Source organism: Chlorocebus sabaeus, chromosome 10 (assembly GCF_047675955.1).
Source record: "Chlorocebus sabaeus isolate Y175 chromosome 10, mChlSab1.0.hap1, whole genome shotgun sequence".
Lineage (NCBI taxonomy): Eukaryota > Metazoa > Chordata > Mammalia > Primates > Cercopithecidae > Chlorocebus > Chlorocebus sabaeus.
Genome location: NC_132913.1, coordinates 61,251,437 through 61,536,386, shown reverse-complemented (window position 1 = coordinate 61,536,386; position 284,950 = coordinate 61,251,437). Strand labels below are relative to the sequence as shown.

General features: G+C 39.0%; 1 protein-coding gene and 2 pseudogenes across 2 annotated transcripts; 1 reads left to right on the top strand and 2 right to left on the bottom strand.

The window, feature by feature from the left end:
* Positions 1-43,495: 43,495 nt before the first annotated feature.
* OLA1 (Obg like ATPase 1) lies at positions 43,496-218,708 on the top strand. Of its 2 annotated transcripts, XM_007965394.3 has the most exons (11): positions 43,496-43,665; positions 45,279-45,379; positions 61,676-61,819; positions 67,311-67,438; positions 146,489-146,664; positions 163,860-163,940; positions 164,256-164,353; positions 211,756-211,896; positions 212,573-212,669; positions 214,737-214,859; positions 218,189-218,708. In XM_007965394.3, exons 2-11 carry the CDS (start codon positions 45,279-45,281, stop codon positions 218,288-218,290), a joined length of 1,191 nt encoding a protein of 396 aa, XP_007963585.1. In that variant the 5' UTR covers positions 43,496-43,665; the 3' UTR covers positions 218,291-218,708. The 2 variants fall into 2 exon arrangements, with proteins under 2 accessions (XP_007963585.1, XP_007963584.2); XM_007965393.3 differs by lacking the exon at positions 45,279-45,379 and having other exon boundaries at positions 43,513-43,665.
* LOC119625041 (Y-box-binding protein 1-like) lies at positions 118,102-128,927 on the bottom strand (annotated as a pseudogene).
* Positions 218,709-250,297: 31,589 nt separating the features above from the next.
* Positions 250,298-257,259, bottom strand: LOC103217343 (small ribosomal subunit protein uS2 pseudogene; annotated as a pseudogene).
* Between the last annotated feature and the right edge of the window lie 27,691 nt (positions 257,260-284,950).

The window sequence follows — 284,950 nt, the reverse complement described above, 5'->3', positions numbered from 1 at the left end:
GGAGACATGTTAGGTTAATTACAGTCTTAATTTGATGGAGTACAATGGAGATCTTTTTTTAATGAACATGGAGAAGCTGGAAATATTATACTCTACAACCTGTTATCAACCTACCAAATAGGTGAAAAAAAGTCGTAGGTGGAAAATTAAGATTAATATCAATTACATTTCTTTGTGAAGCATGTTTTTATCTTAGCAATTTGGACTCTGGCACTTCATCTGGAATATGTATATTGTATACTTGATAACTACTGTGAGTGGATGGCTCCTGTGCTAATTTGTAAGATTATTGTATTAATGAGCTCTTGCTAGTTTATGTGGCAATAAGAAACACCCCCAAATCTCAATGGTTTATGACAACAAAGGTTTATTTCTCCCTCTTGGTACATGTCAGCTGCAGCTTGGCTCAATGGGTATTCATTTCAGAATCTAGGTTGACAGAGTAACACCCATTAAAGACATTTGTTACCGTGACAGAGGAAAAAGAGTACAACGGCTAAGCCACGCAATGTCTCTTTTACTCCTGTTTCGATGGTACACATGGCTTATGCTTCACATTTCATTGGCTGAAGGAAATTGCATGGGTAAACCTAACGTTAAGAGAGTGGGGAAGTCTGCACCTGTAGGAAGGTACTGCAAGCCACATAGAAATATGTAGGATATAAAATTCTCTTACGGCAAGTGTGGGGAATAATCGAGAACAAAAATGCAATCTTCCACAGTTATTGAAAGAGATATATTGAATGAAGAAATAATTCAATAGACTGTTCTGATCCCAGCATTCAAATAAGACCAACCTGGTGGTCTATGTAATATCCTTTCAGTTTTTATCACCGCGCTTTCAATTTCAGAATCATGCATCTTATAGTGAAATACAAACCCTTGCTACTCAAGGTTTTTTAGGTGGAAAGATAGGGGAGAAAAGCCTCCTTAACAGGACCAATCACTAGTTCTGCCAAAGAAATGCCCATTCTCTATAACAGCAAAGCTCAAAGCATTTCTTCCCACATATGGCTCACATGTTCTTTTTAAAATGTATAGCAGCCACCACCCTTCACAGTCCTTGTTACTATTTGTAACTTTGTCCCTTAATATTTATCCTCCACTCAAAATCTTTTCTCAGGAAGCACTGCCACTGATGTTTTTCCAGTGTTCTACTGAGATGCCACCTTGAAGCAGAATGCCAGTGTATATCCTTATAGCAATTCTTCTGGGTGTAATCATCCTGCGCCACCACTTTAGCTTATCAGACAGGAGCTAGCTGTTACCCTGATGCCACACACATCTCATGTCTTGGGCAGAGAACTGTTTTTTGTTTGGTTGGTTGTCTTTTTTTTTTTTTTTTTTGAGACAGAGTTTTGCTCTCTTGCCCACGTTGCAGAGTTGTGGTGTGTTCTCAGCTCACTGCAGCCTCTGCATCCCAGGTTTGAGTGATTCTCTTGCCTCACCCTCCCCAGTAGCTGGGACTACAGGTGTGCACCCCCACACCTGGCTAATTTTTTTTTTTTTGTATTTTTAGTGGAAACAGGGTTTCACCATGTTGGGCCAAGCTGGTCTTGAACTCCTGACCTCAAGTGGTCCACCCACCTTGGCCTCCTAAAGTGCTGGGATTACAGGCTTGAGCACTGTGGCCAGTTGTTTGTCTTTTTTTTTTTTTTTTTTCAGATGGAGTCTTGCTCTGTTGTCCAGGCTGGAGTGCAATGGTGCAATCTCAGCTCACTGCAACCTCTGCCTCCCATGTTCAAGTGATTCTCCTGCCTCACCCTCCTGAGGAGCTGGGATTACAGGTGCACACCACGACGCCCAGATAATTTTTGTGTTTTTAGTTAGAGATGGGGTTTCACCATGTTGGCCAGGCTGGTCTTGAACTCCTGACCTCAAGTGATCTACCTGCCTTGGCCTCCCAAACTGCTGGGATTACAGGCATGAGCCACCACACTCGGCCTGTTTGGTTTTCTTTTGAGACAGGGTCTTGCTCTGTTGCTCAGGCTGGAGGGCAGTGGGGCCATCATGGCTTACTACAGCTGCAACCTCCCAGGCTCAGGCAATCCTCCCACCTCAACCTCCTGAGTGGCTGGGACTACAGGTGCACACCATCACACCTGGCTAATTTTCAAATTTTTTGGAGAGACGGAGTCTTCCTGTGTTTCCCAGGCTCTTCCCAAACTCCTAGGCCCAAGCAATCCTCCCACCACAGCCTCCCAAAGATTACAGGTGTGAGCCACTGTGCCCAGCTGGAACTGTTTTTGATGAGCTCAGCTACCACACAGATTTTTTGTTTGTTTGTTTTTTGAGACTGAGTCTCACTCTGTTGCCCAGGCTGGTATGCAGTGGCACTACCTTGGCTCACTGCAACCTCTGCCTCCCAGGTTCAAGTGATTCTCCCGCCTGAGCCTCCCAAGTAACTGGGATTGCAGGTGGCCACCACCACTCTTGGCTAATTTTTGTATTTTTAGTAGAAACGGAGTTTCACCATGTTAGCCAGGCTGGTCTCGAACTCCTGACCTCAAGTGATCCGCCCACCTCAGCCTCCCAAAGTGCTGGCATTACAGGCGTGAGCCATTGCACCTGGCCACCACACAGATTGTTTAAGTTTTCATTTGTGCTTCAAGAATTTTGGTATGATATCAGATTTTATATGTTTTTGAAAGAGATTGAGCCCCACCATAGTTTTAAATACCTTAATTTTCATCTGTTGCTTGATGGCACCCTGTTTTTCAGTTTCCGTTATGATATGATGAACTTTCTGATACTGTTGCTTAATTTTGTTTTTTAGTGCATATGGGAGAATCACTTCCCAAACTCTCATGTTATCTTTAGAGAGAAAAGTGTCAATCATTATTATTGGGTGAGATGAGTCATCAAAGAGATTCTGGGTAATAGGTAGACCTGGTACAGTAGGTAAAGGTGAGATTGTTCTTTGGGCTTAAGAACTTGCCTCTGATCTCTCCCAGGCACATGAGTGAAGAGTTTGAGGTTTCCGAGAGATAAAAATGAGGAACTGAGTGGATGAACCAACAGAGAGGCATAAACTTTGAACTTGAAGGGTCATAAATTCCTCTGCTTGCCCTGGTGGGATGCTGACATAAGATGGAACACTCACTATGGAAACTTGGATGAATGACATTGCTGAGGAAGCAAATGTTCCTTAAAAGACTTCACAATACACCAGCAAAGGGCTTCAGAAACCCCAAAAGGGAAGGAGAAAGAGGGTCAAATGACAAAGGTACAGCTCATCTTCCTCAGCGTGAAAGGACTGACTAGCCAGTCAATACAGGATTGCTCTAAGGAATTTTTAAAAATCACTTTATGGAGGTATGATTGAGACACAAAAACTGTACATACTAAATGTATATAATAATTAATTTGGAAATATGTATACGCTCATGAAACCATCATTACAATCCAGGCCATAAACATATCTATCACCTCCAAAAGTTTTCTTCCTCTCCCTTTATTTATTTATTATTATTTTTTGTGCTAAGAACAGTTAACATAAGACCTACCCTCCTAGCAAATATCTAAGTATACATTACAGTACTGTTAACTATAGGCACTGTGCTGTATAGTAGATCTCCAGAATTTATTCATGTTGTGTAACTGAAAATTTGTACCCTTTGACCAACAACTTCACATTTCCCCTTCTACCAGTTTCTGTGAACCACCATGCTGCTCTCTGCTCCGATGAGTGTTCCTATCCAAGATTCCTCATATAAGTGGGATCAGGCAGTTATTTGTTTTTCCATGTCTGGCTTATATCACTTAGCATAATATGCCCCAGGTTCATCCATATTATTGCAAATGGCAGGGTTTCTTTATTTTTTAAGGCTGAATAATGTCCTATTTTATGCATATACCATACTTTCTTTATCCATTTATCCACTGATGGATATTTAGGTTACTTCCATATATGTTTTTTGGATATATGGCAATATGTACATATTTGCAGACTTTTTTGACATACTGATTTCAGTTCCTTTAGAAATATATACTCAGAAGTGGGATTGTTGGATCATATGGTAGTTCTCTTTTTAATTTTTTTAGGAATTTCCATACTGTCTTCCATAGTGGTTATACCAATTTACATTCCCACTAACAATGTATGGGGGTCTTCTTTTCTCTCTATTTCACCAACACTTTTGTTTTTTTGTTTTGTTTTGTTTTATAATGATCATTCTAATATGTGTGAGTAATATCTCATTGTGGTTTTGATTTGCATTTCCCTGATGGTTAGTTAAGTTAAGCACTTTTTCATATACCTGTTGGCCATTTGTATGTCTTCTTTGGAGAAATAGCTATTCAGATCTTTTGCCCATTTTAAAGATGAATTGTTTTTAGTTTTTGTTTTTGCTGTTAAGTTGTAGGTGTTCCTTATATATTTTAAATATTAACCCCTTATCAGATATATGGTTTGCAAACACTTTTTTTCTTTTTGTAGGTTGCCTTGTCATTTTGTTGATTGTTTCCTTTGTTGTGAAAAAGCTTTTTAGTTTGATGTAATTCCACTTGTATGTTTTGGCTTTTATTGCCTGTGCTTGCAGTGTCATATCCAAGAAAACATTGCCAAGAACAATGTCCAAAAGCTTTTCCCCTATGCTTTCTTCTAGAAGTGTTATTGTTTCAGATGCCCACTCTCACCATAGTGGGAGAGTACTGGAATAGTACTATTAATAGAAGAGTTACAGTTAAGGTTACCAGTACTAGAAGTCCTAGTCACAGCAATTATGCAAGAAAAAGAAAAAGAAATAAAAGGCATCCAAATTGGAAATGAAGAAGTAAAACAATTTCTGTTTGCAGATGACATGATCTTATATATAGTAGGCACTAAAGACCTAAAGACAACAAAAAAACTGTTAAAACTAATAAATGAATTTGGGAAATTTACAAGATGCAAAATCAACATGCAAAAATCAGTTGCATTTCTATACACTAACAATGAACTATTCACAAAGGAAATTAAGAGAACAATTCCATTTACAATAGCATCAAAAGAATAAAATACTTGGAAATAAACTTAGCTAAGGAGATGAAAACTTTGTACACCAAAAACTATAAAACATTGATGAAAGAAATTAAAGAAGACACAAATAAATGAAAAGATATCTTGTGTTTAGAGACTGGAAGAATTAATGTTATTAAAATGTCAATGCTAGTCAAAGCAATCTATAAATTAGTTGAAATCCCTGTCAAAATCCCAATGGCAGCCGGGCATGGTGACTCACAACTGTAATCCCAGCACTTTGGCAGGCCAAGGCAGGTGGATCACCTGAGGTCAGGAGTTTGAGACCAGCGTGGCCAACAGGGTGAAACCCCATCTCTACTAAAAATACAAAACTTAGCCAGGTGTGCTGGCACATGACTGTAATCCCAGCGACTCCAGAGGCTGAGGCATGAGAATCGCTTGAACCTGGGAGGTGAAGGTTGCAGTGAGTCAAGATCATCCCACTTCACTCCAACTGGGCAACAGAGTGAAACTCCATCTCAGAAGAAAAAAAAAAAAATCCCAGTGGCTTTTATTTTTACAGAAATAGGAAAAAAGAATCCCAAAATTCATATGGAACCACAAAAGACTGAATAACCAAGCAATCTTGGGTGAGAAAAACAAAGCCAGAGGCCTCACATTTTCTGATTTCAAGATATATTACAAAGCTACAGTAATCAAAACAGTATAGTACTGGCTTAAAGCCAGACATAGACTAATGGAAAGAATAGTCAAGAGGCCGGGCGCAGTGGCTCAAGCCTGTAATCCCAGCACTTTGGGAGGCTGAGGTGGGTGGATCACAAGGTCAGGAGATTGAGACCATCCTGGCTAACACAGTGAAACCCCATCTCCACTAAAAATACAAAAAAATTAGGTGAACGTGGTGGTGGGCATCTGTTTTCTCAGCTGCTCAGGAGGCTGAAGGAGGAGAATGGCATGAACCCAGGAGGCGGAGCTTGCAGTGAGCCGAGATCGCACCACTGCACTCCAGCCTGGGTAACAAAGCGAGATTCCATCTCAAAAAAAGTCAAGAAATAAATTCATACATATAAAATCACACATAAAATCAACTTTATATGTATGAACTTATTTCTGTTCAACTTTATATGTACAATGTTTGACAACAGTGCCAAGGATACACGATGAGGAAAGGATAGTCTCTTCAATACGTGGTATTGAGAAAACTGGATGTCCATGTGCAAAATTATGAAATTGGATCCTTATCAAATGCCATACACAAAAATCAACTCAAACAAGAAATTTTGAAACCAGAGAAGGAATTTTCTCCCTTCCTTTTCTAGGGGTTGGTAAAAGGCAGCACTCAAGAGACAAGGTGGCTGGTGAAACTGGCTAGGGCCTTGGACCTATACCTTGTGATAAGAACCAGCAGGTAATTTCTGGAAGAGACAGAAATTTCTGTCAGTTCTAGTATTGGTACCTGGCCAGATCTTGCACTGGCTAGCTGCCTGAGCAGTTTCACCAAGTATCTAACTAAGACTGGGCAGGAGCAAAGCGTGGAAGAAGGGCTGTGTTAGTCAAAGCCAACCTGGGTTGAAAGCTAGTCTTTTCGATAAGGAATTTGTGTTTTATAAACTTTTTTTTTTTTTTTTGAGACAGAATCTCACTTTGTGGCCCAGGCTGAAGTGCAGTGGTGGGATCTCGGCTCACTGCAACCTCCGCCTTCTAGGCTCAAATGATTCTTGTGTCTCAGCCTCCCAAGTAGCTGGTATTACAGGCACGTACCAGCTTTGTGTGTGTGTGTGTGTGTGTGTGTGTGTGTGTGTGTGTGTTTAGTAGAGATGGGGTTTTTCCATGTTGGCCAGGCTGGCCTCGAACTCCTGGCCTCAAGTTGTCAGGCTACCTCAGCTTCCCAAAGTTCTGGGATTACAGGTATGAGCCACCGTTCCTGGCCTCCAAACTCTTAAAAAGGCAAGGGAAATCTCCTGCCCTTCTCCAGGGAGAAGGAGTTGATACTTAGCCAGACTCTGAGAAACTTACTTGATCACAATATTTTGTGGGCAGGTGTCACTGTGATTAAAGACATGAAAGTTTTTATTTTCCTTGCTTTTGTACCATGATAGGACCTTCTGCTCCAAATAGACATTTTGCTTTTTTGGGGTACTTTCTCTTCACTCGGGATAAATGAGCTCAAGTCTGCCTCCTTGGGGAAGGCTGGGTCATCTTTCTCTCTGTCCTTTTTCATTAGATACTTTAGTTTCTGGGTTAAGTATTCTTGCTTGGTCCAGGTAAAATTACTTGCATGTTTAAGAAGTTTAAAAAGTCTTTCTTAGGTGGATGCAGTGGCTCATGCCTGTAATCCTAGCACTTTGGGAAGCCGAAGCAGGTGGACCACCTGAGCTCAGGAATTCGAGACCAGCCTGGGAAACGTGGCAAAACTCCATCTCAACCAAAAATACAAAAAATTAGCCAGGTGTGGTGACGTGCACCTGTGGTCCCAAATACTCGAGAAGCTGAGGTGGGAGGATTGCTTGAGTCTGGGAGATGGAGGTTGCGGTGAGGCAAGATCATGTCACTGCACTCTAGCCTGGGCGGCAGAATGAGACCCCATTAAAAAAAATTATTGTGGCCTGGAAATTTCTATGAGCTAGATACACCAACCTGAACCTGTTCCTAATCTGACTTCATTCTATTGGTTGGGGAGAATTAATTCACTCTTGCATAGGCAACATCAAAGAATAAAACGCAATATTTTCAGAGCTACCAAATGTTTCCAGTGGTGGCCAGATTCCAGGTCTACAGATGGTAGGTTTCATATGTTGTAAGTGTTTGCTCAGGCTCATGATAGGATAAACAACACGTTGGGTAGTGGATCTATAATAAACATACTAGATAATCCATGCTCTACAGGTGTTTTACATATAGAATTCTTTTATGTGTAAAACTGGGGAGAAAACAGCTGTTCCACAGTCCTTCCTATCCCAGCAGACTTTTTCTTTTAAAGGATAATGAATATATATTGCTCCCTGCACGTTCTCTTTCTGCTGTCACAAAGATAATATCCAGGAGGCATTTGATTCTAGAAGATCCATTTGAAGATTGGTGAATACTACAAATTAATTTGGATGAATTTCTGGAAGTTGCACCCAACTATCCTGTCTCCTTTGAAGTGCCACACAGGACTGCAATGTGTCTGCTGCTGGCCTTCTGCAGCCTATTTTGCAGTAGATGAAAGGATCAGCATCATGTAAATCACTTTACTGTTCAGACCCTCCCCATATAAGGAGCAAATCTGCATCGGTGGGAAGGTGATCCTTAAGTCATAATGGTGAAAAAAAGGGTGGTAACGTGAAGAGTGCTGTATGAGACCCATTTTCAGGCCTTCAGACTTAGCGGTGGACTATATAGTAATGGAGGCTACCACAATGAGAGCTGTTAGGATCATTGGAGGCATCTGCATCAGGAATCTGTCACCTCGTGCCAAGAGCCAGAAGCCCAGATGGTAGCCCTAGAATTCAGCTGCTCACCAGAAATTGTTCTGCTAATTTGATGGCCTTGTCTGTTGGGAGCAGGAAGAAAGGAATTGTAGCACTGAATTGAGAGCATTCCTGGGAACTTCAAAGGAGGACTATGAACTGAGAGTATTCACCACTTTCTGATTCTTTATGTCTGATTTATCACATAATTTAAGAATTCTCAAAAAAAGTTATTAATATGCTTACTTCAAGTAAGCATTCAAGGTACAAGTTTTTGTGTGAAGATGTGTTTTAATTAGTTTAGGTATCTACCTAAAAGTGAAATTGCTGGCTTATATGGTAGTTCTATGTTTAACTGTTTGAAATTGCCAGTGTTTTTCAAAGTAGTCGTATTATTTTACATTGCCACCATCAATGTATGAAAGATCCAATTTCTTCACATCCTTGTCAGCACTTGTTATTGTCCATCCTTTTTATTATAGCCATCCTTGTAGTTGTGAAGTGGTGTCTAATTGTGGTTTTGATTTGAAGTTCCCTAACGATTAAAGTTAAACATCATTTATGTGCTTTTTGCCCTTTTGTATATTTTTTTTGGAGAAAAGTTTATTGATTCCTTTGTCCATTTAAAAATTGGGCTGTCAGTCAGGTGTGGTGGCTCATGCCTGTAATCCCAGCACTTTGGGAAGCCAAGGTGGGCAGATCACCTGAGGTTGGGAGTTCGAGACCAGCCTGACCAACATGGAGATAGCCCGTCTCTACTGAAAATACAAAATTAGCTGGGCTTGGTGGCACATGCCTGTAATTCTAGCTACTCGGGGAGGCTGAGGCAGGAGAATTGCTTGAACTTGGGAGGCAGAGGTTGCAGTGAGCCGAGATCACGCCATTGCACTCCAGCCTGGGCATTAAGAGCGAAATTCCATCTCAAGAAAATAAAAAAGAAAAAAAATTGGGCTGTCTTTTGATTACCGAGCCGTGAGAGTTCTTTATATATTCTAGATACTAGACCTTTATCATATATATGGTTTGTAAACACTTTCTTCTATTTTTTTTGTTTGTCTTTTCACTTTCTTGATGATGTCCTTTGAAATATAATTGTTTTTAATTTTGTTGAGGTCTAATTTATCTACTTCTTCTTGTTGCTGGTACTTTATGTGTCATAGCTAAGGAGTCATTGCCTAACCCAAGATCATGAAGATTTACTTTATGTTTTCTTCTAAGACTTTTATCGTGTCAGCTCTTACAGTTAGGTCTTTGATTCATTTTGAATTAATTTTTTTTATGTCTTGTAAGACAAGGATCCAACTTGTTATTTTGCATTTGAACATCTATTTGTTTTCTAGGCATTTTTCCTGCTGCCTTTTTTTTTTTTTTTGAGACAGAGTCTCGCACTGTCACCGAGGCTGGAGTGCAGTGGTGTGATCTCGGCTCACTGCAAGCTCCGCCTCCCGGGTTCACGCGATTCTCCTGCCTCAGCCTCCTGAGTGGCTGGGACTGCAGGCGTCTGCCACCACACCCGGCTAATTTTTTGTATTTTTGCTTCCATTTAAAATATGGAAAGTATTGATAAAAGAACTAATATAATTGTAATGAAATACAGTATTAACAATAAAACTGAAGATTCAGAATTTTCTGGTTTCTAGGTTCAAGTCCAAGTTACACTGGTTTTCATCTAAGGGAAACCACTAAATCTTTTTCACTTAATTTGTAATCACTTGAGCATCATAGATTTGTATAACTCTCTGAATGACCTGCTGGCTATAGGTTTTTACAGTTTAAACGGGGCATTTTCAAAGAGCAAACTGCTTGAGCTGAGTCTGAATTATTCACTTGGTAATTGGTTTTCTGAACATGAAGCAAGCATATTTAACCAATGGTGAAAAGCGTATTTTGCATGTCTTATTTTAGTATTACTTTCTCTTCTCATTTTTATAGCAATGATTGGACAGCCAATACTTGAGCTTTACCCTCTTATTTCATTGCATTTATTGACTTGGATTTAGTCAATAGTAGTTGTTAGATCTAAATCCTGTTCTTCTATCACTTATAATATTCCCTTGCCTCTTTGTAACTGAAGGTAGGAAGTTATTTTATTCAGAAGTGGTCAATGAAATTAATTGACCCAACAGACAAAATATCTCAAATTAGGAAAGTCTGACTTCGTCTACCTCATTTTTTGAAATTAGTGCAATTGCCAGTTTAGTACTCTTGGTCAAGGAAATATTGGCTACCTTTGAAAATGTTATAGAAAGAAAAGCAGAGATAGTGTTGTACCTATTTTCCTCAAAGACTTTCAGACCTAAGGCTAATCTTCAATCTGGCTGCCATGGAACTGGCATTCTAACAAGCAGATGCTGTAAGCAAGAATGTGAATTATTAATGCACCATAGCGCTGTCACCAACAGACCACAAAATCTATCTTTAAAATTCTTTTACATACATAGTAGATTCTAATGTGGCACTGTGTGCTCTCAAAGCTGCAGATACGTTTTAGAAAACACTGATGAAGCCATTACTGCTCTGTCCATTTGTTCATGTATATATCACTATTCAAGAAATTTAAGAACCATAATGATGGAAAATCACACAGAAAGAAAAGAAAAGGAACATGGACTCTGTCAGAAACAAGGGCTACATTTTTATTCAAGAGGTCCCTAATGATGGAAAATCACCGTGAAAGGCAGAGACGAAACCGGGATTCCATAAAGGACCTGACACACATCAGTAGTACAAGTAGGAGAACAGTCATAGCAGACGCATAAAAATAAAGAAAAACAAAATTAACAAGAGACAAGCTGTACTGGGGCTGACGCACAAAACAGCAACAAATCACAGCAAATTCTGAAGATTAATTTAAAAGAATCTTCTGAAATAAGCAAGGAGACAGACCACATCAATATTAATGAAGCTGAAATGGAACTCCAAAAGAGTCACCGCATAAAATGGCACATGAAATGTTTTGTTTTTAAATGGATTGTAGATTGGATCACAGGACCATCAGGAAAATGAAGGGACATTCACGAGAACATCATAACGGGGCCAGCTGTGTGATAAGCAATTACAACATCAGTGCTAAAATCTCCCATGTAAAAGAAAAACATCAGTGTTGAAATAAAAGAAAATGTCAACAGTCTGCAGATGAGGTAGAAGAAAGTGAATAATAGATTTTATTGAGACTCAAGAGCCTGCACTGTCAATATCGAATGTCTTTGATAAAACAGACAATAGGCATTCGAAGAAAGATCAGAATTTGACTCCATCTTGTACAGCACTCAATTTCCCTTCAGATTGTCAGCTAAGGCAGCCCTGGAATCAGCCCAATGCTTTCACTACTTAACTACTTGCTGCTTATAAACCAGATGCTTTAGGAAGCTGTATAACTTTGATGGGCTCCTAGAGTTCTGCCGATCTCTCTCTCATGTATCCCTATAAATCAAATTTTAAAATAAATAGTTTAAATATACAAATAGTTCTGGCTACTTAAGGGATGCTACAGTCCAAAGTTTTATAAAGTGAAAGTGTTTTCATTAAAACATGAATGCTCATATGCCCATTGGCTGTGGGGCTATGGAGTGCTGGTCTTTGGTTGGACAGGTCCAGGAGCCATGCAGCAATGTCTTCTGGTAATTCCACTCGGCATTTCCATTGCTATGTATACCACAGAGGGAGCAAATAACACCCACTTCAAGCTTTTTCTCTCTTCCTATAGCTCTACAACATTTACAATTGCAGGTTGTTGAGCTATTTTAACCACTAGCTGAACCACAGCCTGCTTGGAGGGGAAGGAAGAGCATAGTGAGGATTACTCCCCATTCACAAGTAGAAAAGCAAGTCATGTCTGGCACAAAACAGCCCCTGTAAGGCCAGTTTCTTCACTATCTTCCCCAGAAAAGATAGGTGGGAAGTTATGGGCATTTGTGAGGAACTTAAACGAGGAAGTCCTTTTTTTTTTTTTTTTTTGAGACAGTTTTGCTCTTTGTTGCCCAGGCTGGAGTGCAGTGGCAAGATCTCAGCTCACTGCAACCTTCACCTCCAGGGTTCAAGTGATTCTCCTGTCTCAGCCTCCTGAGTAGCTGGGATTACAGGTGCCAATCACCACGCCTGGCAAATTTTTGTATTTTTAGTGGATACAGGGCTTCACCATGTTGGCCAGGCTGGTCTCGAACTATTGACCTCAGGTCATCCGCCCACCTCGGCCTCCCAAAGTGCTGGGATTACAGGCATGAACCACCATGCCTGGCCACTAGAAGTCCTTTTACAAAGCTTTGCTCTCTGCACTACCATAAGGAAATAATATTAGCTCTGTGGTGATATTAAAATATCTTCACAGATTCTTTGGAATTCTTCCCTTTAGGAGGTGGCATTTAATTCCCCTCTCCTTGATAGCTTGCTGGACTTAATGACAAATAGCATATGATGAAAATGATGGGTCCTGCTGTTAGAGACTGGGTCATAAAAGTCACTGTGTCTTCATCCTTGCTCTCCCTTGAAGCACTGACTCTGGGGAAAGCAGTTGCCATGTCGTGAGGACACTCAAGCAGTCCTATGGAGAGGCCCTCCTGGGTGAGGAACTGAAAACTCCCACAGGAGTAAGTGAGGCCTTCTGTCAAGAACCATATGAATGAGCCATCCTCTAGCTCCAGGCAAGCTTCAGATGACTTTAGCTCTTGCCAACATCTTGGCAAAGGTTTTGGATAGTGGTGGGGAGAAGAAAACAGAATGATTTTGTCGTCTAAACATAAACCTCTCATTAACAGTGTAGAATATGATGCTATTTTTCTCTACTGGACTCTCCCTACAGAACTTTCCTGTTCTCCTGCGTTACCACCCTATTCCTCATTCTCAGAGAAAGGAGGCACCATTAATCTGGGTCTATCAATGTTTTGGCAAGACACTTACAGCCTACACTGTATCTATAACCCACGTTCCTTCAACTTCACTCCCCTCCCACGTAATGCCAACCCCTCCATCGGTACCCTGGATTCCATTCTCCTCTGTTTTCTCAGAGAGCTTGTTACTGCTTTTTCCTTTTCTTAACTTTAATCCCTCTCTACTGGCTCCTTTCCATCAAAATTTAAGCATCTTCAAGTGTCTCTCATTTTAAAGGTTCTTTGAAATACCAAGTAGTGAGTACAACTAAACTGTGTGAAATTATAAAACCCAGGCAAAGCTTTGATAAAAGAACTTGACTCCTCCAACTGCAGAAAGCATCTTCCCAGAGAGCCTTTGCACTTCATGTGCTAATGATACATTCCTTCAAAACAAATATTTGTTAAGCACCTTCCAGGATTGGGATGGAAAGCTGGAAATGTTTTTATTCAACAGAAAAATAGAAAATAGAAGTTGGCTCCAAAATTCCCACTGAAATATACATATATTGTTCATGAGTTTCTTAGTTAGAAAAAGAAAGAAGGCCGGGTGCAGTGGTGGCACACACCTATAATCCTAGTACTTTGGGAGGCCAAGATGCAAGGATCATTTGAGTCCAGGAAGTCGAGACCAGCCTAAGCAACATAAGGAGACCTTTTTCTTCTTAGTCAGGCGTGGTGGTGTGCCTGTAGTCCCAGCTACTTAAAAGGATAAGTCAAGAGGGTAACTTGAGCTCACGAGTTGTCAGCTGCTGTGAGCTATGATAATGCCACTGTACCCCAGCCTGGGTGACAGAGCAAGACTCTGTCTCAAAAAAAAAAAAAAAAAAAAAAGAGAGAGAGACAGAGACAGCAAAGAGAATTAAGTTTCTTTATAGTTTGGAAGGTATAACTATAAATAAGGTCTGAATGCTTAGCCATTTGGATGAAGCCATTCCACTAAAACTATTTATTCTACTTCTTAGCCCTAACAAACAAAACCAGGCTGGGTATGGTGGCTCACGTCTGTAATCCCAGCACTTTGGGAGGCTGAGGCGGGCGGATTACTTGAGCTCAGGAGTTTAAAACCAGTCTGGGCAACATGGTGAAACCCTATCTTCACATACGCACACACACACAAAATACACACACACACATACACACAATTAGCCAGGCATGGTGGTATGTGCCTGTAGCCCCAGCTACTCAGAAGGCTCAGAAGGAAGGAGGATCGCTTGAGCCTAGGAGGCAGAAGTTGCAGAGAGCCACGATTGCACCACTGCACTCCAACCTGGGCGGCAGAGCCAGACCCCATCTTGAAAAAAATATATAAAAGAACCAGAAGTATGGAAACTTTTACAGATTCCTGACATTAAAACACATAACACATCCACACCCACAACATACAGCCATATTCTTTTTTTTTTCTTTCTGTTTTTCTTGTGTGTGTGTGTGTGATGGAGTCCTGCTCTGTCATCTAGGCTGGAGTACAGTGGCAAAATCTCAGCTCATTGCAACCCCTGCCTCCCAGGTTCAAGTGATTCTCCCGCCTCAGCCTCCTGAGTAGCTGGGATTACAGGCATGCACCACGATGCCCGGCTAATTTTTGTATTTTTAGTAGAGATGGGTTTTCACCATGTTGGCCAGGCTGGTCTCGAACTCTCGACCTCAAGTGATCCACCTGCCTCGGCCTCCCAAAGTACCGAGATTACAGGCGTGAGCCACCGTGCCCGGCCACAGCCATACTCTTATATACTCAAATATTCTATAGTTAAAGATGACTTAATACAATTTAAAGATCTGACTTTTTAAGAAAAAGAAGCATTTATAATAGCATCAAAACTATGTTTTTGTCTAAAGACCCACAAAACAAGTACACTAAAAATGACATAACACTGTTGAAAGGAATTAAAGAAGACCTAAATAAAGAAAAGTTATACTTTGTTCATGGAGTTGGAAATGCAACATTGCTAAGATGTCAGTTCTCCCCAACTGATCTATAGATTCAATGCAATAAAAAAAACTCTGCAGGCTGTTTTGTAGAAATTGACAAACTGATACTAAAATTTGCATGAAAATGCAAAAGATCTAGAATAGCCAAAACAATCAAAAAGAACAAAGTTGAAAGACTTATGCTATCTGATTTCAAGGCTTTATAAAGCTTCAGTAATCAAGACAATTATTTGAGTGTATTTTGAGATATACGTTCAGGTATATTGGCACAAATATAGACAAATGAAATAGAAAAGAGTTAAGATATATAGGCCCACACTATATGGACAACAGATTTTTTGACAAAAGTATAAAGGTAATTCAAGATTATCTTTCCAACAAGTGGTGCTGGAACTCTTATATATCCATATGCAAAACAATGAATGTGTGTATACTTATCGAGTTGCACATTTTAAATATAGGTCATCGTATGTCATTTATACCTCAACAAAAAGATCTGCTGGGCGTGGTGGCTCATGCCTGTAATCCCAGCACTTTGGGAGGACAAGGCGGGTGGATCACCTGAGGTCAGGAGTTTGAGACCAGCCTGGACAACATGGCGAAACCCCGTCTCTACTGAAATTACAAAAAATTAGCTGGGCGTGGTTGTGCACGCCTGTAGTCCCAGCTACTCTGGAGGATGAAGCAGGAGAATTGCTTGAACCTGGGAGGTGGAGGTTACAGTGAGCCAAGATGGCACCACTGCACTCCAGCCAGGGTGACAGAGTGAGACTTGATCTCAAAATAAATAAATAAATAAATAAATATCCAATTTCTGAAGATCAAACATGTAATTGCCAGATGACATTGTCAGAAGTCTTTCAAACCATAATTGGAATGTCATCAGGGTTAGGATTTCCTGTGGATGGATAAACACGAGAGGTGAGAATTTGGTCAAGATCACCCTCCCCCTTGGTAAATTCCCATTAGGCCAAATTCAGATATTATCATTAGATTATCTTTTTTTGAACATGAAACATTTTCTTATTGGATACAATTAGAATTGGTGATCTGAGGAGGTCAGGAGATCGAGACCATCCCAGCTAACATGGTGAAACCTCGTCTCTACTAAAACTACAAAAAATTAGCCAGGCATGGTGGCAGGCGCCTGTAGTCCCAGTTACTTGGGAGGCTGAGGCAGGAGAATGGTGTGAACCCAGGAGGCGGAGCTTGCAGTGAGCCAAGATCACACCACTGCACTCCAGCCTGGGTGACAGAGTGAGACTCTGTCTCAAAATAAATAAATAAATAAATAAATAAATAAAGAAAGAAAGAAAGAAAGAAAGAATTGGTTATCAGAACCAATTGCCAATATGCTAATAGATTTTAACTTCGAAATAAGAAAAGTAATTCTCCAAAATAAACTGATTTTAGAATGATACAATTCTGCCAGGTATTCTTTTCCTACTGTCCTTGATAATCTGAGTTTGCATTATAATATTAGACTAGAAATCCTATTTTATTCTTTCATTCATTTATTAGAGATAAGGTCTTGCTCTGTCCCCCAGGTTGCACTGGAGTGTTGCAATCATAGCTCACTGCAGCCTCAAACTCCTGGCTGAAGTGATCCTCCTGCCTCAGCCTCTTGAGTAGCTAGGACTATGGATGGGTGCACGCCACCATGCTTGGCCCCTATTAAATTTAATGTCCAACCATGCAAAGGAAATTAAATGATTCCCAGAATCACCCAGAGTAAAATTCTGAGGGCACCAATTTAGCTTTAATCCATCAGCATAATAGCAATTAGAATAACAATTAGGCTTGGTTTAGTGGCTAAGAAGTTTGTCATTCAAAAGACCTGGGTTAAATGTCCATCAAGGGATAAATAGATAAAAAAAATATGGCATATACATTCAATGACATATTATTCAGCCTTAAAAAAGAATGTAATTCTGATGCTACAATACAGATGAACCTTGAAAACATTATGCCAAGTGAAATAAACCAGACACAAAAGGACATGTATTATGTGATTGTACTTACATGAGATACACAGAATAGTCAAATTCATAGAGACAGAAAGCAGACAGAAAGCGGGATAGTTGTTACCAGGGGGTAGGGAAAAGGGAAAATGAGGAGTTATTGCTTAATATGTATAGAGTTTCAATTTGGGATCGTGGAAAAGTTGTGGAGATGGACAGTGGTGATGGTTGCACAATGTGAACATGTGTAATGCCACTAATTTGTACACTTACAAATGGCTAAAACGGTAAATTTTATGTTATGCACATGTTACCACAATTTTTGAAAAAGGACTAGTTGAGAACCATTTCTGCCATTTACAAGTTATGAGATCTTGGGTTATATGGGAGCCACAGGCTCCTCATCTGCAAGTAGGAATAATACCTACCTATGGAGCTTTTGTGAGAATTAACTAAAATAAATTACGTAAAGTATTTATACTGCTTTTTGCACAAAGTAAAAGTGAAGAAATGGTAGCTATTATTATAAAACATATTTATTTACCTCTGTATCTCTAAGGTCAACAATTTGTTGATGAATAAATGAATATGTGAAGAAACAAATGAATTATAGGGCACTGTTTCCAGTGTGTCTGACATGTTAGAACAATAACAATAAAAATGACTACTAATGTTGATTTTTTTGAGATAGGATCTTGCTCTGTCATCCAGGCTGGAGTGCAGTGGAGCAATCACAGCTCACTCTAACCTCGAACTCCTGCCTCAGCTTCTGGTGTCTGGCTAATTCTTGTATTTTTTGTAGAGACAAGGTCTCACTATGTTACCAGGGCTGGACTCAAGCTCCTGGGCTCAAGCGATCTACTCTCCTCCGCCTTCCAAAGCACTGGGATTACAGGTGTGAGCCACCACACCTGGCCTAATATTTGTATAACAAGTGAGTTTATAGAGCGCTTTCAATACATCACTTTGTTTGAAGGTCACAATAACAAAATGAGTTATTGCCTATGAGACCGTGCAATACACAACAGGGCAGCCATTGGGACAGTTAGGAGGATGGAAGAGTGGAAGCCAATACATTTAAACTTTTTTTTTTGAGATGGAGTCTCACTCTGTCACCCAAGCAGGAGTGCAGTGGCGCAGTCTCGGCTCACTGCAACCTCCGCCTCCCGGGTTCAAGCCATTCTCTTGCCTCAGCCTCCTGAGTAGCTGGGATTACAGGCAAGTGCCAACACACCTGGCACACCAACGGGGTTTCACCTTATTGGCCAGGCTGGTCTCGAACTCCTGACCTCAGGTGATCTGCCCGCCTCGCTTCCCAAAGTGCTGGGATTACAAGAGTGAGCCACCGCGCCCTGCCTAAATTTAAACTTTAAATCCAGATTCTGAGTCCAGAGTGTTTCCCACAGATATAACATAAAGTTAACAACAGGATGGAAAAATGTACAGAACATATGATCACATAAAGGGTTGGTAGGGAGTACTGCAGTTTGGTTACTTTGCCCCAGATCTCCTTCTTTCTTCACACCTAAAAATTTAAACTTGATTTTTATTTGTTTATTTTGTTGAGACGGAGTTTCACTCTGCCACCCAGGCTGGAGTGCAGTGGCACGATCTCGGCTCATAAGTGAGAGGAAAAGAGGACAAGAAAGAGAGAAATCTGACAATGATTACCACAAAGGAAGAAGAAGCATGGCCCCTAATCTCATTTCCACTGCTGTAAAAAAGCCCTGGAGAACAAAGGGCAGCTGTCCCATTACATCGACCATGACTTTTCTCATTGCTTAAGTTACTCTCCTCCTCCACATGAATAAGACACTGTAATTTATATAGGATGGAAGATAGATAATGCAAAGTCAGAAACAGACAAGGTAGCAGAGTTAGTACAAAGTCCAGATTGGATTTAGACTGATTTTTTTGCTAGAAACTGAGTAGGACAGTGAGCCGAGATCGTGCCACTGCACTCCAGCCTGGGTGGCAGAGTGAAACTCCGTCTCAACAAAATAAACAAATAAAAATCAAGTTTAAATTTTTAGGTGTGAAGAAAGAAGGAGATCTGGGGCAAAGTAACCAAACTGCAGTACTCCCTACCAACCCTTTATGTGATCATATGTTCTGTACATTTTTCCATCCTGTTGGTAACTTTATGTTACCAACATAAAGTTTCTGCTGGAAACTGAAGAGGACAGTGACTCAAGCAATAAGTGAGGAAGGCACAGGCCAAGAAATGGGACTGTCTTCCTTTACTGCTCCCGAGTATTTTCTGGCAATGAAAATGACGCTCTATAGTCTCCCATGTATTATTTTCCGTGGCAACTCTTCCTCCATAATTCCCTGAGCTGTCTTTTGTTTGTTTGTTTTTAAAGACTAGATTTTTTGGAGGTATTACGTTCTATCTGCAAAATGGAATTTCTGCCTTTAAATTCTACAGTTGAAGTGTGTACCAAATTCTTCATTTCCTTTAAAATGTAAGAATCGAGTCACAAGAAAGCTGGATAGCCATACAATCATCCTGTAAAGTGCTTGAAGCAAAGCTTTAGTGAGATGATTTCAACCTCAAACTGTATAGCAAGCACACGGTTCTCCCAATGCCTTCATCATGATAGAGATGATCTTCCTGTAGTCTCTTTTGTTGTATGTCTGCCTAGGATGCTCTTTCCGGCTCTAATGAGTGAGGCTACAGACACATGTCACCGCTCCTTTCTCTTTACTCCTCAGACCTCAGATAGCATGCAGCCAGATTCTGTCTCCATCGTTACTGCAGAAAGTGCTATCTTTAAAGGAAGATGCCTTTTGCAATCTTTTAAGAACTCCAGCTGGTCCAACAAAGGTTGTAACTCTTTATTTTGGGGTGTCTTTATAAAAGCAACACTCTATAGCTACCTGTTTTCTTATGTAAAATTCCCCACAAGTCCTTAATCACTAGGCTCAACAATGCACTCAGGAGGTGCAAAGGCTACAAGTAAGATCTGAAAAGCTCAGTTTAAGAATTATAAACATGTTATTGATTATACATGGTAAATAATACATGGTAAATAACATACATGTTATTAATTATACCTTAACCTTCAGTTACGGTCAACTGAAACTTCTTTAATGAACATTTGTATGACATATTTTCAGATCACATCAAGTTGTGGGTCTAATGAAAGATACAGAGAAAATTTCATATGGATGTGAATGACATTTTGATAGTTTCTAAGGCTACTGATGTCTCTATCAGAAAAAGAAATATATGCTCCTAGATAGTCAGTGTCCAGAGAAAAAGTCTGATCATAGCAGTAACACACATACTGCCTTTAACTGCTTCTGGGTTAAAAAGCAACTGAGGCATACAGAACACTGATGACAGATGATGGTGATAATGTAATGGTACCTATTGGTCATGCAGGACCCCCGGAAAAATGCAGCTCCAGATCGGAGGGCCATGTGTTAGCTGGCCCTTCACAAAGTTTGAAGGAAGGAGTAGGTGGCCTATATAATAGGTATTTAAAAGAAGATTCTGGAGGAGTGCACAGGGAATATATTTGTTTGCTAGAGGTGCAATAACAAAGTGCCACAGACTGGGTGGCTTAAACAACAGAAATTTATTTCCTTGTAGTTCTGGAAGTTAGGAGTCTAAGATCAAAGTGACAGCAGAGTTGGTTTCTTCTGAGGCCTGTGTCCTGGCTTGTAGATGGCCAGCTTCTCCTTCTGTCTTCACATGGTCATCCTTTTTTTGTCTGTGTCCTAATCTCCTCTTCTTATAAGGACGCCAGTCATATTGACTTGAACAACCTGTATGACCTCATTTTACCTTAATAATGTCTTTACCCTATCTCCAAATACAGCCATATTACAAGGTATGGGGGTTGGGAGGCTAGGATTTCAACATATGAATTTTGAACACAATTCAACCTAATTCAGCCCATAACAGAGCATTGTAGGCAGGGGCATGAAGACGTGAAAGCACATGATGATGACTGAGTGTTTGCTATGGCGGAAACGTAATGTGCTCCTGGAAGAGGGAAGAGAGATGGGGCTAGACAGGTGGATGGGACTCATAGGATTAAGGGTCTTACCTGCCAAGCTAAGGAGTTTGGACTTTATCCTGAAGACTATGAGGAGCCATAGAAAAATTGAAATTATGGAAATAACGCAACCAAATTTTGAATGCTCTGTCTGCATTGTAGGGACTGGATTGTAGAAAGGAAAAGTGTTTAAAGGCTGAGAAACTAAGACGTTAAAGGTGAATCTGGAGAGGCAGGGTAAGCTAGAAGGAGATGGTTTTTATGATGGCATGCAGACACTGTAGGGGAGGAAATGGTATGGAAGTACCTGAGACTATAAATGAGGAAGTTGACAGAATAACGTCCTGAAGGAAAGCAAAGCGGCACAAAAGGCACAGAGAAAGAGAACAATGAAGAAAGGAGAAAAAAAAGTGAGGATGAGGAAAGAGTCAAATACGTTTGTAAATGGTTGAGAATCTTAAAATCCCAGGCTGATGGCCTCTATTTTGTTGCTTTTTCTTCTACCGCGGGTATGGTAATCTGGGATTGAAGAGAATAGCAAATGTTTGGGGTAGTCACTGTGAATAGAAAGAGAGAATAACCGTTTCTGAGCCACACTGAAACCCTAGCAGAGGTAAGATTCTCTTAAGGGTGCGAAGAGGCCAGAGGACAGCAGTCCTAGACCCAAGAAATTGAACTGGGTTGATTTCTGTTTGCACAGCTGACAGGATCAAGGGGCCAAAATCCTGGACTGAGGGAATTGAGGGGGCTGGGGAGAGGGTGGCTGATGATTTGGGATCCAGGCATGAGGGGAAGGAAAGGAAGCAGGAGGGGGCTAGAAGTCTGAATATCTAAGATGCTAGGGGTAGAGATGAGGCTGAAGTGCAGGTTTCATGACAGGATAGACATGGAATGAAGAAGATGCCTAGGCAGTGGTGGTGAAAAAGTGAGGTGTCTGCTGAAAGATTTCAGAGGAAGAGCAGTTTCAGGCAGTGACAAGGTCTTAAAGTCAGTATTAAATGAGAGGAGCTGTGTGGAGAGATTACATAAGAGAAATTTATATTAGACCTAAAGGAAACATTTCATAAAAGTTCTATCAACATGGCTCTGTTGTTTGGTCCTTTTTAACTTTAGGCTTAAGGAAATATTGAAAACCTCTGTTTCCTAAGGAAGATGAAAGTGAAAAGATGAAGCTCTGAAAAGCAAGTACATCTGGGGACCGTCAATTACATGTAAAAACAAAACACTCTCAGAACAAGAAACAGGACGGGGAGGCAAGCACTCTGCCTGTTGCTATGTTAAATAACTAGCTGGAGAAGAATTCTTTGCCCAAATCTTCATAACAAGGCAATTTTATTTGGTTTATACTTCCCATAAATCTTGAAACAAGAGAACTTTTATTTAAGTTTTGTTATATAAATCCCCGCCCCCCACCTCTGAAAAACAGCTTGAATTCTCTTTTATGTTCTTGTCATCCTCCTGGGGTTATGAGTTCGATTAGTAGAGTGGACCTGTAATTTCTAACTTCACACTCTACACTTCATCTAAGTATTCATTATAGTCCCAATTTCTCCCTCCAGAAATCGGTTTTTCTTTAGACAGCTTCCTTTTCTAAAATATTGTCTACGATCTTAAAGTAAAACCAAAAGAGAAAGAAAAAGGAAACTAAATTAAAAACAGAAACAAATGTTAATCTTATTTAAAATATTCTGTAGGAATCCTTAAAGTAAATAAAACCATAAATTAATGTTTATAGCATTATTCTTATAGGCAAAAAGTGAAAACAACCCAACTGTCTATCAACTGATGGATAAATGAACAAAATGTGGTATATCCATGTAACTGAAAATCACTTGGCAATGAAAAGAAGTACCGATATATGCTAAAACATGGATGCGTCTTGAAAACATGCTCAGTGTGACGGTTAATTTTATAGGTCAACTTGACCAGGACATAGGGTATGCAGATTAAGCATTATTTCTGTATGTGTCTGTGAAGCTGTTGCTGGATGAGATTAGTATTTAAAATGGGAGACTGAGTAAAAAAGACTGCCCTCCCCAGTGTGGGTGAGCATCAGCCAATCCAGTGGGACCCTAAATAGAATAAAAAGGTGGAGGAAGGGGGAATTCCTTCTCGCTGCCTGAATGCTTGAGCTGGGACATGTTTTCTCCTGCCCTCAACTGGATTGATACCATCTCTGGGGCTCCAGATTGCAGAGGGCAGATCATGGGACGTCTCAGTCTCCATAATTGCATAAGCCAATGCCTTACAATAAATATCTTCCATGTATTGATCTCTTTTTTTTTCATTTGACGCCTATGGTATGAATTGTCTGCCTATCAATCAATCAATTATCTATCTATGTATTCATCTATCAAATCTATTTATCTATATCCATCCATCCTATTGGTTCTGTTTTCTGAAGAACCCTGACTAATACACTAGGCGATGGAAACTAAATACAAGAAGCCACACAGTGTAGGGTTCTTTTGGTTTTGTTTTTTGTTTTTGTTTTCGTTTTGAGACAAAGTCTCACTCTGTTGCCCAGGCTAGAGTGCAGTGGTGCGATCTCGGCTTACTACCAGCTCCGCCTCCCAGGTTCAAGCCATTCTCCTGCCTCAGCCTTCAGAGTAGCTGGGATTACAGGCACACATCACTAAACCAGCTAATTTTTGTATTTTTCATAGGGATGGGGTTTCACCATGTTGTCCAGGCTGGTCTTGAACTCCTGGCCTCAAGTGATCTGCCCACTTTGGCCTCCCAAAGTGTTGGGATTACAGGTATGAGCCATGGCGCCCGGCCTGTATGGTTCTACTTATTTAAAATATTCAGTATAGGCAAATCCATAGAGACAGAAAGTAGATGAGTGGTTTCCAGGGGCAAGAGTCAGGGAAATGGGAAACAACTGCTAATGGGTACAGATTTCTTTCAGGGGGTGTTGAAAATGTTCTGGAATTAGATAGTGGTAATGATTATACAACTTTATGAAAATACTAAAAAAACGCTGAGTCATACACCTTTAAAAGGCAAATTTTATGTTATGCAAATTATATCTAATCAAAAATAAAGTGCATAAAGCTACTAGAGATTAAAGTAAGGTCTATTTTACACATAGGTTTCACTATTAAAAATAAAGCATTTGCTGAAATTTAATGCCCCTATGTCTAGTTTATTTTGCCTTTTTATACTCATTCATCACTCCTAAGCTATTGAATTATCTGACTTGAGGTTTTTTAAATGGGGCCAAACTCATCTTTTAATCTAATCATATTTCATTTTTGTTTGAAAAGATTTCTACATACATTAAACAGTAAAGATCAAATCCAAGGACTTGTTTTTCAATTTTTTCCTTTTGAAATAGGGTCTCACTTTGTCACCCAGGCTGCAGTGTAGTGGCATGAACATGGCTCACAGCCTTGACCTCCCGGGCTCAAGCAATCCTCCCACCTCAGTCCCCTAAGTAGCTGGGACTACAGGTGCACACCACTATGCCTGGCGAATTTTTGTATTTTTGTTTTGCTAGAGATAGGGTTTTGCCATGTTGCTCATGCAGGTCTCAAACTCCTGAGTCCAAGCAATCCACCTGCCTTGGCCTCCCAAAGTGCTAGTCTTACAGGCATGAGTCACTGTGCCTGGCAGCAGATAGTATTAATGTTTTTTAAATCACAGGCCTTTGCAGCCAAGGTGCTGCGCCTGAGATAACATACCTGAAGACACTGATCTGCTCCTGGACCTTATTTAGATGACAAGATCCCGGACTTTGAGCTGATGTCTTCATGGTATGAGAGGTGAGTGTATTTTGCACATGTGAATTGTTGTGGCTTGGGAGTGGGCTCTGTAGCTAGTCTTCAAAGATTGCCTCTCATGCCCCAACAAATACTTCTACTTGTATGTATTTCCCACTCTTCACATCAAGAGATGGTGCTCATTTCTCTTTCCTCAAATCTCGCTGACTTTGACCAAAAGAATATAGTCAAAGTGATGTTCCAGGTCTCCTGGACCCAGACTTCAAGAAAATTGGCAGCTTCTACTTCCTATTGCTCCTCAAATGCTCGCTCTTTGAACTCAGCCAGCATGCTGTGAGATAACTGAGCTACATAGAGAGGACATGCAGAAGAGAACTGAGGCGTCCTCACCAATAACCCTTGCTGCCCAGCACGAAATGCCAGTCTAAATGAGTGAGGCCATTTTGGATCTTCGAGCGATCCCAGAGACCAACCTGATACCATGTGAAACAGAAGAACTACTCAAACAACCCACAGAAATGTGAGATAGCCTAAATTATTGTGTCAAGCTACTAAGATTTGGTTGATAGAAGACTATAGGGTAAGGGAAGTAATACCTGCAGGGTTCTCTCATCCTGTGTCAGGTAGCCTGCTTATCAGTGTACACACCACTTTTGTTAATTTTCACAAAGCCTTTGTGAAGAAAATGGTGGTAGAAGCAGGAAAATAAGGCTGAGATAAGTAAATTGATCAAAATGACATAGCTAGTCAGCAGTAATAGCAGAATTCAAATCTGGTTGGCTCCAATGCCTATATTCTTTCTAGTGTACCACGACACTCACCAATACTTTATAATTAACAAGAAAACTTCAAGTTTAGCTGGAGAAAAACATGACTTGCAATTTTACTTTTTTCAAAATGACTTACAGTTTTTAAAGCGCACTAATCAAGAAACTTGTTTATATTATTAGGTATAAGCAAATCCTTATTTTATATACAATGCTAATTCTATATACAGCCAAATTCTGGCTTTCTCCTAGTCTTGATAGACTTTTATTGAATTCCTTTTCTTCTTTTAGCACATATTATTCAAATAACAGAAAGATGTTTGTTGCTTATTTTGATAATAAATTTATATTACATTTCTATGAAAAAGTATTTTGTTTTCGTTACTTATGAGATTCTTTGGTTGGTTTAATGCTGCCAAACAATGTGACAAAAACCTGTTCAATACATTATACTTTCTTTAAAGTTAATATTTATGGCACAGATATAAAATACAACAGAAGACAGGTGCTTTTGATAGGCACAACATTCCTGAGATTTTGACTTTAAAAAAATAATGTGGATTAGAAGACTAACGTTAAAAACATCTTCAAACAGCACCAAACACCTGCTTCAAAGCCCCACATCTAAGGTGGAATCTGTGGCTAAAGAATACTGATATTTCTATACTCTCCCAAGATAGCTTATTTCAACTTATTCACAAATGATTGAGTGGTTATATTTAGCTAACAATTCTATATGAAGGAATCTCTAAGCATTCTCTTTAGCAGGATATTTTCATATAAACATGAGCAATGGTTTTAGGCCAAATTTGTTCCTTTGGCCTAAAGGAAGCTCTAGACTTTCACAGTTTCATAATCTGGCTCTTCTTAGGGCTGTTTTACTAGTTGGCAGGGACTTTAGTCCACTTTAATTGTGTGCATTAACAGAAACACTGGTAGAGACAGCAGTGGTGAGAAGAGGCTGGCAGGTAAGTGCATTTAGGATCTTGCCTTTGTCCACTGCTACCATGCACCCTGTGCTCTGCCCTAGTCACATGCAGCTATTTATTGAGGACTCTGTGAATAAGTCGTGTTCTTGCATTACTCCAAGACTTGCTTCCCATCTCATTTAACCTCTACTCAGTCTATACAACTCAGCACAGACATCTCCCACTCCAGGATGTCTACCAGTTATTTTCAGTCTTAGTGCCATATTGCATTTTACTCACCTCCACTATGGGCCTGACTTATTACATTGATTCCTTCGTTTCTTTTCCCCATTAGACTATGGAACCATTGAGAGAAGGAATTACATTTTAACCTGGCCCTGAGCAGAGTACTTGGCAGGCCATTAGGTTCAATAAATATTTGTTTGTTGTTGTTGTTTTTGTTGTTGTTGTTTTGAGACAGTTTCATTCTGTCATCCAGGCTGGAGTGCAGCTCACTGCAGCCTCCAACTCCTGGGCTCAAGCAATCCTCCCGTCTCAGTCTTCCTGAGTAGCTAGGACTACAGGAATATACCACTGTGCCCAGCTAATTTTTAATTTTTTTTGTAGAGACAGGGTCTTGCTCTGTTGCTCAGACTGGTCGACTGGTCTTCAACTCCTTGCCTCAGGTGATCCTTCCAAAGTGCTGAGATTACAGGCATGAGCCACCATGCCTGGCTAACATGCTTGTTAAAGGAGAAAATGAAAGAGAAGCTCTCTGTCTTACAGGGAAAAAAAAAAAAAAAAAAGAAATCAAACCTTAGAAAGGCATCTTCATGGAGAACCATAAAAATCCCCACCATTTTACATTCTGTTTTGGACAGTTTTATTGAGAGATCATTCACATGACATATAATTCACTTCTGAGGGTTCTTTATGCTGCTATGAGGAACTGCCGGAGGTAGTTAAAATTTATATTCCTTCCAGCCATCATGCGTACCACGAATAGTTGTTTTTTCAAAAAAGCTTTTTTAATATTGGGTTTTCAAACACACTAAAAATATTCCACACCCTTAAAAACCTTGAAAGCCCTTTGTCTAGCACACAGGGGTTCTCAAATTTTAGGTGTATCAGAATCACCTAGAGGGTTTAACAGGTAGATTGCTGGGCCCTACCCTCAGAGTTTCTGATCCAGTAGGTCCTGGGGTAGGTCCAAAAATTACCATTTCCAGCAAGTTTCCAAAGAAGGTCGATGCTGCTGGTTAGGAGATCTCATTTGGGAACTTCTAGTCTAGCAGTGTCAACAGTTGTCATGGGGCACAGTGGCTCATACTTGTAATTCCAGCACTTTGGGAGGCCAAGGTGCACGGATCACTTGAGGTTAGGAGTTCAAGACCAGTCTGGCCAAAATGATGAAACCCAATTTCTACTAAAAATGCAAAAATTAGCTGGGTGTGATGGTGGCCGCCTGTAATAACAGTTGCTCGGGAGGCTGAGGCAGGAAAATCGTTTGAACCTGGGAGGCAGAGGTTGCAGTGAGCCAGACTGTGCCACAGCCATAAAGAGAGACTCCGTCTCAAAACAAACAAACAAAACATTTTTTCCGTTTATCCTTTCCTTCCTTTCCTTATCTTCTATAGTTTCTTTTTGAATGTGCTTTTAGCAAATTTCTCTTCCTTCCTGTCCTTCCTTCTTTCTTTTTTGAGACAGGGTCTTGGTCTGTCACTCAGGCTCGAGTGTAGCATAGTGACCAGATAATAGCTCACTGCAGCCTCAAGCTGCCAGGCTCAAGTGAACCTCCTTTCTCAGTGTCCCCGGTAGCTGAAACTACAGGTGTGAGCCACCATGTTTGGCTGATTTTTAATTTTTTGTTGAGATTGGGTCTCACTATACTGCCCAAGGTGGTCTGGAACTCCTGGGATCAAGCAATCCTTCCACCTCAGCCTCCCTAGCAGCTGGGACTAGAGGGGTGTGCTACCACACCCAGCTAATTTTTTTTTTTTCTTTTGTAGAGACGAGGTTTCACCATGTTGCCCAGGCTGGTCTTGAACTCCTGAGCTCAAGCAATCTTCCTGCCTTGGCCTCCAAAAGTGCTGGGATTACAGCTATCAGCCACCACACCTGGCCTCTAAAAGCAAATTTCTGACATTTCTCTATTGTTTTACCCTGAAATACTTTGATATTTGTCTAAAAAATAGGGACTTTCTTTTTTACGTATGTTCGCACCTAAAAGCTAACAATACCTTCTTATATCATCTAGCTGATAATCATCATGATTTCCTGATTATCTGAAAAATGCTTTTTATGGTTGTTTTGTTGAAATCAGAATTCAAACATGGCCAGCACATTCCATTTTGTTGTCATGATTCTTAAGTCTCTTTGAATCGAGAACAACAGTGACCCCTCCCTTTTTTTCCTTTGTTTTCTTTTTTTTTTTTTTTTTTGAGACAGAGTCTCACTTTGTCGCTGAGGCTGGAGTGCAGTGGCGCAGTCTTGGCTCACTGCAACCTCCGCCTCTGAGATTCAAGCAATTCTCCTGCCTCAGCCACCTTGCCCCCCCACCCCGCCCACCTGAGTAGCTGGGATTATGGGCGTGCACCACCTTTCCTGGCTAATTTTGTATTTTTAGTAGAGACGGGGTTTCTCCATGTTGATCAGGCTGGTCTCAAACTCCTGACCTCAGGCGATCTGCCTACTTCAGCCTCCCAAAGTGCTGGGATTACAGGTGTGAGCCATCACGCCTGACTCCTTTTTTATTTTCTCATGCCATTGACCTGTTGACAAACATCAGGTCAGTTACCATGTAGAATACAGTCCTGTCCTACACTCTGGGTTTGTATCATTGCTTCCGTGTAGTGTCATTTAAACTTGTCCTTCTATCCACTGTATCACCTATAAACTGAAAATTAGAACTAAAGGCTCAATTGGATTCTGTTTTAACTTCTTTAGCAGGAATATCTTGTTGGCGATGCAATGTACTTCCTACAGCATCACATCAGGAGGCATATAATGTCTGGCTATCCTACTTTTAGTGCTGCAAAATTGGCATATTCAAGGGGTAACAGCTTAATTTTTACATTGAACAGTGAACTATCAACCTTTCTCCTAACAGTTTTACCATCCATTGATAAGCACTGCCTAACCCACATAATAGTGGTTTTCTAAGTCTATCATTCCTTTTACATGTATTAACTGGATTTCTCTTTTCATTTTTCTTTTTCTTTTCTCTCTTTTTTTTTTTTTCCAGATGGAGTCTCACTCTGTCACCCAGGCTGGTGTGCAATGGCGCAATCTCGGCTCACTGCAACCTTCACCTCCTGGGTTCAAGCCATTCTCGCCCTTCACCCTCCCGAATAACTGGGATTACAGGCACGCGCCACACGCCCGGCTTATTTTTCTATTTTTAGTAGAGACCATGTGGGCCAGGCTGATCTCGAACTCCGTGCCTCAGGTGATCTACCCACCTTGGCCTGCCAAAGTGCTGGGATTACAGGTGTGAGCCACCACAGCTGGCCCTTCTTTTTTCAATTAGGGCTATTTAGTGATTTAAAAATACAGTTTGTACAGGAGAGGCAGGATAAATTCTTTCTTCTTCTCCTTTAATTTTAAATTTTCAAAGTATACACTTGGTGCCTGTCCTTACTACATTGTGTCCCTAAAATTCATATGTTGAAGTCCTAACCTTCCATTCCTGTTTTTGTAGACAGGTCTTTAAAGAGGTAACTAAGTTAAAATGATGTCATCAGGGTGGGCTGTAATCCAATATAAATGCTATCCTTATAAGAAGAGGAAATTTGGATACAGACGGTACAGAGGGAAGACCATATGAAGACACAAGAAAAGACGGCAATCTACAAGTCAAAGACAGAGGCCTCAGAAGAAACCAACCCGGTCAATGCCTTGATCTAAAACTTCTGGCCTCCGGAATTGTGAGGAAATAAATTTCTATTTCTATTTTGTTTTTGTTTTTTGTGTTTTTTTTTTTAGATGGAGTCTCGCTGTGTCGCCCAGGCTGGATGCAGTGGCACATCTCGGCTCACTGCAAGCTCCGCCTCCCAGGTTCACGACATTCTCCTGCCTCAGCCTCCCAAGTAGCTGGGACTACAGGCACCCACCACCACGCCTGGCTAATTTCTGTTGCTTTAAGCCACCCAGTCAGTAACTCTTTGTTATAGTAGTCAGCTACTTCTAATGATGACCAGTGACTTTTTGTTTAATTAATTAGCTTTCTTTTTCTTTTTCATATCACTGTGAATTCGTGGATTTTATACAATCAGTGTGTTTCAATCGGTCGCAGTTATTTTTTTTTTTTGAATGTTTAAATATTTCCATATTTGGCCAGAGGAAGCCCCAGAGGAAGTTAACTTTTGGGTCATTTTGATATAACCCCGGCAGTCTTTGATAACTCTCTTGCTTTCAGGTACATTTTATGTTCTAGACCTGGAAGCAGCTATCTTAAAAATGGTACAGTAGTCCCTCCTTATCCATGGGGGATACATTCCAAGACTTGCAGTGGATGCCGGAAACCAGAGATAGTACCAAATCCTATGTATACTAAGTTTTTCCTACATGTACCTGTGATGAAGTTTAATTTATAGGCTTGTCCAAGTGCAGTGGTGTTTACAACTAATTTGATCACAACCAGTTATATGTTCCTTTGTTCCTTCTTCACTCCCACTTCTTTACTTGACTAGCCTTCCAAGTAGCTGGGATGTACAGGTGTGTGCCACCTTGCCCGGCTAGTTTTTGTATTTTTAGTAGAAACAGGGTTTCACCACGTTGGCCAGGCTGGTCTTGAATTCCCGACCTCAAGTGATCCGCCCACCTTGGCCTTCCTAAGTGCTGGGATTAAAGGCGCAAGCCACCACACCCGACCTAAATGAAGTTTAAAATTCGCCTTTTTGAGTTTGAGAACAGCCTGGCTAACATGGTGAAATCCCATCTCTACTAAAAATACAAAAATGAGCCGGGTGTGGTGGTGCACGCCTGTAATCCCAGTTACTCAGGAGGCTGAGGCAGGAGAATCACTTGAACTCAGGAGGTGGAGGTTGCAGTGAGCCAAGATCATGCCACTGCACTCCAGCCTGGTGACAGAGTGAGACTTTGTCTCAAAAAAAAAAAAAAAAATTGCCTTTTTGACCTTAGAATACATATTTCTAAGAATACATAGTCAAAGTCTTATGTTCTAAAATAATTGAAAATAGTTCTTTCCTTTGTGGTTATGTCAACTTGATACACAGTTAAATTCATTTGTTTTAGAACCGTTTTTTTGGTTATGTCAACTTGATATACAGTTGAGTTTATTTATTTTAGAACACTTTTTTTGGTACTTTTTCAGGCAATGTTTTTTGTTTTATTTTATAAGCATCATTAGAAAATAGTTGTCTTCAAGCTGCAACTGAGGTTAAAAGACAGAAGAAATGGGACAAGACTGTCTGGGACCTTATCTTCCTACTTATATGCATCATTTAATAGTTCACCATTGATTTCACAGCAATTCATCCAGGATTCCCTGAATAAACTGCTCCCTGACAAAACCTTTTAATCATTGCTTCAATTTAGATAATCCTGGTCACATCAGGAACATTGAAGCCTTAATGTTTCCAGGCTCTTGTTTCTGTTTGAATACCGAAGCCTACTGATACATTGAATATGTCTTCCAACACTGTTAATAGTCATATTTACAGAACTGAAATAGTCATGATTAAAAACAGAAATCCTAGCCAGAAATTCCCTTTGAGGTCAATTCTTTTTTTTTTACATAAAATATTTGAATTCATATTTTGCTTCAGTAAAAAGAACACACACCCACACCCACACACGTTCCTTCTTCTTCTTTTTTTTGAGACGGGGTCTCACTCAGTCACCTAGGCTAAAATGCAGTGGCACAATCACAGGTCATTGCAATGTCGACCTCCCTGGGCTCAGGTGATTCTCCCACCTCAGTCCGCAGGTAGCTGAGACTACAGGCACATATCACCATGCTCAACTAAATTTTTGTATTTTTTATAGAGACAGGGTTTCACCTCGTTGCCCAGGCTGGTCTCAAACTCCTGGGTTCAAGCAATCTGCGTTCCTTGGCCTCCCAAAGTGTTGGGATAACAGGTGTGAGCCACCGTGCCCAGCTGTCTTCTCTTTCAAAAAACAGACTGGCCAGGCGCGGTGACTCACACCTGTAATCCCAGCACTTTGGGAGGCCAAGGCGGGTGGATCACGAGGTCAGGAGCTCAAGACCAGCCTGGCCAAGATGGTGAAACCTCATCTCTACTAAAAATACAAAAATTAGCTGGTTGTGGTGGTGGACACCTGTAATCCCAGCTACTCGGGAGCCTGAGGCAGAGAATTGCTTGAACCTGGGAGGCGGAGGTTGCAGTGAGCTGAGATCGCACCACTGCACTCCAGCCTGGGTGACAGAGCAAGACTGCATCTCGAAAACAAACAAACAAACAAAAAACAAGACTTTATTTTTTTTTATAGTGGTTTTAGGTTCACAGCAGAATTGAGAGGAAAGTATAGAGATTTCCCATATACTCCTGCCCGACTCATGCATAACTTCCCTATTATCAACATCCTCACCAGACTGGTGCATTTGTTACAACTGATGAACCTACACGCTGATACCCAAAGTCCATAGTTTACATTAGGATTCACTCTTGGTGTTGTACGTTCTGTGGATTAGGACAGATGCATAATGACAAATATTCACCATTATAGTATCATATAGAGTAATTTCACTGCCCTAAAAATCCTCTGTACTCTGCTTATTCATTCCTCCCTTCCCCCTAACCCTAGCAACCACTGATCCTTTCACTGACTCCATTGTTTTTGCCTTCCCCAGAATGTCATATTGTTGGAATCATACAATATGTAGATTTGTTTCTTTCACTCAGTAATATGCATTTTAAGTTTCCTCCATGTCTTTTTATGGCTTGATGACTCATTTCTTTTCAGCACTGAATAATATTCCATAGTATAGATGTAACACTATTTATCCATAATTCTTACTGAAGGGCATATTGGTTGCTTCCAGATTTTGGCAACTATGAATAAAGCTGCTATCCACGTGCAGGTTTTTGTGTTAATATAAGTTTTAAACTCCTTTGGGTAAATACCAAGAAGTGCAGTTTGCTAGATTGTATGGCAAAAGTGTGTTTAATTTTGTAAGAAACTGTCAAAACTGTCTTCCAAAGTGACTGTGCCATTTAGCACTTGCATCAGCAATAAGTGAGAGTTCCTGTTGCTCCATATTATTTCCTTCATTTGGTGTTTTCAGTGTTCTGGAGTTTGGCCATTCTAATAGGTGTGTAGTCACTTTTTTTTCATCTATACTGTTAGATTGCATTGTTTACTATACTATGTAACATCATTTGATTACTGTTGGAAAAACATGTTTAAATAGAAAGTACAAGAACTCTGAAGTCACATGGAGCTGGTTTTATGCAACCTAACAGTTGTTTAAACTTAATAAAACAGTGGCTGGGTGCAGTGGCTCATGCCTGTAATTCCAGCACTTTGGGAGGCCAAGGCAGGCAGATAATCAGAGGTCACAAGTTCGAGACCAGCCTGGCCTACATGGCGAAACCCCATCTCTATTAAAAATACAAAAATTAGCTGGGTGTGGTAAGGCATGCCTGTAATCCTAGCTACTCTGGAGGCTGAGGCAGGAGAAGTGCTTGAACCCAGGAGGTGGAGGTTGCAGTGATCTGAGATTGTGCAACTACACTCCGAGAGAGGCGCGACCGAGCAAGACTCCGACCAATAAACAAACAAATAAATAAATAAATAAATGAATAAATAAATAAAACTAATACAGTTTCCTAACTTTTTACAGACTTGGCGTCCTTAGCTGTATTGTAATAATACATACTCATGGAAAGTTATCTTGAGTAGTAAATTAGGTCCCAAATGTAAAGTGCTAGCACAGTATTTCATACAACAGGGGTTTAATCATCATTATCTTTCTCTCAACCTAAAAACCTCTTAAGACAAACATAAACAGAAAAAATGGCTTGATCCTGAGGATGATTGTTAGTACCGTCCTCTCTTGATTTTTAGGTCATTTGTGTAATCCAGGTGTAATTTAAAAGAAGGACCAAACCAAGCCCTTATTTATTACTTCAGTTGGGCAGGAAGCCAATGTATTAAGCAAACTTTTTAGTCTTGCTGATTCATACAGGGCACAGAAATAGTATTAAAAAGTGGCCATTCTAATCAGGGGTTCTTGTACTGGCTGTCAGACAGGGCATCCTAAAGATAGTTTCTAGAGAGAGATCCCTAATTTGCCAAGGTCATTTAAGAAAAGTTACAAATTTCATCCTACTGTTTGGAGATCTTTTACTCCACTTGAAAACATATTTTCTCATTCAGAATGAAATATAGTTCAAGATTCTTAATTTTATGTATGTATGTATGTATGTATGTATTTATTTATGTATGTTTTGAGAACGGAGTCTCCCTCTATTGGCAGGCTGGAGTGTAGTGGCGCGATCTCGGCTCACTGCAAGCTCCGCCTCCCAGATTCACACAATTCTCCTGCCTCAGGCTCCCAAGTAGCTGGGACTACAGGTGTGTGCCACCATGCCCGGCAAATTTTTGTATTTTCAGTAGAGACGGGGTTTCGCCATGTTGGCCAGGATGGTCTCGATCTCTTGACCTCGTGATCTGCCCACCTCGGCCTCCCAAAGTGCTGGGATTACGGGTGTGAGCCACTGCATCCGGCCAGACTCTTAATTCTAATTTAAAATTTTTTCTTGATAGTCATCTTGTGGGAGCACTGTTTTCCTTAGGATTGAAACTCACTTTTCTTTTTCCTTGTTAAGTAATCATTTTGTTTGTTAGTTGTTAAAAGGCAAGGGAAGAGAGTACTCCTCAATATTTTTTTCTACAACAAAAGTTATCCTAAATCACTATAGTAGCAACTTTCGAAGAGTTGCTCTACACAGAGTATGTGTTCCAAGAGATTTTAGTACTCGTTATATTAAGAAGGCTATACACACATTTGGTAATGCTGGGTTAAGGGGTGTTAACAGATCTTTTTTTCTTACAGAACTTCTCAAAACTTTAAATATACTAATATATATTATCAGTCTCCCAAAGGGGTTTTACAGCACTTCCTAAAGTTATCTGATCCTGGATCTCTTATTTCACAGAGCAACACGGAGTGTCATTGTTCCACAGAATACACTGTAGGAAATAATGTCTTATAACTTAAAACTACAGATTAGGGGGGCGGGGGATGGTGGCTCACACCTGTAATCCCAATACTTTGGGAGGCTGATGTGGGAGGCTTGAGGTGGGAGGTTTGAGGCCAGGAGTTCAAATCCAGCCTGGGCAACATGGCAAGACTCTACAAAAAACAAACCAAAAGAAAAAACTACAGCTAAGAGGAACATTGGACCAATGTGCCCCAAAACATATTAACAGTTTTCAGGAGAGTATACATTTTCATTTGCTTTGGCCATTGCAACCATTGTCTGGCTATAAGAAACAGAAACCACTGCAAATGTATTTAAATAGAAAACGGAAGTTCTTGGTAGAACACAGTGCTATCTCACAGAGTCCAGGGTCAGAAAATACACAGGGCTTTAGGAGAACTAGACTCTGGAACTGGAAACTCAGAACTTGTGATGACTTTCTCCTCTCTCAGTTTCCCCAGAACCCTACAGATGGTTGATTAACTACACTTCTTCCTCCCTCCCTGCATATTTTAGTTTTCTCTTTCTTTCTTTTTTTTTTTTTTTTTTTTTTTTTTGAGATGAAGTCTCACTCTGTCTCCCAGGTTGCAGTGCAATGGCATGATCTCGGCTCACTGCAAACTCCACTTCCCGGGTTCACACCATTCTCCTGCCTCAGCCTCCCAAATAGCTGTGACTACAGGCGCCCGCCACCACGCCTGGCTAATTTTTTGTATTTTTAGTAGAGATGGGGTTTCACCGTGTTAGCCAGGGTGGTCTTGATCTACTGACCTCGTGATCCGCCTGCCTCGGCCTCCCAAAGTGCTGGGATTACAGGCGTGAGCCACAGCGCCCGACCAATTTTCTCTTTCTTTAGTGTATCTACCGGTCAACAAATTGTCTGACATAGACCTGATTCTATGTTCCCCTTTAAGCAGCAGATATTATTTGTTGCTGTGTTCTAAGTTCAGCTTCTAGAGAGAAAGAGAATCTCAATTTGCACAGCTTGGATCAGGTTTTCATCCATCCCTAGTTCAATCTACTGTAACTGGAGGGTTCATGTGCTATAGGCAGGAAGGCTTGGTCTCAGTTTGATGAGGAAAATGAACGCTTCTTAGAGTGAAGGGGTTATGGGATGATAGGTACCACCAAAGTCATGACTCCTAAGAATCAACTTAGGACCTGGTGCAGTGGCTCACACCTGTAAACCCAGCAGTTTGGGAGGCCGAGATGGGTGGATCACCTGAGGTCATGAGCTTGAGACTAGTCTGGCCAACATGGTAAAACCCCGTCTCTACTAAAAATACAAAATTAGCTAGGCGTGGTGGCACATGCCTGTAATCCCAGATACTTGGGAGGTTCAGGCAGGAGAATGGCTTGAACCTGGGAGGCAAAGGTGGCAGTGAGTCAAGACTGTGCTATTGGCTCCAGCCTGGGCAACAAGAGCAAAACTCCGTCTCAAAAAAAAAAAAAAAAAGAATCATCTTAGAAGCCCAGCCTGATTATAGTATTTCATATATAGGTGGAGCATCCTAATCTGAAAACCTAAAATGTTTCCAAATCTGAAACTTTAAAAAACTGACATATAGTAATTCTGCGTATTTGGCCAGGTGCGGCGGCTCAGGCCTGTAATCCCAGCACTTTGGGAGGCTGAGGTGGACGGATCACCTGAGGTCAGGATTTTGAGACCAACCTGGCCTGGTTTAGTGAAACCCCGTTTCTACTAAAAATACAAAAATTAGCCGGGCGTGGTGGCACGTACCTGTGATCCCAGCTTACTTGGGAGGCTGAAGCAGGAGAATCGCTTGAACCTCGGAGGTAGAGGTTGCAGTGAGCCAAGATCGTACCATTGTGCTCTAGCCTGGGTGACAGAGCAAGACTCCATCTCAAAAAAAAAAAATAATAATAATAATTCTGCATATTTATGGGGTACACATGTTGATACATGTATACAATGTCTGAGGATCAAATCAGGGTAAGTGGGATGTCCATTACTACAAATATTTATCATTTCTTTGTGTTGTGGACTTTTTTTTTGTTTTTTGAGATAGGATCTCGCTCTGTTGCCCAGGCTGGAGTGCAGTGATGCAATCACAATTCACTGCAGTCTTGAACTCCTGGGCTCAAGTGAGCCTCCTGCCTTAGCCTCCAGAGTAGCTGGTACTACAGGCATGCACCACCATGCCTGGCTAATTAAAAAAATTTTTTTTTGTAGACATGGGTTCTTGCTATGTAGCTCAGGCTGATCTCAAACTCCTGGCCTCATGTGATTCTCCTGACTCAAACTTCTGAGTTGCTGGGATTACAAGTGTGAGCCACCGCCCCCAGCCTGAAACATAAATTTTGTGTTTAGAGTTGGGTTCCTTCCCCAAGACATTTCATTATATATACGCAAATATTGCAAAATGTAAAGACATTTAAAATCTGAAACACTTCTGGTCCCAAGCATTTTGGATAAGGGATACCCAATATGCATTACAATACCAAATTCATTTAGAAAGAATGTCCTTCACAAATCTATTTCTGAATGAATATTGGGTTAGGCATTATTAATATTTATCAATATCTAATTTTCCTCTACTTCTGCTGGAGGCTGAGGAGGGAGGATTGCTTGAACCTAGGGCTTCGAATCTAGACTGAGCAACATACTGAGACCCTGTCTCTACCAAAAAATAAATAAATTAGCTGGGTGTGGTGGTATGCACCTGTAGTCCCAGCTACTTGGGAGGCTGAGGTGGAAGGATCTCTTAAGCCCAGGAGGTCAAGGCTGCAGTGTGCTATGAACAGCCCTTGGTGAATAGCCACTGCACTTCTGTGAACAACCACTCCATTCCAGCCTGGGCAACATAGGGAGACGTTGTATCTTAACAACGAGAACAAAACAATTCCTAAATTTTTATTCATGAATTACAATAGATATTACAAAACAAAACTCCAGCAGTTTCTAGGATACACGACTCTTTTAATCAGCATTCTTTCAAATACTATGAACAATTCTAGAATAGAAGCAATTGATTACTTTTGTTTTACTTCACCGGTAACTTATAGTCCAATTTCAATAACTCAAAAAATAGACTCCGTCAAGCGTAAGAATGACAATGGAAAATCTGGGCTGGGCACGGTAGCTCATGTCTTTAATACCAGCACTTTGGGAGACTTGGGAGGGTGGCTTGTTTGACTCTAGGAGTTCAAGACTAGCCTGGGTGCCATGGCGAAACCTTGCCTCTACAAAAAATACAAAAAAATTGACCTGGCACGGTGGTGCACATCTGTAGTCCCAGCTACCTGGGAGGCTGAGGTAGGAGGATTGCTTGAGTCCAGGAGGTCGAGACTGCAGTGAGCTGTGATCTGGCCACTGCACTCCAGCCTGGGCAACAGAGCAAGACTCTGTCTCAAAAAAAAAAAAAAAAAAAAAAAAAGAGAAAAAAAGAAAGAAAGAAAATGGAAAATCTGTTTCTTTACTGATGCCTAACAAGGTCTGACTATTGCTGGTGATGGAAAAGGAAAGGGGATGATGATTAGGCACTGCCTTGTACATAATATCAGAAGTTGTGAAGGTAAGTGAAAACCAAGATGGTTTATTTTATTTTATTTTATTTTATTTTATTTTATTTATTTTTTTTGAGACGGAGTCTGGCTCTGTCGCCCAGGCTGGAGTGCAGTGGCCGGATCTCAGCTCACTGCAAGCTCCGCCTCCCAGGTTTACGCCATTCTCCTGCCTCAGCCTCCCGAGTAGCTGGGACTACAGGCGCCACCACCTCGCCCGGCTAGTTTTTTGTATTTTTTAGTAGAGACGGGGTTTCACCATGTTAGCCAGGATGGTATTGATCTCCTGACCTCGTGATCCGCCCGTCTCGGCCTCCCAAAGTGCTGGGATTACAGGCTTGAGCCACCGCGCCCGGCCGATGGTTTATTTTAAACTTTCAAACTGTAGTTAATGTATTTAGGTATGCTATGTATTTTACCAGCTTTTTATATAATTATTTATGTAGTCACCTATTTGTTTGCTCCACTAGATTGCCAGCTTCTTCAGGGCAAGGATATGTGTATATATATACATACATACATACGTATATATTTATTTATTTATTTATTTATTTATTTTTTTGAGACGGAGTCTGGCTCTGCCGCCCAGGCTGGAGTGCAGTGGCGCGATCTTGGCTCACTGCAAGCTCTGCCTCCCTGGTTCACACCATTCTCCTGCCTCAGCCTCCCGGGTAGCTGGGACTACAGGTGCCCGCCACCACGCCCAGCTAATTTTTTGTATTTTTAGTAGAGATAGGGGTTCACCGTGTTAGCCAGGATGGTCTCGATCTCCTGACCTTGTGATCCACCCACCTCAGCCTTCCAAAGTGCTGAGATTACAGGCCTGAGCCAGCTGATCATATTTATCTTATTCTTCACTACTCTAAGGCCTACAGCAATGCCTGGGATGGAGTAGGTGTTCAAGAACATAATTTTATATAAATGACAATAACAAAAATGTTCAGAGTAGGATATTCTAAGCATATGGGACTATCCCAGTCCTTTGCCTGAATTCTGGATATGATAGTAAGATTAGTGTAAACCGAGAAAAACATCTGACACAGGTAATAGATAAAAATGGGATTTAAATTAACTACCTATATAGGGTAATTATTTTTGTGCAATTGCCCCCTTTCCCTCCTAAAGTTATTATCAGGACTCAACTTCCCTTTTAGTGTAGTTATTACTCTTATTCTGTTTTCTGTTATGCCCCTCACAGATGTGGACAGGGCTGGCCAACAGGTATAGTCAGGCCTTGCTAGCACATGGTGAACATGTTGCAGCTATTTTCCTCTTTTTCTTCTCATCCTCTCTCTTTGTGTACTCTTTCTGTCTCCTGTTGCTTAGCTTTCTGTACAGGATCAATAAACCTTTGAATTTCCAGCGGAGCTACTCTGTATTTGGGGATAAATTACTGACCCCAAACCATCCTCTAGTTCCTTTGTGACCTTAGGTCAACTCACTTGATCCCTGGTCATTGGCTGAGCCTGGGAAGGAAAGAAAAATCCAGAGAGGCTAATGATAGCAAAGAGTGAGAACATGGGCTCTGTCTACTTTTTTTCATTCCATTGATCTTTCCATAGTAGCAACCTTCTATTGACCTGACCTGATGGTCTATTCTCATTCCCCCTCTGACTGAAATCTTTTGCTCAATTTTCATTCTAGACTACATCTGATTCTTTCCTCTAGGTTTAACTTAATCATTGAGCCCAATGGGTACTAAATAGACTTCCCTTCATGCAAAGGCTCAAAAACATACTTTCCTTTGCTTAAGAACCCTTTTTTTAGGCTTGGCATTAGTGTTAACTATTTTTGTTTGTTTGTTTTTTGGTTTTTTTGAGACAGAGTTTTGTTCTTGTTGCCCAGGCTGGAGTGCAATGGCGCAATCTCAGTTCACCACAACCTCTGCCTCCTAGGTTCAAGCGATTCTCCTGTCTCAGCCTTCCTGAGTAGCTGGGAAGGTGGTATGCGCCACCACGCCCGGCTAATTTTGTATTTTTAGTAGAGACGGGGTTTCTCCATGTTGGTCAGGCTGGTCTCGAACTCCTGACCTCAGGTGATCCACCCACCTTAGCCTCTCAAAGTGCTGGGATTACAGGAATGAGCCACTGTGCCTGGCCAGTGTTAACTATAATATCCTGTTTGTTTCACTGAGTCTTCCTTTAGCATTGTAGAATAGTAGATACCCACTAGGGTCTTTTCTGAGAACTATGTGTTTCGTTGGTAGGTAAGGCAAGGTCACTCATACAGCTGTTTTGACTATGTGACCCTTATCCACCTAGCCATGGCTGATGGGACCTGGGACTTTATGGGAACTGGGCCAATCAGATCTTCTTTCTCGTGAATACAAATTTACCCCCAGTGACACTGAGTTGGAAATGGAGTCGTATTATCAGGCAAGCGTTGGCAGCAGCAGCTGGCCACTCCTGAATTCTGCCTGAGATTTGTGTAACCTGTTTTGGCAAGGCACTTTAAAGGTGGTTAAAAGTGCAGGTAAGAAAGATGTAGTTACAGAGAAACAAGTGATTAAGAACTTGATAGTGTAAATTTAAGGAAGTGGATAGATCTGAGAGATACTGATATTGAAGAAGTAGCTAGATTTGGCCAAAAGACAGTGATACGTTGAAGATGATTCTAGTACTCCATGACTGGGGAACATCTTCAATCAGTATTGGAGTGGCTGGTTGCTGGGCAGAGAGGGCTCTCCGCGATTCTTGAGCTTTTTTTTTTTGAGATAGAGTCTTGCTCTGTTGCTTGGGCTGGAGAACTCTCAGGCTCATTATGCTCTCACCTCTCACCTTAGTGTAGAGAGAGAAAAACATCTAATACAGGTGATCATAGCTCACCGCAGCCTTGAGCTCTCAGGCTCAAGCCGTCCTCTCACCTCAGCCTCCTGAGAAGCTGGGACTACAGGTATGTGCCACCAATCCCAGCTAATTCTTTTTTTGTTTTTATTGGTAGAGATGGTGTCTCACCACGTTGTCCAGGTTGTTCTCCAACTCCTAGGCTCAACTGGTCCTCCTATCTTGGCCTCCCAAAGTGCTGGGATTACGGCCAGATTTTCAGTTAGATTGGGGTTTGAAATATGCTGCTGCCATGTGCTAGCTGTGTGACTTCATCCAAATTAATCAACCTTTCTGATATTGTTCCCTCACTTGTAACATAAGGATAGCAACCAGTTTATATCCTTTAATATTAATAGCAACTAATCCCTTTAAAAGGAGCTTCTAGTGTCACAATTTTTGGACAGGTATTATATTCATTACAACAAATACCTGAATGGCATCTGAAGGCCAGGACCTAAATGAAAGAATTCCTTCTCCAGTGGCGCTCATGGTGTTGACATGGTGTGGGTGAGATGGGATGAAATCCTAATATTAACAACAGAGACTATTCACAAGCCTTTTCTGTGTGTGCTGGGTACTGTTGTTACGAGCTCAACACGCATTGTCTCATTTTATCCTCACAGGAATAACCTCATAAGGTGGTCTCAATAGCCTCATTTTATCCAGAACGAAACTGAAGTACAGCGAAGTTAATTTCTCTAGGGTCACACAGTCAATGAGTGGCGGAATCCAGATTGGAAATCCCCCAATTTCAAAGGCACTTGCTCTCAACCACCAAGAGGAAAAGGGAGGAAATTGGCTCAATTAAACGCATTCTGTGATCCAGTACCTGTGTGCGACGCTTTAACTATAAGGCGAGGAAGAAATCCTTAGACTAAAGTTTCCCTTAGCCCCTTTTCCTTCAAGAACGTTTAGTTAACAGCTTATCTCCGCACGGACTGAGCGAATAAAGTTATAGGAAAAGGGAGATGGACTAGCGGCCACGCGGTCCCCGGGGCTGGTGTGGCTGTTTGCCTGACTTCAGGCGCCCCGGATCCCCCGGAGGGAAATCAGGCCCCAAGGCGCTTCGCAGTCCAGCTGGGGAAGCGCGGGGCTGCAGGCCCGCCAGTGAACGTGAGCAGGTAACCCAGGCCGCGCAGCCGGGCGGAAGCGGAGACCTAGAACCGAGAAGCCCACGTGCTAAAGCGGAAGACTAGAGCTCCCGGGAATGGCCTGGTCAGCGCCTTGCCCCTCTCCACCCCTCGCGTCAGTCGCGAGGCTCCTCCCACCCTGGGTTCCTCCCGCCCTGCTCCCGCCTCCCCGGCCTGTCGGGCCAATGGGCGGGACGCGCGGGCAAAGCGGGGAGGGGCGGGACCCATGGCCTGCGCGCAGGTGCCGCTCGGCGCCCGGCCCGCCCGTTCCGCCGCTGCCGCCGCCGTCGTGCGTGCAGCTCGGCGGATGGGCCGGGCCTGCGTTCTCTCCTCCTTCCTCCCCGCCTCCGGCTGCCGGCAGGACCTTTCTCTAGCTGCTGCTGGGACCCCGTGTCATCGCTCAGGCCGAGCACGGTGAGGCCCTCAGGGAGCCCGGAGGCGCGATCTCTGCCAGGTCTTCGGTGCCCGGGCTTATTGCCCTGAGGGTGGCGCGAGGCCCGGGCCCAGTGGCCAAGATGGGGCCAGGGCAGCGGGTGGCGTGGGGGTGTGTGGATGAATGAGGCGCTGTCGGACTAGGCCGCGAGTCGGGAGATCGGCCTAACCTCACGCGGGAAAACCCTGGGGAAAGCCTTCTCCCGAGGCCGGGACGCCAGGTGGCCTAGTCCGGAGAGGAGGATGGGGGTGGGGCCCACTTTGGGTGGGCTGCCGACCACCCCTCGGTAGGCCAGAGGACCCGACAGGCGCTGTTCATGTGTCTGTTCTTTGGAGGCCTGGGGGTTGGCCAGGAACAGGTGTCAGGACGCTGAGAAGGGAAATTCCTGGCCCTCGGGGTCAGGGATCAGAGGCTGGAATACTACTACAAGGGCATGGCCCCAGCGTGGTCCTAGGAGATACAACTCTCAGCCAGAATACAGGGACAGTTTTAGTTCCCAGCTTCTGAGACGTGAGCTTAGCGGTCCTTGTGATTTCACTTTGCAGTACAAGAGTGGGACTAATTCTGCACACATGATTTGGAGACAGAACTAGTAAGGGACAGAGAAAGTTTCTACTTATAAATAAAAAGTTCCGTCGATTAATTTACGATTAGAAATAGTAACCATAGGGTAGATTATGGAGGTTGCTTATGAGGACTGATGAGCCGTACCTTCAGTGCCAAAGGTGGCAGGGACTTGGTGGAAGGACCCCAGTATCTGGTGGGTGTTCATCTATGTGAAAATGGGGATTGTGGGCGAATGGGAAGGATAAGATTCCAGATTATAGAGGAATGGTTTTGTGTGAAGGGTGACTTGGTTGCTGGTGGTTCCAGAATGGAATTTTCTTTGACTCTCATCTATGTACGTGCCTCCAAATGCTTTCATTCATGTAACCATATATGAGGTTAAGAAATAAAGTGTTTTGTGAGCAATCTGGATGGAAGATTGGTAGCTAAACTCTTAGTTTATCTTTGATTCCTGGTGCCACAAAGATTTTATTTGTTTATTTATTTGAGACAGAGCCTTGCTTTGTCGCTCAGGCAGAGCCCAGGGGCGTGATCTCCGCGCAGTGCAACCTCCGCCTCTCGGGTTCAAGCAGTTCTCTAGCTTCAGCCTCCTGAGTAGCTGGAATTACAGGCACGCGCCATGGCCGGCTAATTTTTTGTGTTTTTTTTTTTTTTAGTAGAGACGAGGTTTCTCCGTGTTGGCCAGGCTGATCTCGACTCCCGGTCTCAAGCAATCTGTCCACCTCGATCTCCCAAAGTGCTGGGATTACAGGCCTGAGCCACCGTGCCTGGCCCAACAAATACTGATTTTAGATCAGTCTTTCTGGGACTTCTCAATAGCGACTTTTTTGACAACAGATAGGTTTACAGAACTTTTTAAAAATTTTTGCTAAAAAAAGGATTTAGCTCTGTGTTAGTTTTGGATCACTATATACAGTATGTTTTGTTCTTAATATTAATTCAGTAATGTATTTTATATGATGAAATGTGTTTTGGGTCCATGTGGATGGTAAAAAGTTTTGTTCATATGTTTACTTTGGTATTTCAGATGCCCCCTAAAAAGGGAGGTGACGGAATTAAACCACCCCCAATCATTGGAAGATTTGGAACCTCACTGAAAATTGGTATTGTTGGATTGCCAAATGTTGGGTAGGTGAACGTTGGGGCTTTTCTGATTTTCATTTTGTAAATATTTTGGGTCCTATTGTAGAAATGGGAACTGTGAGGTAATTAAAATTTAAGTTGAAGAAAAGAGGCCAGGAAGCTGGACTATTAATGTTGCAAAATTAGGCTTTAGTTTAGATGTATTTTATTGATTTCAGTGCTGGTTGGCTATGTGTGGTACCTACCTAGGCTGGCTACCGGAGGCCGTGCAGTAGGATGCTTTAGGAAATCGATTTGAAAGCTCCACTAAAAGCTTGATGGAGAAGGGGGTGACAGTTTTAGATTTCGTAGTGGAACTTGGTAGGTAAAAGGGTTGCTGTTATAAAGTGTCTAAATCTGAAAGTTCTGAGAGCAGAAATTTGAGTTTTTGTAATGTTTTCTTTTCTTTTTCTTTTTCTTTTTTTTGAGACGGAGTCTCAATCTGTCGCCCAGGCTGGAATGCAGTGGCATGATCTTGACTCACTGCAACCTCTGCCTCCCGGGTTCAAGTGATTCTCCTGTCTCAGCTTCCTGAGTAGCTGGGATTATAGGCACGCACCACCACGCCCAGCTAATTTTTGTATTTTTAGTAGAAACAGGGTTTCACCATGTTGGCCAGTCTGGTCTCGAACTCCCGACCTCAGATGATCCGCCTGCCTCAGCCTTCCAGAGTGCTGGGATTACAGGCACGAGCCACTGAGCCTGGCTGTAATGTTTTCAAAATTACAGTGAATTTGGTATTTGCAAATAAGAAAGTGATAGTAAATATATGTGGGGTTTATCATAAATCTATACACATGCAACTTAAGTGTTTAAAGTCTTTTTTTTTTTTTTTTTTTTGAGACGGAGTCTTGCTCTGTTGCCCAGGCTGGAGTGCAGTGGCATGGTCTCGGCTCACTGCAGCCTCTGCCTCCCTGGTTCCAGCAATTATCCTGCCTCGGCCTCCCGGGTAGCTGGGATTACAGGCATGTGCCACCATGCCTGGCTAATTTTTGTAATTTTAGTAGAGACAAGGTTTCACCATGTTGGCCAGGCTGATCTTGAACTCCTGGCCTCAAGTGATCTGCCTGCGTTGGCTTCCCAAAGTGCTGGGATTACAGGCGTGAGCCACCGCGCCCGGCCCAAGTCTTCCTTTTTCATTATTTAATCTTTCACTAACCTTAAAATATAAAACATCTCAAAAGTGATTAGGGTGTACTAATAGGTAACAGATTCAGTGTGGATTTGTGAGATGAAGGGTGGCCTTTTAGATTTGCGGCAAGTAGGACAATCATGTTCTTAGGTATTCCGAGGAGCCCCTGTCATAGGGCTTCCTCAATGAATAGAGCATGGTGTGACCAAGTGAGGCATGCCTTAAATTCATGTCATGTAAAACATGAGCAAGTGTGACTGTCCTGATTTCAGTCTTTCGTGGAGCTTGAAGAAGTTTTCATTTTGAAGGGGTTTCCTGCTGTGATATAGTCTGCTTGCAGAGTAAGACTAAGTAGAGAGTCGAAATGTAAGCAAAACAAATAAAGTACTGTAGGGTGCTATCAATAAACGTGAAAGCAAGGTATGATCATTATGTATGTTGTGAGCTTTATTGCACTAGTAAGGAAGATATAGTTTTTAGATATTGACATAGTTCTCACTCTAGAATTGTTGCAGTTACTACAACTTGATTTTAAATGGGACTGTATTAAAATGGGCCATATTAAGTGTTTTCTGTTCATATAGGCAACCCTCTGTATCTGTGGTTTCACATCCTTGGATTCAACCAATCTCAAATCAAAAATATTTTTTAAAAAATTGGCTGGGCATGGTGGTTCACGCCTATAATCTCAGCACTTTGGGAGGCCGAGGTGGCTGGATCACTTGAAGTCAGGAGCTTGAAACCAGCCTGACCAACATGGTGAAACCCCGTCTCTACTTAAAAAAAAAAAAAAGCCGGGCATGGTGGCAGGAGCCTGTAATTCCAGATACTCGGGAAGCTGGGGCAGGAGAATAGCTTGAGCCCGGCGGGGCAGAGGTTGCAGTGAGCCAAGATCCCGCCACTGCACCCCAGTCTGGGCAACAGAGCGAGACTCTGTCTCAAAAAAAAAATTTTTTTTTAAATAAAAAATGACAATACAACAATAAAAAATATAGTAAACAACTATTTACCTATCAATTACATTGCATTAGGTATTGTACTACACCATTGTATATAAGGGACTTGATCTGCTGGGATCTTAGAACCAATCCCCTGCAGCTATGGAGGGATAACCATATAAGCTTTTTAGTCATAAAGCATAATGAAATTAATGTACGTGGAAATAACCTAAAAATATTTTATTATTCAGAATAAGTGTGCTGTTTACACTTTTAAATAAAATGCTTTCCCCACCCAGTGTCATTGAGGTATACTTCCCAAATAGTAAAATTCACTCATTTTAAAGGTACAGTTTAATGAGTTTTGGCAGTTGTATTTGGTTGTAAACACTACTTTTTGTAGAATGATCTTATTTCACACAACTGTATCAGGTAGGATTCTTTGTAAGCAACACAATTCTGGCTATTTTCAGCAAGAGAAAGAGGTTTATTGGAATGAGTGAATTAGGATCTGAACAGCCAGGCCTCAAGAGGGATAGGAGCCAAGTGGTACTGGCAGAAATGGGTCCATGTGGAGCTCAGCCATGTGAATCCCTGGACTTCTGGGTGTTTCTCATTTCCTGTCTCTCCTGTAATTCCAGTTTCTGAGTAAGGAAATCCGACTGGACCTGTGTGCTTCTGTGTAGGTCTACAAGATAAAGATTGTGGGAGGGAGACAGTTCTCTAAAGGATGGCCTGCTGATCAAAAGTAAGGACATTCAGTACAAAACCATCTAGAGAATCTCTTGGTTTTTAGCTGGGTGAATAGGAAGGCTTGCTTTTTAGTCTGCATAAGGCTGACGACCCAGAAACTTAAGAGGTAATATTTATAGTGAATCAGATATTTATTGAACATTTACTATATGCCAGTCACTATTCTGAATGCTTTATATATATTATCTAATTTAATAAGTGGTTTGACATTCCCCTCCATTACAATTTAAGTTCTGTGAAGATACGTATTGTCTTGTTCTTGCTTATTGGTATATTTCTAGTGCCTAGACTGGTGTTAGGAACATAGTAGATATTTAGTAATTGTTTGTTAATGGGACATGGTGTTAGGAACATAGTAGATATTTAGTAATTATTTGTTAATGGGATACATACTTCCTCTTTGATGGCTGGGTGTAGATTTAGTGATAAAGAGACATATTTTAGTTTTTGTTTTTTGAACAAGATTTCATTCTCTTGTCCAGGCTGTAGTGCAGTGGCATGATCATGGTTCACTGCAGCCTCAACCTCCCCGGCTCAAGCAGTCCTCTCGCCTTAGCCTCCTGAATAGCTGGAACTGCAGGCACAAAAAAACACCGTGCCTGGTTAATTTTCATATTTTTTGTAGATGGGGTTTCACCATGCTGCCTTCAGGCTGGTTTCAAACTCCTGAGCTCAAGCGATCTGCCTGCCTCAGCCTCCAAAAACATGTCTCACATTAAAACATGTCTCCAGCTGGGCGCGGTGGCTCACACCTGTAATCCCAGCACTTTGGGAGGCTGAGGCAGGTGGATCATGAGGTCAGGAGTTCCAGACCAGCCTGACCAACATGGTGAAACCCCATCTCTACTAAAAATACAAAAACTAGCCGGGTGTGGTGGCAAGTGCCTGTAATCCCAGCTACTCAGGAGGCTGAGGCAGGAGAATTGCTTGAACCCGGGAGGCGGAGGTTGCAGTGAGCTGAGATTGCACTACTGCACTCTAGCCTGGGCGACAGAGCAAGACTCGGTCTGAAAAGAAAACAAAAAAACATGTCTCCTTGCCCGGTGTGTTGGCTCACGCCTGCTGGAATTACAGGTGTGAGCCACGGTGCCCGGCTAGGAGACATGTTTTAATGGCCTCTTTTAATGACGTAGAAAGAATGTGGAGATTTGGTTTGTAGTTCTGTACTGCTTTTTCTTACCCGAGTGACCCTTTATAAATGAGCTCCTGTTGGACCAATGTATTATTGTCGTTGTGAGGAGTAGAGAATACTGGGGGGAAGGTACATTTTGATACAGTATTCCAAACTTCTTTATTTCTGTGAGGGATAGCTCTTCTTGTTGCTATGCACTGCATCAGATGGGATTAGATTCAATTAAGAGCATCAGAAAACCCCAGGTAACCAGTTGTTTTTTTTTCATGTAAAAAATGTGCCTTTTACAGTCATAGATTGGTATAGTGGACCTGCTTTATGAAGTCCACAGCAACCCATGGTCCTTTCACTTCACAACTTGGCAATCCCTAGGGTGTGGTGTCATTCTCATGGTCTAGGGCTAGGGTCCCTGAACCTCCTGCTGGGGACTGGTACTGATCCGTGGTGTGTGAGGAATCAGGCCGCATGGCAGGAGGTGGGTGGCAGGCGAGTGAGCATTCCCACCTTAGCTCCACCTCCAGTCAGGTCAGCAGCAGCATTAAATTCTCAGAGGAGCGTGGACCGTGTTGTGAACTGCACATGCAAGGGATCTAGGTTGCACGCTCCTTATGAGAACGAACTAAAGCCTGGTGATCTGAAATGGGGCAGTTTCATCCTGAAACCATCTCTCACACCCTTGGTCCATGGAAAAATTGGCTTCCATCAGCCAATTCATGGTCCAGTCCCTGGTGCCAAAAAGGTGGGCAGCTGCTGGTCTAAGGTGTGAATTCCAGGCAGCTGGTTATCTGAAGGGTCAAGGGGCCAAACTTGACTAGCAGCCTTTTTCCTGTAAACTGCCATACCATACTTCTGCCAACATCCCTTTGTCCAGAATTTAGTCACAAGAATTTAGTTGCGAGGAAGGCAAGGAAATGTAGTCTTTATTTTGACAGCCACATGTTCAGTTAAAAATTCTGTTATTCTTGGCTGGGCACAGTGGCTCACGCCTGTAATACCAGCACTTTGGGAGGCCGAGGCAAGCAGATCACTTGAGGTCAGGAGTTTGAGACCAGGCTGGCCAACATGGTGAAATCCCACGTCTACTAAAAATACAAACATTAGCTGGGTGTGGTGGCACACGCCTGTAATCCCAGCTACTCGGGAGGTTGAGGCAGGAGAATGGCTTGAACCTGGGAGGCAGAGGTTGCAGTAAGCCAAGATTGCACCACTGCACTCCAACCTGGGCCACAGAGCGCGACTCTGTCTTAAAAAAAAAAGATTACGCTGAAACAAGGGGAAATGGATATTATAGACAACTAGTATACTCTGTTCAAACACTCACAAACTGCCCCAGGAGAGTAACTGTCTTGCTTAGCTGATCTTCTGGGAATGCATTTTGGTGTCCCTGCAAACCGCCTTCTCCCATTTTTCTACAGACCAGTCACAGCATCTGTAAAAGCCATTTACTATTGCTGAAGGAAAAGGTTGTAGAAAATGCTAAAAAAAAAAGCAAAAAAATCACAACAGAATTATCACCATTGTTTAGTTACCTATTGTTGTGTAGCAAACCATTCCGAAAGTTGATGGTTTAAAATAGTAACAATTTTTATTGGTCCGGAATGTAGTGAGTGAGATAGGTCTTCTGCCAGTCTCATTGGGATCCCTCATGTGACTGCATTCAGCCTGTGGCTAGTTGAGACCGGAAGATCCAAGATGGCCATTTTAACAGATCTGGGACCTTAGCAGGGTTGGCTGGAAGTCTGGGGCACTTCTCTTATATTTGGCCTTGTTCTCTTTCTAAATGGTCTCTAGACCAAGCTTCCTTATATCCTGGTGTCTGGCTCTTGAGAGAATGGAAGTGTGGCAGTGGCATAGCACACTTACACAGAAATCTTTTGGTCAAGGCAAGTCATGACACCAGCCCAGAGACTTGGGGAGAGGGGAAATAGACTCCACCTCTTGATGGGAGTAGTGACAAAAACTGTGTGGCCATCTTCAACCCACTGCAGTCCACTATTTTTCCTAATACAAAATATGTGATGCCTATGTGTTCCTAGAAGTCTTCCTAGTTGATTCTTAGCTCACTTGTTTTTTAGAAGCTCCATTCTTGATTGCTCAAAGGAACTCACAGGAGGAAAATTATTCTCTAGGCTGCATATACCTGAACTGGTCCAGGTCAGAAACAGAGCAGATGAAAACTCCTGTCCTGATGGGTAGTGAGATCTCTGAATAGCCACTACACTCTAGCCTGAACAATATATGGAAAAAAAATTTCTTTTGAAATAATTTCATGCTTAAAAAATCTCACAGTTGCAAAAATAGTTTTAAAAATTCTGATTTATCTTCTGCTCACATCCCCTAAGTGTTAAAATCTTGATAACTATAGTACGACGTTTCCTTAGTTTCCTTTAACCTGAAACACATTCTCAGTCTCTTTTTGTATTTGATGTCCTTGACACTTTTGAAGAGTACTGGCCAGTTATTGTGTATAGCCCTCATTTGGGGTTTGTCTGATATTTCCTCATGATTAATTTCAAATTATGTACTTTTGAACATAGGAGTGACATATGCTTTTCAATACAGTGTATCAGAAAGCACATGATGTTGATTTATCCATTTTTGGTGATGTTAACTTTGATTGCTCGTTGCTGTCTGACAGATTTCTTCACTGAAAGGGTTATTATTTTTCCCATTGCAATTAATAAGCATCTTGTAGGAGGTCCTTTGAAATTATGTACATACATTGTTTCTAATGCTTTTGCCCCCTAATTTTGGCATCTATTATTGATTCTTACTGAAACAGTTATTATGGTGGTGTTTGCCAAATGGTGATTAAAAAATATCCCTTATGTCTTCTACATTTAGAAGGAACAATTTATAGAAGGAACAATGGAAATTCTATTGTGTAAAACCCTATTGTACAAAAGAGTTTCCCATTTATTCATGTATTTGATTATAATTTATGTATATCAGTATAGATTCTTATTCTTTGGGTTATAATCCATTACTGTTGTTATTTTGGTGATTAGGAGCCTTTATGTTCACTTATATTCCTTTTGACATGTCCTCTTTATTTTTTGAGTGCTTTCTACTTTCTGACACCACAGTACATTTCAGTTATATACAACATATTTTATATTTCAGTACAATATGTTATTTGTACTGTGTCTGCTTCAGCCTTAGGATACATAAATTTTTATTTAGACATATGATTTTATTTCTCTTAAGTATATATTTAGGAGTAGAATTTCTGGGTCATATGTGACTGTATATTTAACTATTGAGGACTGCCAAACTGTTTTCCAAAGTAGCTGCACCATTTTATATGCGCACAAGCATTGTATATGGGTTCCAATATTCCACATCCTTGTCAACACTTGTTGTTATCTTTTTGATTATAGCCAAGTTGTGAAGTTTTTGATTGTGGGTTTTTTTTTTTTGTTTTTTTTTTTTTTTTTTGACACAGAGTCTCACTCTGTTGCCCAGGCTGGAGTTCTGTGGCACAGTCTTGGCTCACTGCAGGCTCCACCTCCCGGGTTCAAGTGATTCTCCTGTCTCAGCCTCCTGAGTAACTGGGATTATAGGCGTGCACCACCACCGGGTAATTTTTGTATTTTTAGTAGAGCCAGGGTTTCACCGTGTTGACCAGACTGGTCTCAAACTCCTGACCTCAGGTGATCCACCTGCCTCAGCCTCCCAAAGTGCTGGGATTACAGGCATGAGCCACTGGGCCTGGCTAATTGGTGTTTTCTTGATGGCTAAGAATATTGACATCTTTTCATGTGCTTATGACTTCTTCATTTTGAAAGATATTTTCACTGGGTAGAATTCTAGGTTTACAGTTATTCTTCTAGCACTTTGAAGATAATCTTCTACTTTATTCCCTTTCTGGGATGCCTATTACAGACAAGTGCTGCATAATGATGTTGGTCAATGACTGACTACATATATGATGGAGGTCCCATAAGATTATAATGGAGGTGAAAATTTTCTACTACCTGGTGATATTGTAGTGCAAGGCATTACTCACATTTGCGGTGATGCTAGTGTAAACAAGCCTGTGCTGCCAGTCATATAAAAGTATAGCATATACAATTATGTACAGTGTATAATACTTGATAATAAACGACTGTGTTACTGGGTTATGTACTTACTATAGTTAATTTTTGTTTGTCTGTTTTTTGAGACAGAGTCTTGCCCTGTTGCCCAGGCTGGAGTGCAGTGGCCTGATCATAGCTTACTGTAGCCTAGAGCTCCTGGGCTCAAGCAATCCTCCTGCCTCAGCCACCTGAGTATAGCTGGGACTACACACACACCCCGTCCCACCTGGGTAATTAAAAAAATATATACCCTGTGGATTTTATGTTAAATGGGGACTTCTTGTGTTGCCTAGGCTGGTCTTGAACTCCTGGCTTCAAGCGATCTTTTTGCCTCAGCCTCTTTGTGCTGGGATTACAGGCATGAGCCTCCATGCCCAGCCTATACTGTAATTTTTATTGTTACTTTAGAGTGTACTCTTTCTACTTACAAAAAACGAAGTAACTGTAAAACAGCCTTAGGCAGTTGCTTCAGGAGGTATTCCAAAAGGAGGCATTATTATCAAAGGAGATGACAGCTCCACGTGTGTTATTGCCCCTAAAAACCTTCCTGTGGGACAAAATGTGTAGGTGGAAGACAGTGATATTGATGATCTGACTCTGTGTAGGCCTGGGTTAATGTATATGTTTATGTCTTGGTTTTTAACAAAAAAGTTTAAAAAAAGCACACATTTGAAAGATATAAAAAAGCATATGGAATAAGGATATAAAGAAAAATATTTTTGTACAGCTATACAGTAATTTGTATTTTAAGCTAAGTGTTATTACAAAAGAGTCAATAAGTTAAAATTAAAGTTTATAAAGTAGAAAGTAATGGTAAGCTAAGGCTAAGTTATTGAAGAAAAATACCAAAAAATAATTTTAGTGTATCCTGAATGTACAGTGTTCATAAAGTCTACAGTAGTGTACAGTAATGTTCTAGGCCCTCACATTCACTCACCATCACTCATTGACTCACCCAGAGCACCTCTCAGGCCTGCAAGCTCCGCTCATGGTAAGCATCCTGTATCACTTTTATACTGTATTTTCACTGTACCTTTTCTACGTTTAGATATACAATACCTGCCATTGTGTTACATTTGTCTCCAGTGTTCAGTACAGTAACATGCTGTACAGGTTTAGCCTAGAAGCAATAGGCTATACCATATAGCCCAGGTGTGTAGTAGGCTGTACCATCTAGGTTTGTGTAAATATACTCTATAATGTTCACACAATGATGAAATTGCCTAAGGACCCATTTCTCATAATGTATCTCCACCATTAAGCGATGCCTGACTGTAAATGCATGTTCTTCCCTAGATAGTATCCTGCAGAAGCTCTGGTTATTTCCTTCTCCAGTCTTTCTCTCTTGTGCTTCATTTGGATACTTTTATTGCTGTCTTCAAGGTCTTTTCTTTGCAGTGTCCAATCTGCAAAATGTTTCCTTAAGAAAAATTTTGAAAGATTTGTAACATTTATTTTAAGGTCCTTTTATTCTACTTCATCTCTCAATACTGAGTATGTTTATATTTACTGACTTTTATCCTGATTTTGGTATATATTTTTCTGCTTTTTTGCATGTCTTATAATTTTTAATGGTTTCCATACAGTGTGGATTTTATGTTAAATGCTAAATATTGTTGTTTTCCTTTAAAGAGTATTGGACCTTGGTATGGCATTTAGTTAATTATGTATCGGATTAATTGTTTTGAGGCTTCTTATGATGGATTAATACGATTTTGTGCTCTGGTGCTACTTAATCCCTAGTACTAAGACATGACCCTTTTGAGGACTCTATCCAAATTCCCTTGTATTACAGGATCTCTCCAGTCTGGCTCATAGGAATGTGAACTGTTCCAATCTCTGTGTGAGCCCTGAGAATTGTTCATCCTAGTCTGTTTGGGTGATCCTTTCCCTGGACTTGTAGCGATTGAATTTACTCATGCGCAAATCATTACTTAGCTGTGTTCTTGAGGGGACCCTCTGCAGCTCTTCAGAGTGCTTTCTCTGTGCAGCTCCCGCCTTTCTAGTATACTCTCCCATAAATTCTAGCTGCCTTGGCCTCCTAACTCTCATCTTAGTCTCTTCAACTTGGTGTGACTGCTGGATTCTGTTGGTTTCCCCTCTTGGAATGGTGACTTCGAAAGCATCAGTAGGCAGTAAGCAGGACCAGTTGCAGAGCTTAGTTTATTTGTTATTTTTCTCTCAGGGAACACAGTCCTGTGATGCATATTGTCCTTTGTGTGAAAACTGTTATTTCATAGATTTCATCTGGTTTTCTAGCTCTTTATAGCAGGAGGGCAGTTCTTGTAGCAGAGGGGAAGCAAAACTCCCCAATACCATTTTAAATGAATTTAAATCTTATTGTCTACTTGTCAACATTCCAGAATGCCTGTTCTTTCATAGAAATTTATGATTTGGGAATTATTTACTTTCTCTTTTTAATATGTTCTGAATGATCTTTTTGAATAACAGATCTGTTTTTCTACTCATTCTTTCCTAGTATTCAGCAGTGATTGTGTGCCTTAGAGGTACTTCATAGATTAATGGGTTTTAAGTTTTAATTTTTTTTTTTCCCCAAGACAAAGTCTCGCTCTGTTGCCCAGGCTGGAGTGCAGTGGTGCGATCTCCACTCCCTGCAACCTCCGCCTCCTGGGTTCAAGCAATTCTCCTGCCTCAGCCTCCCAGGTAGCTGCGATTACAGGCATGCGCCACCATGCCTGGCTAATTTTTGTATTTTTAGTAGAGATGGGCTTTCATCATACTGACCAGGTTGGTCTCAAACTCCTGACCTCAAGTGATCTGCCCACCTCTGCCTCCCAAAGTGCTGGGATTACAGGCTTGAGCTACCATGCCCCGCCTAATTTTAAAATTTTAAATGAGTTTCTTTTTCAGAATTCTAGTCTGTATTGCTGTATCACCACATAATTTCAAATAATTTTTTTTTTTTTTGCTCCTTAAGGTACAGTTGAGGGCTGGGCATGGTGGCTCACACCCATAATCCCAGCACTTTAAGAGGCTGAAGTTGGCGGATTGCTTCAGTTTAGGAGATCAAGATCAGCCTGTGCAACAGGGTGAAACCCTGTCTCTGCAAAAAATACAGATATTAGCCAGGGGTGGTGGTACGCACGTGTAGTCCCAGCTACTTAAGAGGCTGAAGCGGGAGGATCTCTTGATCCTGGGAGGTCGCGGCTGCAGTGAGCCATATTCATGCCACTGCACTCCAACCTGGGCAATAAAGTGAGACCCTACCTCCAAAAAATAAGAAAGTTAAAAAAGAAATTACAGTTGACCCTTGAATTAGGAGCACTGACCCCTGGCCCAGTCAAAGATTTGTGTGTAATTTTTGATTCCCCCAAAACTTAACTAATAACCTACTATTGACTGGGAAGCCTTACCAATAACATAAACAGTTGATTAAGCTATATTTTGCATATTATTCTATACTGTATTCTTACAATAAACTAAGCTAGAGAAAATAATGTTATTAAGAAAATCATAAGGAAGAGAAAATGTAGCTACTATTCACTCAGTGGAAGTGAATCATCATAAAGGTCTTTGTTGTCTTCATGTTGAGTGGGTTGAGGAGGAGAAGGAGGTGGAGGGTTTGGTCTTTCTGTCTCAGGTGGCAGAGGCAGAAGATAGAGAGGAAGTGGAAGGAGAGGAAGGAGGGGCAGGCACACTCAGTGTACATTTTTTTGAAAATAATCTGTGTATAAGTGAACACATGCACTTTGAACATACATTTCAAACCAGTGTTGTTCAAGGGTTAACTGTATTTGCTTTTTTACTATTAACTAAACCTCAGACTTTATTTGGATTTCACCAATATTCCCACTGATGTCCTTTGTCTTTGAATACCATGTTGCGTTTTAGTCTTCATGTCTCCTGTCTCCTCCAATCTTTGATAGTTTTTGAATGTTTTATTTTTCATGACCTTTAAAGATTTATTTTTGAAGAGTACTGGTTAGGTATTTTATATAATATTTATCCATTTGAGTTTGATACTTTTTAAATAAATTATGATAATAAACATATAATATATGGCCATGCGCAGTGGCTCACGCCTGTAATCCTAGCACTTTGGGAGGCTGAGGCAGGAGGATCACTTGAGTTCAGGAGTTTAAGACCAACCTGGCCAACATGGCAAAACCCTGTCTCTTCTAAAAGTACAAAAAATTAGCTGGCCGTGGTGTCATGCACCTGTAGTCCCAGCTACTCTGGAGGCTGAGGCATGAGAATCCCTTGAACCCAGGAGATGGAGGTTGCAGTAAGCCAAGATTGTGGCACTGCAGTCCAGCCGGGTGACAGAGTGAGATTCTGTTGCAAAATAAAAAATGTGATATATTATACAATTTACCATCTTCATCGTTTTTAAATGTGCAGTTCAATTGTGTTAACTATAATTGTTGTATAACAGATCTCTAGAACTTTTTCATCTTGCATATCTGAAACTCTGTACCCATTGAACAACTTCCCATTTTTCTTTCCCCCCAGCCCCTGGAAACTACCATTCTACTTTCTGTTTCCATGATTTTGACTACTCTAGATATCTCATATAAGTAGAATATATGAGTATATGAATATAAGTAGAATCATAAAGTGTTTGTACTTTTGCGACTGGCTTACTTTACTCAGCATAGTGTCCTTAAAGTTTATTCACGTTGTAGCATGTGACAGGATTTCCTTCTTTTTAAGGGCTGAGTAATATTCTATCATATGTAGATAACATTTTCTTTATCCATTCATCTGTTTATGGACATTTGGTTCTACCTCTTGGCTATTATGAAAAATGCATCAATGAATATGGGTTTGCAAATATCTCTTTGAGATCCTGCTTTCAACTCTTCTGGATATATACCCAGAAGTGAGATTGCTGAATCATATGGTAATTCTATTTTTACCTTTTTGAGGAACCTCAAACTGTTTTCCACAGTGTCTGTACCACTTTACATTCCTACCAGCAGTGCACAGAGTTCTAATTTCTCTGTACTCTTGCCAATACTTGTTATTTTTTTTTTGATAGTAGCCATCCTAATAATTGTAAGGTTATATCTCATTGTGGTTTTGATTTGCATTTTTCTAGTGATTAGTGGTTGAGCAAATTTTCATATTTTTTTAGCCATTTGTGTCTCTTCTTTGGAGAAATAATCTGTTGAGAATAGACATTTCTCTAGGTGTGATCATTGCTGCTGAAGTGTTGCTATTTTTAGACCTTCTCTGATGGAGTTAGAAAATATGTAATTATACTCACCCATGTATACATGGATTATTATTTATTTATGTCATCTTATGTATTTGTGTATCTATCAGATAGATGCTTTTAACAGTTTAGTTATATCTAAATTGAAAACATTTTGCAAGTACTTTCTAATTCTTTTCCCATGTTTTGAATGGATATTATATATACATGGTTAATTCAGAATGCTGTGGGAATTTGCACTGGTATCCCTACTTCCCATTACATGCTGCAATTTTGTGTAAAGTTTTACATAAAACATCTATTCTGTCAGGTTTACTTAATAGATTAAAATAGTAATTTCCAAAATAAAGTATTTAGGTCCTAAGTCTAGGGGGCATACACTTAGTCTAGTCACTGTTTGTTTTTTTTTTAATTTTAATACTATCATTGCTGAAATAAGTTATGTAAGCCCATTCTTGCATGGGAGAAATTCCTACAACTTTGAATCTTTCTCCTACTTTTAAGCTTTAATATTAACCTCAAGGGATCTAAGAGTGTGTGTGTGTGTGTTTAAAAAGTTCTCATTTTACAAAAAGCATATGGGCTTTAATACTTCAGGCATAGGCCAAAACTTTCAAATTCTTTGCTTTCGCAAGGCTTTTCTTAATAGATTTGAATAGATCAAAATGTCTTACGTTGCCACTGAAGCCTATAGTAATGATCCTTAGAAATTTCTTTTTCCTTCTTCCTTATTTCTTTTTACTTTTTTATACCTACAAAGCTGTTAGAAGCTACAGATGACTTGGGTTTCATGAAATTTAAAATTCATCTAAAATGAGACAGTCTGTGAAAATGGACATTTGTCTTCTAAGTTTGGTTTGAATGCATGTAAGAATTTTTTCTGCCTAAGGAATTTTCTTTTGCTATGTTTTACCATATAATATGCTTTAGGGGATACATTTTTTTAAACAATCACAAAACATATCTTATTTTCTTATTTTGTCCAGGTAGACAATATAAAATATAAATAGTAATAGCCGTACATTTGAAAAAACTTCCGTAAACAACCTATGGCCTTTTCAGAATTGCAATTGACTGTGGTAATAGCAATGAGGGGTTTTTAAACTACACTATACAAAAATGCAATAGCATTTTGTCCTCATAATGTTAGGCCCAAGTGTCCTATAAATGTTTAAATTAATGTATTTAAATTTTGTCTTACGTACTTTTATTAAAACATTATTCTGTAATATTTCCATTGTAGTTATACAATATTTTCATTACATTTTAGATAAATAAGGATTCCTGGACTGTTCTGGCAACTTAACTATCACTCTTTATTTTAAATTTTTTCGTGGTGAGGGGAAGAAGGTATGGAGAGTGGGCCAGTCTGTGTTACCAATGACTCGAGTAGGCTTTTGTAGTTTTCCCTGGAGGAAAATATCCCCAGCGGGAAAACTGGTGGTGTGCCTGAGGTTCTCCAAGTCTCCTCCACATGTTTTGCTGGTTTCTTTCTCCATCAGCATCAGCTTTCTATGGGTATAAAGTCTGGATCCTTGCATCCTTCTTTTGCCCAGAATGGGCACAGGTCCCCAGGGTAAAAGTGGCTGTGGAGGTCAAGTGTCTACTTCCAAATTTTTTGTTTTCATTTTCAGAATCCCAGACCCTTCAAACAGATGACTTCTATATCCTGCATTTTAGATGGTTTTTCTAGTTCTGGGTGGGATTGTTAGTCTGCTGTTAACTTTTACATCTCATCCAGAAGAAGTTTCCCACTTACTTCCAGCCCCCAGATGACCTGTTGAAGAAATCTGGTTTTTAGGCTTATAAAATTTTCCAGAGTCTGGATTTTATTGATTTTATCTCTGTGGTATCATTTAATATGTTCTTCTGTCCTCTATATTTCCTGTAAACTAGCAGTAACATGTAAAGTGTTGGTCAGATTAAGATGACAGATGATGTATATACTTCTTTTGGGAGGTACTATTTTTTTCTCCTCTTTTTGCAGCACTAACTGTCATTGGAAATTATTACCAACATCCATTAATTTGTTAGGGGTTGCAGAATGATGCTCTTCTAAGTTTTTATTCTTTCCTCATTTACTGGCTGGAATATGTCTATAAAATAATTTTCTTTTCATAACTACTGGTTATTTTGAAAGCACAATTTGTATAGGTAAGACATGGTAACTACTTTAACAGTCTTCAAAGAATTAATTACCTAGCATTCTTAAAAGATGGCCACTGAGAGTGTAAAATTTTGTTTTAGATTTTACTCTATATGATATATGACACCATATTCTCTTATTTTATATGATATTTGGTACCATATTCTCATATTTTATTTTTATTTTAAAAATTTTATTTCTTTTTTCATATTTTTAAGACATGAATGATAAAGTATTATCACATTTTTAAAAAAACATGGCTGATGTTAACATGAGTGGGCTTTCTCTGAGCTCTGCTTACTTGATAGCAGTCAAATGATTGGAAAAGTAGTGACTAGTTTATTTCATATTAATAGATATTTTCTTGATTTAATTCATGCCTTGAATAAAATTCACATTTTGATTTTCATAATTCACAATTCTAGACTTACCAGTAATCCTTATATACTAATGATTAGAAGGCAGTTCTGAGTGCCAACCTTCCATTTCCTATCAGATACCAGACATTTAGCATCTCTTTCCCAATTCAGAGTTTTTGGAAAGTCATTGACTTGACTAGAGACATGCCTTGTACATTTCATGCTAGAGAAGGTTATGTTAGGTATAGATGAAGTGATGCTGGTATGATCAGGTATATATGGAAAAAAATAGATTTTGTAGTATGACATGAAACTCTAACAACAAAGATTCTTTGAGAACATGCTTTTCAAGTTTCAAATAGACTGTGATAGGGACATAACCTAATTATGTCATGAGCTGCCGCTATACTGTTGTAAATTTCATTGACTTCTGTTAGTAAAAAATGTATTGTTCCTTTTTCCCTCTCTTTGTAGATTGGTTTTATATTCCTCATGGATCTTATTTGAGCATTGAAATTAGAGTGAGATAAAGTTTTCTTGGTGTTAACCTAAGAATTGATTGAAATTGCTTTTGTTCATTTTAGGAAATCTACTTTCTTCAATGTATTAACCAATAGTCAGGCTTCAGCAGAAAACTTCCCATTCTGCACTATTGATCCTAATGAGAGCAGAGTACCTGTGCCAGATGAAAGGTTTGACTTTCTTTGCCAATACCACAAACCAGCAAGGTAAGAGATATTTTATGCTATTTATTTGGTGGCTTTGTGTAGACTGGGCAGATATGTATATGATACGTTTAAAGTCATATAGAAGAATTTTTCTTTTAAAATTAATGTAGCATTATTGTTTTGGATGAATATAAAAGTAATGCAGAGGGCTGGGCCTGGTGGCTCACACCTATAATCTCAGCACTTTGGGAGACCCAGGAGGGCAGATCATGAGGTCAGGAGTTTGAGACCAGCCTGGCTAACACACCACTCTCTACTGAAAATACAAAAAATTAGCCAGGCGGGGTCGCGGGCGCCTGTAATCCCAGCTACTCGGAAGGCTGAGGCAGGAGAATTGCTTGAACCCAGGAGGTGGAGGTTGCAGTGAGCCGAGTTACGCCATTGCACTTCAGCCTGGGCAACAGAGCAAGAGTCCGTCTCAAAAAGAAAAAAAGTAATGCAGAGTATGGAGAAGGGTGTAGAAGGGTATACCCAGTTGTTAATATTGCAATTTTTTTTTCTGGGGAGTATGAAATAGAGGGAGTAATTAGTCTGTATTATGTGATCTCATTCATGTAAAACTATATGTGTTTGCTTATATGCATAAAAAAGGTATGAACATAGGCTGATAATTGTCTCTGGGTAGTGGAATTTTTAGGTGATTTTTACTTTATTCTTATATTCCTCTATGTTTGAATTTTTTTACAATAAGCATGTATTATATCTTCAATTAAAAAATAAGTAAAACTTTTATTAGGAAATGATGAGATAGTTTAAGTTCATTGTCGGAAGTTCAGACATTAGGGAAATGTATAATGAGAGGAGTGAAAACCACCTCTACTTCCTCTACCTGGATATAACAGTTGTAAATACTTTGGGGATATATCCTTCCATAATTTCCTGACGGTGTGCACACTTCCTTAAGAAATAGAATACTTGTTTTACTTGGGATATTATTATCTTTCTAGATTAAGCAATACAGACTTAAGTAATAATTTCTAATATAATACTTATATTTATTGCTATATTATATGAATATAGCACAGTTTACCATTTGCTTATTATTGAGAATTTAGTTTGTTTTTGATTTTTTACTATTTTTAATGTCCTGATAAATCCCAAGTTTCTGTCTCCTGTCCTGAACTCTGCAGAACTCCAGATTTCTTCTATCTCTGACTGCCTTCTTGATATTGACACTTGGAGGTCTGAATAGGTGCCTTAGACTTGACATGTCCAAAATGACCTCTTGATTTCACCTTCTTGCACCAAATTCTTCTTCAAGACTGCCATAACTCAATAAATAGCACTGTCATTTCCTCAGTTGCTTAAATCAGTGCCCACCATTTATCTTTGATTCTTCTCTCCCCTCACCCCGTATCCAGTCTATCAGCAATTTTGTGAGTTCTAACTACAAAGTATATACTGAACTCATTCACTTTTCTCACTTTCACTTACTAGTTGCAGCATCCATTGATTTTTTTGATGAATTAATTTTTACTATGAGTATTCTCACATGGTGATTTTGTAATTCTATCATTCCTCCTTCATTTGTTAATATTGTACTGTAAGGAAAAGCTTTCTTCATCTGTTCATTCATGTATTTATTCAGATGAGTGTTATTTTATTGGTTTTAATCTGTCACAAACATTGATTTGATGCTCAAATTATATCTCTCAGATTGGCTCCTCAGGCTGACTTCAGTGTCCTTTCTAAAACCTTTTTATTTTTAAATGATTTTAAATTTATATAAAAGCTGCCAAAGTACACAAGTGCTTATATACCCTTGCGTACCCAGATTCTTTGAACCTTTGAGAGTAAGTTACAGACATGATGCCATATTATACTTCAGTTCTTTAGTTTGTATTTACTAAATACAAAGACATTCTCCCACACAACCATAGTAAACCATCAAAATCAGGGTAGTTTACTACGGGATTAACACTAATCCCATATTACCATCTAATTCATAGACTTTATTTAGATTTTTTCAGTTGTTCCAATTATATACTTTGTTGCATCTAAACCAGGATCATGTGTTTGTTCAGTTGTTTTATCTCATTTTTTCCTTTCTTTTCTTTTTAAAATAGAGATGGGGTCTTGCTATGTTGCCCCAGGGTGGTCTTTAATTGTCGGCCTCAGGCATTCCTCCTGCCTCATCCTCCCAAAATGGTGGGATTACAGGCATGAGGTACTGTGCCTGGCCTTTCTTTTCTTTCTTTCTTTCTTTCTTTCTTTCTTTCTTTCTTTCTTTCTTTCTTTCTTAAGACAGAATCTTGCTGTGTTGCCCAGGCTGGAGTGCAGTGGTGTGATCATACCTCACTGTAGCCTCCAACTCCTGGGCACAATCAAATGATTCTCTCACCTCAGCCTCCTGAGTAGCTGGGACTACAGGCACATGCCACTGTGCCTGGCTAATTTTTAAATTTTTTGTAGAGATGGGGTCTTGCCATGTTGCCTAGGCTGGTTTGAACTCCTGGGCTCAAGTAATCCTCCTGTCTTGGCCTCCCAAAGTTGTGCCCAGACCCACCAGCCTGTTTCTATTGAAGAACATTAATAAATGTTTTTGGTAGTCTGTGTTCATTACAGTATAGTGATTAAAAAGATTTTAAACATCATTTTAGTCTCAAGAGTTCTAAAGTAGTATTTCATTCTAGAAGTATTTTATTCAAGTAGTCGTGAAATCATTGGTGTAATACATCAGAAATCCTTGAATTAAATCTCAAGTTTTAATTTTTTGAGATATTATATTAATAGTTTAAACCTTATCCTAGCCATAAATCACAAACCAGAATTGAGAAGCTCATTTTCAATAGAAAATAGAATCTCAGAGCTGAATATCTTCCTGTCTAGTTTTCTCATAAAAAGAAACTTGAAGCCTAGAAAGATGAAATAATTTGTTCATGGTCACACTCATAGTTATGTCAACCAGAAATAGAACTCAAGGCTTCTCACTTCAAATTTAGTGCCATTCTACCCATATGCATGCTACTTACTGTACTTCTGCATTAGTCCATTTTGTATTGCTGTGAAGGGTTACCTGAGGCTGGGTAATTTATAAAGAAAATGGGTTTACTTGGCTCATGGTTGTGCAGGTCATACAAGCACAGCACCAGCATCTGGCTTCTGGCGAGGCCTCAGAAAGTGTTTTTTTTTTTTTTGAGAAGGAGTTTCACTCTTGTTGCTGAGGCTGGAGTGCAATGGCGTGATCTCAGCTCACTGCAACCTCCGCCTCCTGGGTTCAAGCAATTCTCCTGCCTGAACCTCCCGAGTAGCTGGGATTACAGGCGTGTGCTACCATGCCCTTCTAATTTTGTATTTTTAGTAGAGACACGGTTTCTCCGTGTTGGTCAGGCTGGTCTCAAACTCCCGACCTCAGGTGATCCACCTGCCTTGGCCTTCCAAAGTGCTGAGGTTATAGGTGTGAGCCACTGCACCCAGACAAGGAAGCTTTAACTCATGACCAGAAGATAAAAAGGGTAGTAGGTGTGTCACATGGAGACAGGGGGAGCAAGAGAGAGTGGAGAGAGGTACCAGACCCTTTTAAACAACCTGCCCTCCAGTGAACTAACAGAGCGAGAACTCACTCATTACTATGGGGAGGGCACCAAGCCATTCATGAGGGATCCACCCCTGTGACCCACACAACTCCCACCAGGCCCCACCTCCACCATTGGGCATCACATTTCAACGTAAGTTTTGGAGGTGACACAACATCCAAACTATGTCAACTTCATATTTATCATATGGGTGCTTTTAGTTGTTAGAAATATCATTTAGGATGAATTTAGTTGCCCTTAACAGAGTGACTTACAGAGCTGATTTATTGAGTTAGTAACAGGTAGCACAGTGTTTAGCTCAGTGATATCATCAAAGGCCTGGCTTCTTTCCTGTCTTCAGTTTACTTTATCAACTTGCTCATAAGGTTGTCTTCCCCTTGTGGTCACAGGATAGATCTGTATACTTTCTCATCCATGTTCAGAGTGAAACGGGATTGCTTCTAAAAGTTCTCCCAGAATACTGATGAGCTTCTATTTAACAGCCTCCTACACCCCCTCCAGTAAACCTCTTCTTAAGTCTTTTCATGTCTTTTTTTGTTTTTTAAGAGGTGGCGTCTCACCATGTTGCCCAGGCTGGACTTGAACTCCTGGGCTCAAGCCATCCTCCCTCCTGACTCAGCCTCCCAGATACTTGGGACTACAGACGTATGCCACCATGCTTGGTTTCTTAAGTTCTTTGAGGTGATTAGGGCAAGGTGAAGGTCCTAGAATTTTTTTACTTTGCCTAGGAATGAGATTAAACTGCTTAGTGAAGGCCGGAGCTACATGCCTCACTTCTAGAGTTAGGGATAGAGCAAGCTTCTCCAAAGCTCTGGGCTATGCTGGAGAGGAATGGCTATCGAAATGAAAATCAGTATAGGTACCAAGAGAGTGGGCAGTGGATGCTGGGGAGGCAGTCACTGTGTCCAACGACAAAAAAACCAAATTTATGTGGTTTTAGTGGATTTGGTGGTAACAATAATCAAGTAATTTCAATCTGTAATATTTGTTTATAGAATAATTATTTTGAAAGGACTCATTTTCCATGCCAATAATAGGGAAGTCTTTTGTGGAACTTTTATGTTGTATTTTATCAGGTAGTGAAATTGACATTCTGCAAAATGCATGCTCTTGAAAATTGACAAAGGATACAAAATTACATTATATATACCTTTGTCATATAACATTAAAAGTAGCTTTTATTTATTGATATACTTAAATCTCCATTTTGACATGGCAGACTTGTGTTAAATGTGCCTTTGTTTAGCAAAGCAAGGGTTATTTTGTATATAGCCTAATTTGGTTGCTGTTATCAACAACTAGGTTATTACTATGCTGATAACTGGTTCTCAGCATTATACACATTTTTTTTTTTGTCTATATAACATGTGGGTGATCGAATGCAAACCCAGACAGCCTGTGTTTGAATCCCAGTTTTGTCACTACTGGCTGAATGATCCTCAATACAATAGATTTCGTAACTCCTCTAAGGCATAATTTCCTTATCTGTAAAGTGGGCTTAATAAATAGCACCCATCTTATAGAGTTAATTTGAACTTTGAAGTGAGATAATACGTGTAAAGTACTTAATTTAGTGTCTGGCACAAAGTTAGTTGGCTCATTTTATGATGATTACCTCGGCGTGCTCTAAACATTCTTCACTGCTTTTGAGTGTGTGTGCATGTGCCAATAGAACGTTACAGTAAATTTAATGATAAGTGTTTTAATTTCAGAAACATGATAAATACATTTATACTGTTTTAGTTTTCTCCGTCATTATCCTAGGTAAGAAAGTCCTAATGTATTACAAGGCCATTTCTAATTTTTTTTGAGGGGGTGGATATTCATTTATCAAATCATTATTGTTCCATTGTTCTAGAAAGGAAAGAATTTATGTAAAATGTTTGGGGAATTCATTTGGTTAATAGATAAGTTCTTAGTACTGTTTTATAATAAAGCCATGTTTTGTTTTTCAGCAAAATTCCTGCCTTTCTAAATGTAGTGGATATTGCTGGCCTTGTGAAAGGAGCTCACAATGGGCAGGGCCTGGGGAATGCTTTTTTATCTCATATTAGTGCCTGTGATGGCATCTTTCATCTAACACGTAAGTACAGTTGTTTATTTAATCATTGATTTCATTCAGATCAGTGTTTTCTTTCCATTAGTGCTCAAATAAAATTAGAAAAGGAAAGATGGAAGATTGCTTTGCTTTACCAGATGAATCTTGGGTTCGTCTGTAAATCTGTGACTTTAATGTTACTTAGTATCATCTCTGTATCTGAGGGCTTATTCCATAGCAAGTATATGCTGCATTGAGATTATATTCGAATTGAACTTTATTCCCTGTTCTGAATTAGAGCAATCAAGAAGTGTTTCTATATGGAACTTTGTTCATTGTAAAGGCATTTTGAAATTGTCTTAAATTGTGGAACTTTTATTGCTTTTCTGTGTGTTAAGAAGGCAGAATTGTTAGAGAAGGGGATTCTGATTATTTAACAAGAGAGAAAGGCTTCTGGGTTATCTATTAGAGATGAAAAGATTAAAGAGAAACTATAGATCAGCTAGTCCTTATGGAGACAGGAATATAAAGCAAAGAGAAAAAACAGAACTGTGGCTTAGTTTGGGCTCTGTTGACCGACTATAAAAGTGAGCCAATCACATAGTAGTTTTCTGACAAAATAGAGTTTAGGTTAAGCTTAGGTCAAGGCTGCACTTTGTGTTAATAGTATTATAATGAGCAAATTAATAGAAACAGAAAATACAAGCTAGAGGTGAGAGGGCCAGCTGTGGTCTGGTTAAGTGCCTTTGTTACTGGTTGTCAACTAGATAACTAGAGTAATTGAGAGTGAGCTTTTAGAAAATATAGCAATTTGACTAATTTTTTGGTTGTTTGAATAAAGTAATAATAAAATTGTGCTGGTACTTTTTGTGTGCCTTTTATAAAACACCATTTACCTCTGTGGTTTGCATAAGCTGTCTAGAAAAAAGATTTGTTTGCCTAGTATTAGGTTGGTGCAAAAGTAATTGCAGTTTTGCCAACGTAATGCCCCAAACTGCAGTTACTTTTGTACCAACTTGATAATTCATTTGTATTGTATTTTACAAAACCCCATGACAGACAATTTGAGAAGCATTGATCTAGGTAGTTTAAATTTGTGTAAAGGTATGGTGAGACCTCTGGGAAGTCTAGACAAAGAATGAGGCTGTGATGGGGAAGTGATCCAGTCTTGTAGAAAAGTTTTAACTAAAGCCTGTATATTGGCAGAACCTCTGTTTTCCTGACTGGTTTTCTTCTGGTTTTGGTGACTGATGTGAGGATTTCAAAGAGAAGCTGGAGTGAACTGTGACTCCTGGATTTCTGGAGTAGGTCAGTTGAATGAATTGTGATACTGTTCATTGAGACATTAAACACAGAAAAAGCAGCAAGTATTGAGAGAGATGATGATGAGTTCAGTTTGGGGCAATTTAAAAATTTTTGTAGTTGAGACATCCTGATAGGTATCTGTCAGAAACTAGAATTGATAGAACACACGTGACAGAAGGATCAGGGCAAGAGAACTGAAGATTTGGGTATGAGAGAGTGAGTTGATGGGTGGAAAAGAACTTAAAATACAGAGTGGAAGTGAAAATAGGAGAGGACTGAAAAATGGAAGGCTTATGGATCTGATTCCCTGATAAGGGTTTATAACAGGTAGGTTGAGTGTAAGGGTGTCATGTGGTTAGGGAGGGATATTTGACTTAAAATTATCCAAGCCGGAGCAATTTAGGATGATGGTAAGGTCCTGATGTTGTTGGTAGTAAAAATGTCTCTGGTTTTGTTGTTTCTTACATAATATTCATTTGATATGTTTTTCTAACCCTTGGGGGGAAAATGAATTTGGTGAGGAGCATACATACTATACTGTATTTAAGTCAGGCCAAATATACTATCATTCAGGAAGGAAAGAAAATCCAATTAAACTAGATACTATGCTCTTTTAGAGTGATTGATCTCAGAATGTGAAAGTGTCAAAATATGCATCTTAGAATTGATGAAATACAGTGTATGTATTATTGTATAGTACATAGAACACTGAATGATACATTGATAATCAGAACAAAAAAAATCCTTAGATTTATAGTCAGAAAAAAAGACTTGTAGAGATTAGAAAGATTAGGGATTACTTTGAGGCTATGAAAATTAATAATTCTTTAATTTCAACTGTCAGATATATGTTAGTGTTTAGAGTACTTTTCAGCTTTTTTCTATTAGAACATCCGAAAGTTTGGGAACAGAAAAAATTGTTAATGAGAAGTTTTAGTTTATCACTGAATTTTAATTTATTAATGTCATGTTTATCTCCATTAATTTGATTAATTTTTAAAAATTAACTTTTTCCTCACCTTGTTAACTTCCCTGGGTTATTAGAAATATGTAAAATATATACATTGTTTCAAACACATATACTTGTTTAAAATGCAGATACTCATCTTGATGGATTTGCTTTGGCTTTAAATCTTTAGATCACTCTATCTTATTCATTTGACCCATTTGACTCTTATAAGTGTGGTAGGTGCTGAGGGATGTATTGGTGAGTAAAAACAGACATGACCGTTTTTCTCGTGAGCTTATCCAGTGGAGGATATAGACATTGAATAAAATGGTCACATAAATATTAGATGTCTTTCCAGTTGTGTACAAGGAGAAAGGAATATGTGTGTGAGTATGCAGTGTTACCTTGAGGAGGTGACAGTTACGCTGAGAGATAAAAGCTGAATGGGAGCTAAGCTGGCAAAAGGAGGAAAGGAAAGATTAATTATTCAGAGTAAATGGTTTGTTTCAAGGCCCTATGGTGGAAAGGAGCCTGCTGCTTTAAGAACTGCCATGGTGGATAGAATGAATGATGAGGAGTAGGAGCGATGGAAAAGAGCCCAGGGATATAGTTAGGGATGTCATCAAGTTCACCATATTAAAGATATCCATCTGAAATGGCTTAAATATAAAGAATTTTATTTATTTATTTATTTGAGACAGAGTCTTGCTCTGTCCTCCAGGCTGGAGTGCAGTGGCATCATCTCAGCTCACTGAAACCTCCACCTCCAAAGTTCAAGCAATTCTCCTGCCTCAGCCCATCCGATAGCTGGGATTACAGGGGCACACCACCATGCCAGGCTACTTTTTGTATTTTTAGTAGAGACGGGATTTCACCATGTTGGCCAGTCTGGTCCTGAACTCCTCACCTCAAGTGATATGTCCACCTTGGCCTCCCAAAGTGCTGAGATTACAGGTGTGAGCTGCTGTGCCCCGCCTAAATATAAAGGATTTTAAATGGACAATTGAGGTGGGGATGGAGGCAGATGAAATTGTTCCAGCAGCTTATTATTTTGCAATCACAGTATTCAGTTGAGTTGCACTTTTTTTTTCCATGAGGCATTTTATTTGTAAATATATGTATTACATCCCTAGAAAAAGAATCCCAGGATTTTCGCTCCTATGTGTTTTCGTCTTGCTTCTTCATGGTGCATGATGCCAGCTGAGGTTGTCAGTACAATGAAACCAAACTGGCGGGATGGGCCGGGCGCGGTGGCTCAAGCCTGTAATCCCAGCACTTTGGGAGGCCGAGACGGGCGGATCACGAGGTCAGGAGATCGAGACCATCCTGGCTAACACGGTGAAACCCCGTCTCTACGAAAAATACAAAAAACTAGCCGGGCGAGGTGGCGGGCGCCTGTAGTCCCAGCTACTCCGGAGGCTGAGGCAGGAGAATGGCGTGAACCCGGGAGGCGGAGCTTGCAGTGAGCTGAGATCCGGCCACTGCAGTCCAGCCCGGGCTACAGAGCAAGACTCCGTCTCAAAAAAAAAAAAAAAAAAAACTGGCGGGATGGAAGCAGATTATTCTGCCAATTTTATAGATCTTTGAGTTGCACTCAAATCTGGGGCTGATCACTCCACACTTGTTTAGCCTGCCTGTGAGGTTCACAACAATTTTCCCAGCTCTGTGATCATCAATGATTTCAAATTCGCCAATGTAACCATACTTCATCATCACACTGAGAAACCGGACGATGACTTTGGAGCACTGCCTAATAAGCACCTGGCGTTTGTCTCTCCTTTCTGCATTGTTGATGCTCTTGAGAGCATCAGCCAGGACGTTCTTGCGCACCATTGTGGCGGCGCGGAAAGATGGCAGAAAGGGAACGGGAGGGGAGAGCGCAGGGAGTTCGAGTTGCACTTTTAATGTTTTAACCAATCAAAATGGGCTGAGCACGGTGGCTCATGCCTGTAACACCAGCATTTTGGGAGACTGGGGTGGGCAGATTGCTTGAGTTCGAGACCAGTCTGGACAACATGGTGAGACTCCTGTCTACCAAAAATAGAAAAAATTAGCTGGGTATGGTGGCGCGTGCCTGTGGTCTCAGCTACCCGAGGCTGGATTGGGAGGTCTGCTTGAGCTTGTGAGGCGGAAGTTGCAGTGAGCCAGCGTCGTGCCGCTGCACTCTAACCTGGGTGGCAGAGTGAGACCCATCTCAAAAAAAAAAAAAAAAAAAAAAAAGGAAAAGAAGGGAAGTAAAAATGGAGTAAGTTGCCAATAGTTTGAATTTTCATTTTGTATAAAACTATATTTCCAAGATACTGATAATGATTTCCCTAGATAATGTTTGAGCATAAACAATGTAGAATACTTTTTTTTTTTTTTTTTTTTTTTTTTTTTTTAGGAGTCAGGGTTTTGCTCTGTTATCCGGGCTGGTCTTGAACTCCTGGACTCAAGCAGTCCTCCACCTTGGCCTGCCAAAGTGCTGGGATTACAGTCATGAGCCACCGTGCCCGGCCAGTAATGTATAAAGCTTCTTTCACACATAAAATGTATTTGCTCAGGTGTGGTGGCTCACGCCTGTAATCCTAGCACTTTGGGAGATCTACGCAGATCACTTGAGCTTAGGAGTTCAAGACTGGCCTGGGAAGCATAGGGAGACCACATCGCTGCAAAAAAAAAAAAAAAAAAAATTAGCTGGTCTTGGTGGCCTGTGCCTTGTAGTTCCAGTTACTTGCGAGACTGAGGTGGGAGGATCACTTGAGCTCAAGAGTTGGAGGCTGCAATGACTTGTGATTGCACCACTGCACTCCAGCCTGGATGACAGAGCAAGATCCCCTGTCTATAAAAATAAAAAAGATTAAAAGAATCTATACACATTACTTAGTTTGTTTACCCCCAAATAACATACGCTCCCACCCACTGGGGTTTGCTGCCTAATGTAAAGGTATTTCAGATCGCTACCCCCATTAGTCATTTAGAGTTCTCGCTAAAGTTTTATTTTCAGTACTTTTCTTGTTTGCAAAGTGTACTAATGAGGACATGCCAGATAGTAGAAATAATGAAAGATTATTTTCTTGTTTGAATATGTGCAGATCTGGAGCTACTGTAGTTTTTTAAAGTATATTTTTGAAGTTACTGTATGCTAACTCGTAACTATGGATTCAGCTATATAAACAGGAGTTTATCTTTCACTAAACAAGTGCTGCTGAGGTGAAAGTTAGGTCTTATTTTGACACTTAAAAATATAACAACTGTCAGGATTTGCATGAGGAATTACAAGAGCTCATCTTTTTAATTCTGGTGGGTTTTTTTTTTTTTTTATCAGAAAAGCTTTGTGAGAAATATTTTTTAGTACAAATGAATGTCTGCTTATTAAATTTAATTTGAAAACAGAATCAGAGTCTTCGCTTATTGGAGGGTCACTTATTTTTCTTGCCCTAATTTAAATCCTTGGAATACTTTTCCAAAAGAATATCGGTTCTTCAGTGATAGTAAGGAGCTGAAAAAAAAGATTCAAAGCCAGGTGCAGTGGCACATGCTGGTAATCCTAGCTACTCAGGAGGCTGAGGCCCGAGGATTGTTTGAGCCCAGTAGTTTGAGGCTGTAATATGTTATGATTGTGCCTGTGACTAACCACTTCACTGTAGCCTGGGCAACAGAGCGAGACTTTGTTTCTTTAAAAAAAAAGAGACAATACTGATTCAAGAATGATCTAATAATCTGCTGTCTAGGTGAAACTTTACGTGTAGCTAACTGAAGATTCCCATCTTGTGTGTAAGCCCAGTTTGCCCCAAATGTGGACTAATTTTATATAGCAGGTAGATGCAGCATTAAAAAATTTTCTATACACAATAATATGGATGAATCTCAAAATAATTATGCTGAGTGGAAGAAGGCAGTCCAAAAAAAGAGCGTATACTATGATTCCATTTATATAAGATTCTAGAAAATGCATACTAATTAGAAAGCAGATCATGGTAGCCTGGGGGAGGAGCAGAGAGAGGGATTATAAAGGGCTGTGAGGAAACTCTTGGAGTGGTGGATATGCTCATAAATCTTGGTTGTAGTGATAGTTTCACAGGTGTATGCATATGTCAAGACATGTATACATCTGACTACACTTTTTGTACATTTTATTTTATGTCAGTTTCACCTCATTAAAGCAAAAAAAGTGGGAAAGAAAACTTTTCTTATACTTTTCCTTTTAGGGGAGCTTTGTTTGTACTCTGTTTACTTTGTTTCAGCAGTGTAAGCGTTGGAAATAATGTCATATTTTTAGATAATAATTAGCAGGTTGGTGCAGCTATTTGTATTGATTTAAAAATGAAAATACAGCCGGGTATGGTGGCTCATACTGGTAATCCTAGCACTTTAGGAGGCTGAGGCGAGTGGATTACTTCAGCCCAGTAGTGCGAGAGCAGCCTGGGCAACATAGTAAGATCTCATCTCTAGAAAAAAAAATTAAAAGGAAAAATAAAACCTGATTATTAATGAGCCTTAAAATTTTGTGAAGAACTTTGGGTTTTGGTGCAATTATAGTGAAATTATTTCTCTCTCATACATCAGTCTTGGAAGTACAAAATCTTTTCAGTTACAGAATTTGTTAAACTTGTTTCCAAAATACAGTTGACCCTTGAACATACTGCGGTTAGGGGAGCTGAGCCCCACACAGTTGAAATTTGGATATAACTTTTGTCTCCTCAAAAACGGAACTACAAATAGCCTACTGCTGACTGGAAGCCTCACCAATAATAGAAACAGTCAATTAGCACATATCTTGTATGTTATATATATTATATTCTATATTCTTAAAATAAAGTAAGTTAGAGAAAAGAAAATGTTTTCAAGAAAATCGTGGCCGGGCACGATGGTTCAGGCCTATAATGCCAGCACTTTGGGAGGCTGAGGGAGGAGAATTGCTTGAGTCTAGGAGTTTGAGACCAGCCTGGTCAACATAGGGAGATTCACATCTACAAAAGATAACATTAGCCAGCATTGTGGCATGCACCTGTAGTCTAGCTACTCGAGAGGCTGAGGCAGGAGGATTGCTTGAACCCAAGAGTTTGAGCTATGATTGTGCCACTGCACTCCAGCCTGGGTGACAGAGTGAGACCCTGTCTTTAAAAAAAAAAAAAAAAAAAAAGAGAATATACATTTACAGTACTATACTGTATTTTATTGATACTGTCATCTGTTTACAAGATGAATTGTTTATCTGAAATGGCAGTAACCCCAGGTGCAAACCTCAGTCTATGGTCCATATCAAGCAATTCAACTTTTTCTTGTCTTGTCAGTGACTTTTCTCTTCTCTGCTTCTTGGAAGCATTTCCAGCATCACTAGTAGCACTGGGTATAGGTACCATAATGTTATTTTTTATTTTATTATTATTGTTTTAGAGATAGGGTTTAGCTCAGTTGCTCAGGCTAGAGTGCAGTGGTATAATCATAGCTCATTGAAGCCTGGAACTCCGGGGCTCAAGTTATCCTCCTGCCTCAGCCCCTGTAAGTAGCTAGGACTACAGGTGTGCACCACCATACCCAGCTCATTTATATATATATATATACACGTGTGTGTATATATATATACACGTATATATATATATGTATTTTGTATTTTGTAGCGATATATATATATATATATATATTGTATTTTGTAGCAACAGAGTCTTGCTGTGTTGCCCAGCCTGGTCTCAAACTCCTGGGCTCAGGCAGTCCTCCCGCCTTTGCCTCCCAAAGTGCTGGGATTGCAGGTGTGAGCCACTTGCCCGGCTTATGTTCTTCAACATTTATAGTATTGCGACCATGATGAAAAATATTAATATGCAGGAACCTTGAGGGATCACTTTTTACAGCAATACACAATTTACTGGAGAAATGAACTGCTCACGTGGTGATTAATGTCTCACAGTGTTTTAAGATGAGGATACTCACAACACTCAAGCGTATCCCAATAGCAACTGGAGGTGGCTGTGAAATAATTATGGTAGTACAATATGGAGTACAGTTAATTTTATGCAGTTACGGTTTTATACTGCATTTTTAGTTTATTTACATTTCCCTTAAATGTGAATGGTTCCATGTATGGTCTATAAGTGTATCTAAGTTTTGATAAATTTTAACTTTTTATAATAGATTTGTGTATATCTTACAGTAGTAAGTGATAAAATAGACAAGTATCTGTGTATATTTTATGCATGCATGGCATACATAGTTTTTTCTTTTTTTCCCCATATTTCTAGGCTACATGTTTCATCTACATGTTTTTTCAAATTGTTGCAAATCTTCAAAAAATTTTCCATTATATTTATTGAAAAAAGTCTGTGTGTAAGTGAATCCTCGACATTCAAACCTAAGTTCAAGGATCAACTGAAGTATTTATTGACAAGTTTATTAGTAAATTTGTTATGTAAAGCATTTAAAAATATTTGTAAAGTTCAGGAGTGTACATATTTTATTTTACAAATTGTCGTACAGTAAAGTAGACATTTTGGGTTTACAGTTCTATGAATTTAACCTGCTTATAGATTCATAAAACCACCACAACAGTATGGCTACAGAACACTTTCATCATCCCAAAAACTCCCTTCTACTCACATTCTTTTATGGATCTTTTAGGTGTGTTTAAATTCCAGAATATTCTTTTCATTCTTGGTGTTTTGGAAATATTGCTCTTATTTTCTTCCAAAGTTTACTTTTTAAAAATTCTTTTTATTTATTTATTTTTTTGAGACAGTCTTACTCTGTTTCCCAGGCTGGAGTGCAATGGCGTGATCCTGACTTACTGCAACCTCCACCTCCAGGGTTCAAGCAATTCTCCTGCCTCAACCTCCCGAGCAGCTGGAATTACAGGCACCTGCTGCCATGCCTGGCTAATTTTTGTATTTTTGGTAGAGACAGGGTTTCACCATGTTGGCCAGGCTGGTCTCGAACACCTGACCTTAGGTGATCTACCCGCCTCGGCCTCCCAAAGTGCTGGGATTACAGGCATGAGCCACCGCACCCAGCCCCTTTCTAAAATGCTTAACAAAATTTTGTGTTAAACCAAACTAAATTTTGAACTAATGGGCAGAGCTGCCTATTTCTGAAATGTATAAAGAATTTGATACATTCCAGACATTTTACTGTCTGGAAAATACAGGATAATATGAAAATGGCAAGACTCCTGTGTTTGTTAAACTTTTCCACCCAAGAGCCCTAACCACAAAGGATAAGGAACATGATGACTTTTGGTATGTGGTGTAGTGCCACACACTTTACTTCAAGGAAAAGTTTTTAGAGTCTCATGGTTTTTTTTCTTCTGTATTTCCAGCAGTCTCCAGTTTGAGAGGTAGGATCTTAGGTTAAGATATAACCCTAGGGCAACCAAGAGGCATATCTGACCAAACTACTAAGTGCAACTTACAATAATAATAATGAATATTTTTATAGCACTTTGCTTAGTTAGTACTGTTTATTTATTTATTTTTTTGAGGCAGAGTCTCTCTCTGTTGCCCAGGCTGGAGTGCAGTGGTGCAGTCTCGACTCACTGCAACCTCTGCATCCTGGGTTCAAGCTATTCTCATGCCTTAGCCCTCTGAGTAGCTGGGACTGCAGGCGTGCGCCACCATGCCTGGCTAATTTTTGAATTTTTAGTAGAGACGGGGTTTTACCATGTTGGCCAGGCTGCTCTCCAACTCCTGACCTCAAATGATCCGCCTGCCTCAGCCTCCCAAAGTGCTGGGATTACAGGGGTGAGGCACCGCGCCTGGCCTTGCTTTATTTTTAATGATACATTATTGGTTTTTTTTTTTTGGTGAATATAGGTTTTAAATTTCAATACTTCTTTTCATTTTTTATATTTAAAAAATTGTGGTAATATATACATAACATAAAATTTGCCACTTTAATTTTAGGTATAGAGTTCAGTGGCATTAAGTACATTCACATGTACTTTTAAAAAATTACAAATGACATTGCTAGTGAATACCCTTTTTAAAAAAACTTTTATGATAGATTTTTCTCTTTCATCTTCAATAAACAGAATCATGCTCAGATAAAATGGCCTTCCAAAGATTAAATACAGGAGAAGGAAATAGCAATCATATTATAGGAAGCAAATTCTTTTTAAATTCATACATACAGTAACCTATCTGAAAGCAGCATGTGTTATTTGAAAAAACCACTAACTTTTTCTCTAGGGCTCTTTGAGCCAATATGACTTCACCAGTTTTTGGAATCAATATAACTTACTATTGCTGGATTTTTAAATATTTGAATATGATGAAGCTATTGATTTCACCAAATCCTTAGCCTTTTTTTTTTTTTCTTTTGACACCTAAAGATCACTAAGTAAAGATTCTTAACTTTTTAAAGCTGTCATTAGAAGTTTTGAAGTTACATTTCAACAGGAAGCTAAGACATTTGTGTGTTACTTGAAGGATATCACCTTTGGTGGTATCACTGTACCTACTGTCAGGCTATTCATGGATCAAACTTGTTAAGGTTTCTCAGTAAGTACTTAGAGATATGACTTTGGAGACTAGAAGCAAGAGTGCTGCTTTCTGAGCTATGGAACAGTTTTCTTCCCAGTTTAGAAACGTATAGTAGGAGGGTCTGATATATGGGACTGGTATATAATTAGTTATAGTTGTGGAAAACAAAATTTCAAGTATGATTTATTTTCAGCTAAGTTTGCGTGTGCATGTATGTGTGTATGTGTGTTTGACGGTGATGGTGGGAGTAGGGGATATATTGCCTTATTCTTTCCTGAGTTCTGGTCACCCATTGTTATAGTTAAATTTTCTGCCTGTGGATTTATTTTGAACTTTTTGTGTGAATTTCAGTCACTATACTTTTTCTCGTTAGAGTGTACTCTTTCTAGTTATTAAAAAGAAAAGTGAACTGTAAAACAGCCTCAGGTAGATCCTTCAGGAGCTATCCAGAAGAAGCCATTGTTATCATAGGAGATACAGCTCCATGGGTGTTATTGCCCCTGAAGACCTTCTAGTGGGACAGATGTGGAGGTGGAAGACAGTGACACTGATGATCCTCACCCTGTGTAGGCCTAGGCTACTGTGTGTATTTGTGTCTTAGTTTTTAACAAAAAGATTTAAAGATAAAAATAAAATTTAAAAAATGAAAAAAGCCTATAGATAATATAAAGAAAATATTTTTATACAGCTGTGCAATGTGTTTGTGATTTAAGCTAATTGTTATTACAAGAGTCCAAATGTTAAAAAAATCAAAAAGTTTATAAAGCAATAAGTTATGGTAAGCTAAGGTTAATTGATTATTGAAGAAAAAATATTAACATAAATTTAGTATAACCTAAATGTACATGGTTGATAAAGTCTACACTTGTCTATGGCAATATTCCAGTCATTCACATTCACTCACCACTCAATCACTGACTTAGCCAGAGCAACTTCTAGTCTGTAAGTTTCATTCATGGCAAGTGCCCTATACAGATATATGACATTTTTGTCTTTTATACTGCATTTTTACTGTACTTCATATTTAAATATGTTTAGATACACAAATACTTACCATTGTGTTACAAGTGCTTTCAGTATTCAGTACAGTAACATGCTGTACAGGTTTGTAACCTAGGAGCAATAGGCTAGACCATTTAACCTACGTGTGTAGTAGGTTATACCATCTAGGTTTGCATAAGTACCCTCTATGATGTTCACATAATGATGAAATTGCCTGAAGATGCATTTCTCAGGTGTATCCCCGTTATTAAGCAACTCATGGCTGTAGTTAGGAGTAGTACTCAATAAGGCAAGTCTGATTCTAAAAACAGCACTGTTTGCCTTTGTACCAGTGCTGACCAATGGAACTATAATAAAAGCCATAAATGTGAGCTACATATGTAATTTAAAATTTTTCTGATAGCCACATTAAAAAAAGTAAAAAGACACAGGTGAAATCAATTTTAGTAATATTTAATGTAACCAAAAATATTATTTCAGTATGTCAGTATGGACTAGCCATATTTCAAGTACTTAATATCTTAATAACTTAATGGTACTTAATAACTTGTGGCTACTCGCTGCAGTATTGGACAGCCAAATCCTGTACTATAAGCATAGAAAAAAATTTCAAAAAGATACATTACACTATTGATAGATTTCTGAAAAATAGAACTGGGGTAGAGGGAGAAATGGGGGACTTCTATTTTTTATTTTAGACCCTTTGCTTTTAAAAAAGTGAATATGTATTATTCTGATTTTTAAACATGAGGAATTTTTCATTTTAAATACCAGTTTTGGATATGATGTGTACAAATGATTCAAATATAACTCTCAAGAGTTCTGCATTAAAACAATGATAGGATGATTTTGGCTTAGAATGATGTGATGTATGGAGTTATCAATAATGTATTTCTAAAATGTTTGCTTTTTAAGCTGGGATAATCATGGTGGTTCTACCAGGATGGTTTAGGTAAGGGGTTTACTCTCAGATAATGAACTTAGTGGGTTCTGTTGTTAGAGAACTTACTTCCTCGATTGTTCTCATGGTATTATGTTTGTACACTCTGTTCTACCGTAAAGTGATATTCTAAGAAACATTAGTAGAGAGAGAGAGAGATAGGGAGAGAGAAAGAGTGTGTGTGTGTGTGTGTGTGTGTGTGTGTGTGTGTGTGTTCTAGGGAGGAGGAATGGAGGCTGAGGGAAGGGAGGGCTGCCCTTACCTCTTTGTCCTAATAACAAATGAATTTCTTTGCACACAACTGCCTCTTCCCTATTCTGTGTATTCTTGGTGAGGGAATATTATCCAGCTTCCTCCTTCTACCTCAGGAGTATGAGGTGGCCTTATCTATCCTCTGCCAGGTAGAGCCAGGAAGTGGCCACTTAACTTAAGCTGCACTTAGAAGGATGCAAAGCTGGAGGGAACATCATTGAGAATTCAGTATTTCATTTCATATGGCCTCTTCTTTTTCAAAGGTAAGAATGATGACAGAGGAAGAAGCGCAGCCTTTTAAGTAGATTTCAGCAGTCTTACTGTCTTTATACCAGTTGTTTTAATATACACAGTGCAGAATCACCTAAACAAAATTCTTTTCTTGATTTGTCAAAGCAAAGGAAAACCTATGCTAGTTATGCCATCCACTGTTGTTTGATATAATCAGTAGTCATCTACTTGCTAGCAAAAAGCATTCCCTTATAATAGATTTAACTGTATGCAATTTAGGTACAAAAACTTGTGTTTTAGAAAAAATGAGGGTCATTCTATAGTACATATAAAATTATGATTTAATTATGTGTTTGCACCCCTTTCCCTTATACCTTATGAGTAGACAGTTTTGGTTTTATCAGTTTTGCACTCCTTTTGATTATAAATGACCAAACAAATGCTATTACTTAAAAAAATTAATTGTAACTTTGTAATATATATTACAAAATGTATATGTAATATATAAAAATTCTAAATGATATATGCCTATTTTAAAAAAACAGGAAATAATTAAGGTTCAAAATAAAATTTCATGTTTGGCCCTGTTCCCAGTCTCCAGAAGTAACTGCTTTTCCTTGTTTTTCAAATCAGAAAGGATGTATGCTTGTTTTCTTCTCCTGATTTCATGTGTGGCACATGTATGTTGTACAGCATTTGTTTTCAGTAATTAAAATATGATAGATATAATGTAGAAAGTGAAATCCTATGACATCTACTGTCAGTTTTGGAGCATATGCCTTCAAGTTTATTTTTATTCTTGAATATATCTTAATGTAAATTGTTGTTAATTTTTTCCCACAAATAGAATAATTCTGTATATACTTCCTTGATGATTTAATTTTATCTTTGATACAATTTTTTAATCTTTCCTTGTCAGTATTGATACTTCATTTTTTAGCAGCTATGCAGATTTCATTATATGGATATGTCATTGGTTAATAGTTCCTTATAAATGTTTATTTTTATAAACAATTCTGAAGTGAACATTGTTACACAGAACATTCACGTTATACTTTTGCAGACTTATGTGAATAGTTCTGAAGGATAGATCCCAAGTGAAATTACTATTCTAAAAATGTATCAATTTATAATCATATCAATTTATTTCTTCATTTAGAAAAATTCTAAGATCTTCACTTTTACAGTCTTATCAGGCCACCTGGGAGGGGGCAGTGAACCAACATTATTATTATTTTTTCTTTAGAGCCCAAGATTCTATTTGTATGCAGCTACCAATAGAGTCTCTTTTGCCCCCAATTTCTTGGATCTCCTTATCTTAAACTGTTCACCTCTGCTTCAGCCCGAGTTTTTAATCTCTCCCTGCTCCTTTGGAGTTGATGTTGCTTGCTGACCCTTGATTTGGGTCGTTGGTCACCTAGCCCAATGTGCCCACTCTGTGTGCCCAGGAAACCTAGCCCACCCCAGGATTCTTGGATCCTTTCATTTGCTTAGAAAAAAAATTGGAAATTATGTATACTTGGGATATGAAAAACAGCATGTGATAGGTGCCAGATGAATGGTACATAAAATTAGTCGTGTATCAGAGAAGGATAGAAGTTCTAGAAATAGTTTGGGTCAGGTTATGTAGATACCAGGATGAAAATACAGAATTATTTTTATGAGTAGTAGAATGTATTGATTTTTGTGCTGGCAAGTGTATAGCTTCATAAACGTTTCAGGAAATGTATTAGATTTAAAGAAGACTAAGATGGGTGATTAGTGAAAACATTGTTTTATTTGTTTATTTATTTATTTAGAAGCTGGGTTTCATGATGTTTGTTGCCCAGGCTGGTCTCGAATTTCTAAGCTCAAGCAGTCCTACTGTCTCAGCAGTAGCGGAAACAACAGTCATGCACCACCATGCCCAGAGAATGCATTGTTTTAACAGTCCAAGTTAGAGGCCTCAAAATAGAAAGGAAGGGACAGACTTGAAAGACATAGACATGAGTATAGAGTTGATGGTAGTGTTTTTACTAACTTTATGCAGTTTTTGTGTATTGTCCATTTATTTGATGCTCTGAGACATTAAAGCTATTGTCCTTTCTGCCAAAGTTCTGAGAAAAGAACCTGACTAAGGGAATAGATAAGAATTTGTGTGTGTGGAAGTTGGTGATGGATATGCATGGAGGAGGGAGTACAGATACATAGAGTGAACAGAGCACAACTTATGCTGATAGTAACATTTGTGAACATCAGGTTTGGTGGGAGAGCTTTGATTAAGAGGGAAATGTATAATCTACTCTCAGCTGTTAAAATTTTCAGTTTGACTCCTGTGTACTGCTTTGCTCCCATCACATGGTAAATTGATATGGGTGACCATAAAAAAGCTTTAACACTGAATTTGGTTTTGGACAGACCAAGCCCTATATTCTTCTGAGGTGAGAGAAAGAGTCATGAATAGCAAAGAGGTTGCTACATGGTATGTTGTATAGCTGATTAGAGAGGCTCATTTTCAGAGGCGCATTTTTCAGAGGGAGGAAAATTCATACTTTCCCTTTTTGGGGCAAAGAAGTTGAGGGAAAGTAGGAATATAGGCCTTATAGTAGACCCTTGACCTTTTCTAATTTAATAATAATGGTTTGGACTATTTTTAAGTGATACAGGACATGAGATTTACTTGTAATTTTGCTGACCCATGAATTTGAATGGCTAGAGCTCAGAGGCTAATTAGCCAAGTGATCATAGCTGATGATTTTATTGTTTTCTGCGCATCCTTCTCCCAGCAGTAACATCAACTTTTTGCTGTATTTATAAAGTCATGGACGATAAAGGTTATAGGTGAACTGTATTTATGAGCCTTAACGTCCTTTGCAAATCTAAATAAAGTATGCAGATTTTGGAACATAGAAATGTATTACAGTCGTCCCTCGCTGTATGTAGGGAGATCAGTTCCGCAACTGCCTATATTTTGCATCGGGCCAATCCTGTATTTTCTGTCCATGTTTGGTTGAAAAAAGTCTGTGTTAAAGTGAACCTGTGCAGTTCAAACCTGTGTTGTTCAAGAGTCAACTTTACTTATTTTCTCTCACAATGATATTTGCAATGTTAGACTTAAGTTTTTTTAGCCAATAATTTAATTTCTGTTTGATTTTACTTTTCAATCTTTATTTTCCTTAAAAGAGTCTATTTTAGTAAGTACAGCATATCAGTTTTTTGAATAACTGTACTGTACTGGTTTTGATGTCACTCTTTATTTTGAAAAATCTATACAGTTTTATAGTTATTAGAAAAATAATTCCGTCTCTTGTCCCCGTCTCCCCAAATGTGATACTCACCATTGACTAATTTCACTTCTCCCTTGGCCTTCACCACTCATAGGCTGGTCCGACAAGTTCTTAAGGAAATAGAGCTAACATCAATCGATGTAGGTGATTTTTGTGCAAATGGTTAGAAGTTTTGGCTAGGAAAAATAAAAGCCCTTATCCTTTCTCCTTATTTATTAATGGCAGATGTGACTTCATTCTGTTTTATATTACTGTCCCTCTGTATCTGTTTGAATTTCATATGTTTAAATTGCTCAGGGCTTTAAAAATAAGATTCCAGAGAGTTACTTTAGTTTTGTTATGGGTGTTTGGTTAAAAAGAGATGAAGGTGGCACTGATGAAAAAATAGTTTCTAAGTTGCCTTTTTAGTTTATATGGAATTGTAGCCCTTAAGGCATTACAACTTTATTGAACTGCTAAATGAGAAGGTAAGAATGCCTTCATTTAATTGCTGCCCCCCCCCAACTTAGGTTAAGTTAGGTGTTGTTTATATGTCTTGTAAATCACCTTTAGTAACCATGAACATAAATTACTGTTTTCAAGAGCCCACCTTCCTCCCCAGTAAGCACATCATTTAAAAGTTTTAAATGAGTCACACATTTTTGCCTAGACACAAATTGCCAATATAAAGCTGTCTTTGATTGTATCCTAAAATAATGGAGTTTTTTCCTTGGGTCCTGTAATTTTCTTTTTCAGCAGTATTTATTAAATTACTCTAGTATTGGATTGCAGTAAACAATCTGACCAAAAACCATATGTTTTCTTTGTTTCTTCAGTACAAATTCAATGGGTTAAGTAATTATGCAGTGGTTCTCATCTACATATACAATGCATTCTAATAACCAACTTCTGTTTACTGTGGAAAATATTACAGCAGTAGGAAGCAGTTCCTTCTACTTTGCATTGTAATACTGTATGAAGCTGTGCAATCTACTGGCTATTTACAATTTAATTGCATGAATATATCCTTATATTCATTCATGGTGGTCTTATATCTAAGTGATTGGTGATTGAGGCATTTGTATTTTTTTCTGGAATATCTTTTCTGACATGTTTTTGAAGGTCTTGTTTCCTGTCCTCTCTGCTCAAAATAGCTGACTGGGTTCTTTTAGAAACTCTCATATCTTGAAATTCCTTAGGGATGTGAGGGCAACGGTTAAGGTACTGGAGAATCTCTTGATCTTTAATGATCAGTTTTTGTTTTGTTTTGTTTTGTTTTTTAAAAGATGAGGTCTCGCCATGTTGCCTAGACTGTCCTCAAGTTTCGGGGCACTAACAATCCTCCTGCCTCAGGCTCCCGAGTAGCTGGGACTACAGGCTTGTACCACTGTGCCCAAGTTAGCGCGTCAAGTTTGAACCTCATTTTTCTTGTCAGAATGCTGTCATTATAAGTTAAAAATGTTAAGTATTGAGACTGACTTGGTTTTGAAAACAAAGGCATTCATTATTATATGTAACTTGAATGAATGAAATCAGTTGAGCATTTGTGTTTTATTACAGTGAATCTTCATTTCCGTATAACCTGTCCTTTTGCAGATTTTACGTTGATGCCTTTACTGCCTTTACACCACTCATTGCATGCCAGATAGTTTTTCTATGTCAGTGACTTGTAATTTTGAGCTTATGGCTTGGTAGTACCACTTGCTAGCCCTGACAGTTGAATGAAAGGCAGGGCTATAGGGCTCTAAGGCTCTACAGGCTGTAGGCTGTGTTGCAGCACTGGTCAAAATAAAAGTTTTCTTTCTCTGCATTGGTGATGTCAGGGCTTCCCCTCAGAATCCCCAGACTGTCCATGTGCCTGGAATTTGTTTGTTCAGGGCCATGGTGTCCCCCTTGACTGGTCCATCTTCTCCCACTCCAACTCTGTCTTTGCTGTCCTTGCTAACTCTGTGGCAGGAAGGAACATTACCTGGTTGTCCTGGACTTGACTGATTCAACTCTTGCCATAGTATAGTACCTAAGGAAGACCCCATTGAACCAGCAGAGATTTAGATATTTTGTACTTCTCACAGGTAAGAGATTGGGTCAGGGAAGATGGTCTTGTTCCTCTTCCCTAGTTCCTGAGATGAAAAGGACAACTGTATCCACCTTCTGTTCAGTTCAGTTGTGAAGGTCTTCTCTTTCATTCCAGGTTGCCAGATGAGTAGAATAAAAAACTAGGGATTACTTTATAGATTTCTGGGAATAGTGTTTTTTATCTTCCAATTAACTCAATGTTCAAATATATTTTTTAAAAGTATTAGGTGTGAAGGTACAGGGCAGGTGTCTTGAAATCTTTTCTGCCCATTTTCCTAACTTGTTTTTTTCCCCCATTTTTGTATATATAGGCTGAATTCTGATTTGTGTATTGTAGGTAACAATTTCGTTTGGGAAAGAACTCTAAATTGGAATTATTTTGAATATGATTTTTAAAACAATTGAAGCAGTGTTATATTCAGGATAACAGCTGTACCAGGGGTTGATGACTTTTAAAGAACTGAGGAAGATATACCAATAAGGAAATTTACTATATGTGATAATTTTATTTTTTTATTTTTATTTTTATTTTTGTAACAGAGTCTCGCTCTGTCACCCAGGCTGGAGTGCAGTGGTGTGATCTTGGCTCACTGCAAGCTTCACCTTCCGGGTTCACGCCATTCTCCTGCCTCAACCTCCCAAGTAGCTGGGACTACAGGTGCCTGCCACCACGCCCAGCTAATTTTTTGTATTTTTAGTAGAGACGGGGTTTCACCATGTTAGCCAGGATGGTCTTGATCTCCTGACCTTGTGGTCCGCCCGCCTCGGCCTCCCAAAGTACTGGGATTACAGGTGTGAGCCACTGTGCCCGGCCACCTATGTGGTAATTTTAAATGTAGAACAACAATCTTATGACTTTAACACCATTTTAGATATGACCTGCTGTTTATGTACTTATAGTGCAATAATGGGAAGGGAATCAACTGAGTAATAGGGAAGGGAATTTATTAATGTTAGGGGGCCAGAAACTTTATGGTGATATCATTTGATTCTCCTAGGAACCTATGAATTTCATATTATTACCCCATTTTAGAGATGAGGAAACTGATTCTCAGAGAATTTAAAAATTTGTCAAAAAATCACACAGCTGCTAAGTGGCAGAATTGAGATTTTTAGCAAAACTTCTCTCTTTCCTGCTCCTGTATATCTATTTCTTAAAGGCGTTTTTTTATTAATATTATATCTTAAAATATTTTTCTTGTTTTGGAATAGCTTTAATATTAATAATAGCTTTAGTGAAGGAATAATATTTCATTGTATCAATGGTGTACGATTTATCATTCTCTAATTGTTAAGACAGCTGGATGTTTTCAGTTATTTTGCTATTATAGGTAACTCTTTAGTGAGTGACTATCCATTTATATTTTTACCTTTATTAAATTTTTCCTTATAAAATTTTATTGGAGATAAAATAATGAATCAAAGATTATATTTCTCTTTTAGTGGCTCTTGTTATATAATACCATGTTGATTTCCAAAAGGATTTATTAAATTTGCTTTTAAAAAATAATTACTGGCTAGGCACAGTGGCTCACGCCTGTAATCCCAGCACTTTGGGAGGCTGAGGCGGGTGGATCACGAGGTCAGGAGTTCAAGACCAGCCTGGCCAAGATGGTGAAACCTCGTCTCTACTAAAAATACAAAAATTAGCTGGGCGCGGTGGTGTGCGCCTGCAATCCCAGCTACTCAGGAGACTGAGGCAGGAGAATCGCTTGAACCCAGGCAGCAGAGGTTGCAGTGAGCCGAGATCGTGCCATTGCATTCCAGCCTGGGCGACAGAGTGAGACGCTGTCAAAAAAAACAAAAAATTACCATACTCCATTTAACCAACTGTAAATATAAAATTGTACAGCATACATAGGGAATAACTTAAAGTGTATGTATCTCAGTAAAATAAAATAACAAAGCATCTATTTACCCTATCTAGAGTAAAATGGAGGAGCTGGGGAACCATCATATGGAAACAGCTGGAGAAGGCCCAAGAATAGAACTGTTTCTAAAGCTGATAGAGCCTGGGCACAGTGGCTTCTGCCTGTAATCCCAGCAGAGGCTGGGAGGCTGAGGCGAGAGGATCGCTTGAAGCTGGGAGTTCGAGATTAGCCTGGGTAATAAAGCAAGACCCCGTCTCTTTAAAAAAAAAAAAAAGATGTTAGCTAGACAGTAGTGACAGTAGTTAGGAGTGAATGCACTTGAATTTGTTAGGGTGATGGTTTGTACCTGGTTTGCTGTAATTGGCAGGGTGTTGCAGTTAATCTTTACGAATTGAATTTGATGTAAATTAAGATCAAGCTATAATTTAAATTTGAATTTTAATCCCTCTTTGTTATAATCCCTTTCTGTTCTTCTCATCAGCCTTTCTTTGCTAACATTGTAATTCATGGTGAGAGAATTTTAAAGTTTGCTTCATTTGATTTAAGAAGCATTAGGACACTGGCCTATTTTACTTGCAAATAGAAGGTTTATACTGAATATTTACATACAAGGATCATTATGTTTTAAACGTCACTATGTTTTTTTTCGGTAAATGACATGTTAGATCGCATTTTATTAAATCTAGAAAAGAGGACAAAGTTGGTGTCATTTCAGATAGTACAGTTACAGATGGCTTCTGTGAAAATACGTGCACATTTATGCACAGTTGACCCTTGAACAACACAGGGGTTAGGGATGCTGACCTCCTGCTCAGTTGAACTGTGTGTAACTTCTGACTACCCAGAATCTCTACTGTTGAGCAGAAGCCTAACCAATGACATAAACTGTTGATTAACACATATTTTGTATATGTGTTATATACCATATTCTTGAATTAAACTAGAGGAAAAAATATTATTAAGAAAATCATAAGGAAAATAATTTACAGTACTGTACTTCTGATACCATAGGTTCGTATTATCTGTTTACAAGATGAGTCTTCTGAAATGGCAGCAACCACAGCTGTAGATCTCAATCTACGGTCCCTATTAAGTTTACTGTCTAATCTATGGTCCAATTCAACATTTTCTTGTAAAGTCATGACATTTCTCTGCTTCTTGGGAGCACTGCCAGCATCACCAGTGGCACTTGGTATGGCTCCCATGGTGTTATTCAGGGTTTACAGTATAGCACTAAACACAATGAAAAAAACACAAGAACTGCAAGAGATCACTTTTTACTGTAATACACAATTTTCTGGAGAGATGAACTGCTCATGGGAAGATGATTAATGTCTCACGGTGTTTTAAGCGGATACGCGCAACACTCAAGCTCATCCCAATAGCAACAGGAGGTGGCTGTGAAATTATTATGGTAGTACAGTATGGAGTACAGTTAATTTTATGCAGTTATGATTTCATACTGCTTCTTTATGTTTGTTTACATTTCTCTCAACTGTGAATGGTGTCATGTAACAATCTTAAGTGCGCATGTGTATGTTTCGATAAATTTTTAAGTTTTTATAGTTTATATATATTTTATGTTAGTAGATGATAGACTAGTGTCTGCATATTTTTATGCATTCATGACATACCTAACTGTAAACATTTTTCAGTATTTCTAGGTTACCAGGTTTATCTGTGAGTTTTTTTCAAACTTGCAAATCTTCAAAAATTTAAAAATATGTTTATTGAAAAAAATCCACAGGCAAGTGAACCCTCTCAGTTCAAAGCCATATTGTTTAGGGTCAATTGTATTATATTTCCATGTCATTTTTATGACTACCCATATTGGCTAAACGCAAAATGGTAGCTTACCTTTATTGGACTGATAATGATATCCCTTAATAGTTGGTAAAAGGAGCTGTTTTACACAGCGTTTTCCCATCATCTTCTTTCTTTCCCATTGCATGATATAAATGGTAACAATGTACTTTTACTAGAGGCTTTATTTATTGAGGATTAATGTGTTATAAGCAGTATAATAAAGGCTTAATTATTACATCTATTACCTCTCTCAAGATTTGCATGAAGTACACACTATTATTCCCATTTTGCATACTAAAGAAACAATTCTAGTGCTTTGTGGGGGCTGTGACGGGAAGATCGCTTGAGTCTTGAAGTTCAAGGCCAGCCAGGACAACATAGTGAGACCCTCCCTTCTCTACTAAACAAAAAAAAATCATCCGGGCATGGTGGCGTGCGCCTGTAGTCTCAGTTACTTGGGTGACTGAGGTGGGAGGATCACTCAAGCTCAGGAATTTGAGGCTGCAGTGAGCCATGATTGTGCCACTGCTCTCCAACCTGGGCATTAAAGCAAGACCCAGACACTGTCTCTTAAAAAAAGACAGGCGAAGTGACTTGCTCAAGTTAGTAAATGGAAGAATTGCGAGTTTAATCTAGGATCTGTGACCTGAAACCCATCATTTTAATTTCTCTCATATTGTATGCTATGTGCATTTTTAGTTGATTGACTATAACACTCATGGTTACATGCTTTAAGCCTTTAGTCTCCTCTACCTACAACCCATTTACTTAAGAAAATCTTCGCATTCTCTTTTTGAACCTAAAATACTCATGATGATACTTTGATGCTGACAAGTAGTTCTAGGAATAGAGGGCAGAGAGCAAGAGAGATCATCTTTAGTCAGACAAGTTGTAATTTTGTTTGGTTTTTAAAGGTAGGTGTTTGGTGTAGGTTTCTTTGAGGGCAATTTATGTGTGGTGAGGGGAATATAGTTTACTTTAAAAAGTAGATGCTTACCATTAATTGGTATCAATGAATCAGTATTTTCTATGGAATTTAAACAATTGTATTTAAGGGTTACAAGATCTTGTTTTTACCAAGTGAGGATTCCGTTGAAATGCTTTACTGTTTTAAGCCTCCTCCCCTTACTCCTTGGAGATGTGGATGGGATTGATTAAAAAAAAAAAAAAAAAAAAAAAAAAAAGAATTATATTGATGTTTTCTTTGGATAAAGTTGTTAAAATAATGAGTTGATTCATTAGGCTCCTTCAAAGGTAGATAATGATGCTTTCTGATTTCTTAAAAGCTCCTGGGTTTAAACATTTGTTATGTTTCCATCCATTGCAGTTATCCATATTGATATTCCAGTTATTCCAAGAGAATCTCTTCAAGTTGGTTCCTGAGCACTTTTGATGCCACATTAGTGGTCTTTGATAGCTTTCTTGCTGTCTAGTATGACCTCAAGGGTGTTCCAGGCCTGTCTTTTTCTATCCTTCCCAGGTCTGGAAATAGCCAAATGTCCAAGGAGCCTTGGTTTCTTTTTCTAACTGCTATAGTCTTTCTCACTCAACTATCCTTTGTAGCTCCTTAAAAAATGTATTTTTATAAAAAAGAATGCAACTCTTCATCCACCTGTCTCCCTACGGAAAGATAGAAATATATCTTGGAAGGAATTGGTATTAATAGCCTCCAAAGCAATGGTTCTCAAATTTTTTTTATCTCAAGACTCTAAAACTTTTAAAATTATTAAGGGCTCTCAAAACCTTGTGCTATTGTAGGTAAATGTCAGTTGGTATTTACCATATTAAAAATTAAAACTAAGATTTTAAAATGACCTATTAATTCATTTTAAAACTATGGTAAACCCATTATATGTGTACATAATATATTTTTTGAAAAATGATTACATTTTCTAAAACAAAAATATTTAATGAGACAAGTGGGGTTGCTTTATTTTTTTAATAAATTCTTTAATGTCCAGCATAAGAGAAGACAGCTGGATTCCTATATCTGCTTGTACATTTAATCTATCACTGTATGTTGTTTTGTTTGAGGTATATAAAGAAAACCTGGTCTCAGATATGTGGTTGGAAAAGGGAAGAATATTTTAATAACTTTTCAGATAATCGTGAATATTCTTCTTTGGTACTACATCAAAACTTGACAAATAGTATCTTAAAAGTTAATCAGAATGTGGAATCTACAACTATAACTGTGAACATTCTGTACTCTTATATTAAAGTCCCTTAGTCTATCTTGTACTTTGAATGACTCTTCTACTCCTTTGGTTGTTTGGAAAATACTGATTCTTGGTGAGTGATACAGATCTTCCAAATCTTGACACCTTATGTGATACAGTATCAAAAAAATCAAATCTGTCGCTATCACCACAGATCTCATCAGAAAAATCTTTAAATATTGGGACGTTGTCAGGCTCACAGTGGCAAATGCAAATTTTCAAAAACTATAATTTTTACTTGAAAGCCTGAATCCTGCCGCCTCCCAACCCCCCACTATCTTGCCAGGTCTTATTAACTAACACTTGACAAGGAATGGAGCATTGGCTGTGTTTGAGCAGCTGCCCCCTACTAGTGTGTAATTCAGGAAATTGGGAACATGGGAATGTTTTTGGGTGGTATGGTCTGTGTCTGCCCTGTCCTGAGCTTTCCCCTGGTGGCTGAGAGCCTGAATTTTATAATTTACAAGAAAATGGCTGCCAGATACAAAAGATTAAATAACCACAGTTTGAATGTCAGTTATTTTTTCATATAGAAATGGTATTCTACAAAAAAGTGGATAGTTCAGTTTGCAACCCAAATGCTTTCATTTGACAACCATTATTTTGGTGTGTAGCAGAAACATTTTATGCATACTTCTGTTACCTCACCCAGCACATTAGAGATGTGTACCCAACGGTTGAGATACAATAAAATTAATGGCCCTTACTGACTCATCAAGGACTTCCTTAGGTGAAACTGGGATGTTTATTTTTAATTGTGATGAATACATGGAGCAAGTACAGTATGACCTTGATTCATGCTAAGATACTAGCAGTTTTTCCCACAATTACTTTTGTATCATGACTACTAGTGTCAATACAGTGAAAAAGGCAAATAACATCTTAATATTATTATGAAATTACATATATGTAAAATATATATATATATATGTATAGAAATTTTGAGACAGAGTCTCACTCCATCACCCAGGCTGGAGTGTAGTGGTGTGATCTTGGCTCACTGCAATGTGTGCCTCCTGGGTACAAGCAATTCTCGTGCCTCAGCTTCCTGAGTAGCTGGGATTACAGGTGCCCACCGTTACACCCAGCTAATTTATGTATTTTTAGTAGAGACAGGGTTTTGCCATCTTGGCCAGGCTGGTCTCAAACTCCTGACCTCAAGTGGTTTGCCTGCCTTGGCCTCCCAAAGTGCTAGGATTACAGGCATGAGCTACTGTGCCTGGCCTAAAATAATATTTTGACCTGGAAGACTCCCAGGGGTTCATGGACCATACTTTAAGAACCCCCGCTTTAAGTTATTTGAAAATATCCAGAAGCCTATATTAGTCTTTATTAATCTGCCCACTTTCTTGTTTTTAACTTGGATTTCTTCAGTTTCTACAAGTGCAGGTAAATGACATTAATTTAGAACTCAGTTTTACCATTTTTGCTTTGCAAGCATTGCAAGCATTGCATATAAAATTTTATTGCAGGCCGGGCATGGTGGCTCATGCCTGTAATCCCAGCACTTTGGGAGGCCGAGGCGGGCGGATCACGAGGTCAGGAGATCGACACCATCCTGGCCAATGTGGTGAAATCCCATCTCTATTAAAAACACAAAAATTAGCTGCGCATGGTGGTGCGCCTGTAATCCCACCTACTTGGGGGGCTGAGGCAGGAGAATCGCTTAAACCTGGGAGGCAGAGATTGCAGTGAGCCGAGATCACACCACTGCACTCTAGCCTGGCGACAGAGCAGGGCTCTATCTCAACAAAACAAAACAAAACAAAGAAAACCTTTATTGCAAATGTGCAGAGTTTTCAGCTACATGATCATTTTTGAAGACTGAATAGATATTAATATTTGGCTATACTGTGTCAATAAATTGAGTGTTAAACCTACACTCCAGAATTAAACAGTTTTAATGTGAGTTTGAGGTATTCCTTGCTTGTATTAATGTGACTGTAAGAGAAGTTGTAGATCACACTTGCCTGTTTATTTTTTCTTCATTTCTTAGTAGCTAATTCCATCCCTCTTCACCCTTTAAACTAGAGCAGTTGTCACCCTTTGAACTAGAACAGCTAAAATCACTTGAGAGAAATAAGGAGCCTTTGTATATAGGAACATTTAGAGTTAGGGAAGAGGGAAGAATCCTTCAGAGTGTAATTCATTCCTAATCAAAATTTCCCCCCCTGGGCTTTATTGGAGTTGGGGGTGGGATAGTGAGTGCCTATGTGTCAGACTTTTGAAGTTTAATTTCATTCTGACTTGGAATTATTCTCATAAAAAAAAAAAAACATCAAAACAACATAGCTTCTAGCGCTTTATTAAAAGGTTAAATCCTTAGGTGGTGGTGGTAGTATTGGGGAACGCTAGTCATTCTGGACACTGCCATCTGTTTCAGTTTTTGCCATCAGTGAGAAACTGCCTCCAACACTGCTAGTTAATTAGGCCTTTAGAGCTTGGGTGTTTGTTGTTTTGTTTAGCTTCTATGGGGAGGTTTTCTCCAGCACTGAATAACAGTAGCCAGATATCAGTTAACCTATTTATGCCTAAGTGTTCCATTATTGGAACACTAAGCTTGTGGGAGTTATTTATATCCTACTGCTCGAGGTCTTCTCCACGGTCTGATTTTTCACAAAAAAACCAGCTTGCCACCTCTGATGTAAATGGGTTAATAGGATAAATGTTAAAAAATATTTGAAAATATTGTAACAAATTATTAACCTATAGAATACACTGGCAACATATCACTACATTGGTAATATATCAGTACATTGTCTTATATAAACATTGTCTTATATAAACATTCAGCATTAATTCTAGTTTGATTCAGCTTCTTTTTTAGGTTGAGAATATTATATTTCCCTGTTTAAGAGTTCTTTTAGTTATTCAAAGATTATAGCAGATATTCTGACAGAGCATATTATAAAAACGTTGATTGTGAACATGTTAAAAGCTTCTCTCCAGTATTTTCTTTTTATAAACCACCTGTTGTCTTATGTGCATAGCATATACATTTGAACAAAGTGCTCATCACTTGTCAGCCATCAGTGGCAGCATAGAAATTACTTGTGGTACTTGCTTTGCAAGAAATTCTTTTGTATTTGTGACATCAGCTTTGTTTTATACAATTAAAGTATTACACGCTAGAATAATCTAAATTACAACCACCAAATGGTGATGTAGTTCTTCTTCCCTTGAACTGAATTTGTTTACTGAATGTGTGCAGCTATTGACTATTATTTAACACGACAGTTTCATAAAAATCTCTCCCTTATTTTGGTAGCAAATAAGAAGGTGGTTATATTATTAAAGGTATTTCTCAATTTTAAAATGTACTTTGAATAAATATTACATTAAGAGATAAAATGTGGAAAATCCCATGTGCGTGAAAATCCTTCAATTATACAATTTGATTTTCAAATGAAATTTAATACTCTCAATATGATACATTCATGATCACTTTAATAGTATTTTTCATTTTTAAATTCCCAGTTAAAAGCATTTTGTACTCATTTTATTTCATTTTCTTCTGTTAAAAGAACAAAATATAACTGATTAAAACTTAAGATTGATATTAGAATAAATATTTAGACTGTTAGATAACTTCTTTTATATTTGCATGAGCATTAACTCTACACAGCAAATCTAGATACTTAGGAGAACCATACCAATGGATTCTAAGTAATTGAGTTTTTTTCCCTTTGATGTTTTGTTAAATAATCCTGGTTATGATTTATTTAAGTAAGTTAACAGTACTAGTATATTGACTTTATTTGAGTTGACAAGGAGTTTTAGATAATTATTTCAAAAAACATGTTTTGGGACTAATGGAATAAAATTACTCATTTAAAGTAAGTTTATTATCTTGTACTTTGTAAAAAGCTTTAAGAATGTCACTGTTTAATAATAGGTAAAAGGTATATTTAGTTTTTATTTTAATAACAGGTAAAAGGCATAGTGTAAGGATGTTTTTTAAAGTAGCCAGTGGTATGCCTCTGCAATATAATTGGCTTGCTAAACCTCAATGATAGTTTGCATACAGAAGCTCTACATGAATTCAGTGATTAAAAAGCAGGAAACTACTTAAAATAAGACCTTTTGTTCTTTTTAGAAACAATCTAAATGGGAACTTTGTATTTGCAAGAACAAGATTTGGCATTTCTTTTTCACTGCTTGGTTGCTTTGATGTGAGTGGTATAGTGTAGTGGACATTAGTATATAAGTAAATGATTAAATGAGTCATAAGATGGAACATCTGCCTGAGAAGGCCTTTCAGACAGCATGAGTTATGTTGTTGAAGTCTCTAATCAGTGCATCTGTCCCTGAGACTTCAGTTGGTACAAGGATAGTTTTCTATTTTGGATTAGTTACTATATGAAGACAGCATATTTAAAAAAATTTTTTCATGCATGCAACTGGAAAATTTGTGCCTGTGATATTGGAATAAAAAAATTACAGCAGTGATATTTTTTTGAGCATAGTAATAAATAAAGGATAGCAATAAGTGTATAAATTATAACTTTTATAAGCCTTAACGTGGTTATTTATGGTAGGATTTTACATTACAGACCCATAAGTCTTAATGTCTTACCTGAGGAAATATTCTTAGAAATAATGGTATTATAACAGGAGATAAATTCAGATGGAGGCTGAAGCACAGCAGGATTCAGACAGGATATTTAACTGAAACTGCAAACCATGTTGTGGGTCCCTTCCGATCTCGAATATTACCATAGTTTCAAAATTGCAGAGAGAGAGAGAGAGAGAGGAGAATATGAATATGCACGTTCATATGTTGTATACAAGATAAAAACTCCTAACCAAAAGCACATTGTAGAATACCAGAGGATGATGACCTGGAGTTGTGGTAAATGTATGTATGTTTTATTCTTTATAATCAGCAAGTCACGGGAGACAAATTCTTGTGATCATAGTTAATTTTCACTAAAGGGTGCAATTGAAAGAAGAAGTTGGCTCTTCTTTCCTTCGAAAATTTATACCTAGCTGTTCAATTAAACTTTTTTACAAGAAAATAATGAGTGTAATTAAATGAGAATATGGGGGTTTGAATAAGAATTGGCCCATGTTAATTTACATATTGGGATTTTTAAATCTTTGAAATATAGATCAGTCATCAGGAAATATTTTTATTTTAAAAAGCGGTTTTAAAAAGTTGTGAGGTCCTCTAGTTTTTGCCCTGGGGTGTAGAGAACTAGAAGGAGTATCACTCCCACCCTCACAATGAAAAGGAACCTGACTAACTTTAAAATGTAAGGATATACAGTGCCTGTGGGGATGGAGGAGACATGAACACATACTCAACTTGGGTAAACACAATGGTACACTAGTGAGAAGAGTTCAGCTAGATTTGGGACAGATTAGTGAAGGTTGAGTCCATGCCAGCAAGAATTTGTGATATCCGTGAAGGCTGCAGAAACTGGGGGACCTGGTACCATCTTGTATATTCCTTCTTCACTAGTGGATGGGGTAAGAATCCCAGGAGATGGGAAATGGGAAAGAGTCCCCAACAGTATGCGACGTGGCACACACCCTGGGGACAAGAACAGTGGTGACAGGTGGCTTCTCCCTTCTCTCCACTATACAACAAAAGCTGTCATCTGGGAACAGTGGAGTGGGAAGGAAGTAGTACGCACAGCAAGCCTTAGGGCCTTGATGAAATTCTGAAATTCAGTGCGGTTGGAGAGAGGAAAGTGCGTGCACGTGTGTGTCTACTTTGTCAGGAATATGCTGGGCCCGCAACTGTGGTTTAGGGCAGGAGGATAGATAACTGATAAAGCTGTATCCTCAAGACCCAGGTTGACATGTGACTAAGGCTGAGGCTTGCTCAGAACAACAGAGGATTGGTATGGGTCCCCAACCATTTCTCACCACCAAACTAACAGGTTTCTAATAATAATTAACAGCTGCTGGGTGAGAGACAGGAGAGGAAAGAAGAATAGACAACGATTCCTGGTGTAAAGGAAAGCTAAACTCACAATAGAATAGACATTACTCTGACAAATTTTAAGCCCCATCATAAAAACAAGATATTTCTACAGGAGTTTAAAGCCTGTAGTATACTGAGGGTAACAATAGTGCTAACTTCAAACCCAGCCCAATTCCTAACTAGATAAACTCTAATCCTTCAGTAAAGCCTAGGAGAGGAAAAGACTTGCCCCGTTTTCGGCATTAAAAACTATTTAGTTTCTACTGTTGCACACAAGAGGATCAGCTTCCAACAACAACAAGAAAAATACTAGATGAATTTAAAAAGCAAGAAAAAACACACTCAGGGTTAAAGCAATCATTGAAACAAGCCTTAGATGGCTGGGCGCAGTGACTCACACCTGTAATCCCAGCACTTTGGGAGGCCAAGGTGGGTGGATCACCTGAGGTCAGGAGTTTAAGACCAGCCTGGCCAACATGGTGAAACCTCATCTCTACTAAAAATATAGAAATTAGCCCGGCATGGTGGTGCACGCCTGTAATCCCAGCTACTCGGGAGGCTGAGGCACGAGAATCACTTGAATCCAGGGGCGGAGGTTGCAGTGAGCTGAGATCATGCCACTGCACTCCAGCCTGGGCAACAGACCGAGAACCCCATCTCAAAAAAAAAAAAAAAAAAGAAAAAAAGAAAAGAAATAATGACCAAGAATTTTCCAAAATTAATGAGAGACAAAACCATAGGTCCAAAAAGCTCAAGAGAATAACAAGCAGGATAAATACCACACACATATGCTTACACATGGACATGTAATATTCAAGCTGCTTAAAATGAGAGTTAACGAGAAAATCTCGAAGGCACCCAGAGAAAAACGTAGCATTATATATGGAGAACAATGATAGGAAGTTTATGTGATGGCTGACTTTTCATAATTATGGAAGCTAGGAGACTCTGGAATGACCCTGTTGAAGTGCTGAAAGAAAAAAACTCAGCCCAGAAATCTATGCCTAATGAAAATATTTTTCAAAAATGAAACAGAAATAGTCTTTCATAGGCAAACAAAGGCTAGGAATTCATTGCCAGTAGACCTACTCTACAAGAAATATTAAAGCAAGTTATTTAGGCAGATAGAATAAATGAAGGAAAAAATTGATATTTTATGGTTAATTGTTCTGAAACAAGAATCAGCAAACTTTTAATATAAAGATTAGATAATAAATATTATAGGCTTTGAGGGTCATACAGTTTTTGAAACTACTCAACTTTGCAGTTGTCGTGTGAAATATGAATGAATGAATGAATGAATGAGCACATAGCACATCTGAAATGGTGTGTAGGCTGAGTATCTCTAAAAATTCAAAATTAAAATGCTTCAAAATCTGAAACTTTTTAGGGCTGATGATGCTCAAAGGAAATTCTTGTAGGAGCATTTTAGATTTTGGACTTTTAGATTATGGATACTTAACTGATAAGTATAATGCACATATTCCAAAATCCAAAAAAAAACCGAAATCTGAAACACTTCTGGTTTCAGGCATTTTGGATAAGGGATACTTATAATATCATTTAAAGGTGGACTCAGGCTAATGAAAAATGTATGTTGTAAACCTTTAGACAACTACTGGAAGTTTTGAATTGGAGGCATAGTAATAAATCTATAGAAGAGATAAAATGGAATTATAAAAAAATCCTTAGCACAAGTCAGAGAAAGAGGAAGAAAGAAAGAATAGCTGGAACAAGTAGAAAATTCTAGCAAGATGGTAGATTTTAGTCCAGTCATATCAATAATATTATATGTGAATATTCTAAATCAGGGATTGACAAACTGCTACCAACTATTTTCATTTGTTTGTACACATGTGCTGTGGTCGAGAAGACTCCTGGACTTAGAGCGCATCTAGAATTTAGATAGCCATAAACATGTGCATGAGGAAGAATTTAGATAATGCACGGTGTGGCCCACGAGTTTACTGGTAATTTTTTTTCAAGAAACAATTTTTGGTTGGGTGTGGTGACTCATGCCTATAATCCCAGCACTGTGGGAGACCAAGTTGAGAGGACTGCTTGAGGTCAGGAGTTTGAGACCAGCCTGGGCAACACAGTGAGACCCCATATCTACACAAATTTTAAAAAATAATAAATTAGCTGAGTATGTGACGGGTGCCTCTAGTCCTAGCTACTCAGTAGGCTGAGGCAGGAAGATCACCTCAGCCCAGTAGTTCAAGGCTGCAGTGAGCTGCGATTGCATCTCTGCATTCCAGGCTGGGCGACAGAGTCAGAGCCAGGACCCTGTCTTCACAAAAGAAAAAAAAAAAAAAGAAAAAGAATTTTCATTTTAGGGGAAAACACTGACTTGGGTGAATGTGGGTAGAGATAAAAGGGGGCATTGTGTTTTAGACTTTAGGAACACTTTTCTGAAATAAAAGAGGAAGTGTTATTGTAAACACACGCTGAAGCTGTTCTGTCTTGTCAGTTTCCTAAATGACATTGGATCAGGAATTATTTTTCTGTATATACATACATTTTTAAGTATAAATTATATATTTATGTTGTACAACATAAGGTTTTCGTATATGTATACATTGTGGATTGGCTGAATCAAGGTGTTTAATGTAGACATTACCTCATATACTTGTCATTTTTTTGGTTGGGGTAACACTTGAAATCTACTGTTAGCAATTTTCAAGGATACAAATATAGTATTAACTATACTTACTGTTATGTACAATAGAACTCTTGAATGGATTCTTCTTGTCTAATTGAAATTTTATATCCTTTGACCCAGAGTTACTTTCTAATGTAAGAAGTTTTCAAAATTGATTTGTGAAACATAACCTATTATTAGATATACACCCATTATTCCTAGAGCTAAGGTATATTCTTTTCCTTTGGAATACTGCTGAATGTACTAAAATAGGAATGCTTCCACATTACTCTTTGATAATTACTAACGTGTGGTTGATCAAAATCTGTTCTTAATATTGTGCTTGTAACTTTCATGTAAATCATTTGAAGCAGTACTTACTGCCTTTGAAGGTAGAATTTCATATATTCAACATAGAAGTAACCCAATATTTGGAAATAGGTCCGTGTATTTTAGTCCCAGCTTCGTAACTTACTAGTTTTGTGCAAGGAGTAGCATTTAAGCTTCGTGAGTCTCAGTTTCCTCATATGTGAAATGGAGATGATTTTCATATTTGGTTTATAGTCATAATTAAATGGGATATATGTCAAATATTAATTACTGAGAGATACTATACAAATTTAAATCCAAAAGTAATTGTTTTGAATATATAATTACGTATGTGGCACAGAAGTAAAATAGACATAAAGGTATACGCTGAGAAGACTTACTCCTTGTCTGTATCTACCATGTCCCCCTTCACGCCCACAGCGTTTATTTTTACTATTCCTTATGTATTTTTCTGTATTTTCTTTATATAAATATAAACAAATGCAATTAAAATTTTTTTTCTCTTTCCTAAATGAAAAATAGCCTACAATGTACACTGAAGTACCTTATTTTTGGCATTTGCAATCTCCTAGAGGGCCTCCACAGCAGCGCACAGTCATTGTTTTCATTTTTCTTCTCAGATACATTTTATTTCATTGTATGGCTGTAATGTTGTTTATTGAGATCGTTCAGTATTGGTGGCTACTTGAGTGTTTTCCAGTTTTTTTTTTTTTTTTTTTTTTGCTCTTTTTGCTCTGATTGTATTATAATGCCACAAGGCCAAATTCATAATTCAGTATATATGTCATTTTATACACGTATAGTGAATGGGAGATAGGTTTACAAAAATGGGATTGTTGGGTCAAAGAGAAAATGCATCAGTAATTATGGTAGATATTTAAGTTTCCCATTTAGGAGTTATACCATTTTTGTACTGCTACTAACAGTGTATGTGAATGCCTATTTCTCTATGCCCTTGTCAGAAGAATGTGTTAAACCTACATATCTTTGCACTTTTCTAGGAGAGAATTGTTATGTTGGTATAGTTTTACTTTGCTTTTCTCATTATGAGTCAGTGAGGCTGAACATCTCTTCCTATTTAAGAACTATTTTTTTAATGGATTGCCTGTTCATGTTGCTTGCCCTTTATTGTATTGTTCTTTCTTTCATTTTTAAATTTCTTAACAACTGACTTCTTTATAGATATCAGCCCTATGTTGTATGAGTTGCAGATATTTTTTCCAAGTTTGTCATTTGTGCTTTAACTTTCTTTGTGATGTCTTGTGCTATTCAAATTTTTTTTTAGTTGATCTGAGTTATCAGAAAGGTTTTCCTCAATCCATGCTTACAAAATAATTTACCTATATTTTCTTTCTTTTATGATTTCATTTTTTTCTTTGCAAATCTCTAATCCATTTACAGTTCATATGCACTGAGACATAGATCCTACTTTTTTATTTTTTTTTGCAAACAGCTCTTTGGTTGTTCGATAATTTTTATTAAAAAGTATGGATTTGAGTTGCTTTTATCATATGCTAGATTCCTGTGAGTATTTGGGCTCATTTCAGATCTTCCTATTCTGTTTCATCAATCTGCCAATATATTAATTTCTTAATGCCACACCTTTTATATAATTAAGATATAGTAATACAAGGTGAATATCTCTTATCTGAAGCGCTTGGGATCAGAAGTGTTTTGGATTTTGGATTTTTTCAGATTTTGGAACATTTGCATATACATAATAAGATATCTTGGGTGTGGGACTCAAGTCTAAACGTGAAATTTATTTATGTTTCATATACACCTTATATACATAGCTGAAAGTAGTTTCATACAATATTTTTAATAATTTTGTGCATGAAACAAAAGTCTGTGTATGTCAAACCATCAGAAAGCAAAGTTGTCACTGTCTCAGCCACTCATGGGGACAATCTGTAGTTGTTTTGCATCACCATCCTTCCTGACTCTGAATTTATATGCTGCTGATTAAGCAGCCATTTTCTTACACTTATTTACATATAAGTACTTAACAGTAAATGTAACATATCATTAATATGTGAAAAGATGATGTGTTCAGGGTAACTCAGCAGCACAGTAGCATCACCAGAATACCCATGTCAGCTGTTAGACAACAACAACAAACAGCAGCAGGCTTTCAGTCTCCTTCTATGATGCTGTGTTTTGATAAAAAGGTTACTGTATACTGTATTTATTTATTTATTTAGGAGAAAAGAAACATTAGAGGCAAGTGAAGGACCAGAAAGTGGGTTTTGTAGGCATGAGAAGACATTCTGCTGGATGGTTTTTTAAGATGTTTGCTTCAGATCATCTGCCTCATTAACCATGTTTTTTTGTCTTAGCAACCTGTCTTTGATTTTATAAACTGACGTGATTCCTTGTTCTGTTATGAACACATGCTGTTCTAGTCCTTTTATAAGCCCATCACACATTTTCACCATGTGGTCTATATGTACTTCTGCAGAATTAACGTCCTCACCATCATTGGTATTATCATGATCACCTTGATTCAGTACAATTTTGGCCGTTTAACCGTTGGTCAATGAATGAACAACTGGAGCCTCATTATTGATGTTAAAAACTTCTTTGATATTCGCTTATTCCAGCTTGCTGACAGACTCTGAAGGTATATATTTTGCATATATAAGGAGGTCAGGCATCATTTTTTCTCACTGAACATACAGAATCCTTCACAGTCACCACCTTGTTCATCATCACTCAATATAGTCACAGGACAGAGGCTGTGTCTTTAGTTACTGTGTTCCAAGCATTGGCAACAGCATATGTGGCATCCTTCATGCTAAACTCCTTTTGAAAACTTTCCATACCCATGCCTCTGTTCACTGCTACATGCTATTTGAGAAAGTGTTTTTATATTTACTCTTCGTTGATCTAAGTATACCCTGGTCACATGACTTAAAGAAGTCACATTGGAGGAAAGCACATGGCATAAACATTACTTTTGATGAGAATTTCAGCTGGAGGATGAGCAAAACAGTTTCCAAGGAATAGCAAAATCTTGTAGTTGTCATTCAGTCCAGCTTCCCTGCAGTGAGCATGAGCTGCTGGTACAAAATGTTTGTGAAACCAATTAGAAATGGTGTCGGTGGTGATCCATGCCTTTTTGTTAGCATAATGGACTGGTAAGAAGTTCACTCCTTGAAAATAGCAAGGATGCAAGCTTTTGGCTCTCACAGCAAGTGTGCCTGCTGTATTAGTACATCCTAGTACAGGTATTCTGTTATTGGCATCCTTAATTCCTTAGGAACAGTCTTATTACCTGTAGTCAGTATCTTTCTGGGGCAATAACACCAAACAGTAGTGATTTTTCTCGAGCAATATAGACTTGTTCTGGCATCACATTTTTATCAGTGATGACCTTGGCAAATGTGTCAGTGAATTTTTCGTTGATTTGTGATCAGCAGATGCTTTATCACCACAACATTTAAAAATTGAATGGAGTGTCTTAAATTTCTGCAACTAGGCTGTTGAGTATTCACAATCCCCTTTAATTTTTAGTTCTTCAGTAGATCTTTGTTTTTTGATCATATTATTAAGTGGCATGTGTTCACTGTGATACTGATGGATCCACTTTTTCAATACATGATTGAGATCTTCATTTTTAGCTTTATTTGGTGTTTTTCCGTTTTTCATTAACTTCTGTTCATCACTTTTGGTATAGAGTGTCAACAGTTCATACCCTCGTTTCTTCATGTCATATATGGTGGACATTTCAACACCATGCTCTCCTGTAGGACGTTTCACACTTACACCACTGTTCAGTTTCTCCAGGTCTTTCTGTGCTATAGATAAACATAAACACTTCCTTTTTTTCTTATCACTGTTAGCTGTAGGGGCATCAGCAGGCCTTTTTTTTTTTTTTTTTCCTTTTTTTGACATTTTCAAGAATATTTTTACACCCCAGAGCACAGAATAAGTGAAAAACAAGTGAGTAATGCACATAGGTCTTGGCCTTATGTGGGAACATCAGCAGGGAACCTGTGTGTCCAGCCTGCACAACACATGCCATTTTATACCCTTTGTGGATGTGCTTGCATGGGGGAGTCTGGGTATGATCGGAAAAGATATGCCAGCTCAAGAGGGCTAAGAGGGTCTTTTTTTCTCTTGGATATGCTGAGTAAACTGTGTGCTGTGCACTTGCATTTTGACTGTCAGCTGTCACAGAAGTCAGGTTTGGAATTTTCCACCTGTGGTGTCATGTTGGAGCTCATAAAGTTTTGGATATTGGAGCATTTTGGATTTCAGATTTTTGGATTATGGAGTTCAACCTGTATCTTGTCAAGCTTATTTCCTTTCATATTCATGTGGTATTCTCTTGTGTTATGTTTTCTGATTGCTGTTTATATATGAAAAATACTTTATTTGTTTGAGATGGAGTCTTGCTTTGTTGTCTAGGCTGGAGTGCAGTGGCGCAATCTTGGCTCACTGCAACCTCTACCTCCCGGGTTCACTCGATTCTCCTGCCTCAGCCTCCCAAGTAGCTAGGACTACAGGCACGTGCCACCACACGTGGCTAATTTTTGTATTTTTAGTAGAAACGAGGTTTCACCATGTTGGCCAGACTGGTCTTTAACTCCTGACCTCAGGTGATCCACTCGCCTCAGCCTCCCAATGTGCTGGGATTACAGGCATGAGCCACCATGCCCGGCCTGAAAAATTCTTTGAAAGATCAGTTTGTTTGCGTAATTCTTTATTAAGTACTGTAGAGATTACCTAAGGAAAATGTGAAAAATATACTTTCTTCCTTAGTGACTAATATATAGGTTGAATATATAAAGCTTGTATGTTTGAAATTCTCAGACTACTTTATACTCATATTTAAATTATGCATTTCAGACTATCATTGGGAATTAATGATAAATCAGCATCAGTAGAATGAATGTATAAACTCAACATAGCAAAAGCCTTCCTGGATGAGGTAGGTTTTAAAGAAATACTTGAAAGATGGGTAAAATACAGATGAGAGGAAATTGGATCTAGCACATTAATTCAGTGCAGTGGAATACTATGCAGGCTGTATTAAAGTGGAAAGCTGTCTGTCACACTACAAGTGAAAAAATAGGTTATACATGGAAGCATTCTGGTTTGTTTAACCAAAAAAAAAAAAAAAAAAAGGCTCATAGGAAAAAAGTCTCAAAAAATAAGTATTCGAATGTTGACAGTGGTCATAGATTTCTAGGTGATTTCTTCTTTTGCCTACGTATTTTAATGGTGATTACTAGTTGTCCACCATAATCCATGCTCTCCTTCTTCTTGGCACATGGCTGCTCATCTTTACTACATTTCATTTCATTTTATTTTTTTACTACATTTCCCAATTTACCTTGAGAATATGTGTTTGTGTTTTCTGCAATGGGTTGTGAAAAGAATTGGTATGTGACACTTTTTGGCCTGGATCTCAAGACATTGTGCCTTTCCTAGTAGTTGCTCTTTTCCTTTTATGCTGTTTTAATTGGAAGTACTCAGACCATTCAGATGATGACAGTGCCTTAGAGAATAGCAGAGCCATAACTTGTAAAGTGCCTGAATCTGTGAATGACTACGAGGAACAGGGAGCTGCTCCACCAAGCTGGACCATTTATGTTAAGATTGAAATGAAAGAGAAATAAACTTTTCTGTTTGTGAAGCCACAATATTTTGGAATCTCTTTTACTTCCATAGCCTTATTTACCCTAGCTAATATATCTGTATTTTCTTCATATATTGTAGACATACATATTACTTTATAATTTAAAATAAAGCTACTTTTTCAAACAACTTGAGAACATACTATGCATATGATGCTTAAACTTGCTTTTCTTGTTTAATATAGTCTGAATATCTTGCCCATTTTGTTGAAATAAATGTTTTATTTTGGAACAGTGTTAGATTTACAGAAAAGTTTTACAAATAATACACAGAGTTCTCATATACACCTCACTCAGTTTCCATTACCTCTTATGTTATCATTTTACTGTGATACATTTGTCAAAACTAAGGAACCAACAGTGGTATATTGCTGTTAACTAAACTCTAGACTTCATTTAGCTTTCACCAGTTTCCACTAATGTCAATTTTCTGTTCCAGGATTCAATCCAGGGTATCACATTACATTTACTTGTCATGTTTCCTTAGTCTTCTCTGTTCTCCTGATAGTTTCTTAGTCTTTATTTATTTTTCATAACCTTGACTTACTTCACTGTTCAGATATTTTATAGATTATTCCTTATATTGGGCTCATCTGATATCTTCCTCATGATTAGATTGGGTTGTGGGTTTTTGGAAAGAATATTTTAGAGGTAAAGTATACTTCACATCATATCGTGGAGAACGTGATAACTACATGCCATTAGTGATCTTCCTTGCTTGGTTAAGGTAATGTTGGTCAGGTTTCTCTACTGTGAAGTTACTATTCTTTCCTTTCTATATTTTCTTTTGAAAGCAGGATAAACTTAGGCCACTCTCAAAGCAGAGGAGAAAACACTCATTTTTAAATGCTAAATTTAATTTGATAGATGTCAGTCTTCATGTTCACCAGACCAACATTGAATACTTGGATTTTTATAAAAAACTTTCATCCTATGGACAGCTGAGCAGCCAGCATAGAATCAGGCTGGAATTTCCTTCTTTAGTTGCATGGAGTATAGCCTGCTGGTTGAGAACAAGAGAGGAAGAAATGAAATCAAAGAATATACCTGTGTCTCAACTCCAAAGCCCCAGTTTTTCTTTTGGTCATCTTGATTTGGAAATCAAAGCTAAATTCCTATCTTTGGAGACCTGAACATTTCTGATAGTATTAATGAGAAGAAGAGATATTGAGTACCCTTTATTGAGTTCCACTTGAGATCAGGACTCTGCAAGGCCTTCTACATGAATCATCTCATTTAATCCTAAGAGGAAAGTACTACTATTATTTACATTTTACAAATGAGGAAACTGAGACTTAGATTTTGACTTGCTTAACACTTCCAACATGTAAGTGGTAGCATCTAGATCAAAATCGTCGTTTGCTTATTTTTGCCCTCTTACACATGACAGTACCACTAGTTCTACATCAATGAGAACAGTCTAATTATCAGAGGAGTATGGTATTCGATAGAGGGATAAGGTAGCTATTTGGGAGTACTGAACAGATAGCATGGAGAGATAAAGGCCACTAATGCTAAGTGGTGAATTCAGATTTTCCAACTAGGGTTCTCACTTTTCCAACCTGGATCTTGTGTGCTCTGTTTTCTACATGTTTTCTGTGCCCTAGTGCATACTTCCTGAAATATCTGAAGAAACCCAAGAGAGACTGAACTCTTCTGGTCTCAGTTTGGCTCATCATTGCACAGCTCATGGCTGGATTATCAAGTCTGGCTTTGCTATTGGCCAGCTCATTCTGATGCCAGTGGCCTACTTTCTGCTAACTTAGAGTCTTGGTATGCCAACACATTGTAACTAATCCCTCCCGCAGAACTGCACTTGTTGTATTTTTTTCTGGGAGTAAGTTATGTGCAGATACAGTAGTTATATTAGCCAAGATTGACCTTTTTTTTTGCTGAAGTAGTGTCCCATTTTATTAAAGATGTGATGCTGGACTTTCAAAAAAATGGCATTTTTAGAGATTGTATGGAGCCACTTAACAGTGAAACTTTTGAACATTTTATTAACTGAGGCAGTACACACTTTTCAGTGAACTAAATTATTTGACAAACAGTGAGATTCTGGCATTTATGGAAAACTTTTAGTTTAACTCCCACAATTAGATGAGGTAATTGGGGATGGAGTAACTGACAGTTTTGTTGTCACCATCAAATCAACTCAAAACATCTTGGATATTGCATGGCATCTTACAAACAGGATAAAAAGACAGCCCTAACCTGGAGAGACCTGCTTGGGAAGGTTGTTGATAAGATGGTGAATTGAGGGATGAAAACAGGGATTTTTTTTTATTTAGGAGAAACAAAAATTATTTTCTGTCTGATAATTATGACCACAGTAATACATTTGTACTGTAGGTGAAGTGGCCCATTGCTGCCATATGTGTGCACCTTCCTCAATACCCATTTGTACTTCACAGAAATTGAAAGAGATTTTTAAAAAGAAATTAAATTGCATATAATACATGTGGATCACTCTTAACTCTTTTTAATGGCTATGTAGCATTTTGTCATAGGAACATACCACAGTTTACTTAAATGATGGATATTTAGGTCATTTCAGATTTTTAGTTCTTCAAATATTTAACTCTTTCTCCCCTCTTTCAGTTCCTTATTTTATTGAGAAAACAGAAGCAGTCAGAAAAGAATTACCTCCCTCTTTTCCCACAATTTATTCACTCAAGGATATGATAGTGAACAAACGAAACAAAAATCTGTGCCCTCAAAGTGCTTATATGCTAAAGGAGGGAGATAGACAATAAACAAGGTGTTTAAAAAGTAAAGTATGTTGTATATTAGATTGGCGATAAATACTGAGGAGAAAAAGTAGGGAAGGAGCATAGTATAGTAAGTGTTGGGGTGGAGTTTGTAGTTTTAAAGGCAAGGAGAGATTCACTGAAATTGACAATTGAGTAAATAACTGAAGGAGGTAAGGGAACAAATCACGTAAATATTTGTAAACAGAGGCAACAGCAAATGCGAGTGCCATGAAGCTGAGTGAGGCCTGCTGTCTGAGTTCTGTCACCCTACATCCACTTGCATCATATATTCTACCTTTCCCTCTGATTATAACAAGTGAGTTGTCCCTGCCAAGGCTAACCCCATCCACTTGCACATGAAATCTGCTTCCCTCTGTCATATAGGACTGTGATCCTGCTGTCATGCCCTCTTACCTGTGTCACATTTTCTCTCTAGTTGGTTCCCATGAACTTGCAAACATGCAGCAATATCACCCATCTTTAAAAAATGAACATGAAAGAAAAACAAAACAACAGAGTCCCTTGGCCCTCATTCCCTCTTCTCCCCAGCTACTGTTTTATTTCTTTGTTCGCCTTCACAACAAAGCTAAAAAGAGGTTGTCTCCACTTCTTCACATTCTGTTCCTTTTAAAAACCTACTCCAGTGAGGTTTTCCTCCCAAAAGAGCATTTTAAAATGCCCTTGTTTATGTCACCAGTGTCCTCTATGTTGCCAGTTGCTCCTTTTCCATCATTTTCTGTGATAAAGTATTAGCAAATCATGGTTTTTTTGTTTGTTTGTTTGTTTATTATTTGTTTTGCCATACTAGAATGTAAGATCCAAGACCATAGGTACAGGGGTGCTCTTCAATATTTGTTGAATGAGTGAGTGAATGATAATACCAGCCTCCTTGTACATACCTTATATGTACCATTGTCCTCTTGCCTGATTTGTTTTCCTTTGAGATAAATACCTAAAAGTACTAAAATGATAATTTCCTAAAAGTACTGAGTCAAAGGGTGTGTGCATTTTTAAATGCTTTTATCACTTGCTACTAAGCAACCTCTTTAACCAAAACATGCAGTTAGGATTTGTTTGTTTTTAAAACTTTGGTATTTATCATGGACACTTCTTAAAACAGATTATTTTACTACTTTTGATTTCTATCTTTTCCCAGACTGCCAGGATCAAATGATGTATGCAGAAATTCCAGTGTAACTTGTATTTTCATACTTGAATATTCAGTTAGGGCCAGGTAGGCCAGTAGAAAAGGGTTCTCCTCAAGTTTTGTGTCCACAGGACAGTGAAGACTTAGAATGTCATTGAAGCTGCGTGACTGTCTTTAGGAAAAAAGGTTTTAGCCATTATACTGCATCCTGCTGTCTTATCTGAGGAATAACACATTTGCTAGAGGTGCTTTCCTTTAGATTGCTGCCCCAGTCAAAGGTCAAGTATTGTGGTAACTACACTTTTGCTATATTGATTGAAGAAATAGAGCACTAACACACATACAACAAATTTGTACTCAGATTAATATGCCTGGATTTCTGGTGCTGTACTTAAAGCTGAGGAGTCTGGTTTTACTTATCCGTTCCCAGCATTTTGTAGTCAAAATGCAGATAAAGCTATTGATAAGAATAGAAATGGATACATTTGTTTTCTGATTGTCTCAGTATTAGACTGAAGGTAAAATATTAATAGTTGCCCACATAAATATAATATTTATAACAAACTTTTATTATCGAATCTTTAGATTTTTTTAACCTTCATTGAGAAAAATGTTTCTGCTAATGTTAATTAGCTAGTAACTGCTGTTTTCAGTGTGCTTCAATTACAGTATGTTGCTTGATTATATGTTATAAAATAAACTTAAGGTTGCCCTAGGCTGTAAGACTCAGTAGTTTATGTTAGCTTATAACCTAGAAGCAGATTTCTTATAAATTTGTGAGGAAAGGAGAAAAGTAAAAATTAAGCTCTATCAAGATATTTTTCTATTTTATTATGCTTTCTCATTAAATTACTCTCTTTCTATTTCTGGTTCTCATTATGTGAGTTGCAAGTGAAAAGTTGCCAGTCCAGAATGTTTCAGAAACATGGAGCGTTTCAATTATAGCTATCACTACTGTCTAATAATTGATAGCAAACATTTATTAAGTGCTTACAATGTCAGATCTCAAACCCTAAGGTCTGGGTTAGTAAAATTCATAATATATCTGTCCTTAAGAAGTTCAAAGCCCAGTGGAACAATTAAGACAAATGATGAAATTCTTTACAATTCAGATTTAGTCAGTAAGTAAATGTTAGTAAATCTGCTATGTAAGGAGCATGTAGTTTTAGGAAATTTATTATAATATTGTTACCCAGTAGATATGTCTAAAAACCTTTATATGTTTATCCCACATGAACCTTTTTCTGTTTTTCAGATAATTCAGCAAAAATATTTATAGGTTCCATAACTGTTGATATTGAAGAGTTTTTTAAAGAAGTATTCCTAAGTTAATATAAGGTTCCCATAAATCAGCCTTTAGTGTAACAAATATATATATTTGAATATCTAGCATATGGACATGAAGTTTTGAATATTTAATAAACTGAAGTCAGTATACTATACTGAGTACTTATGCGTAACTATTTTCAAATGTTTCTATTAAACTTTAATGTATTGTACAATAGCCAGTCATTTCTCACAGTTTGTCAAACTGTAACCATAAAGTTACACTTTAGGAATTTAGTTTTTAAGTTTTTTTTTTTCTTTTTTCTTTTCATGGTAATGTTTTATCCTGGATATGTGTAAAATAAACTACTTACAGTTAAAAAATACATACACTCCTGTGCATATAATTTCCTGCCCATTCATTATGCTTTTAACTTAAGCATTATCTTTGGTTAAAATCGCTACTCACATTTGCTTTTTAAAATACCTAATGTAGTTTTAATATAAGTTATATAACTCAGATCATAAACTAAACCAATACAAAATAAGACAAGTAAGAAATGGATAAGATATGGCATCTTTCTTGCTATACTCATTCCTTTCTGGTGGAAGTGGAACTTTTGAAAATAAAAGGTAATACTGTTTAGGAGCAAAGTTTTAATTTTGTTCTTATTGAAATAATTGATAAATTGCTTATTTCTTTGTAAATTTGTACTTAGTTTCAGAAGTCAGGAGTTTATCAAGTTTGTACAAGTTTTTTGGAACTAGTTTTACAACATAAAATAATTTTGCCATCTTCTCATTTTGTGATTAGACATTTAAACCAAACATAAAGTTTAGGTTAAAGACGTTGAATAGAAAATAGCATATATACTATATATGTGATTTGAAATGTACTTTGTTCATAGGCCCATATAAAGACAGTTTAAGTTAGCTGGCCTAATGTATGCAGAAAGTAATAACAATTTGATCATATCAAGTGTATGTTTGTCTTAAGGAAGTAGAGTATGTTTACTGTATTTTTTCTTGCTCATGAATTAATTAAATTTCTATCTTACTTTTCCAGATCCACCAGTTCCACCAGGCTTTGAAACTGGTGATTATTTATAGTGTTCCTTTGTGGAAGGAGTGGATTTATAAATTAAAATTGTCTTGTTTTACCAGTGTTTATTTTGATTTAGTTTATTCATAAAATTAGTTTAGTTCTTCCCAGAGAGCTGTGTTTTGATTTAATTAATAAATAGAAAATAGGTGTTTTTAACTTTTGCATAGGCTTATAATATGCCACCAAACATCTATAATAAATACTGAAATAAATACCTGTATTTGGCTAATACCTATAATAAATACTGAATGTTAATGAAATTATTACATAGCATTGAACCTTTAGGTGTAAAATGAGTTTGGATAAATTAGCTGTAGTTTAGTAGCAATTTGAAATGTACAGCTTTTTTATGTGGTTTAATTCAATATTTTAAAAATAGGGCTAGTATATTTGAAATCACTAGAGAATTAGTTGAATTGGGGAAAAGTCAACAACTTTTTATAAATTAAGTTTTTTTGAGATCTATTCTTTCCTTTTAATTGATATTAATTTCCTGAGTTGATATTAATTTTCTGATTAATCATTTTAGGTTGTGTCTGAAAAAATTTTAAGAACTCCAAATGTACTTGATTTTATTAAGCTGGCTGACTTTGTCAAAAGTCTGGAAAAAATTTAAGAAATTCAAATGTACTGGATTTTATTAAGCTGGCTGACTTTGTCAAAAGTCTGAAAAAAATTTAAGAAATCCAAATGTACTTGATTTTATTAAGCTAGCTGACTTTGTCAAAGGTCCATTGCTATTTGCTTAAGGTTTCTAGCTTTTGCAGCAGAGGATAATAGTGCTCTTAAATTGGATTTATGCTAACTTTTAAGAAACATATTTGTTCCAAGCAGTCTAAGAAGTGCAGAGATCCATGTCAATATTCAGAATTCATATTTTCCTTGAACAGAAGGTTGTGATAAAATGGTACATGGTGTGTTTTCATTGCCTGTTGAAAGACTTTCATGCAGTTAAAATAAGCATTTTGATGGTGGTTGAATTAAGAGTTTTTGTCAGTCTCTTCTCATCATGGATGATTAGACTAAAACGTCTGCTTGTCTTGACTTGAGATCACCACAGCTTCAGATAACATGCTTTGTGATTGAAGGTCGAAATATTTTGAATTCTAATAGGCTGCCAGATGAATTGCTTGAAATAGACTGTAAAATTTCAAGGCTTCCTTTTCCATCTGCTGTGAAAAGAACCATTGGGAATGGTTGAGCTTGATGATCATAGAATTACTGGATGGTGATTCTAAAACCCTCAAAGGGAAGTTGCTATGGAGATCTAGTTCCAAACTGTGAAATGATTCACCTTTGAAAGGCTGCAGGGTCTGAGAAGCTGAACACATCATTGTTCAGGTGGTCATTGGTTAGGAAATTGCTGGTGCCTGTGTAATCAGCACTCCTGTGGTAGTTAACGACCTAAAAAGGTTTGTTCTGAATGATGTGGGACAACAGCAATGTGCATAAGATGGCTTCTCTCAATCATGGTTTGCTCAGCCTGGTGCTTGTAAAAATACAGCAAACTAAATAGCACAGAAATGAATTGCTTTATTGAGGGAATCTTTTGAAAACAAAATTTTGAATTGATGAGTTTAGCATCTAAAATAAAATGGTTCTTTTTGAAAATAAAGTTTTTGCAGAAACATGTGTTGTTTTCTTTATTTTAATTCATCCCCATACCTCCCACTTTTTGTGATAAAAAGCTCTTTGTCTTTCTAGGTGTAAGACCCTTACCATGATGAAATGTTTAGCTTTTAATATCCTAGAGTACTATTTCAAGAGCCTTCTTGCATAAGCACAGGGGGACCTGAGAAGGAGTTTAGAAAAGCCCCTAGTCATTGAGAATGAGTCTAGGAAATCCCCAAATCATTAGAAGTAGAAAGTAATTAATCCACTTATAGCAAATTGTTTCCCTTCAAATTGTTTTTTATTTGCCTATTTGTGACATGTATTTTAAATTGATATCTTTTCCAATTTTTGTTTTTATTAAATCAACTTTCGTTGATTTAATAATTTTTGAAATTCATTTAACAGCAAATTATTATAAACTGCTATTCTCCCATGTTAAGATTTCAAAATAGGTAAAATTCAATCTTAGTTAATTTCCTATCAGCCTATAATGGTGAACTTTAGTAATCAAGTATGAAATCTTATCAAAAATAATGTATGTATATCAAGTTTGTCTGTATGGTGTTTTCTCCAGACAACATTAAGGTAAAATATACATGTAACAAAAATCATATATTCTTAGTGTACAGTTTGATGAAGTTTATTGTACACAGTTGTAGATCTACTATCACAGTCAAAATACACAATGTTTCAATCATCCTAAAATGTTTCTTTGTGTCCTTTTGCAGTCGATCCTCTCCCCTAACCCTTATCCTTAAGTACTCACTGATCTGCTTTCTATTGTTGCATTTTTATTATATTTAAAATTTCATGTAGTATCATGTAGTATATAGTTTTTTCTGTTTGACCCTTTTTAAACCTAGCATAATGTTTTTGATATTCATTCATATTGTGTACATTAATACTTTCTTATTACTATGTAGCCGTTAATATTATCAGTTTGCTTGTCCATTCATTAACTGGTGGACATTTGAATTGTTTCCAGTTTTTATTGTTATGAATTATTTGTGTAGAAATGTTTGTATGGATATATGTTTCTATTTCTTTTGGGTAAATATCTAGAAATGGGATTGCTGAAGTGTATGGTAACTGTATGTTTAGCTTTATAAAATACTGCCATACTGTTTTCCAAAGTGACGGTAACATTTTGATTTCTCACCAGCAATATGAGTTCCGGTTCCTCCGCATCCTTTCTAACACTTGATATTGTCAATTGTTTCTAGTTTAGGCATTATAGAAAATACTTCATTGTGGCTGTCATTTTTATTTTCCAGCCTATTAGTAATGACTATCTTTTCATTTGCTTACTTCCAAACTGTATATCTTCTTTGGTGAAGTGACTGTTTAAATCTTTTGTCCATTTTTAATTGGATTGTTTGTCTTATTTTGAGTGGAAAGAGTTCTTTACATATTCTAGATACAAATTCTTTGTCAAGTATATATTATATGAAATTTTCTCCTAGTCTGTGGCTTTTTTTTTTTTTTTTTTTTTGATTGTGTCTTTCAAAGAACAAAATTTTTCATTAGGATGTTCATTTTATCAGCTGATTTTCTCTGATATTTGTGTTTTTTGTGTCTGGTTCAGAAGTCTTTACCCAGCGCAGTGTTACAGATATTTTCTTTTGTTAAAGTTTAATATTAAATAACTTTAGCTCTTACATTCGGGCCTATCATCTTTCTAGTTAATTTTGCATATGGCATGGGGTAAGGTGTTAATTTTCTTCCATAGAGATGCATAGTTTTTCCAGAATCATTTGTTGAATATTTTTTCTCTCACTGAATTAACTTGGCACCTTGTCAAAAATCAATTCACTGTTTTAGGAGGTCAAATGCAGGTCAGTTTATGCACTCTATTCTGTTCCATTGATCTATTTGCTTTGGCAATACTATACTGTCTTGATTACTATAGCTTTAGAGTAAGTCTTAAAATTAGATAGTGTAGGTCTTCTGACCCTTTCCCTATTTTTTAAGATTTCTTTAGCTTTTCTAGTTCCTTTGCATTTCTGTATAAATTTAAGAACCTGAAAAAAAAGCTTGATGGAATTTTTTTATTTTTGACTTTGTATTGAAACTGTCAGTGGAGACTACCAATCCATTAAGGTGATAAATTTTTAAATTTATTTGGGTCTCTTCTCAACAGTATTTGATAGGTTACAGAGTATAAATCTTATACATATTTTGTTCATTTTATCCCTAGGTATTTAATATTTTTCTGCTATTATAAGTGATATTATAGGTTAGTTTTAGAAGCCCTTAATCAGGTTGAAGTAGTTATCCATTATTCCTAGTTTGCTGAGAGTTTTTATCCTGAATAGGTGTTGAATTTTGTCAAATGAATTTCTTTTATCTATTGGAATGATCTGGTTTTTCCTTTTTATTCTATTAATATGGCAAATTACATAGACTGATTTTTGAATGGTAAGCTTTGTTATTCCCAAGATGAACTCACTCTATCATTATAAATAAACCTGTGTGCTTTTGAATTTGATTTGCTAAAAATGTTTTAAAGGATTTTTACATCTGTATTAATGAGGGATTATTGTTTCTGTGGTTTTCTTTTATTGTAATTTTTGTCAGAATTTGATACCAGGGTAGTATGAACCTTGTAAAATCACTTGTGAAGTATTTTCTCTTTGATTTCCTGGAAGAATTTATGGAGGATTCATGTTATTTCTCCCCTAAATGCTTGATAAAATTTACCATTAAAGCCATCTAGGCATGGAGTTTTATTTTTTATTTTTATTTTGTTTTTGTGGGAAGGTTTTTATTTCAGATCCAATTTCTTGAACCGATGTAGGACTATTCTTATTTTCTATTTCTTCTTAGTTCAGTTTTGGTAATTTTTGTCTTTCTAGCATTTTGATTACTTCATTTAAGCTGTCAAATTTATTGGGCATAAAATTGTTAATATTCTCATTATATGTTTAATGACTTAGGACCTATAATGTCTCCTCTTTCCTTTGTGATGTTAGAATGAAGTGTAATTTTTGTCTTTCTTTTTGATTAGTCTATCTAGAGGCTTATCAATTTTATTGAGCTTTTTAAAGGACTATGGATTTCACTGATTTTTTTTTTCTTTGTTCATTTCCTATTTCACCAGTTTATTCTCATATCTTTTGTTATTTCCTTCTTTCTACCTATTTGGGTATTTTAAAATTACTTAAGACCTTTTTTTTAATAGGTGCTTGCAGGTTGTTGATTTATAAAAAAATCAAGTTGTAAATTTTTATCACAGATTTCAAATGAAGTTCTTAAAAATCTTAACTTGAACAAATATAAAACAATTTAAAAACCTTTCTTTAAAGGCAGATTGAGAAAAAAACAGGCTTAAAAATATGTTTGTTATTAACAGAAAGAAACATATTTAGGTAAAAGTAATAAAAACCTCACGCTGCATAAGTAATGCAAATAGTTCTAGTTATCTGATCATTGTACTAAAAGCAAGTACTTAAGGTCTTTAGCTCCAATCTTTTGTTCATTTCTTATTGCTGGAATTTTATATTCATTTCTTCTTGTTAGATGACTAAACAGGATGATGGTAGATAGTAGATAGCCTTATCTGCTGGCGATCTGACGTTTTTCACCACTTTGCCATCTTGTGGTTTAGAGTTGTGTTAGTCCATTTTTGCGTTGCTATAAAGAAATACCTGAAGCTAGGTAATTTATAAACAAAGTAAGTTTATTTTGGCTTATGGTTCTGCAGGTCCTATAGGAAGCATGCCACCAGCATCTGCTTCTGGTGAGGCCTCGGAGCTTACAGTCACGGCAGAAGGCAAAGGGGGAGGCGGCATGTCACATGGCTAGAGAGGGAACAAGTGAGATGGAGCAAGAGAGAGTGCCACAATTTTTTTGAACAACCAGACCGCACTCAACTCAGAGCAAGAACTCCTTATGGTGAGGACAGCACCAAGTCTTTCATGAGGGATCTGCCCCCATGACCCAAGCATGTACCACCAGACCCCACCTCCAACACTGGAGATTACATTTCAACATGAGATTTGAAGGAGACAGAACAAGCAAACCATATCAAGAGTTTTCAGGTTGTCTGCACTGATACTTGAAGTTGTAGTGGCACTGTTGCTGAGGTGTCTGCTGACCTTGGGTATCATCTCCTTGATTTTTCCTTATCCTCTTCACCTCTGTCCTCTCTAGACTACCTTTGGCAGAGGGTCCCTGAAGAATCATGGTCTGTCTCTTCGATACCTACTCTGCCCCATTGGCCTGCCTTGTTCTCTTGCCCACTGGTTGTGGGTACCCTCCAGCACTTCTCCCCGAGTGCAGGGTCTCCGCATTGGGAGGTAGGAAGGTGGGAACTTTTCCTTCCCTAGGCCCTGCGTGTTGGGCCTGGCCTTAGGGAGCACTCTTTTCGCCACTCTCACTATTATGGTAATTCTGCTGGCAGTTGCCTGGAGGACCCCTAGGAGGTAGATAGGGACTTATAAAGATACAGTCCCCTGCATATTTACTGCCTTGAACTGCAACTCCACCAGGGCCTGCGGTGCTGGCTGCCTCTGCATTCTTTTCTCCTTCAACAACATCAAACTCCACATCTCTCCAGCTCCGCCACTGCCAAGCTAGTTCTTGGGGTTATTCTTTATGGCAGTATGGTGTACAAATACATCTCACTTGGTGTCATTCCTGTTGATGAATCCGTATCCGTTTCTTACATTGAACCGTTTTACTGTTCCCAAAACTTTCGTAGTGATGACCTTCTTGTCCCTGCTGGTCTATATGAGACCGACTGGGCCCCCGCTCCCCGCTGCCTCTGGTGCTGGGCTGGCGTTGACAGCGCCAAGGGTGGGGGGAGAGGGGGCGCCGGCGGCTGCTGGGTCTCCCCAGTGGTTGCGGAGGTGGTGAGTGGGCCTGCGCCGGCTGCAGCTCCTCCCATGTGAAGCCCTGAAGCTGTGATGGGTGGGGGCTGCTCTCTGGAGTCCACTGTCCTCTCCTGCTGCCCATCAAACGCCTATTTGGTTTTAATTTACTTTTTCTTTCTCCAGTTTGTTAGGGTGAGAACTCAGATTATTAATTTTGGAGGTTCTTTTCTAATATGATTATTTAAAGTTATAAACTTCTCTCTAAGCACTGCTTTAGCTGCATCCCACATAAGTTGATAGGTTATATTTTTATTATCCCTTAGTTTAAAGTATTTCCTTGTTTTTCTTGTGACTTCTTTGATCCCTTGATTCTTAAAACGTTTGTGTATTTCCAAGTATTTGGAGCTTTCCTAGCATTCTTACTGTTATTGATTTCTAATTTAATTTTTTTGTAGTTAGGGATCATCCTCTGCGTGGTTTCAGTTCTTTTAAATTTGGGACTTGTTTTTTGGCTATGCATAGTCTAGGCCAAATGAACTACATGCTTTTGAAAAGAACGCGTTTTGTTATTATTGAATGTAATGTTCTATAAATATTTCGTTCAAGACGATTAATAGCGTTGTTCGTATCTTCTGCGTTTTTACTGATTTTTTCATCTAGTTCCATCAATTTAGTTAAGAGAAGGGTATTAAGATCTCCAGTTCTGATTGTAGAATTGTTCATTTCATCTTTACTTCTGTTAATTTTGGCTTCCTGTAATTTGAAGCTGTTATTAGGCACATATACATTATGTGTATATTATGCCTTATGTGAATATTATGCCTTTTGGATGAATTTTTTTTTCATTAAAAAATATGCGGTACTTTTTATTTTAAAATCAATTGAATCTGATATTAATACAGCTACTATAGCCGTCTTATACTTACTGTCTTCCATCCATTTACTTTCAACCTATCCCTGTTGGTTGGTTTGGAGACAGAATCTTGTGCTGTTATACAGGCTAGGGTGCAGTGCCACAGTCACAGTTCACTGCAGCCTCAAACTTCTGGGCTCAGGCAATCCTCCCACTTCAGCCTCTCAAGTAAGTAGGACTGCAGGCTCATGTCACCATGCCTGGCTAATTTTTTAGTTTTAAGTTTTTGTAGAAATGGGAGCTTGCTATGTTGCCTAGGCTGATCTTGAACTCCTGGCCTCAGGCAATCCTTCTGTCTCAGCCTCCCAAAAGTGTTGGGATTACTAGGGTGAGCCATTGTGCTTGAAATGTCTTTATATTAAAATGTATCTCTTATACAGAACATATGATTGTGTTCTATTTTATTATCAATTCTGATAGTAAACATCTTTTAAAGTGCTTATTCCATTGCCTAATGGACTTTATAGGTTTGGATTTGTAAATTTTTATTTGTGTTTTATTTGTTGCTTCTGTGGTTTGTTCCTCTGTTTCTCTACTTTTTTTTTTTTTTTGATTATTTCAATATTTCTTAGGATTTTATTTTAACATTCATCTTCGATTCCAACTAGATTTCACTTTTTTTAAGTGATTGCTCTAGTGATTAAAATATACATCCTTAACTTTTCAGTTTGTTTACAGATGCCTTTTAGTTTTTTTTATAGTTTACAGTTTATATTGTATCACTTCATGTAAAATATAGAAAACTTCCAAGTTTATAATCCCATATTCCCTCCCTGTCTTTTATGCCATAGTTGTGTGTAATACTTTACACATATTGTAAATCCCACAATTTAAAAAACTGAGATAAAATTTACATTACCTAAAATTAACCATTTAAAAATGTACATTTCGGTGGCATTTAGTATATCATAAATGACTTTTGTTTAAACATATTTGTATTATGAGGAAACCATGAAAAGAAAAAACAAAAACCCTTTTGCACTTACTTAGATATTTGCCATTTTTGATGCTTTTCTTTCCTTTCTGAGAATCTGAGGTTCTACTTATCATTTCTTTTAACTTTGAAGACCTTTTTATAGCATTAATTGTAGCACAGGGCTGTTGGCAATGAATTATCTTAGTTTTCTTTCATCTGAAAATGTTTTTATTACAAGATTCATTCTTTAAGAATATTTTTGCTGTATATAAAATTCTTGGTTGACAGGTTTAATTTTTTTTCTGCACTTTAAAAATATTGTTGCACTCTCTTCTGTCCTTAATTTCTAATGAAAAAAATCAATGATTAATTGAAACTTTTTTTTGCTTCTTTCAAGAATTGCTCTTTACCTTTGACATTTATGTCATACCTCTGTTATTGTATGTCTTAGCATTGCACTTCAATTTATAAATTGCTTTCAATAAATTGTGTAAATTTTTATTCATTAATTCTTCAAATTTTTTTTCTCCCCATCTCTTTCCCCTCTCCTTCTAGGACTTTAATTATATGCATGTTGGGGCTGGGCGCAGTGGCTTACATCTGTAATCCCAGCACTTTGGGAGGCCGAGGCAGGCAGATCACGAGGTCAGGAGTTCGAGACCAACTTGGCCAACATGGCGAAACCCCATCTCTACTAAAGATACAAAAAATTAGCTGGGCATGATGTTGCATGCCTGTAATCCCAGCTACTTGGGAGACTGAGCCAGGAGAATCACTTGAACCTGGGAGGCGGAGGTCACAGCGAGCTGAGATTGCGCCATTGCACTCCAGCCTGGGCTACAGGGCGAGACTCTGTCTCAAAAAAAAAGAAAAATTATATGCATGTTGGACCATTTTATATTATCTAGTAGGTCCCTGAGGCTCTGTTCATTTTTATTCTGTCTTCTGTGTGTTCGAATTAGTTTCTGTTGATTTATCTTTGACGTATTCTTTTCCTTAGTCATCTTAATTTGGCTGTTATATCGATAGATAGATAGATAGATAGATAGATAGATAGATAGACAGACATATTGTGTTTATCAGTTCTAAATTTGTCTCCCTTCCTCCCTGCCCTCCTTTCTTCTTCTCTTCTTCCTTCTCTCCCGCCATTTCTATTTCTCTGCTGGGAGTGCCTATCTCCCAATTCATTGTGTGCATAATTTACTTTTATTTATTGAAGATAGTTTTAATAAGCACTTAACATTTTTTCTTAGCTACTTCCACCATCTGGATCATCTCAAATTCAATCTCACTTGTTTTCTGATAGCATTATGCTTGATTTTTCTTAGGTAATTTTGGATTGTATCCTGGACATTATGAATGTTACGTTTTGGTGATCCTAGGTTCCAGTTTTTCTGTCATATGTGTAGGGGGTTTGTTTTGATTTTTGGTTTTGTATTAGTAGACAGTTTGAACTACAATCTCTACTTCTTAGATGGCAGCTCCAGTCTCACTTCACTTCGTCTTTAGCTGATCTGCTTTGAGTCTGCCCACCTCTTTGATTGAGTTCTGGTATCAAAGAGGTGAGTAGACTGAGGGGATTTCATCTATTTTTCCTGTCTCTTTCTCTTCTCTTTGCATTCTTCCATTGCTACAGTTTCCCTAGCTTTGGTTTTCTGCTTCTCCAGGACAGAAAGACTAATTTATCTGTAGCTTGCCCTGTGTTGACAATACTTGGTTGCAAGCTAAAAGCCTTGAAAAGATGAATTTCCTTCATATAACTCCCCTTCTTTGAGCAGGTACTCCTAACCAGTCTTTCTGATTTCCTTTGCTCTCCAGTGCCTTTAGGTAGCTGCTTTTTGTATCTTGTCTGTGTTTTATAGTGTTTTTCCCCACCAGGATGGTCAGTGGTAGTTTTCCAGTGAGATCTTACTGTGCCGTTATTGAAAATGAAAGCCCTTGGTTGGAATTTTAGGCTACCTAATAAGTCAGTAGCACTTCTTATCAGTTTTATACACCAGTACTTTACTTCCTATAGTGATAGCATGCATACTAAGACAGTGGGTTTTGAACCTTAAGGAAAAAATATTTGTGATTTATAGTTAATTTTAACTTACTACCAAGTATAATAATCTTATGTTGATTATTACACACTGTTTAATCTTTAGTATTAATTTATTACCATCATACCTTAATTACTATGTAATACAGTTTTACCACGTGAGTAACTGAAAATTATAAGGATTACATATATATATACACACACACACATACATATATATATATATATATATATATATATATATTTTTAGGGGGGGGATGAAGTTTTGCTCTTGTCGCCCAGGCTGGAGTAAAATGGTGCAATTTCGGCTCACTACAGCGTCTGCCTTGCAGGTTCAAGCGATTCTCCTTCCTCAGCCTCCCAAGTAGCTGGGATTACAGGCGTGCACTACCATGCCCAGCTAATTTTTGAATTTTTAGTAGAGACAGGGTTTCACCATGTTGGTCAGGCTGGTCTTGAACTCCTGACCTCAAGTGATCCACCCACCCCGGCCTCCCAAAGTGTTGGGATTACAGGCATGAGCCACCACTCCTGGCCTAAGGATTGTATTTCTATAAATTCTGAATTGACTTGTGCCAGAGTCCTATCTCTCATGTAGCCTTTGAGGATGAATTGAAGAAGATGTAAAAGATTCAGTCCAGTATGATAGTGACTAAATTGTAACTAGTTTGTATTTACTGATGTCTAATGGGGCACTTTTTTTTTTTCTGGGGATAGGCTAAATGTTGTGTTGGCTTGTGGGTTCTTTCCCTCTCTTCTTTTTCAGTTTACTCAACATTTCCTTAAGACATAATTATTGACTCCTTCTAATGTTAGTTAATTTTTATCTTGCATAACAATTATTATGACACGATTATAAAAGAAGATATTAAGTGAATTCTTAACTAAATGGGGGTTATAGGAGAAAGGAGGGGAACTTTAAAATATGTTTCCCATAAAGAAGGCCCTTATTAAATTCCCCTAAAGAAGTTAGTACAGTCTTTCAGCAGGGTAATTTGGGGCCATAAAGTGGAGTAGTAGTTGGGTAAATCAACAGTATAAGAAATATAATCTGCCACAATTTTGTGCCCCCATACTTTAAAGATAATAGTTATGATTTTCACTTAGATAAATTTTGTGGACATCTGTGTTATTACAGAGCACAATTTTGTAGATATTTAAAATCATATAAATGGCAATACTTAGCAAAATGACAAAAGGAAGCACTATTGCACGGTGCTATGGTAGTAATAGAAATGACTTTCCTCTAGGAAATCAGAGACCCATTCAAGTAAACATTTACCTAGATCTGTGATACACCGAAGGAATTTGAATTGGCTGCCAATCTTTGTTGTTGTTGCTGTTGAGAGTTCATGTTCAGATCATGTTTCCCAAGTATGTGAACCAGTACTGCGACTCCCACAGTTGGGTTTCTAAGGAGAGCTTCCTTGTCTTCTTGTATCTGCTTGCTCAAATCTGATATCTGTTCTGTCTAAGAAACTCAGTCTGTCTAAGAAACTGCTTCTCAGAGGCCCTGTCATATTTTCTTCCTGTACAGGAGGTAAATTTTGGTCCCACTTGTAAATAATTTGGCTTATTTTTAGTATGTGAATTGGAATGTTCTGAATTAGGTCAAAAATTAGATGTTCAACAGTTAGCTACAAATTTATCAGATACTATCTTCTGATAAGTAATAGGAGGTGTCATTTGAGGTTTTTTTTTTGAAATGGAGTCTCACTCTGTTGCCCAGGCTGGAGTACAGTGACATGATCTCTGCTCACTGTGACCTCTGTCTTCTGGGTTCAAGCAATTCTCCTGCCTCAGCCTCCCAAGTAGCTGGAGGCTACAGGCGCATGCCACCACGCCCAGCTAATTTTTTTATATTTTTTAGTGGAGATGGGGTTTCACCATGTTGCCCAGACTGGTCTCAAACTCCTGACCTCAACTGATCAGCCTGCCTCAGGCTCTCAGAGTGTTGGGATTACAGGCATGAGCCACTGCACCCAGCCTGACATTTGAGTTATGAATAGTAAATCATTTGCTAGACAATGAATAGAGGAACGACATTCTCATTCGTTTTTTGGTTTTTTTTTTTTTGAGATGGAGTCTTGCTCTGTCTCCCAGGCTGGAGTACAGTGGCGCATCTCGGCTCACTGCAAGCTCGGCCTCCCGGGTTCACGCCATTCTCCTGCCTCAGCCTCCCGGGTAGCTGGGACTACGGGTGCCCACCACCGTGCCCAGCTAATTTTTTATATTTTTAGTAGAGATGGTGTTTCACCGTGTTAGCCAGGATGGTCTCGATCTCCTGACCTCGTGATCTGCCCGCCTCAGCCTCCCAAAGTGCTGGGATTATAGGCTTGAGCCACCGCGCCCGGCCAGCATTCTCATTCTTGTAAAGTGTGTTTCTTTTTGTCTCTGTTACTGAAATTATTTAATTTGACAAGCTAATCCAGTCCTTTGATAGGTGATACTCTTGCATGTGATAAATGCTTGAACATTATTTAAACAAATTATTTTATGTTTAAGAAGGAAAACTTAAACTGGATAGAATTTGGTTAGATGGAAGGGAACAAGAATTTCTTTGGCATGGACTCTCCAGCAAAGGTGGGAATAGGATCAGCATTTGTTCTATACTTTCTTTGTGTCAGAAATTTTGCGTCACAATTTTTTTTCAGTACATATTATCAGTGTTTGGAAATGAAAAAACCTTTGAAAAAGATTGTTGGCTATATGACCTTGGGCAAGTTAATGGCCGAACTCACAATTTCTGAAGACAGGACTGTTGTTGGCCTGAACATACCCTTTCTTTCACCTCTTATGTCAGTTGGATGTATTTTCCTTAGACATATTTGTTTTCTGAATATACCTTATGCATTTCACCGTTATTTTTTCTGTATCCCATTTTAAATATGGTACAGTAGATACTCATTATTACAATGTTTTATTTATGGTAGGAAGCGTAATATAAGAGTTGTGATACTTTCAGTTACAGTAGAATTCCAGTCCAAAATGGCTTAAAAAATAAAGGTAGTCTATATATATTGGCTTGCAGTTACTGAGAAGATAACATACATGGTTTCATGCAGTACATGATTAGTGCATTGTCTCAGAACTTTCCCTAAGGTCTTAATTTCTTTCTGTCTCTACCTTTTGGCCAGCTTTACTCATCTTTTGGCTGATTCCTCTGATGGTTGTAACATGGCTTCCTGCATTTCACCGGCCATGTGGTTTTTAGTTCACATCTGTCAGAGGAGAAAGAGTGACCTTGTTCAAGTCTTGCAATAAATTTTGAAATTTCCTCCATTGGGCCAGCTTAGATCACATGCCCAATCCTTCAGTAGTCACTGTGGGCAGATAAAATAATCTTACCTGAAGTTACCTAAATTCCTAAGCGGCAGTTGGGGAGCTAGAAGAGAGTATAGATAGGATATAGAAAGATGCTGATGCCTAAACAACAAATGCTCTAACTATCAGTGATAAACTTGAAATTGTTATTGATAATTCTGTGAATTTGGAGAGGGGAGAAAATACCTGTGAAATTTTACATTTAAAATATTTTAAGAACCTATTTACTTTGATTATTGACTGGAAAATACATTTATCTTATCTTGGTAATACCTCGTAATACTGGTTTAAAACATCACACTATTATGAGAGTTAGAGCAGTATAATTCTGATGAAATTTCTTTACCACAGTTGTAATAAAAATGTTTCTTCTTCATTAAATATGTGGTGAAGCTTATTGTTTGTGAAAATGAAACCGATATATTACTTTGTGGGATCACCAAACATAAAACAGAATGGTATCCAAACCCCTTCTTAGTTCTCTGTATTGTGTAGTTGCCAACTCTAACCTTGTCCATGTGGGAGAAAGTCAGGGCATAGGACAAACTGAAACTTTATTAAATGCCGTGTGTATTAGTCTGTTCTCATGCTGCTATGAAGAAAATACCCAGGACAGGGTAATTTATAAAGAAAAGAGGTTTAATTGACTTACAGTTCTGCATGAGACTGAGGAGGCCTCAGGAAACTTACAATCATGGTGGAAGGCATCTCTTCACAGGGCAGCAGGAGACAGAATGAGTAAAGGGAAAAGCCTCTTATAAAACCATCATTATCTCGTGAGAACTCACTGTCATAAGAACAGAATGGGGGTAACCACCCCCATGATTCAGTTACCTCCCACCAGGTCCCTCCTACCACACATGAGGATTGTGGGTACTACAATTCAAGATGAAATTTGGTTGGGGACACAGCCAGATTGTGTCACTACATTTTAAAAGTTTCATTTCTATTTATTTTTAAACAGTTTATTTGGTTAAATAAAGCAGTTTTGTACTCTAAATGAAACAACTTTTTTTTTTTTTTTTTTTTTTGGATCAGCTTTCTAAGCAGGCACCCATACATTTATTTATTTGTTTATTTTTATTTGTTTTTGAGACAAAGTCTCACTCTTGTCCCCCAGGCTGGAGTGCAATGGCGCAATCTCAGCTCACTGCAACCTCTGCCTCCCGGGTTCAAGTGATTCTCCTACCTCAGCCTCCCAAGTAGCTGGGATTTATAGGCGCCTGTCACCACGCCTGGCTAATTTTTGTATTTTTTAGTAGAGACGGGGTTTCACCATGTTGGCCAGGCTGGTCTTGAACTCCTGACCTCGCATGAGCCACTGAGCCCGGCCTATTTATTTTTAATTAATAAAATTGATTTACCTTATATTATTGCTATTATCTGTCATCAAGTTCTATCAGTCTTTTCTGGAAGTACTTCTCTTCTTTTTTGCCTTATTCTATTTTCACTACCACTTAACTGACGTTACTAATAAATTGTTGCTGGGGCTCTGTTTTTCTGATCAGTGTGACCCTGTAATCACTTGTCTCAGACATATGTTTTCTTTGAAATGCAGAATCCCAGGCTTCTCCCTAGTAATCCAGAATCAAGGAGAGGGCTGGGAATCATCTGCACACTAGAAGATTTTTTAGAATAACTGTTATAGTCTTTTCTTCTTCCAGTTTCTTCCTTTAAGAGCAGTATTCTTTTCTTTGTTTGAGACAGTCTCACTCTGTTGCCCAGGCTGGAGTGCAGTGGCACTATCAAGGCCCAGTGGACCCTCGACCTCTCGGGCTCAATCGATTCTCCACCTCAGCCTCCTGAGTAGCTGGAACTACAGACATGCTCCACCATACCCAGTTAATTTTTGTATTTTTTGTAGAGATGGGGGTTTCGCCACGTTGCCCAGGCTGGTCTCAAACTCCTGTACTCAAGCAGTCCGCCCGCCTCTGCCTCCCAAAATGCTGGGATTACAGGAGCAGTGATTCTTCACCATAATTATATCACTTAGTGACTCTGCCCCAGTACTTGGTTTCCTATATCACAGAGGGGTTAAAAATCTATTTTTCACAAAACAGAAAATAATTATGTGTATTTTGTTAAATTTCTAACTTAAGTTTTATCAGCATTATAGTATTACTTAGAAGTATATATTGTTGCCATGGTTTAAACATATATACACAAATAAAAATCTACCAGTAGCTGAACATTAGTGAATATTCAGTTTTGTCCTATACTAACTGTAAAACAAAAAGATAACACATAAGCATACAGTTATTAAATAGGAAGCAATAATACCTTCATAGCCTAGTATGGGACAAGGACTTAAGGTCCACGAGTATTGCCGTTATTCCAGAGGACCACATCTTTGGCATATCACCTTTAATTGTGATATGGCCATTGAGAAATTAGATGTATCACTGCTTGAGGGTCATTGCATTTGATTATGTTACTGCCTGTTGTAAAACATTCATGCCTTCCTGGGAATTCCATTTTCTGCCTGGTACTCAATGCTCTTCATTGTTAAGCGTTAGTATGTTTTCCAGTGCTTTCTTTTCTGTTCTAAATTTTCCTCAGATATATCTACTCTGTGTCCTGAATGTACTTTATGTATTCCACCCTTGCCTTTGCTGTACCTCTAGCTAAGTTTTGTCCTTTAAGGTCCATATCCTCTGTGAGCTCCCTCTGTCGTCCTTTTGCTCACGTTTCCTGCCTTTGAGATTAGGAGCCTTCTTCATGTAGGGGTCATTTTTTGATGCCATGGTTTAGTTACATATTCTTGTCTTATTTCTCCAACTAGACTGTAAACTCCTTGACAGTATGGGTCATGTCATTTAATTTCATCTTTCCCTAAATACCTAAAATGTGCTTTTTACATAGCAGTCAGTAAAAGAAGGAAGGGTATCAGTTTCATTGCTAAAATTTTTTTCTTTAGTGTAAGCTTATCTAGATGTGGTCTAGTACATTTTTTTTGACTACTTTGGTTGATTAAGAGAATATGCAGGGTGCAAATGTATGTATGTGTGTCTGTCTATCTGTCTGTGTGTGTGTGTGTGTGTTTTTTTTTTTAAAGAGACAAAGTCTTAGTCCGTCACCCAGGCTGGAGTGCAGTGGTGCCATCATAGCTCACTGCAGCCTTGAACACTTGGGCTAAAGCAGTCATCCCATCTCAGTCTTCCAAGTAGCCAGGACCACAGGTGTGTGCTGCCATACCTGGATAATTATAGGCATGAACCACTGGTCCTGGTCAATGTATGTTTTTATTGTCTTCATCCAAATCTGTTAGTCAAGCAGTAAGGTTTTAGATAAATGAAAATAAAGTTCTTATATTTTACTGTTTTGCATTTATTTCTAGGCCACTGTGTATTTTTCTTTATGCTAGTCACATGCATATTTATATATAGCATGTGTATAAGTAGGCCTATGTAAGTTATAGGCATATAATACATTTATGTTTACATTGTTAGTTTGCTTTTGTTACTATTACTTGTGTTGTCTCTTATACTTTTATTCAGGATTAAAACTTAGCTAGCAAAATATTATATGGCATTGTATTAACTGTGTATGTGATATAGTTGGATGCATTCTTATAGGTAAAAATTTATATGAAGAAATGGAAATCTTATTTAAAAAATAAACTGCACTATTTAAAATAGAAACCCACCTTTTTAACATTGCAGCTGAGTTAAACAAATAATCTTTCCACCATTACCAAGAGGTGCTGTAGTTAAAAATACATTTATACATATTATTTTTAAAAACCTAGTTAACTTTAAAATATGTAAGTTTTCTTGTCGTTTAGGGTTCTGTGAAGCTGATCATCAAGAGGGTTGCAAATCATTGGTGGTTTCTATTTTCAGATTTCCACATCCCGGAGTAATTTGCTTTAATTTCACCCAATTTAACCTATACTTCACACCATCACCATTCAGCTTTAATAGCTATGTTCTATGCATAAGAAAAGCAGATAAATGTCCACAATTAGGCTGCAAATGATTACAACTAGTTAGGGCTTTATGAAGACAAAACTTAAAGGACCATGGCGCCAAACAAAGCCACAAAGACGGCTTGAAAATGCTGTCTCGAGAAGTCAAGTCTACCATGGCATTTGATTTATTACTTTTGTAGTTGATTTTACTTATTTTTAATATATTGGCAGGTGTGCCTACTCTGAGAAGTATTCATCTTTAAAGAATATTAGTTCTCTGTTCATTTATTTTGGTTTTTAATTTATTTGCTTTTTTGAATCTCAGCATAACCAGATTGATTCTTTTTTCAAAAATATTATTAAAAGGTAGCGATTTTTTTAAAAATTGAGAATAATTTGTTTGAAATGTACTGGCATTTATATGCCTTGTTAATGCGTTTCTGAAATCAAGACTTTTCTGAAATGTTTATATGTTGAATAACCCTATCAGACATTTACTGGAAGTATAGTTTTGCAATTTTGTATAGAATTTCATTTCCAGATAGGTTTTAGTATGCAAAATATAAGCCTGTGGAGGATTACTTCTATGAAATGTTACTTGTATGTGCACACGTATAAAAAATTCAGAAATTGTTTTAATCCTATTTGTATATTTTCTAAGATGTATGTTCTTGTCGATGGTTAATGTATACTGTTATTTCAAGGTATAAATTATTTATGGTTTAAGATTTTAAAAAATTAAATTATTCATTTTAATATAATGGCATTTTGTAAATTTATTTTCTCCTGTGAAGTAAAACTTATTATTTTGGTTAATATATCGCTGTATTTAATGAAGTAAATAAATCTCAGTCTCAAGACTGGATCCCATGTCTTTTCAAAATTTTCTGAAGATTTTAATCAAGGGGTGACATATAAAAACATTTTTCTTTAAATACTTTTTAATAAATATGTGCATAACATAAATATAAAATAAATATAACTCAAGGCTTTAGTCTGGTATTCCAACATTAGTCATTCTGTTAGAAGTTCTCTCACACATTTTATATAGATAAGAATAGCAATACTGATGGATAATAACTTTATGGGCACCCATAATTATTATTATAATTATAATTCTCCACATTTTATAAATGTAGTGTTAATCATTTTATTTATTATATAAGTGGTAACATGTATTTAAACATTTAGATAAGTCTTATTTTCTTAAATAATAATTTTGTCCTTAGTTTATTATTGCTTAAAATCCAAAATAAATGTAGATGAAAAACCAAAGCAGTTGTGGGTTTTTTTGTACACATGTAACACACATGTGTGTGGTGTTGCATGCAGGTGCTAACTTTAAAAAACAATACTGGGGAATTAATAGCTGTGTACTTTGTTTATAAAACCAGTGTATGTGGGAAAGTACACTAAAACTTATTATTTTTAAATATCCTTATTTTAAAGAAAGTAGTCACTTATTTGTCCTGCAAAGTAGACCAGTATAGCCGTGGCAAGACAATACAGCTACACAGCTTCACAGTTGTATTAAACTAGTTTCATATGCTATATCATAAAACTTTCAGTCCAATCAGCAACTAAATTTAAATACTGCAAATTGTAGCAGCAAAACAATAATTCTGCTGATTAGCCCCTTTCCATTTCTTGTAAGTGAACTGTTTATGCTGTTGAGTACCTTTTGAAAAAAGAAAAAGCCAAAACAGCCTTGATTAGTCAAGGAGTAATTGGATGACTTGATTTTAGCAAGAGAATGAATTGGTTGATGATAGCCTGTAACTAAGTGTAGTGGTTCTGTTCAGATGAATACATAACATACAGTCATCAGATCTTGACAGGTATAACATATTAGCAGTGCTAAAATCCCATGGTGGGGGGATTAGATGGAAATGGAGGGGAATAAGTTTGCCATGAAGTCTTTTACTGGAAAATTTGAGGTGATTCTTAGAGGACTTTCCATAAATATTCATAGTTTTTTTGTTGTTCTGATTTTCCATTGGGGGGTAAATAGGTGGAGCGATTTCTCTATTACAATAGTCCCCCTGTTTTTTGCTCTAAAGACAAAATAGTTCTATAGACAAAAGAGCTAATGGGATCACTGAACTTTTTGCAGGAGGATCAATGATAATATCCTTTCACTTTTGTGGAAAATCATGGGGTAAAGATCATGGCTTCTTAGTAAGAGCCTTGATGCATTAAATGTATTCATATTTAACTAAAGTCTTGATGATGTCAGAACTTTTTGTATACTGCCTTCTTATTTATGATTTCCTGATTACTTTCAAGACTGTATCTGAGTTTATATTAATGAAATATGGCATAAAGCAGGAAAGAAATTTTTAAATGTATTCATTTGTAGCTAGTCTTAAAACAGCCCGGTTGTACTGCCTGTCCTCCACCAAGAATAGAATACAATAACCACCCCTTCTCTACCATAACGTGTTGTGTGGGTCCAAAAGTTTCATTTGCATAAAATATGGGATCACTTTATTTCTAGGTGAATTAAATGACAGGATGAACCTGCACAGCTGACCACAGGGGTATAAGGGGTGTCACAAGGTCCTGGCCCATCCAAATCCATTCTGATACTGGCTTTGATTTGGCACCACCTGGTGGTGATAGCTCTAGCTTAACTGTTGAGGACTAGATCTTGTAGACTGACTAGGACTTTGTAAGATTGCAGTAGAAATTCTAGAAAGATCTCAGGTGGATCGTACCCATTTTGTTGGGCCAGTTGGGGTGGGTTACATCAGAAAAGTACTGGGGATGCGGTGGCCTCCCTTACACAGTCTGCTCCCAAAGGACGTGGTTGCTTGCTTATCCTTCATCTCCCTAGGTCTTATCCTTTCTTCCATGTTTCTATTCTCATTTTAGAACTGTGTGTTAATGCATTTAACGGTATATTTTGTGAGGTATATTATCTGGTTTCAGGGCATCTACCATCGCAGTACTTTTCATTTGGACCTAAGATGTGATCTCTATTGTGTAATGTGGATTTAGTCAAACCATCATCTTCCTATTATAACACTAGGTGTTCTTGGTGAGTCATCTCTCTTACATTCCTATATTCTCCCATCTGTATCTTAGAAAAATTAGATAGAAGTCAAAATCCACTGATATTATGAATAAAGGTTATAAAATGATCTTAGGAGGTAGGTGCTGTTATTGTGTACATTTTACAGAGGAAACTAAGGCATGGAGAAATTCATCCAACAACTAATCAGTCAGTGTGAAATCCAGATTTGAATCCAGATGTTCTGATTCCAGAGTATGTGCCCTTATATAATCACTTCTGTTATACTTCCATCCTGCTGGAATGTCTTCTTTACTCTCTGCTTCCCTTTGCAAATATCTGTCCCTGAAAGGCCTCGTCTGCATGCCGGCCTTCCCTCCTTAATCCTGATTCATGCTGATCCATCCCTTCTCTCTCTCTTTTCTCCTTTTTTATTGCTACATTCATTGGTCTTAGTTATAGTATGTAGGTATGTGTTCCCACTTCTTAATTTGACTTATACATTCAAACAATTGTTTGTATTAACTAAAATATGTAATCCAATGCAAACACCCCAGAAGTCTTCAGAAGATAATTGTCTGTCCTTCACTAATAGTTAAGCAATTCAGGGATGAAGAGATAAGAAATTTCTTGTGTCTTCTATTGCAATCTGTAGTTTGCCATGTTTTATGCTTTGCTTCTCTAGTAATTTTTGTGATTGATATGCTTAGCACTAGTTTCTTTGAAATGCTCACTAAATGTCTTATTGTGTGCTGTGAAATTGATCTTTTTCTGTTGTGCTGCATGTTTAGCTTCATCTAGAATCTGTAGTTTCCCTCTAACAATTTTTCATTCTAAGTGCCAATAACTGCTTGAGGCATTCATTCATTCATTGATTCTTCCTTCAGTCATGTCTTCACTTATATTTTTGCCCACCCCTTTTTTGGGCCTGTTGTGCATCAGCTCTGATCAGGGCACTGGTGGGAAGTAGAAAGACATTTAAGATACACATAATCCCCAAGCTTAGGTAACTAGGCTTAGAATCATATATTCTAATACTAGATGTTAGAATGGATAGTGGTCAGATGAATAGAATGGATAGTGGCAGTTCAAATAGAGGGTATGGTTAGGGAAGGCATATTGCTATGGAGATACCATTCAGTGACATTTCATTAAGGCCATGAAAGATATGTAAGTTTTTTTGAAAGGCAGAAGTGAGGAGGAAGAATATTCCAAGCAGAGGGATGAGTAACAGCATGGAAGATGAGAAATGAAAGCATTGAGAGTAATTTAGTTTGATTGAAAATGGGGTCTTGTGGGCACCAACATTACAAAAATTAAAGCTCTGATTTGCTGTTTAGTTTATTTCTTGAATAATGAATGGTTCACATGTCCCCTTTATCCATAACTTATAGTATTGCTAATACAGACAGAATTCTAGTTTTTGTTAATTTCTGTGTTTGCATTTTTTCCTCATAATATGACTCCTTGGAAAGGTGTAAAAATGGGATTTTCTCAGAAGCCATATTTAAGGTAAAATATGTAACCACCAGTTTTGCTGTACTTTATTCCAAACAAGTCTCTACAACTCCTCTGTGACTCAGGTATGGTAGAGATCTCTTAGACCTGAATTCCTCTAGAATTGCCTTGTAAATGAGGGGAAACTAAACTATACATTTTAAGGACGGATGTAATTTGTAATAGAAAGAAAGGATATTTATTTATCTTTGAGACCCAAAAAAGGCAGTGGGAAAAAATACAGTGATAGTTAAACATGAGGAACTTTCTGGCCTTCATGAGTCAGCACGAGTTTGGCCTGAGCTGAGGATTTCTGGAGAGTGGTGATGGTAAGGTTGGAAGGGTGAGGGCAAGGTCAGTTTATACGGGGTTATTTCTGCAGGCAGAAGGCTGAGTGATGTTTTGTAAGTTAAGAAAATAGAGAGCCGGCTATTGCAAATGGTAAATACAACAGAAACAGTCAGCTCAATATTGGAAGTAGAGCAGAATCTCAATATTAATTCAAAATAGCATTGATTGGCTGAGCGCGGGGGCTCACGTGTAATCCCAGCACTTTGGGCAGCTGAGGCGGGAGGATTACTTCCACCCAACTGTTCAAGACCAGCTTGGGCAAGATAACAAGACCTCATTTCTACTGAAAACAAACAAAAAAAATTAGCCAGACTCAGTGGCAGGCCCTTGTAGTTCCACCTACTCAGGAGGCTGAGGCAGTAGGATAGCTTAAGGCCAGGAGATCAAGGCTGCAATGAGTCGTGATTGTGCCACTGCACTCCAGCCTGGCGACAGAGCAAGACCCCGTCTCAAAACAAAAACTAAATAACATTGGTTAATTTTGCCTTTTACACATTTCAAGTATTTGTTATATAATAAGGAATAAGAAGTGAAAATCTTGTTTAAAGCCGAATGCTAGTTCTCATTAAGATACTTCTTTTTGCCTACTTCTTTGAAAAGAGTTGCTATGTTGCAGCAACTAAAAATTTAAAACCCTTGAGCAATTGAATATAATTAAGTACAGGTGTTGACTCTGGGTTATAATTCATAACTTTTAAGTGACTTTAAGGATTCTTTAATGGTGCGGATGTCTAATTATCTACAATATAAGTATAATACCAGTAACTGTTAGGCAGAATTTTCTGGTGTTCTGTACATTTAGAAGAATTACACTGTATAATATTGTAATGTGTTGCTTCTTGTCAGTCACAACCAGAAGGTTTTTTTGATTGCTACTATATTAAATATAAGCTCCAATTTTAACATTTTTCATGTCTTTCTATCTGCTTTTTTCTCTTTATCTCATCCTTACTATTCAATGTTGTTTTTCACTGCTTAAAAGTATATTATTTTTAATTTAAGAGAACTCTAAAAATTAGAAGAAAATAACAATTTTTAAGGTTTCTCAGAACTGAATTGACCCACTTTATTATTCTCTCCTATGCTAAATATCTGTTTGTCTCAAGATTTGGAATTATATTTACTTATAGCTTTGCTTGATTGCTCCCATATAAGTTTACTTTGTGTAAAAGTCCTATAGGAATCATTTATAATTTCTTTAATTTTAGACTAGTCCCTCAAAGTCAGCGACATATGCCTTTTTACTAAGCTTTTCGAAAACTTAATCAATTTTTGAGTATGTCAAAGGGATGGTAGTTTTATTCCTCTTGGTCTAGATTCAGTTTTAGAGCTGTTTCCTGTAATGAGAGAGGAGGAAGGAAGAGGAGAGGGGAGACAAGCAGAGCAAAAGCAAATTCTTCTGGCTACTTGTAGTTTTGTTTTTTATTCCAGCATTAAACAATTAGACTGTAGCACAGACTGGATTATTTTATGGCCTTTGTTATATCTATTTTAATAGACTTTTCTCTGGAAACAAGTATTAAAGACTTCAGAGATTACTTTTGATTGATTTCTTATTGTAAATCAGCACAACCCACCAACTCCAGTTATACTATTCCATTATGCTTTTGAATCAAGTAATTAACACTTTACATACTAGACTAATTATTTCCATTTTTATATATTTACAAAATATTTTGTTTCTCCAGAGATCTAAAAATACATTCACTGATTAATACAACTCTCTTCATTTGTTTCAAACTCTAAAGGCTAGAAATGTAAACCTACCTCTTTTTGAGTGGAATATTGTTAGCGGAATGTGCTGTTAGTTATTTTGTGTATGTCAAAATTTGCCTTCTTCCCGGATATTGTTAAGAAAGGCAAATTGATTTTTGAAGTGAATATAATAAATTGAGATGCTCTTCTCCCACTTTTTAACTTTTTTATTTTTACTTTTTGAGACGAAATCTTACTCTGTCACCCAGGCTGGAGTGCAGTGGCGCAATCTCCCCTCACTGCAACCTCCACCTCCCCAGGTTCAAACAGTTCTCCTGCCTCAGCCTCCTGAGTAGCTGGGACTACAGGCACCACCACGCCCAGCGAATTTTGTATTTTTAGTAAAGACAGGGTTTCACTATGTTGGCCAGGCTGGTCTCGAACTCCTGACCTTAGGTGATCTGCCCGCTTAGGCCTCCCGAAGTGCTGGGATTACAGGCATGAGCCACTGTGCTGGGTCCCACTTTCTAACTTAAGTGATTAAAACTACACACCTTACTTAATGCAAAGATACATATTACAAGCTTTAGGTTAAGCTATAAATTAGATTATGGTTTTGCTCAAATTGCTTTTGTTGCCAAGATGTTAAGGAGCTTTATCTAGATTAAGACTAGAGTTTTGCAGTGTTTCTGTAAACCAGGGCTTAAACTATATTTTCAAATCAGAGCATTTGGAGTGTGCAATAACTAGCTTTTATACCTCTTCTCCCCCCAACCCCTGTTCACATCCCCACTTCCACTCCAGTGCAATAAAGAATTTTTGTCATGTCATTTATGGAAAATAAATAGGAGTTTGTATTTTCCAGTGTTTATTAATAAAATTATAGACTATAGATATTAAAGGAATTGCCAAGGCATGTTTAGCCCTCTCCCTTCTCTTTAAATATTAATGAGTTAGAGAACTGTAAGGAAGTTGGGAACCAGAGTTCTGACATAGGTAATACTTTGTTTTGAAGAATGGATTGGAAATTTGAAAAGGTAAAGGTATTTTAGCAGGATATTCTTGTCTTGATTTCTAACATTGTATTTAATAATTGATCTTCTATTGGTTTAGGAATCTGGCCCCTAACCTCTGAATGATTGTGGTGGGACTCTGGATTAGAATATAAACACTTAAAACATTTACTGTTAACACATAGGACAAACTGGAAAGCAGTGTAAAATAATGTAGCATGTAGTTTGTTTTGGTGCTGTGATTTAATATTACCATATATTTGTGTAATAATTTTATTTCTCTTTTTCTGAAGTTTGCATTTTAGAAAAGTGGTTATCTGGTTGACGTCATTTTCTTGAGTTAATTTGCACGTTCATCCTGTTTTCATGTGTCCCATCAGATTTCTAATGCCGTTCTTCTGATCGTATGTGAAGAACAGTGATTCCCTTTTAGCTGGTTCTTTACTTCTGGTTAGTCTTTCTAAACTGCTGCTTTCTATATTACTCATTAATGTAAGACTCCTTATTGGCTCCCTATTGGCTAGTAGATGAACTCCAGACTTATCCTGATATTTGGACCTCCCTATCCTCCATGCCCACCTTTTATCATTTTCTACTCTTCAGCACAATTTCTCACTGTGATCAGCTCTCCAGTAAGCTTTGTTCATTTCAAATTTTAGTTTTTTGCTGATGCTTTCTCCTGTTGCTTGTCATGCCTTTCTTCATCTTCTTAACCTATTCAATTTTTCCTATTTTTAAAGGCCTCACTGATTACCTGTTATTAATTATGCTTATATTTAAAGTCTGCTGGTGAATATTGCTCTCCCTTTTTAATAGGTTAGATTTGTTTCCTCACCAGATTATCCAGTTACTGAGATCAAGATCCTCTTATTTTAATTTTTGTTTTTAATTCTCACAGACTTAGCACATTGTTGGATATATAAGGAGTCTTTCTCCAATTGGAAAACTTATATTTAACAAGGCATATTATAGTTTGCATATGTGTTGAGAGGGTGGCAGTTTATGCAGTGGTTTACATACCAAGGAATTCTTTACCTCTGTATTGTATAGTGGTAGAGTATGGGAAAAGCATAAGTCAAATAGGTCTATTTTGATTACATACCCTCTTATTCCCAAGAAAACTCTAGACTTGCTATTTGGAATCTCAAAGTATCTTATCTGTTTTCTCTTGCTGTAACTGAATACCTGAGACTGAGTAATTTATAAAGTAAAGAAACATATTTCTTACAATCATGGAGTCTAGAAAGTACAAGGTCAGCAGGCTGCAGCTGGTGAGGGCCTTCTTGCTAGTGGGGACTTTCTGTAGAGTCCCAAGGCAGCACAGCACAGGCCACCATATAGTGGTGGAGCTCATAAGAAATGGGCAAACTTTTTATAACAAACCCACTCTGGTGATAAATAGCCTACTCCCTTGATAACCCAAAAACCCATGAATGGCTTAATCCATTCTAGGGGCAGAGCCCTCATGACCCAGTCACCTCCCAGAGATTCCACTTCTCGACACTGCTGCATTGAGTTTCCAACACATGAACTTTTGGGGAATGCGCTGAAACTATAGCCCAGGTTTTCTATGACAGATGGTTTATAAGTACTGCTGTGAAGCCTGTACTCTTCAAGACATCGTGTATTTCTATGTCTCTCTGGGATTCTTTACTTCTAAAAACTGACTACAACCCAAGTTTAAGTAGTACTGTAGGAAAGCAGTTCACTGAAGTCCTGAATTTCCAAAGTATATTTTTGTTTCTGAAGTCCTTCAGGTTAGATTCAGCATCCTAAACAGAGTATAGATTTATCCTTTTTACTCACATCTTTATGGAGTAAGAACAGGCCTTGAGTGAATGAGTAAACTGATTAATCTTCAGTTCATTTATAATCATTGAAAAGAGCCAACTCATCATTTCTGCCAAATCATACCAATAAATAAGTAGCATGCAGAATGTCCAGTACCATAGGAATAGTGAAATGTATCTCACCAAGTAAATATGTATTTTGAATGGACCTCAGTAAGGGAGGTACAGAAATTAGAAAAGTCACAATTTTAGAGTAAGCATTGACATTTTGCATTTATTCACTTAGTGAATAGATTTTATATTAGAAACAGTTTATATAACTAACTAAAAATATTTTTTGGTTCATTTCATTTGATACTGCCTCAGAGTATACTGGAGCCACTAAGGGGAGTTCTGAGTTGGAGATTCTGTTAGTGAGAGTGTAATAGAAGGATAAGAGAAGAGAGCTAAGAAAGACACCAACATTTATGGGTAAGTTATAACAAGAAAAGAAATGACCAGAGAAAATAGAAGAAGAATATCAGGAGAATGCAGTTAGAAAGAAGCAATGAAAGAGACTACTATTTCAGTGCTCTAAAGTTAGGTGCTACTGAGTGGTCATTCAAGATTCCTAAAGAATGGCTGTTAGATTTTAAATCATTAAGGCAAATCACTGATGTCCTTTCTAAGATCAGTTTGTTAGCTTGGTGGTGGCATATGCCAGACTATAGTGGGTTGAGTTGTAAATAGGGGAAAAAAGTAGAAAGAGCAGATGTAGACAGCTCTTTCAAGAAGCTTAGCTCTGAACTGGAGGAATGAAAGTAATAACTAGAGGGGAAATTAATGTCCAGGGTGAATGACATGATTGATTTAATGCAGAATCTTAAGCATGCTTAAATGTTGATGAGCAAGTATTAGTGGAAATGGAGGAGATACAAATACAGGAGAGAGGTGTAATAGATTGAGGTCTGAGGAAATAGAAGGAACAGTCTATGGAGCAAACTTCCTTGGGAGGGGCTAATATCCAGCACAGAGATGGGAGAGAGATTAACTAGAAATAGTAGAAGGAGTGATGTTGTCCATTTTACTGCTGGAGAGAAGGAAAGGTTAGTTAGATAACAACAAAAAGGGGGTTGGCTCTCCAGAAATGACATGCATTTCCCTGTGAAGCGGGGAAGGTTAAGGTAGCAGGGGAGAACTGGAAAGCACTAGAAATTTGAGAGAAGTCAAGAAGGTTTGAAAAGAGTACTTTGCTGTGAAAGGAAACACTGTAGGATTGCTAGGTGAGAAATCTCTGTGATAGAATCTGGCTTAAGCCTATTAAGGTTAATTTTTTTTCTATAACAAATAGTTTTTTAAATGAGGGTTTACCATAGTTAACGTTTTAGTTACCCATTATGTGAGTATTTCTCCTTGTGCAAATTAAACTTGTTTGTTGTGTTTTTTGTTTTGTTTTGTTTTGTTTTGTTTATTTGAGACATAGTCTCACTCTTGTCGCTCAGGCTGGAGTGCAGTGGCACCATCTCGGTTCACTGCAGCCTCCACTTCCCAGGTTCAAGCAGTTCTCCTGCCTCAGCCCCCCAAGTAGCTGGGACCACAGGCGCATGCCACCACGCCTGGCTAATTTTTTGTATTTTTAGTAGAGATGGGGTTTCACCATGTTGGCCAAGCTGGTCCAGAACTCCAGACCTCAAGGTGATCTGCCCTCGACCTCGCAAAGTGCTAGGATTACAGGCATGAGCCGCCATGCCTGGCCTATTGTGTTTTTTAAGAAGTGACTTAAAAAGACCAGGCAGGCAGATCACTTGAGGCCAGGATTTGAGACCAGCCTGGCCAACATGGCAAAACCCCATCTCTACTAAAAGTACAAAAAAATTAGCCACACATGGTGGCACGCACCTGAAATCCCAGCTATTCAGGAGGCTGAGGCACTAGAATTGCTTGAACCTGGGAGGTGGAGATAGCAGTGAGCTGAGATCCCACCACTGCCCTCCAGCCTGAGCAACAGAGCAAGACTCTGTCTCAAAAATAAATAAATAAACAATAAAAAATGACTTGTTTTTGTGTAAACAATGCATGTTTATTATAAAAAGTTTAAGTGAGACAAAACTGATAAAGAAGTTTTTAAAAATTACTCAGTAGCTCACTTCTCAGAAATTCTCATTAGCATTTGGTTGGTGTCATTAAGAGAGAGAAACGACTTTATACAAATGTGATCATATAGTGTATGTGCTATTTCAAATAGACTAAATTTTATTTTGAGTTTGAAAGAAAAAGAAATAATACAGAAGAAATTGCTGAACCTCAGGTACGGGTTTTTGTTGTTTTTTTTTAACAAAAGATACAAAAGATAGGTTCTTAAATAATCCTTTAGGCCATAAGAGAGAATTCTGAAGCCTTTTGTAGACTTGATTCTTTTTTTCTTTTCTTTCTTTCTTTCTTTTTTTTTTTGAGACGGAGTTTTGCTCTTGTTGCTCAGGCTGGAGTGCAGTGGCACGATCTCAGCTCACCACAACCTCTGCCTCCTGGGTTCAAGCAATTCTCCTGCCTCAGCCTCCTGAGTAGCTGGTGATTACAGGCATGCACCACCATGCCTGGCTAGTTTTGTATTTTTAGTAGAGATGGAGTTTCTCCATGTTGGTCAGGCTGCTCTCAAACTCCTGACCTCAGGTGATCTGCCCACCTTGGCCTCCCAAAATGCTGGGATTACAGGTATGAGCCACCGGGCTCGGCCTTTGTTGTTGTTGTTCAATCACCCAACTTGAAAATGTGTGACTTGATTTTAATGCTTGTATGAGCATAGTTTTCTTCTCCTGCTCTTGATGTTATGTGTGGTGTCGGTGATTCTGTGTCAGAGGGTTGACCATCCTATAGTTGGTCAAATATACTTTTTATTTCAGTGTTTATGCCATCTTATTTGGAATGTGAGCCTTTGAAAGTGGCTATGATTTCTAAGTAGGCCACCTTCTTGACTGATAGGATCACTTTCACAGACTGTGAGAAATCTTAGGGTGTCTTACTTTATACAATTAGTCCACTTATAGAAAGAGAAAATGTTTCAAAACTCGGTGAATTTAGAAAAGCTAAACTTTAGCACTTTTGGACTCCTGCGTTATAAGAAATTTTAAAATAGTATCTGACTGTTGAATACACCTTCCTTCTTTAAATATTTTTTCCCTCACTCTCATAAGAGCATACTCCTAGTTTTTCTCTGACTTAGGTTAGTCCTTCTCAGTCTCTTGCCAAGTTCTCCTCTGTCAGACATCTGAGTGTTGGAGTGCTCTCTCTAGGTGATGTCATTCAGATCTGTTACTTTAAACACATTTGATAACTGTCAATTTTATATCTTCATTCATGACCTTACATCCTACATCTAGCCTATCTCTAAAATATAGTCCTAGTACAAACGCTTCTTTTCTTCTCCACAGTCTTATTTGAGTACCACTCGTCTGGTTATTGCTCATTGGCACCACTATAGCTACCTCCTAACTTTGTCTGCAGTCACTCTTGCCTCCTCTCTTAGAATCTTTTCTTTTTACAGTAGCTAAAGTGGACTATTTAAATCATAAGTCTTATCACCCTGCCTTCCATATATATATATATATATATATATGGAATATATATATAACTCTATATATATAGTTTTTTTTTTTAAAAACAAGGTCTTACTCTGTCACCCAGCATAATCACAGCTCTAGGAAAAAAAAACCTAGAAACTCTGTTTATTTTAATCCTTTCCAAGATGAATTGAATAGCATGAAACTATATTACTCAAAATTAATTTTTTGAGTATATTGCTGAGGATTTCTTCTAAATTAGTAATTCCTACATTTAAAAAAAAAAGGTATATTCCCCAGTTACTGAAAGAATTTTGTGTGTTAGACTCTCTGCTAAACACTTGACATATATTATCTGATGTAATCATATCCATTCTCTGGGAGGTAGAAGCATCCTCATTTTAAAGATGCGAAGATAAGATCTATAGAGGTTAGGTAATTTGTCTAAGATTCTATGATCAGCAAATCTATCTGATATATACAGTCCGTGAACTCAGATAGGTTTGCTGATCATAGAATCGTATGTGTGTGTGTGTATATATATATATAGTTTTTTAAAAAAAAAAAAAAAACAGGGTCTTACTCTGTCGCCCAGCATGATCACAGCTCACTGCAGCCTCGACCTCCCAGGTTCAAGCAGTCTCCCACCTCAGGTCCCCAAGTAGCTGAGACCACAGGTGTGCACTACCATGCATGGCTGATTTTTTTATTTAGAGACGAGGTCTCACTATGTTGCCTAGGCTGGTGTCAAACTCCTGAGCTCAAGCGATCCTCCTGCCTCAGCCTCCCAAAGTGTTAGGATTACTGGTGTGAGCCACCATACCAGGCCTCAAAGACTGTATTCTTAAGCACTAAATCTTGTAGTAAAGAAGGCAAGATGCAAAAAAATAAATTGCTATGACATAAGTGTATGATGAAGTTGGTTGACCCAGAAGCATGTCTTTGGAAAAGAATCTCCAATTTTTTAGCTCTAAGAAATGAGAAGTTACCCAAATGGCCACCAAATTTTATGGAAGCTTTTATTTTATGGCTGTTCTAGGCCCATTCTAGGCTATTCCATTTGACAGGATAGCCTTAGTGTTCCCTTTACTTAATTTTTATCTTAATATTTGACAATTTTTTTTCAGAAATAAATTTAAATTCTACTTACGGTATGTCACCACCTCACAATACAAATGAATATAATAATATTAACCTTGGGGCAAGGGAGCAACAGTGCCACCAGAGTATATAAGGTCTGTGGTTTGAATTTTTTTCTTATAGTAGGGGGAATAGATTAGTGATGATACAGTCATAACTCATTTCCTAGGCTAGTCCCTGGCAGAGTCTAGGTAAGGTACAAACTAGAAAATAATTTGTTTTTTTGGGGGGGGGTTGTTTTTGCTCGGCAAGGTCTTGCTCGGTTGCCCAGGCTCGACTGTAGTGGCATGATCATGGCTCATTACAGCCTCTAACTCCTGACCTGAAGCAGTCCTCCTACCTTAGCCTCTCCAGTAGCCAAGAGTATAGGCACACACCACCATGCCCAACTATATTTTTTTAAAATTTTCTTGTAGAGACAGGATCTTGCCTTGTTGCCCAGGCTGGTCTTGGACTCATGGGCTCAAGTGATCCTCCCACCTTGGCCACCCAAAGTGCTGAGATTACAGGTGTGAGCCACCACACCCAACCTAAAAGATAATTTGAAAATTGCAAGATAGACACATGATTTCTTCCCCTTCCTCCTTTATTCTGTTTTTTTCTTTGGATTTGTTTAGATCATCGGAGGGCTTTGTTTTCTTTGCATTCAGAAGAATTGCAGTTACTAAGTTTCTCTCTATTATCAACTTGGTTAAAATTGAGGATTGTAATTAAGAATTGCCATTAAAAACCTGCTAATGCATTTACTGTAGGGATGTTGTTGAGGACATCACTATGGTTAGTCATTGGACCCTACATAGAGACAACTATGTAGGATATTTTTCATTCTGAGTGTCACAGAAAGCTTAGTCACTTCTGTAACTTACAGTGTTATTGTGTTGCTTGACTGCCAGGAAGCTTCCATTTTTATTTTCCTACTTTATTGTGCTATTTGCATAAGATGCCTCAAATCTTGACAAGAAGTAAATAATATTGTGCTTTCAGGGAGACTTCTTTCATATTTTCAAAGATTCAAAAAATTTACCTAAACCACTGTCTATTTTGTTTATTAGTAAAACATAATGTAACTCCTCATTTCTGCTAATTTTGCTCATATGAATTTGACATTAAATAGTATACTATTTATACACAAAAAACTTAAATACTACTTTACATACCTATACTTAAATTGTAATAGTATATTTATGTTTTATTATTATTACTGAATAATCCACATTACAATACAACTTAATTATTTTTAATTCTGGGAAATTATATTTTAAAACAATTTATAACTTGTAACAAGAGTATCTTGGTTTTTGGTATTTAAGAATGAGCTGTGTTCACTGTTTCTCTTAACCAAAGTCAATCAAACTCTCTCATGATTTCTTTGATACCTTTGTCTAAAATAATTGATACTTTATGTTTGAAAACATCTTATTTGGGGACTATAATCTAATTAGTAATTTTAATGAAATTAATTTGTTTATAAATGTGTATATTGTTTGGTGGATGTATCATTGCTTTCTGTTTGTAATATTTCTTAGTATTTGTTCATTTTTTATGATACTGTTCTTTATCTGGTAATTTGAGTAAATCCCAGTTGAATTATGTTGCCACATTATGTCTTCAAAAGGGCATAAAGTCAGTACACATGCTTCAGTAATATCTGGTTGTTTTACCCTTATGTTTCCAGTTGGCAATTTGAAATTATGGCTTCAACTGCACTTTAAATATGTGATAATAGCATGTGTTTCTAATAAGGGCCAGCATCATTTTGTTCAGATAGTGTGAATGGTTGTCACTCATATATGACAAATGCACCTTCATCTGCTGCTTTGATAGCCCCCTAAAAACCATACCCTGAAATCAGGCCGATGAAATTAGCTGCTGTGTAAATTGTGTGTCTGAGTGGTTCATTATCTAATCACCGTCAGAACCACAGTGATAAAGTAGATTGAAGCAGGGAAGAGGTCTGCCAGATGATTTCAGACACCCCTCCTCCCTAAATCTGGTTTCCCTTGGAAACCCTAATAGTGCAGTTTAGAACTTCAATCTTTCATGCCTGGAATTCAGTATCTTTTAATGTACCAAACTTGGAAATGCCAATAGTTCTAGAACATAATTTTGTTTTTGTAAAGACCATAATTTTATTTATTTAAATCAATTTTTGAAATATTGAGACTCTTGAACTACTGTTTTATTGCCAGTAGCCTCACTATTACTAAATGGGGAAAAAATGCTATGTCCTACTTGCTGAGAAGCCAGAGTAATTTATTTATTATATTTATTTGTTAACCTTCTAGGAATCTTTCACTCTAATCATAATGAACCCTCTGTATTATTTGTTTATTGAATTGCTTCCCTTTAATTCATTTTAGGTGCTTTTGAAGATGATGATATCACACATGTTGAAGGAAGTGTAGATCCTATTCGAGATATAGAAATAATACATGAAGAGCTTCAGCTTAAAGATGAGGAAATGATTGGGCCTATTATAGATAAACTAGAAAAGGTGGCTGTGAGAGGAGGAGATAAAAAACTAAAACCTGAATATGTAAGTAAAAATTTACAGCTTCTTTAGATACTCAAGAGTTTATTTTTCTTGATTAAATTTTTTAAATAATGCATATGATATATCTAATATTGTTATGGAATTTTAGAAGCCAAGGGTTATTTCTGTTAAAATTGTTAAGAAACTTTATTTTTAAACAACCAAGGACCATGGTGATAGGCTATTTAGGGGGTTCTAAGCAAGCAGTAGTTAGCAGTAATAATGAGTGTTTATATGATTACTATGTAGGTCTTCAAGTTTTAGTGTTAATAAAGTGTGGTTTATGATGAAAAACTTACTGGATTTGGCAAAATGACTCATACAGATTTCATGGATTTGAAGAAGTGATTTATACAAAGAACTGGTTCTCCAGAGGGGTTAACTAAATTAATACACTCTTAAAGTAAACAGATCATTTTAATATTTTATGGAATGAAAAGATGCATCATTGTTCTTAATATTCAAATGTGTTTTCTATCACATTATAATGAATAATTATTAGTAATGTTGTAATAAATGTTCCAAAATGTACTTTGAAGCTTTTAGTTTACATATGATTGAATTGTCTTTAACATTTAAGAAACGGTGCCCTGGCGAGGCATGGTGGCTCACGCCCATCAACCCAGCACTTTGGGAGGCTGAGGTGGGTGGATCACCTGAGATCAGGAGTTTGAGACCAGCCTAGCCAACATGGTGAAACCCTGTCCCTACTAAAAATACAAAAATTAGCCGAGTGTGGTTGTAGGTGCCTGTAATCCCAGCTACTCGGGAGGCTGAGGCAGGAGAATCACTTGAACCTGGGAGGCAGAGGTTGCAGTGAGCAGAGATTGTACCACTGCACTCCAGCCTGAGTGACACAGTGAGACTCTATCTCAAAAAATATATACAATAGTGGTCTCATAAGATTATAACGTCAAATTTTTTCTCTACCTTTTCTATGTTTAGATAAACAAATATTTACCATTGTGTTACAGTTGCCTACAGTATTCAACACAATAACATGCCATACAGGTTTGTAAGAGCAATAGGCTATACTATATACCCCACAGCCTAAGGAATATTAGTAGGCTGTACAATCTAGGTTTGTGAAAGTATACTCCGCATTGTTTGCACAAGGAGAAAATTGCTGAAAGACACATTTCTCAGAACAGTATCCTCATCATTAAGCGCTGCATGACTGTAGTTTCTTTGGGAGCTGTATCAGGAGACACATCAGAGAGTAAGGAATTGAAACTAGTAAGAGAGGCCGGGCGCGGTGGCTCATGCCTGTAATCCCAGCACTTTGGGAGGCCGGGGCAGGCAGATCACGAGGTCAAGAGATTGAGACCATCCTGGCCAACGTAGTGAAACCCTGTCTGTACTGAAAATACAAAAATTAGCCAGGCGTGGTGGCAGGCACCTGTAGTCCCAGCTACTCAGGAGGCTGAGGCAGGAGAATTGCTTGAACTCTGGAGGCAGAGGTTGCAGTGAGCCGAGATCGCGCCTTTGCACTCTAGCCTGGTGACAGAGTGAGACTCTGTCTCAAATAAATAAATAAATAAAATATTTTTAAAAATAAAATAAAATGAAACTAGTAAGAGAAAGTAACCAACACAAAGTATGTAAATGAGCAGGTTACCCCTATGGGCAAGAGTAAGGAAGCTGGGGTAATTATCAACCAATTTATATCAGTTACTTGCTATGGGCTACTCCGAGGAGTGTTAACTCCTTGGTGCCTGATGTCTTTGTGGTTTGAGCATAGAATTGAGTCAGACTAACAGATGCTTACCTTAAGCCATCACCATGTACTAGACCTGTGATAGCAAAGGGAATTTTGGGCAGGGTAATCCTATAATTCTAGCACTTTGGGAGGCCAAGGCAGGTGGATCACCTGAGATCAGGAGTTTGAGACTAGCCTGGCCAACATGGTGAAACCCCATCTCGACTGAAAATACAAAAATTAGCCAGGTGTGGTGGTGCGTGCCTGTAATCTCACCTACTCGGGAGGCTGAGGCAGGAGAATCACTGGAACCTGGGAGGTGGAGGCAGCAGTGAGCCGAGATCATGCCACTGCACTCCAGGCTGGCCAACAGAGTGAGACTCAGTCTCAATTAAAAAAAAAAAAAGGAAAAGGAAAAGAAAAGGGACACCTATATGATTATGAGATCAACTAGCTACTGTAAGGAAGTTTCTTTTAGAAATATATTTCTTATTTTCTCTAGCAAATGGTCTAAAGGTACAAAAATGTGATAGACATAAAAGAGATAGCTACTTGAACTTTATGAGAAAGATAGGCAGGTCATTTTGTATTTTAGTTTAGGTATTGTATTTACCTATTCTTCTTCAATATTGTTGATTCTTCCTGTTCATTTAAATGTATCTTTATTTTCTGAGTAATCTTTCAAAAATTCAACATTCAAACCTCTTTTCCTATGAAGTTTCCAGTTTCTAGATTTGGATTTTTGTATTTTTATGTCAATAAGCATGAAAGACTTAGGTTAAATATACTCTAGCATGAAACATGAGCTGACTTTTTAATGTTAAAGCAGAGTCTTTCCTGAGAGCAAGGTAGATATATTCTGACATAAGATACACCTTTTTATTTTTTTTTTTTTGAGACTGAGTCTCACTCTGTCACCCAGGCTGGAGTTGAGTGGCACTATATCGGCTCACTGCAACCTCTGCCTCCCTGGTTGAAGTGATTCTTCTGCCTCAGGCTTCCAAGCAGCTGGGACTACAGGCGCATGCCACGACGCCCGGCTAATTTTTGTATTTTTAGTAGAGACGGGGTTTCACTGTATTGGCCAGGCTGGTCTCAAACTCCTGACCTCATGATCCACTCACCTTGGCCTCCCAAAGTGCTGAGATTACAGGCGTGAGCCACCGCGTGCAGCCAAGGTACACCGTTTATAGTGAGTCTTGCTGTCTGAGGTAAAACCCAGGCATTAAAGAAGGCAGGAGTGGGATAAGCATTTTCTGTTGGTATCAGCCAAATGTGTTCATTTCCTAGGGTGGCTGTAACAAGCACCATGAACTGGATGACTTTAAACAACTGTGTCTTCTTTCCCGGTTCTAGAGGATGAGAAGTCTGAAGTCAGGGTGTTGGCAGGGCCATGCTCCCTCTGAAGCCTCTCTGGGGGAGAAGTTCTAGCTTCTAGTAGCTTCAGGTGTTCCTTGCCTTGTGACAGCAGAACTCCAATCTCTGCCTTAGTCTTCATGGCCACCTTTCCTGTGTCTCTGTCCAAATTTCCCTTTTCTTATAAGAACACAAGTCATACTGGCTTAAAGGCCCACCTTCCTCTAAGTATGGCTTCATCTTAATTAATTCCCAAATAAGTTCACTTTCTGAGTATCAGGGATGGGATTCAATCTATGATACCAAGTCATCAAGATCAAGGTTAATTTTAAATCTATTTATGTGTATGTACATCTCATTTGGAAAAATGAAATTTGAAAAATGAAGTTAGGAGGCTTTAAGGAACAATTTATTTTGTATCAATTATTTGGAAATCATTATACTTAGAAAATATTCATAGAACTAATAGCTAATTAAAGAACTAAAGACCACTAGAAATTATAATTAATGAGTCTTTTTTTCTGAAAACATCTGAGTAAAAAATTAATGTCCTCAGTAATATGTAACTATTAGCAGATTTCTTATATTCTGAAGGCAGTTTTTAAAACTGGTATTAACATAGCTTTTGAAATATTTAAGGTATTTGTTTTTAACAAACATTGAAAGATTCAGAGTAGCATACAGGCATACTTCATTTTATTGACCTTCACTTTATTCGGTTCCACAGATGTTGTGGGTTTGGGGGGTTTTGTTGTTTTACAAATCAAAGGTTTGTGGCAATGCTGTGTTGAGCAACTCAATGCCATTTTTCCAACAGCAGGTGCTCCCTTTGTGTTTCTGTGTCACATTTTGATAATTCTTACAAGATTTCCAATCTTTTTGTTATTATAGTATTTGTTAAGGTGGTGTTTGACCGGTGATCTTTGATGTTCCTGGTATAACTGCTTTGGGGAGCCATGAACCATGCACATAGAAGACAGCAAACTTTGTCGATAAATGTTGGGTGTGCTCTGATTGCTCCACCTACTGGCCGTTTTCCATCTCTCTCCCTCTCCCAGGTTGTCTATGTTCCCTGAGACACAACATTGAAATTGGGCCAAATATTAATAATACCCCTACGATGGCTTCTAAGTGTTCAAGTGAAAGGAAGAGTCACATCTCTCACTTTAAATCAAAAGCTAGAAATGATTAAGCTTAGTGAGGAAGGCATGTTGACAGCTAAGATAGGCTGAAAGCCAGGTCTTTTGCACCAGATAACCAAGTTGTGAATGCAAAGGAAAAGTTCTTGAAGGAAATTAAAAGTGCTCCTCCAGAGAACACACGAATGAGAAGAAAGCAAAACAGCTGTATTGCTGATATGGAGAAAGGAATTTTTTTGTTTTATTTTGATTTGGGTTTTTTTTGACACAATGTCTCACTGTCTTGTCCAGGCTGGATCCAAACCCCTGGGCTTAAGTGATCCTCTTACCTCAGCCTCCCAAGTAGCTAGGATTATAGGTGTATACCACCATGCCCGGCTAATATGGAGAAAGTTTTAGTGTTCTTGATAGAAGCTTGAACTATCTGCAATATTCCCTTAAGCAAAGGACTAGTCCAGAGCAAGGTCCTTACTCTTTAATTCTAGAGTTAGAAAACAGAGAGGTGAGGAAGCTGCAGAAGAAAAGTTGGAAGCTTGCAGAGGTTGTTTCATGTGGTTTAAGAAAAGAAGCCATAGCCCTAACATAAAACTGCAAGGTGAAGCAGCAAGTGCTAATGTAGAAGCCGCCACAAGTTCTCCAGAAGGTCTAAGGTCACTGATGAAGACAATGGAAACAACAGATGCTCAATGTTGACAAAACAGCCTCGGAAGAAGAGGCCATCCAGGCTTTAATTGCTTGAGAAGAGAAGTCAATGCTTGGCTTCAAAGGATATGCTGACTCCCTTGTTAAGGGCTAATGTGGCTGGTGACTTTAAGTTGAAACCAATGCTCATTACCATTCTGAAAATCCTAGAGCCTTTGAGAGTTATGCTAAATCTATTCTGCCTGTCCTATAAAAGTGGAACAACAAAACCTGGATGACAGCACATCTATTTACAGCATGGTTTACTGAATATTTTAAGCCCACTGTTGAGACCTACTGCTCAGATAAAAACGATTCCTTTCATTGAGACCTACTGATCATTGACAAAGTACCTGATCATTCAAGAACTCTGATGGAGATGTGCTAGGAGGTTAATGTTGTTTTCTTGCCTGCTAAAGCAACATCCATTCTGCAGCCCATAGATCAAGGAGTAATTTTGATGTTCATATCTTATTATTTAAGAAAATACATTTCATAAGACTGTAGCTGTCATAGGTAGTGATTTATCTCATGGATCTGGGCAAAATAAATTGAAAACCTTTTGGAAAGGATTCACCATTCTAGATATCATTAAGAATATTCATGACTGGGCGTGGTGGCTCACACCTGTAATCCCAGCACTTTGAGAGGCCAAGGTGGGCAGATCACGGGGTCAGGAGTTCAAGACCAGCCTGGCCAACGTGGTGAAACCCTGTCTCTACTAGAAATACAAAAAAAAAAAAATTAGCCAGGCACGGTGGTGTGTGCCTATAATCCTAGCTACTCGAGAGTCTGAGGCAGGAGAATTGCTTGAACCTGGGATTCTGAGGTTACAGTGAGCCAAGATCATTCCAGCCTAGGCAACAGAGCAAGACTCGTCTCAGGGGAAAAAGAAAAGAAAATAAAAGAATATTCATGTTTCATGAGAGGTCAAAACATCAACATTAATAGGGGTTTGGGATGAGTTGATTCCAAACCCACATGGATGACTTTGAGAGGCTCAAGACTTCAGTGGAGGAAGTAACTGCAGATGTGGTGGAAATAGCAAGAGAACTGGATGTAGACGTGGAACCTGAAGACGTGATGGAACTGCTGTAATCTCATGATGAAATTTGAATGGATGAGAAGCTGCCTGTTATGGATGATCAAAGAAAGTGGTTTCTCGAGATGGAATCTGCTGCTGATGAAGATGCCGTGAACATTGTTGAAATGACAACAAAGGATTTAGAATATCACATACACTTAGTTGGTAAAGTAGTGGCAGGATTTGAGAGGATTGGCTTCGGTTTTGAGAGAAGTTGAAATGTGGGTAAAATGCTATGAAATAGCATTGCATGTCACGGGGAAATTTTTTGTGAAAGGAAGAGTTGATTGATATGGCAAACCTCATTGTTTTCATGTTTTAAGAAATTGTCACAGCCACCCAACTTTCAGCAACCACTACCCTGATTAGTCAGCAGCCATCAACATTAAGGCAAGTCCCTCCACCAGCAAAAAGATTACAACTCACTGAAAGCACAGATGATCATTAGCATTTTTTAGTAAAAGTATTTTTAAATTAAGGTTTGTATACTGTTTTTGTAGACATGCAATTGCACACTTAATAGACTACAATATAATGTAAACATAACCCTTATGCTTACTAGGAAACAAAAAAATTTGTGTAACTTGCTTTATAGTGATACTTCATTGCACTCACTTTTACTTGCTTTATGGTGATACTCACTTTATTGGAACTAAACCTGCAATATCTCTGAGGTGTGGTTGTACTGTAAAAATATATTCTTCCTCCTTTTATCTTCACATTTACCCCTTTCTTCTCTTTAGACTGTTGTGTGTCCTTTTAGGACACATGACTTAAAGAGATCATTTCTAAAAGAACATGATACTAGAGTAATTTTTGGTAAGGCTGAACTCTCAGTCCTCATAATCTCTAGTTAATTGAACCAAATTGTTTAACAGAAAAACTGTATTTATGACTCCTTCCTCTTTTGTACCATCTACATCTCATCCTGTTGATTTTATATCTTGAATATTCCCCATACCTCTTTCTTTCTTCTTGTTTTTATTACTTCTTCTTTGGTTTGAGCCTCACTTATACTTAATTTGTTTTTGCGGTTTAACTGATCTTTTTGCCTCTAACTGCTCTTGTTTTCCACAAATACAAAATGAAGATCTAATCATGTTATTCCCTTGATTGAAATACCTATTTCCTATGGGACAGTGTCAACATAAAGGCCATGGCTCACAAAGTTCTTTGTGACTTGGGTTTGCTGGCTTAACATTGCTTTTTTTCCAACTCTCCTGACAGTGAACTTAGGACTTTAAATGTACTGATTTTACATGAGGTCATTTACCAGAACTTTACCTGTTTGGTACTCTTCCATTCCCATTTCTTAGTCATTCTTCAAGACATAGCCTAAAGCATAAGTTCCCTGTTCCTTAAAAACAACTTTTTTATTGTGGTAAACTATACATAACATAAAATATACCATTAACCACTTTAAGTGTACAATTTCACTAGTATTAAGTACATTTATAATATTGTACAACCATTACCCCTATATATTTTCATAACTTTTTTGTCATTTTATACTGGAACTTTGTGCCTTTATTATTCTTACAGCTTTTCTGTGAGTTTAAAATTTTTTTCAAAATAAAAAGTAAAAACAAAACAATAATGATAACATGTTTTAATGTATAGAGTTCAGTTAAAATACATGACAATAATACAGAAAGGGTAGGAGAGGGTAGTGGAGTAAAAATGTTAAAATACTGCAATAAAAGACAAAGATTATATTTCAAAATAACCAGAAGAATGTTCTTACTACAAAGAAATGATAAATATATGAGGTGATGAATATGCTTAATACCCAGATTGATGATTACACAAAGTGTACATGTATCAAAACATCGCACTGTGCCCCATCAACATATGCAATTATTATGTGTCAGTTAAAAACAAAACTTCAAATACGTTTACTTTCTCTGGGGAAAGAAAAAAGAGGAGTTTGACAGTTTCTCTAAAAGTTAATTATAGACTTACCATATGAACTAGCAATTCTACTTCTGGGTATATACCCATCACAGTTACTCAAACAATATATGTGCATGTATGTTCATAGTGGCAATATTCATAATAGCCAAAAAGGAATGAAGTACTGATGCTACAATGTGCATGAGCCTCAAAAACATTATGCCATGTGAAAGAAGCCAGGCACAAAAGGTGACATCGTGAATGATTCCATATATATGCAGTGTTCAGAATAGGCAAATCCATAGAGACAGAACTGCATATTGGTGGTTGTCAGAGACTAGGGGGAGGAATAATGGATAGAAACTGCTTAATGAGTACCTTGCTTTATTTTGGAGTGATGGAAATGTTTTGGATCTAAATAGAGGTGGTCTGCATAACATTGTGAGTGTATGAAATGCCTTAGTACTAGATTGTGTTCAGATGGCTAATTTTATGTTTTATGTATTTTACTCCAATAAAGTTTTTAAAAATTAAAAAAGACAAAGAATGTCAGATTGGGTTTTAAAAGTCCACCTCTCTGCTGCCTACAAGAAACACATCTTAAATACAGATGCTCCTGGACTTACGTTGGGGTTACATCATAAGTTGAAAATATTGTATGTTGGCCTGGTGCAGTGGCTCACACCTGTAGTCCCAGCACTTTGGGAGGCTGAGGTGGGTGGATCGCTTGAGGCCAAGAAACCAACATGGCATAACCCTGTCTCTACTAAAAATACAAAAACCAGCTGGGCATGGTGGCACATCCCTGTAATCCCAGCTACTTGGAAGGCCAAGGCACGAGAATGGCTTGAACCCGAGAGGTGGAAATTGCAGTGAGTCAAAGTTGCACCACTGCACTCCAGCCTGGGTGAGAGAGTGAGTCTCTGTCTCAAAAAGAAAAGAAAATATTGTATGTCAAAACAAAAAGCACTAATACCCCAATATACCCATCATAAAACCCAGAAGTCATAAGCTAAACCATCATAGGTCCAAATTCTCCTTGACTTATAATGCGGTTATGTCCCAGTAAAGTAAAAAATCTTAAATTGAATGAACTATTGTAAGTTGAAGATGTGGAAAAGTTGAAAGCAAAGAGTGGAGAAATATATACTGTGCAAGCCCTAACAACAACAAAAAAGTCAGGATAGTATATGATATCAAAGTAGACTTTAAAGGAGTTAAAAGGGGCATTTCATAATGCCAAATGTTCAGTATACCAGGAGGCACAAAAACTTAAGTTTGTATATGCATAATAATATAACCTCAAAATACACACTGCAAAAAGTGGCAGGATTGGAAGACAAAACAAAAGAAAAACAAATCTATAGTAGTAAAAGAAAATCTTAATAGTTTTAGTAATTGATAGAATAAACAGAATTTTAGTAAAGAATATAGAAGATTTAAACAACTTAATGAAGGAAGTTGACCTAATTGACATATATAGGATACTGCACCCAACAACAGTAGAATGTACATTCTTTTCAAGTACAAATGGAACATTTTCCAAAATTGACCATTTCATTGGCTATAAAACAAACGAATTTCAAATTATTGAAATCATAAAGAATATATTATCCGAACACTATGGAATTAAACTTAGCAGTCAATAATGGGAAGATTACTAGAAATTGTCTAAATGTCTAGAAGTTAAGCAGTATAATTCTGAAAGATATCATGTTTCAAAGAAGAAATCACTATGGAAAGAAAATAGTTTAACTCTATGATAATGAAAATATGATATACCAAAATTTGTTGTTTTCTGATGTTTAAACTCAAGTTCTATAAATTTAGTCATAAATGTGTATGTCTCAAAATAAGGAAAGGTGAAATCAGTGATCTGAAAGTCGTCTTCTGAAGGAGTTAGAAAAAGAACAATAAAAGGAACCCAGAGAAATTAGATAAAAGGAAACAATTAAGATGAAAGTAAATATTAGTGAAATAGGAAAGAAGCATGTAATAAAAAGGATCAAAAAGGCCAAAAGTTGGTCATTTGAAAACAGTAGTAAAATATAAATTCTTAGCAAGACTAGTGAAGGGGGAAAGAGAAAAGGAAAAAACTAGCATTATGAATGAAAATATGTTACTGTAGATTCTGTAGACATCAATAGGCTGCTAAGAGGCTATTATAAGCAATTTATGGCAATGATTTTGAAAAATATATGAGATGGGCAAATTTAAAAGACTCCTTAAGAAAATGAGTGTAAAAAGAAATAAAAATGTAAATAGTTTTATATCTATTGAAGAAATTGAATTCATAATTTTAAACCTTACTATAAAGAAAAGTCTGACCCGGGTGACTTTACTATACATGTAAAGTCTCAATCACACTCTTCCATATAGTAGAAAAAGAGGAAAAACTTTATGAGGTCAGAATAGTCCTGATACTAAAATCTTACAATACAAGACAGAAAAATTATAGATGAGTCTTTTTCATGAACATAAAAGCACATTCCTCAGAGAAAGAAGATATCTGCAGTATCTAACAAAGAACTCCTACAAATAAATAAGAAAAAGACAGCCTGATAGAAAAATATGCAGAGACTTCAACAAGTACTTCACAAAAGAAATTCCTCATTAATCACCACAGAAATGCAAATTCAGACTATGGTGAGATACCATACTCTTGCCATAAATTAGTAAGACTGACAATACCAAGTGTTGGGAAGAATGTGAAGCAAATGAAATTGTCATACAGTGCTGATGGGAGTGTAAATTAGTACATCTGCTTTTGAAAATTTATTAGCAATATGTATGAAGTTTAGATAAATGCCTGGCCTACAACCAAGCAATTCCAGTCTTAGGTATATACTCAAGAGAAATACGTGCACAAATTTACCAAAATACATGTACAAGAATGTTTATAGCAGCTTTATTCCTAATAGCCTTAAAGTATAAACAGCCTAGATGTCCATTAACAGTAGAATGTATAAATTGTGCAATATTCCTACAGTGAAATATTATACCACAGAGAAAAACACAATACTGCTACATGGAATGACATGGATGAATTTCACAAATAATATTGAGCAGAAGAAGCCAGACACAAAGTAATATATATTGTGTGATTATTTCTATAAATTTCAATAACAGGCCAATTTGTGATGCAAAGAAGCCAGAAGAGTGATTATCTCTGAAGAGTAGTGGAACATTGTGACTGTACTACTACTAATCTTCTATATGTTGATCAGGGTGGTAATTACAGACATGTGTTCATTCTCTGATAGTTCATTTGGGCACTTGCATATGTTATACTGAGTGTATGTTATACTTCAGTATATTCCCTTCTCAAGTTTGACCTATAGGACCATTGATTATCTTCTGCCATATCAGTCGTGTCTCCAGATTGGACTTTTATTTTCCTCCTTTGATTTTGGTTTCATTAAAAATACTTGTACTTTTATCAGCTCTCTAGATATATCTCATCCATTTTTTTCTAACCTCACTGTTCTCTTTTTGTGACCTCGAGTGCATAGTTGGCTGTCATTGTTAAAGCTACCTGACCAGCATAAGTCAGTTCATCTGCTCCTATTGCATAGATGCTCTTATCTTTTTGCATTCTACTAAGTATGCCAAATAGTTCATTGAGGTTTTTTGTTTCTCAGTCATTTTTAATGATGTGTTTTTTCTATGACTCTACTTTCCATAAATTGTCAGTATTCCTTTTATTAAAATCAGATTTATTGGCTTCCTCACAGCCTCTGGACCCTTCCTCAAACATGGTAAAATCCATTCAAACTTATTTTCAGGAATCACAAGGACAGTTGCCTTTTTAGAGAATGGCCAGATCCTTTGCTGAGATCTATACCTCAGAAGTAAATTGGTGTCCATTTTGGTTGCCACTTTATTGTAGACAGGGGCCAGAAACATTATATTCAGGTGGTGGTCTTACTGTCTACTTCGGTAAATCATATAACTGAAAACCTACAGTTGGCAGCCTGTATTCTACCAGGGTTATTGCTAGAATTAACCTATTGTGTTAGTTCTTGGGGGGTCTCCTTCACCCCCAAAATTACTCAGCCAGAAAGTGGTAGAACCAGGACTTGAACTCAAATCTTGAGGAATATGGCTGAAATCCATGTTCTTAACCATATTCCATTTTTCTAAACCTGCTGTTCTCACTTAGCAGTGTATTTTGGACATTTTCCCATGCAGATATACATATAGATACATCTCATCTTAATGGATACAAAGTGTTCTGTTGTATCAGTTCCCAATAACTTAATTAGCAAATTTCCAATTAATGGCTTTTTAGATTTTATTTATTTGTTTGTTTGTTTGTTTCTGAGAGAACTTTTGCTCTTGTCCCCCAGGCTGGAATGCAATGGTGCAATCTCAGCTCACTGCAACCTCCCCCTCCCGAGTTCAAGTGATTCTCCTGCCTCAGCCTCCCGAGTAGCTGGGATTACAGGCGCCCATCACCATGCCTAGCTAATTTTTGTATTTTTTTTTTTTTAAGTAGAGACAGGATTTCGCTATGTTGGCCAGGCTGGTGTCGAACTCCTGACCTCAGGTGATCCAACTGCCTTGGCTTCCCAAAGTCCTAGGATTACGGGCATGAGCCACCATGCCCGGCCTAGATTTTCTTTAAAAAAAAGTTTTAAAAATGTTTATTTCTTTCATTATTTTTTTGGATACAGGGCCTCACTCTGTCACCCAGACTGGAGTGCATGGTGTGATCGTAGTTTGCTGCAGCCTCGTACTGGACTCAAGCAATCCCCCCTCAACCTCAGCCTCTTAAGTAGCTGGGACTACAGACACACACCACTACACTCAGTTAATTTTTAATTTTTTAATTTTATTTAGAGATGGGGTCTCACTATATTGCCCAAGACAGTCTCAAACTCCTAGCTTCAAGCCAGCCTCCTGCCTCAGCCTCCCAAAATGCTGGGGTTACAAGCATGAGCCACCATGCCTGGCTTTTTCAATTGTTTCTAATTTATATCTGTCTTCTTGTGCCAGTGCCATACTATTCTAATTACTATAGTTTTATGGTTTCTTTTAATATCTAGTACGACAAGTCCCATATTTTTCTCTCTAAACATTTTTTAACCTTAAGCAAGTAGTTCTTTTAGAATAATGATATATTTAATATATAATATTCTTCAACATCCCTATTTTGATTTTAACTGGAATTTGTTAGATAAACATTATAAAAGGTAGAATTTTTATCAGTTTAGTATTGGATAGGATAGAGAAATTTTCAGTGCAGGGTCTGGCTAAAGCAAGTTTTGGGTCAGTGTTTCAACCTCTGGTCTGGAAGTCCCTGGACCTAGAACATTTACTTAATTGGCTGTTGTTGGGGCATTTGAGTAGTGCCATCAGAGTCACTAACAGCCATGGTTCTTGGATTTTTGGATTATGGATCCCTTTTAAAAGCATGTGAAAGTTATGTGCCATCTTCCCTCAAAGGGACATAAACAGAACTTTATGTACAATTTCAGGGTGAAATCTATTTATGGATCATAGGTTAATAATTCCTGCTATGGGAACTGAAGATACCAAGATATAGAAGTCTCGTATTTTAGGAATATCTAATAAATGACTGGATTATTATGTAATTGTCTGCAAAGAAAAATTACTATTTTTGTGATACATGGATTAATGATCAGCTATTGTACCCCAATAATAAAAATAAGAATATTGAATTTCTCTGATAGCCTGAATGAGAATGAGGATTTTGAATAACAACCTTGGTGGATGTCTAGGCTAAACAAGGAACAGTTATAAAAGTAGTAAGGAAGACAAATATGCCAGGATATGGAACAGAACATGAACTTTCAAGTCACTTAGACCAGAATTTGAATCTCATCTCTGCCACTTACTAGCTCTGGGAATTTAGGCAAGTCACACATGATGCTCTGAGTCTAAATACATTACAGTTACTGTTAACAATAACAATAATAAAATATATCAAGAAAATAGAGCATTTCTAATTTTAAATGTGAAGCTCTGAGTAAGAAGAGTCAAAGCAAAATAGTGAGGTATTAAAGGTGAGTTTGGTGTTTTTTGCAGTTAAATGATAGTCGTTTAGCAAAAGCTAGTTCTTGCAGAATTAGAAGCCTGACTTGAGATTTCATGAAAAAAGCCAGTAGTTTTAGTAACTCAGAAATTTGAAGAAAAGGACTAGTGAACAAATTATACAGATGGAAAAGTATACATACACTTCAAAGGAGCACCCAACAGAACATATTGCCATTTTGTAGATCACTGGGATTTAATCTTTCATCGATCATGACAACAACAACAGTTCTGTGCCAAGAACTGTGCTAAACACTATATGCATTATCTCTTTTAATCTTCACAACAACCCCCAGGAGGTAGATCTCATCTTCTGCATTTTATCAATGAAGTAGGTCACAGACCTGGTAAGTGGCTAGGATTTATTCCCATGCTTAAGCATTATACTGTTACCTCTTGAATTAGTCCACTCATGTAACTGCAATCTAACAAAAAAGTTCAAATGACCAGGAATTTTTATGTATTTCTATAATGTACAGAATTTATTTTGAAAATGAGGGATTTGTTAAAGTTATCAAAACAGCCCAATTTAGTACCCCTACATCTGTATTTCTATATAATGATAGTAAAGAAATATGGAACCTAAGGCAACTTCTAAATGCATTGGGTATTCAATTTTTTTTTCCAGTTAACCAAGTTCAGTTAACTGGAACCTTTTATTCTTCTAATCATCGTTATTTATATATGTATTTATACATATGAACATAAGGAAATAAATTCAGTCAACCATTAAGCATTATATCCAAACAAGCTCAAATGTTTTCTTTCATCTGTTTAGAAGTCTTTCAGATAAGGAATATTACATCTTTTAATTTTTTGCTAAAATTAGAATTAATTTTTACTTTATGTAAGAAAAAGAGCACATTGAAACTATACCATATACTGATCATTTATATAAGATAATCTTATCTGAAAGGCAATCTGTTTTTTATTTGTCTGAAATAAAACTGACATCTCTTAATAAATCTAAGTTGTCTTTTCTTGGCTGTTAAATCTTTTGTGGGAATAATTAAGAGAGCACTGAGTACAAAATATTTTTATTTCAACTGTTCAAAAACTAGGTTATAATATATAAATTTCTCTAAAAATATTTGAATGTGGCTTTAAGGAATACTGTGCTGTTCAAGAACTTTGATTATAAGTGAATTCTATTTAATTAAAACTTGACTGCAAAAAATTTTTTGAGTGCTCCTAATTTGTAATATAATTTGTAATGTGAGAAAAAGCAAACTAATGCCAAAATGCTTTTGTGATAAGATTTCTGTATCTGAAGTACTGGTCTAGTTAATTTAAAATGAAAGAGAAATACGGAAATTCCTTCACTAGTGATCAGCACTTATTGAGGCTCTTAGGTTTTGTAAAAATGTTTAGAGTTACAGAAGTATTTTATACTTTTTATATGATTAAAATTTAATTTCTTCCCCTATTTTTTGTTTGGCTTTCTTTTGTCTGTTTTCTTTCTTTAATTGAAAAAACTAATGGAACCAAATATAAGATGGTACCACTGTTTTTTCTTTCTTTTGTATAATCTTGTTGCGTGTCTCTACATAAGCTGTTCTGGCCACTCATCATAGTAACCAGCTGGGCCATTTCACCTGCTGGAGCCATTAAAGAGGACTCTCTCCCCCTAGATTAATCCCCTCCGACATTAGTTTTTTGCACTGACAACTAGAGCAGGCATTCAGAATTTGCAGGTGGCCAGTGTGACGCACATAATTGCCTACAATTTTAGGCAATGAATAAAAATGGTCTACATTACTTGTCAAAGGTTGTATATGCAGTGCCAAGTGAGATCTATGGGAAGCCTTTTAGGGTTTAAAGAACAGTTAATAGCAAGGCTGCACAGGGCTTTTTTAATCATAATGCATTTGTAATATAGCACTTTGATCTTCTCCTTGTAGGAAATGGTGTTACATTAGCCACTTTTAAACATTTATGAGTGAAATTCAGTTATAGAAGAGTAAAAGTGATTATTCTTAAGCAGAACATGTTAGATTTCATTAAAAGTTTTCAGCTTGCCCCTTCCTTGTTAAAATCTGTGGGAAGTCCTTTGCCTGGAGGGTTTCAAATCAGGATCTAAGGATATAAGGCTTTTTCCTTATTTTTCCTGTTGGTAACAGCAAGATTTGGAAGGAAGGTATACTAAATATTGAGATAATTTATACAAATGGATATTTAAAGAAGAATAACTGATTATGGTAAAGTAAAGTACATCGATAAAAATCCAGGAAATTGATTACTAATAATTGTGTTACAATAAATTTTGAGAAATGCATATTTAAAACATATCCATAAATTATCTTTAATAACAACAACAACAAAAACCCAGATGACTCTCAAATGCACTTCTTCTGGAAGAGCAAAATTTGACCTTTCAGACCCGAGAGCCTTTTATTAACACCTGCCTGTAAGGAGAACCTTGCCACACGCAGCTTTTAGATTCAGAAGCACAAAACTGATGAGGAAAGGCTTGAAGGGTTCAGTTTGTGTCACTTGCTGTTTGCCGTTTCCATTTCACAGATGATTAATCTTTCTGTGAAGAAAGGCCAGAGAAACAAAGCACATTGGGCTCTTCCTGCAGTTACTCCTTCTGAATGCACACTAGCTTGCTAACTAAAAGGCCTTTAGATTTCCAGCAGAGAGAGATGTTCTGAAAGTGAATGCAGCTGGTTGGAGGTCACCAGTGCAGGGCTCTTGCCATTGTGTAATGGAGGCTTTGGCAGGTTTGGGGGGTGGGGGAGTTGGGGGTATCAGGGGTGCGGCTGCAGGAGAAGTGGTCAGGGAGAAGGTGTTGACAAAAAATTAATTTAAAATAAAAAGGGATTTGGTCAGTTGATTTAATATTTTGGAGGCTGGATCATCGATAATAGGCTCAATTTTGTCTTGTTTGTTTTTCTTCTTAAGGGAAAAATGTAATTTAGTCTTTCTTCAGAATATTCCCTCACTCCATTTTCTAATAGCATGTTTGTCTTCTATATGGCATCACTAGGTAATATTGAAATGGTATTAACTCTTGTATTTAGTCTTTGATGTGATTGAATTGACATTTTTCAGGCTGTTACAAATTTTTGCTAATATTATCCATTTTATACATTAAAAATTTAATGCCACAATGTTTTATTAGTATTTGGTTTTTAAGTGAGATATGGAAAATAATTATTTGTGTGACCTAGCCCCCTTTCATTAAAACAATCTATTTTTATTTTGAAAATTTAAAAACTTTTTATTTTAATATTTAGTATCTAAATGCTTATTCATATATATTTACTTTTTTCTCAATCATGTGTAGGATATAATGTGCAAAGTAAAATCCTGGGTTATAGATCAAAAGAAACCTGTTCGCTTCTATCATGATTGGAATGACAAAGAGGTAAGTTATAAATATCATGCCATCTCTTACTGCCTTTGCTTTGATTTGCTAGGGAACAAATTAGAGTTGTCATTATTTTACACTTACCATTATATCTAAACTTTTATTTCTGTCAGTGATTGCTTATTCCGGGGCTTGTTATTTTTTCTTTTCCCCCATTCATGATATTTCATAACCACTAATCTTTTGGAAACAAGAATTATAAAAATGAAAATGCCTACTTGTTTTAAAGAATGTTTACTTTCAAATTCTTCAGTGATTTACTCCATATTTACTAAACTTTTAAAAGGATTCTTTCTCCATCTCCCACTTTAGATTGAAGTGTTGAATAAACACTTATTTTTGACTTCAAAACCAATGGTCTACTTGGTTAATCTTTCTGAAAAAGACTACATTAGAAAGAAAAACAAATGGTAAGTTTTTCCTCACCATATATACCCAGATGCATCATCTCTGTACACACAAATACACACCCATGTATATGTACTTAACCGCAATGTTTAATTTTAATATTTTTGTCCTTATTATTAAAAAGTATTAAATGAATGAGAAGGCTTTGCTTGGTATTTACCTTCACAGATGAGTCTTCTAATTGATTTATAGTTAGAGAACTTAAGAAAACCGGAATTAAATTAAGCAATATTGAATTATATGTTTACTTATCAAATGTAAGTTTATTAGACGTTATTATTTATTTCCATTGCAAAATGGGAATAAATGTAGTCACAACAATAAAACTTCTTACATTAGGATTTCTAGCTGTGTTGATATTATCAGTGACTTTAAAATACCCACTTGGGGTTGTAGCTGGGCATGAATTTTAAAATCCAGATTGAATGCTTTAAAAAAAAAAAAAAAAAAAGGCTGTGTGTGGGGAAAGACCAGTACCTGTTTCAAATGCTTTAAAAGTACATCGAGGTAAAAACTGTTCATTCATGTATTGATTGTCATTTTTGGCATGTAACCAAAATGTACGAGATTTGTTGCTGTCACTAATAACTTCAGAAAATTATGTGTTCATGTACGTGTAGGCATGTCCACATTTGGCATACCACTCACTTTGACTTGCCTCACTGGACTCTAAGTATTTTATACTATTGAGTCATACAAGCAAATCAAAACTATCCAAAGCAAAATATCTGAATTCTCCTAAAATATATTGTCTGTTTCTCCCTGTACTTCATTAAGTACTTAGATGCACATGGTTTCAATTTTCCATTAAAAATTCTCATTTCCATATGATATCAAAGAGTGAGAAGGCTTTAAACTGAAAAATAAACATTCATAGACTGGAAGCCAAAACAATAATTAATGTCAGATGGTTAACTCCAATAAATCATTAGAATAAATTCTGTGAAATTACTGCAACTGAAAATGCCCTGTTAATATTACTATAAGACATTTTGTGTTCCTGATAGAAGCTGAATTTAGCCTCTTTATTGGTAATGTTCTAAAAAGCATAAATTGAACTTAAAGATTTCATTCAGGCTGGTCAGTGTCCTCCATCGGGTAATTAACTTTAAAATAATCAGTTCTGTTGCCTTTCAAATTCTTAGAAATGTGATGATTGTGTTAAAAATTGTTACCTTTAGGAATGAATTTTAAAATTTATTACTTGACCTCAGTTAATAAATCTTCTCATTGTGGTATGAATGGTAAGGTTTCCTGTGGCTCTGTGAAACAATACAGACATCAAAGTTTACATGAAAAGGGATGAGTCAGTTTCCTTGCCCAAAGGGGCTTCTCACACCTGTATTTGGATGATTACAGGTAGAACTCCCTGGCTCTAATTGTATAGTAAATACCATTTCCCAGACCCTAATGGTAGACAGACTGCTTAGGAGACGCCAGTCTGTGATTTAGCTGTCGCCAGACACCCCATGTTTTTTGTGAGACCAGTTGTGATGATGATATGGTTATAGCCAATTGAAAGTAAACTCTTGTCTAAATAGCAAATTTTAATTTATAATAATGTAGAGGTATGAATGATCCTATTTTATAAAACCAAATCTTAACAGGTTTTAGGTATAACTAATGATCTGGTTTGGGGTTGGTGTGCGTATGTTTTGGGGGGAGGGTTGGGAGGGATCCAGATCTTGTGGAAGTTAGTGTAATTGTAGCTGAAAGATCAAAGACTGGGTAACTGAGTGATGTTCCAGAAGAGAATTTACCACATAGCCATTTTCTGTACAGTTTCTGCCGCCTGCTGTTCCTATTTTCCCTCAAGCTAGCCATTGACTACCCCCTGTGCATCCCTGCTCGTAAAAAATGATTGAGGAAGTATTTGTCATGTATTTATGAGTGGGAAATATTGTGCGATAGGGAATGGCATCTACTGGAGCCAGAAAGATTGCCATTTTCCTTTCATTCAGCCACTCTGCTACAGCTTTAAATCCTCTGTTTATGCAACATAGCCTTTGTATTAAAGTGCAGAATAAATTTTTATTATGAAGGATATGAATACTAGGTTTTCATCATTTATAACACTGAAAGCAGATGTAAATAGTTAAAATCCATTTTAACTACTAAATCCTTTTAATTGTGTTAGCATCTTGTTTTTTGGTAATGTTTACATCTAAGCTCCATTTGCATTATTAGTTGCTTCTTTAGCAAAAGAAAAAGTTTTTGTTTCTTAAGATTAACATGTAATGTTACTATAGCAAATAAGCCTGATGCAGGAAATAGTAATAAATATTTTCATGGGTCTTTTAGATCTGGAAAACTATTTTAAACCATCAAGAAAGAGGTGAGGAGAAGTTTGTGACTTTGGCCACAAGAGGAAGACTAAAACTGTTGTTATTTTAGCAGGTCACCATTTCAGAAGTATTGAACACTTTAGTTACTGAAGTTCACCCTAAATGTAAATGGTAATGTGTTATTTTTCAACCCTAGAGAAGAAGGAGGCATTTTGAAAGATAGGTCTATTGTGTTATTGAGTAGCTGTATTGACCTTTTGTAAGATGCAAAAACTGGAATGGCTCCAAGCATCTACTCACTAGTTTTAACAGTGTTGAATTAGTCATTTCATTGATTTATGATTAAAGACCAAGCCCCTGAAGAGAAGCTGACATGGCAGCCGGGTTGGTTGCAGTTGTGTTATGAGCAAATGACAGTAATCAAGATATTGTAAGTGAATCCATAAACCATTTTTTATTATTACAAATTGCTGTTTCTTGAATGAATCAAACTATATAGAAGTTTTTGTTGTTTTTGGTGAGCACAAGCATTTTTTAACGCTCAAGGTTTTCATTTTCTAAACACGATCAGCTGTTACTTATAACTAATACTATACGCGGCATTAATTTTCATTTGAGATTGCTTACTGAGTCATGGTGTCAAGCAGGTACAGGACATTAGAACTGTCAAACTACTGCTTAATTAGGGGTTTAAATTTCAATCTTTGCACCCTTGCTGCTCTGTTAGTAGAGTATGCCATCCAATTATGAAATCAGTAGAACAAACTAATTTTAGGTATTTTTTTACACCTACCAGCTATCAATTATGTTTCATTTTTGTGATCCTACCTTTCTTGAAACTGTTAATAAAGGATAATTATATTTTATTATTTATTATACTACATATTTATGTTCAACTGGAAAATATAACTAAACTTTTAGATATGCAGACTTTGTGTGTGTGTGTGTTATACACACATTTTCATATGCCTTGGTGGGCTTGTAGTCATTTAGTATTACCTTTTGGGTAATATTATATGAGTCAATTAATCTGAGTGATGAAATTGATTCAAGATCAGTAGACAAATACTTGGAAAGTCTTTTAAGCTGTTTTATAATGAAGGGCAATGTGTCAAGTTCACTAAATGCATTTTAAGTAGAAAAACGTTTTATTATTAATTCTTATTATACTATGATTCAGTTCCTTCCCCTTTCCCATCTTTGTGTGTTCATTAGTTTTCTACATAATTTGTACACAACAACTAAAAATAGTTTGGGGATACTATACATTATGTGCTTGGTTTGGGGGGAATCATGGGATAAATATATTTTCTTGATTTCCTAAGCTGCCTATAAAAATTATAGCTACTATATCTCAGCAAGTATATATGTAGATGGAAGTGTGTATATTTTTGACACATAATTTTCTATTTCTGTATGTGTGCATATATATACACACATATATGCATATAAATATAAAAAACGATTTCTGTAGAACTATTGTAGGAGGTCATCAGTTTCTGACAAGATCAGTTAAGCTAGAAATACAACACAGACATTCTGCTTTGGAAAGATTACTTTGTATTATGATAAAGCTTATTATTAATAGTATTATTTATACTATGAATTAGGATTTCAAATAATTTTTGGTGAATGAATTTTGTGGAATTATTTCTTTCTCTGATCAGAATCTTTAGAGTTAAAAAGAATATGGTAAAGAAAAATGGTCTTTTTATTACAGGAGATGGAAAGCTGAAAGAAGTGGGGATGGGGAAAAACCTTTGCCCATTCAGGAATCTTTTTTTTTTCTTTTTTTGGTCAAATGTACTTTTGCATTTGAATATATTTTTACATGTAGTAATATTTGTGAATTCCTGTTTGGTTTTCATTAAATGGGTTTTGAATATTCTTTTGACAATTTCTTATTCTTATCAAGAGGTAACAATGCAGTAGTGCACTTCAGATTTCTTATGAAAGAGATAATTATATACGAAAGCATTTTTTTAATATGAACATAATGCTACTGACCGTATGCATATTAGGAATTTCCCTTGGCCTATTTGTATTTTTTGCAATACTATTTATAGCCAATGATTTCTATTTGCCAGATGGTTCACTGAATTTAAGAAAGTGATACATTTGGGAGTGCCCGTTGTAATCTTATTAGCACCATCTGCTGACTTACTGATTTGTGAGTGATGTAATTTATCAAATATGTCAGGACTTTCATCTTTTTCAAACTAGCTGAAGAATTTCACTCCACATAAATAGGAAAAGTTTTATAAAATTGTTTCTAGCTTCCACAGATGAAAAGGTTTATAAGTACTTTTTAAAAAATAAGTGTTCCTTAGGATTCTGTCATGTGAAATTAAAATATATATTCCCTATACATGTACATACATCAATGATCTAGGAAATGAAATATAAAGTTTGGTTTATAGCTATACAATGTTCTTCAAATTACAAATGATTCATCTGCACAAAGAATTTCTTTGCTTCCCTACCCTACTCACTTTGTTGAATAATTCAAAAGCAGTCCTCTTAAAAATCTGCACTAGAGATTAAGGATCTCTGAGTCATATTTTGTTACCAAGACTCTGAGTTGGGATGAGCTACACTCTTACAACTGGAGTTGATATGGTTTGGATTTGTGTCCCCGCCCGAATCTCATGTTGAATTATAATCCCCAATGTTGGCGGAGGGGCCTGGTAGGAGACTACTGGATTGCAGGGGTGGATTTCCTTCTTGCTGTTCTCATGATAATGAGTGAGTTCTCATGAGATCTGGTTGATTAAAAGTGTGTAACACCTATACCTTTGCTCTCTTCCTCCTTCTCAGGCTGTGCCTGCTTCTCTTTACCTTTGCCATAATTAGAAGTTTCCTGAGGCCTCCCCAACCAATGCCTCACGGCCTGCAGAACCGTGAGCTAATTAGATCTCTTTTCTTTATCAATTACCCAGTCTCAGGTAGTTCTTTATAGCAGTGTGAGAATGGACTAATACAGGAGTTTAGTAGTTGGTGAAGGTGGTAGAGGAGAATTTTGAAGCTCAGAAACCTTAGGACTGTTGGGAGTGGGAGATACAAGGCAGGACCTTGGGAAGGATTTAGAATGGAGGCTCAAGATAGTTTGTAGGATTTGAATAACAGGTTTTCCTGGGAGAAGGGTGGAGAAAAGGAAAGGTGAACAATGTCAGTGTTTTACAGCCTAATATGTCCTGCTTGTGCAGGATAGGAGGAAGAGCATTATTTGTCTCTACCCTTTTCTCCTGTGCAGCATGTTCCCCAGGCACAGCAACTACCTTTGGACTTAGTGTTGTAGTTTATCTGATGAGTTAAATAGACTTGAAGGCTAGCCCAAAATGTTAGGTACCATTAATAATATTGTTTCTATAAGGAAAATGAACCCTAAAAAACTGGAGAATGTGGTCTATTTGTAACCTAGGGAGTAGATGCTATCAAGGAGTTTGGTGTGTTAAGAAGAATACTACTTTAGAATTTGAAATACAAGTGCTATGGTCTTTATTTGCTACCATAACTAGCTCTTTGAACTTGGCCATTTAAATTACTTAGCCTTTCATGTAGAAGATAATTCATTGAGATTGCTCATATAAAATGTGTTCTGTATAAACAGTGTTTCCCAAATTTAGTTATAGCTCAAAAAGTATTCAGTAATAGAAAAAGGACTTGTTTGGCCTCGTGAATGCATCTTTTGGATGCATTACCTTGGTTCTTATTTCTGTTATCTGGATTAAGGAACAAACTGTATCACATGTATAAATATAGCAGTGAGACTCCCATGATATCACTGCCATGTTCTATACAACCCCATCCCCTCATTCAGGTTGGGCCCTATAACTTCACCATTTGCAGCTTAGAGGCTTCCATTAGAGTAAATATTCTTTGTTTATATTGTTACAATATGTACAGTCTTTATGTAAAATCGTGTTACAGTAGCATGATTTTTTTTTTTTTTTGAGAGGGAGTTTCACTCTTGTTGCCCAGGCTGGAGTGCAATAGCATGATCTTGGCTCACCGCAGCCTCCACCTCCCAGGTTCAAGCAGTTCTCCTGCCTCAGCCTCTATAACCCAGTAGCTGGGATTATAGGCATGCACCACCATGCCTGGCTAATTTTGTATTTTTAGTAGAGATAGGGTTTCTCCATGTTGAGGCTGGTCTTGAACTCCTGACCTCAGGTGATCCGCCCGCCTCGGCCTCCCAAAGTACTGGGATTACAGGCGTGAGCTACTGCGCCCAGCCTACAGTAGCATGATTTTTTTTTTTTAAGTTGTTTATTATTTTGAAAACCTTTTAAAACAGTTTCATTGTGATTTCCTATATCTCAGTCTCTCTGAGTATGAATGTATGTATGTATATGTTGGAGGTGAGGCAGTGAAAGTTAGTGAAGAATTAAAGATCGTCTCTAAAGTTCCCTTCCAGGACTAGAATTTTATTATTTTAATGAAGTGTAATGAATTCACAAAGAAAAGATGCCCATGCAAATATCTAGGTTTGTTGTGGTAATTTTTCCTAATTGTGTACAGAGCATTCCTGAGGTTGCAGCCCAATTTAAGAGCAACTTTTCTGGAGTGGGTTATAGATAAGACCTGGTCTTTTTTCCTACTCTCATTCCCTCTTCTATATCTCAGGCCCTTGAAAATAAGCCTTTTCTGCATCTCACCATGTTTCTTCCCACCTTTCCTCATAGTGAGTAGCTGTTGCTTTGGCTAGAATAAGAGCAAAGTGAATTGGCATATCTATATTTGAGATCAGTAACATTACTTAAACTATTACATTCCTTTATTCTAAATTGACCTAGAAAGCATTTCCCCAAAAACATTGATTGTGAGACTCACCCTCAAAAGCCTATTTCATTCACAATGTAGTAGAAATAGAACAATTTGAGAAATATTTTGGTATCTGTGACCATTTTTACCACCAGTTTTAAAATTCTGCTTTTTAAAAATGTGTTCTAAAATAACGGGCTTATGAACTTTGCATATATTTCTATTTATATAAGGCGGGGACTGCACATTGCTGTGCAGTCTGTCTTTTTAATGCTTTACATCAAGAAAAGCAAAACTTGGTAAAAAACTGTCATTATAAATGCAAATTTCAAATTTATGTTCCTTTTGAAGACTGTGAGTTCATTGAGGAGGTGGATACTGTTTTCTTTTTCCTTTTTAAGCAAATAATTATTAAGAATTATTAAGCCTTTCTGTGTGTCATGTATTATCTTAGGTGGTGAACAGAAAAAGCCCTTTCTCCTGCAGGACTTACAGTCTCATGTAGTAATAGACATCCAACAAACAGACATTTAATATAATGCAGGGAATGATTAGGACCATGAATAAAAACAAAGCAGAGTAAGAGGAAACTGTTTTAGTTAGGGTGGCTGGGGAAGACCTTATGAAATAAGGATACATGCCATGAGAGAATCCACGGAAAGCTCAGTCCATGGAGAGGAAACTGCGAGTACAAAGGCTGTGAAGTACCTAGATGGAATAAAACAGAATACGAGTTATAGGAGTAGAAGTTAGAGAAGGAAACAGAGGTCTACAGTTGATGTAGAGCGTAATGGGCCATCAAAAAGGAATAAAATGTGAAGACAGCCAGCCACTTGAAAATAACTTACATATTTTTATTTAAGTACATTCCACTGAAACAGATTTTAAACATGTTCTAAATGTGTTCTAAAATTTTATTTGGCTTTTAAGAATAACCATCATGTATTTTCTAGTTTGCTTTAATTGATTTCTTATAGTCCAGAAATATTTTCGATTGCTAAGTGTTTTAAACAGCCTTTAAAGTAATAATTGCAATTTATTTCAAATTTCATCTTTCCTTTTCCATGCTTGTCTAGTGACTTGCTAATTCATGCTACCAATTATGAAGCACTTTTTAAAAGCCCCTCAATGTACAACTTCAGAGAAATAGATTGAACTTTATTTAGAAATAACAGCAGCCAACATTTGTCTAGAGCCTTATGGTATTTCAGCTTTTTTATTTCATTTGATCCTCAAATTCTGAGATGGCCCTCATTACACTATTACATTGGCCTTGAATTTAATGTTTACTAAAATGAAGCATTTTTTTCCTTTTCTTTTTTTTTTTCAGAGACAGGGTCTCACTCTGTTGCCCAGGCTGGAGTGCAGTGGTGCAATCACAGCTCATTGCAGTCTGGACCTCCCTGACGGGCACAGGCCACCACACCTGGCTAATTTTTGTATTTTTTGTAAGAGTCAGGGTTTCACATGTGGCCCAGGCTTGTCTAGAATTCCTTGACTCAATTGATCCACTTGCCTTGGCCTTTTAAAGTACTGAGATTACAGGTGTGAACCACTGTACCTGGCCAAAATGAAGCATTTGCTTCATTGGAATAAGAGTTCTGCATATTAGTTTAGGAATGGGTTACTCCAACACAGAGAGAAATAAGCTTCGTCTTTCCATTAGCAAAGATTTAGCAGTGCCTTTTCAGTACTTCAAATATTTGTCATTGAAATCAAGGGGTAGTCATCAGTATTCCTGGGTGATAATCAGCATTTTCCTTAGAGATTATTTTAAAGAATATATTATGGACTGTGGAAAATGTTGTTAGATTTAATCCATTTTGAAATTTAAAAGGAAAAGATCAAATAGCATCTGTTCATTGGTAATCATTTTTAGCATTTTTAAATGAAATTTTCAAAGATTTTCCCCAGGAACATATATAGATGTCCGACATGAAGGTCACTAGCACTTTTCAAACATGACTTTGAAGTTTTGTCGTTTATCTTTTGTATGTCCTGCTTCCCCCTTCCTCCATTTAATATAATTGATTTAGCTTTTCTTATACCAAACTAAAAGATATACATAGCAAACCGTTATTTATTATTGAGTTCCTGCTATGTGATGGGCATTCTGAGCTTGGAAATTGCTGAGATGTATGATATTATACTTATCAAGCAGATATTATCATGCCCATTTTACAGATAAGGCAGGCAGTTGGAAAGATTATAAAACATGCCCAAGTTCTTGGAGCAGGTAAGTGGTAGAAATAGATCCATTTGACCTGAATGCGACTGCTCCACACAGGATGACTGACAGCTAAGTGACAGTACAAGATATGTTTGTGAATCTCCAGAAATCTTTGAAAATATCATATTAGCAACTTTAGCATTTTGCTATGTTTTATCTCGGAAAGTTTAATCTCCTTCCAATTATTTAGTTAATGGACTAAATTAGGATTTTAGTTAAAAAGAACAATTCTCAAGACGACATTTATGTGTGGTTTTTTTTAGGATAATAAACATTTGCTGCTGATGTTTTTGCCTTGTCTTGTAATTTTATTAACTATTTAATAACTTATTGTTAAGAGGCAACAGCAATGTATTTTAGTACCCACCTTAGCTTGTATTTTTTTTTTTTTTTTTTTTTTTTTTTTTTTTTTTTTAATTTATTTATTATTATTAAACTTCAAGTTGTAGGGTACATGTGCACAACGTGCAGGTTTGCTACATATGTATACTTGTGCCATGTTGGTGTGCTGCACCCATCAACTCGTCATTTACATCAGGTATAACTCCCAATGCAATCCCTCCCCCCTCCCCCCTCCCCATGATAGGCCCCGGTGTGTGATGTTCCCCTTCCCAAGTCCAAGTGATCTCATTGTTCAGTTCCCACCTACGAGTGAGAACATGCGGTGTTTGGTTTTCTGTTCTTGTGATAGTTTGCTAAGAATGATGGTTTCCAGCTGCATCCATGTCCCTACAAAGGACACAAACTCATCCTTTTTTATGGCTGCATAGTATTCCATGGTGTATATGTGCCACATTTTCTTAATCCAATCTGTCACTGATGGACATTTGGGTTGATTCCAAGTCTTTGCTATTGTGAATAGTGCTGCAATAAACATACGTGTGCATGTGTCCTTATAGCAGCATAATTTATAATCCTTTGGGTATATACCCAGTAATGGGATGGCTGGGTCATATGGTACATCTAGTTCTAGATCCTTGAGGAATCGCCATACTGTTTTCCATAATGGTTGAACTAGTTTACAATCCCACCAACAGTGTAAAAGTGTTCCTATTTCTCCACATCCTCTCCAGCACCTGTTGTTTCCTGACTTTTTAATGATCGCCATTCTAACTGGTGTGAGATGGTATCTCATTGTGGTTTTGATTTGCATTTCTCTGATGGCCAGTGATGATGAGCATTTTTTCATGTGTCTGTTGGCTGTATGAATGTCTTCTTTTGAGAAATGTCTGTTCATATCCTTTGCCCACTTTTGGATGGGGTTGTTTGTTTTTTTCTTGTAAATTTGTTTGAGTTCTTTGTAGGTTCTGGATATTAGCCCTTTGTCAGATGAGTAGATTGCAAAAATTTTCTCCCATTCTGTAGGTTGCCTGCTCACTCTGATGGTAGTTTCTTTTGCTGTGCAGAAGCTCTTTAGTTTGATGAGATCCCATTTGTCAATTTTGGCTTTTGCTGCCGTTGCTTTTGGTGTTTTAGACATGAAGTCTTTGTCCATGCCTATGTCCTGAATGGTACTACCTAGGTTTTCCTCTAGGATTTTTATGGTATTAGGTCTAACATTTAAGTCTCTAATCCATCTTGAATTAATTTTCGTATAAGGAGTAAGGAAAGGATCCAGTTTCAGCTTTCTACTTATGGCTAGCCAGTTTTCCCAGCACCATTTATTAAATAGGGAATCCTTTCCCCATTTCTTGTTTCTCTCAGGTTTGTCAAAGATCAGATGGCTGTAGATGTGTGGTATTATTTCTGAGGACTCTGTTCTGTTCCATTGGTCTATATCTCTGTTTTGGTACCAGTACCATGCTGTTTTGGTTACTGTAGCCTTGTAGTATAGTTTGAAGTCAGGTAGCGTGATGCCTCCAGCTTTGTTCTTTTGACTTAGGATTGTCTTGGAGATGCGGGCTCTTTTTTGGTTCCATATGAACTTTAAAGCAGTTTTTTCCAATTCTGTGAAGAAGCTCATTGGTAGCTTGATGGGGATGGCATTGAATCTATAAATTACCTTGGGCAGTATGGCCATTTTCATGATATTGATTCTTCCTATCCATGAGCATGGTATGTTCTTCCATTTGTTTGTGTCCTCTTTGATTTCACTGAGCAGTGGTTTGTAGTTCTCCTTGAAGAGGTCCTTTACATCCCTTGTAAGTTGGATTCCTAGGTATTTTATTCTCTTTGAAGCAATTGTGAATGGAAGTTCATTCCTGATTTGGCTCTCTGTTTGACTGTCACTGGTGTATAAGAATGCTTGTGATTTTTGCACATTAATTTTGTATCCTGAGACTTTGCTGAAGTTGCTGATCAGCTTAAGGAGATTTTGGGCTGAGACAATGGGGTTTTCTAAATATACAATCATGTCGTCTGCAAACAGGGACAATTTGACTTCTTCTTTTCCTAACTGAATACCCTTGATTTCTTTCTCTTGCCTGATTGCCCTAGCCAGAACTTCCAACACTATGTTGAATAGGAGTGGTGAGAGAGGGCATCCCTGTCTTGTGCCAGTTTTCAAAGGGAATTTTTCCAGTTTTTGCCCATTCAGTATGATATTGGCTGTGGGTTTGTCATAAATAGCTCTTATGATTTTGAGGTACGTTCCATCAATACCGAATTTATTGAGCGTTTTTAGCATGAAGGGCTGTTGAATTTTGTCAAAAGCCTTTTCTGCATCTATTGAGATAATGATGTGGTTCTTGTCTTTGGTTCTGTTTATATGCTGGATTATGTTTATTGATTTGCGAATGTTGAACCAGCCTTGCATCCCAGGGATGAAGCCCACTTGATCATGGTGGATAAGCTTTTTGATGTGCTGCTGAATCCGGTTTGCCAGTATTTTATTGAGGATTTTTGCATCGATGTTCATCAGGGATATTGGTCTAAAATTCTCTTTTTTTGTTGTGTCTCTGCCAGGCTTTGGTATCAGGATGATGTTGGCCTCATAAAATGAGTTAGGGAGGATTCCCTCTTTTTCTATTGATTGGAATAGTTTCAGAAGGAATGGTACCAGCTCCTCCTTGTACCTCTGGTAGAATTCAGCTGTGAATCCATCTGGTCCTGGACTTTTTTTGGTTGGTAGGCTATTAATTATTGCCTCAATTTCAGAGCCTACTATTGGTCTATTCAGGGATTCAACTTCTTCCTGGTTTAGTCTTGGAAGAGTGTAAGTGTCCAGGAAATTATCCATTTCTTCTAGATTTTCCAGTTTATTTGCGTAGAGGTGTTTATAGTATTCTCTGATGGTAGTTTGTATTTCTGTGGGGTCGGTGGTGATATCCCCTTTATCATTTTTAATTGCGTCGATTTGATTCTTCTCTCTTTTCTTCTTTATTAGTCTTGCTAGTGGTCTGTCAATTTTGTTGATCTTTTCAAAAAACCAACTCCTGGATTCATTGATTTTTTGGAGGGTTTTTTGTGTCTCTATCTCCTTCAGTTCTGCTCTGATCTTAGTTATTTCTTGCCTTCTGCTAGCTTTCGAATGTGTTTGCTCTTGCTTCTCTAGTTCTTTTAATTGCGATGTTAGAGTGTCAATTTTAGATCTTTCCTGCTTTCTCTTGTGGGCATTTAGTGCTATAAATTTCCCTCTACACACTGCTTTAAATGTGTCCCAGAGATTCTGGTATGTTGTATCTTTGTTCTCATTGGTTTCAAAGAACATCTTTATTTCTGCCTTCATTTCGTTATGTACCCAGTAGTCATTCAGGAGCAGGTTGTTCAGTTTCCATGTAGTTGAGCGGTTTTGATTGAGTTTCTTAGTCCTGAGTTCTAATTTGATTGCACTGTGGTCTGAGAGACAGTTTGTTATAATTTCTGTTCTTGTACATTTGCTGAGGAGTGCTTTACTTCCAATTACGTGGTCAATTTTGGAGTAAGTACGATGTGGTGCTGAGAAGAATGTATATTCTGTTGATTTGGGGTGGAGAGTTCTATAGATGTCTATTAGGTCTGCTTGCTGCAGAGATGAGTTCAATTCCTGGATATCCTTGTTAACTTTCTGTCTCGTTGATCTGTCTAATGTTGACAGTGGAGTGTTGAAGTCTCCCATTATTATTGTATGGGAGTCTAAGTCTCTTTGTAAGTCTCTAAGGACTTGCTTTATGAATCTGGGTGCTCCTGTATTGGGTGCATATATATTTAGGATAGTTAGCTCTTCCTGTTGAATTGATCCCTTTACCATTATGTAATGGCCTTCTTTGTCTCTTTTGATCTTTGATGGTTTAAAGTCTGTTTTATCAGAGACTAGTATTGCAACCCCCGCTTTTTTGTGTTCTCCATTTGCTTGGTAAATCTTCCTCCATCCCTTTATTTTGAGCCTATGTATGTCTCTGCGTGTGAGATGGGTCTCCTGAATACAGCAGACTGATGGGTCTTGACTCTTTATCCAGTTTGCCAGTCTGTGTCTTTTAATTGGAGCATTTAGTCCATTTACATTTAAGGTTAAGATTGTTATGTGTGAACTTGATCCTGCCATTATGATATTAACTGGTGATTTTGCTCGTTAGTTGATGCAGTTTCTTCCTAGCCTTGATGGTCTTTACATTTTGGCATGTTTTTGCAATGGCTGGTACCGGTTGTTCCTTTCCATGTTTAGTGCTTCCTTCAGGGTCTCTTGTAAGGCAGGCCTAGTGGTGACAAAATCTCTAAGCATTTGCTTATCTGTAAAGGATTTTATTTCTCCTTCACTTATGAAACTTAGTTTGGCTGGATATAGAATTCTGGGTTTAAAATTCTTTTCTTTAAGAATGTTGAATATTGGCCCCCACTCTCTTCTGGCTTGAAGAGTTTCTGCCGAGAGATCTGCTGTTAGTCTGATGGGCTTCCCTTTGTGGGTAACCCGACCTTTCTCTCTGGCTGCCCTTAAGATTTTTTCCTTCATTTCAACTTTGGTGAATCTGGCAATTATGTGTCTTGGAGTTGTTCTTCTCGAGGAGTATCTTTGTGGCGTTCTCTGTATTTCCTGGATTTGAATGTTGGCCTGCCCCACTAGGTTGGGGAAGTTCTCCTGGATGATATCCTGAAGAGTGTTTTCCAACTTGGTTCCATTTTCCCCCTCACTTTCAGGCACCCCAATCAGACGTAGATTTGGTCTTTTTACATAATCCCATACTTCTTGCAGGCTTTGTTCATTTCTTTTTCTTCTTTTTTCTTTTGGTTTCTCTTCTCGCTTCATTTCATTCATTTGATCCTCCATCGCTGACATTCTTTCTTCCAGTTGATCGAGTCGGTTACTGAAGCTTGTGCATTTGTCACGTATTTCTCGTGCCATGGTTTTCGTCTCTTTCATTTCGTTTGTGAGCTTCTCTGCATTAATTACTCTAGCCATCAATTCTTCCACTTTTTTTTCAAGATTTTTAGTTTCTTTGCGCTGGGTACGTAATTCCTCCTTTAGCTCTGAGAAATTTGATGGACTGAAGCCTTCTTCTCTCATCTCGTCGAAGTCATTCTCCGTCCAGCTTTGATCCGTTGCTGGCGATGAGCTGCGCTCCTTTGCCGGGGGAGATGCGCTCTTATTTTTTGAATTTCCAGCTTTTCTGCCCTGCTTTTTCCCCATCTTTGTGGTTTTATCTGCCTCTGGTCTTTGATGATGGTGATGTACTGATGGGGTTTTGGTGTAGGTGTCCTTCCTGTTTGATAGCTTTCCTTCTAACAGTCAGGATCCTCAGCTGTAGGTTGTAGCTGTAGGAGATTGCTTGAGGTCCACTCCAGACCCTGTTTGCCTGGGTATCAGCAGCAGAGGCTGCAGAAGATAGAATATTTCTGAACAGCGAGTGTACCTGTCTGATTCTTGCTTTGGAATCTTCCTCTCAGGGGTGTACTCCACCCTGTGAGGTGTGGGGTGTCAGACTGCCCCTAGTGGGGGATGTCTCCCAGTTAGGCTACTCAGGGGTCAGGGACCCACTTGAGCAGGGAGTCTGTCCCTTCTCAGATCTCAACCTCCGTGTTGGGAGATCCACTGCTCTCTTCAAAGCTGTCAGACAGAGTTGTTTGCGTCTGCAGAGCTGCTGCGTTTGTTATTATTTACTGTGCCCTGTCCCCAGAGGTGGAGTCTACAGAGACAGGCAGGTTTCCTTGAGCTGCTGTGAGCTCCACCCAGTTCGAGCTTCCCAGCAGCTTTGTTTACCTACTTAAGCCTCAGCAATGGCGGGCGCCCCTCCCCCAGCCTCGCTGCTGCCTTGCCGGTAGATCACAGACTGCCGTCCTAGCAATGAGGGAGGCTCCGTGGGTGTGGGACACTCCCAGCCAGGTGTGGGATATGATCTCCTGGTGTGCCTGTCTGCTTAAAGCGCAGTATTGGGGTGGGAGTTACCCGATTTTCCAGGTGTTGTGTGTCTCAGTTCCCCTGGCTAGGAAAAGGGATTCCCTTCCCCCTTGCGCTTTCCAGGTGAGGCAATGCCTCGCCCTGCGTCAGCTCTCGCTGGTCGGGCTGCAGCAGCTGACCAGCACCGATCGTCTGGCACTCCCCAGTGAGATGAACCCAGTACCTCAGTTGAAAATGCAGAAATCGCCGGTCTTCTGTGTCGCTCGCGCTGGGAGTTGGAGACTGGAGCTGTTCCTATTCGGCCATCTTGCTCCGCCCACCTTAGCTTGTATTTTTAAACAATATCATATATAAAAATTTTGGTGGAGAAAATACAATAGCTCCTATTGAAACCAAAATTTTAAGTTATATGAAATTGCCAAGTCTAAAATAGTGGTACAGAGTAAACCCCCAAAAACATACCTGTAACCACAAATTGATTTTTATATATTGATATGATAAACAGAATTTAACTTTTTCTTCTATAGCAAACCATAATTTGTTAAAAATAATTCTTCGGCTGGGCTCAGTGGCTTATGCCTGTAATCCCAGCACTTTGAGAGGTCGAGGAGGGTGGATCACCTGAAGTCAGGATTCAAGACCAACCTGACCAACATACTGAAAGCCCATTTCTACTTTAAAAAATAAAAAAATTAGCCGGGGTTGGTGGCAGGCACCTGTAATCCCAGCTACTTGGGAGGCTGAGGCAGGAGAATCACTTGAGCCTGGGAGGCGGAGGTTTCAGTGAGTCAAGATTATGCCATTGCACTCCAGCCTGGGCAACAAGAGTGAAACTCCATCTCAAAAATAGTAATGATAATAATAATTCTTCACTGATGGGGTGAGGGAGTTGATGTTAAATAAATAGGGAAATGAGAGAATATTACATGTGTTAGTTTGTTTCCTGCTGCTGTAACAGATACCACAGACTAGGTAATTTATAAAGAAGAAAGGTTTATTTGGTTCATCGTTCTGGAGCCCAGGAAGCCTGAGAGTGATAGTGTCACTGGCATCTTCTAAGGGTCATCCCATGGCAGAAGAGCAGAAGGCAGAAACAAATGGGAGACAGAGAGCAAAGTGGGTCAAAGTCATTCTCTTTATCAGGAGTCCACTCCTTACTCCCATAATTACAGCACTGATCGCTTCATAAGGGGTTAGCCCTCATGACCTAGCCACCCCTTAAAGGCCCCACCTCCCAATCCCATTGCATTGGGGGATTAAGCTTCCTAACACATGAACCTTGGGGGACTGCACTCAAACCACAGCACTACGAGGTAGAGTAATGGCAGATAATTTGTATGCCTGATGTTGTCTTTGTAGTAGTCATCATTCAGTCAACACTTCATGCTTGACCTTATGCCAGTTATATTTAAGATTCCCAACAAGCTTTTAAAGTAGGTGCCATTATTACCCACATTTTAAGGAAATGAAAGGCAAGTATGGAGAGATTAAGGAACTTGGCCAAAGTTACATAACCAGTCAGTGGTGCCGACATTCAAATGTAAGCAGTTCATCTGTGGTGCTCATTTTCCTCACTAACTACTAAGCTATGGTATCTCAGCACTGGGGCATTTGTGATGCTGGAAAGGTAGACAAGGCCTGAGAAATATGTCATATACTGGTCACATTTCCTATTACTATGAATTTCATTTAGGTAAGGTTTTGTTGTTAGACAGTTCATGCACTATAAAATTTGAGACTAAAAATTCATTATAACCTAATTAGAAAATGGCAACTGAGAGTAATATTTTTTTTTAATTGTACCTAAAATTGTATCTTTAATTTTATGGACTTATCTCAAAATACTATTTTCTAATGTAGTAGCCATTGTAGGGACAGTACATAAAACAGTTTATATATTTTTATGTTGAAAATACATATCATTGCTACTTTTCTCAAGAAAACTTTCTTCAACCACTTGTTTTATTTATGTGTTTGTTTTTAACCATGTACTGATTTATCCTGTTTCTTTACATTTTCACTAACTTGGATTTGTTTTTGAGAACTACAAAACAAAGTAGGGAAGTGTGTGAGAGTAGGGAAGTGTGTAAGAGTGTGTGTGTTTGTACATATCTCCTTTATTAGCTGAAATACAAATGGATGATTTGTGTAATGTTCTGGTTTAGTACTATATTAGTGCATAGCAATATAATGAACATTATATATGTATATGTATACGTATATGTACCTATACATCCAAGTCGGGCAAAACTAATAACTACCACTTGTTGAGCATCTATTATATGCTGGATTTTGGGGTGTTTACATATGTTCTATCATTTCGTTTAATCCCCGTAACAACCTTGGAAGGCAAATTTCTATCCATTTACTAACAAGAACCTAAGGCTCAGAGAAATGAAGTAAGAAACCTAGTTAAATATTTTGGAAACTTATTTTAGCTCAAATTCGTGAGAGAACGTATAAAACGTTTTATGCATTTATAGCATGCTTTTCATGCAAGAAAAGTAGAGTTTTTTATGTTGTTTGTATCCTAGTGAAAGTTACACAGAAATTTATACCTAACGGAGAGCAAACATAATTGCAATATTTTGTATAAGCATGACTCAAGATTGGTTGGTTGGTTGCCTTATAGCCCTTGGTTTCCTCACCTGTCAGATAGAGTAATTATTTTCTTATAGAATTATGAGAATTAAATAAAATGTTACATATATTAAATGAAATTATCCTGTGGCAGAAATTATTCTGTGTCAGAGCTGTTTGACTTGAAATATAATTTATTTAATTTTCCTAATTCTAAGAGAAAAGCATATGTATGTGTATGAACACAGAGAGATTGATAGTTAATTGGCTAGTTCCTGGCAGTTGTAATCACATAATAAACTCTCTTAACTAACTTGAGTCCTGCTTATATAAAACGTTGCAATTAGGCGAAGTGCAGTGGCTCACTCCTATAATCTTAGTGCTTTGGGAGACTGAGGCAGGAGGATCATTTGAGGCCAGGATTTTAAGAGCAGCCTAAGCAATATAGGTACATCCTACATCTACAAAAAATAAAAACATTAGCCAGGCACAGTGGCATGCGCCTATAGTCCCAGCTACTCAGGAGGCTGAGGCGGGAAGATCACTTAAGCCTAGGAATTCAAGACCAGCCTGAGCAATATAGTGGGATCCTGCCTCTACAGAAATTAAAAAGAAATTAGCTGTTGTGATGGCCTGCACCTGTAGTCCCAGCTAAGTGGGAGGCTGAGGTGGAAGGATTGCTTGAGCCCAGGAATTCGAGGCTGCAGTAAGCTATGATTTTGCCAGTGTACTCCAACCTGGGTGACAGAGTGACACCCTGTCTCAAAAAAAAATTGGCCAGGCACGGTGGCTCACACCCGTAATACCAGCATTTTGGGAGGCCGAGGCAGGCACATCACTTGAGATCAGGAATTCAAGACCAGCCTGGGCAACATGTTGAAAACTCATCTCTACTAAAAATAAAAAAAAAATAAATTTTTTAAAAAGCCAAGCATGGTGGCACATGCCTATAATCCCAGCTAATCGGGAGGCTGAAACATGAGAGAATCATTTGAACTTGGGAGGTGGAGGTTGCAGTGAGCAGAGATTGAACCCAGAAGGCAGAGATTGTAGTGAGCCAAGATCAGGCCGCGCCACTGCACTCCAGACTGGGTGCCAGAGCAAGACTTTGTCTCAAAAAAAAAAAAAAAAAAAAATCCTTAGCAAACTAACACAGGGATAGAAAACTGAATACTGGATGTTCTCACTTATAAGTGGGAGCTAAATGATGAGAACTTATGAACACAAAGCAGGAACAATAGACACTGGGGTCTACTTGCGGGAAGAGGGTGGGAAGAGAGAGGAGCAGAAAGGATAACTATCGGTTACTGAGCTTAATACCTGGGTGATAGGTACAAAAAAAACCCGTGATGTTTTTATGTAACAAACCTTTACATGTACCCCCAAACCTACAATGAAAATTTTTTTAACTGTCATCAGATTTCAGGACTGGAAGAGAAAAATGTGTGATAATGCTTGTATTATTTAAAAGTGTTTTTCTTCCTGAGTCTTATTTTGAAAAATTATACAGAATAGTTTGCATGGCATATACCTTGCATCGTAGAACTTGCTCTGCTTCAGGCCAAATTGAAATAGAGACAGAAAAGAAAGAGACCAAGAAAGAGGATATGGAGAATATCAACCATTTGTTTCCTTTCCTATATTCAAAGACAAACATCTTAGTTGTCTGGGTCTCTTGAAATTAGTACTTGTAAAAGCTTTTAAATGTTACTGGAATACATTGTTAAAGCCGTATCTGGTTAAAGTTTTCTGATTAAGCATAATTAAATAATTGTTTCAGCAATTACATAGTTCATGATTATGGTGTGCGATGGGACTTTTTTTTTTTAAATCTGTTATTAAGTAAAATATGTATTGGCGGCCAAGTGTAAGTTTTAGTGCAACTTGCTATATCTTGGACATTTTGCATATATAGCTTAAAGACCAGTGGAGTAGATTGGGAAGTTCTGTCAGCTTCATAATTTTGGAAAACAGAAACAAAAGAAAGAACAATGCTGAGTAAACATTCTTAGCCATAAGAAGATATGTGAGTGTGGCTTAGCTAATAATACCTACTTTCTTACTATATGTCACTTCATGGAATTTTTTTGCTATGAAATATTTAATAGTTACGCATTTGCTGTTTTATAGTTATTTCACTGCCCTATTAACATCAAGGGTTACTGATTGTTGTATTAGTAGTTCCTGACAAATAGAAATTATTTGATATTCTAAGCCATTTCTGACAGAAGATATAAAGTTTTGACAAACACGTATGGCACAGCAAGTGTCCAATTCTAAAGAGCAAAATAAATGCAAACCACCATTATGGTGAACACAAACAGCCTGAAAGCAAGTTATCAGTAAGCAAATAATTGTTGAACTGTTATGAATGGAATAGGATGTTGAAATAGGGCATGATTGGCTGATGTTACATATGTCCTTGATTACCTTCCTTGTGCTTTTATCCTAATAAGTGACATTCTTTGTATTCCCTTGGATGGCTAGACAGTCTGACACTGAAGAAGAATAAATATTGCATGTGGTACACATTAAGCTGTCATCCAAGACAGCATTTATAAAAAGTAACTGGAGAAATTCATAAGAAATTCTGCACTGCTCCAGTTTCCTGGCTCCAGTCATAATTGTCAAAGTTCTTGACACATTCAGGTCTTCAGAAATGATTTAGGTTTACAGTGGTTTAGTGTATGAATAATTATTATGGATTTGAGTTCTCATATTGCCTTTGGATGTTAATGTTAGTTACCAAAATGTTATATTTTATGATAATTTTTATTTTAAGAAATGTCTCTATATTGATAATTGTGACATATCTTCTATCTTACAGACTTTCATCAAAGGCTTTTAGACAATTCATGTAATTGAAAGGAAGAACAGGAGTTTTTAAATGCTTACATTATCTTTAATCTGTTAGAAAATATTGCTTGCTTGTGTTTAGTGCTAGCAAACAATTTTGAAAATAAGTATTTTTATTTTTCTTCCCTAGCAACATTGGAAAGCTTTCAAACAGTCTAAATGAATACCATTTTAAAACTATTTCCAAAAAAACCAAATCACTGATGTTTCATTTTAAAATATTGTACGCTTTTATTCACATACTTTTGTTATTTTAACATAGTTCTTTGAGGCAAGGCAGTATTTTATTTGTTGCATTCACTATTTTCTCTTAAAATTTCCTTTCAAAGGATGGTAGGTAGAAATTTTGAAAAGAGATAATATTGTACTACAATAAGCATACCTAAAGAAAGAGGTAAATTATGAATGTAAATTTAGAGAGCACATTTTTAGCCCCTCTATCTTTCTTTGAAACACCTCCTTTTTTTATCCTATCCATATGGTGTATAATATCTGAAGAATGCCCCCTCCAAATTATTTTTATATTTTTATATTTATTATCCTAAACCATTTGAAATTAAGCAATTAGTATTCTTATTCTATAATCTAATCAGGAATATAGAATATTCTATCAGCTGATGACTTCCAAAATGTGATTAAGTATCAGAATGATTTAGGATCCAATATAAATATGAAAATAAAATAACAGTGTTAAGTTCCAAATTCTGAGCCCCTGTTTTAGGGGAACGAGAGGTCAGTCAGGGTTTTTGTGACAACCATATTTTATATTGGTTTTAAAATTTATCCTGTTAATTTGGGGAAATGTTTTTAGGATACTGTCTTTGGTTTGAAATCTAAACCATCCATTTAGATTGAAGAAACTTTTCTCCAAGTATAACACTACTCGAATGTTACCTATAGCTTTTAACTCTCTAGGCCACTACAGAGCACAAAATATTTGCCCAACTGGTAAATTGAACTGTAAGTCCCACTGTGGGAAATTGCTTTGCTGTGCTCCAAACAGCAGTTATCTTAGTAATTGTACCTGAATTCTTTGTGGCTAATAGAGCGTGGACGTCCATTTCACAAACAGAAAATTATTTTTCTTAAATACTTTTAATTATAAAGTCCCCAAATAAAATGCGAGTCAGTAGACAAGAGTGAGACATTAAACCACATCATTTTTAATTGTTAGTGCAGAAAAGTGAAATCCTTTTTTCCTTTTAGTGTAAAACTGTACATAACCGACATTTCACATTCTAAACTGGAGCTCCCAACAAGGAGCTTATCAGAGCAAATTGTCTAGTCCATCCCCTTCCTCACTCAAAACCTAATGACCCTTTATCATCATGGTTTAGATTGCTGGACACAGATGTGAGAAAATACAAGTAATCTACAGGTAACTACAGTAGCTGCACTGATGTTCTCAGAGAACTGACTGCTGGGAAGATAAAGAGCCTCCCACAGTGTCTGTGACTTTCCAGCAGCAAAGCACATCATGAGCTCATACATGAAGTTTTATTTGCTGAAGATTCACAATAAGATGCATTAGAACATTCAGCAGGGACTCCTTTTAGATGAGCACAGAAATTCTGGAGGGTGATTAGTTGATGCACCAGTGCATAGCATCACACTAAAATAAGAAGAGTTCAACAATAATTCTTTCTATGGACACCAAAGATTATGGCCACAATGCAGCATTATTATTGACTTCTTTTCTTGATATTTATGTAATCTACTAAACTCTAATCACTTTCTCTTCACAAACGGCTGAACTGCTTGCTGAAAACAGTTTGGTTATGATTTGTAATATGAAAGCAGAACAGTAATTTCTCAAACTTTAATACTAAATTGCATTTCAAAGGACTTGTTTGTGGCCAGGTGCTCTGCTTTTGTTAGCTGCTTAGATTGTGATCAGTGAGGTAAACTCATTTATCTATTTGCATGCAATTGAGTAATTTACCATGAAAAGAATGATTGGTTTTTGGATAAAGGTACTGCACCTGTAGCTTAAGTTTTATAATTGTTGGTTTGACTATTATTTGCAATGATCGTAGTTTCATACTGTTTTAGAAAACAACAATACAAAATATATTTACTTATGTATATATGAGATGTTTTGTTTTTAATGAATTTGGTTTAAGTTTACTAGATTGGGATGAATCAATATGAATTAGATTGTTTGAACTTCAGGTGTGTATTTCTTTTTAAAAACCATTTGCTTGTCATATTTTTTTAAAGCAGATTAATTTTGTTTCTGTAAAACACTATAGCTACTAGATTAGGAATAGTGATATTACTTTCATATGTCCTCAAATGATTTTTAGAAATTATCATTTTAATAGCTGAAAGATAAAGATAGTTTTCAACAACCAGTGTTGGTTAAGCAGTTGACAGCCAATAAAAAGAGATACTGAGATATTTGATTCATTCTTGTATAGTTGTGTGTGCTATGTACCTAGCTTAATTGTTGCTGTTTATGGAAAATATTGAAATGCTCAGAAAATTAGAGAAGATACTAGTTAAGGTTTTTTGGCTAGGTTCGTACTCATTTTTGCTTCAACAATATTATAATGTACATTTAAAAACAGTCCTTTGCAATTGGAGCACCAAAATTATATCAAATACACCTGCAATCTTAAAAAATTAATTTAATATTAAGCTTCTAGTATAGAATAACCCATGAGAAAAGTAAACTTATCAGCAAACAGAACAGATAGATTATCTAAAGTACTGCTGGTCATTAGAATCCTTACTACTCTTCTGATAGCAGTTAGGATCACTCTTTTTGGAGATTTTCTGTCAGTGAAGATTTTCAGTTTACCCTGACATATTGGAATTTTCGTAGTTGCATGGCATAGATTAATCTAGAAAACAGAACATTGAAGAATTGTTTGAGGTGGTGTTATACATTAATTCTGTTTTTAGTTTGCTATAAGATCTAAAGAAAAAACTATTTGTTTTCATTTAGCAGCAAATAGGAAACACAGAACTCAAAATTCTACAAAGTACATTTTCTTGCCCTCTTCGTATTTAAAAGGCAAAAAACCAGAGGATCATGTGCAGTATAAGATTGTTTTGCATTTTTGTTTTTACATCACCAGATTAAGTATAATGAAACCCATCTGCAAATTGTAGGAACTACTCATTGATTTTTCTCAAGGACTGTAGCATAGTTTTTCCCTTCTTTTTCTTCTACCTTTTTTTTTTCTATTTCAACAAGATATACATAAAATTAAAAACCTTGTCTGTTATAAAGTTTTGTTTGAGCTTTTTAAACTGAGTGATTAGCAGAAATAATGACCCTGTCAGCCTTAATCACATTAAAATGTGGTTAACATCATTTAATTTTTTCCACTTAATATGCAAAAATTTCCAGTAGATTTGCAGTGAAGGCCATTGAAATTCCATTAGAACAAGAATAAAAATTTCAGGCATCATTTATTCAGAGAAGGAATAAAGGTCTCGACTGAGAACTGCTGAATCTTTCTATTAGAGACACTATGAATCATTACATTGAATTGTACCTATGTTTCAATAGACCTGTGTGTCTGGCTTTTCAAGTGGTTGAATATCATGTGTTTTTATCATTTTTCATAAGGAGGAATAAACCAGAATTGCATAATTATTTGATAAATATTTAAAAGACTACTGAACAGTTTTTGTGCTGCTTCAAACTGCTTAAATTTTAAGTAGAAAGTTGATTGTACTCTAGAAACAGGTTAATGAAATAATTATTTTAAAACATGGAAAAAACTGCATAACTATCCCACAAAATGGACAGATTGTATTTTAAGTAGTTATGTTGGTATATGCCAAGAAATAAATTAAGAACCAAGTGACGCTAGCTCTTTCCCAAAGTTCATAGCTTATCGTTTGTCAAGCTTCAACTGCTATGTTATGCTGCATTAGCTATGTATGAATTACAACCAAAGAATATTCTACTCTTTCTAGTATTCATTCTTTTATGATCATTTTGATATTTAATTGTTGTAATGTGTTCTTAGAATTAAAAAGTAGGAAAAGCTTAATGTTATTTTAAGCAGTGCCTACCATTTATACTTTCTTTGGCATGTGCACATTTGCCAGCATCCTGAAAACTTACATTGTGTGGAATGCTTTTCCCCCATTTTAAAAAAGACAAAAGTGTTACTGTATATACCTGATAAGCAGAAATGGCTCTCTGGAACCATTCTTATCCTTCGGGTAATTAAGTAATTATACAGTGTTGTGTTTTTTGTTTTTTGTTTTTTTAATTTGTATTTTGTTCCTGAACCATTTGGACCCATTATATAATAACGCTGTGTGTACTTTGTAGTAAAAATACCATTGGAAAATTCATCAGGGAAAGTAGTCTCTGCATATGCTCTTCACAATGTATAAATTTCTCCATCCTCCTGTTTCTATGTCTGCGGAAATCTCAGAGTGTTTAATTGTCTGCTTTATCCATACCACTTCCCCCCACCACGTTTGACTCTGTGCTTCCACAGAAACACCTTGTGTGACTGCCTTGTCTAGAATAACCTCCCAGACTCCCTTTTGTTCTCTATCATAGCATCATGTTTATTTCCTTGGGAGCATTTATCACAAGCTGTATCATCTTGGTTACTTGTCTCTTGTTTTTGTTTTGTTTGTTTGTTTTTTGTCTTGTAAGAATTTAAATTCCATGAGAATAAGGACCATGCATGTTTTGTTCATTTTGTATCTCCAGTGCTTGGCACTGAATTCAGTAAATATTGTTGATTGATCGAATAGCTGGCTGGATGAAAACCATTGAATTTATCCCCTTTGTTCAACACTGACTTTTAGTCTTCATTAATAAAATATTTGGATGATTTGAAGTCAATCTATTCTGGTTAAATACATATACAGTTTAGAGCACAGGTGGATAGGCTGTGTATGGCAGGGTTAGCACATACTCTCTATAATGGATCAGGATATTTTTGTCTAGGACCACACAGTCTCTGTTGTAGCTACTCAACTTTGCCATTGTAATGCAAAAGCAGGCATAGACAATAGTGTAAACAGATGGGCATGTCGTTGTTCGAATAGAATTTTATTTATGGACACTGAAATTTGCGTTTTATATAATTCCACTGTCACAAAATATTTTTCTTTTGTTTTTTTAAGTCATTTAAAAACATACAAACCATTCACTGCACAAAAATGTATGCAGTGATTTGTTTAACCCCCAGTTATGCTATTGACCAAAAAGACATGATACACATGTACACACGATTATATATCTCCATTCATCTCCTGAAGTAGTTCATCTCTCTCTCCTGCATCATCCATTCTTCTTCCTTCAGTGGATGTTCCCCAGTAGCATATAAGCATGATGTTATTTCTCCAGTCTTAGAACAACAGCATATTTTGACCCTGTTTGCCTTTCACAGTACTGCTCATTTCTCTCCTTCCTCTTTGAAAGTGGCATATTACTCATTGTCACTTGGGCCTCCATAAAAAGCTCAGCAGTCTTCTGTGTACAAATGAAGGAAAAATGTCATTTGAAAAGTGTAGCTCTCAATTCACAAATTGAGTTTTTGAAAATAAACAGGCAACTTGATACAACAGGAAGATCAGGAACTTTGAAGTTAGATGGGCTTGAATCCTGCATTTACCACTGTAGACAAATCATACCAATCTCAAATCATTAAGTAGTAAATCAAATTGCATATGTAAAATGCCTGTCAGTTTCTCCTTTCCCTTTCAAAAACTGTAGCTGTGTAGCAGTATATGTTTTATTATTACTCTGCAGATTTCCTTTATTTGAAGGAAAACTAGTCTGGAAAGTAGATCATGATTAATGTTCTTCCTCAAAACAACATGATCTTCATTTTTGGGGTGGGGGTCTTGAATGGAGAAAGGGCATTTTCATTCTATGTGCTTTTCTCTGTCTTTCTGTCTCTGTCTCTCTCAGAATAAACCAAACTTAGAAACTTCATGACATCCTCTTCTGCTTGGCTTTTGGGTGACAGGCTTATTAGCCTTTCATTTCTAATCTCGTCTCTACTGAGTTTTCTCTGTCCGCCATGACTCTTCCCTAGGGATTAGTAATTGCAGGATTCTGTTAACTTTTTTCACTTGCCTTCTGTGCTTATGCCTCAGCTCTAACCCGTGTGCTGTTGGTTCTCAAACTTTAGTGTGCATTAGAATCATCTGGAGGCTTTATTAAAATAGACTATGGGACCTCACCTTCAGAGTTTCTGACTGAGATGGGGCCTGACAATTGTCCAGCGTGCTCCCAGGTGATATTGATGTTGCTGACACTTGGATGATACTTTGAGAAGCATTGCTCTCTGCTAATGACTTATAAACCTAGCCTTAGTTTCTCTTCTTTACCCTTTTCAAGTTTCGTTATTCCTGATTGTCAACAAGAAATCTTCATTTGAATATTCTCTTATCATACGAAATGTAAGATATATAAAACTAAACTCCTTATTTTTTCTATAGTAATATCCACAATGGAATCCACTTTCAGACTCTCCTGTCTTTGTTAGTATTGGCACCCTTTGAATCATTTAGGCTTGGGCTCTTCAAGTCATTTTAACATATCTTCTTTTATATATGATATTCAGTTAATCAAGTTTCATGTTTTTTCTTCTAAATCTCACCTTTATTCATCTCTTCCTCTTCAGTTACACTGCTTGTCAAGCAAGACTAAAACTGCATCACTTCATTTTGGAGTTAGGTAACTGCCTCCTAACTTACTGTCCTTGACTCTGTTGCTTCTTTTCTTCCGCAGGGCATTCTGATTAGCTTCAAACACTTCCACTCTGCCATTTTTTCATGTCACAATCCTTCATTGAAACATAGAAGAATATCTTGCCAGGGTAGGCAAAGATCTCTTGGATAAGTCACAAAAAGCACTAACCATAAAAGGGGAAAAAAATGGACTTCATTATGTTGAAAAACTTCTGTTCATCAAAAAACACCATTAAGAAAATGAGTAGAGTAGCCATCAGCTAGAAAAATATATTCACAACACAAATATCTGACAAAGGACTTGTTTTCAGAATATATGTCTTTAAATTTTCTGCAAATGAACAATATGAAGACCAATGGCCCAGCTTTTAAAATGAGCAAGACTTGAACGTATACTTTATAAAATAAGATAAATGAATAAACATGGAAAAGTACTCAGCATCTTTAAGCCATCATGGAAAGTCAGATTATAACCATAATTGAATATGGTTATATTCAATTTAATATTTCATACTTAATAGAATGGCTAAAATAAAACTAACACCACCAAGTGTGGATAAGGAAGGAGAACAAAAGGAACTGTCATGCATTTCTGGTGGGAATATAAAGTGATACAACTGCTTTGGAAAATTGGTGTTTTCATTTAAGTTAAGCATATATCTACACTGTGATCCAGTAATTCCAACTTTCAGTATTTGCTCAAAAGAAATGGAAACATGTTCATATCTTATACATGCATTTACTACACAAAGTAGCAGCCTTATTCATGATAGTTCAAAACTGGAAACAGCTCACATGTCTGTCAATAGGAAAATGGATAAGTTGTGGTCTGTTTATGCTGTGGAAATCATACACCTCACCAAGAAAATACACAGAGCAACTTGGAGAGAAAGTGAGGATTCATGGAAGGGAGCATAGGGGAACTTTCTGTGGAAATGTTCCATATCTTTGTTGGGGGGATAGTTACATGTGCATATAAAGTTTTCAAAACTCGTTCAACAGAACACCTAAAATCTGTACATGTTAATTATTTGTTAATTCTACCTCAATAGAAAATATTTTTTCCTGGAGGCTGAGGCAGGAGGATCATTTGAAGCCAGGAGTTCAAGACCAGCATAGGTAGCACAGTGAGACTCTGTCTCTTAAAAAATTGATTTAAAAATTAGCTGTGTGTGCTGGTGAATGCCTGTAATCCCAGCTACTCAGATGGCTGAGGGTGGGAGGATTGGTAAGCCCAGGAATTCAAGGCTGCAGTGAACCATGATTGTGCCACTGCACTCCAGGCTGGGCAACAGAGACCCTGTTTCCAAAAAAAAAGTTATTAATATCTCCTTGTTTCCTACTAGGTATATATAAATATACATACAAAATACCTAGAGAGGTCAATCAACTGCTGACTTGGTCATCTCTGTGAAGACAAGGACAATGTCTGTCTTACTTACTCCTACCAACCCATTACCCAGCTAGCACAGTGTCTGACACATAGTAAATATTTAATAAATACTTCTTATGTGAATAAATATTCTCAATTTACCATGAATGTTTTCCCCATGTATTTTCATTGCTCTGTGATGTATTATTATTTTGATGTACTACATTTTATTGATCCAGGTCCCCCAGTGCTTCTTGTTTGGTTATTTACTTTTTTTTTTTTTTTGAGATGGAGTCCCGCTCTGTCACCCAGGCTGGAGTGCAGTGGCGCGATCTTGGCTCACTGCAAACTCTGCCTCCCAGGTTCACGCCATTCTCCTGCCTCGGCCTCCCAAGTAGCTGGGACTATACGCACCCGCCACTACACCCGACTAATGTTTTGTATTTTTAGTAGAAACGGGGTTTCACCATGTTAGCCAGGCTGATCTTGATCTCCTGACCTCGTGATCCGCCTGCCTTAGCCTCCCAAAGTGCTGGGGGTTATTTACTTTTTAAAAAGATAAAATACATTAAACACTCATGCAGCCATTCAAGAAAATACATTTGTCTTAACCTCAGCCAACACTGGGTTGTTATTATTGTTTTAATCTTTACCAATTTGATAGACAAATAGTAATATATTGTTTTCATTTTATTTCTGTGATTACAATGGAAAGATAAGGTGCATTTAATAACTGTTAGACTAATTATTAGAAGATGGAAACCTATTCTGTGTCTCCACTGGGAACAAAATTTAAAATGGACTTAAGTCAATTACATAGCATTTGATTTCTCATTTATGATTATTATTTTGATACTAAGAGCAGAAATCTTAAAGTTTGAGAAACCACTCAGGAATATTTAATTATTATATATCATTAATAAAATTATTTTTGGCAATTTATTTTCAAGTGAATTAATTTATATGTAAACAGTAGGTAAACATAAAGGCAATGTGTCTGGGTGATGGAAAGAACTTTGCAATGAGGATAGCAGCAAAGGAATAAATGTTTCATCAGTTTTTGTCTTTCCTAATATGGCAAGAATGGAGTATATGAAACAGCTTTTCATACACAGGGCCAAGTAACAAATGGTTCCTTCGCTGGCTACTTAGAGTGGTATTGATTTAGAAAATAGAACAAAGTCGGCCGGGCCCAGTGACTTACACCTGTAACCCCAGCACTTTAGGAGGCCTAGGCAGATGGATCATAAGGTCAAGAGATCGAGATCATCCTGGCCAACATGGTGAAATCCCCCTCTCTACTAAAAATACAAAAATTAGCTGGGTGTGTTGGTGCGCACCTGTATCCCAGCTACTCGGGAGGCTAAGGCAGGAGAATCGCTTGAACCCAGGAGGCGGAGGTTGCAGTGAGCCAAGATCGCACCACTGCACTCCAGCCTGGCGACAGAGCAAGACTCCGTCTCAAAAAAAAAAAAAAGAAAGAAAATATAACAAAGTCAAATATGCTTCCTACTGGTTTACCTCAAATCTATTTCTGTGTAATATTTGCAACCCTACATAGTTTTTTTTTTGTTGTTTTTTGTTTTTTTGCCCTTCTTAGAAACTGCAGTCTTATCACTCAGCAGTGACTTTTAATGAATAGCAAAACTTGCCATTTGTCTATACAACGGACAGAAAAATTTAAGGAAGAAAAGAGAAAAAAATGCCTTTGACGTGATTAGTGCTTAGACCTGCCTTCTCAGGTAAAACTGATTAGTAGCCACATCACAGGTAAATACAACACAATTCTGTTTAGGAAAATGTGATCTGAACTTTGCGGAAGTCATTCTTCACTTTATAAATAATAATAGCCAGTACATGTTGAGCACTTACCTTGCATCAGACACCATGCTAAGCATTTTACGTGTACGTCCTCATTTAATCTTCGTCATAACCCTCTGAAGTAGCTACTATTATTACCTCCATTTATAGATGAGAAAACTGAGACTTTAGAAAGTTCCACGGCATGGCCAGTATCCCCCCTGTCTGGCCCAGTGTTCTATAACCATATTCCATACTACCTCCTTTGCAAACAGGTTGCTTGTGGGAGTCCTTTATTTATAGAATTTCTTTAATGAAAATAAATTAACTTTTGTATTTTATTTATAAAAATTCTTTTTGTAAAATTCTTCTTGTAAAACTATAAGCTATGAAGTCAACTTCAAATTTTGGTGGATATGATTCTACTCACACATTTCCCAATCCTTCCTTTTCTCATGTCAGAATATTCCATTAAGCCAGTTGGCACTTTGTATAAGACTGTAAACACCAAATTATGTTAAAATAAACATTTCTTTAAGAGAGAATAAGTCTTTCAGAAGCAGCTGAAAGTTTTGCCACAGGTTGCATGCATACCGCTGGTAGGGAGAAGTATATAGAGTAAATGTTTTTTCCAAAATGTTTTATTTCTCATCTAACATGGTTCCACTGAAAGTATATGTCAGTAGGAATTGTTTCACCTGCCTATTTGTAACTAAACTATTGAAACTTTGTAACTATTAAAGCTTGAATAAGAGCCACCACTCCTTTTTTAGTGCTTCTTGTTTCTCCCCTGCGCTCAAATTCCTTTTCTTTCTCTCTAAAGATCCAGAAACAGTGACTTTCCCTTTTTTACAATGACTGTTTGCCTTGGCTTTGTATCCCTCAGTGTCTACTCCTTTATGAAACTACATATACCCTACATGATAAATAGTGAGACGATTTGGATAAATGGGATCATGGAATGGACTCTTTTATTAGAATAAGGAAGTACCCTCCAGAGGATGAATTAAGAACAACTTCAGAAAGAAGGATCCACTTGGGAAAGGATGTCTGTGCAAGTGGGTTCTGTCATACACATCCACATTTATCTTTTGCCTGCAAATGTCTTTCTTTTCTTTTTTCCTTTTTTTTTTGAGACAGAGTCTCACTTTGTCACCCAGGCTGGAGTGCAATGGCGTGATCTCGGCTCTCTGCAATCTCCACCACCCAGGTTCTCATGCCTCAGCCTCCCAAGTAGCTGGGATTACAGGCTGGTCTCAGACTCCTGGCCCCAAGTGATCCACCCACCTCGGCCTGCCAAAGTGCTGGGATTGCAAGCATGAGCCACTGCACCTAGCCAGGAGTTTCTTACTTTCTTACTGGCCCCACAGAATCCCAGCTCTGTTACGAACAAAAACCTTTCCTTTCTGTTTTTCTTATTCCAACTGAATTTAACCTAAAAAAAAAGTTTTATGTATGTAACTGAAAAGACTGTTAAATGTATTGCTTTCCTTTTCCATCCCCTACACTCCTTTTTCAAAGTTGCACCCTCAAGATCTAGCATAATGCTTATTAATACACATAGTTGCTTAAATGTATTTTTCCAGTCACTGTGCTTGAATTCTTTCCCTTCCAGTTACCTCCGTATCTGTAAATATTCAGTTAGTCAAGACTTCTCAGAAATAAATACCTGATTTTTATTTTTTTTATTAATTTTATTTATTTTGGGACAGAGTTTTGCTCTTTCGCCCAGGCTGGAGTTTCGCTCAAACCTCCACTTTCCGGTTTCAACCGATTCTCCTGCCTCAGCCTCCCAAGTAGCTGGGATTACAGGCACTCGCCACCACGCCCAGCTAATTTTTGTATTTTTAGTAGAGACGGGGTTTCGCCATGTTGGCCAGGCTGGTCTTGAACTCCTGACCTCATAATCCGCCTGCCTTAGCCTCCCAAAGTGCTGGGATTACAGGCGTGAGCTACCGCACCCAGCCAAGACCTGAATTTTAAAAAGAGCTCCCATTCTTTACTCACAGGCAATATAACAGTATTTTTAACTCTATGGTAACTATTGAGAATGACCCACTCACTGACAGCAGACAGTTAAAATTGGGGGCCACTGTGTGCAGGCCTCCTACATTCGAGGGATTTTAATCCTAACATCCACCGGTGAGGGTAGGTATTATTTTTGTTACATGTGATTAAACTGAGGCTGAGGAGGCTTAAATGGCTTCCCCAGAATCTTATAGCTAGTATGTAATTGAGCTGTAATTTGAACTGATACTCACCTTACTCCAAAATCTCTGCTTTTTCTAGTGGCCCATACTATTTCCAATGGAAGGTCAGACATCATATAATCATAATGTGGGGAATATTAGCATTTCTGTTTTTTAATCTTTAGATTAGTTCTCAGTTTAGTTTTGGGGGTTTTTTTTAGATATAATTCACATACACAAAATTCTCTCTTTTCAAGCACACAATTCAGTGGTTTTTAGTATATCTACATTGTTGTGTTGCTATCACTAATTCCAGAACATTTTCATCACCCCAAAAAAGAAACCCATGCCCATTAACAGGCATTTCCCATTGCCTCTCCAACCTAATCCCTGGTAACCACTAACCTACTTTCAGTCTCTTTGGATTTGCCTGTTGAGGCTATTTCACATGAATTGAATCATACAATATGTGACCTTTTGTGTCTAGCATAGTGTTTTCAGTGTTCACCCATGTTGTAGTGTGTATCAGCTTCTCATTTCTTTTTATTGCTGAATAATATTCTGTTGTATGGATATACTACTTATTGTCTATCTCCTTAATTATAGTCATCCTAGTAGATGTGAAGTGGTATCTCCTTGTGGTTTTCATTTACATTCTTGTAATGACTAATGAAGAACATCTTTTTATTATGTTTATTGGTATATTATTGCTATATAATATTGTTATATATTCTCTAGGGAGACCTGTCTATTCAAATTATTTGCCTATTTTTAAACTTAATTTCTGTCGTTTTATTGTTGAGCTATAAGAATTCTTCATATATTCTGGATACTGGACCTCTGTCATATGTATGATTTCCAAATATTTTATCCCATTCTGTGGCCTGTCTTCATTTTCTTGATAGTATCTTTTGTTACATAAACTTTTTACCTTTTAACTCTTACATTTAGATCTTCGGTCCATTTTAATTTTTGTATGTGGATATCCAGTTGTCTAAGCACCATTTGTTGATTCTTCTTTACCCATTGAATTGTTTTGATACCTTGTCAAAAATCAATTAACCATAAATAAACTTTACAACAAACAACCCATCCAATTAAAAACATGAGCGGAGGACTTGAGTAGACATTTCTCCAAAGAAGATATACAAGTGGCCAACAAGCATGAAAAGATGCATATCAGTAATCATGAGAGAAATGCAAATCAAAACCACAATGAGACATCATCCCACACCCATTAGGAAGCCACTGTCAAACACAAAACAAAACAAAAAAACAGGAAATAACAAGTGCTGGTAAAGATGTGGGGAAATTAGAACCCTTGTGCAGTGCAGTACTAGTAGGAATGTAAAACGTAATGTAGCCACTACGGAAAACAGTTTGATGGGTCCTCAAAAAGCTAAACATAGAATTACTGTGTGATCCAGCAAACCCACTTCTGGGTAAATATCCTAAAGAATTGAAAGCAGGGTCTTGAAGAGATATTTGCACACCCATGTTCAGTACAGCATTATTTACAACAGCTAGAAATAGAAGCAACCCAAATATCCATCAATAAGTGAATGGATAAAGAAAATGTAGTATAGACATACAAACAGTAGAATATTTTTCAGCCTTAAAATTGAGGAAATCCTGTCACATGCTAAAACATGGATGAACCTTGAGGACGTTATGGTAACTAAAATAAGCCAGTCACAAAAAGACAAATACTATATGATTCCAGTTATGTGCAGTTTCTAAAGTAGTCAAACTCATAAAAACAGAAGTAGAATAGTGGTTGCCAGGGGAACAGGAAGGTGTTACTCAATGGCTACAGAGTTTTAGATATGCAAGATGAAAAAGTTCTGGAGAGCCCTTGCACAACAATGTAAATACAGTTAACACTGTTGAACTGTATACTTAGTAAATTTACAAGTGTTAAAATAGTAAATGTTACATTGTTTGTTCTTTACCACAATTTTTTAAAAATCAGTTGACCATAAGTGTATGGATCTACTTCTGGACTCCAAATTCTCTTCCACGGATCTTTACGTCTAGCCTCGTGCCAGTGCTGCCGAGTCTTAAGTACTATAGTTATGTAGTAAGTTTTAAAAGAGGGAAGGGTAAACCCTGCAACTTTGTTCTTTTTCAGGATTGTTTTGGCTCTTGCATTTTCATATGAATTTTAGGATTGACTTCTCAATTTCTGGGGGAAAAAAGCCGGGATTTTGATAAGAATTGCATTGAATCTGTAGATCTGTTTGAGGACTATTGCCATGTTAATATTAAGCCTTTCAGTTTACTCGCATGGATATCTTTCCGTTTACTTAGCTCTCTAATCTCTTTCAGTGATGCTTTATAGTTTTCCATGTAAAAGTCTTAGACTTCTTTTGTTAAATATATTTCTGTCTCAGTTTAGTTTGTGTCGTTTATAGACCCTTCATCAGTTTCAGCCAGTCTCAGACTCTACTGATGTTTTTGTCTTCTTTATGGTAGTGTTTCTTCCTTGTATACCACTGGGCCACACATGCTGGGATGCAGGCCCTCTCTATTCTCAGCATCCTCTCCTCATCTCTCCCAATATATCAGAGGGAGTCTTTTGATTTTCTCCATCCTCATAAACAGTTTGGATATGCAAGTTCCATCTCTGATCACATTCTAAGAAAATGATATGTAGTGGTAGTTAAATCAAGATTTGTGGCTCTCCCTGTAAACTTACATTTTGATTATAAACTACATCAGCCTATTGTTATTGTCCTCTTTGAACAAAAATGGAAAAGAGAGATAGTTTATCCTGGAGCCTTATGGCCAGATGTAATTTTATCTTGTATATAGGAACATAATATAGGGTTGGGAAATTTTTTTGCAGCTAACTGAGTTTCATAGTCTTTAGATACAAATATTGGCTTCGTATCTCATTACAACTATAATTACAGAATGTTTCTATGTGTGATGTTTACAACCAGAATATAAAATTACAAAGAATACATACAGATTTAAAAAATAGTGACTTTCAGACGTCCGAGTACAAAGTATTGTAAGAGTTAAATGCATATTCCTTGCTTCTAGAGATCATAAATTTAGTTGTTTTTTGGTAGGGGTGGTGGTGTTTGGTTGGTTAGTGGGTGGGGTTTTTTTGTTTTGTTTTGTTTTGTTTTGTTTGAGAAGAGGTCTTCTTCTGTCACCCAGGCTGTAGTGCAGTGCAGTGGTGCAATCATGGGTCACTGCAGCCTCTCCTGGGCTCAAGTGATCCTCCCACCTCAACCTCCTGGGTGACTGTGCTATAGGTGCGCACCATCGTGCCTGGCTAATTTTTTTATTATTTTATTTTATTTTATTTTTTATTTGTAGAGATAGGGTCTCACTATGTTGCTCAGGCTATTCTCAAATTCCTGGGTGCAAGCGATCTTCCCACCAAATTCCCAAAGTGCTGGGATTACAGGCGTGAGCCATTGCAGCCAGCCAATTTAGCTTTTTTCGTAAAGCCTGGATTTATAGGTTGTTCACAAACTGTATTTTGAGAAACACTGCTTTAAAGTTTCAAAAATGTAACCTGCTGGAGGCCACTTAGTCTGAACACAAGTCTTAGTAACCTTGAAGCAGAGTCAGAAGCCTGAAATTCGGGAATGATCTAAAAGGTTGAGGTGCTGCTTGTTTTGTGCATTCACAGAGAACCTTGAGATGGTTAGCAGCCTGATGGCTCAGACTTGAATTGTAGTCGGCCAAGCCACAGATAGAACTTGCAATGAAAATAACCCCACTGTACTCTGATTTTTTTATATATAGCCTTATAGCAATCAGATATGACTCCCACAGGTCCTGTTGCGATTTTCACTTCACAGTTCCAGCTAAAAAACAAGCATACTAATTTCTAAACTAAACAAGCATATTAATTTCTAAAGGTTGACCCTGGCAGAAGATAAGTAGATAAGGTATGTAAGAATAATACGTGCTTCTGAATGTTCTTTTTGAGACAGAGTCTAACTCTGTCACCCAGGCTGGAGTGCAGTGCTGCGATCACAGCTCACCACAACCTTGAACTCCTGGGCTCAGGTCATCCTCCCACCTCAGCTTCCCAAGTAGCTGGGACTACAGGCGCATGCCACCACACCTAATTTTTGTATTTTTTGTATAGAGACGGGGTTTCACTATGTTGCCCAGGTTGGTCTCAAACTTCTGGCCTCAAATGATCTGCCTGCGTTGGCCTCCCAAAGTGCTGTGATTACAGGCGTGAGCCACCACCCAGACACCTGGGCCTAAATGTTCTTTTACTTAGTCTTTTGTAGATTAAGTTTCAAATTCATTCATTCATATTCACTGATCCACCCAACATTTATTGAGCATCTGCTTATGCCAAGCACTATTCTAGGTGCTGGAGATACACTGCAGTGTAGAAAATATTCGAAAAGTTCCTTGGCTCAATAACTGGTCAGGTGGGTCCACTAATGCCAGGTGGAAGACAGTTAATATTAAGTACATAATGTAATAAGTGCCCTGAATAAAAATAAGTCAATGTAAGGGAATAGAGATTGACAGAAAATGGGAAGGAAGAGGCTCTTTTTTATTTTTATTTTGTTTTGGAGACGGAGTCTCACTGTCTCCCAGTCTGAAGTGCAGTGGCATGATCTTGGCTCACTGCAACCTCCACCTCCCAGGTTCAAGCGATTCTCCTGCCTCAGCCTCTGAGCAGCTGGGACTACAGGCCCCTGCCACCATGCCCGGCTCATAGTAGAGACAGTGTTTCACCATGTTAACCAGGCTGGTCTCAAACTCCTGACCTCAGGTGATCCGCCCACCTCGTCCTCCCACAGTGCTGGGATTATAGGCACGAGCCACCGCACCCGGCCATTATTTTTAAAAAGATGTTGAAACGTAAAATTTAAGCAGAAATCTGAATGAAGTACCTGAAGATTTCAGCACTTGTACTTGTTTAATTTCTGGCATATGCCATAAAGTTACAGAATTTTCCATCTGAAAGAGATAATTTAACCAGTGAACTTTAGAGTCGTTAAAAACAACAGATAAAACAGATGATGACAGATAAAATCTTCAGATAAAATCTTATGCAGAAGCCCGTCATATAAAAATGTAGCATTTCTGGTTAAAATGCAAGAGTGGAAAATCCAAAACCTCACTGTCGCTTCTTCCCTTGTTCTTCCTACCCTTTCTCTTCCTTCCACGTTGGGAAATCCTTTTACAGAACTCGGAAGAGGTTGAAAACTACTTATCTAGATCAGTTTGCAGATGAGTATATTAAAACTAAGAGATGTTAAGTAACCACCTGGAGTCACTCAGCTAGGTATTAGCTGAAACTCTTTCCCCCTTATTATCTATTTAGAAAATATTTGAGCATCCACTATGTGCCAGGCATTGTGCTAGGAGGTTTCTGTGGATATAATGGGGAGTAAAGCCACAGTCCCTGACCTCAAGAAATTTTTTTCTATAGAATGAAGATATAAGCAGAAAACTATATACAATATTATAGTATACAGTGGAATGTGGTGATAGCTGTGGCCCACATGGGAGCTCAGGGAAGGCTCTAGAGGAGATTCTTATCTTAAAGAACAAATTAGAGTTAGACCAGTTAAGAGGAGCTACAGTCATATACTTACATGACGATAACCCTAAAATGTCATCATTATCAGTATCGGGATTCCTTCAGCTACAAATATTATAATCCCGGTACCTAAGACCCAAGGTAGTTTGTCTCCTCGGTTGGTTAATTAAATGTTCCTATGATTTCAAGAACAAGGGTTTTCCCATCTTTCCCCACTTCCCTTCTTACGGTCACAAAATGGCCACTACAGTGCCAAGGATGAAATCCAAAATAGTCTCCGCCAGAGAGGCTCTTCTTTTCTCTCTTTAAGAGGCAGAGGAGCCTTTTGGAGCTTTTTCCTGAAGTCCCTTAGCAGATCTTCCCACAAACTCCATTGGCTCTTTTGATTAGAACTCGTTCACAGGCCCTCTCAAACCGTTTGCCAGCTGGAGAATGGGGAACTATGATTAACTCAAACTAATTAGAATTTACCCTAATATTTTCTTTCCACCTGTTTATTCATTGCAAAGAACTTTTTTTAAGTGGAGCCTTTTTGCTAAACATTCAAATTTGCTTTGCAGATTGCCTGCTTGTTGTAACACTCGTCATTTCAATTTTGGGGTAGTCTTCCAGTTATCGCTAGAATCGGAACGCATGTTAATCCTCAAAACAGAAAGTCTGAAATCCAATTTTTTTATGCTGCAAAAGAAATGGCCATTTCTTTAGAATTTATTTTCTTACACATACACAGACATATGCTGCCTTATTATAGTGACTAAAATGAGTGGGGTTTTTTAGCCAGTAGTTCTGTGAGGTTCTCATAGGGAACAATTTGTGGTAATATATCTTTCACTTGATGTAAATTTAGATTTCACAGTCCTCTGTCCTGGAATCACTTCTTATATTCTCAATCTAGACTCCAAAGCTAACTTACTACAGATGTTTTTCCAGGTATTGAGGCTTATTAGGATAAGAAATGTATAATTATGTCTTTTTTTTTTTTTGAGACAGGGTCTCGCCCTGTCACAAAGGCTGGAGTGCAGTAGCATGATCTCAACTCACTGCAACCTTCTCCTCCTGGGATGAAGCGATCCTCCCACCTTAGCCTTCTGAGTAGCTGGGACTACAGGCACGGGCCACCAAGCCTGGATAATTTTTGTATTTTTTGTAGGAACGTCATTTCACCATGTTGCCCAGGCTGGTCTCAAACTCAAGAGCTCAAGTAATCCCCTCACCTCGTCCTCCCAAAGTCCTGGGATTACAGGCATGAGCCACTGCACCCAGCCAATAATTATGTCTTACAAAGTAAGACACTGTTGACCATAATAATGTGAATCTGAGACTTCTTTGACATTGCAGAGGCTTCAGAGCAAACATTTTCCTTATACTTCCTGAAATTCTGGTGACATTTCCTTTTCTGGTTTTGAACCTGGGAAATAGAAGCAGGAATTTTCCTATCATTCTCACTGTTCTCTGCTATCAGCAGTGTAGGTAGTCATTATCCACCTCTAGTTTATCAGTTGGTCTGCATAGTTATCTCAGATATTTTCGTGCTTTCAGTTCGTGTGTGTTTATTTTCAAAGTCCTTTAGTTCAGTGCTTCTGAAGGTTTAACATGCATATGAATCACCCAGGGAGCTTGTTAAAGTGCAGATTCTGATCTGAGGTGGGGTTCAAGATTCTGCATTTCTTTTTATTCTTTTTTCTTTTCTTTTTTATGGGGTCTCACTGATTTGGCCTAGCAGGATCATAGCTCACTGTAGCCTCCAACTCCTGGGCTGAAGGGATCCCCCTGCCTCAGCCTTCTAAGTAGCTAGTACTACATGTGCGAACCACCATGACCAGCTGAGATTCCTGCATTTCTATCACACACTCAAATGATACAATCAAAGTTGCAATTATGTTATTCTGTACAACTCCATAAAGTCAGACAAGAACACTGAAACTTGAAGTCTCTTACATGTATGGAAGATGGAGCTTTATTTATTTATTTGTTTGTTTATTTATTTATTTTTGGAAATAATAAATAAATTATTTATTATTTGTTATTGACACTCTGTCATCCAGGCTGGAGTATGATTGTGCTCTTATAGCTCACTGTAGCCTTGAACTCCTGGGCTCAAGCAGTCCTCCTGCCTCAGCCTTTCAAAGTGCTGGGATTACAGGCATGAGCCACCAAGCCCGGCCTTAGCTCTCTTTGAGAAGAGGGATTAGAGTTTCAAACATTAGTCAGTTAAACTAGAATTTACTTTCTTGATATTTCTTCTTTCTCCTTCTTGTTTTCATCACAGACTTCCTTAATAACCTCCATTCAGAAAATGTTTATAAGCAGAAATAAAAGTAAAGATGTATTGAATTTTAATAATTTTATTCAAAGAATTTTGAAGAGTTGAGAATTTTGGAATTTTGACTTTGAAAAAATATTATTTATGACATATTTTAGTTTGTATATTGTTTGTGGTATTGATTTTAGTGCAGGTTATAAACCTGCTATAACAGGTTTACAGGTTAATACTGTAAACTGACATTAATTTATAGTAATCATATTTGGAAAGTGGTAAAGAGGACTCTGATATCTTGAAATCATGCTTTGGGACGCTGAGCAGTTGTAATAGAAATGAGTGTAAACCTTCAAGGGAAAAAAGTAGAAATGATGTCAGTGTTTAACAGAATCCCCTGGATTAATGGTACATCCATACCATGGACAACATGAGGGGAGCTAGCTTAGTAAAAGCCAAGTCCTTAATGACTGAATGATGCTAAATTACTTAATTAACCAGCCCTGGATCCTCTTTTGTGTAAGTTGTATCATTTTGTGTATATTGAGATGTGGTTCTTGCCACCAGTTATATTCAATTAGCAAAGCAAGATATCACTGTCGATTTATTTTTAAAGTGAAGATGTAAGTTCAAACAAGTAATTATATAAGGTATTTGTAAAGGTCTAATAATACCATATGTACATTTTAAAAATATTTTAAGTATACTTTGATATAAAAAAATCAGATTTGAGAACATCCTAATATATATAAACAAAGATGCCATAAATGGTAATATAACTTGATTTTGTTGGTGGATTGACCCATCTTTAAAGGATATTCAGAAATTGTCATCAGAATTTGAGCGGCTAGACGTAGTTGAAAGGTTAGAAAGGCCTGAGGTGGGGAAAATAATACGATAAGTTTCTTATTAACGTATGCTAGAGAAAACTATTTCAGGGTTGTGTTTTAAGTTGCAAGAATTTGGTTTTGGATTTTATGCAAAATATCAAATAGCACTATTGGGATTTCTCTGTTCCCTTTATAATGCGTGTGAAAATAATATGTCTGTATACCATATGTTTGAGTCAAAGTGTAAAATCTATTTTTTACTAGGGGGGTGTGGTCAAAAAAAAGTTTGAAAGCTATTGTATTAGAACATTATAGAATGGACATTTAACTGTAGTACGAAGTGCCTCCTGTTAAGATGGTGAACTGGGCCAATACAGGAAGCTTCCTTCCTTCTTGTTCCTAATATGTAGAAATACCAGATACAATAACCAGAAAAAACTGGTATTGATGATGGTGTGGTAATTTTAGAATATACAATAGGGGCCGAGCACGGTGGCTCACACCTGCAATCCCAGCACTGCTTACGCCTGCAATTCCAGCACTTTGGGAGGCTAAGGCGGGTGGATCACCTGAGGTCAAGAGATCGAAACCATCTTGACCAACATGGTGAAATCCCATCTCTACTAAAAACACAAAAATTGTCTGGGCGTGGTGGTGGGCGCCTGTAATCCCAGCTCCCTGGGGGGCTAGGACAGGAGAATCACTAGAACCTGGGAGGCAGAGGTTGCAGTGAGCCAAGATCACGCCACTGTACACCAGCCTGGGGACAGAGCGAGACTCCATCTCAAAAAAAAAGAAAAAAAAAAGAATATACAATAGGACTTGAAAGCAAGAAAAGGACTCTCTAGGTGCTAAAAATAAGGAAACTCAGTAACAGTAAAGAATGAAGTTGACAGTGCATGGCCTTCAGAGAAAACTGAGCTAATATAGCAGCTCCCCCTTATCTGCAGTTTTGCTTTCTGTCATTTTAGTTCCCACTGTCAACTTGTCTGAAAATACTAAGTGGGCAAAAATAAACAATATCTAAGTGTTAAATTACACACTGTTCTGAGTAGTTTGATGGAATCCTGAACCACCATCCCCGAATGTGAATTGTACCTTTGTCTAGCATATCCACACTGTGGGTGCGACCTGCCCCATTAGTCACTTAGTAGCCATCTTGGTTATCCAGACTGTCAAGGTATCATGGTGCTCGTGTTCAAGTATCCCTTAATTTACTTAATAATGGCCCCAAAGGCATTATTAAGTGTATGATGCTGGCAATTTGGATATGCCAAAGAGAAGCCATAAAGTGCTTCCTTTAAGTGAAAAGGTGGAGAGTTTTCAGCTTCAGGAAAAAACATAATATATATAGGGTTTGGTACTGAGGGTTTAGGCATCCACTGAAGATCTTGAAACATATCCCCACTGGAAAAATGGGGGCTACTGTATGTGGTTTAGAGGCTTTAGTGTCCACATAGGAATAAGAGTCAAGGAACAGTTTCCGGGCTATAGATAACTGGAGTAAGGCCCACTCATAAAGCCCAGAAGAAGCTGTCATTTCCATTACCAGATACTAGAAAAAATACCCCTCACTGCTTCCGAACAAGGGAGGAAACTGTTATTCTCAGGAAATTAGAAACTGAGACTGCACTGTAAGAAGCATTACCCATAACCTAGTGCAGAAACACTAAGCCTAAAAACATGAATAAAACTTCCCTGGATCCCAGGACCCTCCATAGATCTCTCCCTAGAAGAAGTAACCACAAGACTACCCCACAGATACATCTCAATCCTGGGGACCACCAGACTCCCTTGGAACATAACTGCAGCTGCCAAAATGACTACACATACACAAATATAGCACATAGGCAGGAACCAACTGTCCTGAAAGATCGTTAGCAGATGACAAATGGGGAAAGGGGGATTTGAGAGGGGAGTTACACTCAAGAAACTGTAAGTCAAAGCAGTCTGAAAAGAACTTGCAAATTAATGTTGAAAGGGACAAAGAACTTATTAAACAAGTGTAAAATATTACCCAGTTAAAGCAAGTGGATTTGGAAGAAACAAATAGAATGTTTAGTAATAAAATTCATATCTGGGAAAAGAAATATAAACAATGTAAACTAACCCTGGGAAAATCAAAGTTTGGGATCTGGAATTTTAAGACTGGCCAAGAAAGTCAGATTACAAGGCTAAAAGTAAATTTGAGACATGATCTTCTGGAAATTTGATATTAACTTAATACTAATGGTCTCATTCTGCCAAAGAATCTATAGACCAGTGGTCCCTGACCTTGTTGGCACCAGGGACTGGTTTCATGGAAGACAATTTTTCCATGGGTGGGTGATGGGGAGTGGTTACGGGATGAAACTGTTCCACCTCAGATTATCAGGCATTAGATTCTCGTAAGGAGCACACAACCTAGATCCCTCGCATATGCAATTCACAATAGGGTTTGGGCTCATATGAGAATCTAATGCTGTTGCTGATCTGACAGGAGGCGGGGCTCAAGTGGTAATGCTCAGTCCCCACTCACCTCCTGCTGTGCAGCCTGATTCCTAAGAGGCCACCGATGGGCTAGGAGTTGAGAACTCCTGCTGTAGACTACAACCTGCCAGTGTATCTCAAAGTATCATCCTTTTGTCTTAAAACTTGTTGTCCCTTCTTTGTCCCCTTGCTGTGGAATCACTACTGGGGAGAAAAATACAACTAATGGCATTTCCACTTTCCATTTGTTACTCCTAAGACTTTGAGAAAATCAAATGTGGCTTTTGCTGCTTATGGGGAAGGATGGATCCCTTTGCAGTAATCTGCTCAGTCAGATTTGCAAAATGAAGTCTATGTAAGGCTTTACAGTTTAACTCTTTAGTAGTCTACTGTCTTTACTGTTCCTTGTCCTCCTACCCACCATATAATTTGATATTCTTTGACAATATCATCATTATTATTTTGATCACTAGCAATTGGATGACTTGCTTTAGACATTTGCTAACATTTGTACATAGAGATTATTATTCAGACACTTCGACAGAATGGCTTGGAATTTTTTTTTAGTAGTGGTACTGAGCTCAACTTTAATTTTCTATATCCCTCATGTGCCAGTAGCACACATTTTTGAGATGACTGGCTATAGTTTGGGGTATGGTTTGTAGCAAGAGAATAGACATTTTTCTGCAAAAGGTAACTGGTCCCCATGGGGTTCAGACTTGTGATCTTGGCCTCATTATCACACTTTTGTAACCATCAGACCTAATAGATATACCACATATATTTCAGTCTATAATCTTGAAATCAAATAATATTGTTAATTGCCCTAGGTTTATTTTATAAATGTAATTAAAAATTACTTTGGGACATTTCCCACTTTTGTTTGATAGTAAAAGTCACAAAAGTAAAGCAGACAGCCAAAGAACCTCACTCACTTTTCATCTTCCCTGTGTTTTCTATGACAGTGAAAGTCACAAAAGTGAAGCTGGCAGGCAAAGAGCCTAACTCACTTTACGGGAGAGTGCTACGGTACCTTTTTCTTTTAGTGAGGCTATAGCAGGTCTGATGTCAGTCACTTTAGAGACCTTTAGACCTCAGTGCTCATTTACTGCTAAAATGTACCAGCTCTGCTTCTGCATTATGAAGATCATCTGTCAACACTTTGAGATATTCTCCTTTGTTATTAAGCTTGTGATGCTCTACACTGTCAGGTTTTTTGCCAATTATAGTTAAGGTACAATAGTGTATTCACCAGATCAAAGTCTCACATTGGCGGTAGAGGAATGATTTGTAAGTCTTTATTCATTTGAATTGTACAATAGAACACCTGAGGAATGCAAATAATCCCTCTGAGAACTCTGCAGGAAAGACTGCTAAAATGACAGGGTAGGACTATTGTTATTCTGAATTGATGTGTTAGCTAAAGTAATTATTTCTTATCTTGTTGTTTCATAACAGTTCTAGTTTTATTAGTTCTGTTGTCCATATTTATGAAATAAAGTGTGTATGATATTTTTATATTATCCTTTTACATGGGCTTGTTTTATTTCACTTTCATTGAATCTATTTGGTATGTGATCTGCTTTTTAAAAATTACATATTTGATTTTAACTTGTATAATAAAAGTATGTTACTAAACCATTGATGATAACATTTGAATATAGACTTTTGTTGGAATAGTGTAAGTCTGTGAAGTAACTTAGAATACCATAATATTATCAGAGACAGAAGCACCAATTTCAATCCCCCTCCTTTTTTTAACCTGTGCTTCATAATTTTGGATAAGAAAACATCTAGTTTGAATTTTATTTTAAAGGCAATGTACTTTTTTTCAAAATAAATTGTAGGGCTTGGTCCATTTTTTAGGATATGAACAAAAGAAAAAATACTATTATGAAGATTCAAAACCACAAATAACATATTAAATAAGTAGTTGCCTTTGTATAACAAACATATACAAACTCTTGTGTGATAGTTTTTCATTCCTTTTTCCCATCCTAAATCCCGCTCAATGGGCCATAGTCTTAATTTTTCTAAGAACTCTGCTCCGCTGCCATTGATGGATTTGTGATTTACTTCTTGTTTTTCTTTTCCCCTAAAGTGGCATTTACATTAATTACTTAAAGGACTTCTGCCACAGCATTTTGCCATAATAACTATTAAAACCTTTGTCTAAATATAGCAGGCTAGTAGAATTATGTAAGACTATAGCATAATTTTATAAAAATTTTAATGGAATGTATAGTCTTACACTAAACTCAGTTCCAAATTCATAGGAATATATGCTATGATTATCTGAAAAGGAAAATTAATAATAGTAACTACTGTTAATTTTTTACTATTTGCAGGCTTTTCTAGGTTCCTTACAATATAATATGTACTATTATTATCTCTGTTTTTACAAGTGAGGAAACTGAGGCTTAAAAACGTTCAGTAACCTGCCCAGTAATAAAAAGCTAGGAAAGTGTGAGACTCTGAACCTAATTAATATATTCACTACACTTATTTCATTTATGTTCTAATTACTACTTTGCCAAATACTCCATGCTTTGGAAGGAAAAAAAAATGACTCAATAATGTCTTTTCAGGTAACCACTAGGATCAGTTTCCTAACTGATCTGGCTTTCCAAATCCTTTGTGATTAAAGGAATTTCTTTCCTCTGCAGTTCTATTATTCTGTTCTCACAAAAGTCAGGTTTATAAGAGCTGCATACGTGATCAACTATATTTGTAAATCTGTGTTTCTGCACATGCTTGTTTTGGCTAGCAAAAATCTTCCTCAAAACCAGTGACCACTGTGAGTTCTGTTAGTCCATGAAGGAACTAAACCAGGCACATAGATATCTGGGCGGAACAAATTATTTATTTGTGAAGCGCTCTTCAGAATTAGCTGGTATTTTTAGGTATGATTCCTATACAAACAGAACTTTATGTCTCCTCTTTTTAAAAATTTACTTTGTAAAGTAAGGAAAACAAAAAATTATCAAATGGAAGCTTTATTCAAGGGTACAGGTGTTAATGCTGAACAATTTTAGTGTAACTAAAAAAAGTTTTTAAATATTTGTATAATAGTTCCCATAGATAATGTGCTAAAGTAAAACTAGGTTACAGTAAAATATTATGGCGTATACCTGAAGCAGTTGCTGCCTGTTAATGCCTTGACCTTGGAAAGCTATACACAAAAAGATGGCATCATAAAACCGTGCAATTCTTATGAATATGTATGTGCTACTTGATAATAATGAATGTGGTACAGTCATGCATGCACTACAAGATAATGTTGTGCCCTTTTTTGTCTACAGGTTGATAAAAATTAAAGAGTGGGTGGACAAGTATGACCCAGGTGCCTTGGTCATTCCTTTTAGTGGGGCCTTGGAACTCAAGTTGCAAGAATTGAGTGCTGAGGAGAGACAGAAGTATCTGGAAGCGAACATGACACAAAGGTTAATTAGCATTCATTTTCCCTACACTTTATTATCAACTATTTCCTTGCAGTAATTTAATTGCTTGCGCTGATAGAATAATAAATGACAGAGTAATTACCATTATAAAGAGGGAATCTTCTCCTTTCTTTACCATGAGACAGAGTGAAAAGATTTATTTTAAATTAAGTTTTTAACTGTCATCTGTCATCTCCGTACAGTGTTTTAATTATAACATAGGTATTAGTTATGTATATTTTTGAGAAGGAATGATCGCCAAAACTCTTTCGTCATGTTCAGTGGGGGAGGGGAAAGGGTGAATCAGTTGCCGTAATTTTTTCTGAGTAACAGTAATATATTGTTTAAATATCAGATTTCAATCAAATAATTTTGCTTTTGTGGCCCCGGTCCTGGAAATAATTAATTTTGGATGAAAATTGTCATAATTTTTCTTTTTTTAAATAGTAGACAATTCAAAATAATATCTTCAGGCTAAGACAATTAAAATCAATTTTAGAAGAGAGGTTTTTAAAAATAGTTACTTGCTTTCTGACCCCTTCAAGTGTATTATGTAAGATGAGTGGTCATTTACTAATATCTTTAACATTTTCTGCTTGAAATGAGTAATTTTAGCTCTATACCAATTTCTGGCACAATCAACTTATGTGTTGGGTGAATTTGTTTCATTTGATTTCAGTGCTTTGCCAAAGATCATTAAGGCTGGGTTTGCAGCACTCCAACTAGAATACTTTTTCACTGCAGGCCCAGATGAAGTGCGTGCATGGACCATCAGGGTAAGATTCATACTTATTCATCAGCTATATCCAGTTCCACACTATTGAATTCAGATTGATATCACTGACTTTGAAGTTTGTCATGGTGGCGGTTAGCTAGTCATTACAGATGAGGTTTTTGTCCAGGATAACTTTAATTATTTGTGAGCTGCTGAACAGTGAAAGTGGAGCGGCATTGATTGAGGCAGGTAACAATTGATTCTGCCTATTACATAGTCTGAATTTCTTCATCCTGTAGAATCTGTCTACCCTCCTCCTGTGGTCAGAGATAAGACGCACCAGTATTGTGCTTGCTTAATCTGTGTGACTGGGTTTGTCTGCAGTGAAATTGATGTTGCTTTTCATTTTGTATTCACTAAGTTTGTTTGGGTTGCGGGTGGTTCTTTCCTCCTTTGCTTTGCTCGGATTACATTTTCAGCAATAAAAGCAATATGACATCATTATGCTCTTCATAGATACACAGTTGGGCTCAAAAAGCTAAACTCGATGTGTAATAATTCATGCCTTTTTAAATTTGAATTCATAGAAGTAATGTTTATTTTTAGTGTTGTATGTTCAGTCTTACTTCTTTAAAAATGTGATACGTATTTTAAAAATTGATGTATACTGAATACGACCAGAGAGAATGACTAATTTATTCCCAGAGGACAATAGAAACTGAACTGTAATGGTTTGCTTTTAAATTTAAATATATTGTAACATAGTAGTTACTATTGAAAAATATTTTGAAATATATGTAATCCTAAATAGTATGTTACAGAATATAAAAATAATACCAGAACTTTTAGAAATAGTGTCTTATTCAGTCTTTTATTATGCTTTTTAAATATATGCTACACGATAAATTTTAGTGGTGCTTTGATTCCTGTTTTCAGTGACTACTGTAATTTATTGTTACATGTATTTTGATTTAATATGGATAGAAACATGGAGGCAGTTCAACATAATGTTAAATGCCTTGTGTGAATGTGAGATTTACTTTTCTTTTATCTCCTCTCCCCTTTGTAAAAAAATGTTTGATTGACTTCTAACCAAGGTCCTTTTATATAGATTTAAAAAATAATGTCAAAGCAAATCCAAGTTGTTAAACAAATTGCCAGGATTTATTTTTACTATATATTTTAAAGATGTATTTTAAAGCCTTAAAACTTTCTAACTTAAGTATGTGGAGGTAGCAAAGATAGCATGTTCTGGGCTTGAAAACATAAAAGCTGGTTTATCTTAAGACTGATTGTAAGTATCCATGATTTAATGTGCTAAGATATTTAGTCAGGTAAGCATCAGTGAGTAGCCATATTAACCCAATACATCTTTTATTGTAAAAACTGTGCTTTCTAGTGTCAGACTCCTTATCACTTTAACATGCTTTATTAAGCAGCCTTTAGGTCACCGTTATTTCTCAAATTTCTTTCCATGGTTATGTGTGTGTGGAATATATATCCTTGTAATATAACATATGGGGTAATTATAAGACATTTCTCTTCCTATATCAACTTGAATTTCCTTCATGATGGTTAGAGGCAGTGAATATTATGCAAAATGTTCAAAGATTTTATTATCGAAATTTTTTGAGAGTTTCACAATTATTTGCTGAATGTAGATTTCCAACATGATTTGCTGGAAATGCCTTTAAAATGCCCCTTTGTATATTGATTTTTATATGTTCTTTAGATGAGCTGAAATTTTGAGAGCTTTTTATCTTTTTAAAACCTTTGATAATTCAGCTTGAAAGTTACTTAAAAATCTATTTTTTTCCACTGTGAAGAATAGAAAATCGAAATGAAACCTACACCAAAACCAGACCACTGCTTCTAAATCAATAAAACAGTGGATGACTGTTAGGAAAAACAAAGCTACGCTTCTTTAATATCTACTGATCTATCTGTGCTAAATCTGCTGCATAGATACAACCCAGTGTTGAAAATGTACTAATTGTATACCTGACATCTTAACAGATATTCAACTAAGTTCTGGTTGAGCCCAACTGCTGATCAGAGAAAAGAAACTCTGTGCTTACAATCAATCATCTTAAATGCAATTAGTTTTCTCTGGTCTTTCTTTTCAAAGAAAGGGACTAAGGCTCCTCAGGCTGCAGGAAAGATTCACACAGATTTTGAAAAGGGATTCATTATGGCTGAAGTAATGAAATACGAAGATTTTAAAGAAGAAGGTTCTGAAAATGCAGTCAAGGTAAAGAATTATTTTTATTTTTGTATTTCACGATGTTTCCACTGATGTGGTTATTCATGATAAAAATGAATGATAATTATCTTGTAAACTAAGTGTAGTCTAAAATAATGTAATAAGATGATCAATGTTTAGTGTTACTATCAACTGACTTAAGAGCTATAGATGTTTACATACTTTTAGATCATTTTAAAAATGTGTGAATTGTCAGTACTTTTGTGGAGTTTTTTTCTATAATTGAAAAAAAATAGATTAGATTTAAGTAATTGTAAATAATTTCAAAGAATTTGTTCACTCATGGCCAATGAAAAATTATACTTATTGCATTTGAATATCTGAAGTATAATATATATGCTTATGATTACTTCAAGAATAGAAATAGAAACTTAGTTAAATAAAAGCTGTTCTTTCTAAAACTTCATGGTTTTACTTGTTTGTTGTTTAAAGATACTTGGGGATTTGATTTGCTTTCTCAACACTAGAGGGCAGGTCCAAAATTGTGCTTTATTTTAGCTAATAAGGATAATTTGGTTTGCAGACACTAATAGTGAAGCAGTTTTATACATGAGTAGTAGATGATTTTTTAAATGTAAATTCTGTTGCAAAATTAATTTTGTTTGATTTGTTAGATGTTACTTAGAGAAATCTAGCAATTTCTAATATAGATAGATTAGCTGATTAAACTGACGTTGTAGGACAGTTCTTTAATTTAATATTTGAAGACTACCATAGAAAATGTTATAGAATTTAAAGAAGATTCTTGTGTTTACTATTTCATAAGTTGAAAGGAATACAAAAAAGTTTATTTCAGGTTTAGTTTATTTTCGTTGGTATCATTGGAAAGGTCATACTGAACAGCAGGACTTTAATAGAACTGTTGGAATACCAGGAAGAGGAGGGGAAATTCTTGGTATACTTGGTTCAATGTTGAATGAGAACCATTTTGTTTCTTTAAAAGAGTGGAAGGAGTAACAGTTTACAAGTAAACACGGTTGTTAATTTTTCAGTGGCGGCATCTGTATAGATATAGGTAGGTATGCAAATACTGAGATGGAACTTTGTCAGGAATACTAATTAGACTTGAACAAAAATCTCAGATTATTTGTCAACATGCTACATCATGTTGGCATATCTGTTTTTCATAAGGAAGATAAAAATGAGGATGTTTTCTATTACTAGAATTCAGAGATCAGATGCTTCTTTTTTTATACTCTTGAAATGGTAAGCCTGTTTACCAATCCTTAGTAGATCTATGCAAGTATTTCCTTTAACAATTGAGAAACTTTATAATATCCAATAAAATAATATTTCCTGCTTATAAGACTATTTACCACTAACTGGCAGTTTTTATACTATAAATTGGAAAGGGTTGACTCTGACATTTTCACCTAGGATGCTATTAAATATTTTACGTTGTTTTAACCTCCAAAACTAATATTTCAAAATTTGAAGTCCAAGTAAAACGAAGCATTTATGAATTGCTCTATGCTCCTTTATTCAATAAATGTTTACTTTCAGATTATCAAGTAGGTTTTAGACTTGAGGGCAAGATTGTGTATATGTGTATGTATGTATATATATTTCTAACACCAGTGCAGCATAACTAATTTAATGCCAGTGCTGTGAACTATATACTGAATAGCTCTGTGTGGGCTTTGTAGTCTACAGGGATATCACATTATTAGCAATCATATCTGCTTAGGCAAAGCTGGCTTCTACAGATGGCTGCTTTCAAGTGCAAATGAACTGGTTAGACGTGTCTTGTTTAATACATACTCAAGATTCACAAATGGGTATTGATTTTTTTTTTCAACCAGTGTTTCTGATAGCAGTGGAAATGGATTAAATGGTCTCTAGAGAATTTAAAGGAACACTGTCACTTTTAATTAATAGTAAACTTGAGTGGTAACAAAGTATATAAGGTTACATTAATATGTCATGTCAATATGTACTTGATTTATATTGTCTATATAGTTTTATAACAGTGGGCTATAGATTCTAGAAATAAGTAGCTCATGGCCTTCAATACATTGCATGTCTTTATAAAAATATGAATATATGTGTTTATATATGTGTGTATATGTGTGTGTGTGTATATATATATACACATATGCATTTTAGAATGGTAGGGTACATTACATTGGCTTTTTAGAAATAAGTTTTATATATTCTTCATATATTTATATTCTGTTAAAATCAGGACAGTTTTATACGTGGTCTAGATAATTGAAAATATGCTTACTAGGGCTCTGCAATCTGGTTTGTTGATTTTACCCTCAGATGTATGATCTTTATTAGTGTTTTTGTTACAGATTAGTATAATTTCACTTGGCTTTGAACATTCTTATCAATATCTTCAAAGAGAAGCACTAATCCTGTTGGGCAAAGGTTTCTTCTCAATACATTCTAACAGAAGGGAAATACTTTTGAGAATTTTCCCCAAAAGATCCTCAAGTCCTTATTGTTGAGGAGTCGATGGTGGGGTCATGTGGGACCATGTCAGCCGTGTGCAGTGTTAAGTGTGGGTGCTGCAGAGCCTGTTGTACTTAGGGTGAAGTCAAGTTCATGCCATGGACTAAACCTGGTTTTCTGGAACTGCTGCTTGCTTCTATTAAAATTACCAGCAGATTGCATGTCTGGATCTGCATACCAGCAGGTGGAATCAGTTGCTTTGCCGACTAATTTACAAGTGGAAGAAATATCTGTCTTTACAACTGCAACCTGTTAGAGTCTCCTTGTAACTAGGGCCATTAGTCAGGAAACCATATGATGAATTCTAGTACATATTTCTATGTATAGACATTGTCAAGGCTAAATTTTTAAAACTACAAGGAAACAGTTCAGAATCTTACACAACAACTGATCATAATTTTCCTTATACCAACTATATTTTTGGCATCACGAGTCTCACCAAAGGATTTCTTTAAGCAAATAAAGCAGCTTTTAACTAGTTATATAGTCTTTTTCTTTCTGCCTGGTTTGATCTGTTTTGTTACAGTGACTTGCTGGATGTTTGCAGACACATCAGAAATGTACCATAAACAGCATGTAATGAAACTTAATGATATTGGTATAATTACATTTATGTACCAACAGTTTAGTGGAGAATACATTATGATTATGTATATATGGAAAATCTAGTTCTGCCCAAATCAAGAATACTTTGCTTCTCTCCAAGTCTAGTTTTGAACTTGTATGCCTTCCTATATTTCATTTTTTCTCTTTTTATATCACCCAAGTAGTATAATACTTTTTATATCTGCTGCCACCATTTACCCTGTGTATTTAGTTGTAAAATAACAACCCATTTCCTCTATATTTTCTGTTTGCAGGCTGCTGGAAAGTACAGACAACAAGGCAGAAATTATATTGTTGAAGATGGAGATATTATCTTCTTCAAATTTAACACACCTCAACAACCGAAGAAGAAATAAAATTTAGTTATTGCTCAGATAAACATACAGCTTCCAAAAGGCATCTGAGTTTTTTAAAATTAAAGTTTCTGAAAACCGATGGGACAAATAAAGTTGGGGAGATGGGACTCTTCAACAAATAAATTATTTTTATTTGTTTTAAATTTAAAATACTGTGTGCCCCCCCCCCCAATGAAATGCAAGTTCACTAAATGTGAACAGCTTTGCTTTTCACGTGATTAAGACCCTACTCCAAATTGTAGAAGCTTTTCAGGAACCATATTACTCTCATGATACTTCATTAATCTCCATCATGTATGCCAAGCCTGACACATTTGACAGTGAGGACAATGTGGCTTGCTCCTTTTTGAATCTACAGATAATGCATGTTTTACAGTACTCCAGATGTCTACACTCAATAAAACATTTGACAAAACCAGCCTTGGTGTGTTTGGGGATGTCTGTATTGACTGACTGTGGTGTGCTGAATGTGATACGGCACCTGGTGGTTGCTGATTACGGAATTTTAAGGCGTATGTATGACACAGTAACTGGCAGTGTGGGGCAGCTGCAATTGTGTCTTAAAAGTGAGTCTTTCATGGGAATCAGAAGAATAGTATAGCAGGGATTTGTCTCAAAAAAGTTAATTAATTTATAGATCAACACTTATTGAAAGATGATAGCAATGATATTATGAGGGATATGAAATAGGTGAATCTGACCACAAAGAAGAAAATTCTGTTTCAAAAATTAAAGAATTTTGTTTGCTATTGTTGTTCTGACCATATTGAAAAGAGGTTCACTTTTAATCTTTCCTTTGAAATTATTAAATTGTAAAAACGGACCCATTGATGTCTGATAGGTTATGTTTTGCTTCAATTCAGCAATGTGTATAAAAGTTCATACACTGATTTTGAAATACTAAGATCAGACTTTGGAAATTTTAAAAATTCTTTCATTCTTACTCTTCAGATATTTGAGAGCAGTTGAAGTGGTAGTATGGGTAAGTTAAGCACTTCTTAACATTATAATAGAAAAGTCCAAAAGAAAGACTAGAACAAACTGGTAATTTGGAGACCCTTTGCCACTTAGCCTTCTCTTGTGATGATGGCCTTACAGCTCTCTCAGCCCTGAGCTTCCCTTTCTCTCCCATGGTTCCATTCCTGTGAGACCTCCCTTCCTTGTCCTCATCCTCTGCCCTTTTGTCCTCTTCTGTGACCACAGGACTATTTCCATGGAATGCAGATTCATACCCAGCCAGCCTTTGCGTCTACTGTATCGCTTTGGGACTTTAAAGATGCAGAAGTATTAAAACACACATAAACTTAAAATGGAAAGTTACCAAATGTAGCACAAGAGGCAAGAAAAGGGGTGATTTTTAGAGGGGATGTGGCTATACTTAGGAAAGGATAGAGGATGAGGTGGAGTCCTGAATATAATTCAGAAGCTCTCCAGTGAGTATTTTTTTTAGTATCAAATAGTGATCTTCTTTTGCTAACATAAAAATGAGTAAACTACAGCAGAGAAATAAGAATAAAGCTAATGAAGGGTTTTTATAAAGAACTAAGTAAAACAAATAAAACTAGGCTACAGGTGTAGCTGACCAAGTTTGCTGTGAAAAATCCTTGTTATATCTATTTCTGTATTGGAGTAATGTGTAGATTAGTGGATTGTTAGGGATTTCAGCAGTATAAGAAAGAATCAAATATCTTGCTTTTGGGTCTTCTCCAAAGTAAATTGCATAGACTTCTTAAAGAAGTTTGAAATCAGTAAAAAGACGTTAGGATCATGTAATTGTACTTTGTCTAGCTTCTAATGTGATAATTGCACATTGCACAACAGAACCATTAATAAGAGAAAGAGGTTTTGAGGTAACTGCATTCATTAGGGGCTGAAAATAAATGTTAAAAATGTTTAATTTGGTTAGAAGTTCTGCAACATTGTATGCACATATACAAAATTTCATTTTCTCCGAAAGTTGAGAATTCCAAGAACCGTTACATGTAATCACATATATGCCTATATCTAAACGTTTTCCCTCCTTTAATATTGATATAGCTCATATATTTTAGGATGTTATGTAAATATTTTTGCATGTATCTGTAGCTCCACCTTAATCAAATTTATGTTTAAAAGAGATTTGAGGCCAGGCGTGGTGGCTCACACCTGTAATCCCAACATTTTGGGAGGCCAAAGTGGGAAGATCACTTGAGCACAGGAGTTTGAGACCAACCTGTGCAACATCATGAAACATCATCTCTGCAAAAACAACAACAAAAAAAATTAGCTGGGCATCATGGCACCTGTAGTCCCAGCTACTTAGGAGGCTGAGATGGGAGGATTGATCAGTCGCTTGAGCCTTGGAGGTAGAGGCTACTGTGAGCCATGATCATGCCACTGCACTCCAGCCTGGGCAACAGAGTGAAACCCTGTCTTCAGAGAGAGAGAGAGAGAGAGAGAGAGAGAGAGACTTGAGAAGGCTTGTGCCCAAAGCTTCAAGAAACTTTGTGATAGCATTTAGTTGTGTTTTATCATGTTACCTTCATAACATGCATTTTGTGCATGGCTCAGAGCAGAACCAGATCTCCCAAGGAAGCACAAATAGTTTTCATTGCTAACTTAGTTATGAGTGAAGCCTCTGTTCACTTATAACTTGCCAGTTTCATTGGTGGAATAAGCCCCCTTACTCATGATTCATTAATATTCCTATATTAGAATTCCAGTTTGATGTTTGTCTCTAGTTGTCTGTGTGTAATATTCCCAAAGCTCCTTTGGAACAACCCCGTCTCCTTTCATTCAGAAAGTCAGAGACGATATCTCCTCCTCCTGCCTCTTCTATTCTGATTAGTCTACTTAAATTTACTTGATGCTCTTTTTATAAGAGACTTGAGAGATGTTGGTTGTTTCTAATGGCAAACTACTTTAGCTGGGAAAATTCATTTCAACTTATTTAAAGCTTGTAAAATACACTATGGTGATAAAAAAGAGCTAGGTTTGACTTTTGAGTGACTTTTTGTCTCCTAACTGGCTTTGGGCCCCTTATGAAAACTGACCATTCTTGCATCACCTTCATGATCTATGAATATCCCAAACCACTTGTAAATTAGTACTTCAGTGAAAAGCCTTGTGTTGCAATTAGGAAGTATAAAAAAAGAAGGGACTCACGTGACCACCCAGGCAGCAAGCACTTCACAGAGTTCTCAAACCACACATCTAATCTGCTCTTTGGCTCTGCAGGTCTAGGAACTAATTTTCTTCAGCTCAGCAATGCTGTGTTATAACACTTTCCAAACGTCTAAGAGCCTAATTTATAAATTAGAATGGCAAGTTCTTCATTTACAGCAGATGTTCCTGATATCGGTAACAGATGCTAATTAAGGCCCATCCATCCTCAGGAGTCAGGAGGCCAGGATCTGTACCTGACTGTACTGCTTCCTAGTTGTATGACCTTAGTTATAATACAAGCTACTTACCCACTCAGAATCTGTTTCCTCACCTGTAAAATGAGGATAATAGAACCACCCTCCTGGGGTTTTTGTGAGGATTAAGTTAACTTACGTATACATGGAAAATGCTGAAGCTGCTTAGTACCTAGTAAGTGCTCAATAAATGTTAGCAATTGTTTGAGGTGCTTGCTTATGTCTACTCAAGAGGCAAAACTATAGAATGTTGCTTTGTAAAATTAGAAGAGAGCAACATAAATGTGCTTTAGGAAATCATTTCCAGGATCTCTCTAAGTGGGTGTCCCCGATTGAGAATACTTCTGTCTGCTTAATCAACAAGTCAGTTTATTATTCTTTCTCTGTAAGGTCACAATGGAAAGATGAGCACAAATACTTAATTATGGGTATTTCTTCTAAAGAAACATGAGAATAGGATATAACAATTTGCCTATTCAGCATCACAGACTTCCACCAGCTCTAGAATGACCAACAGACTTCTTAATGAAACCTGAGAGGAACTGGCCAGGCACATTACCTCACACCTGTAATCCCAGCACTTCGGGAGGCCAAGGCAGGCCCAGTAGTTTGAAACCAACCTGGGCAACATAGCAATACCCTGTCTCTACAAAAAATAAAAAGGAAAGGAACTCAGTCATAGGAGTTGGGATTCTCCAATCCATCTCTTCCTTTCATTCTAAATGTATGCTGCTTGTGTCAGAGAATGGTTTATTCGATGCCATTCCAGGGGAACATTTCTGTATCTGCTTTCTTACTATGGATTATAGAGTTGCTTTCACACTTAGGCAAGCAACTAAGTAGGAAGCAGCCTTCATAAGGCGTCTGTGTATGTGGCCTGCATTTGAAGCTCTCATCCGTGAATCAGTGCATTCTGTTTCCACAGAACCTGGGAAAGATGGACAAACAGTGAGATGTCCTATTCTTTGACTCTTCTTCCTCTGGTCTTATAAATTGCTTTTTTTTTTTTTTTTTCTGGTGAGATAACGCATTTTGGTTGCCATAGGGTACAAGGAATAGGTCACATCTTCATTTAGTTGTATGATAGCATGTTTCCCTAGTCGTCTTGATACAGTTTTATAAAACACCGTGTTCAGGATCATCATAAACTCCTATCTTTTGGAAGGGGGTTATTTGCAGATTATTTGATCCTGTCTATGTTGATTTAACGCTAAGGAAAGGACATTGGAGGAGGCCTGAGGGGGTGCTAGTTGTCTACTAGAACGCGTTCCTCTTTTTAATTTGTGTAGAGTACAGCGGGGTGCGTGGCTGTCCTGCTGTAGACTGTTTCCTGGCTTCCTTGCAGCCAGTTGAAGGCCACATGGCTAAGTTCTCGTGGGTGGAATATGAACAAAGTGATGCAGGCTGATTCCAGACCTCTTACACACCTAGATGCGTGCTCCCCTCACATGCCCCTCACGTGCTCTTCCAGAGCACGCGCCATTAATAATGCATATGAGGACAACACCCAGGGGACAGTGGACCTGCATGGCAGCAACTTGGATATCTGAATGACTGTGGGGAACAGAGCTACCCGGTAACTTGGCTGCTTACCTTGGGGCTGGTACATGAAAGAAAAAGAAAAATGAATTTGAGTGTTCTTTAAGCTACTATATTTGAGCTACCATATTTCCGTCGTAACAGCTTAGCTTTTTACCCTAGCAAATATGTAGACACATTTGCTGTACTTGTTTCCATTATACTATATTTGGAGTTTATAGCTCCTGTTCTGTTTTGAACACAGCTTTATAGAGTGGAAAGAGCTTTTGATCAGTTCTGGAATCAGATTCCACTTCCACCACTTAGATGTCATCTTGTGCACGTTAACTCTTCCGGCCTTATATTCTTCCTATGTATAATGAAGATAACGCTAATGTGTGGATTAAAGGGCCTAGTATCAAAGGACTGAGGAGAATTCCAGATATAAGCCGCTCAATAAATGCCAATTCCCGTACAGTTCTTTTTAACATCACCTAAAAGGAAGCACCATTAACAGGCCCAATCTTTATATACAACACACAAGAAAATTACAGAGCATGTTTTTCTGTTACTTTACCTACCCTGAGGAAGAAATGTTAATCTTTTAACGTTGCTAAAGAATATTCTGAAAGGAAATTTTGGTATTGAGTGGTAAGTGTTGACATCTTGCTAATAACACGTCAGGATTTCAGGTAAATCATTGAATTTTCAGACTGAAAATGTCGTTTGAGAGTATCTTGCTTAACTCATCTACCATGAAAGAAGTTACTGAGAAGGAGGAAGATTAAGTGGCTTACCTGAAGTCACATAGCTAGATTAAATAATGCTAACTATAATGACCAGTAGTGAAATAATAAACTGCCAAAAATTAATTTATAAATTAGTTATTTGTAAGTTGGAATTAATTTTCTCACAGAAAATTGTGATTATACTTTCAGAGTAGCCACAAAAGTCTATTGAACACTGTGTTACTGAAGTGCTTTAGGGGGTCTTGGACAACCAAGAAAAAAAAGAAAAAGAGTAAGAAAGTCCAAACATCTCAGCTTAACAGCTGATGATCTGGCTACAGTGTACGTCTCCGGTTTTCTCTGCCATTATTCATTTTCTTGTGCAGATACAGATAAATTACCTAACCAACATTGCAGAGCTAATTATTTCCTCTGTAAAAAAAAAAGATTGATTGTCCATAATTTTAGAACCAGTACAGTAGTGCATTCTTTGCATTGAATGATTCATATTGGCCTTAATGAATAAAACAAGGTTGGGTGAGTACAATGAAGATTCCATCAGTTTTGATCAAATAAGCCTGAAAATTTTCAGCAATTCATGATTTTCCCATTGAATCCTGCCTACTACACTCAGAAGCAGTTTCTTTTTTTAAAAAAGTAACTGATTAAGGGTAAGTAGAGATGAGAAAACAAACAGATCCTTGTGGTTCTCCTTTTTTTTAAAAAAAACACTTACTCTCCCTTCTCCAAATTATTAGTACCAGAAGAATCATAAAGGAGTACTCATCCTAAAGAAATGAGAATATTGAGCCTTCATAAAGTGCATATGTTTGGTAAAATTTTAAAGATGTTGACTAGAAATTATATCAATATATAAAGTGCACAGAAAAAAAAATGTTAATGCTTAGAATGACCACATTTCACAATTGAACAGAGTATATTATTTCAGAAACCATAATAAAGAACTGGCTCCTGTAGAAGAGAGGGTAAATTATTTTCTATGATCCAAAGAATTAAAATACGTATCAGTTATAGTAAGATTCAATTGTAGTAGCAAAAACAATTGGAAGCCATTTACATGTCCATCAATACAGGAAAATGGTGACATGGACTATAATACATCCATACAAAAGAATATTGTTGGCCATTAAAAGAATAAAGTACATCCTTGGCTGGGCGTGGTGGCTCATGCCCATAATCCCAGCACTTTGGGAGGCTGAGGTGGGTAGATCACTTGAAGTCAGGAGTTCAAGACCAGCCTGACCAATATGGTGAAACCCTGTCTCTACTAAAAACACAAAAATTAGCCGGGCATGGTGGTGCATGCCTGTAATCCCAGCTACTCGGAAGGCTGAGGCAGGAGAATTGCATGAACCCAGGAGATGGAGTTTGCAGTGAGCTGAGATCACGCCACTGCACTCCAACCTGGGTGACAAAGCAAGACTCCATCCCCCCCAAAAAAAAAGAAAAAAAAAAAAAAAAAGACTAAAGTACATCTCACATGAGCCAGCATAGAGAGATTTCTTAATTGCACAGCTTTGTGAAAAAGTACCTTGCAGAGCAATAGAGTGTGGCCCCAGAGGTAACCTCAGTTAACTGGTATATATCCTTCTAAATAGTTATCAATATATTTACAAATATGTACACATCTACATATTAATTGGATCATCCTATACATTGTGTTATGTAATTTCATCTTAAAGAACTGAACTAAAGATTTGAAGGCAATGTAAAAATGCATCTAGAATTATTACATCATATTTGATAACTTATTTAAGTTAAATGATAATTCATTTAAGTCAAGACAAGTGGAAATGATCCAGCCATCAAAGCAAGTGTGATGGGAGCCTCTGAGGTAGGAGGACCAGCAAACGTAGAGGCCGTGAGACAGGAAAGAGCCTGGGGTGGCTGAAGCATAATGAGAGAGGGGAAGCAGGCAGGACCCTGTATGTATGATAAAGAACTGGGATTTTATTCTGACCGAAACGGATAGCCATTAGAGGGTTTTGAACAGGAGAGCTAGACTTTGAAAAATAACCTGGCTTCCGAACCCCTCTGCCATCTTACCAAGTCTTTCCAGTCGTGAGAGCCCCCTGTGAGGACGAAGCTGAGGTGCTGGCTGAAGTACAGAGGAGAGGTGGGGGAGAGTCCGGGGGAGCAGGAAGCAGAGAGGTCAGGGGCCAGAGAACTGCAGCCAACGGTCATGACTGTCCAGGGCAGCATGGCCCGATAGACCCATAATGGGACACATATATGTAATTTAAATGTTCCTAGCAACAGCATTTTTGGCTTTGGCTTTTTTGTTTGTTCATTTTGAGATAGGATCTCACTCTGTCACTGAGGCTGGGGTGCAGTGGTGTGAACAGAGCTCACTGCAGCCTCAAACTCCTGGCTCAAGCAACACTCCTGCCTCAGCCTCCTGAGTAGCTGGGACACAGGCATATCTCAGCCTCTTGAGCAGCTGGGACCACAGGCATATCTCAGCCTTGTGAGTAGCTGGGACCACAGGCACCCGCCACCACGCCCAGCTAATTTTTTAATTTTTTGTAAAGACAGAGTCTTGCCATGTTTCCCAAGCTGGTCTCAAACTCCTGGGCTCAAGTAGTCCTGCCTCAGCCACCCAAAGTGCTGGGATTACAGGCATAAGCCACCATGCCCAACACAACCACATTTTTAAAAAGAAACAAAATTCATATTAATGATTTGTTTAACTCAATGTGTCCAAAATTTTGTCATTTTAACATGTAATCAACCTAAAATTATTAATAAGGTATTTTAGAATACTTACTTTCATACAAAGTTCTTAAAACCTAGAGTATATTTTATACTTATAACACATCTCGATTCAAACTAGCCACATTTCCAGTGCTCAGTGACTTCATATGACTTGAGGCTACTGAATTTGACAGTGCAGGGCTTTGCTTTTCTCCTAAGAGATTTACACTGAAGCTTCATCCCCATCTGATTTCAACACGTCATAAAAAACCCACTCGGGCCGGGTGTGGCCACTCACGCCTGTTCCATTGTAGAGGACAAGAGGTACAACAGTTATAGTAGTACCGATGAGATTCGCTCTTGAGCTTAGTAGAAACAGAAAGATGCAACCTGATTTGTACTGTTCGCTGGAGGAAGGATTGAGAAGACATATGATGGGCTGGATGCAAGTTGGGAAGGAAAGAATCAAGAATGACTTGTAGCTTTTTAGCCTAGCACATGGATGCATGGTGGTGCCATTAACTGAGATGGGAAAGACTTGGGGGTCAAACAGGTGTGACAGTGTGTGCAGAGGTGGGAATCAAGAATCTGTTTTGAATGTCGATGGCATTACCTGACTTCAAGACTTAACCATAAAGCATCCAGGGGCTGTGGCTCACACCTATAATCCCAGCACTTTGGGAGGCCAAGGTGGGTGGATCACCTGAGGTTAGGAGTTTGAGACCAGCCTGGCCAACATGGTGAAACCCTGTCTCTACCAAAAATATAAAAATTAGCCAGGCATGGTGGCGGGTGCCTGTAATCCCAGCTACTCAGGAGGCTGAGGTAGGAGGATTGCTTGAACCCAGGAGGCAGAGGCTGCAGTGAGCAGAGACTGTGCCACTGCACTCCAGCCTGGGCAACAGAGTGAGATTGTGTCTCAAAAAAAAAAAAAAAGAAAAAAAGGCCAGGTGCGGTTGCTCACACCTGTAATCCCAGCACTTTGGGAGGTCGAGGCGGGCGGATCATCTGAGGTCAAGAGTTCCAGACCAGCCTGACCAACCTGGAGAAACCCTGCCTCTACTAAAAATACAAAATTAGCTGGTCGTGGTAGCATGTGCCTGTAATCCCAGCTACACAGGAGGCTGAGGCAGGAGAATCACTTGAACCTGGAGGGCAGAGGCTGCAGTGTGCTGAGATCGTGCCACTGCACTCCAGTCTGGGCAACAAGAGTGAAACTTTGTCTCAAAAAAAAAAAAAAAAAAAAAAAAAAAACCTTCCTATAAAGCTCCAGTAATCAAGAAAGTGTGGTGCCGGTGAAAAAATAGACCAAAAAAAAAAAAAAAAAAAAAATCAATAGAACAAAATGGAGAGCCCAGAAAAAGACCCACATAAATGTAGTCAACTGATTTTTGACAAAGGAGCAAAGGCAATAAAATGGAGCAGAGATAGCCTTTTCAACAAATAGTGCTGGAACAACTGGACATTCACATGCAAAAAACTAAATCTAGACACACAGACCTTACTCTTTACAAAAATTAACTCAAAATGAATCATGGACCTAAAGGTAAAACACAAAACTATAAAAATCCTGGAAGATAACACAGGAGAAAACCTAGATGGGCTTGGGTTTGGCGATGACTTTTTTATAGATACAATACCAAAGACATGATCCGCAAAAGAAAGAATTGATAAGCCGACCTGCATGAAAATTAAAAACTTCTCTACGAAAAACTGTCAAGAGAATGAGAAGACAAGCTACAGACTGGGAGAAAATATTTGCATAGGACGTATCTGATAAAGAACATTTCTGACTGTTATCCAAAACATGCAAAGAACTTAAAACTAAAAAATAAAAAAATGAACAACCCAGTTAAATGTCTTGAGGATAGGTTGGAGATGGCCATTAAACACCCTTGGGTAGATATCAGACTGGGTAGATACCAAGACCAATTGTTGTGTCTGAAGCTCAGAGGAAAGTTTGAGGGAGCAGGTATATAAATTTAGAATATTACTATGTGGATGTTACTTAAAACCTGAGGGCCAGAATAGCTCACCTAGACAAGAGAGAACAGAAAGAGAAGAGGAGAGGGCCCAGGAATGAGCCCAATGCAAAAGGTCTCTGGAAAGAGGACGGGCCAGCAAATTGCAGCCAAAAAAAAAAAAAAACTGCCAAGGCCGGACATGATGGCCCACGCCTGTAATCCCAGCACTTTGGGAGGCTAAGGCAGGCAAATCACTTGAGGCCAGGAGTCCAAGACCAGCCTGGCAAACATGGTGAAACCCCATTTCTACTAAAAGTACAAAAATTAGCCAGGCATGCTGGTGCACAGCTGTAATCCCAGCTATTCAGGAAGCTGAGGTGGGAGGATCCCTTGAACTCGGGAGGCAGAGACTGCAGTGAGCAGAAATGGCGCCACTGCACTGCAGCCTGGGCAACAGAGCGAGACTTTGTCTCAAAAAAAAAAAAAAAAGAAGAAGCCAATGAGAGAGGAACAAACCAAGAGAGGATGGTGTCAGAGCAGCCCGGAGACAGAAAAATGGTTTCGAGAGCAAATGTTGCTGAGCAGTTGGAAAAAATGAAGATGAAAGATGTGCTGCTTGAGGGTGGAGCACGGTGGCTCACGCCTATAATCCCAGCACTTCAGGAGGCCGAAGCAGGAGGATCACCTGAAGTCAGGAGTTTGAGACCAGACTGGCCAACATGGTGAAACTCCATCTCTACTAAAAATGCAAAATGCAAAAATGAGCCGGATGTGGTGGCGGGCACCTGTAGTCCCAGCTACTCAGGAGAATGAGACAGCAGAATCACTTAAATCCGGGAGGCAGAGGTTGCAGTGAGCCAAGATCGCACCACTGCACTCCAGCCTGGGTGACACAGCGAGACTCTTCCTCAAAAAAAAGAAAGAAAGAAAAAAAAAAAAAATACAGCACTTTGAGAGGCCAAGGTGGGAGTATCACTTGAGGCCAGGAGTTCAAGACCAGCCTAACATAGTAAGACTCTGTCTCTACCAAAAAATAAAAAATAAAAATTATTTTTATTTTTGATTTTATTTTGATTGTGGCACTGCTTTGAGTGACAGAGCAAGACCCTGTCTCAAAAAAAAAAAAATTAAAAAAAAAGGATGTACTGCTTGATAAGTTCTATTTAATTTGAAAGCAAGTTCGGATTACTCTTTTGAGAAGTTTTGCTGTAAAGGGGACAAGAGGAATGGAAATGGGGGGGATGGGAAGCAAAGAGGTTTCTGTTGTTGGTTGGTTGACTGCAGATTTTTTTTAGGAATGGAGCGTGCCAGGGCATGTTTGGATATTGAGGGGAATGTTCTCGAGAGGAGGAGAGCTGGAGGCTGATGAAGCAAGAGAGAGAGGAGTGACAAAAGAGACCCAGTCCTTAAGAAGCTACAGGGGATGAGAAGTGGAGCATAGGTGGAGGGACTGGCCTTTGGTGGAAGCAGGAATGCTTCCAGTAAATAGAAGGGAAGGCAGGACTAGATGTGTAGCTTCCATTTTCTCAATGAAGTTGGAGTGAACGCCATCAGCAGAGCGGGTGTGGAAGCAGTGGATGTGAAAGGAAAGGAGAAGGTTTGACACAGCCCTCTTCAACGTGCACTGTTGTTTTTTTTGTTTTTTAAACCTAGATTCCAAGAACTAACACAGAACCCTGCAGGGCCCCGTTCATGAACTCTTTAGTTACTGGATTGTTTCACAGGTGACAACATTTTACCAACCTGGGCGGTCTACAGCGCTTCCCAGCTGGGGGTCAATCCTAGGAGAACCAGGCCGTCTGACTCCTCCATGCCTATTCTTTACTTGGCTCCAGGGAATAAAAAATACGAGGGTTTCAGTAATCCCTCATTAGGCTCTGCCTTTTATCTTCCCATTTTTGTGATAAGATTCCTCAGTTCTCGCTCTAAAGAGGCCCGCCAAATCTGAGCAGCCTCTATTTGGGGCAACTACACTTCTTCGAGAAAGTTCCGTCCCTTTCGTAGAACAGAGCAGTCCTGGCTGCTGATATCAATGATGTAAATGGGACAGGGGCTGCAGAGAGTGACGTGTTTGGTTCACGGCCTCTCACTGCAATCCTTTGAAATCCCATGGAAGTGCAGACAAGAGACCACCCCTTGAACTTTTGAGGCTCTTGTCTGAGTGGATTAACTAACCCTGTTTACTAATATCTCTCTTCTCCCACTGAGGATCCTTGTCTTTAGAATTCAGTGTTCTTTTTGCTTCAAACAAAGCTTCCAGTTTGCTGCTCTTCTGATCACAGCATGAGAGCAAGCTGATTTGCTTTGGTCAGATGTTGTGTGTAAGTGATTTCAGCCATTTGACATATTGTATTTGTGTCATTTTGGGGTGAATTCCAGGGACCTTGGGACATCATTACTTTCAACTTGAAAATAGATTTAATGAAGAACTGTATTTCTAGGGAAGAGACTTGGTCAAGTTTTATTTCCAGGGAAGGAGCCTATTCTGTGGCTTAACTCCTACAAAGCCACGTATGATATCTGGTTTGACTGAGGGCTTTATCCAATTTGACAATATAGCACATGGAAGATGTATTTCCTTATTATGCACTCTTTGAATAGTAATGATGAACTCAGGCTTTGGGACCAGGGTCCCACCTTTCACCTGTTAATGCCTCCAGACATCACAAACACTATTGATTGTTTAACCATCGCCATCTCACAAACCCACCACACCCCCTTTTCCTTGCCAACAAAGTCTCATTTTGCTCCATAGAGAGCGAGTGTGCTCAGCTTCAGGAAATGAATCATTATGGCTCTAAATTCATCATGATACCCCACTTCTCCTTTGCCAGTGACAGGGCTAGGCCCGTGAGCCAGCACTGGCCTGGAAAGTATGAGGGTCTGGGGAGGGGGCTTGGCAAAGCTTTGCAGGGGAAATTTTTCCTCCCTGATCCAAAAAGGGAGACAAGAAAAGCTATCCATTTTGTCTCTTTTTTTAATGTTTTGAGACAGGGTCTTGCTCTGTTGCCCAGGCTGGAGTGCAGTGGTTGCTCACTGCAACCTTTGCCTCCTGGGCTCAAGTGATCCACCCGCCTCAGCCTCCCAAAGTGCTGGGATTACAGGCGTGAGCCACCGCGCCTGGCCAAGTTATCCATTCGCTCTCCTGCTGTGAGGGCTTGGGGTGAATTCCAGGGCCCTCTGGACATCATTCCTTTTTTTTTTTTTTTTATTTGAAAATAGATTTGATGAAGAACTGCATTTGAACCTATGGAAGGGGAAAGCCGAGAGGCAGAGAAGCAGCCCCTAGACTCTGTTAGCCAATCCGGATCAGAGCAGCTGCCCACAGACGTCATCTTTTGTATAAGAATTAAATGCCCTCATGATTTCAGTCACTTGTAGTTGAATATTCTGTAACTTGCAGCTAAAAACCTCCAGATACTTCTGGGTTCACAGAACTTGCTATGTTCAAGAACATATATAACTAACACTCTTCATCCTGGCTTAGCAAAAACAATTCCCCATCCCCCACTTGGCTGTAATGCCATGGTTCCTTACTAGCTTGTTAAGCACTGTTAAATACCCAAGAGCAGTACAAAAGCAAAGTGTTTTGATTCTTCTGGTTTTCTAGTGCAGTTTGGCTAACTGGGATATTAAAAATAAAATAATGTTTCAGTAACTCATCTATAGAGAAGAGAATGTCAGTATTTCTAAACAGTCATTTTATTTTATTAAAAAAATGTTTTAGAGACAGAGTCATGGTCTGTCACCTAGGCTGGAGTACAGTGGCACAATCATGGCTCACTGCAGCCTCAAACTCTTGGTCTCAAGTGATCCTACTGCATCAGCCTCCCAAGTAGCTAGGACTACAGGCACGTACCACCACCATGCCCAAATTTTTTTTTAATTTTTTTTTTATAGAGATTGGGTCTTGCTATGTTGCCCAGCCTGGTCTCAAACTCCTGACCTCAAGTGATCCTCCCACTTCGACCTCCCAAAAGTGCTAGGATTATAGGCATGAGCCACTATGCCCAGTCTAAATAGCTATTTTAAGGTTTTCTTCTTTAAAATGTTTTTTAAACTTTCTGGTTCAGAATTTGAGTTCTTAATTGGATCAGACTTTGAGAATTATTGGAAACCCACCAAATACAGTTACTCTTGCCTGAGGCAGTAACTTTTTTTCTGTAAAAGCTCACCTGTATTATTAAAACCCAAAGTATTCCTCATCCTTTATGGCGTGGCTTTGTTAACCTTATTTGTCTTTCACTTCAGCACTTTACCCACATTTATCACTAGAGACTTAAATTTGTTGATATTTTTTCACACTTTTTCTCCTTTCCAGTTCATTCATATCTTTACACTTTGTGTCCCTAAAAGTGTGGGAATATGGCCAGACCTCATCTTGGGGACTGCCAAGTCAGTTTCACAGATGACAATGTGGAGAGTTACAGAATCAACTATCAAATGTACATCTTTAGTTTATCAGGTTTTCTGTTTTCATATCTTTTCCTGAGAGTACAATTAAGGCATTTAGATTAAAATCACTTCCAGAAATCCCCTGATAGTAACAAGCAAAAACAATAATAAAACAGCACTTATTCAGAGCCTAAAGTAAACCATGCAACGAGCCCAAATGAAAGAAGCATAACTTTGTTTTTCATTCTGCGTTTTAGCTTTTAAGGTGGTCCAGGTAGATTTAGTTACTGGCAGTAGATACAGGTTATTTGCCTAACTAAATGAATTAGGGGCAGGGTGTGGGGAAGAAGGAGGAGGAAAAAGGATGGTGATAAAAGAACACTGAACAAGTTAGGACGGAACTTTTACAGTGCAGATACATAGGCTGATGAGCATTTCTGAAAGTGGCTTATTGAACATCTTTTCAAATTCCACATCAAGTACTGATTGCGTTAAGCAAGATGAATAATTTATCTCCTGCATCACTAGAGCAAAACCTGGTAGTGTAAACTTTATGAGGGTTTTTTTTTTTTTTTTTTTTTTTTTTTTTTTTTTTTTTTTTTTGAGACAGGGTCTTTCTGTGTCACCCAGGCTGAAATGCAGTGGCCACATCACAGCTCACTGCAGCCTCACCTCCTGGGCTCAAGCGATCCTCCTGCGCCAGCCTTCTGAGTAGCTGGGACTATAGGCGCATGCTACCATGCCTGACTAATTTTTGTATTTTTTGTAGAGATAGGGTTTTGCCATGTGTCCCAGTCTGGTCTCAAACTCCTGGGCTCAGGCAGTCTGTCCTCCTCGGTCTCCCACAGTGCTGGGATTACAGCATGAGTCACTGCAGCCAGACTGTTCATTAGATTTAACAAGCATGCATGAGCCCAGGCCTGCACCAGGCAGTAAAGACTATTGAGCTACTGAAACCTAGGCCTATAGATCAGAGGTTTCAAAGCTGTTTCAATTTTACTGGAGATTCTAATTCAGGGAGAGGACTGAGTGATGACATGGAGAGGCCAATGAAATTGGAAGAAGAATTTATGACTTGTATTTGCCAAGGGATGAGGGCACATCATGCATGCAGGGCCACATGGGGAAGCACCAGGTTAGGTCAGGAAGGAGGAGTGGCCTTTATTGTGGTTTCCTTAGGAAAAACAAGTCGGGGCAGGAGAAACAGTGTAGGATTGGCTATTTCAAATAATTTTGGTGGGCTCTGGGCTATAGGGGTGGTCTGTAGTTGTCTGGTACAATATTTCCTCTGCCCTGGGTGATTTCGGGCAGAGGAAATATTGGCTGGTGTATAAGAGTTAGATAAGAAAGTGTTTGGAAGTATGGACTCAAATGATTGGTTAGAGGGTTTGTAATATGATTTTTGTGCATCTGGGAAAGCTGGATTGCAGAGGAAATCTAAATAACGTTGGTCATTAATTTGGCCTTGTGACTAATGAATACCAAACAGACAAATACAGAATCTAAGAAAACACAAAAGTCCACATGATCAGAGTATCTCAGTGAAGATCAATCATCTTACATAAACACACAACTTAGAAACTAGCCCATGCACCAGGCAGCATATGGAGAAACAATTAGCCACATGGCTATTCCATGTCTTCATTCTAACAATGTGTAGTAAAGCATTTGGTTTTCCCTAGAGGGTGAGCTGGCCTTTGCCCTCAGCTTCTGGGATTAACCTCAGTCACAACTTACAGGAGGATCTTGGTTTAGGGGAGGGGATAACCACATTGGATCCTAGGGTACAGGCTGGCCATGCCAGAAAGACCCAGCAGTGTGATTTAGGGTGAGAATTTGGGTCATGTAGTGTCAGTTGACCTTCCGAATGAGATCAGCCATGTGGGCAATCAATAAACCCATCATACCTACAGAACGAAGCTCCAATAAAAACTCTGGACACTGAAATTTGCTTGCACCTCTTTGGTTGACAGTACTCAAGGTGTATCCTCACACATAGATGCCAGGAAGGTAATGTGTTCTAACTCCCCAGGAGAGGACATTGGAAGCTTCATGTTTGATAAGCCTCCCAGACTGCCCTATGTGTCTCTTTCTTTGGCTAATTCTAATCTGTATCTTTTCTCTATAATAAATCAAAACCATGAGTATAATAGCTTTCAATAAATTCAGCGGGTCCTCCTAGTGAATTATCCAATCTGAGAGTAGTTTGAGGAATCCCCTAAAGACGAGGTTAGTGTCAAAAATGAAAGCAGGGTTAAGAACTGTGACCTCAGCCTTTGCAGTTTGGCTGACTCTGGGCTTTATTTTTTAAAAATGAAACCAAAAAGAAAGATATTAGGTAAAAAATGGAGGATTCTCCAGAGGATTTCTCTGTTAACTGTTTCTTTATGGCTTATCTTTCCAGATATTTTCTGTATAAATATAAACATGTATGCACAGTCTATTTTTAAATCATAAATGAGATTGTGCTCCATAGCTTGCCCTGAAACTTCCTTTTACCACTTCCAGGTCATGAGTATTTTTTGTGTCAGCACATCTGGACATATTCCTGAGTTTTTTGATGGCTGAGTGATATTTGTTTGTATGCGTGAACTATCCTAAGACAGGAACCAGGTCTAAGGGATCTTGAGAGATTACCTGACGTCACGTGCATAGAACTCCTAGAACAGTGCTGGCACAGAATAAGCAGGCACCATGTGTTGTTGTCATTTATTTGTTTATGTAGCCAGCCCTCTCTTGTGTACATTGAGATTTCTAATTTTTCCATTATTCCCAAAAGGCTGCAGTGAATATTCTTGAGCTTGTACATACACTTTCACATTTAGGATAAATTCCTGAGAATGGAATGGCTGGATCAAAGGGTATGTATTGCTGGGTGCTGTCAAATAGCTCTCTAAAACAGTTGTACCATGGCCGGGCACAGTGGCTTATGCCCGTAATCCCAGCACTTTGGGAGGCCAATACAGGCGGATCACTTGGGGTCAGGAGTTAGAGACGAGCCTGGCCAACGTGGCAAAATCCTGTCTCTACTTGTGCACACCTGTAGTCCCAGCTACTTGGGAGGCTGAGGCAGGAGATTGCTTGAACCTGGGAGGCAGAGGTTGCAATGAGCCAAGATCATGCCGCTGCACTCCAGCCTGGGAGCTACAGGGAGACTCTGTCTCAAAAATAAATAAATAAATAAATAAATAAATAAATAAATAAATAAAATAAAATGGTTGCACCGGTTAACATTCCCACCTCACCCCATAGTGTGCTCGATTCCCAGACCCTACTGAGCATTATCAACCTTTTTAGTCTTTACCAATCCGATAGATTTTTAACATTTCAATCTCCTTGTGGTTTAATTTGCATTTCTTTACTGGTGAAGTTGGCTATCGGTTTTATGTATTTGTTCATTTACTTTATAGTACTTTTTTTTTCAGGCTGCTTGTTCGTGTGCTTTAATATTCTATTTGGTTTACACAGATTTCCCCACTCCATCGGAAACCGATATCTTGAGCGAGATTCAGGCAACACGAAAAGGTACCGGGATGCTTTCTCAGCCAGCATTTCCATACCATCGTGACTTCCACTATGGTTTTAAATTTCCTTAAAAACACAAAGCAAAGCAAAATGAAAAACAGTGAAGACTAGAAAGAGGGATTAATTTTCTTTTCTTTTCTTTTTTGTTTGAGACAGAGTCTCGCTCTGTTGCCCGGGCTGGAGTGCAGTGGCGCGATCTCGGCTCACTGCAAGCTCCGCCTCCCGGGTTTCCGCCATTCTCCTGCCTCAGCCTCCGGAGTAGTTGGGACTACAGGCGCCCGCCACCACGCCCGGCTAATTTTTTTTTCTTTTTTTTTTTTTTGTATTTTTAGTAGAGACGGGTTTTCACCATGCTAGCCAGGATGGTCTCGATCTCCTGACCTCGTGATCCACCCGCCTCGGCCACCCAAAGTGCTGGGATTACAGGCGTGAGCCACCGCGCCGGGCCTTGGAGGGACTAATTTTCTCTGGTTGGTTGAGGAGCTTTTATTTGTTTCCTCCTCTCAACTAAATAGATATCCTTCATTTTAACTTTATTTTAGGGGTCTCACCATTGCTCCAGTGTGGAAACCAACCTACCAGGAACTGAATTATTTTATTCTTTAATTTAAATCAATCTGATAAATAAATATCCTTTTATTTCTCAACCTAGCATAGATGATGTTATATAACAGACTGGTAAACTGCTTTTGTGTTTTGGTAAATAAGTTTTTTGCACTTTTATAAGGCTGAATTACTTTACCAAAAGTAGTTTGTTTGACTTGCGTGTTGTTTTAAAGATATATCTATTTTTTTTTTTTTATTTTTAGGGGTTTTTTTCTTTTTTTTTTTTTCAGAGATGGGATCTTGCTGTGTTGCCTCGTTGGGGTCTTTCTGTGTTGGCTAGTCTCCATCTCCTGTGCTCAAGCAATCTTCCCACCTCAGTCTCCTGAGTAGCTGGGACTACAGGTGTGTGCCACTGTGCCCAGCTAAAGATGTATTCTTGATTTTCAAGTGCATTTCACATTTTGCAAAGAATATTTGCATAAACTCCTCAAGAATTTGGTTTCTTCCAAAAGGAAATGGCCGGGCTTGGTGGCTCACACCTGTAATTCCAGCACTTTGGGAGGCCAAGGCAGGCAGATCAGGAGGTCAGGAGTTTGAGACTAGCTTGACCAACATGGTGAAACCCTGTCTCTACTAAAAATACCAAAAAAAATTGCCAGGCATGGTGGCTTGCACCTGTCGTCCCAGCTACTAGGGAGGCTGAGGTGGAAGGGTCACTTGAGCCCGGGAGCAGAGGCTGTGGTGAGCCAAGATCATGCCACTGGACTCCAGCCTAGGTAACAAAGCAAGACCCTGTCTCAAAAAAATAAACAAAAAACAAAAATGGAGAGAACCCAAGATGTGGTCCTGCCTTTCTTTGAACCTCCTTTTCTTCTAATATTGACCTCCTAATTGGGGGTCCTTGCTTGTCAACTGTACAGCCTCCTTCCTTCCTCCTCACATTTTTCAGAACTTGTATAACAGTTGGTATATGATTCATATATACTGGTTTATTTCACATAGTTTTATATGTTCAGATCCATCTTTTCTCCCCTGTGAAGTTATAAAGCTCTTATAGATTAGGTGCTGTATTAGTTACATAGTGCTGCATAACAAATCACCCCAGATTTAACACCTTAAAACAACAAAAACATTTATGATCTAGCAGTTTCTGCAGGCCAGAAGTCGGTGGAAGCAGCTCATCTGTGCACAGTGATCCCAGGGCTGGGCTGGAGCTGCAGACAGTACTCCTGAGGTAGCTCACTCTCGTGGCCGCCAAACTGGAGCTAATCAGCTTCTCACCACGTGGACTGTTTGGTGGAGCTACTTCCCAGAGCCACTCGAGAGCCCTCATGACATGCATCTGGCTTTCTCCGGAGTGAGTGACTCAAGAAAGAGCAAGGCAAAAGCCATAGGTCTTTTATGGCCCAGGCTCAGAAGTCCAACACTGTCATTTCCAAAATATCCTGTTGGGTACCTAGATCAGTCCTCCACAGGGTCATGAATACCAGGAGGCAGGAATCATGTGGGGCCATCTTAGAGGCTGGCTACCATAGGAACCCTGTCTTTTATTCATTCTGTATGTTATGCCTTGTAGATCATAGATTCTGGCATAGGCATAATCACTTAACCCAAACTATGCAGAAATGTCATCATGAATCCAGAAGCAAATTCTGCCGGGTGCAGTGGCTCACGCCTGTAATCCCAGCACTTTGGGAAGCTGAGGTGGGCCGATCACCTGAGGTCGGGGGTTCAAGACCAGCCTGACCAACATGGAGAAACCCCATCTCTACTAAAAAATGCAAAAAGTTAGCCAGGCATGGTGGCACATGCCTGTAATCCCAGCTACTCAGGAGGCTGAGGCAGGAGAATCACTTGAACCCGGGAGGCAGAGGTTGCGTTGAGCAGAGATCGCACCATTGCATTCCAGCCTGGGCAACAAGAGCGAAACTCAGTCTCAAAAAATAAATAAATAAATAAATAAATAAATAAATAAATAAATAAAAAGGAAGCAAATTCTTTTTATAACTCATGACTGTGAGTAAAAGGACCAGTCTTGGGTCAAGTTGCCTGGGAGACATCTCCAAGGCAGACACTAACATGCAAGAAGTTTATTGGGGAAGCTTGTTGGGGAGCGAAGGAACTAGCATTGGGATCAGGGAATTGTGGAGCAACAAAGGCCTCAGCCAATCCCAAGGGAAGCTCTGGAGCTAGGATGGCCCATCAAAGTATTTACACCATGAAAACAGGCAGTGCTACAAATCAGAGTCCTTGTTATTTTTAGAGACAGGGTCTTGCTCTGTCACCCTGGCCAGAGTGCAGTGGCACTATCATATTCATAGATCACTGCAGCCTGAAACTCCTGGGCTCAAGCAATCCTCCCACCTTAGCCTCCTGAGTAGCTGCGACTGCAAGTACAGGCCATTGTGCCTGTCTAACCTACTTTTTCTAGAGACAGCTGTCTCACTATGTTAACCAGGCTGGTCTCAAACTTCTGGCCTCATGCCATCCTCGTACTTCGACCTTCCAAAGCATTGGGACTGCAGGCATGAGTTGCTACACCCAGTCAAATTCGGATTTTTGAAATCCCTGATTTAAACCTTGAGTTGGTTATTAATAATTTACCAGCACACTGGTGATCTTTTGAATCCCTTTTCCTGAGATCCAGAAGGTAGTATCTTAGTACGTTAAAATTTCTGAGAAGTCCCACAATAAGGAAATTTGTTTAACTTTGTGAAATAAACATTTCCCAAACATAGGACATTGGTGTAAATTTTGGTGCACAGACCCAAGTGTCTAATAAACTATTTAATTTCTGATTCTAACTCCCTTTTCTTCCAGATTGATGGGGGAAAACAACAACAAAAAAACCACCTGGTTCTCACTTGTTGATCCACTCAGGCACTGCTCAGATGCCCAGAATCCCTGCTCACAGGCTCTGCTAGGTCTGAGGACTGAGCTCAGTTTCTGGGAGATGCTGGAGGGAAGGGATCCTTGTCCTCTGGGCGGGGGTGCACGCTTCCCTCCCTGTGATTCAGCCTCTACTATTTCTGCCTCTTGGGCTTGCTTCACCCGTTCTGCCTGACTTCTGAAAGCATTTGCGTCTGCAAGCCCGGTCTAGGTGCACTTCCTGACCACTTTGTCTCTGCCACCTCCCTGGTGCTCTGCTTGCAGGCCAGGCCTGGGGCTCTCCTGAGCCACAAACCCTGGCTCCCTCCCTCTCCCCTCTTCCTTCCCCCGCCCCCTACTTCTCTTCCAGACTTCTGTTTCCCTGCCACATTCCTCTTCCCCTTCCCTTTTCTCCTTTTCTTCCTGTCTCCCCTTCCCCTTTTCTTCTTTCCTCAAAAACCCTTTCCAGGCTGGAGTCAATCTCTCTCCCTTCATCCAGCCTTTGCTTGAGAATCAGCGGAATTCTCCCAAGGACTTTGGCTTTGTTTCCTGTTCCATCCGCAGCCTCCAGAAGGTAATGAGCACTGTGCCTCTCCTGCTTCAATGGGGGAGGAACAGTATGGAATTGGGAGGGACGAGAAAAAGTTCCTATCTAAAACCCCCTTTCCCTTCACCACACTGATTTGACTTTGGAACAGTTTTGTGGGGCACAGTTCAGGGAAACTCTGCAAGTGCTTCCCACGGTCTCTTGCAAAACCAGTGGGTGCCAAGGAGGTGCCACAGTGACCTCTGGGCTCACCATCTGTGACAGACAGTAAGACAGTCTGGAAATACTTTCATCTCAGCCCTTCAAGGGATTAGGTGTGAAAGGGGAGGGAGGGTAGAGCCTGGGAATCCCAGCTGACCTGGAGTCACTGAGTCCTGGAGCGCCAAGGCCCGATGCCATGCGAGAGGAGTTGCTGTTCTTGGCGGCTGTTTGAAAACTTTCATACAAAATCGCATCTTTCTTCATCCCGTTCACTTGTGTTTCCACGGGTACTGCTTTCTGAGGGTCTGGGTGGCTCCTTGGAAAAGCAGTCTGGTCCCCACTGTGATAGTATTAAATACAAGTCTCTGAAAACATCTTAAAATCCCTCCCAAAATTCATGCATTGATTTAGAAGTGAGACCAAAATGTGAAGTCTTCACCAGTCTAAAATAAATTCAAAACCAGTTAAATGAGCATGACTGAATAACCAGTCATTTCTAAATTGTTCATTTCACATAGTGAAGCCTTTACAGTTGTGGCAACTATGATAACAGATCCTATGACTTAGATAAGATCAACAAATTACCAAGTGCTAATTGTTTCTGCTGGGTGTAGGTGCGGAGATAAATAGCTTGTAAATTAAACAGCAGTGCGTAAGGGTGCCATTCCCAGACTCACAGGGGCTGCTCCGCGCTCTCCAGCAAATAATTTCCCCTTATCTCATATTTCAATATTTTTACCTTTAAAAACCACAATCATTAGTGAATATGTTATCCTCCCAGTGCCAAATTTAAAAGAGGAGAAAGGAGATAAGAAGCAGTAATCTAATAAACTGAATGTCAATGTCATTTCATCCTTTTGCAAATCATCCAAGTATAGGCTTTCTGTCGTGGGTGGTTATTGGGTCATCTATGCAGCTTTTCCATAAGCAGCTCCTGCCCCAGTGCTGAAGTGTGGCAGCCGTCAGATCCCGAGCTTGTGTGGCCTGGAGCCTGTCAGTAAGGGCTCATGTGCCGCAGCTGTTCCCTGTTGTTTAGGATCTTGCCTCAGATTCACCTATAAATGGCATTTATAACATCAAACTTATTCAGTGCCTGTTAAGATGTTTTAACTGTCAACTGTTCCTTTCCCAGCTTCCCATCTCAAAGGAGGACCATGAGAGCTGAATATCACTACCACATTATTTTACTCCAAGTACAGACATACAGTGCAATGCAGTATAAAGAACTGTTTTCTTTCCTTCCCTTTGTCTTCGGTCCCTGAACATCTGGTTAGAAGAGTGCTATCTGGATAATGTTTTTCACTCTGCACTAGCTATGGTATGTCCATGTGTTCGAAATTCTAAGGACAAAAATGTGTCCATTCCTTCTTTGTTCATCCATCCATCCTTTCATCCATGCATTTGTTTCATCGTTTATTCTTCTCATGTTTATGAAGTTCTTTTGGTTCAAACCCTGTGCAGGGCGCTAGATGAAAGGCAAATGTGCGTGAAGCACATTTCTTTCTGCTGAGCTCAGAGGGAGAGGCCAAAATTGTAAATACTGATTACAGTAGAAAGCACTGTGGAGAGGCCCCACCCAGCTTGAGCCAGGCAGGAAGATTCCAATGAGGCAATGATAAAACCAAGAGGAGCAGCAGAGAACAGCGGCCTGCAGTCCCCTGGCTGAGCTAGCTTCAGACACAGATAAATAAGTGCCTGCCGAGTCTCTGGTATCAAGTGCAGGCTTGGCCAGGGGTAGCCTGCAAAGATGAAGCCTTTGACCTGGGCTATCTCATTTTATTCTCCTGGTAACCCATGATGTAGGTTCTTCCCTAGCTGCTCTGCAGTGGGGAATAAGAGAAACAGGGGAAGAAGTCCTGGCTGCGCCTGCCTATTGTAACTTTGAGAAGGAATTACCCTCCTGGGGCTTCAATTTCCTAATATGTTAAATGGGGATCATAACAGTTTCTACCTCTCAGGCTTGTTGTGAAGATTACATGAATTTACACATGTGAAGCATTTAGAATAGTGCATGAATTCAATAAATAGTAACTATCATTACTAATCTTACTAATTAGGCTTAGCGAGCATAATTAAGTGACCCGAATTATCCAGCTGAAAAGAGGCAGAGCTAGGGGTCAAACCCCTTCCTTACCTACAGTATTGTGTGCAGCATACCATGGGACCACACAGGATGACCACTTAATTAAGACTGGATGCAACCCGGGAGGGCTTCCTGCAGGAGGCAGCATCTGAGCTGAGTTTGGATGCAGGGCCTAGAGTTTTCCAGGGAAATAAGTGGGAAAAGCATTTTAAGGAGACAAGCAGAACGTGTAAAGGCCTGGAGGCATGAGCAGCCCTGGTATGCCGCAGGATTGTGGTATGGCCAGGGGGTGGAGGAGTTTAGATTGGACCCTGAAGGCAAAGCAGATTCTTTGTTTTGTTTTTGATGCTAGTAATTTGTGTGCTTATTTGAAGAGTGGGAAAAAGTAAAAGAGAAAGTTAAAAATACAGGTAATCTGTATTTACAATTTATTTAGTGTTTTTCTTTAAGTGACTTGTTCTTTTTACTTAAATTTATTTATTGATTTTCATTTTTGGTTTTTAATAAATAGAGACGGGGTCTTGCTTTGTTGCCCAGGCTGATCTCCAACTCCTAGACTCAAGTGATCCTCCTGCTTCAGCATCCCAAAGTGTTGGAATTACAGGTGCAAGCCACCACTCCTGGTGTACATTTATTTTTGAACTGTATCACAACCATAAAATGGAAAACTATAGTGTCAGATATGTTTTGGAATTCAGATGTTTTTCTGATTTAGAAAGGAGATATAGTGCATATGCCCTACAGTAGTTAACATTCTCAGAGGCCAAAGAATCAATAAATATTTCTCAGAGAAATGTATGAATATTTACATCAAGTAGGATAGAGGCTATATATAGCTTGCCTTAAGGAGCTTTGGCCCCAGCATTACAAAAAAAGCTTTCATTTTTCAGAGATTTTTAGATTTTAGAATGTGAACAAGTAGTCTCACTTGCTGGAACTAGAAGGTAACAGAAAATGTATGTGTTGCATACAAAGCATTGTTCTTAGAGTCCAGCTCAGCCTCCCAGCTGTGGCTACAGAGGTGCATCCTTGTTGAAAGGAGATTCACTGGCATCAGGGAGGTGTTCAAAGTTTCCTCTAGCAATATTAACAATGAGGAAACTGGGTGTTGGGTATTTAGGAACTTTATGTAAAGTTCTTGCAATTTTTCTGTAAATCTTCAACTATTCTGAAATTTAAAGCTTATATTAAAAAAAAAAAAAAAAAAAAGCTTACTCACACCAAACCAGACTTTCACCACAACAGAATCACTGATATGGTTAAGCTTTGTGTCCCCACCCAAATCTTATCTTGAATTGTAATCCCCAGGTGTTGAGGGAGGGACCTGGTGGGAAGTGATTGGATCATGGAGACGGTTTCCTCCACGCTGTTCTCGTGATAGTGAGGGACTTCTCATGATATCTGATGGTTTTATAAATGGCAGTTCCCCTGGGCTTTTTCTCTCTCTCCTGTCGCCTCTCTCACCTCTCTCCTGTGAAGAAGGTGCCTGCTTCTCCTTCCTCCATGATTGTAAGTTTCCTGAGGCCTCCCCAGCCATGTGAAACTGTGAGTCAATTAAACCTCTTTTCTTTATCAACTACGCAGTCTTGGGTAGTATCTTTATAGTAATGTGAAATTGAACTAATACAATCACTTTCTCATTCAGTGACTCCATTTTTAATGCCCCCGCCTCATCCCCACAAAATGATTCCATGGACCTCCCCTGACCCCAGGTAGACTCCCAGGCTTTAGGAAACCCTGGCTGGGCTGGGCTAGGCTATGCTGTCTCTGGACATCAAGCCGAAGGATAGGGCTTTTTCTGTGGCAATGAGATTTCATTAAAGGTGTTTAAGTGGGTTGAGGTTGCCTTTGAGAGTATTGTTTGTGGATGGGGGTGAGAAGTTTGGCCAGAGAGGAAAGAGACTGGGGAGCGGGAGGGAAAAGCTACTGGTCAGGCTGGTGGGCTGATAGCCAGGAAGGGACAGATGTGGGTGAACTGGAGGGTTCAGAGAGGCAGGAATGCAGACCCCCTGGAGGTGTGTGTAGGACAGCATGTTAGGGGCTGGCTGGGGCAGGATGCTGGCTTTGTGAGGGACCAAGGGCATCTCATGAAAATGTCCTGCAATGTTCTGTGTCATTCCCTGAAAAATAAAACATATATTTAAAAAAACAATTTGAAAGAAAAGAAAATGTCCTGCAAGGGCCTGGAAGGGCGGGTTGCCCAGAGCAGCTTCAGAGACTCTGGCTGGATGCCATCCTTTTACAGATAGTAAGAGGCTCCCAGAGCTGGAGGACGTCTCCAGGAGACAGAAAAGGAACATTGCCCTGCCCCGGTCCCTCACAGCTTTGCCCCCCTGTGCCCCACCACGGGGTAAACAACAACAAGGTTGGGACACAGGAAGGATTAGAAGAGAAGACAAAGGGGCCCTCATTCTACTCATTCTGGGTGGAACAGGAAGCTCGGCTCCTGGTTGTTAAGCTTGAAGGTGGCGCATTGGAATCTGATGGGGATGGATGGAGATCCTCCCTTACAGGACCCGATGTCCAGGGCTGCCTAAACAGAGAGTTGTTCTACTAAAGGCGTAGGAATCACTACAGAAAAAAAGTGAAAGATACACAGGCAGACGCCCCCCAGAAAGCAAGGAGACTTGAGCACCCAGCACGCAGAGGACACCCACTCCGCTCGTGTACCTATTTTTGCCCCCAAACCCTCACCTGGGCATCAGTACCTCATCTGAGCCACCAACAGCCAGGATCCTGTTCCAAGCCAGTGCCATTCTGGGATTTAACTCAGCTGCTACAAGCCGGAAAGAAACTGGGGACTCCAGGGCCGGTTCCTGAGCCTGCACGCCAACTGGAGGGAGAGCGCCCAGGAGAGGCCGTGGGCTGCGCCCTGGGCGCGTCCCTCCGCTGCCCTCCGTGGGCGCGAGTGGCAGCCGGCTGCGGGCCTGGCGGGGAGCCGGTCAGCCTGACACCCCCAGCAGATGTCAGTCTGGGAACAGGAAGCAGCGTGTTTGGGGTTTCTAAAAATAAATAAATAAATAACCACAACCACAAGAACAGTCTTTTATTGCAAAGTAAAAAAATGCTTTAATGACTAGAGCATTTAGCACATCGGGGGTTTTCATTGTTTTCAATTATGTGCCATTCTGAAAGGAGAGCACAAATTCTGAGCCTGAATGGAGAATTGTGGGGCTTCAGATTTGTGCTGTTTTAAACATTTGCTTTACTACTTTAAGAAGAGAACTGTAAAATAGAAATAATGATATATTATTACAAGTAAATTACACTGTGGAGTAGCATTAATATTGCAGTTGAAACCTAGAATTTGAAATAAAGATGGAAATATTCATTTGTACATAGTTTTTGTTCTTAGAAAAATGATTTAGCATGAGTCAAGAAGCTTCCTTCTGCGTGTGCACATGCGGCGGGGGCTGAGGCTCCCTGGCCTGGGCACCCCAGGACTGCTCTGCCAGGATCCCAGTGGTGAGCCCTGGGGTCCCCACAGGAACCAGGAACCTGGAGTTCTCAGCATCTGGGCTGGCACAGGCTGGGGTCCTTCATGTGTCCCCCAGCAAGGGCTTGAAGCCAATCCACTGTGATGCCCTCTCCTCTCTCTTACTTTCTGGCAATCTAGAAATGGAGAAAGGGGCAGAGGGATGGAGAAAGGGGCAGAGGAGACCCAAGAATGGCAGGCATTATAGGGGGACTGATGTGGGGGGAAGCAGATCTTTCAAGAAGATCAATCTAGATCGGTATGGGAATTGGATGTTTAGGGTTTCTCTCTCTCTCTGGTCATTTTTTTTTTTTTTTTCCAGATTACAGAAGTAATATACATTTGTGGCAAAAAGAAAATTAATGTATTACAGAAACGTGATTTAGGAAGGGGTAGTCCCTGCAATCTAGTCTAGGGTGGTGGTAAGGGTATTAGGTGCTTGTGGACAGAGGCTGCATAAGGAGATGGTGACAACAGGTGACAGAAGAGCTTTATTCTGCAATCAATACCTCCCTTCTCTCTTTATTTTTTTCTTTGTGTGCCTCTACCTGAAAAATATCACCCTTCTCAAAGGCCGGCCCTATTCTGTCAGGCCTAATCCCCTAGCCAGGCTTCTTCCTCCCCGTCTGGGAAGAAGGTGGTGAGAAAGACCACAGAAAAATTTAGGATCCATGGCTTCTTTCTATTTATCCATTCCAGTGTTGTAGTTGTTTTAAACCAGTATAATACAGCTGAGCTCCACCTACTGCATTTTCTGAACCAAACATCAAAGCTTGTCATGGTCAGTAATAAGTGATCTTTGGAAATGCATTTTTTAGTGGCACCCCGTCATTCTAGACAAGGAACTACACTGTTCATGTGGGGCTCAACCCATTTCCTAACCTGGCCCTGCCCACTTCGCCAAACGCCCCCAGTCCAGTCACCTTCCTGACACTTGAACTACCCACTACCTTTGCCCCTGAGGGCCCTCATTGCAGGTTAGGCTCCTCTTCCATCACCTGTGCAGGCCACCAAGCTCACGATCCTAGACTCTGCCCTATAGCCCAGCCTCTATGAAGTCTTGTTGGGCAACTCCTCACTCCTTAACACCCAGCGCTTATCTTTTGTTAGTAAAGAGTAACTTGACTCAGATTTGTATCCCTTGCTCCTTGTAAAGGAAAAATAATAGTTAATGAATGGATAAATTGGTGATTTGGGAGGTGGTACAAGGAAAGGAATGTGAGGGAAGTACTATTTATTTAGCACACTTAAACAATCCTGCCGAGTAGGCACGATCTCTCTCACTTCACAGTTGAGGAAACTGAGGGTCAGAGAGGATTAATAACTTACCCAAAGTCACACAGCCAGGAAGGGGCAGAGCAAGGATTAGAATCCAGGTATGCTTTGACTCCCTGTGGTTTGAATGTTTGTCTACTAAATTCATGATGAAATGTAATTGCTAACAATGGGACCTAATGACTAATGCAGTTATAAAAGGGCCAGTTTGGCCCCCTTTTGCCTTTTGCCCTTCTGCTCTCCACCATGTGATGATGCAGCAAGAAGGTGCTCACTGGCTGGTGCCTCGAAGTTGGACTTCCCAGCCCCCAGAACTGTAAGCAAATAAGGTTCTGCTCATTACATATCACTTAGTCTCAGGTATTCTGTTACAGCACAAACAGACTGAGACATTGCCTTTTCACCTCTCAACATGGAGTGAGCACTGGCTCAGAGAATCCCCAGCACGTACACTGGGCACCACCAAGAGACCATGTGTGGGCTCCCTGGAATCCTCAGGGCAGCCCAACACATACCAAGGGTCTTTCCCATAGAGATTTGGTTAAATTCCTAAAATTCTCAATATCCACTCCCACCTTCCACCTCGGCAACCTTTTATCTGAAAAACTTTAAACTTAGAAAAATTGAAAAAGCCGGGCGTGGTGGCTCATGCCTGTAATCCCAGCACTTTGGGAGGCTGAGGCGGGTAGATCACCTGAGGTCGGGAGTTCGAGACCAGCCTGACCAACATGGAGAAACCACGTCTCTACTAAAAGTACAAAAAAGTAGGTGGGCATGGTGGCACATGCCTGTAATCCCAGCTACTCGGGAAGCTGAAGCAGGAATCGCTTGAACCCAGGAGGCAGAGGTTGCGGTGAGCCGAGATCGTGCCATTGCACTCTGGCCTGGGCAACAAGAGTGAAACTCCGTCTCAAAACAAACAAAACAAACAAACAAACAAAAAGAGTTCAATAAGGAAAAATTGAAAGAACAGGACAATGAATGTGAGTATATCCTTCACATTTCCAAACATATATACACACTCATATGTGTATTTATACGTTAGAGTCTTTTTGTTTTGGTTTTGCTTTCCTGAACTATTTGAAAATAACTTGCAGATATTGTACACTTGACGCATAAATATTTCAGCATGTTTCTCTTAGAAGAAAGGGATTCTCTTCCATAAGCGTAATATCACTATCACACCCAACAAATTTAACATATACTTAATAGTTTAATATGCAGTCTATATTCAAATTGGTTCAAGAATGTCTTTTATAGCTCTTTTTGTTTTTTGATCCTGAATCTCTTTTTTTTTTCTTTTTTTGAGATGGAGTTTTGCTCTTGTCACCCAAGCTGGAGTGCAGTGGCACAATCTAGGCGCACTGCAACCTCCGCCTCTCTGGTTCAAGCAATTTTCCTGCCTCAGTCTCCTGAGTAGCTGGGATTAAGGCACCCGCCAGCACGCCCAGCTAATTTTAAAAAATATTTTTAGTAGAGACGGGGTTTCACTGTGTTAGCCAGAATGGTCTTGATCTCCTGAACTCGTGATCCGCCTGCCTCAGCCTTCCAAAGTGCTGGGATTACAGGCATAAGCCACAGCACCCAGTGGATCCTGAATCTTTTTTTTTTTTTTTTTTTTTTGAGACGGAGTCTGGCTCAGTCGCCCAGGCTGGAGTGCAGTGGCGCGATCTCGGCTCACTGCAAGCTCCGCCTCCCGGGTTCACGCCATTCTCCTGCCTCAGCCTCCCGGGTAGCCGGGACTACAGGCGCCCGCCACCTCGCCCGGCTAATTTTTTGCATTTTTAGTAGAGACGGGGTTTCACCGTGTTAGCCAGGATGGTCTCGATCTCCTGACCTCGTGATCCGCCCGCCTCGGCCTCCCAAAGTGCTGGGATTACAGGCATGAGCCACCGCGCCCGGCCGATCCTGAATCTTTTTAAGGATCACAAATCTCACGATTTGTCATGTCTCTTTAGTCTTCTGTAACTTAACAGCAATTATTTTATCTTTTTCATGATATTGACACTTTTTGAGAATTCAAACTGGTTCTCTTACAGAGTGTCCCACATTCTGGATTTGTCTGTTTGTTTCTTCTTTCCTTTTCCTCCAAGAATACTATATCTGTATCACTGTGTATTTCGCATTGTGGTGTATCAAAAGGGACATAATGTCAATTTGTTTCATTACTGGTGATGTGGTTATACTTGATTACTTGGTGTGAGTGCCCTCTAAGATGGCCCCCCCATTGGTCCCTACCTCCTGGTGCCTATCTTCTTGGGTTCCCCCTCCCCTTAGGTATGCGCTGGACTTAGTGACTTGCTTCTAAAGAATAGAATAAGTCAGAAGTTACAGACTGTCACTTCTGAGATGAGGTTATATAAAACACTACGGTTTTCATTTCAGGAGCTGTCACACGGCTTGCTCTAGGGGAAGCCAGCTGCCATGCTGTCAAGAAGCCCTATGGAAGGGCCCCCAGTACCTTGAGGCTAACCTTCTGAGGTCTGCATTATAATCTACTACAATAACTTATTTTTGATGTCAGATTGTCCCAAATATGGTTAGTGGAAGTTCCTCCAAGCTGATGTCAGTATCCTTTTGACATAACCCCATCCGTCTTCGAGCACTTCCTTACTGTGCGGCTCACTTCATATTTTCCCTGCTCCAGGTCTGGAATCAGCCATTTCTCCAAGGTTTCTTTTAGTGGAAAATGGCATTCAGAAATCAAGCTCTGGCCACTAGGTTTACTCATTGCTACTGGGATACCATTGCTTGTAAACCCTTTCAGTGGACAGATCTAGGAAATGCATACTTTTAGAACACTAGTTTTTTTTTTTTTTTTTTTTAATTTCTTCCAATTAAAATCCAGCTCCACAGGATTCCTCCTCATCTTTCCATTCCATATTTGTATCTTTGCTTCCTCCACAATGGGAACTCTGACTTCCAATACCATCAATACATTCATTCATTTAGTTTATTTTGACACACCTGTTAGCAAAAAGGAAACATCAATATATTTAACCATTTGCTCTATCCTACAATACACCCCAAACACTTTTAGAATGACTGCTCCAATACCATTTCCTTTTTTTTTTTTTTGAGACAGAGTTTTGTTCTTGTTGCCCAGGCTGGAGTGCAATGGTGCAATCTTGGCTTGCCACAACTTCCGTCTCCCGGGTTCAAGTGATTCTCCCACCTCAGCCTCCTGAGTAGCTTTGATTACAGGCATGCACCACAATGTTCAGCTAATTTTGTATTTTTTGTGGAGACGGGTTTCTCCGTGTTGGTCAGGCTGGTCTCGAACTCCCGATCTCAGGTGATCCACCCTCCTTGGCCTCCCAAAGTGCTGGGATTTCAGGTGTGAGCCGTGGCGCCTGGCCTACCATTTCCTTTTTAAAATAAATTGGTGTTTATTTCTGTCAGCCTTCTTTTCATGGTGTTTAAAAGCCTGTGGACAAATAGCTTAAGCCCATTCAGTGGTTGCTCCTATACATTTAGTGGCCTAAGCAGTGGGAGCTGCAGACCAGTCTTCCGTAGCAAGCAGAGCGCTCCAGTCTTCAGTAGGGAGCTGCTGAATAGCACAGAGGGCACCTGCCACCTTCAGACCAGTCTGCACCCTCAGGCTTATAGCAGTGGACTCAGGAGCTGCAGCAGTTCATTCCTCCTGAAATTCCTCTTGGTCACTGCCTTTCCAGCAGCAGCCTGCTCTTCTTTACAGTCTCTTCAGGATCTCTGTAGAAGCAGAGATCTGGCATGACCTCCCTTTCACAGATGGTGCCAGGCATGTGCAGGACTTTCCAGGCCAGCATCCACCACGTCAAACCCCCTGAGTGAGCTCCCTTGTTGTTGCATGGAATGGCAATGTCCACATAGTGCATAGGAGAATCTGTGTGACACAGAGCAATGGTAGGTATGTTAACGTAAGACGCTTCTGTGAGGGGCTGGTGGTCAGCCCTGGGGTCAGTAACCACAAGAAGCCGTGACTCCCAGAACGCTGCCGGGATCTGGTTAGAGAATGTTCTAGGAGTGAAGCGGCCAGCAACAAGAGTGGCTCCAGCGATAGCAGCAAATGACAGCATGGCTTTCTGGCCAGTTTTCCTGGAGGATATGACACTGACATCAGCAGGGTTTTCAATGGCAACAATGGCATGAGTTGCCAGCAGAAACTTCTCCCAGGTCTTCTTCAGTTTTAGGATGTAGATGCCATCACTTTTCATTTTATAGATGTACTGTTCCATTTGGAAGTCAAGGTTGGTGCCACCTAAGTGGGTTCCTGCTGCAAGGAACTTAAGGACGTCCTCCTTCTTCATTGGCAGAACATCAAGGGCTCTGGAAATTGTGAACGTTTCCCTTTAATTTAAGACAGGAATCCAGAACAAGGCAGAATGGACCCCTCTCTGGGTAGTGCAAAAGCCCATTTCCAACATCAAGCCTAAGAAAATTTCAAGACTTCTTTGTAGTACTATTCTTAGAATACATCCAGTTAAGGGTATACAGTCAGAATACTGTATTCACAGGTCATGCCAACCTTTTTTTTTTTTTTCTGTATGGTTCTATTATTAATTTTATATGCAGTTAAGTTCATTTGTTTATATTTGCATTTAATTTTAAGGTTTTCTTTTTGACAAATCTCTCAAAATTTAAAAAAGTTTAAATATGGGCCAGGCATGGTGGCTCACACCTATAATCCCAGCACTTTGGGAAGCCAAGGTGGGCAGACCACCTGAGGTCAAGAGTTTGAGCTCAGCTTGACCAACATGGCAAAACCCCATCTCTACTAAAAATACAAAAATTAGTCAGGTATGGTGGCACGTGCCCGTAATCCCAGCTACTCAGGAGGCTGAGACAGGAGAATCACTGGAACCCAGGAGTTGGAGGTTGCAGTGAGCTGAGATCATGCCACTGCACTCCAGCCTGGGTGACAGAGTGAGACTCTGTCAAAAAAAAAAAAAAAAAAAATTAAATATGAAAAACTGTTACAAGGTTCAAAAGTCAAAACTATATATATGTATACATCTAATTATATATGTAGTTATGTATAACTATATATCAAAAACTACACTCAGAATTTGATATGGTTTGGCTGTGTCCTCACCCAATCTCTTCTCGAACTGTAGTTCCTATAATCCCTGTGAGTTGTACTAGGGGCCTGATGGGAGGTAATTGAATCATTGTGGTGGCTACACCCACGCTGCTGTTCTCGTGATAGTGAGTGAGTTCTCACGAGACTGATGGTTTTATAAGGGGCTTTTCCCCCTTTTGCTTGGCATTTCTCCTTCCTGCCACCATGTGAAGAAGGACGTGTTTGCTTCCCCTTCCACCATGATTGTAAGTTTCCTGAGGCCTCCCCAACCATGCTGAATTATGAATCAATTAACCCTCTTTCCTTTATAAATTACTCAGTCTCGGGTATGTCTTTATTAGCAGTGTGAGAACAGACTAATACGAAAGGGTAAACTCACATCCTTATTACTTCCACTCTATTCCTGCCAATCGCCTCTAGGCAACTGCTTGTTTTTGGTTTATTCTTCCTGTGTTTCTCTTTCTAATACAAAAAAAAAGTAGCATAATATATCCATTCTTTAGTACTTCAATTTTTTCACTTAATATATCCTGGAAATTACTACATGTTAATTCAGAGAAATATTCCTCAACGCTTTTCAGCTGTGTGGTACTCCATTGTGTGACTGCATCACGGTTTATTCAATTACTATCCTAATTGAATGAAGCTGTTTCTAATATTTTGCTGTTTAAGTAATGTCTCCGTGAACAACCTTATAAATATGTTGAAAGTAGAAGCGTACTTTCAGGATAAATTCCTGGAGTTAGTATTACTGAGTCAAAGGGTAAATGCATATATAGTTTTGCGAGATATTTCCAAATTCCCTGCACAGGGATTGTATCATTTTGCATTCCCACCAATGATTATGAGAATCATTACAGCCTTGCCAATGGAGTGCTCTGTCAAATATCTGAAATTCTGTCAATTTTATAAAGATTGGTATCTCAATGTGGTTCTAATATATATTTATAACATAATGAGTGAACCTGAACATCTTTCTGTATTTTAAGGTCCATCTATATATTTTTGTATCTGTGTGTGTGAACTGTTTGTTCATGCCTTTTGCCTAATTTTCTATCAAGTTTTGGCCTTTTCCCCTCAATATTTAAATATTTGTTATATTCCTAATATTACAGATTAACCTGTTTCTGTGAAAATGTTGCAAATATTTCTCACAATGTGCCAGTTTTCTTGCTATGCAGCAGGTTTTTTTAAAGTTGTTGAATTTATTAATACTTTCTTTTATTTCATTGAAATATTTGATTTTTCATTAGAAAAGCATTCATTTTGGTGTCAGGCTGAGCTTGGACTGGGTTTCCATTCCTCTCTTAAAATTTTTATTTGAAAAAAAAAACAAAACTTCTTTTTTTTCTTTTTTGAGACAAGGTCTTCCACTGTTACCCAGGCTGGAGTGCAGTGGTGCGATCTTGGCTCACTGCAGCCTCGACCTCCTGGGCTCGGATGATTCTCCTGTCTCAGCCTTCGGAGTAGCTGAGACTGCAGGGGTACAGTGCTGCACCCGGCTAATTTTTAATTATTTTATTTTACTTTTTGTAGAGACAGAGTCTCGATATTTTGCCCAGGCCGGTCTCAAACTCCTGGGCTCAAAGGATCCTCCTGCCTGTCCTTCCAAAGTGCTAGGATTACAGGTAGGCGCCACTGTGCCCAGCTCCACGCCTCTTGATATCTTGAATGTCTTCCTTTTTGTGAGGCACAGCAGTGAGACCTCTTTTCCTGTCTGTCCAGAAGGCAAAGGGGGCAGTGGGCCCAGCCAGTTTAATTGTTTTTTTTAATCTGTTTCCCTCCCCTTGATCCCAGGAGCCCAGGCTGGGGACAGTCACTTAGCTCTAATGGGGTGGGGCAGATGCCACACGGAGGAGAAGATTGCCCACACATCGCCTTTCCTCCCCAACTCCTCTCTCAGCTGGAGGAGCAAGCACCCAGAGGCCCTTTGGTTTGCATCTGGGATTTGAATCACAGACTTCCCACACCCAGGGTATAAAGAAGTCCACCGATGTGTCTTCTGATACTTGTTTGTTTTCATTTTTTTACGTTTGGATTTCTGATCCATTTGAGATTATCTTGCTGCATGGTGAGGGGTATGGGTCCAGTTTTCTAATAGGCAAGGTGGCCTATGAAGTGGGGGCGGGGTAGCAGGTGGAGAAGGAGCCACGATCTTGAAGGTTTGGGCCACTAGGTGGCGTTCTTCCAGGTTTCTCCTCCTTCAGGACGGTAGGAGAAAATGCTGTATGTTTTCAGAAGAAAAAGGAAATGAGTCATTAGGTTTAATTGGCCAAGAGGAAGCCCTAGTAAAAAGTTCCCCTCTGTCTACGCAACCTTGATTTCTGAAGGCAGGCCCTGTGCTTCTTTCCCTGTGTTAGAAAACATCATTTCCTCTGTGTCTGTGTTTCCCACCAGGAGGCTGATGCGGGCCAAGTGTGCATGCACAAAGACTGCCTTTGCCGTGAGCGCCCCCAGGTTCTGCCTAAGGCCATGGGAGAGAGCAATCAAAGAGAAGTGCAGACGGCATTGCCTCTTGGGGAGCCTGGGCCTCGGAGTGACAAGACCTTGGTTCCTGTCCCAGTGCTGCTGCCACCCGGCCCTGTCATTACAGGCATGCCACCTAGCCCTCTCTTCTTCAGTGTCCTCATCTATAAAATGGGACAATGCCTTCCCTAACCATATGCCAAGGATTTCAATGGGATAGAATGATATATGTGTGCTGCAAAGTAAAAACACTGTAAATATGTTTTTACCATTATTATAGTTATATTTTATATGTGGATGCATCTCTATGGAAGATCTATTCTTTTTTTTTTTTTTTTTTTCCCCAGGAAACGGAGTCTCACTCTGTCGCCCAGGCTGGAGTGCAATGGCACAATCTCGGCTCACTGCAACCTCCGTTTCCTGGGTTCAAGTGATTCTCCGGCCTCAGCCTCCTCAGTAGCTCGGATTACAGGTGCACACCACCACGCCCGGCTAATTTTTGTTTTTTTAGTAGAGATGGGGTTTCACCATGTTGGTCAGGCTGGTCTCAAACCCCTGACCTCGTGATCCTCCCACCTCAGCTTCCCAAAGTGCTGGGATTACAGGCGTGAGCCACCACACCTGGCCAATCTATTCTATATCTTACAAGACTTTGAATTTATAGGCTGTATTAATAGGTTGATTTGCTGTTTATAAGGTGTTTTGTTTTTGTTTTTGTTTTTCCACATATACTCTCTTCTGTGAAAAGGACACAGCCTTAATGAGAAAATGAACCGGCTTAGAAAGAACTGCCAAAGTAGCGACCTTAGGAGAGGGTCTACAATGTGCTTTCTCTGAAGTTGTGTACAAAATTATGTGTATGCGTATTTTTTCCAGCTTGCATCAGATTGCTAAAGGAGTTCATAGCTCAAAGGTGGTTAAGAACCACATTCTTGAAAAAAGGAGCCAGACTGGCCTCAGGACCCCCTCCCCATTTGGCTTCTGGGAGGACTGAACTGGTTCCAGTCCTTTCTTAAGTCCTACATTGGGTCTTAAGGTACTGATCTCACTCCTTGCTGTAGCTGGTCTGGAGAGAAAGAGAAAAGAGAAACGGGAAGGGCTTGTAGTGTCTAGAAACCAGAGGTGAAACTCTAAGTTAGTAAGACTTCAACGGCAGCTCTGCAAGAGGTCAGAAAACAATTTAGTCTTGCAAAACTCTTTTTGTCATGCCACACTGGTCCTCTTTCTGTTCCTCAAATGTGCCAAGGTTGATGCTACCTTGGGGCATTTTGCAGAGGCTCTTTTATTTACCTAGAATGTTGTTGCCCTGGCTTCTCCTGGACTGGCCCCTTCTTTCTATCCAGCTCTGATGTCATTTTCTCTGAAAATTCCTCCCTGATCACACAATTCCCCCAGCCCAAATTATTTTCCAAGAGCCTCTGTCACCATGGGAAATCATCTTTTTTATTTGTTTACTTTGTTGTCTACATTGCCTGTCTTTCACTCAACAGAATTAAAACTCCCTTGGGGTAGTAGCCACGTGTCATTTCTAGAGTCTACAGCAATATCTGCCACAAAGTAAGCACTCAGTACACTCCTATGGAATGGAAACGCGTATCATGAAAGGAGCTGCGTTCTTGTTAGAAGGTGCTGCATGGCATCTGTGACTCATCTTTCCCTTGGTGCCAACTCTATGTCACCAAATCTTCAGTGGGTTCTACTTCTGAAGAATGTCTTATACCTGAACTGTCCCCTCCTATTTCCCACTTTCCCAGGGTCACTGCTCTGATACCTAGGTAGTGACAGCCCTGTGCCTTTCTCCCTGCTGCCCACGCTTCCTAAAAAGCAAGTGGCCCTGCCCCCACTCTGCTTCACCCCTTGCTTCTATTCACACCCCACTCCTGGGACAGCCAATCCCTCTTGGTATTCTCCTGCCATTCTTGGGCTGAATCAAAGCATCTTCCCCGCAGTACCCCGAGGTCCTGCCTTCCAGCTGGCAGACCTTGCTCATCTCAGTAGCAGAGCCCAGCATGGAAAGGGAGGGAGTTCCTTGGGAATCTCTTAAGAAGACTTGAGCTCCACTGTGGGTTCGTGGGGCTCCTGAAGGCAGCAGGGGGGTGTGAAGAGGGGCTGGGCAGTAGCCAGAGGGAGCTTTCTGAAGATGGCTCAGGAGGAAGTTGAAAAGGGCCCTGCACAGGCAGTTCCGGGGTCCTAGACAGCTCATGGGGAGCCTTGGGTAAAGGATTCTGGGGCTGCCCCACCCCAAATCAGTCAAGGCCTTGGAAGAGCTGGAGTGGAGATGCTCGCAGGCAGTGAGGTAACCCTCCCCCTTCCTGCCTGTTATGCAGCCATATGCCTGTCCAAGGGTGAGCTGGTGGGTTCTGTAGGAAATTAAGAGGGGATCAAGCTCACCCAGGGAGACAGGACATCTGGCATTGCTGAAGGAACTGCCCACAGCTGATGTGGCCCTTCTCTTCCCATCAAAAGCTGTTGCCAGGTGTGGGTGGGCAGGGGCTGGCAATGGCTTGTACCTTGTCTATTAGAAATTTATTGTGGTCTGTTCAGGTAACAGTGTCTAGAGACCTTTCTTGTGAAAGGTGCTATATTCCCTGTGAGTCATTAAGACTATTTATTTATTTTTAATACCAAATGTCTAAATTCATCTACCCTCTAGGGATCATTTCATCTTGTACTGTGTGCTATCTCAGCAGAAAAAATGCTTTCCCCAAATGTGTCAGTTCTATTTTTAAAAAGGTTCAGTGACCTATTTCTGTAATTCTCACAGACACTGGAAGAACAGCAGAGTCTATTTAGGCTCAGCTCTGTCACCAAAAAGTTACCCTGGCTTTCAGGTGTTGCCTAGAGAGATGCCACCTTGCTTTGCAATGGAGAAGCATAAATAAGAGGAGTACGTCTGCCCCCCTCATGGGGGGGATTCACCCCAAGACCCTCAGTATTTGCCTGAAACTACAGATAGTACTGAACCCTACATAGACTACGTTTTTTCCTATATATACCTACTTATGATAGAGCTTAATTAATAAGTTAGACACAGTAAGAGATTAACAACAGTAACTAATAATAAGATAGAACAATTAAGTAAAGTAAGAGTTACTGGAACACAGGCATAGTGATACTGCCAAGAGGGCTATGGAGCAACCACGGGCAGGGAGCATCTATGGCGCCAAGATGCTGGACAAAGGGGTAAGTCACCTCCAGGAGGGACAGAGTGGGGCACTGTGGGATTTAATCATGCTACCCAAAACAGTGTGAACTGAAAACTTAGGAATTGTTTATTTCTGGTGTTTCCATTTAATATTTTCAGACCAAAGTTGATCATGGGTAACTGAAACCATGGAAAGTGAAACTTTGGATGGGGGGACTACTACATTGTCAGGATGAGATCACGAGAACAAAAAACATGCACACATATACACACATACGACATGCTTCTCCAGTTTCAAACAATGTCACGATGACTACACTCCACCTTTAGCCAAACTCGACATTGGGAAATTGTTTAAGAATCAACTGTTTCCTAGACAAAGAGCTTAAAAAGACAATTTACGAAAGAGGAACTAAAGCTCATCCACTAAGGTGTGGCCGGCGGTTAGCTCCGCTAGTAATTCAGGAAATGAAAATTAGAACAATGACACTTTCCAAAACTAGCCTGTGGTGGGAGAAGTCAGAACAACGATGACCCTTGGGTGGAGTAGAGGAGGGGGAACAGGGCCACAACAGTGGCCTCCAGGGTTCTGTTTCTTGATCTGGGTGCTGGTTACTCAGGGGTGTTCACTTTGTAAAAATTCACTCGTGATTTGTGTACTTTTCTGAATGCATGATAAAATTCACTATAAAGTTTACCTTAAAAAATCAAGCTCACTTTTTACCTATTAAATTAGCAAAAACAATTTTTTTTTAGTAATACTAGCCAGTGTGGTTTAAGCCATTGCAAAGCTCACATTTTTAAGCATTGCTAATCACAGTATACATTAATACAGTGCCCTTTGGGGAGGAATTTGGCAGTATGAATGTAAAACTCTGAGAAGTGTTCATATTTGTTAACTCTATAACTTCACTTCTGAGACTCTGTCTTAAGAAATAACCCTAAATGCCAAAAAATGGTTTATGTGCACATATGCATTATAATATCATTTATAATAACAAAAATCAATAACAGCAAAACATTGAAAGTAATCTAAATGTCCAACTCTAGGGCAATGGTTAAATAAACTTTGACAAATTCACACGATGACATTTGATGCACTCATTACAATAAACTAAAGTGAGTAATGACAGAAGAAAACACAATATAGTAAGTAGGAAAAGCAGGATATGAAATTGTAGACATGATTACAGCTAAGATTTAAAAAACAAAACAAAACAAAACAAAAACCCTACACAGAAAAAATCTCCAGAAGATCTTAAAAAGTGAGTAATACTAGTGTTTGGATAACAGGACTATGACTGGGATATTTTCTTTAATTAACTTTACTGTGTTTTCCAAATGTTATTTAATGAGCCCATATCGCTTTGTTGAAAGGGGGAATGTTCAGAGTCATCCTTGCGTGTGACTCTTCTGTTTCAGAAGGCTCTGCCTATGGTTCTCTCGGGTCCCCCACACCCCAGCAGTCTGTGCTTTGATGTCTGATGTCGCCATTCCAGGCTGAATGGAGCCAGTGATATTTAGGAGCAAACTGATTGTCTGTCTCCTTTCTGCAGGGCTGAGACTAAAAACTGTCAACCCTGAGAGCCCTCCTGAAGCAAGGTGTAGGGAGCTCAGTGTTCTGTGGTTTGTAAGGAAGACTCAGTTGGAAAGTGTTCTGCTGGGTCACTAGGTAACCGCAGTGCCCAGTTCATTCATTCATCCTCCCCTGTCTGCTGGCTCTTTCGGTTCAGGGAGAAATGTTCAACCCTGCTTCCCTCTCTAGACGTCACCTTCACTCTCCTTTCCTTCTAGCCAAACAACTTGAAAGGCAAGTCTTTGATACACTTCTTCTACATCCATCGTTTGCCCACCCCCCAACCTGCACCCCATTGCTCTGTTCTGGCTCATGTGGGACTTGGTGGGGAGTGGTACCCGGCTTAGGGAGAGGGATGTTGGTGAGTTTTCAGCTCTCATCCTGATTCCTGCTCTACTTGGTTGCCTTTGAATATTCCCACAAACCTCAGTTGGAGCCCTGCTAATTTAGCTCCAATTTGCCAAATGGACATCCAGTGCCACTGTGGCAGCTCCTCACAATGATGGCTATGCCACCCTCCTTCTGGCATCCCAGAGGTATCCAGGACCCAACCCTGTCCAGGTCTCCCCTTCCTTCTCAAGTTGCTGCTCCTCCACAGACTCTCCTAGAATACTGGGTGTTCCCTCAGAATCATCTCTTGTCTCCGTACACTTTAACCTTTACTTGTATTCCTAAGACTTTGGGCACCTCCTAATTCCTCCCATCTCCCAGATTAAGTGGCTCAGAGTTTGGGCAGAGTGCCCCCACCTACATCTGCGTGTGGCCTTGGGCAAGTTCCTTTCACCTCCTTGCAGCTCTGTCTCATCTGTAATGTGGAAATGGCAGCAGCACCTACCCCAAAGGGCTGTTGAGAGGACAAAGTGTTTAGTGCAGGGGCTGGCCCTTCCTAAGCCAAGAGCATGTGTTAGCCACTGTTAATATCATGATTACCACTCACCCTGGCTCTGCTCATCCCCAGACCCATCCATCTAAAGTCCCCTGGATGTCTCCATTTGGGGGTCCTTCAGGCAAACTGGTTGCCTGTCTTGGAGTTAATGTGCCCCACCCCAAATTAACCATTTCTCTTCCCTCCATTTGTTTCTCCTTCATTGTGTCTTTGGGGAATGGGTCCACCAGTCACCCAGACTCTCAGAGTCGCCCTGAAGTCCTCTCTGCACAACTCTGATTTTTCACTAAGTCTTATCCTAAATGTGTCTCTCCTAAATATCTCTTAAATACCACCTGTCCTGCCCGTCCTCTCCATCCTGGTGGATGCTGGCTTGGTTCTGATGGCCTAGTTACCCAGTAACCTCCCTAAGCTCATCACCAGGACTACAAACTTGCCAGGGTCCTACTAAAACACTTGAAACCCGGCAGCAAGGGGTGGTGTGGAGGTGGAGGGTGGGGGTGGGGTAGCTCCAAAAGAAGAAAAGTATAAAATTAAAATTAACAAATATTTCAATGGCTACAAAATGTACATTATGTCAGCTCTCTTATTAACTTTTGATTTCATAAAAATTTCAGTACATTTGACAGCAATTTGTGGGTTAGGTTTTTCTCCTGTACAAGGGTTTCTGACTATTCACGGCCTTGAGAGAAGTATAGGCAACGCATATTAAATTAGCAGGGATTAGGGGGGTTTTAGCCAGAAAGATAACTTTAAAAAGCAAAGTTATCAGAGATCTCTCAGAAACAGTAATACAAAACAACTGTTTGATGTGGGACAGGCATGCATTTAATGGTCTCCACACGTAAGAGTGCCTGGGGCCCAGAGAGGTCTGTAAGCCACCTGTCCTTATTTCTTTCCTGAGGCAATAAGCAACTGAGTCCTCCAAAATAAGAATGTATTCAGGGCCATTCCTGCTGACTTCTTGCCTGGGTTCCTCAAGCCCTCTTAGAGAAGTCCCCTGAACCCCTAGGCCATGTAGGCCCCTCTGTTGCCACTCACCTAAGGCCTATGTTTCCTTTTGTCAAGCCACCTTCTTCTTTGAATTGTAATTACTGCCTCTGTCTGTTGCCCTGGGAGATCCCTGAGGGTAGGGACCACATCCCAGAGATCTTTGTTTAACTTTACAGACATTCCAGAGTGTTGATGATTAAAAGAATGAATGACAGGCTGGGAGGGAGGGGCGGTAATGATATACAGGGATCAGGAAGAGGAGGTGAGGGTGGGGCAGAAATGAGGTCAGCCTAGACAGACTTAGATTGAGTGCTGCTCCGCACGCACGAAGTGGATCCATCAGTCTGGAACTTGGGCTAGGGGCTGGGATAGAGAAAGTGGGGGTGGTGGCTACTAGTATAAATGGGGGTGGTTGAAGCCCTGACTGTGGCTGTGAAGAGGCCAGGTAGGAAGTGTGGGCAGGGAGAGAAGCCACAGTTCTGGGAAACCTCGCTGTCACTTACGGAATGGGCAGAAAGGTGGGAGGGAGCAGAGGCTGCAAGCAGCAAGAGAGGAAGGCGCGGTGGCTCACGCCTGTAATCCCAGCACTTTGGGAGGCCGAGGTGGGCGGATCACGAGGTCAGGAGTTTGAGACCAGCCTGGCCAACATGGTGAAACTCTGTCTCTACTAAAATACAAAAAATTAGCCGGGGGTGGTGGCAGGTGCCCGTAGTCCCAGCTGCTCAAGAGGCTGAAGCAGGAGAATTGCTTGAATCCAAGAGGTGGAGGTTGCAGTGAGCCGAGATTGCGCCATTGCACTCCAGCCCGGGTGACAGAGCAAGACTCTGTCTAAAAAAAAAAAAAAGAGGAAGAAGGCTCCGATAGGAGGCCTGAAACCCAGGAGTCAGAGTCAGAGTGGCAACCCGATCACTCTTTGCGGTTGATGGTGGGCCAGGCCCTATGCCCAGTGCTTTGCATGGAGTGAGCCACAGAAGGATGTTAAGATAAACCCCATTTAATGGATAAGTGAATCAAGGCCCAAACTGGCTGAGTAACTCACCCAAGGTCACACAGGGAGGAAGTGAAGGAGCAGAGACTCAGCTCCATAATCCACATTAAGGCAAGACAACCTGCACATAAGGATGGGGCTGGGACTCTGTCCTGGGAGATGGACATTAGAAAGCTTTGGTGAAGTCTCAGTGATGAGGGCGGAAACCCAGCCGCAGGGCAATGGGTGAGTCAGCAGAAGGGAGGAACTGAGCTGGGAGGAGCTGTTTCAAGGAGCAAAGGGGTGTTGGCTATTTCCCAAGAGTAGTTGGCATTTTTTCCCGCATCAAGAGGCAATAGCTGGGTAATACTATTATAAATTTGATGTTTAAAAAAATTACCTTTGAACAATAAAAACCTGAGCACTTCTCCATTACTGTTCTAACTTCTCTGCCTTAATGCCACAACAAACATTAGAGTCCTTTCCCTTCAGTGTCAACCTTATGGATCTTCTTCTATCTTCTTTGTCCACAGGCGTCTTTTCCAGAGACCTGCTGCCTGCAGAAAAGTGAGGAGAAGGGAGAGAAGGCGGGGTGCTCCATCCCTCTTGAGGACAGGGCAACTCTGTGTGGACAGAGAACATCCTTACTCTAGATGCTCCCTCTGCCCAGAACTCTCCTCCCCCAGGCATCGGCTCAGCTGTCTTCTCAGCTCCCCAGAATCTTCCACCTCAGTGAGATGGGCCCAACCATGTTTATTAATACTGCAACCGGTCTCTGCCCCCTGATGCCCAAGCTCCTGGTCTCCCTTTCCCTGATCTGTTTTGTTCTTTTTTCCATAGCAACCTCAGCTACTAAGTCACCCTGCTGATGAACTGCGTTTAGCATTTAGTATCAGAGTCTCGCCTTCTGCAATAGTGCAAGCTCCCCAAAGGCAGGCAGCTTTGTCTGTTTTGTCCTCTGTCCTATCCCAGGTGCCCAGAGCAGTTCTGGGCACTTAGTAGGCTCTCAATTGATATTTCTGGAATAAATAAAAGGAGTGATCTCAGTGGGCTGTGACTCCATCTTAAGGAAGATGGGTGGCCTTTCCATAGGAGAGGGAAATGGGGAAGGCATTTCAGGCAGGGGAGCGACATGAGTGGGTGCTTGAAGACAGGAACAAGTAAGTCACTCTGTGGGCAGTGAACAGAAGTCTCATTTGGTGGTGTTCAGGATGTGGGCATCGAATGCCAGGATGGAGAGTGTGGATTTTCATTTGTAGGCAATGGGAGGGAAAAAGAGGGCTATTGAAAGATTTCGAGCAGGGAAGAGACTCCATGTGAGTGATATTTGGAGAAGATTAAGTTGGAGGCAGGGAATCCATTGGGTGGAAGTGTCCTTCTGGGATGTATTCCTCAATCCCCATTCTCTCCTCCCCTTCCTCGTGAGAACTCCATCTCACTCTGGGTGTTTCCTCTGACCCCTTTCTCTGTGCTCTCCCTCCTCCAAGTTAAGCCAGAATCAGAGTCTGCAGATGTGCTGTGCACCTTAGATTTGAAGGGAATTTGTACATTTTCTTTCTCTGGGTAAAGTCAGGGGAGGCATCATCCATGGCCTCTGGTTCTTTAGAAATGGCATTCAGCACTTGGAATGCTTCCTCTTGCTTCTCTATCTTCAAATTTGTGCAGTGGCAACCCTGAAATTCCAAAGGAGTAAAAAGCACGAAGACCTCTGCCTGGTACATCAAGAATGTGGACAAATTTAGAACTGGAGCCTTGTGTTACAATTGCAAGTCAAACTCCAAGAGGGGGTAACCAGCCCATTAGTGCAGGAACCTGGAAACTGACTTTTCTGCTATCTCTCCAAACACACACACACACACATGCGTGCACACTCTCACATACACACATTCATTGGGCCCTTGAAAGATCAAGGCCAACTGCAAAGCACCCATTCCCCAAGACTCCTAATTTATATTGGGAACTAGCTATAAAGCTCCCCTTGGCCCCCAATCTTCCCTTGCAATGATAAAGAGCATGTCACATCACACTAAATGTGACACTTAATCAAAACCCATCTTCTTTAACAAACCCTTAACCTCCAGCACACGAGAGTCACCAAGGCCAAGGGACGAGACGGGGAGCCGACTCAGGTGGCACATGCTTTGATTAAGATGATACAGATTTCCTTTTATTTCACTTTTATCAGAGTTGTAAAATTCCGAATCTGTCCCCTTTTTGATTTGACAACAGCACATTTCAATAGAGGTTGACACCAAAAAAAGACCACGACTTGTTCTCTCTTCAACCGGGAGTAGGCGATAATTTCTCTGAATCCTCTTCAGTAATGATCGTCAGAGCTTCTGATCTTCCCATAAGCAAGTTTTGCAAGGAACATGGTTAAGCTGAAGCACAAACCTGGCTGGCATCTGGTCCCTTTCTTAACTGGTATCTAAATACCCTTAATCTATAGGCCCTGAAAAAGACCTCCCCTTCTCTGCCTCTTACCTTGGGTCTTTATTTCTGAGACTTAAATCCTCAAGTGAATTCTTTTGCCAGATTTCTGGGGCAGGAAATTTACTTCCCTGCCACACAGTTACTTTAGGTCTTCTAGGGGCTCCAGAAATTGTCCATTTCTATCACATGGGCCATCGCTTTCCTCATGACCTATTTAGGACTTCGTTTCTAAATTATTTAATCATTGGCTAAATTAGATAACTTACTATAGAGTGATTGAATCCTAGTTGTGAATGAGATACATGTAATAGGAGGGAAGACTTATTTCTGCTTTCAAAAACTTTTGGTCTTGAAATAAAATACAATAATGGTAATACAAGGTAGAATGGGACAAGTGGCTACAACAACTCCAAAGCATAGGCAGTTGCTGCTTTCAGTAAGTATTAAACATCTACTATGAGCCAGCCCCTGTTCTAGACACTGGGATACAGCAATGTACAGAATGGACAATGTTCCTGCCTGCAAGGTGCTTACATTCTGTGTGGGGCTGGACAACATTTTCAACTTCTATATATTTGGCTTGTGAACAACCCACGTTTTCAAACTTTGTACTTTAACCCTCTTCAATCACCTTCTGTAGGTTGAATTTGGACTTTCGAGTGCCCATGGATAAGCAAAACTTCTCAGTTGTCTCGTGACATCACACCAGTGCGACTATGCTTGGTTGCTGCAGTGTCAGCCCCCGTCTGTTCTGTGGTGTCAATAGCCTTGTTGCTCACCAAAAAATGAGCAGAAATTTTAAAACTGAAAGTGTGGATGCTATTGGCAAGACTTGTAGTTCTTGTTAACTTCTTACAATTGAAACAAAGATAGAAATAATTAGAAAGGAAAAAAAAGCAAAATTAGACAGCCCATTTAAAATACTGTAGGGATATTAAATATTGAGCCAAACAGATGAAGTATAATTAGGATTTTTAAAAATGATTTTTCATTTATGAAAGAGCAGTCTTTTATTATGACATATATTGGCAATCACTCCGTTAGATTCTCAGCAATGGCATTCTGTACCTTTATGCGTGAGGCCTTCCTTTCCATGCTGGAGGGCTGGGTGCTATGGTCAGTACCAAGAAAGGGCCAAGACATTGCCTAGTACATCAGGAACTTACCTTTTACTCATGGACATAAAGGAAAATAGAATAGCCAGCATATTTCAATGCAGAAGGGGAAAAGGGGCTTTCTGGGGGGGAAAAAAAAAAAGCCTATGTTACTGGCCAGAAAGAGGAGATAAGAAAACAACAAAGAAGTTCATCCTTCCCAAGATCAGGATAAGCCTAAAGGTCACAGACCGACCTAGAATGGGGAGGTGAAAGTTGGTGCCAGGGCCAGGCCCTGCTTTAACTCTTCTAACAGGAGGCTTCTCCACTGCCCCAATGGATAGTCTTTACACTGCCCTTCTGTGTACCTGATGTTTAGCAAGGGGACTGGCATAGGATTATTCCTGGATTCAAGTCCTGAATAAGTCAGGGCAGGATGACAGTGGCACACTGATGGGACAATGTAGAAATGTGGGGGTGAGGGCAGCAGGAGAAATCCAAAGCTATGATAATAGGAACTTTACTGAGTCCTGACTCCGTGGCATATGGTCTGTGTCCTACTTTCCTTCACACAGGCCCCTGAACCACTCCTGCAGCAATGTAGCCTGTGCAGGAGGAAGCCACAGCCCTAACAGCTGCTGAGATCTGGGATTCTGTGAGAAGCTCCCTTCCCACTTCTTGCCAGGCAGAGGGGCTCAGGGTGGTACTGCAATCCCTGGTCAAAGCTTGTAGGATTAGCTGGCAAGTAGGGTAAAAATAAATACATACATAAATAGATAAATAAATAGATATCAAAAAAATTTTTTTAAGCTTCCAGGAGTCATTGTTGACTGCCCTTCCTTGTCACTTTCCTGCTATACCTGAGAGCTGACCCCTGGGAAGATTAAGGACCTAAATACAGAATTGAGTAACCAATGTGTAAATTTACAGGTGCATGCAGTCCCAGCTACTTGGGAGGCTGAGGCAGGAGAATGGCGTAAACCCGGGAGGCAGAGCTTGCAGTGAGCTGAGATCCGGCCACTGCACTCCAGCCTGGGCGACAGAGCGAGACTCCGTCTCAAAAACAAAACAAAACAAAACAAAACAAAAAAACAGGTGCGTAAGTGTGTATTTGGTTCTCCTCTATGAGTTTTTGATAAAATTGTCTATTTTATTTACTTATTTACTGCTCCTTGCACAGCCAGGCTACCCCACAGGCAATGTGCCCAGAGGAGCCTATATTTTAAACTCTTTAATATAAAAAAATTTTCAATGTGCATAAAAGTGGAGGGAATTGGCCAGGTGCAGTGGCTCACACTTGTAATCCCAGCACTTTGGTAGGCAGAGGTGGGTGGATCACCTGAGGTCAGGAGTTCGAGACCAGCCTGACCAACATGGTGAAACCCTGTCTCTACTAAAAATACAAAAATTAGCCGGGCATGGTGGCAGGCGCCTGTAGTCCTAGCTACTCAGGAGCATGAGGCAGGAGAATCACTTGAACCCAGGAGGCGGAGGTTGCAGTGAGCTGAGATCGCACCACCCGCACTCCAGCCTGGGTGACAGAGCAAAACTCTGTCTCAAAAAAAAAAAAAAAAAAAAGAGAATAGTATAAAAGAATCCCATATAGCCATCATCTAGATTTAACCATTAACACCTTGGCATGTTTGGTTCATCTTTTTTTTTCTTTGTATTTGAAAACAAACTCCAGACATCATATTTCACCCTTAAATACTTCAACAAACACCATTTAAAAGATAAGGATGTTTTCTTCTATAACCACCACACCATTATCGCACATATCAAAATTAACAATAATTCTTTGCTGTTTTCTACTACACAGTACCAATTCAAATCTTCCTGATTGTCCCCAAATCTCTTCTTACAGTTGGTTTGTTTGAATCAGGATCCAAACACGGCCAAAACATTGCATTTGGTTGTTACATGGCTTCGGTCTCTTTAAGCTAGAGGGCCATTTTGAAGTATTAAGGAAGGGGTTGCTCTCACTCACCCATCCCTCTGACCTGAGCCCCAGTGAATTTCTCCAGGTGCACCCTGAGGCCCCTCCCTAGCAGTCCAGGCAGCCAGAGCAGAGTGACTAAGGTCTGGAGGAATGAGCCTTGCCATGGAAAAACCAGAAACTCACAGATTTTCCAAATTCCAGGCAAGATAGCATGATGCACGGGAAAATGTATGATGTAGTTTCTGTCCTCTGGCCCCCGACAAGAATAAAGCTCCCACCAGGCTGGAGGGAGAGAGAGGAGGGCCCACAGGACAGAGGGAGCTAGAAGGGACGCACTCCACACGCGCTGGGCCAAGGCAAACCGGCTCCACTGAAGCAGCACAGACTTGTGCTGAGGAGCTGGGCGTCGCCCTCACCAGGGTCCTCTGATGAGCCTCTCCTCTTGACGGTCTCCTTCTGTTTGTCCAGTGGGAAGGATGCCTATCTCTGCCCAGAAAACGTTGCAGTCAGGGGCCCACTTTGCCCCCTGGGAAGGCCCCTTCATGAGAGTTAGGCCCTGGCTGCCCACAGGGTTGGTGGTGCATGGAAAGAAGCCTCTGCAACCCACCTCAGCCTGGCCAGCAGCGTCTGCGTGCATCCGGGCAGGCGCTCACCAGCACTCCGTGCTCCCTGAACGAGAGTTCAGCCACGTGCTCGGCTGGTTTCCCCACATTAGAAACGTTGATCAAAGAACAGCATTTCTTCCGCGACAGGAGGGAGTGCCTGGGGCCTGGGCTGTGTCCCCTACACGTTACTCCGGCTCACACTGTGCCCTGGGCCTCTAGGCTCAGAATGCGCCGTGTTCGTGACCCCGGAAGAGCGGCCTCCCGGGCCCTGGCTGCGGAGGCGACAGGCTGAGCCCGCGCTTGGAGGCCCCTGCGCTCTGGGCCTCGCCTTCCGGAGCCTGGCCGGCGTTCCGGTTGCATCTGCGTGGAAACTTGTCCCCGAGGAGCACTTTTGGGGAGACATTCATCTTCCTTGAAGGCTCAGTCAGTGCTCTTTGGGCTTTTGTCCTCTCTTACTGGCTTTGGTGGCGGCGGTGCGGAGAGAGGCCTCCTGCGACCCCCGAGGCGCTGGTGCCCCACGCTGGTGGGGCCTCCACAGGCGCACGCGGCCCTGGCAGCTGGCAATCCGGCCTGCATCTGATCAATTTTATCTGCAAAGCATTCAGAAAATTTCTTCCCCGAAGAACACGTTGACCCTCTGAAGCGGGGAATGCAATGTGGGTCGCCTGCTGGAGGACGCCCTCGATTTTGATGAGGCTTGTGCGGGGACCCACGATAAGCTTCAGAAGGCGAGCCAAGCCGGTGGGAACAAGGCTCCTCCGGGGAGCTCCGCATCGTCCCCGGCCTTCCATGTGCCGTGTTTACCAATTGTGAAAGCAAATCCAGCTGTTGGGAGGAATTGCTTCCAGATGACATGATGGGAAAGGAAAACACACTTTATAAAAAAGCTGCTGAATAAAAACCAGAACATGTCCGCTCTGTGGGCCAGGACTGCACAGGGGCTGTTTCCTGAGGTTGTGCAATAGGCCAGCTCCCTGGGTAAGGAACAAGAACAGTGCAAATGTTCCCCCTGCCAGAGTCAGGAGACCAGAGCTGGGACTGGACTTGGCAGAACTTGAGGAAAATTAGTTGACCTTGCTGGGCCACCGTATTTTCTCCTTCTCAAGAACCGCTTCCCACCTTCACTGAAGATGCCTGTAAAGGTTTTCTGTGTGTTGAACTGCGTGGGTGAGAGAAACCACGAGAAAGCAAGGACATCTTCTTCTGAAAATGGGATGCATTTCTCAGCCCCCCAGCGCAGAATTTGCTGTGTTGGCTTTCTCAACGATTTTAGAAGCTCTCTAACGAGCTGGAATTAAAGTGTCCCTTTACTAATTTGGTTTTACAGGTCACTGGATAAACCTGCTTAGGCGGTTTGGAAGAGGATTAGGACATTTCTGGCTCTTCCAAGTTGACTTTCCAGGCAGGGTCAGTCAGCAGCTGGAGACTCCCCTGGCTCGGGGCCAGAGCTCTTATAAGCTGCAAGTTTTTAAAGGCCTGGTGAGCACAGTTATCCAAGAAAGAGAAAGTTTGCAGGGAAATTAAAATGCAAATTTCCCAAAGCAAGGCACACATTCTTGAGCTTGCCTGCCCAGAGAGAAGCCAGAAAACTCAGCAGCCCAGTTCCCTAGGGTGAGGGAAACAGCTAGTGATTTAGTTACTTTCCCTGCCTCAGCCTTGAGCAACTCTCTTAACCCCTTTTGGGGCGGAATAGACTTAAATAGCTAGGAAATTGCCTAAGTGCAGGAGATCCCCTTAGAGAGGAGACTGTAGCCATTAGCCACAGGTAGCTCTGTAGATTATCATTTAAAATTCAGTGTTTCAGTCTCACTAGCCACATTTCGTGTTAGTGACTGCCATATGAGACACTGCGGATCAGCATTCACTCATTCATCTCACAAGTATTTATGGAGTGCCACGGCAGTGACAATGAGCGAAGCATAGAAAATCTCTGCCCTCGTGGAGTTTCTGTTCTAAAGGGGAAGATGAACACTAAACAAACACCATAAGTGAGTCACCTTTTTTTCTGTCCATTGCAGTCCCGGGGGGGGAACCGATGACGTACTCAATTGAGTAACTGAGAAGTGTTTAATAATGGGAGGATTTACTAAGATGTGGGCAGAGATCAGGGAAACAAGGCATGGTGCAGTCCTCACTGCAGGAACCATCGCCGTGGCCAGGCCTGCAGGGGCAAGCACAGCTCCAGTTCCCAGCCAGGGCACCAGTGAGAAGAGCCAGGGAGGGGCTGCCTGACAGGAGCAACGCCCCTGCAAGAGAGGCGGCCCTGGAGGCAAACTGGTGGGGGAGGGGCCTAAGTCCTCTCATCCCACTCCCCTCCCTGGCCTCCCACTGGCCCAGCCCCAGGGAAGCCAGAGGCCGGGTGGAGAGGAGTGGAGGTACGTGGCAAAATCATGCAGTCTAGACCAGCAGGGTGGGAGTAGAGTTTGGGGTAGAGGGGTCTTGCGGGAAGGGCAACTAGCGAAAGAAATGGCCTGAAGCACAGGGGCTCTCTCACTGCCATCCTCCCGACCCCTCCTTCTCCTGTCTTCCTATAGCATTCTGTCCCCTTCCCCAGGCCCTTCTGTCATCTCTGTGGCTCTGCTTTCTGCCACATGTCACATTCTCTCTTTCTGGGCACTCTCACAAGTGCCTTAGAGCCAAACCAGGGCCACTCTGCTGAACCTGAGTCTCTGTGCTCTGTTCACGTTGGGAGCATAGACAGGAATGTTTTTTGTTTTTTATGTTAAATAGACTTTATTTTTTAGAATAGTTTTAATTTTACAGAAAAACTGAAAACATTGCAGAGAGAGTTCCTATATACCTCACCCCAGCTTCCCCTGTTATTATTATTGTTTTTTAGACAGAGTCTCACTGTGTTGCCCAGGCTGCAGTGCAATGGCATGATCTCAGTTCAATGCAACGTCCGCCTCCTGGGTTCAGGCAATTCTCCTGTCTCAGTCTCCCGAGTAGATAGGAATACAGGCACCCGCCACCACACCTGGCTAATTTTTTGTATTTTTAGTAGAGACAGGTTTTTTGCCATGTTGGCCAGGCTGGTCTTGAACTCCTGACCTCAAGTGATCCATCTGCCTCAGCCTCCCAAAGTGCTGGTATTACAGGGGTGAGCCACCACACCTGGCCCAGCTTCCCCTATAACTAATATCTCACATGAGCATGGTATGTATGTTGCAGTTAATGAACAAATAATGATGTTTATTACCTAAAATCCATATTTTATTCTGATTTTCTTAGTTTATACCATCAACTGAACCTGTCTCCTTGCCTACTCTGCCACTTCCTAACTCTGCTGCCTGTTTTCTCTAATTCTCTTCCAGGTCTTCAGAAACTAATAGAGAAAAATCACAGAACTGTGGTGAGTGAGTCCAGTCTAGTGAGGGAAAAAAGGAAGCACTGCATAGTTACAAAGCAATCAACAAAGGCAAGGTGGTTTCATCAGCCTCCTACCTAAAGCACAGGGGCTTAGGTAGGAGGTTGTGCTTTAGGTAGGAGGCTGCTGAAAATTTTCTTTTGAGAGAAGATCTTGTTCTGCCTCTCAGGTTGGAGTGCAGTGATGTGATCATAGCTCACTGCAGCCTCCGGGGCTCAAGTGATCCTCCCACCTCAGCTCCAAGTAGCTGGGACTACAAGTGCATGCCACCATGCCTGGCTAATTTTTTATTTTTATTTTTATTTTTATTTAGAGATGGGTCTCACTTTGTTGCCCAGGCTGCTTTTGAACTCCTGAGCTCAAGTGATCCTCCCACCACAGCCTCCCACAGTGTTGCGATTAGAGGCATGAGCCACTGAGCCTCACCTCTGGTCTCTCAACTTCTGGGCATTCCCCTCCACAAAGCCACCCCAGAGCACTCCCTTATATCCTTCACCCAGCTTCACCTAAAGGTAGTATCTTACATAACCATGGTACAGTTATCAAAACTGAGAGATTAACATTAATACAGAACTATTAGCTAAACTACAGACTTCATTCAGAGTTCACCAATTTCCCCACTCATATCCTTTTTCTCTGTCCTAGAATCCAATCCAGGGTCCCACATTGTATTGAGTTGTCACGTCTCCTTAGTCTTCACCAATATGCAACAGTTTTAAAGGCTTTCTTTGTTTTTCATGACCTTGACACTTTTAAAAGTTATGGTCAGGTGTACTGTAGAATGTCTTTCAGTTTGAGATTGACTGATGTTTTCTTATGAATTTTGGGGAAGAATATCACTAGGGGAAGTGCCTTTCTCATGACATCATATTGGGGGACATGGTATCAGCCTGAAAGATTACAGGTGACGTTAAGCTTGATCACTTGGTTAAGGAGGTGTCCGCCAGGTTTTGCCACTATGAAGTTACTAATTTTCTTTTTCAATACTCCATTTGTCAGAAGTAAGTCACTAAGTCCAGCCCATACTCAAGGGGAAAGGAATTAAGCTCCTTTTCTAGAGGAAGGAGTATCAAAGAATTTGTGGACATACGTTAAAACCACCACAGTGACTAATTAATGTTTTTGGGTAGATACTTTGAGGCTATACAAAGATTCTATTTCTGCTTAAAGTTTCACCCACTAATTTTAGCATTCATCAGTGAATCTTTGCTGCAGCAGTTACTACTATGGTGTTCAAATGGTGATTTTCTACTTCCCTCGTGCCTTCTACCTTCATCATTTGGAATCCTGTAAGGACGGTTTCTCTCTTCTACTCGTTTATTTGTTCATTCAATCGTTTCTTTATATCAGTATGCACTACGGAGATGTATTTTATTCTTTGGGTTAGAATCCGGTACTGTTTTTTTTATTGCTCAATTGGTTTCTGTTTATGACTCTGCAAGCTTTTTGGGCTTGCTCCTGTGTCCTTTTTGACATGGCTTCCTCCTTTTTTGCATTTTGCTCTGGTTGGTGTTTGTTTTGAGCACTCCTTTACTTTCTGTCAAATGCTCCAAGCTCACTGTGTATTTTCTGCCCCAGCTGCCCCAGCCCTATTATCCACCCTTTCTCAGAGGGCCTCTCGGTGCATTGCAGACTTCCCTGCTGATATACTAGTGATTTTAGTTAGGGCCTGCTGCTCTGCCAGGATCAGAATCCTTTCCTTACCAGGACAGCTCTCACAGTGGTGAAGAGTCTGACAGGCCCATTGTCCCTGCCCTGGCACATAGGAGGTATGTGACTTTGGGCAAGTTATTCTATGTCAGTCTAAGTGTTCTTGTCTGTAAAACGGAAAATGACAATACTCCTTCCTTATGGGGTTCTTGCGAGGATTAAGTGCATGTGAAGCAGGTCACATGCCCATCATAAGTATCTAATACGTGTTGACGATAATGAAGATACAACTGCTTCTGGTCCAGGTGATTGGTTTTAAGGGCCTGGACTCTGGAGGCAGACTGCTTCGTTCTGCAATCTTAGTAAAACTCCCTGTGCCTGTTTCTCATCTGTAAAATGGGGATAATCACATAGAGTTTTTGGAGGATTAAATGAGTCAATATACACAAAGCACTTGGAACAGGGTCTAGCGTATAGGAAGCACTTGTTAACTGTTACCTGTTACTGTTTTTGTAATTATTATTATTGAGATGGAGTCTCACTCTGTTGCCCAGGCTGAGTGCAGTGGCATGATCTCACCTCACTGCAACCTCTGCCTCCCAGGTTCAAGTGATCCTCCTACCTCAGCCTCTGAAGTAGCTGGGATTACAAGCATGCACCACCACACCTGGCTAATTTTTGTATTTTTAGTAGAGATGAGGTTTCATTATGGTGGCCAGGCTGATCTCGGACTTCTGTCCTTGAGTGATCCGCCCACATCAGCCTCCCAAAGTGCTGGGATTACAGGTGTGAGCCACCCCATCAGGCCTGTGATTATTATTCTTGCAGGCTAAATCTCTGGCTCCTTTGGTGTTATCCTACCCTTGGTTGGTGGACCAAGCAGTATAGTAGAATATGTATGTGGTTTTAAAAGGGAACTATGAAATGTAAAGGTAATAGATGGTTCAGATCATACATCCTTTCTCCTGAGGAGGAAGGAGAACAGCCAAATTCAAATTCATAACTAGTTTGATTGCCATCATGTGCTGCTGACATTTTCTCCTCGGAGGTGTTGACAAATGGCTGTGATGGAATTACTCAATTCACATTTGTCTCACACTGATGCATGAGGCCCAAACGGCCAGCACCTTTGGGGAAACTCTTTGTAAATCCATCAAATTTGGCCATTAAAAAATGATAACTATGATCAGCCAATGCTGAGGGACCCATCTTGTGGAAAAAAGAAATGGAACCAACACAGTTAGTGACACAATAATTAGGACGCAGGGGAAACTGCTGACAATTTGGAGATGTTTTCTTAGAGAAAATATCAAATGACTTACAATTTGCAGGACATTAATAGGTAATTAAGTCAGCAATTTGTTGCCTCAGGGTGACAGTTGTGGCCTCTCCTCTGTGCACAAAGAGTCAAGCATCCAAAGGCAATTCCTGCTCTCTCTTAATTGCAGGAGAGTGTCATGAAAACCCTCTCCCTCCCACTGAAAGCCCCAATGAGTTTTCTTGTTGGGAATGTTGGGATTTTCTTTTTCTTTTCCTTTTTTTTTTTTTGGAGACAGAGTCTTGCTCTGTCACTCAGACTGGAGTGCAGTGGTACAACCATGGCTCACCACAGCCTCGACTTCCTGGGCTCACGCAATCCCCCTACCTCAGCCTCATGAGTAGCTGGGACCACACCTGGCTTTTTTTTTTTTTTTTTTTTTTTTTTTTTAAATTGCACATACAGAGTCTCCATATGTTGCCCAGACTGGTCTTGAACTCCTGGGCTCACGCAATACTCCTGCCTCAGCCTCCCAAAGTACTGGGATTAACAGTGCGAGCCACTGTGCCTGATTGGGATTTTCTTATTATTGGGGTGAAAATGCAGCCAAAGCTGCCCTCAAGGAGGAGTGTAGGGGGGAAGGTCCTCCGGGCTCAGGAGCAGAGTCCCTTTCCCTTTCATCTCACTCTTTTCTGCCTTCCTCATCCCCACTGTGCCCTGCCCCCTTGAAGCTGATTTGAGCAATTCATTTGACAAACATTTCCACAAATGCAGTCATTTGTGAACAACCCTCAGGTTTTGCTTTATCCAAAAACCCTATGGGTTATTATTTGTTTAACATTTTTCTTTTAATAAATTCACTTCAAAACATGAATGCCCAATTTCACCTCCTCCTAACCAGTGATATCCATGGAGCCACAGGGCTCTGATGACACTGAGAAATGCCACTTGACCTCTGCCAATGGCTGCGTGGGGTCTCCTCTCTCTATTTGGAAAAATCTACTGTGACCTGGCTGGGAACAGGAACAGAATGGACAATGTGGGCCTACAGGAGAAAACCAGGCTCTTGGTTTCCTCCAAAATAAGACAATGACACTGGTGGCAAGGCCTTCTAACACTAAGGGGCATGTCTGTTCCCACTGACAAACATTAGGATTCCCGATGTCCAAGAGGATAGAAGGCAAGGTGGCTGGGGAAAGAAGGGATGGAGGTTGTTAAATGACTCAAGAGTCTGTGGGGTGGAGGCAGGCAAGTGGAGGCAGGAGGCCAGTGATGTTACTACTGACTGCATGGTCCAGTTGAGGGATGAACTAAACCAAAGTAGTTTGTGGAAGCAAAGAGGAGATAATGGACTACCTAGATCAAACTTGATGGCTGACCCGATGTGGGGGATGTAAGAAGAAGAGGAGCTTATGACTCCTGGGTTTCTAACACAAGTGACAGATATCATAAACAAAGATAGGAATGGGGAGGAAGAGTGGATTTGGAGTCAAGCTGATGCATTCTGCTATTCACATGAAGAGTTGGAGGGATCTGTGGGATACCCTTTTGGAGATGTCTAGTCTTTGAAGACCATGACCTAGAGTTCAGGACAGATGGATGGGCTTGAGAAACTGATCTGAGTCTTAGTGTCCATATGATAAAAAGAAGCTGTGGGCACTTGTAATCCCAGCACTTTGGGAGGCCTAGGCGGGCAGATCACTTGAGGTCAGAAGTTTGAGACCAGCCTGGCCAACATGGTGAAACCCTGACTCTACTACAAATACAAAAATGGCCGGGCATGGTGATTTACGCCTGCAGTCTCAGCTACTCAGGAGGCCGAGGCTGTAGAATTGCTTGGACCTGGGAGGCAGTTGCAGTGAGCCGAGATCACGCCACTGCACTCCAGCCTGGGTGACAGAATGAGACTGTCTGAAAAAAAAATAAATAAAAGAAGCAGCACCAGCAGCTGTGGGTATGGATGACCTCATCCAGGAAGAAGAGACAGAAAGCAAGGATTAGTTTGTTTTTTTTTCCCCAACAAAACAAGGTGCATTTTTTATTGTGGTAAAATCCATATACTATAAAATTCAACATTCTAATAATTTTAAAGTATACAATTCAGTGGCATTTAGCACATTCCCAATGATGTACAATCATCATCACTGTATAATCTGTGAACACCTTAATCACCCCTACAGAAACCTCTGCACCAGTTAAACATCCCCTCTGCACCCACAGACCCTAGCAATTAGTAATCTGCTTTCTGTCTATAAGGATTTGCCTTTTTTGGACATTTCACATATATGGAATGATATAACATGTGGCCTTTTGTGTCTGACATCTTTCATTTAGCATAATGTTTTTAAGGTTCACCCATGTTGTAGCATATATTTTTACTTCATTCCTTTTTATGGCTGAAGAATATTCCATTATATAGATATAACACAATTTGTTTATCCATTCATCAGCTGATGGATAATTAGGTTGTTTCCAAGGGATTCACTTTTTTATAGATGCATAATAGATGTATATTGTTTCGAAGTGAAACAACTTATTACATGTGATAATTTATTACATTCATATAATTTGTAAAGATTGAATCCATGTACTTGGGGATATCCATCACCTTAAATATTTCCCTTTTCTTTCTGCTAGCACTTTATGTCTTTTTTTTTTTTTTTTTTTTGCTCTTGTTGCCCAGGCTGGAGTGCAGTGGCATGGTCTTGGGGTCTTGGCTCACTGCAACCTCTGCCTCCCAGGTTCAAGCAATTCTCCTGCCTCAGCCTCCCAAGTAGCTGGGATTACAGGCATGTGCCACCATGCCTGGCTAATTTTGTATTTTTAGTAGAGACGGGGTTTCTCCATGTTGGTTAGGCTGGTCTTAAATCCCTGACCTCAGGTGATCCGCCCGCCTCGGCCTCCCAAAGTGCTGGGATTACAGGTGTGAGCCAACATGCTGGCCTTTTTTTTTTTTTAGATGGAGTTTCGCTCTTGTCGCCCAGGCTGGAGTGCAGTGGCATGATCTCGGCTCACTGCAACCTCTGCCTCCTGGGTTCAAGTGATTCTTCTGCCTCAGCCTCCCGAGTAGCTGGGATTACAGGCATGCACCACCACACCCAGCTAATTTTTGTATTTTTAGTAGAGTTTCACATGTTTTTAGTAGGGTTTCACATGTTAGCCAGGCTGGTCTTGAACTGCTGACCTCAGGTGATCCGCCTGCCTCAGCCTCCCAAAGTGCTGGGATTATAGGCATGAGCCACCATGCCCGGCCTGTGTCTTTTCTTTATGCTTGTGATTTTGAATTCTTTTCTTATCCATTTTGAAAAACTATAGTCACCAAGATGTAAACTTTTAATAAAGCAGGGAAGGAGAAAGAGGTGACTAAGGAGACTGAGAAAGGGAAGTCAGAGACATAGAAGACACACAGACTCTAAGGGAGGACGTTTCAGACATGGAGGGTTTGGTAAGCAGTGTCGGATAATTCAGAAAAATTCTGAAAGTCAACCGTTGAGGGTTTGGCCAAAGAGAAGACTGGTGACCTTATAATAGGAGTTTTTCTGTGGAAAGGTGAGGACAGAAGCTGGATGGTGAACAGGAGATGTGGTTTGGGGCAGGGAAGGCACTACTTTTATAAGAGATTAGACATGAAAGAGTAGGAGAGGATGAGATGTGAATATGGGATAGTAGGAAGCATGTTTACTTGCTGGTCGGGAGAAGCCAGAGAGGAGATTCCAAAGGGGAGAGGCAATGAAAGGCTCTGGGATGCACATTAGAAGCACCTGGGAATCCCACCCAATTCAATTCAGATCCCTGGGGGTGGGACCCAGGCATCATTAGTGTTTTCTAAAAATGTCCCCAGGTGAAGATATCAGAGAGTTGGGGCTGAGAACCACTGAGAAAGACTTGCTGAGGATGACCTTAGAAGGAAGGACACCGTTATGCTAAGGCTAGAGGGAGAATGGCTACAATGTAGGTGAGTTTATAGTGAAAGCCAGAAAGCTGTGGGATTTAAAATTAATTTTCTCAGTGAAGCAGGCCAGGTTATCTGCTGAGAGACAACGATGGGGGTAAGTCTTAATACGTATTTTACACCCTCTGTCTGTGAAGCTAGGATACTAGTACTTTTCATAGCCTGCATGAGTAGGGGCTGTATTAGGGCTTTTTTTCCTCTCCTTCCTTTCCCAAAAAATTCAGCACCAGCCCTCAACAACATTAAAATTAATTTATTTTTCAGTCTTAACCAAACAAATCAATTCCCTACTTTTTCCTCCTTGATATAATCTGAGCCACGTTGCTAGTCAAGCTGCCTGGATAGTATTTGGGTCCCTCTCCGGCATGCCTTCAGCAACTTTACTTTCAATCCCTTAAAAAACAAAACCAAACTATAATTTAGTGACATGTTTGGCTAAAACAAATACAAAGCGTATTGGGCAGCAATTTAAAAAAACAGATTGGCAGATATAAATATAATATGTGTGTACCCCAGGCTTCCTCCCTAAAACTCAATTCTTCTGAGAACCCAAAGGGATGGGATCATAAAACAGTATTTTAGCTTCAGCAAACATGTATTAATAGGTTCTTCTCACCATTCCTATTCATTTGCTTTGGAAAATTTAGAATGTTTTGCTACTTAGGTGGAGCCAAGTTTTTTGCTTTTGTTTTTTATGGATAACCTGGGGTACAGCAGTCTGATGACTTAGTCACATGTTACTGTAATTGAAACAGTAAGACCCATTCATAGAGATGTCAGCACATATTAAACCCATAATAAATATTTTTGGATAGTTATGAAGCTTAGAAATTATTTACTTGGCATTTATGCCTCCTTTAGTGATAGCCACTATAGAGGGGTATTTCTCATTCTTTTTGGGTTCTTATCCTATTTTTGAATCATTTTTGATGACACAGGGAGGGTAGAAGTTATAAACTGGCAGCTCACAGAATGTGTTCTGATGGTCCTCTTCTAAAAGTTTGGATCAGGTGACATTTAAAAGTTAGGTGATTTCACACAAGAATTCAGATTGCTGGCTTCTCTTGAAAAAGTGGGCGATGTGGTAACTTGGCTAGGCACGCCAACGATGGGTGCATGCTTCATGGGGCTCCCCCTTCAGACCAGGCCTACCTTCCCCAGTTCCCCACCGCCCCTGCCCCTCACCTTTGTGTCTGGTTTCTGGAAGCACTTGAATTTGAGACCAGACCCCTATGTGAGGCCAACTGCCAGCTGCTCATGGTGAATGGCTAATTATATTGTAATGGTCACTGTGTTTGTTTCCTCCAGTGACACTAGGGCTGGAGTATTAATTGTTTTATGTGCTTGTGTGTCTATAGCCCTGTGCCTGGCACAAAAACACTCCAGAAAATCTGATGAATGAATCTAGGAGGGTCAATTCTTTGCAAGCATTTGGCTACCTATGAGGAAACTGAAGTCACAGTGTCAGATCCTCGGGTAGAGAGTGTAGAAATCCAGAGAAAGAGATTAGTCCAACCTGCCTGTGAGGATAGGCTGGTGTTCACGTGCATTTCTTGGCAGATTAGTCCTGAAATGCTGATCCGATGGCTCTTTTGAGTCACAATATGCATACCAAAGGCTATGAGGAATTCTGGAGTAAAACAGGAGCAAAGAACTTGTTTTATTTGGTCTAACCGAATGCTTCCTAAATCTTCATCTACCATTTCACTATTTTTGACACCCAATCTTTGATTTTCTGACATCTGTTCCCAGATGTACTCAATGGCAAGTTATTTTTTAATGATGGTGAAATTAAAGTGTCCTGGTTAAGGCAATTTTGTAAGAATTTTGTGGCAGTCCCATAGGCCCCTGGGATCTTCCCTAGGGTATTGCTAAAACAGCATTGGGAAACATGGTTCACTGTGGTCTTATTGAAAGTCAGGGTTAAACTATTTTTCTTCTTTGGCTGGCCATACATCTCTGCAGATACAATAGCTTACATTTGTATGACATTTTATAGTTTAGATTATCACATGCATTATCTCAGTTTCTCCTCAAAACAACGGGAACTGTAGGCATCATTACTCCATTTACTTGCTTCAGGCCCTAAGCTAGCCAGAGGCAATGTCTAGATCTAAACTCTTTCTTCTAGATCTGCTGCTCTGCTGGTACCTCCAACAGATTTTTTCTTGAACACATTATTTAGCTTTTGGGCCAAATCACAGTGTTGGCTGGAAATTTCTGTGATTTGGTGGGGTGGGGGTGGGGACGCGGGTTGTAATTTCTCCCGGCAAAGTAAAATACTGATTGCTGTTCTGTAGTGAAGCATCAGAGGTCACCAGGGGAAGGCGCTCAGATTGGACCTCCAGGGCTTGGAAGGCACACAGCGACGTCAGATCCCCTTGAAGAGTCCAGGACACAGGCGAGCTGGGGCTGACCTGGGCCTTTTGCTCCTTCACCTACAATCTTTCCCAGTCTCCACCGTGCCTCGGGGCCTCAAATACCATCTGCGTCCAAACGTTTTCTCTAAGGAGTTGCAATCTTGCCTCTTACTTCCCTGTCCTACAGGAGGAGCCACTCAAGTGAAAAGCTCACGAGCGGAAAGGGCCTCCTCCGAGCCCGTGTGGGAGCCTTTAATGGGCTGGGCAGAGGCCACTTGCTCAGCTTTTGCAGATCCTGGGTCCAGAAGCGCCAGGACACTGGCGGGTAGCGCTGCGGGGATCCGAGTTCCACAGCTTCCAGCTCCGGGGAAGGGGAGGAGAGGAGCCTTCACCTCTACCGGTGTCCCCCTTCCCTGAGGGTCACCCTTCCCTGAGGGGAGAGGACGAGAAGAGACAGAGGGAGAGGGAAGAGAGAGGGAGAAGGAGGACAGGAGAGGGAAGGGGAGATGAGGCAGAGAAAGGGAGGAAGCGAAAGAAAAGGGGACAGGAGGAGGGGCGAGGCGGGGGTTGGGAGAGCGGGAGAATGGGACCGAGCCGGGAGGAGGCGAAGGCCTGGGTGCGGGAGGAGTGAGGGCGCAGGAAGGGAGTAGGTCGGGCCGGGCCCTGGGAAGTCGCTGGTTTAGGCAGCCGGCAGTTTCTAACGTCGAAGGGCAGTGTGAACCTCAGCTTCTTACTGCGCAGCCGGAGGCACCCAGGGCCGGGAGCGGAAGTCCAAGGGGACCCCACGGCGGAGGAGCAGCCGAGCCCGGGCCCCGCGGGAGAGAGAGGCTGGAGCCTCTCACACGTGGGTTTGGGACTTCCGAGCGTGGCCGGGCCGCGCTTTCTGTAGACGGCAGAGACCCAGAGTGCGTACCGGTTCTGAGCTTAGACCCAGAAGGCAGGGTTCAGTGTGACTCATCAGACTCTTCAGCCACCCGCTCCAGGGGGCTCCGGACCTGAAAACAGGGTCTTCATTTCTGTGGGCCTCAAGTTAGAAACTTGCAGAGGAAGGGGAGGGAGCTCACTTCTCCCAGGGTGGAAGGGGTGTGAACGCGAGCGAGCACTCGTGAAGGGTGAAGGTCCCCGGTTCAGGAAGCCCTCTCCCCAAACCTCCAGCGAGTGCGAGGGGGGGGGGGCGGGGGGTGAAGGGTTAGGCCTATCTGAAAGATAGGGGGCAGCTTGTCGAAGTTCAGTGGAGCAGGTGGCCCCCAGGGAAGCCCTGTCTTTCAGTAGAACTAGTGCTGAGCATCTTAAAGAATGCACAAGAGTTTGGTGCATTAGCTCACACCTGTAATCCCAGCGCTTTGGGAGGCCGAGGCAGGTGGATCTCTTGAGCCCAGGAGTTCGAGACCAGCCTGGGCAACATGGAGAAACCCCGTCTCTACAAAAAATAATTTAAAAATTAGCTGGACGTGGTGGCACGCGCCTGTGGTCCCAGCTACTCTGGAAGCTGAAGTGGGAGGATCGCTTGAGCTCTGAAGGTCGAGGCTGCAGTGAGATGTTGCCCCTTGTACTCCAGCCTGGGCAGCAGAGTGAGAGCCTGTCTCAAAATAATAAAAAAACTCATACTTTTGTTTCTATTAACAGTTGATCGGCAGATTCCTCTTACTGTGACTAGTCTCCCCTAGGCCTTTGGACATCTGGAAGGCAGTGTTAAGAGCCCAACTCTGGAGATGGACTTTGGCTCCACCACCAATTATTAATAGCTCTGTGACTTGGGGCAAGTTACTTAACCTCCCTACACCACAGTTTCCACTGCCGTAAATTGGGGATGATGATAATAATAGCCACCTCACAAGGTTGCCTGGAGAATTGATTAAATGAAATAATTATCGTGGAGTTTATCTAGTCTTATCTGTCAGAGCCAAGAGCCTCCTTTCTCCTAAGCTGACCTTGGTATCTCCCCCCGTCCGCCCTCTTTAGTTTGCATCCTAACTCATTAAACAGGGGATTGCTTGACAGTATGTTTTCTTTGTATACAGATAGCTTGTTTCTTCAACCTACATTTTAAGTTCTTTCAACAGTCACTTTTATTTCTATGTATACTTAAAGGCACCAACTTAGTGCATTGCACACAGCTAGTATTCAATAAATGTTTGTTGATTGAGTGATAAATAAAATTCAGTGATACCTAGAAAGAGACTTTTCTAGAAAATTTGAAGGTATGGAAAAGAAAAACTCTTCGTAGGGCAGGAGGAGTAGAATAAAACTTGAGATATGAAGTCAACTTTGTGAGTTTAGAATCATAAAAATGTATCATGTAGAGTAATCTGAACTATGTAAAGAAAACTGCAAAACAAAACTGGAAGTAAACATGCCAGATTTTATAGCTGATGTCTTAGTGTAGGAGGAGTATGAGTGATTTTTTCCCCCTCCTGTTTTATACTTTTTAGTCCTGTCCGGCTTTTCTATGGTCAATATGTGTTTCTGAGTTGCTCAGGAAAAGTACTTCAATTATCCATATAATTTAGCCAATAAAAATGATCACATTTTGGATGTTTAGAGATGTGATGACCTTGGAGGAAAAAAAAAATCATGAGAACAAAACAATAGCTTTCCTCTAAGTTTTCCTTCATTTTTTTCCCCAGAGCAGTCACCCTTTACTGATTTGTGCCAGAAAATCAATTTGTCAGTTTGAAATGTAGAGATATTTCCTTTTCAGGGACCAGAATATTTGTCTTTCCTATCTAGGGAACTTCCTTTGAAGTGTCAAGATTCCAGGCAGGGAATCAAAATTGTAGAAGGGTCTTGTGCTAAAGTCAGAGCCAAGGCAAAGTGAGGCAAATGATCATAATGATTATTTCAACTAGCTTAGTGAACTTTCACCTTTTCAGTGATTTTCTTTTTTTTTTTTTTTTTTTTTTTTTTGAGACAGGGACTTGCTCTGTGCAGGCTAGAGTGCAGTGGTGCAATCATAGCTCACTGAAGCCTTGAACCTCTGGTCTCAAACAATCCTCCTGCCTCAGCTTTCTAAGTAGCTGGGACTACAGGCATGCATCACCACGCCCAGCTAATATTTTACGTTTTTGGTAGAGATGGGGTCTTGCCCAGGCTGGCCTCGAACTCCTGGTCTCAAGCAATCCTCCTGCCTTGGCCTCCCAAAGCTCTGGGATTACAGACATGAGCCACCGTGCTGGCCTCCTGTGATTGACTGATTGATTGATTGATTTTTTCTTACAATGCTTTAGGATGTAACAGTGATCTTCTGTTTGTATTACTACAACATTAAAAAACATGCACACAACAATTTACAAAGTTATAATTCATTCAACTAGAGTTACCTTCCACTTTTACTGAAAATTAGGACAACACTTCAATTTATCTGTGCATAGAGTCATTCATTCAACAAAAATTTACTAAGTGCCAGGCCCTGTGCTGATGCTGGAAACAAGAAATAAGACCTGGTCCTTATCTTTCAGAAGCTTAGGGTCTAGTTGATGAACACTCATATATAAACAGTGGTATGTAGAAAATTGTCTCAAGGGCTTCGGTAGATCCAGGTAGACAGACTTACAGCAGCTAGTGGGACAAAAAGAAGCCAGTTCTAGTGGGGCAGGGAGACAGCAAAGAGGAGGAGCAGAACAGAACTTCAGAGACAACCAGTTATCTGGACTGATTATGAATCTTTAG

What these genes read in the sequence shown, in the direction of transcription:
- OLA1 (XM_007965393.3), top strand. Translation starts at nt 43,559, where the DNA reads ATGGGCCGGGCCTGCGTTCTCTCCTCCTTCCTCCCCGCCTCCGGCTGC. An exon ending in ATTAGAAAGAAAAACAAATG is followed by an intron (nt 164,354 to 211,755) that starts GTAAGTTTTTCC and finishes TTTTGTCTACAG; the next exon opens with GTTGATAAAAATTAAAGAGT. An exon ending in GTTCTGAAAATGCAGTCAAG is followed by an intron (nt 214,860 to 218,188) that starts GTAAAGAATTAT and finishes TTCTGTTTGCAG; the next exon opens with GCTGCTGGAAAGTACAGACA.